Consider the following 288,358-nt stretch of genomic DNA (forward strand, 5'->3'; position numbering starts at 1 on the left):
CAGGCCCCTAATCTGCCATGGGCCCCTATACCGCCTCCTCATGCTGCTGCCAGGTCCAGAGTCTCTCATGGGTCCCTGTACGGCCTCCCATTGCTGCTGTCTCCATCGCCACACTCTGCCATGTGCCACTTTCAGGTCTCCTCACACTGCTGGTGGGTTCCATTTTTTGTCATAGGGTGCTGGCAGATTACGGGCCTCCCATAGCTGCTGCCAGGCCCCTAATCTGCCATGGGCCCCCGTACCGACTCCTCATGCTGCTGCCAGGCCCGTAATCTGTCATGGGCCCCTGTTGTCGCTTGTTGGCATATTCCGCTCATTCCGCTCGTTCAGATGCTCCTTCTCCTGCTACTCCTCTTCACGGATTCCGTCAGCAGTCTTTCTTGGAATCCGTTTCCAAGAGACAACAGTTTGCGAGCACGCACCCGACGGTGCAGAAGCTGAACGTCCTCCTGTCCAAGTTGCTGCTGCCAGGCTCGTAATCTGTCATGCGCCCCTGTACCGCCTCCTCATGCTGCTGCCAGGCCCGTAATCTGCCATGGGCCCCCGTACCGACTCCTCATGCTGCTGCCAGGCCCGTAATCTGTCCTGGGCCCCTGTACTGCTGGCAGATTACGGGCCTCTTATAGCTGCTGCCAGGCCCCTAATCTGCCATAGGCCCCTATATACCGCCTCCTCATGCTGCTGCCAAGTCCAGAGTCTGTCATGGGTCCCTGTACGGCCTCCCATTGCTGCTGTCTCTATCGCCACACTCTGCCATGTGCCACTTTCAGGTCTCCTCACACTGCTGGTGGTTTCCATTTTTGTCATAGGGTGCTGTATGGCCTCCCATTGCTGCTGCCTCCACCGCCACACTGTGGCTCCACACTCTGGTTTTGGCACCGTGACTGCCCAAATGAGTGAAGTGTGCGGTGATTCTAAGATCGACGGCACTCATCTGCATGTCATACTGACTGACAGTATTATTTCTCTTCCCCAGCAGACTCCAAGGGCATTTAAATTAAAGGTACAGTGTTCTGCACTAATATTAAGTCTCTCTGAAGCCTAGAAACACCCTTTTTTAAGTTAAATTCACAGCGAATATATTCGACTCGAATCAAAATTTTTCCACGAATTCGCCGAATCAGTCGAATCGAATTTTTGAATACTTCGCTCATCTCTAAATATAATACAACCCCAATTCCATAAACATTGGGACACTGTGTCAAATCTACATAAAAACAGAATGCAGTGATTTGCGTTTCTCATAAACCCATATTTTGTTCACAAAATAGAAAACATATCAAATGTTTAAACTGAGAAAATGTATTCTCATTTCAACAAAAAACTACGGCGATTTTGATATTGATGGCAGCAACATGTCTCAAAAAAGTTGGAACAGGACCATGTTTACCATGGTGTAGCATCCCCTCTTATTTTCACAACAGTCTGTAAATATCTAGGAACTGAGGAAACCAGTTGCTGGAGTTTTGGGAGAGGAATGCTGTTCCGTTTTTACTTGATATAGTATTCTAACTGTTCCAACAGTTTTGGGTCGTCTTTGTCACATATTTCATTTCAAAATCAGCCAAATATTTTCAGTAGACTGAATGGAGTTTGTGAGCAAAATTACTTTATCACATGGAAAGGTATAAGCTGGCAGCCTCTGTTAGGAAGTGAGGGTTACACTACAAGATATCTGTAAAAGACTGTATGAATCGACTGTAACTACGACAAGTTCTTCAGTAAAAGTCTGTTAACTGTTTAAGTGCCTGGTCTGAAGTTCTTCCCAAAAAGAGGTATATGCAGGGTATTTCAAGAACAGGGCTTGTACTAAAGGGGATGAAGAAGAGATAAAAGAGGTCCACCATCAGGGGCGTATTTACAACAAGGCAAACAAGGCATTTGCCTAGGGCGGCATTTTTCAGGGGGGCAGCACTGCCCCCCAATAGAGGGAACAATCACCGCAGGGGGACCAAGTGGGATCCGAGAGAGGCTGCGAGCTGCTTGACAGCGTATGCAGAACCCGACTCTCGTTTCCGGAGGATTTCCAGAGCTGTGAAGGTGAGTGTCTGTGAGTTTCTTTCTCACTCTTGTCGGGGGGGGGGGGGGTTTCGGTGGGTGTATGGGGGAGGTGGTGGCAGTGGATTGCTCTTTCGTTGACTGGGGGGGAGGGAGGCGGTGTTGATTGGTGTCAGGTTCTCCCCTTGGGGGGGGTTGCTGGTTTGTGTTACGCTCTCTTCGCTCTTGGGGGGGGGGGGGGTGTTGGTCGGTGTCAGGATCTGTCCTTTAGGGGGTTGTTGGTCAGTGTTATGCTCTCTCCATGTTGGGGTGGAGGGGTGCTGGTTGGTATCAGGCTCTCTCCGCGGGGAGGTTGGGGTGGCCGATTGTTTGTGTTGCCTAGGACACCACAAAACCTAAATGCACCACTATCCACCATTGAAAAGTTAATCTTGCAGAGGAGTTGGTGGGAGATTCTACTTTATTGCCATAGCTACGGGTAACCGTGGTGTGAAGTGGTATAAATGCCAGAGCAGCCAGCCAGTGGGAAGGTCAGTACCTGGCATTAGAGATGGCCACCCTGGTAGTGAGGTAGTTGGTGAGCTTAACTCGTCAGAGATCGGTACCCCATGCACAGGACCTATAGCGCTGCATGGGGGACCTAGGGACCTAGCCTGGAGTGGATCTAAGTCAAGTGTAAAGTTTGTTAACAACAGAGGTCCGCATTGTGTGTTTATGGTGGGAACTCACATTGTGCCTGGAAGGCAGATGAAAATCAAGGCTCTTCGGTGTCCCCTCAGAATTGCTGCCTTCCTGAGAAGATGTACAGTGACATAGCTAAACTGCTTAACTGCAAAGTGTCCAACAAGTGGAATTATGCAAGACTAACAGCTCGCTCCTGAATTGGGGTGCCGCCCTAATGCTTATCTCCACATGACCACAGCCCATATCCATGTTCCCAGGGCATTAGCAAGTGCGATTGCAAAGGTCCCTGTATCAGGCACTAAGCCCTACTCACAACTGGAACATAACGAAAAGGACACCAACGCAAGTCTTCCTTGTCCCTTGGCAGGGGAACTTGCATATGTAGGATACATTAACACTTTTTTTGTTTATTCTGATTTTCTTGAATATTGTCATTGTGGACAAAGTACAATAAAAAAAAGACTGTTAAATTTGAGTCTTGAGTATGTTAATACAATATTGGTGGTGTTTTGATAGATACATTGAAGCATATAAAATGGTAGATATGATGTTAAATAATGACTTTGGGTACCTGGAGCATAATTCATTACAAATACTAGATGTGGGTAATAGGATATTGTGACAGACCCAAATGGAACAGGGTCTTTTGGAGGGGACTGCAGGCTAGCCTCTTGTCTACTGACTATGGGCCATGGCGTTTGAGGGGGCTCTATTCTTTGGGAGGTGTGTGCCTGGGGGACCTTTTGGAGTAGGTTTACTTCAGATTCAAGTTCATGTCTCCCCCAAAACACACAGACTTGGAGAACTGGAGGACCTGGATACAATTTTGGGACCCCTGTGTTTTGTTTGGCATAGACAGCCAAAACCAGCATTGACTGCTTCAACCCCCTCCTGGACTCAGAGAAGATGTTAATATAATCAGCTCAAAACAACCTGATGCTGAGGTCTCCTGCTGTAATCTATTTATTAAGGTGTTATGTGTTTACTGTTTTGTCTTTCTCCCATTGGTAATTGAGTCACCTATTGTTTCTGTCTGTTGGCTAATCCTCCCGGAGGATCCTACATGATGGACCTAGTCTTGTGTCAACTTTACTTCATTACCTAATCGTGTTTATCCAAATGTGTAATATTTGTTTTTATTGTTCAAGTAGGGACTGCCCCTATTTCTGAAGTGTATAAAAGTCTGTATTTCTATTCAATAGTGCAGTTCCTGTTTGCACCAAAGCTAGTGTCATCTAGTTCTTGGGTGCTATAATACCTTGTTCTTGAGTTCTAGCAGCGAGCGAGCAGCTCTCTGACGGAGGCACCTAGGTGGGGTGCCAGGCAATCCATCACAGATATGTTAGCATGCACATGCTGATATTTGATGTGTGGAGTGATTGCTAATCAGGAAATAGGTATAGTAAGCTAAGCATGCCAGGTTGGAGAGGTATCGGCTGAACAATGGGGGGTGTTAAGAGGGTTTAGGAGGTAGAGGCAAAATTAGGTTTGGAGGGGTGTAATTTCCTCCCCACCTCAATCACAACCAAATCTTTAGATAAGGTAATGCCTTATTTGGTGATAAAATTGCAGAATTCTTGTGAGTGTGTATATACTATCAATGCAGCCCAAATAAGGCCTCATGTACAATGAGCTTTAAAAAATGCCACTTTAACTGGTGTTTGGTATTAATTTCAGCCTGTAAAAAAAACCTTATGTGTGTCCATGCAGACATAGGCTTATACAGGCATATTAGGAGAGGAGCAACCTCAATATTCATATTCTAATATGCCTGTATAAAGATTGCTTAAACCATTATAATATGTATGGCAAAGAAATGATCAATCAAATATTGAACAATCAATATATGGATCCTTAAAGTGAATATTTGATCAAAACAAGCTCCCAGCTTCTTCACCACTTGTGCTCGTAGAAAAAGTGCACATTCAGCAGAGGATTATGACCCCTTTTTACAGTTGGTCAAACAGCGATAGGGTTCTTTCTCTTTAGGATGATCCTCAGATCCCTCTTAATTAAGTTGGCTCACTCAGACATACTCCGTGATAAAGCAGGAGACATCCATTTAAAAAGCATTTTAGTGCAGTATTTATTGCAAATGAATAGTCAGATAAAAAGTATAAGAATAACAATCACATAGTACAGTGCCTATAATACCGGAACCAGTGTATACAGCCTGTGTTTGAATCATCTCACGCATTGGCCAGCGTGCGTTCCAAGCCTCCGTTTTCTAGGCCGGACGTGATGTCATACAGGACCCAGAAGTAGCGGTGCTTGCACTTCAACGTACGTTTCAGCAGAGTGGCATCTTCAGAAGTCACTTCTCTCCCAGAAGCCAGCTCTTACACCTTTCACTTGTTTTTTGCTATGTGATTTACGTTTGCTAGACTCTCACTTGTTGCACAGCAGTTAAAGCATATTTTGTGGGTATATGGCCTGTAGTATATGTTACTGTGCACACAGTGATCAAACTCTGTTTGCTCACGTTTTAAGCCCCTCCCACTGTTGGCACAATTTTGCTATACCTACAACTCACCACCTAATCCAGGGTTTCTCAACCAGGGTTCCTCCAGAGGTTGCTAGGGGTTCCTTGAGAAATGAACAATTTTTGCATCTCAGTTAAGTTCCCACTGACACCATTGATCTTTTTAGCAATCTGTAAGTGGGTAATTCTTCCCAGTGACCGCAAGTGTAAGGAGCATTCTTACCACTGACCATCACACTAATGTATCATGAATTGTAGATAAAATAATTTTTAGCAGGGGTTCCCTGAGACTGGAAAGTTACATCAAGGGATCCTCTGTGTTGAAAAGGTTGAGAAAGGCTGACCTAATCATACTTCTCTGGGTGTCCAAGGCTGAAACCCCTCTAGGAAAAAATGATCTATGGCCATGTCACACTTTAAAAATTTCCCCAAAACTCATTCTCTCATGTCAAATGTAGAATGGTCCCAATAGGGATGCAAACCACAGTAAAAACTTGGCAGAGGGTCCAACCTCTAACCGACTCTTTTCAAAATAAAATAAATAAAAACAAAAAAGCTCTGCGAGTACATATAAATACCTACCATGAAAAAATATTTTCCCAAATATTATAATGACAGCTGCTTGACGCATATGACACAACACCAATATGTTGTTCCCAGCATTGGGAGCCCACTGCTGCCAGTATTTGGAACGGGTCTTTCAGCACCATGGTCAATTGAAAATTCTTTAGCTCCTCTGCAATTGAAAAAGAATCTTAACCCTCCCTTACCTGATCACCAGCTGAGCTCCAGTAAAATATTAAAGACACCTATTAAAGCAGCTCTGTATTCATTCATATATCATTAAGGGCCAGTTCACACCACAAAAACGCACTCTGGATGCGTTTTTGCTTACAGTTCAGTAACAGTTCAGTTACAGTTTACAGTTCAAGACCAACAATTTTGAGAAGAAAACAATATATTTGACTTTTTGCTATTAAACATGTCAAGTAAAAAAATAAAAAAAATCAAATTTTGTCATAACTTTAGGCCAAAATGTATTCTGCTACATGTCTTTGCTAAAAAAAAATCCCAATATGTGTAAATGAATTGGTTTACATGAAAGTTATAGTGTTTACAAATGGCGGTATATATACTAGGATTTTTTTTCTATTTTATTTTTACTAGTAATGGTGGTGATCAGCGACTTATAGCGGGACTGCAGTGGGCATTCTGACACTGGGGGGAACTGACTTGGTGTCACTGACATCCCCAGTGACACCAATACAGTGATCAGTGTTAATAAAAAGCACTGCAACCAGGGGCGGACTGACCATTCGGGCACTGCCAGAGGGCCCAGGGTCAGTAGGGGGCCCCATGAGATGCTCCTGGTACGTTTAATTGTCTTTTTCATAGGCTTTTTTGGGTGTGGGCGAGGACACAGGGGCCCCATGATACCCTATTGCCCGGGGCCCCATGAGTTGTCAGGCCGCCCCTGACTGCAACTGTACTAATGGCACTGGGCAGGAAGGGGTTAAGATGAGGGGAGATCAAAGGGTTAACTGTGTGCTGTTTTACTATGTGCTGTGTCCGTGTGCTTCAACTGTAGGCACACTGCTTTGCATGGCCAAAGCAGTGTGCACGAGCTGATAGGGAGGAGAACTGTTCTCCTCCCCGTCGGAGATGCTCGGCAATCACCGGGTGCCGGTGAGTAAATGGCAGTGCAGGTAAGGGCACGCCTTGCACATGCCCCCTACCTGGAAATGCAAAATCACGTATATTTAGGGGATTTTGCGCACACGTGCCGCCCTGTAGCAGTATATCTGCTATAGGGCGGTCGGGAAGCAGTTAACTTGGATACCAGTACAAAAAATGTGCTCCTTGCTGTGAAGGCCAGTTATAGACTGGGGCAGTGGCCATTTTTTGCACTGTTGTATTGTTGGTGAGAGGGAGCACTGGACACCTTAGCTGCCATTGAGCTACATGCTGGGGGTCCCGTGCGCTCCTGTACCTTTAAGGAAGGGTGGGCTCCTTCAGGTCTACCTGCCCTTGGTCTATCCATTAAATACATGTGCCTCTACTATGGGGGCTCTCAAAATTTGTAGAGTTAGGACTACAGAATATCAGGGTGCCGTGATGAGGCTCTGTAGCTTACATATGTATTTGCAAATGTGTGCTAACTAAACCCCTGTTTTTAACACATACTGTTAGGTTAATTCAGTTTGTTTGCAGGTGGGTTGGCAAGTTAAAAGCCAGGAATTTTACAGTTTTGTTGTTTAACCATTTGACGCCCGGCCAATAGCCGTATGGCTTCTGGAAAAATGTACTAGCTTTCCAGGAGGCCACCATTTGGCGTACTCCCGCACATGCGCGGCACGATCTGTCACCGGCCGTGTACCTCGGATGCGGCCGATGACAGATCTGAGTATTGGCCCCGTTGCCGGTACCATGTGACGTGCTGTGACCAATCACAGCAGGTCACATGACAGTTGTATACAATGGATAGCTTCATTCATGCCATCCATTGTATACTAGTGTCTAGCTGTGAATGGTCACAGCTAATCACATGCACATGTGTCATGTGATTAGCTGTGGTCAAATCACAGCTAAGCACAAAAAAAAAAAAAAAAAAAAACCCCTGAATGAATCGATGTCATTCAGGTAAATGCTTGCTTATAGCAAAGTAATTCTTTGCTATAAAATTTGCTAAAAAATACTGATCACTTCCCCAAAGTAGTACAATGTTACTATGGTAACAGTGTACTACTTTGGACATAGTGAAATATGAAAAAAAATCTTAAAAAAAGAAAAAAAATGTAATAAAAAATGTAAAATAATAAAACAAATTAAAAAAAAATATATATATATTTTTCACACTGTCACCAGTCAGTGTCCCTGTTCACCGCCATGCCAGTTATATGATGACGCTGTACTGCACTGGTGACAGTATGTAAAAAAAAATTTAGAAAATTTTTATTATTATTATTACTCTGCAAAAAGGGGTCATTTGGGGGATATCTGTACTGTTCTGACATTCTTGGACCTCAAGAAATTAGATTGGCTGTCAGTACTTCAGGATTGATCAATATTCAGATCTATACCAGAGTTTGTGAACTCTATAACTTTCCTACAAACTAAATAATACATCCTAATTTGGGTTATTTTCACCAAAGACATGTAGTAGAATACATCTTGGCCTAAATTTATGAAGAACAATTATTTATTTGCAAACTTTTATAACAGAAACAAAGAAAAACTTGTTTTTTTGGTCTTTTTTTGTTAATTTAGCAAAAAATAAAAACCCCGGCGATGATTAAATACCACCAAAAGAAAGCTCTAGTTGTGTGAAGAAAATGATAAAATTTTAGTTTGGGTACAGTGTTGCATGACTGCGCAATTGTCATTCAAAGCGTGAGAGCGCTGAAATCTGAAAAATGGCCTGGGCAGGAAGGTGTAAAATTGCCCGTTATTGAATTGGTTAACTTGCATATCAACCTAGTGGCCCTGTTCATAAGGGGGAGAGAAGAGAGGAGGAGAAACAGATCTCATCAGCCTGCTGTCTCTCCTTTCACTGTCTAGTGCTTAACTTCAACATAGAAAAATCAGGTCCTCTTGCCCTTCTAGATGGGGCTGTTCTGCATACCGGAGATGTGTATAAAATAGGAATGGATGAACAAAAATACAAATCCTTTAGCAGATATGTATGTGTGTTTGTCACATGCTTTTGACAAGTACATTTACACAGAGTTCTAAAGTATTTATGTAGTGTTAAATGTTCATTTGATGTCATAACCACCCAGAAATAGGTTCAGAGGCATCTGAAATGCACACCACAACAATTATATTAAAATATGTAACTGGAACTATTCCTGGAAGTATTACAGTACAGCTAGCTAAGTAAAGAAATACAAAGGAACTGGATACATACTGTACCAACAAGGTTCGATACGTTATGTAATGTTGAAAAGATGAAAGCAGTGTCACGTGTTTTCTGAACAGCTAGCTCAGTAATACTCTGTACAACGCTGAAGTAAGTAGGGCAAAGGTTACTGTGAGCATTGCCTTTTTGCTATGACTCATTGCATGCTTTCCTGATTAATACATTTCCTATCACTCTACTTGCAGTTTTTCTTGGTTCATTGCCCTTTGTACACAGTAATGATGATATACATATCAGTCACTTTTCTGTGTCTGAAAAATCCTAATTAAGAAACAGCTTGGGTTACTGTCATACCATGTGCAATCAACTCTAATAACCTCTATGTGCACATGACACCAACCTAAAACTGGCTGGAGGAAGTCTGTTCTGTTGTAGTAATGGGGACAGGGCTGCTGTTAGAAATCATGGGACCCTGTACAGCCTACCTGAAAAGCTTCCCCCCTCCCCCAAACCGCTAAATATCAAAACAATATTTTCACAAAAAAATACAATAAAATTATTACTAGCAGACACAAACACAACATAATTTACAAATTTCCTGTTAAAGCTAAAAGATAAAACTCTATTGAGTTAATAAACAGAGATCTGTGCGTAAATGAGGCCATGGGACTCATTCACATGGGTGCTGTGGCCTATACATTGTTAATATGTGTTGTGTTTTGTGTTTTTGTGGTTGGATCTGTGTGTTATGCTATGGGGACACAGCAGCTGTACGAACACAGCTGCAGGTCATAATTTGGCAGGCATGTGGATGCAGGTGTACAGCCCCATACGCAGACAGTGTATATGAATTCCTCAGTCCCTCTCTGCAGCTGCGAATGAACAGCTGTGTACTGAGGTTCCTGTTCATTCGTAAACTTAAGCGCAGTAAACATAGTATACTATGCGTCAGTAATGAACGAACACAATGAGTGTTCAGTACTGACTACTCGTGTTCATTCAGGAAAGGAAAGGGCCAATGAATATGACATATTTACCTGTCCCTTCCCCCGCTCTCCATCCTGAAACATCCCCCCTGTGTACCTGAATCAGCCTGCTGGAGGGAGAGGAGGGAAGCCAGCAGCGCTCTGTGGGGGGGTATACATGGGGCCCCCCGGGCAGCAGGGAGAAGAGGACGGTGTACAGGGAGGGTAATCGGTGTAGCAAAGGGGCAATTACTAGAACCAATTCTCCTTTATGTCTCTCTGCAGCAGCTGAAAGCCTGCTGGAGGGAGAGGAGGGGAAGCTGGCTTTCAGTTGCTGCAGATAATCAATCACACTCCATGCCCACATTCGATTCCCCCTGCCTGGGTCCCACCACTGGCCCAGGCGGACCTGTGGTACCCCCTTATCAGCGGTGCTGAATGGGGCTAAACTACAGATTGCCAAAATTAGATTTACCTTTTCTGCAAGGTATGGTGTCTTTCAGAGCATTAGTGGAGTGCTTAGAGCCTGCAGGCACATTGCTGGCAATTTATCAAAACTGGAGCAGCCAGAATCTTGGCCAGATGTTTACACCAACCAATTGGCTTCAATCTTTGATTTTAACTAAACAAGATAGAAGCTGATTGGTTGACATGCACAACTGTTCCAGACTCTGTATGCTCCAGTTTTCATAAATGTTCCCCCAGCGTGCCTAAGTCCACAAAGACTGGGTGCCTGGAACCTACAAATAGGGTGTCTAGGACCTAAAAACACTGTGTGCCTGAAACTTATAAGCAGGATTCCCATGGAATACAAAACCATGGTACCTAGGGACTACAAACACAATGTGCCTATAGCTTAAAAAACAGGGTATCTGAGGCCTACAAATAGGGTTTCTAGGCCCTAAAACACTGTGTGCCTGAGGCTCATAAGAAGGTTGCTTATGGAATACAAACACAGGGTGCCTAGGGTCTAAAAATACAGGGTGCCTAGGGCCTAAAACACACTGTGCCTGAGGCCTACAAAAAAGATTCCTACAGCCTAGAAGCATGATGCCTGTGTTCTTCAAACACAATGAGTGCATGCAACAAACAGTGGTGCAAGAATAATCCTTGCACCCCCTTGAAACCATAAAAATGGAGCAGATTCTGCTCCTAATTAACAAAAGGGTCACAAGCGGAGAGATGCAGCCGTGTTCAGCACTGGATCTCTTCTTCCCTCTCTTCCCCTTCACACAGGGGATAGGAAGGATGGAAAAATATAAAGCATTTTTTACCCAAATAGAATGAATGCATTGAGGTAAAAAACGTTTTTAGCTTTAGAATCACTTTAAGTTTAGTCTTCTGCCGACTACATTGGGGCCCTTTAAGAAGTAGGTGCGCTTAATGATGTTGAGAATTTCTGCACTCAGTGTGAGAGTCTTAGAATGCAATGGGCCTCTTGGTACGCTGAAGTGGGAGGGGCCTGGGAGTTAGGATTCTGTGGTAAGGTTTCTGGCCAAACTGGACTAGTGGTGCACAATAGTGGACAAATACAGAGTAAACCGTAAAAGGACAAATGGTAATAACTCTTCTCAAAGGCTATGAAAAAGTCAACAAACAAGACAACAATGGGTCAATGACCCACTCACCAGTTTCCCTTATTCTGTTGCAGCATACTTTACTGTTGGAGGGGCCCTCCTTTGGAGTGGTGTCAAAGGCAGGCTTTTCTGGTGATCTCATTAGAGGTGAAATCAGTGTACAATAAGCATCTTTCTGCATCTCCAGTGCAGTCCTGTGTGGCAGTGCTATAAAACATACTGGGCTCTTTCACAGACAGATTACATGTGGTATTTAGGTGTTTTCTTAAATACGGCATGCAGTCCTGAAAATGTCAATCCACTATTGCTTTATGCGGTATTTACTGCATAAAGCAAAATCGCTTGGTAAATACCACATAAAACAGGAGTTAAAATCAATTCACAAAAATAAAGGAGCAGGGCCCTCCTATCCCTCTTGTATTGAACTGTATTGTTGCTATATTGTCTCCCGTTATATTGTAAAGCGCTGAGCAAACTGTTATTATTATTATAATAATAATAATAAATGCATGTGGGTAAATAAGTAGCGGTTCCGGCATGCAATAGTTAACAAGCCAGCAGCATCCCTAACAACCAGTAAACAACATGGTTGTTAACTAGTAGGCGACCGCTGCGTTCTTAACAATCAATGAGACATGTAAAGAAAAGAATTGTTGGCATTTACAAATTGCTGAAAAAAAAACAGGGTGGGGTTCACCCCAATCAAAAAGATTGCTGGCAATAAAAAATTACTAAAAAGACAGCATGGGCCCCCCCCAATCCATACCAAAGCATGATGCCCTGCAGGTCAGGAAAGGGGAGGAGGGTCAAGTGAGTGCCCCCACCTCCTGGACCATACCAGGCCACATGCCCTCAACATGGAGGGGTGCTTTGGGGCAGGGGGAGCTCCCTCCCAAAGCACCTTGTCCCCATGTTGAGGAGGACAAGGGCCTCTTCCCCACAACCCTTGCCGGTGGTCTTGGGGTTCTGCGGGCAGAATCTGGAAGCTCCCAGATCCCACCCCCCATATGAATGAGTACCTACTCATTCACCAAAAAAAGTGGCAAAAAAAGAGTAAAAACACAACGGGTTTTGACAAGTTCTTTATTAACAAATAAAAAAACTTCCCCCAGTGTAGATCTATTGTCAATGATAGATATGATTCAGGAAGGGGGCAGCACTCGCTTGTCCCCCTACATTCCTGACATTCCAGGCTGAATGCTCGGATAAGGGTCTGGTATGGATTCTGGGGGAGACCCCACACCATTTTTTTTAATGTTGGTGTGGGGTTCCCCTTAAAATCCATACCAGACCCACAAGGCCTGGTACAGATTGGGGGGACTCCCAAACTGTTTCTTTCATAAATTTTATTGCTGGCAATCGTTTTGTTTACATTCAGCTGACAGCTGATGACTCACCGGTCGTTAAGGATGCGCTGGCCGACCGCTGCTTAACAACCATGACAGTTGCTGGTTGTTAAGGACACCAGCAGCTGCCTTCTCCTTAACAATGGAGTATTTTCTAATGTAAATAGATACGCTGATTACTGTTGGTGTTAAATTACCGCATGTTTTCATTAGTAAAATACTGCATGACTTCATAAAATAACTCGTGCTATTTTAGTGAAGTTCAATAAACTTTTTGAAAAATGCTGTGTGGCATACTCGGATGTAGTAAGATACCACTTTGTGAATTGAGCTCATTATATCAAATAAATATCTTTTCTCCCTATTTAGTTACTAAGAACAGTTTATTTACTGGAAACCAGTGTTTCTAAGGCTATGGCCATAAAGGTTTAAATTGTTCATTTGAGCTTGGACAGAGCATAATTTATATAACTCTCTCCTTTTATATCCTTTAAAAAATTGCACAATCTGCCTGTGAATGAATGGTGGAGGGAAAATTATGGTAATGAAGAGTTTAACCTCCCTGGTGGTACTCCCGAGTGTACCTCGGGGTTAACTTTTAGTACCAGAAGCGGTAATCCTGAGCTACACTCGGGATTACCCTGCAGTGTTGGGATTCCCTCCAGCACTTAACTTTTCCTGCGCTCCCACGATGTCCCCCCTGCAGCGTCCCTGGCCGATGCCGGCATCCATCTTCTGGGTTCCATTCCCTGCGAGCGTCGGGACATACGGGATGTACAGGGGATGGAACCGGCGGGAAATTCAAAAATGTAAAAATGTGCCATTCACTCAATACACTAAAATCTGATAGTATTACATTACTGTACCCATTTTTACTGTTCTTTCTGCCTGGAAACTGAGAAATGTCCATGGCATCCAAAAAGCGTCCCTTTAGGTCAAAAGCGGTTTTAGACCAGTTAAAGAAGAGCGATAGTAAATTAGAACCACTTGCAGAATTGAGTAATAATGATTTGTGAGGAAATTTGTCATCAAACACTGAAAACGATTCTGTTTTTGATTACATTATTAAATTAAATTTATTATTAGTATTATTTTTTATGATTATTATATTATAATTTATGATTTCGTCTCTCAAATTTTATCATACCCGGAAAGTTTACTAGACTCTTGTTCGGACAGATTTCAGTGAGTAATTCCTAAGAATTACAGGCCTACAATAAAAAAACAACATATTTCCATGTAAAAAAATTTAATGCTTTGAGCACAGTAAAACTGACATAATCAGACCACTAAGGAGGTTAATAATGCTGACCAAATATTTAAAGCCCAGCTTGAAAACTTCTGCCAAATTTATATTTCTGTCTGTGACCCCGCTGAGAAGATTTACCCTCAATTACTTTCCCTGCTCTGCTGATACCCAAATATTTGGTGGGCGCTTATCATCAGAACATGAAGGCATGTACAGCAATAGAAACCTTATCAAATGTTCTAACCCTTTGGGCTTGTTCACACTAGAACACTTTACAGAAAACCTGCATTCTGAACGTGTTTCCCGCATTGTGTTCAAAATGCACTGGGTATGAGATCTGTAGCAGGTGCCTATATAACCCTAACAACACCGCAAACGCAGAATGCAAATGTAGTCCATTTGCCAGCACAGTAAAATGCGATCCAGTGCTGTGCATTTTTGAAAAGTGGTTTTGTGCGATCCAGTGTGATTTCTAGTCCAATCAAATTAATAGGCTGAAAACTGCACATGGTCCATGTTCCTGTGCAATTCAGGTGTGAATTGGTCCATAGTAAGTCTCTATTTCTAGTAAAAATGTGTTTTTGTATCTACCTGTCCCCAATCACCCAACCCCCCCCCGTTGGAGTGTTTTCAATCCAATTACTTACTGTTCTCACTAGAAGTGAAAATAAATCTCTTCAATATGGATGTACACTGCTATAAAAAAAAACAGATTTTTTTCCCCATAGCTCCAAACTGTCCCTCATTTGGAGGGACAGTACCTCTTTTAGGACCAAGTTTCTTTGTCCCTTGTCCTTCTTAGTGGTCTCTCTTTTTTTGGCCTGATGTATAGACATCTGTTATAAATGTACTATTTATCAAAAGTGAGTATATAAACCTTTCACCCAGTCCCTAAATTATTGCATTTATTATTATGAAAAGCTGGTATAAAGGAAAAGTGGTGGTGAAATTGGTTTAACCAAACATATTTTGCATATGAATTTTTCATGGTTCACGTAATTGGGGGCATGGTAGGGGTGGGGCCTTGCCTACATACGTCATGCTGTCCCTCTTTTCTATTTTAGAAAGTTGGGAGGTATGTATTCCTTATCTGCTCTATCCAAAACAAAATAAAAAGCTTTAAAGTGTTACTAAACCCAGGACCATGCATTCACTAAATCTGGTATCCCACAGTACACAGAACATGGAAATGCAATTATTTTAGTAAATATAAACTGCTAAATACCTTTTCTCATCAGCAGTTAGAGCAGTCTTGTGACTTCAGAAGAACACTGGTTAAAGCTTGTAGGAGGAGTTTTCTTTCTGCTCTAGGAGGATGCAAAACCCCTGATCCTCTGTCTGACAAGTGCTGATTGGCTCTGTGCTGATCACATGCAATCTCCCAAGGAAAAAAAAACCCTCTCTAGCAATACACACTAAACTGAGCATGTGCATGTGGCTACAGGTTCAGTCTGTCTTATCAGGACATCGGAACAAGAAGAGGGGCAGAGAAAACAGGATCAAATGGCCTTTTTACACAATGCAGAGGATTAACCCCTTAGGTTCCACAGTGAGTATAACAAACATGCTTAACTGCATATACAGACTGATTTTACTGTTGTGGGTTTGGTAACACTTCAAGTTACTTCAAGGTGTCTCACTGTAACTGATGGCATCATACTATGACTATTCACTCTATTTTCTTGTTTTTTATTACTGCTTGTTATTCTACATATTACCAGGACAAGGTTCATTAAAATTACCTAACTGGATTTCAAACACATATGAGACGGCCAAAGTCTGAAATTGCAGCAAGCAATTGAGTAATAGGCACTTTGACATCATAAACCTTACAGCAGCTTACACCATCTAGTGTCAAATATTGTATTAGATCAGTCGTATATGACCAGTAATGTCTCGTTTGGGTGTATGCCTCTATTTTTTCTATTTTGTTTTCTTTCTTCAAACCTATCTAGCATTGTAGCTTTTACAACATTTTGCAAATCTCACAACTGCATATTTAGAAAGTTTTGAGATAAGAGACAGCCAGGATATCTAGTATCCACAAAGAGGTCAGCAATGGAAATCTCCTTATTTCTCTCAGTACGTGTTCTCTTTAAGTAACTAAAAAGTAAGGGCAGCTCCAATATTTCAATCCCCACAGATTCCCCATCTTAAATGTACCATTTATACTTTTTGATGCTAAGTGCACAGATCAAAGGGAAAAAGAAGCTGTTAAAGGGGACCTGAACTCAAAAAGTGAAGATTTTCTACATTAAAGGGAACATCCAAATGTGGTAATTGTATCTAAACAGTAACCAGAAAAAGGGATTCAATCTGAAAAATAGCAGTGCACTTCCTGTGTGGGTGCCTAGGCACTTATTATCTACAGCCTCAGAACTGCATATCTGTAGTGTAAAGATCTAGGGCACTGCCTCTGACTGCTAGTCTCAGGAAATCTGGAGTTTGGTGGTGTCACTACTGGACTGCTTACTGTTCTCCTTGCAGTTGGCTCTGACATGAGGAAGTAGAGCTCTGTTGCTGCCAAGATGGCTGCATCCATACAGAGACACAGTGCAGAATTAGGCACAGAAATTTGGTAATGGGAAAAGATGCAGGGAGACCACCGGCAACACTGGTGACTAGTAATTTACCATATATGAAGAGACAAAAGGAGGGCACACGGGCCTAGTGCATTACCTTTAAAAATGAGATTTATTGATAAAAAGTAAAATACTCACAAGAGTACTGACGCTTTTCCAGGTTGGCTCCAAGGAAGAGGTACAACCTCGAAACGTGTCAGCCATCAGCTATCCAGAGGTCTACAGTCCCCCACCAGACTACCTTCAGGGGTTTTGGACCACACTGCATCTCTTGTGACATGCTTTCCATTTAATTTTTTTCTCTTGTGAGTATTTTACTTTTTATCAATAAATCTCATTTTTAAAGGTAATGCACTCTTTTTGTCTCTTCATATACAGTTCTCTTTGGATTTCCCTGGTCCGTTGAGCGCAGCAAGGCTTGCATTCCTTTCATACACATGTGGGGATATTGGCATTGTGGAGTCCATTGTCCAGCGCAGGAGCTCAGGCATTCGGTTGCTTTTTTTCTTCCTACTAGTAATTTACCCTGTCTGTCTTTTTTGAGGCACAGCTCCCAGAGTTCTCTTCCTCTTTAACCCTGTAACTACCGCAGTTGTAAGTATTATTGCAGGGCAGTATCAGAATGTAAACAAACTTAAAGTGGAAAGTCAGAAAATTAAGTCCTGATAGATAAATTCAGGCTGGCTCCTATTATAGGTATAGCCAGGGGCGGACTGACCATTTGGAAACTCGGGCACTGCCAGAGGGCCCTGGGTCAGTAGGGGGCCCCATGAGATGCCCCTGGTACCTTTTTCATAGGCTTTTTTGAGTTTGGAAAAGGACACAGGGGCCCCATGATCCCCTATTGCCCTTGGGCCCCATGAGTTGTCAGTCCGCCCCTGGGTATAGCTATGCAAAACAATAAAAATAAATGCCTATACTGTGTGAAATCCAGTAATGTACTCTCTCATCCTGCTTTGCACATGACCAGTTGCTCTCTATCCTCTGCACTGTGTCTAAAATCAGAGCCAGTAGAGGCTGATGGCTTAAAGATTTAGTGTTGCTGAAGGGAGAAGAAAGCAACAGGCAACTGTGCCAGGCAACACAGATTAAGGAGGGAGAAAAGAAAAGCAAAAGAGGTGACAGGACAAACTCTGCTGCCTTGGGGACACAAAAGAGTCAAACTTAAAAGTATAGTATCTTTTCTTATCTCCCTGATTTTCTCTCCTTTCTCCCTGGCAGCCTATGAACTAAAAACAGAACTGTAAAGCTTTTGTGAAGCTTCCTCTCTATCCAAGACATACAATCAAGAATGACAATCTACATATTTTAATACTTACGTATAGTTTTTGAGACCAAGGAGAGGGAATGTTTCCAATAAGGAAGTGACTATTGTGAGCTTTAACAAAATGACAGCCTCCAGCAAGAAGAAACAGGAGCAATACTGGATGCAATTTACAGCACACACTAATTTTGGTAGCTTATTTTTTTAAAGCATTTTTAATAGTGTGGAATGTATGTTCTTTTGTAAAAGAACATTAATTGTTATCAGTTTGTTATGGGTAAAATTCTGCTTTAAGCCTGTAGTAGCATCTGCGGGTTCATTACCATTCTGAAGAACCAGTTCTGCAGTAGATGTGATCTGGATGGTGTACACCAGACTGATCATATCTATATGCAAACAAACATAGAGATTGGAGGGGAGAAGATAAAACTTAGTTTCTCTATCTCCCCTGTGAAACTTCTGAGTTTAGAGCTGTCAGATACCAGCCGGTATAGCAACAGATTGAGGGCAAACTGTACTTCATCTGTTTAAAGGGGAACTAAAGGGATCCCTTCTTACCTTTCCTCCAATGGTCCCTGTCCCTCACTGCCACTGATATTCTTATTCTGTGTGCCAGTTTTTGGCCATCTTCATTGCCTAGCATGGGACAACGTGACTCCTGACATGCACAGGGGCCAGTCATCCCAGCACACAGGGATCAGTCCAATGCTGCAAGCTGAGCTGCGCATGCACAGCTCAGTTTTAGTACCCGAGATTGCTGTAAGCATTTCGCTTCTGAAATAAGACAGGACACAAAGGAGGCATTTATAGATCGCTGTTACAAATATATAATATCACATATGGGGCTTGTTAGATATTAGTAAAGTTAAGTGAAAACTTTTCTAAAGAGTGTTAGAAAAGGAAATATATTAAAGTTATTTACATCAAAAAGAATTTTACGGCCCCTGTGTGAACACATACTAATGCAAACACAAACATAGATTGCACATGTTAGGTTTTAACACTGGAATGAGAGGATTAACCCCTGGTTAACACTGATGCGACTTGTCATGCGATATGACTGTTTGCATGCAGTGTGAACAGGGGATAAATTCTAGTATATATGGTTAACTGCACGTTGATGAGCTGTAAATGTTGGACAATTTGGGTATCATACTTTATCACCATATTAGGTGAACACACACTTTTTAGCCTTGAAATATTTGGTATCTATTTACTCAATTCAGTCTCATATTTATTTTTTAAAGAAAATGTGGAGATTTTATTGTTTTTGTGTGCATTAAAATGATTTGAGTTGTATTTTTTTTACTGAAAATATAGGTTTAGTAAATAGTTGTGCTTATATTGTGTCATATAAAAAATTGTAACCACCATTGTTTGATTTTATGGGTACTGTGCTTTCAGAAAAGTGTGTTTGAATGTACCAAAAAAATTCATTTAGCAGCTAAAGGGTTAAAGGCGTATGTACACAAGCTTATGAGTGAGAATTTTGGGCCATGCACAGTAATCTGATAAAATGAGTCTAATTTAAATTATCCATTTGAAGATCAATGGCATTAGAAACATCCAAGTGTATGCTGTGGACTCTAGTGGACAAATGTGGAATTACACATGTTAAGGCACATAAATTATTTTAAGGAATAACTTCACCTTTAGTAACATGTTACATGTTACATCCGTATTTAGGGAGTAACATGTAACTAATGCAGCATCCCCGCTCACTCCCTGATCCCCTATGTGACAGCAGGTGGGGTATCCTCTTCCTGCACCAGCTGACACCATTTAAATAATGTCCGCCTGCACAACCGTATCATTCATTCACACAGATCTGTGAATGAATAAACTACAAGTCCCATCTTCCACCGTGGCAAATGGCTTGTAGTTCTTAGTGAAGTTTAAGTGATGAGCTCTCTCAGTTCATTGAAACTTCCTGCAGTTCAGTAACTGTCTGCCCATACGGGAAGTACGAGCAGGCAGCTATATTGAGAATCTGCACAAGCCTAGCATTGCACCTGCAATCTGCTGATCATAAAAAAAAAAATGTACCTGTAAAAAATGTGCATTTCTTCTTCTTCTTTTTTTTTTTTTTTTTTTTTAAGGAATTGAACTTAGACTTGTTCTTAAAGTGGATACTCGTACTTAAAGAGACCCTGTTCTCATACTATTAATATCAGCATCAATCTTCCCATAAGATTATTTGTCAGATGACCTTATTTTGTGCATTCATTCTTCCAGTAATTATTGATGATTTTAATATATTCAAAAGGCCAGAGACTGCTGCTGGACATCACCATTTTGGATGTGGCTTCAGCAGGCCCAAGCTAACTAAATAAATAAATGGTAGCAGAGGAATGCTATAGAGCATATTTTGAGTGAAAGCGCTTGGGGCTGCTGATGCCACATCAAAGATGGTGATGCCCAGCAGCAGTCTTTGGCCTGTTGAATAATAATTAAATCATCAATAATTACTGAAAAATTAAATGCTTGAGGGATACAGAAAAGTTTTTTGTTTATCTGAAGACAGAGGCTGACACCAAAGTACAGAATAATTCCATTAGTAACACCTCATCCACCCCTCTGTCTTTATTACAATCAGCACCTGCTTTGTTTAACACTTTTTGTGCACTAACTACTCTGCTTGAACTGACATTTCTGTTTAATTATTTTATAGGTGAACAAGTAACAAGTTGCTGGTCTTGCCTACTTTTCTAATGTTTGGTAGCAAGCAGGGATGATCTCAAGTTTAGCCTGAATTTAGATTCAAACAAAACCTGAAAGGAAGCTGTGACTACTGCCCACAGCCACCCAGTCAACTGCGGCCAAGGCATTCTCTCTACAGCTAGACATACAAAAAGGGGCAAGGACGCTCAGAACATATTTGACCTAATATGACCACTGGTACCTTTCTGTACATGCGGCCTTGGGCTGGAAAATGCCCTGGCCACAATTGATTGGACGGAAATGGGCAGGAGTGACAGCTTCCTTTGGGTTTACCTGAACTCTGTATGTGTTCTAGGTCAGTTAATCAGAAAGAATAGAAATAATTGTAGTTGAATGAGTATGACAACCAAGCAACTAACATCTTCATTAGTACAGAGACTTCCACTCTAGACCTACTTTAAAAAATAGCTGCTGTAAGGAAATAGTTTTCATTAACTGGCATCCATTTTTTATAATGCCTTCATTTCTAGATGTGTGAACAGTTAGTTTTGGTTATGTAACTTCTCTCTCGTTTTCGGCTAGTTTCATTTCTGTAAACGGAACTACCTTATGTGTTATCCCTCAACTATTTGCAGTTTCTGTTCCTCACATAACTATATTGATAAGAATGGAATGTTTCATTGGTCATCCTAAGATTAAGCAACATCTACTGAGTTCTCAGGGGTGTATTTACCACAAGGCAAACAAGGCATTTGCCTAGGGCGGCATTTTTCAGGGGGGGCAGCACTGCCCCTCAGAAGAATGGATGGAAGAAGGGACACACGCGGCATGGGGACCTGGTGGGATCCGAGAGATTCTGTGGGTTTCATGACAGTGTATGCACAGCCCAACTCTCGTTCCTGGGGATGTCCGGAGCTGTGAAGGTGAATTTCTTTCAATCTCGCCATGGGGGATGGTGGCTGGTGTATGGGGGGCAGTGGTAGTGGAAGGCTTGGGTGGAGGGCAGTGGTGCTCTTTGTCAATGTCAGGCTCTTTCTGCAGGGAGGGGAGGGGCACCAATTTTTGTGTTGCCTAGGGCAGCACAAAACCTAAATACACCACTGTGAGTTCTGTGTATAACTGTTCTTGTTTTGCATTAAACTTTCAGAGATTTAGCTTGCACACTTCGGTGTCTGGAGCTTTATTTCTCCCAGGCCTGAAGGTGAAAATAACGAGGACAAGGGGGCTACAGACATAGGCTGATTCCTATCAGCTGCTATTCTAGTATCGCCCTGAGGTAATTATACAGCATCATTACAAAGCAGAACTTTAATCAGAAAATTAAGTCTTGATAGATCACTTCAGGCTAGCCCCTTTCGCATGTATAGCTATGTAAAACATTAAAGTGCCTATGCTGTTTAAAATTCAGTAAGGCCCTGTCTCATCCTTCTCTGCACAGTCTCACTTGTGTGTTCTTGGCATTGTGCCTAAAACCAGTCACTCACAGCCTCAAGATTTACTGCTGCTGTGTGAAACAAGAATGACACAGGCTGTGCCATAGGAACAAGGATTAGGAAGGGAGAAAAGAAAAGCAGGAATGGTGACAGGACCGACTCTGCTGCCAGGGAGACCCAAAACAGTTAAACTTACAAGGAAAGTGACTTTATCTTATCCCACTGATTCTCTTTCCTTTCTCACTCAACAGTAGTCGGAACTTCAGCACTATAAAGCTTATGTGAGCCTTCCTCTCTAGCTGAGCTTGTGTTGATGGCATTAGTTTGACATCAGTTTGAGATGCTTCTCAAAATTCAAAATGGAAGACATTATGGGCAGACAGACTCTTTATTGAAGAAGAGACATGATGTGTATCTTCTGCAATAAATCAAACTTGCCTGCCTATTTGCAGTCTTCGTTAGAATGAACATTTAGCTGTGCATGCACAGCTCAATATACATTCCTGGCACACTTTGGTGCCGGAATGAATTAACTTAGTTACATCATCCCCCTCAGCCAATCTAGACAGTCAAAGACAAAACACTCGGAAGAAGTCAGGGAAAAGATGTTGACAAGATAGCTGGCAGACATCACATCACTGGAGCAGAAGTGGCATACATCTTGGGCATGCAACTGTCACAGATTTGTAAAGGTCTGGGACAGATTTTTTGTATATCTAATGATTAGGCAGATTTTTACTTTAAATAGATGCATGATAAGAAGTGGTCAGGATCAGTTTTTATTCTGTTGCTGTGCCAATACAGAGGAGCCTGTCAGGAATGGACTCAGCACTGGTGGTGGGACTCATCGGCCGTGTGGGCTGCAGTACCAGAGCTGACCAGCGGGTGCTCTCAGCAGCCAGAAGCTCACACTTGCAATCAGCCAAACCTGGGGCTGATTGCAGAAAGGTGTATTTGGGGCATGACCAGGCCTGTGATCTGGGCCTTGGTGTATGTTTTCCCATGAGCCTCTGTACCTGGTATCTTGTGTTCCTGCTTCGTTGCTGACCCGGCTTGATCCTGACCTCTGCTGACCATCTCCTGTTGAATCCCTGGCTTGCCTGACCATCCTTCTGCCTGATCCCCTGTACCGCGCTGCCCGTGAGTTACTGAACCCGGTTTGTGACCTTGACCATTCTCTGCCTGCTCCTTTGGTACCTTGCTGCCCGCACGTTGCTGACTTGGCCCGTCTGACCACGCTAACTACTCTGCCATCCATCCATCCTGCACGGATCCAGCCGTACCTGCACATACCTCTGGCGGATCCCTCTACCACTAGCAGGTGTACTCAGGGGCCGCGACCTGATTCCTGTCTGCTCCAAGTCCATCCCCACCATCAGGGGCCCTGGTGAATAAGCAGACTGGGACTTAGACTCCGCGCCCTGGGGAATCCTGTCCTGGGGACCACTAGAGGTACCACCAAACGGTCATTACAGAACCCTACGGCCGGCCTGACCGTTCCACCTCTCCAGCCCTGACTACACCTGTGTTCCTGCACCTACTAAGATTAGTGGAAGGTTGGTTTGTTCACTGTGCGTTTATATATATATATATATATATATATATATATATCTGGGTGGCTAATAATAAACTGTATTATTATACTATACCTGAAACCTGCGTTTCCCTGTGTCAGTCCACACCTTTCTGGTCATTCCTAGATTCCTGACATCACACCAAGGCCTTTCCTGACCAGAAGTGGCTGCACAGGGAAGCCATCTTGACTTGTTGTGAAGGATGCATCCTGATGAGGTTATATATTTGTCTATGCTAGTCTTTGATGACAGAGAATATGCCTATCAGACTCTGCGGGAGTATACCAGGGATCAGCTGCTAGAGTGCATACGGGTCGCTCATTCCCTAGTACAGTGATGGCGAACCTATGGCACGCGTGCCAGAGCTGGCACGCAGAGCCATCTCAGTGGGCACGCCAGGAAGAAGAGCATGATGAGCACGCATGGACCGGCCATCCAGATCTCGTCCACACTGGATCCCCATCAAACTACATTTCCCACATGTCTCTGGGGCCAGGGTGGGCGTGGACGAGAGGAAACGGCTCCAATGCGGCTCTGGCACCAGGGGTGATGTACCCGGGGATTGGCGCGGAAGAGAGGAAGAGGCTCCCACACTGCTCCGGGGCCAGGGGCAACGTGTTCAGAGTGGATGGGAATGAGCTGCTGGGTTGGAAGCCACACCGACGCTGCCAGAGGTGAGATTAACTGCTTGCAGTGTCGCCTGTCAGTGCCCAGCAGTGTCGCCCATCAGTGCTGCCCATCAGTGCCATCCATCAATGATGCCCAGCAGTGCCATCCATCAGTGCCCAGCAGTGTCGCCTGTCAGTGCTGCCCAGCAGTGCCACATGTCAGTGCCCAGCAGTGTCGCCCATCAGTGCTGCCCATCAGTGCCACCCATCAATGATGCCCAGCAGTGCCATCCATCAGTGCCCAGCAGTGTCGCCTGTCAGTGCTGCCCAGCAGTGCCACCTGTCAGTGCTGCCCAGCAGTGCCACCTATCAGTGCCCAGCAGTGTCGCCCATCAGTGCTGCCCATCAGTGCCACCCATCAATGATGCCCAGCAGTGTCATCCATCAGTGCCCAGCAGTGTCACCCATCAGGGCCCAGCAGTGTCGCCTGTCAGCGCTGCCCAGCAGTGCCACCTGTCAGTGCTGCCCAGCAGTGCCACCTGTCAGTGCTGCCCAGCAGTGTCGCCCGTCACTGCTGCCCATCAATGATGCCCAGCAGTGCCACCGATCAGTGCCGTCTGTCAGTGCGTCCAGGTAGGCAAGTGGTTAATTGCAGTGTTGGCACTTTGAAATAAAAAAGTTGGTTTGTGTTGCAGTTTTGGGCACTCGGGCTCAAAAAGGTTCGCCATCACTGCCCTAGTAGGTCAGGTCCTAGACTCTCTGAGGTGCAACCATTGATTCAGGCTTGTGTTGAGTTGGCTTCATCTAGTACCCCTGAAAGCAGGGATGAATTCCTTCCTCCATTCAGGGTAGGTCAAATAATATCACTGGTATAGTTGTTGGAGGATGATCCGGATTGCTTCTTGGAGCATTATTCAGCATGTTCACCACATGTGCTAAAGAAGTGTATAAACGCAGTGCAATCTTTGACCAGACAGGCCTTGTGTAAGCTGAGCGTTGTCCAACCCTTACTGCAGACATGGTCAGACTTGTTACACCCAGCCTCAATCAGCTTGCAACGAACCAGTCCTGTTTCTCATCATTTCTCTGCTCAAAGCTCTTTTCCTGCATTCCCGACAGCACCCCCAGTGACAGCCCAGTATACCCTGCTATCTACCACATGTCAGTACCCTGCTCCCACTCACTGTACCATCGTGCCAGTCGACTCGGTGCCAGTTGACTCGGTGCCCGCTGTCATGCCAGTTGACTCGGTGCCAGCTGACTCGGTGCCCGCTGCCGAGCCAGATGACTTGATGCCTGATGACTCGGTGCCCGCTGTCGTGCCAGTTGACTCGGTGCCCGCTGTCATGCCAGTTGACTCGGTGCCAGTTGACTCGGTGCCCACTGTCATGCCAGTTGACTTGGTGCCCGCTGTTGAGCCGGATGACTTGATGCCTGATGACTCGGTGCCCGCTGTTGTGCCAGTTGACTCGGTGCCCGCTGTCGAGCCAGATGACCTGATGCCTGAGGACCCAGTGCCCGCTGTTGAGCCACATGACCTGATGCCTGATGACTTGGTGCCCGCTGTCGTGCCAGTTGATTTAGTGCCCACTGTTGTGCCAGTTAATTTGGTGCCTGCTGTCGAGCTTGGTGACCCGGTACCCGCGGTTCTGCTAGATGGCTCGGTGCCCGCTGACATGCCCGGTGACTCGGTGCCCGCTGACTTGCCAGGTGACTCTGTGCCCGCGGTTCTGCTAGATGGCTCGGTGCCCGCTGACATGCCCGGTGACTCGGTGCCCGCTGACTTGCCAGGTGACTCTGTGCCCGCGGTTCTGCTAGATGGCTCGGTGCCCACTGACATTCCCGGTGACTCGGTGCCCGCTGACTTGCCAGGTGACTCTGTGCCCGCGGTTCTGCTAGATGGCTCGGTGCCCGCTGACTTGCCAGGTGACTCTGTGCCCGCGGTTCTGCTAGATGGCTCGGTGCCCGCTGACATTCCCGGTGACTCGGTGCCCGCTGACTTGCCAGGTGACTCTGTGCCCGTGGTTCTGCTAGATGACTCGGTGCCCGCTGACGTGCCTCTGCCCGCTGCACAGCCCGACATGCCAGCACCTGATGTCCAGCTAAACTGGCCAATAACTGATTCCCAGCCTGCTCCTGGAAATCCTGTGCCCAGTGACCTGCCTTCCTGGGTTCTCCTACACAAAGAGAAGTCTACCAGCAGGAAACCCAGCCAGCCGGTTTTCTCCGGCAGTTGGATATTCAGCCAGTTACCTGACCCAGGCGGTGGAACATTTTGCCCCCTAAGGACTGTCTGGAGCGTCCTGAGGCCGCTCCTTGAGGGGGGGGTACTGGTACTGTCAGGAATGGACTCAGCACTGGTGGTGGGACTCATCTGCCGTGTGGGCTGCAGTACCAGAGCTGACCAGCGGGTGCTCTCAGCAGCCAGAAGCTCACACATGCAGTCAGCCAAACCTGGGGCTGATTGCAGAAAGGTGTATTTAAGGCATGACCAGGCCTGTGATCTGGGCCTTGGTGTATGGTTTCCCATGAGCCTCTGTACCTGGTATCTTGTGTTCCTGCTTCGTTGCTGACCCGGCTTGATCCTGACCTCTGCTGACCGTCTCCTGTTGAACCCCTGGCTTGCCTGACCATCCTTCTGCCTGATCCCCTGTACCGCGCTGCCCATGAGTTACTGAACCCGGCTTGTGACCTTGACCATTCTCTGCCTGCTCCTTTGGTACCTTGCTGCCCGGGCTGACTTGGCCCGTCTGACCACGCTAACTACTCTGCCATCCATCCATCCTGCACGGATCCAGCCGTACCTGCACATACCTCTGGCGGATCCCTCTACCACTAGCAGGTGTACTCAGGGGACGCGACCTGGTTCCTGTCTGCTCCAAGTCCATCCCCACCATCAGGGGCCCTGGTGAATAAGCAGACTGGGACTTAGACTGGGACTTAGACTGGGACTCCGCGCCCTGGGGAATCCTGTCCTGGGGACCACTAGAGGTACCACCAAACGGTCATTACAGAACCCTACGGCCGGCCTGGCCGTTCCACCTCTCCAGCCCTGACTACGCCTGTGTTCCTGCACCTACTAAGATTGGTGGAAGGTTGGTTTGTTCACTGTGCATTTATATATATATATATCTGGGTGGCTAATAATAAACTGTATTATTATACTATACCTGAAACCTGTGTTTCCCTGTGTCAGTCCACACCTTTCTGGTCATTCCTAGATTCCTGACACAGCCAGAGGGAGGAATTTATTAATCAAACTGTTGTAGTAAATCTGTTGTAGTAAATCTGTCTCAAGCTCTCTCTAACTGCTCCTGTTTAAAAGTTTGGGAATGTAAAAATACCAAATATACATACTTACCTAGGTGGATGCATCATCGGTCCAATGCTGTATCTGTCTCCTGCTGCCTCTAAGACCATGAACTGAGCAATCAAACACCACTGTTTGCTCAGTTCTTGGTCTTCAGTAACCAGAGAGCCGGTGACTATCGGTCACTGGCTCTCTTTCCTACCCCTCCAATACTCACTGGCACACCGGCTGTGGAGGGTGTGGGAGCAGCTGATTCAGGCTATCAGTGGCTTGCTGAGAGGCCCGAGCCAGTTGCTGGTCAGGGATCTGGGTGGATCCCTACTTTAAAGTCAGGATCTCTCCAGAGCCTATGACAGAGAGGATAAATGCCCCTTATCCTGTGTGTTTTCTAAATAGAGCTCAGCTGGAACAGTTTGTTTACAGGTACCCTTAATATGAAAATTTAATATTAATATTTTGCACTTACCTTTTTGACCAGCAGGTGGAGCTTTAAGCTCCTTTTCATGCTTTCCCTTTTGATGTAAAGCCTGTTCATACAAAGGAAAAATTAAAGGATAAGCTCACCATTGTTAAAAAAAATGTACATCTTTTCACAGGTAAAAAAAAAAGTGCATTTCAACCTGTAAGGAATTGTGCCCGTGATCATCAGATTGCGAGTGCAATGCCTGGATCCTGCAGACTCTCCCAATATACTGCCTGCCCATACATCGTAGATGGTCATATCTACTGTAACAGAGGGAAAAAAATCCTCATTCACACTATTTTTTTCCCAGTTAACGAATCTCTTTGTGATGTGTTAGAGAGGTGATTTTTTTTTCTAAAAGTGTAACTCCAGGGTTTGCAGAATTTTTAAAAATATGCTGGTTTATCAAAGGAACTAAACTGTATCTGAGCACCACAAACTTAATAAGGCCATTTAATTCATTTTTAATATTTAAAGCGAACTCACCCATTCATCCCTCCATGGTTTATTTTGTTGAGGAATCACTTTTAAAAAGACTTCTTGGCATTTCTAGCCATTACCATCTTGAGTAAGGTTTTCATCAGATGAAAATTCATCTTCCCTTAGCTCAGGCATGCAGTCAGGAGGGTGTGCTTAGATGAGAAAGACCCTGCTCCCTTCCTCTCCTCTAAATGCCCATGAAAACTCTGGGAAAGTATGATATAATTTGCCTATGCCAGAATTCAAGAAGCACCTGAAGAAATGCAAAAAAAAAAAAGTTAAAACTAGTAAATATAATGTACGTTCCTAACTATTTACTAAGGTTACCAGCAAAAAAATTAAAAATAGTTAATGCTGATTGACAGAGTTTAGTTCAACAAGGTGTTTGCCATCACTTGTATTTACTACATTTAAGTCAAACCGGTACTTTTAACCAGTTGCTGCCCGGCCTATAGCCATATGGCGGCCGGGTCAACAGCTCATCCCTCTGGGTGGACGCCATATGGTGTCCTTTCCGGAATATGTATTGCGCATGCCCGCAGGGCCACGCTGTAGTGAGATCTGTCACCGGCCGTGTACCTCGGACACAGCCAATGTCAGATCTGTGTACTGGCCCCGTTGCTAGTACCATGGGACCTGCTGTGACCAATCACAGCAGGTCACATGGCAGTTGTATACAATGGATGGCTTCCTTTCATGCCATCCATTGTATACAAGTGTGTCTAGCTGTGAATGGTCACAGCGATCACATGCACAATCTGGGCCAATCAAAGCCCAGCTATGTCATGTGATTAGCCGTGGCCAAATCACAGCTAATCACAAAACAAAACCCTGAATGAATCAATTTCATTCAGGTAAATGCTTGCTTATAGCAAAGTAATTCTTTGCTATAAGCAAATTGTGTAAAAAAAAAAAAAATACTGATCACTTCCCCAAAGTAGTACAATGTTACTATGGTAACATTATACTAGTTTGGTCATAGTGCAATATGAAAAAAAAATATTAAAAAAGGAGAAAAAAAGTAATAAAAAATTAAAAATAAAAGAATTGAAAAAAATAATCATTTTTTTTTTTTCATGCTGTCACCAGTCAGTGTCCCTGATCACCGCCATGCCACTTATATGATGATGCTGTACTGCACTGGTGACAGTATGTAAAAAAAAAAAAAAAGTGAAAATCATTTTTTTAATTTCTTCATTTTCTGAAAAATTATGACAAAAAAATTGCAACTTCAAAAAACTCGCCATGCCTTTTTAGAAATACGTTGGATTGTCTACTTTGCAAAAAGGGATCATTTGGGGGATATCTGTACTGTTCTGACATTCTTGGACCTCAAGAAATTAGATTGGCTGCCAGTACTTCAGGATTGATCAATTTTCAAATATATTCCATAGTTTGTGAACTCTATAACTTTCCTACAGACTAAATAATAATTTGGGGTATTTTCACCAAAGAAATGTAGCAGAATAAATCTTGGCCTAAATTTATGAAGAACAATTAATTATTTTGGTCTTTTTTTGTTAATTTAGCAAAAACTAAAAACCCCAGCGGTGAATAAATACCACCAAAAGAAAGCTCTAGTTGTGTTAAGAAAATGATAAAATTTTAGTTTGGGTACAGTGTTGTATGACCGCGCAATTGTCATTCAATGTGTGACAGCGCTGAAACCTGAAAACTGGGCAGGAAGGGGGTGAAAGTGCCCGATATGGAAGTGGTAAATTTTAAAGGTATAAAAAGTGATGCTAGCGTGGTGGGCCAGTCCAGAGACCATTAATCAAGATGGCAGACGACAGTGTTAGTGCATGCATGGCACAGCGTGTGGTGATGAAGTTTCTTGTGAATGAAGGCGTAAAACCCATGGATATCTACAGAAGACTTGAAGCATAGTACAGTGATGAGACGCTCAACAACAGTAAGACATTTGAATGGTGTAAGTATTTCAAAGATAGCTATACATTTGTTAGTGATGATCCCAGCCGTGGTGGTTCCCAGCCCACAGCACATCATTTCACTCTGGAATCAAAATGAGCATCAAAGCAGTGGAAGCATGTGGACTCACCACTACCAAAAACATTTCAAACAATTGCATCTGCAGGTACAGTGATAGCAAGTGTTTTCTGGGACAAATGTGGCATTATTCATGTGGATTTTGTACCCCATGGTGCCACTTTCAACAGTGAATATTACTGTCGTGTTCTAAGTGATGTGCATATACGGCTGCTGTAAAAACAGCCTGGTTTGATCACTAAGGGTGTCCTGTTTCTCCAGGACAGCGCACAAGCTTATCCTGCTTACCCGCATGTGCATATTACAGCAACTTGGCTGGGAGGTATTGCCACATCCCCCTGACAGCTTGGTCCTTGCTCCAAGTGATTTCCATCTGCTTGGACCCTTAAAAGAGCTCCACGGAGGTTAGCATTTCAGCACTGATGACGAAGTGAAGTAGGCTGTCCTTCCTACGCCAAAACTTTCCAGGCGTTAAACGCTGATATAAGTGTATAAATGCAGCAGGGGAATATGTTGAAAGATAAATGCAGTTTCCATTGCTTGAAGTATGTTCTTTTATTATATAAACTCAAAAGTCCCAATTTGAATTGAATGCTGCCCATAATTAAATTTTTGCTGAACGCTGGGAATACAACTATTGCTCGACTTCCAGTGCTCTGACAGAAGAGATGTGGCTATGCTGCTTAGCAGCAGCTTTCATCTGCTGTTCATTCACAGAATGCTTTGCATTTTGTGAATGGGTTTACATAACACAAAGCCTTCCATGATTGGACAAGAGTCAGGAAAGGACAGATAGAGTGGCAGCAAACAACTCTGTAGCAGAGACCTGAAGGTTCAGTGTCAGAGTGCTAAAAGTACAGTGATAAATAGTAAATAAAAGAGATAAGTTCACTAGATGGCATACACCTTTTTGGATCCAACCCTTTATCAGTTAGCAGATGTTTAAATGTGTTGCAATTCCTAGAGTTCTGCTTTAATTATAAGCAATAACTCTGCTGGAAAGCCAGAGGCACAGATGCATTTTAAAGTCAAGCTTACTTTTCCCTAAAAGACATATGAACTTGACACATAAATTCCTCTTCTTTCTTCAAGTGCTGCAATAAATGCAAATAATGCACAGTGTAAGCATTAAAAATAAATGAATGAATCCAAGATAAGCTGAAAGAACTTGACACATAAATTCCTCTTCTTTCTTCAAGTGCTGCAATAAATGCAAATAATGCACAGTGTAAGCATTAAAAATAAATGAATGAATCCAAGATAAGCTGAAAGAAACTTACTAAGGGTGTGTCACCAACAGAACCAGACGGACTGGTTTTGTGAGAGTTCCTTGGAAGGGAACAGTAAAAGTGTCATTTATGTCACCATTAAGGCCTATACATCCAAAAGGACAGTAATGGTCATTATTTTTCCTAGTACTTGGCCAGGAGACTTTTATTTATTATACACTGCTCAAAATATGGACTGGGTAATATGTTAGGAACGTAAGGATGCCTTATCGTTTGATGGAAATGATCAACCTACAGAGGACTGAATTCAAAGACACCCTGAAAATCAAACTGAAAAAATTATGCAGCAGGCTAGTTCATTTTGCTGAAATTTAATTGCAACAACTCAAAATGGTACTCAGTAGTTTGTATGGCCTCCACATGCTTGTATGCATGCCTGACAACGTCGGGGCATGCTCCTAATGAGACGATGGATGGTGTCCTGGGGTATTTCCTCCTAGATCTGGACAAGGGCATCACTGAGCTTCTACAGTCTGAGGTGCAACCTGGCGGAGTCAGATGGACTGAAATATGATATCCCAAAGGTGTTCTATTAGATTTAGGTCATGCGAGCGTGGGGGCCATTCAATGGTATTAATTCCTTCATCCTCTGGGAACTGCCTGCATACTCTCACCACATGAAGCCGGCCATTGTCGTACACCAGGAGGAACCCGGGACCCACTGCACCAGTGTAAGGTCTGACAATGTGTCCAAGGATTTCATCTCGATACCGAATGGCAGTCAGGGTGCCATTGTCTAGCCTTAGAGGCATATGCCTCCCCAGACCGTCAGTACCCACCACCAAAATGGTCATGCTGAACAGGCAGCATAAGGTTCTCCACGGCCTCTCCAGACTCTTTTACGTCTGTTACATGTGCTCAGGTTGAACCTGCTCTCATCTGTGAAAAGCACTGGGTGCAAGTTGCGGATCTGCCAATTCTGGTGTTCAATGGCAAATGCCAATCGAGCTCTATGGTGCCGGGCAGTGAGCACAGGGATCACTAGAGGACATCGGGCCCTCAGGCAAACCTCATGAAGTCTGTTTCTGATTGTTTGGTCAGAGACATTCACACCAGTGGCCTGCTGGAGGTCATTTTGTAGGGCTCTGGCAGTGATCATCCTGTTCCTTCTTGCACAAAGGAACAGATAATGGTCCTGCTGATGGGTGAAGCACCTTCTTCGGCCTGTCCAGCTCTCCCAGAGTAACCACCTGTCTCCTGGAAACTCCTCCATGCTCTTGTGTTGGAAGACAGCAGCAAACGACGATGAGCCTATCTAAAGCCCAACTTCACCCAAAATGGGACGTTCCTCTTGTTTGCATCCTCCCCCCCTCCTCTTTAACATTTTGTACTTTTAGTGGGGGGGGGGGGGGAGCAGGTACCTAATTTTGACAGGTACCTGCTCCCACTTCTGGTCGGATTGCTTAGGCAATCCAAGAGGAAGTTCAGCCACCCCTTCCTTCCCCCACAGCCTTCTGGGACATATCACAGGTCCCAGAAGACTGCGGCACCTATCACAAAGTGCCGCTGGGCTTGCATATGTGCAGTGGGAAACTGGCGGTGAACCTGCAAGGCTTCACTCCTGGTCACCCTTAAAACTTAACTGACTCAATCAACATTGACTAGTTTGAATTCTTATGCTACTAGCATTAATTAATAGATAGGAAATTATATTATATTTAGTTGTTTTAAACTTTTTTTTACTTTTTTAGTTACTTCCTAGTTTCCATGCCTTGGCAAATGATGTCATGAATTTCCAGAGTCTTCAGGAAGGGAGGAGTGTATTCTCAGCTAAGCACATCCTTCTGCCTGCTTGCCTGAGCTAAGAGCAGATGGATTCCAGGAAGCAATTGCTACATGAATCATCTGCCCTTACTCACGAAGGCCACGACCAAAAATGCTAAGGGGTGTTTTTCTAAGTGATTTCTTAGCAAAATATAGCATAAAGACATGGGAGGATGGAGGAGTTTGCTTTGAATATTACAAATAAATTAAATACCACTTTTAGTTTGTGGTTTCCAGATACAGTGTAGTTCTGCTATAAGATACTGACTCCTGGACCTGAAGCCTACTGAAAAATTGGCTCTCGAATCAATCACATCTAGGTACAAGAAGAGCTCCTCAAGGCTAGCATTCTTTCTGTGCCTTGGTCCGATCACGATCCTGTCATGACACATTCTAGGTCTATTCTGAGGAAATCCGCCACATCCACCTGGACATTAAACAACTTTCTACTATCTCACCCGGATGTCTTAGAACAGCTATGGTCTGTGGACTATTTCCAACGACTACAGTATGAGAGGCCTATAAGAGCAGTGGCACACGGCCACCTCATCCAAATTGTCCAAGATGAACGCAGGCACAGATGCATTTTAGAAAGTCAGGTTTAAGTTTCCTTAAAAGACGTGAACTTGGCACATACTTTCCTCTTTGTTCTTCAAGTGCTGCAATAAATGCAAATAATGCACCGTGTAAGCATTAAAAATAAATAGATGAATCCAAGATAAGCTGAAAGAAACTTACTAAGGGTGTGGCACCAACAGAACCAGACTGACTGGTTTTGTGAGAGTTCCTTGGAAGAGAACAGTAAAAGTACTATTTATGTCACCATTAAAACCTATACATCCAATAAGACAGTAATGGTCACTATTTTTCTTAGTACTTGGCCAGAAGACTTTTATTTATTATACTTAAAATGGACTTGTAAAGTTTATTGTGTTTGTTGTTTATAATATTCACAATTAGTTATCATAGATATCTCCATTTTTATTATTATTTTTCAAGAAAATTACATTTGTGCTCCAGTATTTTATTTAACAGTACAAATAATGCATGATTTAAAATTAGACTATATGCAGCCTGCAGTTCAAGACTGTGTGGTACTGATGTACATTTAAAAGTTCACTTGCTATACTACTTTTTCACCTTCAAACTATGAGCCTATTTAAAACCAAACTTCACCCAAAATGGGACGTTCCACTTGTTTGCATCCTCCCCTCCTCCACTTTAACATTTGGTACTTTTAGAAGGACATTAAATTACTTCCTGCTATCTCACCCCAATGTCTTAGAGCAACTACACTCTGTGACTGTGGATTATTTCCAACAAAATGTGGACTCTGTCCCTTAACCGACTACAGTATGGGAGGCCTATAGAGCAGTGGCATGCAGCCACCTCATCCAAATTGCCTCTCGGAGATGTTGGGCCCAAGATGAATGCAAGCTTCAGTTGGAGAAAGAGCTAGAAATGGCATTCAAAGTTCATAAATCGCATCCCTTCAGGGACATCAAGCTCTGTCTTGATAAAGTGACCACAGAACTTAACCTTTGCCTGACTGATGCTTCTGAGCAGGGGCAGACTGACCATTTGGAAATTCGGGCACTGCCCGATGGCCCGGGGTCAGTAGTGGGCCCTATGAGATGCCCCTGGTACCTTTTTCATAGGCTTTTTTGAGTTTGGGCAAGGACACAGGGGCCCCATGATCCCTTATTGCCCGGGGGCCCCATGAGTTGTCAGTCCGCCCCTGCTTCTGAGAGACAGCATCGCTGGGCAAATCAGAAATGCTATGCTTACAGTAATAAATCAGGAACCATTCTAGCTTGGTGACTTTGCTACCTCTCATCCCGCCACAAACCAATCACCTTTGTGGTACACGTACACGCCACCACATTCTCACGAGCAACCCACGAGAAGTGCTTGGAGAATTTCGTCGCTTCTTCGCCTAACTGTATTCGGCCTCTGATTCCTTCTCCACAGCTCATGCACAAGCCTTGCTTGGCTGTGTCCCTGCTCAAAAGAGAATTTTTTCAAGGCTGATATTACAAATAAAGAGTTCAGGGATGTGATCCACTGCTTGAAAACAAATAAGCGGCCGGGCCCTGATGGTTACATAGCCCTATTAATAAAAGTTCTAGTTCTCCCATCTCCTTGTCCCTCATCTCTGGAGGGTTTACAATCATTTGAAAACTGGACAACCTTTGCCACCAGACTCACTACTCGCTAATGTAGTCACTTTCCTCAAATCAGGCACGGACCCCTACACTTGGTCTAGTTATTGCCTGACCTCTCTTTTAAATGAAGACATGAAATTCTTGGCAAAAATCTTGGCAAATCTGAGCAACTTGACAACTACCTTGACAATATCATACACAAGGATTGGGTGGGCTTTGTATCCTTGTGTGGTGCCAGTGATAACGTCCAGGGCTGTACAACTTGTGCACTTGGCTAGACATTGCTCAAACCTTGCATTGCTCCTGTCCTTAGATGTCCAGAAAGCATCTGAATCCCTATCCTAGGACTACATTGTTATTTAAAAAAAAAAGAAGCTTTAGTACTACTTGTTTTAAAAACAAATTAAATTAAAAAATGAAACTTTAGTGTCACTTTAAATACGCAGGGCTTTGAATCGACCTCCTTCTCAAATAACTGTGGCATGCTGCCCTCTCTTCCCCATCCTCTTTGTACTGGCATGGGGCAGGGTTGCCCTTTCTTCCCCATCCTCTTTGTACTGGCCCTGGAACCCTTAGCTGCTGCTACCTGAGCTAACCTGAATATCCATTGCCTGGAACTCACAGGCAAACAAAACAAAATCATGCTATTTGTAGATGATATATTGCTGTATATCTCCTCGCCCCACATCCCCCTGCCAAATTTATACGCAGTACTCTCCGAGTTTAGCTGTCTATCACAGCTGTCTGTAAATGAAGCCATATCTAAGGCTCTAAACCTCTATACTCTGATCAGCTCAAAAAGGTTAGGGCAAACTATCGCTTTTCTTGGCTGTCTTTTAGTTTTCTACCTGGGAGTCCATCTGACCTCTACCTTTGACTCTACTGGCCCAATTATCCTCTCTTTTTCAAGGAGTTGTCTGCTCTCCTCACTTCCTGGTTCTCCATGTTGATCTGGTTTGGGAGAATTCAAATGACCTACCTTCCAAAGCTTCTATACTTTTTTAGGGTTCCGCCTATCCCTGTGCTGAACCACATCCTACGAATCAAACATTAGAAACTCTTGTGGTTCATTTGGCACTCCGGCAAACCGCACCTGCCGGCTGTAGCGGTTTGTTGTCGGCGATGGGCGAGTGGTCTGGCAGTCCCCAATTTTAAACATTATTACACTGCAGCACAACTAGCACCTCTTGTCTCCTTCCATGCAACATCTGATATGCCCATCTGGGACCTGGCATCTACCAGCCACGGAAACCTTTCGCCATCTCCAGATTACACACCATATCCGCTTCTTTCTTAGGCACCGGCTCTTTTTGGATCTTTATTCTTCTTTTGTATCTATCTCAAGCTGTGACAAATAGACATGTACAGAAAAAAAAAATTCCTCTTGTTTCTGGATTTTATTTTCTACTCTATTAATTTCTATTTTATTTTATTCTATTCTTTTCAATATTCAAATTTTGGAAGATGGCTATGTTCTAACAATAATTCACACAATCTTTGAAGGTAATCAACAATATATTTCGAACATGTTTTTAAATTCAGATTTGTTTTCAAATTTGATTTAATTTTTTTATTCAAATTTGTTTTCTAAATTTCCTTTAGATTTACCTTCAACTATGTAGTGCAAGAGCCTGCCTAACTAATTGGATGCAATAGAAAGTATTATTAGGTTTGACCTCCTATTATATGGTATTATATGGTAAATCTAAACCAAAAATCTCGAGAAAATTGTATAATATATGGCCAGCCTTAGACTGGCCATACACTATATAATTTTCTGTCCAATTTCTGCCCAATTTCCTTTAGATTTACCTTCAACTATGTAGTGCAAGGGCCTGCCTAATTGGATACAATTGAAAGTGTTGTTTAGGTTTGACCTCCTGTTATATTGTTTTTGGTAAATCTAAACCAAAACTCTCAAGAAAATTGTATAATGTATGGCCAGCCTAAGGCTCTGGACAGCATCTGGAAATGGAAGAGTAAAAAAAAAATTTCCAAACGCAAATTTATTTCAGGTGCTTATATAGCACCGTCAATTTACGCAGCGCTTTACATATATATTTTACATTCACATCAGTCCCTAACCCTCAAGGGGTGTACAATCTAATGTCCCTAACTTATATAGCACTGTCAATTTACTCTTTTTACATATATATTGTACATTGACATCAGTCCCTGACCCTCAAGGGGTGTACAATCTAATGTCCCTAACTTATATAGCACTGTCAATTTACTCTTTTTACATATATATTGTACATTGACATCAGTCCCTGACCCTCAAGGGGTGTACAATCTAAGGTCCCTAACTCACATCCATACATACACATACTAGGGACAATTTAGACAGGATCCAATTAACCTACCAGCAAGTCTTTGGAGTGTGGGAGGAAATCGGAGTACCCGGAGGAAACCCAGGCAGGCAAAAGGAGAACATGCAAACTCCAGGCAGGAGGTGACATGGCTGGAATTTGAACCAATGACCCTAGTACTGCCAGGCGGAAGTACTAACCATTTAGCCACTGTGCTGCAAATGCTTATAAATGCAGCTAGCTATGTTTACAAGCATTTGGCGTTTGAACCGCTGATAAAATCTACTCCTGAACGCAAGTTTGGGGCATTCAAAAACGCAACTGTAAACTCCACTGCCTGTAAACGACATAGTGTACATGGACACATAGGAAAACATTAGGGAGAGTTCAGGGGCTGCTGGAAAAAAAGGAGAAAAGCTCCTAAACGTGCGTTTATCAGCTACAATGTACATGAACCAGCCAGTGCAGACTTTCCTATCTGCTGTATCCAGACTTGTATTACAAAACCGAGTGCGTGACGTCAAGCCTGGGTCTTCCCCTTGCCCTGCACCCGGCTGCGCGTACAATGTCCTGGCAGTAGGTGGCGACAGAGAGGCGGTCACCGGGGCTAAGCCCGGAAGTATTCTCCGGTCACTAGAGAAGATCATGGCGCCGCCCGTCCGGATCACGGCCGCAGTGTCGGATCGGAGAAGTTGTGTCATGTGGTAGCAGCGCTGCGGAGTCTTCCCGGGGATCGTCCTCGCTTTCAGGACAAGTAGCGCTTGCGATCTCCGCCCACAAGGTGAGAAGTTCGGGGAAGGTGGGGCGGGCGCGGGGTTTTGAACTCGGGGCCGGTGAGGAGGGAGCAGTGCTGGGCTGTGTTTGTGGGCTCACCCGGCCGGATCCAAGCAGCAGACAAGTGTTGTGGAGAGTAGAAGGTGCAACAAGTGACACCTGTAGAGCACTGACATGGAGGAGAGTGTCCTGGCGCCGTGTCCATGCAGTCCCAGGATGTTTGTGTACACAGCACTCCCTGTACACAGGATCGGGTTACCTGACATTCCCTACAACGTCTGCATCACGCTGCATGAAACCCCACCGAGCATCCCTTCTACAGGGCACCTTACTAAAGGCCAACAGGCTGTTCACTGTGCAAGAGAGCAATGCGATTTCACTTTACAAAGAATACCCAATCCGGTGCAAGGAAAAAAAAAGTAATTTTGCCTGCACATGATTGGATGATGGAAGTCAGCAGAGCTTTGCCACATTCCCTAAGCTCTGGGGAAAACTCACTTGCAAAGTGCACCTCCATCGATTTGTCATTTAGTAAATCAACAATACATGAAGTATAAATACAGAGTGCTGCGCTTGAAAATTGGATGCCCTAAAACAGAAAGTCCTTCCAAAAAATGTCAAATTTATAATAGAAAGTCCAACAATAAAGAAACTGTGTAGATCCAATGAGTGTTCAGGAAAACATCAGAGGGAGAGATCCTTCACCCACACCAAACGCACTGTCCCTTACCAGATGGTATTGACCCCCAAAAGAAAGGTCAATATGCGCTGTATGTTTCCTGGAAACAACCACTGGGCTGAATGCACATTATAGGATCTGTTCTTTAACCACTTACCCTCCTGAGGATTCCCCCTTCCTGACCGGGCCATTTTTTGCGTTACTTTGACAATTGCGTGGTCATGCAACGCTGCACCTAGATGAAGCGTATGTCCTTTATTCCCACGAATTGAGCTTTCTTTCGATGGTATGTGATTGGTATGTACCACCCTACTCAAAATCACTAATGACCTGCTAACCGCCAAAGCTAATGGCCACTACTCAGTTTTCCTACTCCTCGACCTCTCCGTAGCCTTTGACACAGTTGACCACCCCCTCCTCCTTAATAAACTACACTCCCTTAGCATCAGAGACTCCGCTCTCTCCTATCTATTCCAGCTCTCCTTCAGTGTTATCTATAACGCAACCACCTCCCCCTCTTTCCCCCTCTCTGTTGGGGTCCTCCAAGGCTCTGTTTTCGGGCCCCTTCTCTTCTCCATCTACACCCCTCCCTTGGCCAACTGATACACTCCCACAGCTTCAACTACCACCTCTACGCCGATGACACGCAAATCTACCTCTCTACCCCTCACCTCACCCCTTCAGTCCGAATCACCTGCCTACTGAACGACATATCAGACTGGATGTCACTCCACTTCCACAAACTGAACCTTTCCAAAACTGAGTTCCTAATTTCCCCCCCTGACCGCACCCCCCCCTCCCCCCTCCATCACTACTAACAACGCCACCATCAGCCCCACCCCGCAAGCCAAAGTCCTAGGTGTCAGTCTAGACTCATCTGTCCTTCCAGCCCCATGTCCAATCGCTGGCAAACTCATGCAGGCTCCACCTCTGCAACATCTCCAAAATACGTACGTTCTTAACCCCAGACACTACTAAACAACTCATACACTCCCTTATTATCTCACGACTCGACTACTGCAACTCCCTCCTCACCGGCCTACCTCATCACAGACTATCCCCGCTTCAGTCTTTACTGAACTCAGCAGCCAGACTCATCCACCTTACCAACCGCTCCGCAAAGCCGTTCATAACTTTGCCCCAAACTACCTTACCGACCTGATACCCAAATACCACCCAACCCGTACTCTTCGCTCCTCACAAGACCTCCTACTTTCTTGCTCCCTGGTCTCCTCCTCCCATGCCCGACTCAGGACTTCTCCAGGACTTCCCCTATCCTCTGGAACTCACTACCCCAATGCATCAGACTGTCACCTACCCTCTTCACCTTTAGGCACACCCTGAAAACCCATCTCTTCAGGGAAGCCTACCCTACCCTCACCTAACAGCCGATCTCCTCCACTCCTCCCACCACAGCCACTTCCTCCTGTACCACTATCCCCTCCCTCCTAGATTGTAAGCTCCAAAGAGCAGGACCCTCGAACCCCTCGTATATTGTTTTGTTACTGTACTGTCTCATATACTGTCCCCCACTATATTGTACAGTGCTGAGCAAACTTTTTGGCGCTATATAAATACTGCATAATAATGTGATTGCCTGTGCGTTTTTATTTTTTTGTGCTATAAAAAAATTGACAATTTTGAGAAAAAAATTATATTTTTGACTTTGCTATTAAACATGTCCAGTAAAAAAAAACTTAAAAAATCAGAGTTCGTCATAAATTTGGGCCAAAATGTATTCTGCGGCATGACTTTGCTAAAAAAAAAATCCAAATACATGTAAATTAATTGGTTTACGCAAACATTATAGCATTTACAAATGGTATATATAGTGGGCTTTTTTTAATTATATATATATATTTCATTGAATTGCATATTGATCAAATAAAGCATGCATGGCCATCGCTAGGGTTCATTTACGTATGTGTTGCCTTTTGTAAACTAATCTATGGTGGATCACTTTTCTGAGGGTATTTGACAGGTGCCTGGGAGTTATTATATTGCCTATATTAACTTCTAAAATCTTGCAATCCTGCATGTGGTGGCAAGGCAGTTGTAGTACTGCCCATTGTTTTAAATGGGTCTTGCCTGCCGAACTCGACAGGCTGTATAATTCTTGAGGTACCACAAAGCACTGTGGCAAGTATACAAACCCATCGAGCTGCCTTTGTAGGATAAGTTCACTTTTCATAATAGGTTACATGTTACACTTGTGTTCAGGAAGTACCATGTTACAAATCAGCAACCACTGGGTCCCTCTTGTGACAGTGGGCAGGGATCTTGTCTTTGCACCGGCTGTCACAATTTTTAAAAAGAGTGTGACCGTGGGGCTCCTCCCACCGCAGCTTTTATTCACAGGTTTCTGTGAATGAGTGAACTACATCTACCGTCATCCATTGCCGCTGAACAGCTTGTAGTTCTGAATGAACTGTGAGGGCGCTGCTGAGTACTGTTGTAGTTCATTGATTCTTTCTGTCATTCAGTAACTGCCAGTCCTTACAAGGTATGAGCAGACCGATACCTTGAGGTTCTGACGGAGCCTGACACCACCTGTGATATGCTGATCACAGATGCAATGCTTTTACACAGGTTTCTATTTAAAAAATAAATAAATGCATACTCCTTTACCTGCAAAAACATGTGCGTTTTATTTTTTTGTAAAAGGTGAATTTAGCCTTTAACCTCCCTGGCTGTATTCTCGAGTGTAGCTTGGGGTAAAGTTTCAGCACCACAAGCGGTAACCCCGAGCTACACTCAAGAATACCCTGCTGAGCTGCTCCGGGATCTCGTCTTCACTTACCTTGTCCTGCGTTCCTGCGATGTCCCTCCTGCAATGTCCCCTGTAATGTCCTCCGGTGGATGCCGGCATCTGTCTTCCAGGTTCCGTTCCCTGCGACGTCAGCACATACGGGGACAGAACTTGCGGGAAATTTGAAAATTTTAACAGTGACATTCACTAAATACACTAAAATCTCATAGTATAACATTACTGTATCAAACCATTTCACATACATTTTGTCCCTAGTGCTTTGTCCTGTGCCCTGCCTACATTTTTACTGTTCTTTCTGCCTTGAAACTGAGAAATGTCCATGGTGTCCAAAAAGCGTCCCTTTAGTTCAAAATCGGTTTTAGACCAGCTAGAGAACAGCGATGGTAAATTAGAGCCACTTGCAGAATTGAGTGATAATGATTCGTGGGGAAATTCGTCATCAGACACTGAAAATGATTTTGCCACTTTGCTCAGTGTTGTGCGAACTGGCGCTCTATTTTAAATTTCAGTGTTTTTGGTTTGATTATATTTTTGAATTAAATATATTATTTTTTTATGATTATTTATTAAATTATAATTTATGATTTCGTGTTTCAAATTTTAACATACCCGGAATGTTTACTAGACTCTTGTTTGGACAGATTTCAGTGAGTTATTCCTAAGAATTACAGGCCTACAATAAAAAAACAACATATTTCCATGCAAAATAATGTACCGCTTTGAGCACAGAAATATTGACATAATCAGACTGCTAGGGAGGTTAAAGTGGGTGGAAAGGAAGTGTAAACATAGCTCATTAACATTGTCCCTTTTGAGTTGCATTGATCTACCTAGATCAGCAAAGGGGCACCTAGAACCCAATTGTTCACATCACAATGGTGTGTTGGAGTACATTACATAACAGGGCAGCTGTGCTGCATTTATATGCATGTGACTGCACCGCGCCATGTATAAACTTGAATGAAGTGTCATTTTGTGACCAGTCAACAAAGGTAAACTGTGTGGAGCATTGTAACAACTGATTGCATTGCCCCTCCCTAGCTGCTGAACACAAAATCACGCATATTCCTGCAATTCACGAAAATATGCAGCCCTTTTGCAGGTGAATGGGGGTTTCATTAATTTATAATGGTATCCCAGCACCTTGATAACACACTCATTTATGCATGCCAAAATGCAAGATAAAAGTATTTTGTTTTGTTGTGTGATTTTCAATAAGAGTCATGCACTTCTTATGTGAAATTTTCATGTGTAAGGCATCCCAAGCAATGCAAGAAATTGTGCAACATTGTGCACGCTCTGTACCTAAAAAGGAAACTAGTAAAAAAGGACTGATAAGGTGCAATATATTAAAGTAGAAATTCACCCAAAACCTAACTAACTCTAAACCTACTCGTAGCCACATTCTAAAACTCGCCTATCTGGCCCTGTAAAGAAGAAATCGCTATATATACCTGTTCTGCAGCCATTCCGGTCCCATGCTGCGCTATCAGCAGCGGCTTCAGTGTGTAGGCATGTGCAGGAGAGGCAGCCAACAACGGAATCTCCATAGTAAGTCTATAGGTCAGGCATGTCCAAAGTCCGGCCCGCGGGCCATTTACGGCCCGGGGGTCTGTTTAATACGGCCCTCCAACAGCCCTCCCTGCTCTGTGTAATGTGGCCCTCCCTTCTATGGCAGACAGTCTTCTTCTTGAGAGCAGAGGGCAGTGCGCATGCCTGACTGCGGCGCATTCTCCCTGGTCTGTGTAAATGCGGCTGTCGCACGGCCCTCCCTTCTGTGGCAGACAGTCTTCTGCTTGAGAGCAGTGCGCATGCGTGACTGCGCCGCGCTGGGAGCGACAGAGGGCGGTGACTTCAGGGCCGGGCTTCCAGCGTGAAGTGTGTTTCTCTTCCCCTCCCGGCTGCCGAGCAGAGACTTCAGCTCCAGCTACCTTTTTCACCCTTCACATTAGTGCAGGTAAGTTTTTTTTTTTTTTTTAATTTATTTTCAATACATTGTGAAAACTCAGCTGTCAGTTGATCTTAATGTTATGAAATGAAAAGTATGTCGTTTGCAATTAACTTGGCATAAAATAATTTATTTGCATTTAATTGTAATGGTTCAAAGAATGTTCGGAAAAATGTTCGGCCCTCCACCATGTTCACTTCATCCAATCTGGCCCTCTTTGAAAAAAGTTTGGACACCCCTGCTATAGGTGATGTCATTTCCCAGGCATTTCACAACCATTGTCGGTTCTCTCCTGCACATAGCATCTGCTGTTGGAGACCAGACCGGATCAGCTTCAGAAAAGGTATACAGTCAGGTCCATAAATATTGGGACATCGACACAATTCTAACATTTTTGGCTCTATACACCACCACAATGGATATGAAATGAAACAAACAAGATGTGCTTTAACTGCAGACTGTCAGCTTTAATTTGAGGGTATTTACATCCAAATCAGGTGAACGGTGTAGGAATTACAACAGTTTGCATATGTGCCTCCCACTTGTTAAGGGACCAAAAGTAATGGGACAGAATAATAATCATAAATCAAACTTTCACTTTTTAATACTTTGTTGCAAATCCTTTGCAGTCAATTACAGCCTGAAGTCTGGAACGCATAGACATCACCAGACGCTGGGTTTCATCCCTGGTGATGCTCTGCCAGGCCTCTACTGCAACTGTCTTCAGTTCCTGCTTGTTCTTGGGGCATTTTCCCTTCAGTTTTGTCTTCAGCAAATGAAATGCATGCTCAATCGGATTCAGGTCAGGTGATTGACTTGGCCATTGCATACCATTCCACTTCTTTCCCTTAAAAAACTCTTTGGTTGCTTTTGCAGTATGCTTTGGGTCATTGTCCATCTGCACCGTGAAGCGGCGTCCAATGAGTTCTGGAGCATTTGGCTGCGTATGAGCAGATATTGCCCGAAACACTTCAGAATTCATCCTGCAGCTTTTGTCAGCAGTCACATCATCAATAAATACAAGAGAACCAGTTCCATTGGCAGCCATACATGCCCACGCCATGACACTACCACTACCATGCTTCACTGATGAGGTGGTATGCTTAGGATCATGAGCAGTTCCTTTCCTTCTCCATACTCTTCTCTTCCCATCACTCTGGTACAAGTTGATCTTGGTCTCATCTGTCCATAGGATGTTGTTCCAGAACTGTGAAGGCTTTTTTAGATGTCGTTTGGCAAACTCTAATCTGGCCTTCCTGTTTTTGAGGCTCACCAATGGTTTACATCTTGTGGTGAACCCTCTGTACTCACTCTGGTGAAGTCTTCTCTTGATTGTTGACTTTGACACACAGACACCTACCTCCTGGAGAGTGTTCTTGATCTGGCCAACTGTTGTGAAGGGTGTTTTCTTCACCAGGGAAATAATTCTTTGTCATCCACCACAGTTGTTTTCCGTGGTCTTCCGGGTCTTTTGGTGTTGCTGAGCTCACCGGTGCGTTCCTTCTTTTTAAGAATGTTCCAAACAGTTGTTTTGGCCACGCCTAATGCTATCTCTCTGATGGGTTTGTTTTGTTTTTTCAGCCTAATGATGGCTTCCTTCACTGATAGTGACAGCTCTTTGGATCTCATCTTGAGAGTTGACAGCAACAGATTCCAAATGCAAATAGCACACTTGAAATGAACTCTGGACCTTTTTATCTGCTCATTGTAATTGGGATAATGAGGGAATAACACACACCTGGCCATGGAACAGCTGAGAAGCCAATTGTCCCATTACTTTTGGTCCCTTAACAAGTGGGAGGCACATATGCAAACTGTTGTATTCCTGCACCGTTCACCTGATTTGGATGTAAATACCCTCAAATTAAAGCTGACAGTCTGCAGTTAAAGTACATCTTGTTTGTTTCATTTCAAATCCATTGTGGTGGTGTATAGAGCCAAAAATGTTAGAATTGTGTCCATGTCCCAATATTTATGGACCTGACTGTATATAGCGATTTCTTCTTTACAGTGCTAGATCGTTTTAGAATGTGGCTGAGAGTAGGTTTACAGTTAGGTTTTGGGTGAACTTCTACTTTAAATGTATCTCTTTGAGTTTGGATATGCTTTCATTTGTCATGGTCTGCAAGATTGGAAGAGCGCGAAAGTGATGTGGCCTTTTGACCTGATGTTTTGTGCTAAAGGTGTCCTTCTTACTCATCTCTGGGAGGTTTGTAATTGGCCTCCTTCTTCAGGAATACTAAAGAAGCTGATTTATATAAACTCATTATTGCAGATCTTGTGAGTATGACCTTTTCTGTTTCCTCTGGTTTAATATATATATATATCATCAATATATATAAAGTCATCTTATGCGTCGGCAAATACGGTATATATATATATATATATATATATATATATATATATATATATATATATATATATATATATATATATATATATATACCGTATTTGCCGACGCATAAGATGACTTTTTAACCCATGAAAATCTTCTGAAAAGTCGGGGGTCGTCTTATACGCCGAGCCGGTGTCAGGGCGGCACTTTTTCGAGGGGCGGCGCGGTGGCGGAAGGGACACTAAGTACAGGGGCGGGCAGGGGGCTGCTGTATCTTACCTGGCTCTGGTCCCGTTCCCATGATGATCCGGTCCAGGATGCGCGGCTGCTCCTTCTTTCAGTTCGGCCACTCGATGGTCGCGCGGCCGCCTGGCTCCGCATCCTCACCGGTGACCAATCACAGGCGACCAATCACCGGCGAGGAGGCGGAGCCGAGCGGCCCCACGAAAATCGAGTGAGGGAGCGGCCAGTAAGTGTGCAGCAGCACCATGCTGTGACACTCTTGGCACTATTCCTCTCCCCCACTGACACCAACGATGGGGCACTGTTCCTCCCCCACTGACATCAACGATGAGGCACTGTTCCTCCCCCACTGACACCAACGATGGGGCACTATTCCTCCCCCACTGACACCAACGATGAGGCACTGTTCCTCCCCCACTGACACCAACGATGGGGCACTATTCCTCCCCCACTGACACCAATGATGGGGCACTATTCCTCCTCCCCAATGAGGAGGCACTATTCCTCCTCCACTCACACCAACGATGAGGCACTATTCCTCCTCCACTCACACCAACGATGAGTCACTATTCCTCCCCCACTCACACCAAAGATGAGTCACTATTCCTCCCCCACTGACACCAACGATGGGGCACTATTCCTCCTCCCCACTGACACCAACGATGGGGCACTATTCCCCCCTCCCCACTGACACCAATGATGGGGCACTATTCTCCCCACTGATACCAATGATGGGGCACTTTTCCCGCCACTGATACCAACGATGGGGCACTATTCCTTCCATGGATACCAACGATGGGGCGCTATTTCTTCAACTGACACCAATGATGGGGCGCAATTCCTGCCACTGATACAAATGATGGGGCGCTATTCCTCCCACTGACACCAATGACGGGGCGCTATTTCTCCCACTGACACCAATGATGGAGCACTATTCCTCTCACTGACACTAATGATGGGACACTATTCTTCCCACTGACACCAATGATGGGGCACGATTCTTCCCACTGACACCAATGATGGGGCACGATTCTTCCCACTGACACCAATGATGGGGCACGATTCTTCCCACTGACACCAATGATGGGGCACGATTCTTCCCACTGACACCAATGATGGGGCACGATTCTTCCCACTGACACCAATGATGGGGCACGATTCTTCCCACTGACACCAATGATGGGGCACGATTCTTCCCACTGACACAAATGATGGGGCACGATTCTTCCCACTGACACAAATGATGGGGCACGATTCTTCCCACTGACACCAATGATGGGGCACGATTCTTCCCACTGACACCAATGATGGGGCACGATTCTTCCCACTGACACCAATGATGGGGCACGATTCTTCCCACTGACACCAATGATGGGGCACGATTCTTCCCACTGACACCAATGATGGGGCACGATTCTTCCCACTGACACCAATGATGGGGCACGATTCTTCCCACTGACACCAATGATGGGGCACGATTCTTCCCACTGACACCAATGATGGGGCACGATTCTTCCCACTGACACCAATGATGGGGCACGATTCTTCCCACTGACACCAATGATGGGGCACGATTCTTCCCACTGACACCAATGATGGGGCACTATTCCTCCCACTGACTAATGATGGGGCACTATTCCTCCCACTGACTAATGATGGGGCACTATTCCTCCCACTGACTAATGATGGGGCACTATTCCTCCCACTGACTAATGATGGGGCACTATTCCTCCCACTGACACTAATGATGGGACACTATTCCTCCCACTGACACTAATGATGGGACACTATTCCTCACACACTGACACTAATGATGGGGCACCATCATTGGTGTCAGTGGGAGGAATAGTGTCCCATCATTGGTATCAGTGGGAGGAATAGTGCCCCATCATTGCTGTCAGTGGATGAAATAGTGCCCCATCATTGGTGTCAGTGGGAGGAGTAGTGCCTCATCATTGGTGTCAGAGCAAGGAATCGTGCCCCATCATTGGTGTCAGTGGGAGGAATAGCGCTCCATCATTGGTGTCAGTGGGAGGAATAGCGCTCCATCATTGGTGTCAGTGGGAGGAATAGCGCTCCATCATTGGTGTCAGTGGGAGGAATAGCGCCCCATCATTGGTGTCAGTGGGAGGAATAGCACCCCATCATTGGAATACCATACTGAAATAGCATTCCATATTGAAATCAAATCTGATGTTTTTTAATTTTTATTTGGTGTGTGTTGGAAGAGGGGTAGTCTTATACGGCGAGTATAGCTCAAACCCTATATTTTAACAGGAAAAGTAGGGGGTCGCCTTATACACCCAGTCGTCTTATACGCCGGAATATACGGTATGTGTGTATGTGTGTGTATATATATCTATATATATATATATATATATATATATATATATATACAGTCATGGCCGAAATTGTTGGCACCCTTGATATTTTTCCTGAAAATCAAGTATTTCACACAAAAAAGGTATTGCATTAACACATGTTTTGCTATACACATGTTTATTCCCTTTGTATGTATTGGAACAAATATAAAACAGAGGCAGAAAAGCAAATATGACATAATGTCACACAAAACCCCAAAAATGGGCTGGACAAAAGTATTGGCACCCTTAACTTAATATTTGGTTGCACACCCTTTGGAAAACATAACTGAAATCAGTCGCTTCCTATAACCATCAATAAGCTTCTGACACCTCTCACCCGGAATTTTGGACCACTCTTCCTTTGCAAACAGCTCCAGGTCTCTCTTATTGGAAGGACACCTTTTTCCAACAGCAATTTTAAGATCTCTCCACAGGTGTTCAATGGGATTTAGATCTGGGCTCATTGCTGGCCACTTCAGAACTCTCCAGCGCTTCTTTGCCATCCATTTCTGAGTGCTTTTTGACGTATGTTTGGGGTCATTGTCCTGCTGGAAGACCCAGGATCTTGGACGCAAACCCAGCTTTCTGACACTGGGCCCTACAGTGCGACCCAAAATCCTTTGGTAATCCTCAGATTTCATGATGCCTTGCACACAGTCAAGGCACCCAGTGCCAGAGGCAGCAAAACAACCCCAAAACATCATTGAACCTCCACCATATTTTACCGTAGGTACTGTGTTTTGTTCTTTGTAGGCCTCATTCCGTTTTCGGTAAACAGTAGAATGATGTGCTTTACCGAAAAGCTCTATCTTGGTCTCATCTGTCCACAAGACGTTTTCCCAGAAGGCTTTTGGCTTACTCAAGTACATTTTGGCAAACTGTAGTCTTGCTTTTTTATGTCTCTGTGTCAGCAGTGGGGTCCTCCTGGGTCTCCTGCCATAGCGTTTCATTTCATTTAAATGTCGACGGATAGTTCGCGCTGACACTGATGCTCCCTGAGCCTGCAGGACAGCTTGAATGTCTTTGGAACATGTTTGGGGCTGCTTATCCACCATCCGGACTATTCTGCGTTGCAATCTTTCATCAATTTTCCTCATCCGTCCACGACCAGGGAGATTAGCTACAGTGCCATGGGTTGCAAACTTCTTGATAATGTTGCGCACTGTGGACAAAGGCAAATCTAGTTCTCTGGAGATGGACTTGTAACCTTGAGATTGTTGATATTTTGCCACAATTTTGGTTCTCAGGTCCTCAGACAGTTCTCGTCTCCTCTTTCTGTTGTCCATGCTTAGTGTGGCACAGACAGACACACAATGCAAAGGTTAAGTGAACGTCTCTCCTTTTTATCTGCTTTCAGGTGTGATTTCTATATTGCCCACACCTGTTACTTGCCCCAGGTGAGTTTACAGGAGCATCACATGCTTGTAACATTCTTATTTATCCGCAGTTGTGAAAGGGTGCCAATACTTTTGTCCAGCCCATTTTTGGAGGTTTGTGTGACATTATGTCGAATTTGCTTTCTTTCCTCCCTTTTTTTGTTTTGTCCCAATACACACAAAGGGAATAAACATGTGTATAGCAAAACATGTGTTAATGCAATACGTTTCGTGAGAAATACATGATTTCCTGGAGAAATATCAAGGGTGCCAACAATTTCGGCCATGACTGTATATATATATATATACACTGAATGTAGGGTTGTGGTAGGGGAAAATTCCTGCATCAGTATTGCATGAAAACATGGTTACATAAAACAGTTTTACATATAGTGCTCTATGGTGGAAAAGAAGGAAATGTTTCAAATGAACCTGTCAGCAGTCGGAAATGGACTCACTAGGTCAGGCGAATGCATAGTTTGTAAAAGATCAGCATGTATTCGCTCCCACTCAGGGCAGAAACTGTGCTGGAAAAGGGGGATTTACCTTTAAATTATGCCAAAAACTTGCTATGATCTGAAAGGAGCGTTCCAGAAATTATCTCTGCAGAGTAAAGGATGAGTTAAAAGCACATTATTTAGCCAAAATATATTTCTTAAAGAGGAACTTCAGTTTGTTTTCTTTTTTTGTCCAGGCACAAATACTGTAGACCTTTTGAAAATCAGGTACTTACCAGTGTCTAGGGTCCAGCGTTGTCTTCCTGCAACCAGTTCTTCTTACCGCTGCAGGTCTCTGGCACTGCCTGCTGTTGCTTCCTGAGGAACCACAGCTAGTTCCCCACTGAGCATGTGCAAGCTTGAGAAGCTTGGGGGTTGCTTTGTGACTACAGCCTCCTGAAACGTGAAGTATCCCAAGAAATTTCAGGAGGGGAGAAGGCGGGGGAAGGGATGTCAATGGGATCGGGAAAGTAAAAGTGGTTACTAATTGAAATAGGTACTCACACCCCCCTCATTAGGAAACAAACCCCCCCCCCCCAAAAACCTGTAACTCAGTTAAGCCAGCCATACATGGATTGAAATTCAACTGTTGGCCAAATTTCGATCCATGTATGGGCAGGGTGGTTGTACAGAAGTCGAAGTCTACCGATTGACTTCTGTACAACTGCCCTGGTGGAATTTCTGGCGCTCAATCAGTTCTGCCTGCTATAGCCAGGGGTACTGATCAATGTATTCTGACAGCAGGGAAGTCTCCCCTCTGTCGGAATACAATAGCGCATCAGTTGATACATGAGAACAAAGGAAGTCCAATCGGGTGCACTACACACAATCCACTTTATTGAACCAAGATAAAACCAATATAGACAGTGGAAATACAGTGGGGGACTGGCAGGTAAACGCGTTTCACTCTAAAGACATGGATAATCAATAAGCGCTGTCTTTAGCATGAAACGCGTTTACCTGCCAGTCCCCCACTGTATTTCCACTGTCTGTATTGGTTTTATTTTGGTTCAATAAAGTGGATTGTTTGGAGTGCAGCCGATCGGACGTCATTTGTTCTCATCTATGCAACACATGAGCTGGGCTAGCACCTACAGGAGGAGTTCTGCTTGGAGATTGGGAGTCTCTACCTTGAGCAGTGGTAAACATACACTCATCAGTTAATAGCTCTCTCTGGTTGGTTGAATGAAAAAAAACCTCACTCATGTATTGGCTGTCTTAGAGGCTGGGGGGATGCAGTGAACCAGCCAGACTTCACTTTTTGAGTATTGAATAGAGTTTGAATAGAGTGGGAATGGATTAGAGACCACTGTTAGGCTGGCCATACACTCTACTCTTTTTATAATGTTCTAAGGAATCAGCTGAAATTTACTCGGTGGGTGGCCTTGTCAGCTTTCTCCTACCTAACATCCCTTGATTGAAAAAAACAAAGACCTGGGCAGAGAGTTGTCACCCAAAATGTGGCTGTATCCAGTGAGATGCCGTTGAGGCTGGCAGGGCCAGTTGTCAAGATACAAAAGGCATGACAGGAGAAAAAAAAACAAACTATTAGTGTATTGGGGTTTTTTTAGGCTTTTTTAGGCTATCTGGAGCTCCATTAAAGAGATTTCTATTCACTTCCTGTCCTGTTGACAATCGTTTACAAGAGAGGAAGTGAGGGGAACTCCAAAAGCAACACATGAATCAATGTTTTTCTTTTGTAGAGTAGGGGTAGATTAGAACCCCTGTTTGTCATCGCAGCAGGACACTTGGCTGCTCAGAAAAGGTAAGATCTGTGTTTAGGCAAAGCTATGTGTTGGCTGGCTCAGTGCTGTCCTTGGTCATTGTGGCTGTGTTTTATGTACAACTTTTTGTATCAGTTTAGGTTGTAGACCGCAGGAGAAAACTGCACAATAGATTACTTTATGTACATTGGTGCATTTCTGTGTTTATTTTATATGACACTTCAGGACACCTAAGTTGCAACACACAGTAAAGGACTCCATTGGCACAGGTACATTTTTTTTTTTTTTTTGTGCCTTCATGTGCATTGCCAGCCTGTTCAAATGAATAGGTTGTCATAACACAATGCATGTTAATGTGCAACATAGCACAAAGAACCAAGGTATGAATGGACACCCATATATCCTTAGGGTTACATTTTTGGCTTTCCCAGCAGTGGTCAAGATGAAGCAAAAACTCCAAACAACTAATGTTCAAAAGATTAGGTGTTGGTCAATTGAATCCTTTAATCATGTCCCCCCAGGGCATGCTTGCTATGTCAATTTTACAGATATCACCTGGGACCTGAGGGAAAGGATATACATCACTTCTCTTCAAGTCGAGGTCTTCTGTAATCAGTAAGCAGTTGTGACGTTCCACCTGATTTTACGAGTCTACTTTATACTGGTAAAGGGTTAATTTACACCACTCCTTTCCTTGGCACCCCTGAGAATGGTATGTAGAATTGGAAAAGTATCACTAAGGGAACTACGTGATATGTCTTTTATTCTGTACTCTTCCAGGCAAAATGGCTGCTCTCTAGTAGCTTGTGTTATCACTTAGCAGTTGATAGGGATAATATACAGATAATATACTGTAGTAGGCTTTGACATTCAATTTGCATAGTAAACAGCCTTTGTTCTTTTAATAATTTCTGCAAAAAAATGTGGTTTGCAATATGTTAAAAAAAAAAAAAAAGTCTGATAGTGGTGTTAGCTTGTGTAATAGGCGCTTTCAGGAAATGGTGAAGCTTCGTCTTCTACAGTGGCCTGAGATTCGGCTATAACAGGCTGGTTTACAGCTGCAGGTATGTCCAGCCAGCCAGCTTTAGGTGAGCTTGTTTTATGTCTGCAGCAGTTTCCTTTTTTTTTTTTTTTTTTTAATTTTTAAATTTTAATGACAGAGGCACTTTAAGGGCTCTGAAAAGCAATCTGATGTGGTTTGCTTTTCAAAGGATGTTTACCAAACAACATAATGCCTCCTTACCACTTGTTTTAACTGCTAACAACCTGCACCAATGCACTGCAACCACATGTGTTACATGCAGTAGCACAGCAGACCCATTCAGTTAAAGTATATGTGATCCCTTACCTTGATTTAGAGAGTTGGGGGTGGAAAAGCAGCAAATACACTGATCTTCCCAGCAAAGAGAGGTGTCATCAAAAGTCATGGTCATTGGAGGACAGGCTGTTCTTCCAGGACAGCCAGAAAACTGACCAAACTGGGGACTGGGTGGATGTGCTCTCCTGCCTAGTGCGGTCAGTTTGAAAACGGAGAGCAGGGGGACTGGCAAGATCACCAGGTACATCACACAAATGAATCAATACAAGAGAACAGGATATGGTTTAACTCAAGTTCATTGTACAGCAGGCACATACCAGAAATATGAAACGTTGGGGCAACATATTCTTAAAATGGGTCATGTTCAGTGCCCACTGAACGCGATGGAGAATAATGTTTGCTATGCTATGTGTCTGCTCCTCTGTCAGCTTAAGGATGCTTTCACACTGATGTGGTTTTCTCCCAGCATGGTATACCCACAGTTTGTGTGCGTCACCTGCGCTTTGCCATAGACCTCTAGTAGATGAGGTGGTTTTGATGTGTTTACTAAAAGTACACCAAAATTCCTGCATGAATAATAATCATAGTTAGATGGATGAATCGCATTCGCTAATCAACATAGCCTTTGGGGAATTTTGATTGAAAATGTTTCAGAAACGTTTTATTCTCATATTCCCAGTAGAAATGCTGCATGCAGTATTTAAGCAAATGATGATGCATATTAACACTCTTTGCCATAAAATTGTGTATATACAGTATGTAAAAGTCAATTCATGAAGACCATTACACAGCTTATTTATGGTTGTTATTAAAGGCCCAACTCCAGGTACAGCCATTTTTATTGTTTAATCTCTAATTCGCACATAAATATTACTGTTTTTAGGGGTGCACTGAAAGGAAAATTCTGGTGCACTTGGTAGAAAACCGAATGGACACTGGCAGCAAGCCGGTGTAGTGATCTGTCATCATCCATGTCCCGAGGACACAGCCAGTGACAGATCACGCCGGAGGGTTTCCACTCGGCCGTCATTGTACAATGGGCCAGGTGGGAGGAAGTTAAAGGATGCATGGGATGGGTGTCAGGTGCGCAGGCGGAGCATGGGATAGGTGTCAGGTGCGCACCTGACTCCCACGCCATGCACGGCCTGCGCACCTGACTCCCACGCCATGCACGGCCTGCGCACCTGACTCCCACGCCATGCACGGCCTGCGCACCTGACTCCCACGCCATGCACGGCCTGCGCACCTGACTCCCACGCCATGCACGGCCTGCGCACCTGACTCCCACGCCATGCACGGCCTGCGCACCTGACTCCCACGCCATGCACGGCCTGCGCACCTGACTCCCACGCCATGCACGGCCTGCGCACCTGACTCCCACGCCATGCACGGCCTGCGCACCTGACTCCCACGCCATGCACGGCCTGCGCACCTGACTCCCACGCCATGCACGGCCTGCGCACCTGACTCCCACGCCATGCACGGCCTGCGCACCTGACTCCCACGCCATACCCCGCCGTGTGTGTCCCCTTTCCCTACATACTTTGTGGTAAAAGGTGCCCTCTTTCTCCTCCCTGAACATTGGAAGGCATGATAGTAAATTGAGCTTAATGTTGCCAACTGCTACATGGTAGGGAATTAGAATATAGTGTGGGCAGCCATCATGTGGGAGATAAGCTGAATGGTCTGTATGGCTGTATAACTGCCAAGGAGTATGAAATTATTATGCAAACACTGCTCCCTCATGATCTCGTATGAATAATGTCCCCATACTGACCACTAAACAAGAAAGGTTGCATGGGCTCCAAGATAGATCCTAATGTCCCACTTGGCCTCCCTTATTCTATGCTTTTCATGCATAGAATGCATTAAGGTAAAAAACCTTCAGCCTTTAGAACCAATTTAACAAATGCCCCAAATATTTGTTTTGTAATACAGTGGTACCTCGGTTTACGAATTTAATGCGTTCTCCGGGACGTTTCGTATTGCGAAAAATTGGTAAACCGAAATGCGGTTTCCCATAGGAGGTCAGAAAAAAGTTGAATAAAAGTCTAATCTGTTCAAAACTCTTTATAAAGTGCACTTTAAAGGCATAAATACTGTACAGGGACATGATTATAAAATTGCCCTATAAACCTCCCAGGCGCAATGCATCCTGTGGAAACTTGCTTCATATTGCGAAATAAAATTCATAAACCGAGGCATTTATTTTAGATGGATTTTCATTCGTAAACCGAAAATTACATTAACCGAGGCTTTCGTAAACTGAGGTACCATTGTATTTAGCACTCAACTCAGTTTTTGCAGCTAAGCACACCCTCATGCTTGCCTGAGCTAAGAGCAGATGGATTTCAGGAAGTAAATGCTACATTAATCATCTGCCCTTGGTCGAGATGGCCACAGCCAGAAATGCTTAGGGGGTGTAATAAAACATGCAGACATGGATGGATGGGTTTGCTTTAAATATTAAAGATTAATCAAATTTTTTGAGTTTTTGGTTTGTGATGCTCAAATGCAGTGTAGTTTAACTCTAGTGTTATTTTTACATTGTTTTATCTGCCCCAAAGGAGGATAGTTCTATAAATGAAGGCACGCAGAAATATTGTGAAACTATAAAAACATCCTTACAGCTTGTTTGCACTTTTGATTGGGGGTGGGAAAACCCAGCAGTTGATACCACTCGCCAAGTGCAAATGGGGCTGCGCTGCAACCTTGCACAGCAGCTGTGGTTGTCTGGTATTTGGAGGGTGAAAACTGGGTGAAGAGGCAAACGTGGGGTGCTCTTCATAGATCAGAGCAGGTGTAGATGAGCCGTAGTGTGCCTTCATTTAAAGAATGATCCCATTCTAGTGAAATGTTATAATTTATTTACATCTCTGAGCTCAGGGCAGAATATTTTCAAATCGATACTTTGTATTTTACCTTGGTGGTCAGTGCAGATTTGTTATTTTGTACATTCCTAAAGTTTCAAGTGCGTGTGAGTCCTCATGCATACTGGACGTTTTTACAGCTGCTGTTTTTGGCTTTTGATGTTTTTTTCTACAGCCAGTAAACCCCCCCCCCCCCCCCCCCCGGCATGTTATCCTATGTGTCCATGCACACATAGATTGTAATCAGCGTTTTTTTTGGCTGGAAAAAACCCCCAGGACTAGTGGGTTTCTAGAGGAGTTTTATAGCTGTAAAAACGCTCTAACGCTGAAAAACGTGGTAAATCACCGCAAACCCGAGATTTTGGACTTTGACCAAAAAAAAAACGCAAGCGCGGCAAAACACCGCTAAATGCTAATCCAAAAAAATGCTTAAAACCTGAAAAACTCACGTTAACGTGACTTTACACAGCTAACGTTACCAGCGTTATCAAAACATCAAGTGTGCATGGAGCCTAATAAGTAACCAATCATATAGTGCATGCAATAATCATTAGTGAATTCACCCCTCAGTCTTTTTCCACTTGGGCCTCTCATGGTAGGCCATTATGACCCTTGAGTCTCAGCAATTGCAGACTTTTTGCCAAACTAAAAACATTGCTAAATTTTACAATAAATTAAATTTTTAAGCATGTTGTGAATTGAATTTCTGCAAATTATGCAAAAAAAAATTTGATTTTAATGTACTTTATATAAAGCACCTGAAATGATCTACCCCAATATGCACACAAAGTAGTGCTATTAAACATCACAGAGTAAAATGAGAATGGCAAATTTATAATAACAGGAAAAACCCACCAGTGCTCTTGGCTCCTCCTCCCTTTTGAGTGCTCCCATAACAAGCCACTTGCTGTAGGGACATTCCTGCAGGCTCAATTCTGAGTTGGGCTGCGTGCATCTTGGCCACACCCCCTGCTTCCTTCGCACAGGTTTTGATAAACAGCAGGAGCCAGTGGCTTCTGCTGCTGCCTCTGAGTCCTGTGAGGAGAGAGCCATGGCTCTTAGGCACAGCTGTTAATCAAGATTGGACACAGGGAAGTTTTTAAGGGAGGGGAAGTTGAACATGAGTTTTTTTGGGGGTTTTTTTTTGCTTTTTTTTTAACCTAAATGCTTTACAGCCACTTAAATGGCCCTGTAATCTAAGTCATAAGATTAATTCTTGCTGTATTTTTCTGCCACTTTTGCTGTGCTCCTAAACCTCTCAACTTCCATTTGTTTTGAACGTGCACTGCATGTTCATTGTGTTCATATGCAGTGCTATATGCACAATCCAAATCCTATAGTCCATAGCCCATCTTGGGAGAGAGCAAGAGAGGGTGGCTACATTCCTACATATAATGGGAGCACGGAGCATGAACATAGCCACCCTTCAACAGGAAATCAGATCACAGTAGAAAAAACTTACTTTTTTTTTTAGTTAAGAATACATACCGTATTTTTCGCTCCATAAGACGCACTTTTTCCCCCCCAAAAAAGGGTGGAAAATGTCAGTGCGTCTTATGGAGCGAATATGGAGCGGCCGGTCCGGTATTTCCACTGCCGCCGTGTCAGAATACAGGGCCGGCCGCTCAGCTCTACAGCGGGACCTTATAGAGATGACTGCTGACCTTTGGGGAGGGAGGGGGAGCGGGTACCTGAATTTGACAGGTACCTGCTCCCACTTCCGTGGAGTTGTTCTTTCATCTTACCCGTTCCTCTATCCAGCGGCGCAGTCTTCCCGGCTTCTGTAGTGTGGGCATGACAGCCGGGTGCCAAGTGCGCATGCGCAAGAAGCGGTGCTTTTTGTGAATGGTAAGGCGGCACCTGGGACACATGACAGATCCCAGAAGCCGCCGGACCAATCACAAAGCGCAAGTGCTTCTCGCTCATGCGCACTGGGCACCCGGCTGTCATGCCGAGCGCCATTACAGAAGCCGGGAAGACAGCGCACGGCTGGATAGAGGAACAGGTAAGATGAAAGAACAACTCCGCGGAAGTGGGAGCGGGTATCTGTCAAATTCAGGTACCCGCTCCCCCCCCTCCCCAAAGGTCAGCAGTCATCCCATGTACTATCCACAGTCTCTGGTCATCCCTGTACTTTCCGCAGTCTCTGGTCATCCCTGTACTGTCCGCAGTCTCTGGTCATCCCTGTGCTGTCCGCAGTCTCTGGTCATCTCCTGTACTGTGTCCGCAGTCTCTGGTCATCTCCTGTACTGTGTCCGCAGTCTCTGGTCATCTCCTGTACTGTGTCCGCAGTCTCTGGTCATCTCCTGTACTGTGTCCGCAGTCTCTGGTCATCTCCTGTACTGTGTCCGCAGTCTCTGGTCATCTCCTGTACTGTGTCCGCAGTCTCTGGTCATCTCCTGTACTGTGTCCGCAGTCTCTGGTCATCTCCTGTACTGTGTCCGCAGTCTCTGGTCATCTCCTGTACTGTGTCCGCAGTCTCTGGTCATCTCCTGTACTGTGTCCGCAGTCTCTGGTCATCTCCTGTACTGTGTCCGCAGTCTCTGGTCATCTCCTGTACTGTGTCCGCAGTCTCTGGTCATCTCCTGTACTGTGTCCGCAGTCTCTGGTCATCTCCTGTACTGTGTCCGCAGTCTCTGGTCATCTCCTGTACGGTGTCCGCAGTCTCTGGTCATCTCCTGTACTGTGTCCGCAGTCTCTGGTCATCTCCTGTACTGTGTCCGCAGTCTCTGGTCATCTCCTGTACTGTGTCCGCAGTCTCTGGTCATCTCCTGTACTGTGTCCGCAGTCTCTGGTCATCTCCTGTACTGTGTCCGCAGTCTCTGGACATCTCCTGTACTGTGTCCGCAGTCTCTGGTCATCTCCTGTACTGTGTCCGCAGTCTCTGGTCATCTCCTGTACTGTGTCCGCAGTCTCTGGTCATCTCCTGTACTGTGTCCGCAGTCTCTGGTCATCTCCTGTACTGTGTCCGCAGTCTCTGGTCATCTCCTGTACTGTGTCCTCAGTCTCTGGTCATCTCCTGTACTGTGTCTGCAGTCCATTAGTTCAGAATTTTTTTTTTCCTGTTTTCTGCCTCTAAAACCTAGGTGCGTCTTTTGGTCAGGTGCGTCTTATGGAGCGAAAAATACGGTACTTTAGAGCCACTTTAAGGCTCCATGTACACTGCAGCTGATAAATTCACGTTTAGGAGCATTTCTGGGTTTTTTTTGTTCAGCAGCCCCTGAACTCTCCCTAATGTTTTCCTTTGTGTCCATATACACTGTCATTTACAGGCAGTTGATTTTACAGTCGTTTTTTTGAACGAGCCAAACTTGCGTTCAGGAGTAGATTTTATCAGCGTTTCAAATGCCAAACGCTTGTAAATGTGTGTAAACGCGGCTAACCGCATTTATAAGCCTTTGCTTTTGGAAATTTTTTTAACTCTTCCTTTTCCAGATGCTGTCCAGAGCCTTTTTTGATCATGAAAAATGCATGCAAAGCGTTTTTCCGGTACTCAAATGGACCTGGTTTCATATGAAAGAAAATATGTTAGACACTGCTGCAATAATTTCTGCACAGAAATGAGCTGGAACACATCCAAACACCACAAAAAAAAAAAAAAGACAGCTAATCTCAACAAATACTGCTCTGTCTGCTTCTGCTCTTTCTCTCAAAATGTCTGAAATAGTTAATTTTTTACTGTTTTTCAGTGCATTCTGGGCATTTTGGAAGGTCTCCTGAGATGATCTTTAAAAAACCCTTCTAAACTCAAACGCTCATAAACGCTGTATGCAAACGCAGCTAAACAGACTTTTTTTAAGCTACGTTTTCCAGCAGTCAATATCCATCGTTCAGAAGTGGTTTCCAAACATCTGTGTACGTGGAGCCTAATAGGCATATTAGCCTGCATATCTTTTTAAAGGAAACCTTTCCCATGAGAAATATACAGGCAGCCATTGCTACCCCACTGAAAAGTTGTCTGGACGTTTCTAATGTTGGCACTTTCAACTAGGCAGCCACCATATTCAAATCAAGGTCAACATTGGCAGCCTACTTGTCCCTGGGGGTTCTCTATTTTCTTCTATTGTGAGTGCAAATAAGGCACTAAGAACCTTTTGGATTTTATTTTTTTTTTTTTTAATTAACCTGGCAATTTTAAATATGATAGATCAAATATGTCTACTACCACAGGAAAAAAGAACATGGCTAGCCTGGTCACTTTGACACATTTATTGTGCCAGCTTCTGCCAAATGTGGGAAATTGTGGTATAAAGGCAAGATTGAAGTGGGCAAATAACTGGCATCCTCCGGCGGAAGATGTGCTCAGGTTGTGGAGTTTAGCTTCACCAAATTTAGTGTACCTCACAGCTACCTTCAAAACCTGGAGGTGTTTTTTCTCTTCAGTTACATTATCAAAGTATAGGACTTGCAGTGCAAGAGAGATCAAAGTTGTTCTGAAACGCGAAGGGCAACCCTACGTTCATTATCAATTGATTTGAGTATGTTTTTTGGTATGTTACCTCTGTATGCTTAGTCCCTTCTGGCTACCTGGAAATGAAAGTATAAGTATTGTAGAAAATCTGGAGGAAAATATTTTTTTTATTTCAACTAATCAGATTGCTGATTACTGATGTGAATGTAGAATACTATGAATATGATCGATTTATCTATCTCGCAATCATGGCTTAAAGCGGAACTCCACCCAAAAGGGGAAGTTCCGCTTTAAGGATTGCTCCCCATTAAGGATTGGCACCTTGGGGGAGCGTGTACCTGAATTTGACAGGTAACCGCTCCCAATTCCTGTCTGATTGCCTAGGCGATCGGAAGCGGAAGGTGTCCTCCCTCCCTGTAGTCTTCTGGGACACGTGACAGGTCCCCGAAGACTACAGGACCATTCATGAAGCGCATGCGCAGTGGGTACCCGACTGTGAAGCCTCAAGCTATCACAGCCGGGTGCCCACACTGAAGATGCCGGCCTCCTGGAATACGGCCGGTGAAATAAGCTGCGGGGGACACACCATGGGACCGAGGGACAGGTAAGTGGCTGTTTTTTAAAAGTCAGCAGCTACAGTTTTTGTAGCTGATGACTTTTATTTTTTGACAGGGTGAGTGGAACTCTGCTTTAAATAAGTACCTGTAATAAATAGTGATTCCTGTAATTTTCTGTTGTCTGCTATTACATTTTCCATATACAAGCAGGCTATGAATCAGCTGTGTATCACCTGAGGTTCCTGGATGGTGGTGTGAATCATCTGACTGAAAACTACCAGGGAAAATACAGCAGGGAAAGTATAAAGCACTGAGACCTATTAAGCTTCAGAACTGTATATACACCTATGGCTATTGACTTCTGCATAGTGAAACAATGTACTCTGGTAGGTAGGGGTCATGAGTTTAACCCTTTTGCTATACATTTTGTGTTATAATTATAGATGTTTTTAATTATGTAATCATCATTTTAGCTGAAGGCACAATACAAACAACTGGCTTGATGAGGCTTTTGCCTGTTGACCACCTCCCGTCCGGCCGTTGTATATAAACGGCCGGATGGTGGCAGTGCAGGGGCGGGTGGTCGTTTATAAACGGCCTCCCTGTCCCCTGCTTGTGCGTGCTCCCTGGGAGCATGCAGCACCGCAATCCGGTGCCCGCTTTGTCCTCCGGACACAGTGGAACACCGATTGTCGTATGGGACCTCTGTGCTAGGTCCCGATCATGTTATTGCTGATTGGCCAATCAGTGATCACATGCAGAGTAGTAAGCAAGATGTCACTTCTGACATCATTGCTTACTACGTGTGAAATCTGTGAATGATCACAGAGGTCACATGGTACAAGGCTATTCACAACAGCCTTGTACCATGTGACAAGTTGTGACCAATGACAGCTCACACAGTATTTCTCAATAGCTGCAAGAATGCAGCCAGAGAGAAGGAGAAATGATTGCTTTTACAGCCTTTATGGGTGTAAAAGCAATTTCTGTAAAAAAAAAAAAAAAATCTTCATCACCCCCCACAAGTAGTACAGTGTACTGCTAGTGTGACAGTATGTAAAAAAAGTTTTTTAGAAATGATAATTTATGGTTATAAACTAATTTGGGTTATTTTTTTGTTCTTTACTAAAAAGATAACTGAATACATTTTGGCCAAAATTTATGATGAAATACTATTTATTTGTAAAAGTTTATAAGAAACTTTTTTTCAAAATTTTTGGACATTTTTCATTCATATAGCAAAAAAAAAAAAAAAGAATCGCAGTGGTGAATAAATACTACCAAAATAAAGCTTAATCTGTCTCAAAGAAATGCTAAAAAATTCATATGGGTACAGTGTTGCATGACCGTGCAATTGTCATTCAAAGTGTGATAGCGCTGAAAGCTGAAAATTGGCCTGGACAGGAAGGGGGTAAAAGTGTCCGGACTTGAAGTGGTTAAACTAACCTAATGCCCTTACCAGTCTGTTGTCTTATAGGGGACATATAGAAAGGTTAAAGTTAGGGATGCACCAATACTTATATCGGTATTGGTGCCTATACCAAATATTTTCACTCATGAAAATGCTCACGATACCTAAACTGATACTTTGCGGTGTGATTTGCGTCAATACAGAATGTTTGGACACAAATTGCACCACAAAGAATAGCATGCAATTTGAACCGGAACGCTATTCCTGTCCAAATTGCATGCTGTTTCTCCACTGCTTCTGTGCGAACCCAGGCTTGTTATAGCCTGAGGTCACACAGGAGTGCTGCGGGAAACCTCCCTGCACCGATCCCATGCTAAGATGCAGAGAGTGGAAGAAAGGAATGTGTGGAGTTGTGTGTACACTGGTGTTGGCCATCAGGATGGAGGCAGATGCTCCTGATTCTTAGCTGTAGGAGAGGAGAGAAAGCTGCGGGGATTTGAAATTCCTGCGGCTTTCTCTCTTCTTCTTGCAGGAATGACAGTATGGGCTAGACAGCTTTTGATTGGTCAGCACCGTGACCGTGAATGTGATTTTTTGGGCAATTGGAGGGATTGGCAGAGAAGGGTGGTAGACACTGAGTGGTTGGTAAGGTGGATGAGTCTAGCAGCAGCATTCATGATAGACTGAAGAGAGGATAGCTTACGAAGAGTTAGGCCAATGAGGAGGGCGTTACAATAGTCAAGGCGAGATAACAAGGGAGTGAATAAGTTGCTTAGTGGTTTCAGAGGATAAGAACGGGCGTATCTTGGAGATGTTGCGGAGGTGAAGTCTACAAGATTTGGACAGTGATTGGATTTGGTGCTGAAAGGACAGATCAGAGTCCAGGAATACACCTAGTACCCTGGCATGAGGGAGGGACTGATGGTGATAATATTGATCTTGATGGAGAAGTCAGGGGAGGGGACATGGGGATTTGGGGAATATTTTGAGCTTGGTTTTAGAAAGTTTGAGGAAGTAGTGCCACATCCATGCTGAAATGTCAGTTGGTAAGTTAGTAATGCTAGAGGAGACTGAAGGGGTGAGGAGTACAGGGATAGATTTGATTATCATCCCTTAGGAGGTTGTTGAGTGACCAAGGTAGGAGGTATAGATGGAGGAGAGGATGGGCCCGAGAACCGAACCTTGGGGTGTCACAATCGCGGCGTCAGACCCCAGACCTTCTCACCAAACTCATGACCGAAGGACTGGCCGATCCAGACCGCGATGTGACGTGTGTAACAATGCCACACCCAGCTGCACCCTACACAGCGATTTTCCAACTAATGGATTTCAATCTGTGCCTGCAGCCTGGATGCGCTTGTTAATGGGTCAGGTTAATTATGCAACTGACCCTTACACACTGCCACCACCCCTTTTTTGTACAGAGAAAGAGGATACTCTCTTTATCAAATATGCACTGTAATGGTTGAAAAGTCGTCTGTCCAATACGGTCACCGCAGGCCGATTGTGCAGAGAATTAAACAAACACAGTAGCGTCTCTTTATAGGCAGGAATTCGTAAATTGCAATTAAGCGCTTTAGAAACAGTCTAACACTTTCAGAAAGAAAGATTTATTACTAAAAGAGTCAAACAGGTGCAATAAAATATTTACAGAAAAAGATGTAACTAAGATATATATATTTATACACACAAAGAACCATAGCACAGCAAAGCGATAACAGGGAGAAGTTAAAGGGTTAAGTTACTTGCCATTTAAGCCTTTGATGTAAGCAGATCCAAGTTGCAGAGCGAATTGGTCTCCCCAGGTGGTATTGATGTTACAAATGGGAGATGTCTTCAACTTAACTTTTTAGGCCTGCTAGCCTGTTTTTTAATGTCCCCCAGCAGGGGGGTGGCTCTGAGTAACTGACCAATACTCTGTTTAGGGAGGGATCGTCGGGCGGAACTCTGAATTAGAACCAACATCTTTCATAATCCATATTTTGGCCTATAACTTTCCAGCTGCACAAGCGACAATCTCCTTGCAGGTATTTTATTATACAAATAAGTCTAGGGATCATGTAGATATGAATTGTGAGATTGTACGTTACACGGTGTACGAGTTCTATGTTTTGGCTCCCCGGAGCATGCAAAACGAGTGGAAAGACCTATCAGAACGTCCGTCTGCGCGTTGGCCATCTGACGAGGTGCCCGTTTTTTATGTAAGTCTTCCATATTTCAAGATATGAAACATAGGGGAAAAACTGACTTGAGGAATGTTCATTTCATTCGGTCACCTACGCTGCTAGGTTTTATGAGGTTAAAATCTCTTTCAATTCCTGGGAAAAGCTGCCTTATCTCTGTTACGAGGTGAGAGATTCCACAGGTTCTTGGGCAGAGTGGCTCTGTCTCTCTTGGGTGGCTTTGTAGCTCTGGGCCCCCTGCTGCTCTAGCCTGCTAGTGACCCACAACCAGATGTCGCTGTGGCTGAACAAGGGGGAAATGGGGAAGAATGCAGGAAAATATATTTCAGGATGGTTAGTCCCTTCGCTAAGATGGAGGTTGAAACCAAAATGGTTGAACTGTGTCCATCTCTGATGCGCGCTTTTGCGACATGGGGGACTCCTACAGAAAGAGGAAGTGACAAAGTTATAGGTAACACTGAAGGAACTCTGTGATAGGTAGGAGAACCAGGAGAGAGCAGAGTCTTGAAGGCCAAGAGAGTGGAGTTTTTTAAGGAGGAGGGAATGGTCAACAGTATCAGTAGTTCTGGGGAAGTTGACTACATTGTGTTGGATCAGGGGTATTATATTATAATTCATGGAGATCCGATCCGTAAAATTGTCTGCCAGCAGAGGTCCAAATTGTATGTTTGTGAAATGACTGAGGTCTTTCAAATCACAAACCCCTTTCTCGTACAGTTGTGTTCAAAATAATAGCAGTGTGTTGAAAAAAGTGAATAAAGCTCAAAATCTTTCTAATAGCTTTTATTTCCATACACACAAATGCATTGGGAACACTACACATTCTATTCCAAATCAAAACATGAAGAAAAATATATCACATTTGTGTTGTTCCTCTAAAAAAAAATCAAAGAAAAGTGAATATTAGACTGTTCAAAAAAATAGCAGTGTTTGTATTCTTCTTTACAAACTCAAACATTCACTATGTAAACTGAAAAATGTTTGAAGATTTTGCTTTCTTTTGAATCAATTAATATTTAGTTGTATAAGCACTGTTTCTGAGAACTGCTGTACATCTGTGTTGCATGGAGTCAACCAACTTCTGGCACCTGTGAACAGGTATTCCAGCCCAGGATGATTGGACTACATTCCACAGTTCTTCTCTATTTCTTGGTTTTGCCTCAGAAACTGCATTTTTGATGTCACCCCACAAGTTTTCTATTGGATTAAGATCCGGGGATGGGCTGGCCACTCCATAACGTCAATCTTGTTGGTCTGGAACCAAGATGTTGCACGTTTACTTATGTGTTTGGGGTCGTTGTCTTGCTGGAACACCCATTTCAAGGGCATTTTCTCTTCAGCATAAGGCAGCATGACCTCTTCAAGTATTCTGATGTATTCAAAACTGATCCATGATCCCTGGTATGCGATAAATAGGCCCAACACCGTAGTATGAGAAACATCCCCATATCATGATGCTTGCGCAACCATGCTTCACTGTCTTCACAGTGTACTGTGGCTTGAATTCAGTGTTTGGGGGTCGTCTGACAAACTGTCTCCAGCCACTAGACCCAAAAAGAACAATCTTACTTTCATCAGTCCACAAAATGTTGCACCATTTCTCTTTAGGCCAGTCAATGTGCTCTTTGGCAAATTGTAACCTCTTCAGCACGTCTTTTTTTCAACAGTGGGACTTTGCGGGGGCTTCTTGCAGATAGCTTGGCTTCACATAGGCGTCTTCTAATTGTAACAGTACTCACAGGTAACTTAACACCTTCTTTGATGTTCCTGGAGCTGATTGTTGGCTGAGTCCTTGCCATTTTGGCTATTCTTCTATCCATTCGAGTGGTAGTTTTTCGCTTTCTTCCACGTCTTTCAGGTTTTGGTTGCCATTTTAAAGCATTTGCGATCACTTTAGCTGAGCAGCCTCTCATTTGCTGCACTTCTTTATATGTTTTCCTCTCTCCAATCAACTTTTTAATCAAGGTACGCTGTTCTTCTGAACAATGTCTGGAACGACCCATTTTCCTCAGAATTTCAGAGAGAAATGCACCGTAACCAGCATGTACAACATTTGCTGCCTTCCTTCCTTAAATAAGGGCAGTAATTGCCACCTGTTTTTCAAAGAATGAAATAATCACTAATAGAACTCCACACTGCTATTATTTTCAATGAATGACCTCACTAATAGAACTCCACACTGCTATTATTTTGAACATGCCCCTTTCAATTAGTGATTCAATTACACAGAATCAGCAGCATGCATGTCATGACTGTTGGGTCTGTTGGATTTCTATTACTCTACTACACCTGCTAGTAAATTATTTGCCATGTAGAAATATCATTTCTACCAAAAACAGTGATTGATCAGGTTAGTGATGTCTGACTGCTATTATTTTGAACACAACTGTATATCACAATCCTCATCTTATGTTGGTGTCCCCAGTCCCCCTTCACATCAGTATCCTCTGCCCCTTCATAGCACCTCCCACAGTGGTATCCACTGCCCCTTCACATCACAGCCCTACCCCCCCCCCTTTTCCCTATCAAGATCAGAAGAGCAGCCTAGGTTGACAAAGGTGGGATGGCACTGGGCTGCTCCTTTACAGATATGGTGCAGTGAGTGAGTGTTGTCAGTCTAGGACAGGAAGTGTGTTACTGGCAGGTAAAAATAAAAAAAAATTATGTAGCTATCACATGTGAGGCTTGGTAATTGCAATATATTGCATTTTGTTTTTGGATACAGTCACACTTTAAAAGAAAGCTGACAGGTACATCAATGTGCAGTTGATACCACTAATGCCAAAGTGCAGGCATCACAAGATACCCTGGATAATCATTAAAACCAGTCATACATAGATTAAATGTCAGCTGGTTCAGCAGGGACTGGATAGATTTTCATCCATGTATGGACAGGCTGATTGTACCCAAGTCAATCCATCGATAGACTTTGGTACAACCAGCCTATAGGATTTTCATACATGTGATCACTGCCAGCGGCTATGGCTGCTAGCAGTAATCATTGTGTTGGGAAGCCAGCTGCTCACCCCCCACCCCATCCCCCCTTTCCAATAGCACTTTGGGAGACATTTTGTGTTGATGGGGGAATCGAGCCGTTTTCTTTCTTTCCACCCGTGGACAAAGGAAAGAAAATCACATCACCTATGGGGCTGCCTTCTGTACACCACTGTTGGAACTCCCCACCCCCTTGCTATACAGATAGCCTTCATTTCTGCCCAATTTGTAGATAATCCCTGTCCCTGTTGTTTATCAGCCCAGTGGGAGAGCATGCTTTGGACACTAAGGTCTTGGAATTGAACTGTTGAAAGGTGAGCTGAGCTGCAAATTTGGCAGAAGTTAAGGTCCTCTGTACAGTAAGAGAGCTCGGTACACAGATGTCGATGAAACAATATCACAGGTAATTGTGCTGTCAGCATTTTGGCAATGTTGCTGAGTGGTTTCATATACCGTACTTGACAGATTTGTTTTTAAGAGAAGCAGTCATAGTTAACATTACATGCAGAGTAACTGTCAGATCTCATGGAGCCTCAACGCTTTTCTTTTTAAAGTAGTACTGAATACTAGGTATTTTTCACCTCGATTTATTCTCTGCATCAGGATAAAAACAATAACCTATTACCCTGGCTGAATGAAATAAAAAAACTGTGTATAGCCAGTTTGTGTACCTGAATCTGTTTGATCTTGGCCTGTTCTAATCCTTAATACAGAAGACCTCAGACTAGGAGAAGGAATGGCAACATTCTGACAGTCAGGCTCCTCGGCCTGGCGGGAAGGGAGGTATTCTATCTACATTTCTTACCTGCATTAGTGAAAAGTCTGGTTCACCTGTCTTTGCAGGGCTGTTTAAATTGCAAGACTGAATAGACAAATATACAAATCTTTTGGCTGGTTAAAAAGTTCCTTTCTGTGTATTTTGTTTGTATATGTGTAAAGTGCTGCGTAAATTGACAGCGCTATAGAAGTATCTGTATTAAATAAATATATTTAGCTATAAAATATATAAATCAGTGCTCAAATAAAGCTGCTATTGCACTAAAAGCTAACCAAATAAAACCTCAAGCATGTAAATTCAAAGTGCAGCGCTAAATTACAAATAATGTCCGTAATTAAGACCAGATATAAATAAATAGGGGGAGCTGAGCAGACACCGGCGATCAGTAAACATATTGATGCACAGGGAATCGCAAGCACCATCCGGTAATCCTATTCACAAGGAATACCTGCTGTGCTGTATACCATCCAGAGGGAGGATATTCCATACCTGGCCTGCCTCCTATCCTTAAAGGGGACCTCTGAGTGTATATTTACATGCGTTTTTACAATACGCATCTGGTGAGTGCGTATTTTTGCCACATCTTCGAGCACATCACTGAATATTGGAATTTTTCACAACTGTGATTGATACCTTAGCATGGTTTGTCACTTTATCAACTATTTATTCTATTTATTTATATTTGGTCTTAATTACAGACATTATTTATAATTTAGCATTTAGCGCTGCACTTTGAATTTCCAAATATATTTAGCTGTTTGCCTGGAGTTCACCTATAACATTTACAAACCAAGTCATTCAACATATTCCCCAGGGTAGCTGTGATCGCACATCTGCGCAAGGTGCCTATATGTTTGTGCATGGAACTTTTCCTTACAGGCACTTTGCAGACCATGGTGAAACCCTTAGCTGTTATGTGTATGTGTTGGAGCAAAATGTATACAACAAAATGCTCATCTGTAGCTCAGGAATAATTCATTTTATAATTCTGTTCTTTTTGGGCTTTGAGTTGTGTATGCTGATCTATGTTTATGTCGTTATCTGGGAGTTTGTAGCTATTGATAAATTGTTGTCTCCTAATCGGTAAGCCCTCATGCACACTGGACGTTTTTACAGCGGCTGTTTTTGGCTTTTGACTTTTTTTTTTACAGCCAGTAAACTCCCCAGCATGTTATCCTATGTGTTCATGCACACATAGACTGTAATCAGCGTTTTATGGCTGGAAAAAAACCCCCAGAAGTAGTGGGTTTCTAGAGGAGATTTTTTTTAGCTGTAAAAACTCTCTACCGCTGAAAAACACGGTAAATCGCAGTAAACCGGCGTTTTTTTGTTTTTTGTTTTGCGAAAAAAATGTTATTGCTAAAAAAGCAAACGCGGCTAAACACTAATGCAAAAACTCTGACAAAAGCCGTGACTTTACACAGCTAACGTTACCAGCGTTATTAAAATGCCCAATATGCAAGGTGCCTAATAGTCTATGAGCAATAAATACCAATTCAGAAAAGGTCAGCGGATCACTGATATTTAGGGCTAGTTCTCACTATTTGCATTGTGCTAATGTGTGGTAGCACAAACAGGGTTTCTTAGTGCTTTGTGGTACCATTCATTTTGAAAGGCATCCCATCGATCCTCCAGAATGCACCTGCATTACAGTGCCCCAGAGCTCACCACATCACTTTTAATGGTATCTTTGTTGGCCAGCCTGAGATGCCTGATTTGACTTCTTGCTCTATGCAGACTATAGAGCCAGTCACATGAGCAGACAATTTGGAGCGGGCAGAGGCAAGAAAGCTATGTTTGATTAGCTTGCTTGTTTTAGGATCTTATAAGTGCAGAGGAAACGGAAAAGTACATTTTTAACTTTTAGGGCCCAATCACACTTGTCAGTTTCGTGTGCAATGTGTTAATTCATGCTTGTTAGTCATTGTGTCATGTGTAAGGCTACGTTCACACTAGCGTTGTGTGCAGGCGGCAGAGAGGCGTTTGGGAAGTGTTTTTACCGCTTCCCAAATGCCTCTGGCAATTCTGCACATTGCAGCACATGGTGCTTTCTAACGGGAGCGGTAGTGTCGCGTAGCGTCGCAGCGCGGCAAAACGGACGCCTCTGGACGAGACAGGAGGCGTTGAAGCCTCCTATTCTTGTCTATGGTGCCGCTCCGCAAATGCTGGTTGCGGGGCATTTGCGGAGCGGTAACACCATTCAAACGTCATTCTAGGCGTTTGTGGGACGTTTTTAACGCTCGGCAAATGCCTAGCAACCTCCGCTAAACCGCGCATGCGGCGTTTGCGGAGCGTTAAAATACGCTCCGCAAACGCCGGACCAACGCTTGCCAAATGCTATAGGGGCATTTGGCAAGCGTTGGTAAAACAGTCAAGTGTGAACGAGCCCTTAATGTGTGTTCTCTTAAGACTGCCCATTCATTTTTTGCCAATGCACAGGAACACATTAGCAAGTGGACATGCATTATTTTTGTACTACAATGCATTATAGTATATTACTTTGTAATATGGTGTAATATGGTGCCCTGGAACTTATGTGCGTTGGTGCTGCATTGCCCCCCGTCTGAATACACTAATCAGCACCCTTAGCCATTGTCTGCAAGCACTGATTGCTGGTTTTCCAGCAAGTCTTCAGACAGAATGCAGAGCTAGTGAAAAACAGACATGCAGCGTTTTTTCTGATGCAGTGCACCACAGTGTATGGTAATGTGTTACTGTATGTTGTAGTGTGCTGCCAACATGTGCAATACAGCTACATTGCCTTAGTGCAGTGGTTTCTTACTTTACCCTCTGCTTGCCTTTATCTGGCCCTTGGGGCTCTATTCCTCCCACTGATATGAGAGACTATTCTGCCAACTGACACCAATAATGGGGCACCATTTCTCCCACGGACACCAATAATGGGGGACCATTCCTCCCAATGATACAAATGATGGGGCACTATTCCTCCCCTTAGTATCAAATGTGGCAAAAGTGCCCCTAAAGTCTGAAGGACATTAAAGTGGCCCTTTGTTTAGAAAGTTTGGAGACCCTTGCCTTAGTGCATAAATGGACCACAAGCTCTAACCCATGTTGCGGTGTGTGTTTCTGCACTGTAGTATAAAAGTGAGTTTCAGCCCTTACCACTGACAGACTGCTTCACATACAGTGGGGTTTATTTATTAAGCTGGGGAGTGCAAAATCTGATGCAGCTTTCAATGGTAGCCAGTCGGTTTCTAACTTCAGCTTGTTCAATTAGGCTTTGACAAAAAAAACCTGGAAGCTGATTGGTTTCTATGCAGATCTGCACCAGATTTTGTACTCTCCAGTTTTAGTAAATCATCCCCAATGTGTCATTTTTATTTAGTCCGTAGTTACATTTTGAATATTAAAACACTGAAAGTAGGCATGATAACAGTGTGACTGTTTTAGTCAGCTGGTCTGTTTGAGCTAAACTGTTTTGTGTTCTGCAGAATAGAAGCTGTCTTTCCTTATCAGAAAGTGATAAACTGATGGAGAAGTAGTCAGGATTGTTACATCCTGCTCCAGTGATGATATCTTACATGTAGTTATTAAAGCAGTAGTAAAGTTACCAAGAAAAAAAAAAAAGGTCTCCCCAGCAGATTGAAGCCATAATGTGCTAGTATGCACTGCATACTAGCACATTATGTCAGACTTACCTTTAGAACAGATCCCTCCAGCAGCGACCCTGTCACCACTGACAGGTTTTCTATATTCACTTGGTCTTTTTCCAGGTTTGCGGGCTCCAACTGTTTGGCTGAGCCGCAATGATGTCACTCTCGCACATGCATGCGGGAGCCCTGGCACTGCACAAGAGCTCTGAAGGAACAGCATGGTATGCTGTTTCTTCAGAGTACATGCATCGGTGCTGCTCATTGTAATATCTTCTAAACTGTGCAAGTTTAGGAGATATTCATTTTACCTGCAGGTAAGCTTTATTATAAGCTTACCTATAGGTAATAATGAAATAAAAGGGTTTACTACCACTTTAAATGACTGGAGAGTTGTGACAACTCCAAGCTTTGCTAGAAAAAAATATCAAAATGACTGATCCTCTTGCATAAATATATATATATTTTTTTCGTTTGGGAAAAAGGGCTAACCTTTTGAATTAAATCGACCTCTTCCAGCCCTTAGGATGTACCCATACTTCCTTGGGTGGAAGTGGTTGCACCGGTTGGCTTCAGCTACAACTGTGATCCTGATATTTTTTAGAGCAGGCAATGGGCTTTCCTGTAAAATTGGTCCAGGCAGCTCTACAGCCACTTAATCACTTTTATTGGGCACAGAAAGGGGCTGCCCACCGACTTTCCTGTGCTCTCCTATTGTGCCAGGCAACCCAGGAGCAAAGCGACCTTTCGCATGTGAAGGACACAGAAGAATGGAAAGTACTTCTGTTCCTTCTCGGTGACACTAGAAAGTGGAAGTGACAAGAATTTAGCCACTTTGGTTTTGGCTGTTTGTTTACTAGATGTTGCCTGCTAGTGAAGCAGCTGATCAAACCAATCTTGGTTTGATTGGCAGGGCATTAGAGCAATCGGGTCTAATAGACAACAGATCCCTCAGTAAAAAGTACCTGTCACTGCCCAGCTATCACAAAGAATATTGTTCATCCCTTGTGATTTAGTGCTATATATCAATTAGCGCAAATCTATAAGTGCCAAAGAAAATAACAGATTGCCAGCTGAAGACTATAGGTGATTTCCCAACATCCTTAAATATATTATTATTATTATACAGGATTTATATAGCGTCAACAGTTTGCTCAGCGCTTTACAATATAACGGGAGACAATACAGCAACAATACAGTTCAATACAATAGGGTTAGGAGGGCCCTGCTCCTTGGAGCTTACAATCTAGAAGGGAGGGGCTAGTGGTACAAAAGGTAGTACTGTGGGGGATGGACTGGTAGGAGGAGTAGAAGATTCCATTATTAGCTGAGGGCAGGATAGGCTTCCCTGAACAGATGGGTTTTCAGAGATCGCCTAAAAGTGAGCAGAGTAAGCGATAGTCTGATAAATTGGGGTAGAGAGTTCCAGAGGATGGGTGAAGCTCTGGAGAAGTCCTGGAGACGAGCATGGGAGGAGGAGACAAGGGAGCTAGAGAGCATGAGGTCGTGCGAGTAGTGGAGAGTACGGTTTTGGTGATATTTGGAGACAAGATTGGTGATATAATTTGGGTCAGAGTTATAAATGGCTTTATATGTTATTGTTAATGTTTTGAATTTTATCCGTTGGGCAACGGGAAGCCAGTGGAGGGATTGGCAGAGATGGGTGGCCGATACAGAACGGTTAGTAAGGTGGATGAGTCTGGCAGCAGCATTCATGATAGACTGAAGAGGGGATAGCATGTGATGAGGTAGGCCAATGAGGAGGGAGTTACAATAGTCAAGGCGAGAGATAAATAAGTGAATAAGTTGCTTAATAGTTTCCGATGTTAAGAAGGGGCGTATCTTGGAGATGTTGCGGAGGTGAAGTCTACAAGATTTGGACAGCGATTGGATTTGGGGCTGAAAGGACAGATTGGAGTTACTACACCTAGTACCCTTGCATGAGGGGAGGAACCGATGGTTGTATTATTGGTCCTGATGGAGAAGTCAGGGGAGGGGGCATGGGCTGGAGCTCAGAGCTCAGTTTTTGAAAGATTGAGTTTGAGGAAGTGGAGTGACATCCATGCCGATATGTCGCTTAGTAATGTGAAAGGAGACTGAAGAGGTGAGGAGTAGAAAGATAGATTTGTGTGTCATCAGCATAGAGATTGTACTTAAAGCCATGGGAGTTTATCAAGTGACCAAGGGAGGAGGTGTAGATGGAGAAGAGTAGGGGTCCAAGGACGGAACCTTGAGGGACCCCTACAGAAAAAGGGAGTGGAGAGGAGGAGCCAGAGTTATAGGTAACGCTGAAGGAGCGCTGCAATAGGAGGAGAACCAGGAGACAGCAGAGTCTCGGAGGCCAAGACAGTTTTTTGAGGAGGAGGGGATGGTCAACAGTATCAAAAGCCGCAGAGAGGTCAGTCAAGTAGTAAGAGTACAGAGTAGTGGTCATTGGTTTTAGCTGTTAGTAGATCATTAGTGAGTTTTAGTAGGGCAGTTTCAGTGGAGTGGAGTGAGCGAAAGCCAGACTGTAAAGGGTCAAGAAGGTTGTTGTCAGTGAGGTAGGAGCTCAGGCGATTGTAGATTGTGTTCTAAGAGTTTAGAGGTAAACGGGAGCAGGGAGATGGGTCTTAACTTATTCACGTTGGTGGGGCCCAGGGAGGGCTTTTTAAGTATGGGAGTGATGTGTGCATGCTTTAGAGGGGAAGGGAAGGCACCGTTAGAGAGGGAGAGATTGAAGATGTGAGTGAGGGAGCATAGGATTGAAGAAGAGGGTGACCGTAGTAGTTGTGAGGGGACAGAATCCAGGGGGCAGGTGGTGAGACGGGCTTCTGAAAAAACCTTAGTGACCTCTTCGGTAGCAGCAAGGTCAAAAGAGGAAAGTGTTGATGAAGGTTTAGTATAAGGTACGCCAAGTGTGATGGATGTCTATGCAGTAGAGATGTCCCTACGAATTGCATCAATCTTGTTTTTGAAATGATTTGCAATCTCGTGAGGTACTGGGTGGAAGTGGAGGTGGAGAAAGTAGAGAGTTAAAAGTGGAGAAGAGACGACGAGGACTGGATGATAAGCTATTGATGAGAGTGACAAAGTATGCTTTTTTGGCAGCATGGAGGGAGGAATTGTATGTTAAGAAAGCAGATTTATATAGGGTGAATGCTTGGTGAAATTTGGTTTTACGCCACAATCGCTCCAGCGCACGACTATGTCGTTTAAGATTTCTGGTGTTGTCAGTCTGTCAAGGTTGTAACGGTCGGGGTCTGATGCTTCGTGTAGTTGGAGGAGCAAGTGAGTCTAGTGTGGATGAAAATGAACTGTTGTAGACAGCAGTGGCCAGGGCAGGACAGGGGAGAGATTCTGTTATAGAGGCAGTCAGTTGCAGAGTGGAAAGGAGCAGGGTTCAAATTGTGAAGTTTTCTGAGGGTAATTGTTTGCTGCTTGGAGGGATAGTTGTTTGATGATGAGGACACTGTGAAGGTGATGAGATTGTGATCAGAGAGAGGAAAGGGGGTGTTTGTGAGGTTGTAGGGAGTGCAACGTCAGGAGAAAACAAGGTCTAATGTATTCCTATCAGAGTGAATGGAGAACTGTATACATTGTGCTAATGCAAAAGATGAGGTTATGCTGAAGAGTTGGGATGTAGCCAGGTTGTTGACATTAATGGGGATGTTAAAATCTCCAAGAGTGATAGTGGGTATTTCAGAGGAGAGAAAGTAGGGTAGCTAGGTGGAGAAATCATCAAGAAAGCGGGACGCCGGTCCAGGAGGCTGATAGATCACTGCAATCGTTAGAGAAATGTAAGAAAACAGCTGAACGCAGTGAGTCTCAAAAGAAGAGAAGGATAGAGAGGGAGGGTTAGGGAGGACTTGAAAGGTGCACAGTGGGGATAGAAGCAAACCAACTCCACCACCTTTCTCACCACTGGGTCTGGGTGAGTCCAGAGAAGGCCTCAATAGGAAAATGCTGCAGGAGAAGAAGAATCTGCTGCTTGAAGACAGGTTTCTGTAATTGCTAGTAGGTTAAGAGAGCAGAAGACAAAAAGGTCATGGACAGAGGTGAACTTATTACAGGCAGAGCGGGCATTCCAGAGTGCACATGAAAAAGGGAGGGTGGTTTTGGGAGCATGGGGACTGATATTAAATTGAGGGGATTGCGGCTTTTCCTGGAGGAAAGAGGATGCCTGGTGTGGGGGTGAAATAGTGGAGGACCAGGGTTTGGGGAGATATCCCCAGAGGTTAGGAGAAGGAGGGTGAGGAAAGTAACATGGTAGCAGGATGTATATGTGTGCACATGCCTTCCTATCCTGGTGTTTTGGTCAGCAGGAGGTGATGAGAGCAGTAGTATGGAGATGGTTGAAGTGAGGGTGATATGAAGTTTTGGGTTGGAGCAGAGGGATAAAGAGTTGAGATTTTGGGAAAGCAGGATAGTAATATGAAAAGGAAGAGTAGAGGCGGCATATTAAAAAGGTAGATGATGTGGGACTCAGACTTGTAGGAAATGTTTCCCAGGGTGTTTGCTTGCAGTCCATCCAGCCTGCAGTAGAGTTTGTTGTTGTATCTTCCTGCTGCTTGGGTTATCCTGCTTTAGTTAAAAGCTGTGTTTAACTGCATCTTCATACTCCAGCATAAACCACACTCGCGCAGAGAACTGCACCCCATCTGTGACCTCCCCCCATGAGCTGGTCTAAAGTTATAGGAAGATGGTCAAATGAGCAACTCTTCTCCGCCTTAATTAGGAACTGATAAGGATCACATGAATTGGGAGGATGTTTCTCAAAGACAGACCAGACACAGGTCAGTGTCATAAAAGATTTGCAAGAGAAGGTGAGAATCAATCACCAAAAACAGACCCAAAAAAAAGTATTTATTTCAAGTACTTATATAGAGCCGTCAATTTATGCAGCACTTTACATATATATTGTACATTCACATCAGTCCCTAACGCTCAAGGGGCGTACAATCTAAGGTCCCTGATTCACATTTATATAGAAGGGCCAATTTAGACAGGATCCAATTAACCTACTAGCATGTCTTTGGAGTGTGGGAGGAAACCGGAGTACCCGGAGGAAACCCACGCAGGCACAGGAAGAACATGCAAACTCCAGGCAGGAGGTGCCGTGGCTGGAACCAACGACCCTAGTACTGCCATGCGGAAGTGCTAACCATTTAGCCACTGTGCTGCCCTAATTGTTCTGAGATTTGCAGAAAGTCTATTCGTTGCTGAAGTTACAGATTAGAGTGGCGATGAGAGCAGCAATTTACCCAGAGATAGCAGAAGTCTCTGCCTTGCTGAAGTTACAGTTTAGAGTGGAGATGAGAGCAGCAATTTACCTGTGAAAAAGCAGAGAAGCCATGATTAATTTGCTGTGTTCAACTGCATCTTCGCACTCCAGCATAAACCACACTTATGCAGAGAACTGCGTCGAATTATATAAACACAAATAGGCGCAGCGCAATCAATATAGTAATAACAATAAATTAAATCTATATAAATACCCCAAAAACCTTAAATAAAAGTCCCATAAAGAAAAATAGAAAGTGCAATGACTAAAGTAATATAAAGTGTGCGGAGTTGAATCTTCAATCCTTCATCTACTTAAAAAATAAAGGGGATGATTCACAAAGTGGTATCTTACCACAACACATAAATGCGGTAAGATACTGCACAAAAGGTTTGTTGGCATTCACTAAAAAATGTAGCCCAGCAGGTCAGAAAAGGGGGGGGAACGAGCAAGCACCCCCTGAAAGCACCTTATCCCCATGTTCATGAGGACAAGGGATTCTTCCCCCACAACCCTGGCTGGTGGTTGTGTGGGGCTTGTTGAGATCTGGGCGCCCAGATCCCCCCCCTCCCCACCGTGTGAATGTTTATGGGGTACGTAGTACCCCTACTCCATTCACCAAAAAAGTGCAGTATAAAAAAATACTGGTAAGGCAGTTTTGACAAATCTTTTATTTAAAATTAGAAGTTAATTTTTTATGCAAGCATAGTAACATTTTCATTAAGTTTAGTTTCTGTATTCATATTAACCTTTGTGATTTTTTTGTGTTCCTTTTTTTGAACTTAGAGGTTTTTACATTAGCAATAATCCATGCTGGTAGAGGTTGTAATAATTTCACGCCCTGTCCAGAATTAAAAAAAATTAAAAAAAGTTTTAACTGGAGTTGTGTTTTTATAGGAAACTAAAAGTTCTGTTCAGTGAGTGCACAATTTGAGTTTTAATTGTGTATGCCTTATGAATGATGATACATATTTACTTGTCTGGTCATCCATATTTTGTTAGTGTATTAAATGTGGAAATATGTAGACTGGCCACTAGAGGGCAGGAAGATAAGATTTTATGATGATTTTGACAAACCTCTTAGCAGCTGTTTAGCTGTGATTTCTGCTAGGAAATTTGTGAACTTTGCCTTAAAGTGATTCTAAAGGCTTAGTTTTTATTTTTTTAGAAAAAAATAAACATGTCTATCCTTACCTGTTGTGTGCAGTGGTTTTGCACAGAGCTGCCTGGATCCTCCTCTTCTTGGGTCCCCTTGGCCCCTCCCTCCTGTTGGGTGCCCCCACAGCAAGCAGCTTGCTATGGGGTGCACCCACATCTCTGTGTGTCCATTCACACACGGAGCTGCGGCGTGGCCCAGCCCCCTCTCTCTTCTCATTGGCTGTTATTGACAGCAGTGGGAGTCAATAGCTCCCACGTCTGTCCCAGCCAATGAGGAGAGGGAGTCCGGGGCTAGTCGAGACTCTAGTGCACATTGCTGGATTGAGAGGGGGCTTAGGTGAGTATTAGAGGGGGCTGGGGGCACTGCTGCACAGAGAAGGTTTTTTACCTTCATACACAGAATGCATGAAGGCAAAAAACCTTGAGCCTTTACAACCACTTTAAAGCTATCAGGGAGATCTGACAATGTAGATTTTGTTTTTTTTTTTCTTGGAACTTTCTCATAGCTAGCAAAGACACATCCCATTTCATGACTTATCCATTATTTGGTGGCTATTATTCTGTTACATTGCTTGTGCAGCCTCTGGGAGTATTTGCTGTACTAAATGGAAATTTTGTTTTGCTTGTCAGTTGACACATGGATACACTGTGGAACCCAGTGTTGATTTATATGTCAGCATTTCCTTTTTAGCCCAAAAAGTATTATGAATATTATAATTTATAGTGAATTTGTGAGAAGGTACTTGTTAAACAAAATCTTTGGATTTATACTAAATCTATCCTAATTTACTTTCTTGTAGGCGGCTAACTGCAGAAATGATGGAAGATAAAGGTCCTCGGATTGCAGATTACTTTGTAGTGGCAGGATTGACTGAAACCTCCAAACTCTTGGACCATGATATGGGACGTGTGGAGACTAAAGCAGCAGGCCCCAAAGCACCAATTACAGATATTGTTGTTATAAACAAAACTGTTGGTGAAACTGTGCCAGAGGGGTATACATGCATTGAGGTCACACCAAGTGGTCTTCAAGCAAATCTTAACCATGGCAGTCTGAAGAGCCCAGAGCTGTTTGTTTGTTACAAACGAGAAAGGGGAAAAGCACCGTTGACAGATGTCGGGTAAACTCTGCTGTTCATTTTTATGAATGATTTAAATGTGTTATTAATACAATTGTTAGACATACAAATATTATATAATTAAAGGAGGTTATTTAATAAATATTTGATGTTAGATTCAGATAGGTCATGGTAGTCTAAGAGACCACAATTATGATAATTGACCATACCTTTTTATGTGCCACGAACTTTGCAACTCCTCTCCTCCCAGCTAAAAAAAAATAAAAAAAGGGTATGGATAGAACACTGTAGTTAAGCCTATTATATATGCTCTTTTAAAATGTATTCATTTTATTGCATTCTTTTGAATCTGACATGAATTGGACTTCAAGTTTTTCCATTGTCCGCATTTGACAGGTGCATTAGTTCAGTCATATTCTCCGGTTTACGTTCAAGTAGGCTTAGTGAAAGTTAGAAGGCAAATATCTTTCTGTGTGATTTCTGCAGTGTAGTCAAAACAACAAAGAAATGGGGAATCTGTGTCTGCCTATCTCCTCTTGACCGTACTAGCAAAACCAGTCATCTGTATTCTATTCATGGCTTACTGTATTGTACTCCCTCATCATATCACGACTCAATTACTTTAACTCCTTCCTCACTGGCCTGCCCCGCCACAGGCTATCCCCGCTTCAGTCGATCCTGAATACGGCAGCCAGACTCATTCACCTTACCAACCGCTCCGTTTCCGCCACCCCCCTCTGCCAATCCCTCCACTGGCTTCCGATTGCACAACGGATCAAATTCAAAACACTAACACTGACGTACAAAGCTGTCCACCATACTGCCCCAAATTACATCACCGACCTAATATCCAAGTACCACCCAACACGCACACTCCGCTCCTCACAAGACCTCCTTCTCTCTAGTTCCCTGGTCTCCTCCTCCCATGCCCGCCTCCAGGATTTCTCCAGGGTGTCACCCATCCTCTGGAACTCCCTGCCCCAACCCATCAGACTATCACCTACTCTCCTCTCCTTTAGGCGCACCCTGAAAACCCACCTCTTCAGGGAAGCCTACCCCAACCCCTGCTCATTTGCCGACCTCCTCCACTCTTCCTACCACTCCATCCCCCACAGCTATCTCCTTCTGTACCACTATCCCCTCCCTCCTAGATTGTAAGTTCAAAAGAGTGGGGCCCTCGAACCCCTCGTGTATCTCATTGTATTGTTATTGTACTGTCGCATGTTCTGTCCCCCTTTGTAATGTACAGTGCTGAGCGAACTGTTGGCACTTTATAAATACTGTATTATAATAATAACTGTATATTAATGTAGTATGAGATTTAATGATGTGCTTTCAGTTCCTTGGCTCTTCACGTTTAGCACATCTTGACCCTTTTGCTTTTGTAAACTCAGCGCTCTTCAAAGGAATTCCACTAATTGGTGTTTTTAACACCAGTAAAATTTTAGTTGTGACATTGTTTTATGTGGTGTAATATTGTGTGCTGACAGCCAGTACCATGACATAGCTAAAGCATAGTTGAGATTCCATTGGACTGCTTCCAGAATACTTAGGAGAGCACCTATGCTCACGGTTTGATTTGTAGGTTGTCATGAAGGTCAGTCTTTGCTGGTCTTTGGGGAAATTGTTTCTTCATCTCAGAAGCAGCATTGACTATAGCAGTACTTATAATAATTTAATTTCAAGTGTATGTAAAGGCGAACATTAGTGGTCTGTAACACTTTTTTTATGTGTGTACTGTGAACAGATAAAAGGGATCTGTATAGTTTTGTTTTTATTTTTTATGTACATTATTTGTACACTTTCTATTCCCCTTTCTTATGGATTGCATGTTCCAAGCTTGCAGTTCAAAAATAAGTTTTTATTTATTTATTTTTTTTTAGGATTTTGCTTATCTGCTCTCGCTTAAGTTAGGAAGGCTACTAAAGTTGCATCACAGATTTTTTGGGGTTAATAGGCAGCCTTTTCTTAGCACTTGTTTCTTGTTAGTAGCCATCTTTTAGGAATGATGAAAAACATTTCTGGTTTAGTTATTTTTAGGACTAAAATGTATTTTTGAAATGTTAAAGATCTCCTATCCTGTTTAAGTAAACCTAAATTCAAGGTTTAGAACAGTGGTCTCCAAATTGCTGCCTGGGGGCCAAATGAGATCCTTTGCTTGCCTTTATCTGGTCCTTGCGATCACATGGGCATTTCTGATTGCTCTCCCTGTGTATGTCTATATAAGATCCAATTACAGTTTAGCTTTCACCCACAAAACAATGCAACATGCCTCACGTTTGAACACTGAAACTTCTGATACAGGACAATAAATGACACCATGAATTGGAAATGCACACTTTATGCTGATGAAAATCACATGATGCAGGTAGGAAGGTTTGTAATTTGCTGGTCCAATGTTGTACATTTTGGGAATGGCCTGATAAGATTTAGTAGACTCTGCATTCTTTCATGCAAATGTAATAGAGGAAGATTTGTCATAATTTCTCTTACACTTTGCTCTCACGTTCATTTTATCTGGCTGTGAAACTTACTAAGGAGGAAGAGTAATATGAGCCAAATTTCCATAAAAGCCCAGCCAGATATTTCCACTGGCGGTGTCTTTCCCTTGTGTAATAAAATGGAGAATTCCCTCCTGCTTGAATTTGAAAACTGTGCTGTATGCTCCAGAATCTAGATTGTCTGTCTGTCCCCTGTTTTCAGACTGTCTGTGTTTGTGTATTTCCCAACTAATGTACTTTGATAAAAACTGGTTAAAGAGCATCTGCAAGCAACAAGTTAAAAATGTTCAGTGAACTAGCTGCTAATGATATGCTGTTATGTATATTCTAACATTTTCACACGATTCCTTGTAGCCAATTTGTGAAGGGCTTTCTTTGTTCTTTCATTGGCAGTTAATCTTCTACCTAAAGTGGTTGTAAGGCCTAAACATTTTTTACATTAATGCATTTCTTGCATTAAAAGATAAGTTCGCCTTTCGTAACATTACATGTTACACCCATATTTAGAAAGTACTGGCCCCCACTACCTCCACTTTACCTGCAAAAAAAGAGCATTTATTATTTTTTGTTAAAAGGCAAACTTATCCTTTAAAGCAGGGGTCTCCAAACGTTGGAAACAAAGGGCCAGTTTACTGCCCTTCAAATATTCGGGGGGGGGGCTGGACTGTGATCCGTGGGAGTCTTGACATCAGTGGGAGTAAACCGTGCCATAGGCTTAGTGGTCCCATCATTGGTACCAGTGGAGAAATAGTTCCCCATCTCTGGTGTCAGTGGTAACAGGAATAGTGCCTCGTAACAGTGGAAATATTAGTGCCCCAAGAGCTGGAGAAAGGCAAACAATAGGCCGCCCTGTGGGCTGCATTTTAAAGATCCCTGCTTTTAAGGTAAAAAATGTTTAGGTTAACGTATTGCCCCCTCACCTCCCTAATACTTACCTGAGCTTTCACTTGACCCAGTGCTGTGCCCATTTACAGCAGCTCTCTCCTCTTCTACCCACTCTTGCAGGTTGCTGAGGCAGAGGGAACCATTTGTTTTTTCTGCTCAATCAAATCATGTGATGAGGGAGCAGGGGCCAGGGCCAAACACACCTGTGTCAATGGACACGGGCAGTAGGGCTCATAATCGCGCATGCAGATGTGCCACGATAGGGAGTGGCTGTCTGTGGTGGTACACTGAGAAGGGGAGGGGCCAGGAGTGCCCGTGGGGGACCCTGGAAATGGAGGTTCGGGGCCGCTCTGTGCAGTTCCATTGCTCGGGGCAGGTAGGTATAACCCTGTTGGTTATTTGAAAAAAAAAAAATAAAGACTGTACAATCACTTTAACCACTACATCAGTGGGGATGTATGTGTGTAAAAATGTTTATTTTCTTTTCTTTTTTGTAATTGGAGTGGGACTGCCTGGGGAGCTATCCCAGGGCCTGAATAATTATATTGTCTGTAGAGAGTCTTTGATGGACGGACGTAGTTGGCTATAACTTATCTCTGTTTATAAGCTCATGATCTCAGTTGCTGGCAGTGATAGGATTTATACAAAAGAGTGGACTGGTATTGTCATTGTAATGAGGAAGCCTTTGGTAGGCACTCTATGTTCCCTGTCTATTCAGTGGTGCTGTATTTTCCTATTCTAGTGAACAGCATATGATCATGTAAATAAGTAGCACCTACTAATCTTGTGGCAATACATCTCCATTTCTCCGTGGTCTCCAAACCCAAAGAGGTGGACCTTGTTAAAATAGGCATGGCTTTGGAAAAGTAGAGAATGCGCCACTAAGTGGACATGACAGCGTTTGGTCCTCCTTTCTACAGCATTTTTGCAATCCTAAAAATGCAGTTCCCCTGACTGTTTTTCATGTGACATGCCTTTCAGTTCTTCAAAATCTTCTTACTTCTGCACCTTGTCCTCCTCTGCATGTATTGCTTTCACTTAAATCTAAGGCCAGTCTTGAACCCCTTCTGCCATAACAGAGCTTAGGCTTCACGTGTACCAAGGTAGAGGTTCTGGAGTGTACAGATTTGTAGGAATGGCTTTTCAGTGCTGGGTGGGCCACACAATGAAAATCACCAGGGAAGTGCATTTTAGAAGATTTTTATAATAAGCTGAACCAGGTACAGTATATAAGAAAAATGCAGAGGTTCTAGAGGAGGACCTAATGAGGATACTTGCACTGAAAACACAATTATTCTTTCAAACTGAAAATTATATGTAAACAAAACACAAAAGTGCTCTTTTGAGTTATGAAAAATCTCTCCTAGTAGGGATGCACTGAAATTTCAGTGGCCGAAACGTTTCAGCCGAAAACACCCCTTTCGGCAGTCGGCCAATACAGGTACCGAAAAAACCTCGCCACCCGCCCACTGTCGCTGCTGCCCTCCCGCTGGCAGCTGCCGCCGCTCGGTAGTTCAAACTTACCTGAGAAACCATTGATCCCAGTGCTGGGCATAAAGATGAGTGAAATAAAGATGGGCGCCACACATCTTTATGCCCTTGGAGGACTGCAGTGATGTCACTTCCCATTCTGGCCATTTTTTTTTTTAAAGCAGTAGATCAATGCTTTTTTTTTTTTTTTGGATCCAATGCTTTACATTGCAGAGGAGAGATGTGGGGTCTTATTGACCCCTTATCTCTCCATGAACAGGACCTGTCACTAATTATTTCTATCTAAGGGATGCATGCATTTCTTGTGATAAGAATAAAAGTGATTTAATTTTTTTAAAAAGAACAGTGCAAAAAAAAAAAAAACTCCATTAAATTAATAATAAAAAAAAAGTTTTAAGTGCCTGTGCTCGCACATAGTGGTGAATGCATCCGTAGGCCATGCCCACATATGTAAATGGTGTTCAAACCACACATGTGAGATATCGCCACGAACATCGGGGCAAGAGCAATAATTCTCGCACTAGACCTCCTCTGTAACTACACAGCTAACTTGTAGAAATTTTTAGGCATAACCCGTGGACATTTTTAAGTACAACAGTTTCACGCCATTCCACGAGCGTGCACAATTTTAAAGCGTGACATGTTAGGTATCTATTTACTCGCCGTAACATCCTCTTTCATATTTTACAAAATATGGGGTATATATTGGTTTTTTTTTTTAATCAAAGTGTATTTTTTTTCCAAAAAATATATATTCATTTTTAAAAACTGCGCATTTCGGTTTTCGGCCAAGTGCATTTTGAATTTTCGTTTTCTGTTTTGGCTCCAGAATTTTCATTGCGGTGCAGCACTATCTCCTATCTCCTGTCAAAGTTGCATGGGGACTTTTATGTTTAAGGACATGCAAGCAATGTTTTCTTTTCAGTCCTAATAATTAAAATCAAAACAAAGCATTGCTTCCTGTGGAACAAACAGGCAGTCTTTTCTGTATGTTGTAATGTTTGCAAAGGAAGTTTTTGCTTTGTATTTCAGAGAGAAGCTTCCTCTGCTAAACTTGTGCTGTAATATAGTTTCTTTAAATAGCACTACAATATAGTGCTACATATTATGCGTACAAAGTATTCTACCTGTGCACAGTACATAACAAGGTATGTATATGTGTGTATATATATATATATATATATATATCTATCTAAAAATTGAACTGCAAATATCTCAGCATTTGTGCAAAAGTCACGAATAATAACTTTTTAATGCTTAGAATATTTATGTATTGTGAGTTTGTTGCCTTTCATTATAGGTAATTAAAGTGACACTGATGGTGATTTATAAAAAAAATTCAAATAGTAAGCATATTATTATTATACAGGATTTATATAGTGCCAATAGTTTGCTCAGCGCTTTACAATATAACGGTAGACAATACAGCAACAATACAATTCAATACAAGAGGGATAGGAGGGCCCTGCTCCTTGGAGCTTACAATCTAGGATACTCACCTCCTCTTCTAGGGTCCCGTTTTTGATTCCTCCTCTTCATGTGCCCCCATAGCAAGGTGCTTGCTATGGGGGCACACAATGTGTGCTCGCTCCTGAGCTGAGTGTGTCTATAGAGCAGTGTTGCCAACCTACCATATTGAAATTCACTGCCACAGATAAGTTTTTACTGGCATTTCCGAAAGTTAAAAAATTACGGTTTTAAGTGCAAACTTCAGTATTTGAGCCACAAATAAGTTCAATATGCAGTTAGCAATGTGATTTAAGGTAGATTTTAAGGCAAAAAATATTTTTTTTTATTTTCAATATAGTAAGTAGCTCAGAGACAGGACTCGGGAGGGCAGAAAACTAGAATGAGAAGGCAGACACACACGAAATCGACTCCAACACCCACAGCAGTATGCAGCAGCACAAATGATGATACCTCACTGACATGACATGTCCCCTTCTGAGTCACAGTGACAGTCCCTCTCCATGCCAGGTGGTCTCTTCAGGCCACTGCAGTTGAAACCGCACTGACATTGCCGCTCCCCGCTTTCCTTACTCTCGTCCCACAGACCTGCGTACCAGGACTCCGGCTGCTTTGCTCGCTCCCTTGCACCATGACCTCACACAACATGCTGAGGCACCACTGGAACACACTGTAGCAGGTACTCGGATGGTCTGCTGACTCTAGACTTGAACTGCACATACTCTGTTCCGAGCAGAGTGTCACAGCCATATTTTTAACTGGCAACATTTTCCTGTTATGAGCATTTAATGGCAGGAGAAAAATGGCTGCCAGCAAAAATACTGACGATTGGCAGCGCTGCTCTAGAGTTGCCCTTTATACACAGTAGGGCTCAGCCCTGCCCCCCACTTTCTCCTCTCTGCATTTGATTGTCAGCAGCAGAAGCTGAAGAGCCCAGCTGAGTTGCTGGACAGGGATGTACAAATGCCGCAGCCAAGATGCCAGGGCAAACAGTCCTCTCAGTACCTCTGCCGAAAATGGCTTTGCTGCAACTATGTTGTGGTATAGGCTTTAAAGGATAAATTCACCTTTTGGACAATAATAATAATTGCACATTTATTTTGCAGGTAATTTTTGTCCAAAGGAGCCTGGAAAGCATTACACCAGCAATCAGTAGATCGCTGATGCCATGCAGGTCTCCTGCAGACCTGTCAGAAAGTCTGCTTGCCGTACGGGATGTACGCTCAAGCAGATACACTGACAGGAAGCTTCAATGAACTACCAAAGCACCGTGGTAGTTCATTGAAAACTACAAGCCCACAGCCGCTAAGGCTGTCGGCACTTGTAGACATTAATTTACAGAACACAGTGAATGATTGACGCAGCCGTGTTGGCGGAGTCCCACACTGCCGCACTGTTTTCAAATCTGATAGTACGGGGAAACTTCTCCCCGTACTATTTGTCTGAGGGAGGGGGGGCAGCGGGTGCAGCTGCGGCTATGGGAACATGTTACGTGTTCCACCCTAAAAACGTGTGTAACCTGTTTCAAAGGTCAACTTATCTTTTATGGCAGGGGTGTCAAACTGGTGGCCCTCCAGATGTTGCGAAACTACAAGTCCCATCATGCCTCTACCTTTGGGAGTCATGCTTGTAACTGTCAATCTTGCAATGCTTTGTGGGACTTGTAGTTTGGCAACAGCTGGAGAACCGCCAGTTTGACATCTGTGCTTTAAGGAGGGTTAAACCAAGTGGTGAGGAGGTGACCTATCGCCTCCCAGTCACCTGTCTACTTCCCCCTGAAAGGAAGTCCACCGTGGATCACTTTTAAGAAGGAACTGCAATGCTGCCACAAATATAAATGAGTCCTTGGAACGTATTTGCCAAAACATGTTTCCCCCATCTCTTGTTTTGGTGACAACGGAAAAATTTTTTCCTATCACTTTCTGTTTTGGCAACAAGTTATTGGGATACATAGGGAGGGTGGATCTACCATGCGAGGACACAGACAACAGTATACACTTTACAGGGCTTCCAGTCTTTCCCTACTCTACCTAAACTTACAAAAACATTTTGGCTATACATGCTCTTTAATGACATTTTTTAATGACATTTTTCTTGTTTCATGTTGATGTTAATGCTGTCCATCGTGCATTAGGCAGATGTTATATACCGCTTTTGCACTTTACAAAGCTTCATGCCAATTAGAGAATGTTAGCATTGCAGAATGTTTTTCTGCTAACCTCATTATAAAATGCTGTTTTGTGAGCTCCGTTAATGCCTCATCTTCCTTCTAAAGGCTGGCTATAAGCCTTTGTTGCTCTCACCTTTCCCTTCTTCCTTTCATACGTCCTGATCTTGTGTAATTAGGTGTGCACCTGCTGTGTGTAGACCCTTTGACTTAGGTTTCCTGGAAACCCAGCATTGGTCATGGACAAGTACTGGTATTCTGCCAAGTCATCCAGCCCAGTTGTGATGTTTTAAGAGCACATAGCCCTGCAGACAACTGTACCGTATAATTTCATGCTTGGCTTTGGTGGCTTTGATAGCACAGTCACATTCAGTCCATTGTATGTATTTCTCAGAAATTTGTGATTTAATGCTCATAGTTGAAATATAAAGTACTAAATTGGTCTTTGGCCCTGCATGTGTATATGATGGACTGACATAAATGGAGCATAGTACATCTGCTGTAAGAAAGTATTTTTAAAAGGGGTGTATACATAGCTTAAACCTGTGTTTTTTTTTTTTTTTTATATTTATTTATTTGTTTTTTTTTATACAGTACGTGTTAACTACCATCTGTTAATTAGACTTGGTCTCTCCTAAAGCTGGAGAGCACAAAATTAGGCTCACTTCTACATACAGTAGAAACTAGTCAACTTCTAACCTCACTTGTTCAATTAAAGTATAACTACGCTGTGTGCACAGTTATTAGGCAAGTTGTATTTTTGAGGATTCATTTCATTATTTAACAACTACGGTGCTCTTGGTCAATCCAAAATGTTAACCCTCAAACCTGAATGTATAAAAAAGTAAAAATGAGGTTTTCGCTTTGTTAGGAGAATATCTATATGTACATAATTATTGGGCAACTATTAGTGTACAGAATTATGTAACATGAAACATTTTACCATCTCACTTGTTTATTTTCACCTGTTAAAGTGAGAATAATAACTCAAAATGAAAAAAAATAAATAAATCGGAGACCAATATAGTTACCTTTCTTTTCAATAACAGTCATAAGCCTTTGGAGTCTGTCAATTTATTGATCTGTTGACTATCAACTTTTTGTGCAGCAGCAACCACAGCCTCTCAGACACTTTTCAAAGAGGTGTACTGTTTTCCTTCACCGTAAATCTCCCATTTAGGAAGGGCCCAGAAGTTCTCAATAGAGTTTGTCAGGTGAGGAAGGGGGCCATGTCATTATTCTTTCATCTTTACTGGCTAGCCATGCAGTGGAGTACTTAGATTCATGTGATGGAGCATTGTCCTGCATAAATATCATGGTCTTCTTCAAAGATGCAGACTTTTTCCTGTACCACTACAGTGTGTGGAAATTTTTTTTAAAAAAACTACTTGTCCAAGGGACTAAATTGGGGTCCCAATCTACTTGTCCCTCATGACAATCTATTTGTCTTCATAAAAATTAAAAAAAAAAAATTCGAACCAAAACCGTATTTAAATCTGAGGTGCTTTTATGAATGTCTATGACTTTTAAAAACGACAGGGGCTTTATGGCAACTTAAACTTTTAATGTTTTTAACATTGAGTTGTTTATCTCCTCCTCAACTTCCTGCTTGTTTTCAGCACTGCACCCGAGGACTAGCAGGGAGGGGAAAGACCTAGCAGTGTGATGAGCACCTATTGGGTGCTTGTTAGGAAAGGGGAGTGTCAGGTTCTCTTAATGCTCAGCAGAAGCACATTTGCTGAGTGAGTAAATGAGGCACCGACCCCAATAAGAAAAAAAACAAAAAAACAAAACATTATTCTCTGTACAAGCACATGCTGAGAAGCCAGTCAAGCTTCAGTGTCCGCTCCATTAAAGGATAAGTTCACCTTTATAAAAAAAATACACATTTTTTTGCAGATAAAAAAATGTGCATTTAATTTGATTTTTTTCTAGGAGCCTGGAAAGCATTGCACCAGCGATCAACAGATCGCTGGTGCCATGCAGGACTGCAGCAGACTGTCAGTGCAATCGATCTGTCCATACTTCGTACATTGTACAGGCAGGCAGTTTGACACTGACAGGAAGAATCCATGAACTACCAGAGCGCTCAACACTGCTGTGGTAATTAATTGAGAACTGCAAGCCGATCACACAGATGGCTCAGATCGCTGAGCCGCTGCAGGAGTGGGACAAGTAACATGTTCCCAAGGTAAATTTATCCTTTATTCCTTTTGCTGCCAGAGCCTTTTTTGCGTTTTTTGCACACGTGTTTAAAAAAATCATTTTAGGCCTGAAGATTACACAAAACCCCCAAAAACATTATATATTTTCTGGAAGCCATGGTGTTCTGTCTTAGCAGTCTCCAGTAAAGTTTCTTGTCCATGATACCAGTGGTGTTCAACTCTCCTTTTCAACTGGCATAGAATTGTATTCTCATGACAGATGCCCAGAGTAGAACCCCTTCCTCCCCCTTACATCAGATGTCAAGAGCCCCCCACCATCAGAAGTCAAGGAGTCCCCCCCACTGTCCCTTACATCACAGTGCATCCCTCTTACCTTGTGCTGCTGTGGGAAACAATGAAGCTGGGGGAGGAGCTGGGAAGTAGAAAGTGCAGGGTCTGGAGAAGGACCAGAGAAGGGCTGGAATCAGCTGCCAGAGTCTGCTGAATGCTGACACCAGGGGCAGCAGAGACTAGGAGGTGCTGCAGCTGTACAGTGTCGCAGGATCTGTAGGAGTTTTGACGTCCTCTCTGCTGTCGACTGCTGACACAAGGGTACGGGTGGAAACAAGCGGAGTGCTGAAGCTGTAGGAGAGGTACGAGGGCCACATAAAATGGCCTGGCGGGCCAGATTTGCTCTAAGCAATTGAAAAGGATGCTGAAATATGAAACGTCAACATTTATCGGGCATTTTTGGCTTCCTGTACCCCCTGTCATGCCAACAGATTGAGAGTAGTATTCTAAAAACCAGTAAACATTGTAGGGACCAGAGAAGAGGAGGGCAAATAAAGTTTGTCAAACCAAAAAACTTTCTTTTTTTTTTTTTCATTTTTAAATTTTAAATTTTTTTAATTTTGTTTGGATAGAGTAAGGCCTCCTAAACTTGAATTTAGAGGCTTTTGTCATTTTTTTGCCAAAGCCCCTGAACTTAACTCAGTAAAAGCCTATCTGTCCATGCATACATAAGCTGGTATCAGAGTTTAGCAGCTACAGAGTTTAGGGACAGTTAAATGTCCTTCTGAAAGCAGAAGAATTGCCAAACATGGCAAAAATGCATGTAAACGTGTGTAAGCACTAGAACGTCTATTAAAGTCTTCCTGTCAACTGTAGAAAGGTGACAGGTAGATTGCAAACAGGTCCCTGTGCCGCCAACCCCCACATTTTAGGTGCCAGTCCATCTCTCTCCCCTTCCTCCAGCCTCCGCTACTGTCATCCTTAGTGCACAGCAGAGAGCGGAAGGCAGCACAGCTCAGGATGGAGGGTGGGAGGAGGAGCTGGCCAAATTAACTTTTCATATTAACCCCCAGGGGGAGAGATGACATCAGTACAGAACTGTGCTGCCTTCCACTCTCTTCTGTACAGAGGTAGGATACTGCTGGGACTCTGCTGTGGTAGGGAAGGGGGGAGGCAAAGGACATTGCTGGGGGGGGGGGGGGTGGCAGAGGTTACTGCTATGGGGGAAATGGGGAGAGGAGGTCACTACTAGGGGGGGCAGACATGATGTGCAGAGGACAATGCTACCACCCCCATAGCAGTGTCTTCTACCACCCTTCACATCCCCCCCCACCCCCCGGTTGTGTCCTCTTCCCCCTATTTTCCCCATAGCAGTGACCTCTAAGCCCTCCCTACTTCTCCCCCAGCAGTGTCCTCTGCTCCCCATCCCCCTTCCCTCCGATGGACAGGTATTTTAAAAATGTGAATTCCCAGCAAGTGGCTGGGGATTCGGATTTTACTGCCCCCCCCCCACCCTATTGCCCTAAGGCAGCCTTATGCTGGCACACAGCATTCCCATCAAGTGGCTTTGGATTCGGATTTTACTGCTGCCAGTAGAGTTAATGTTTATGCCCTTTTTTCTGCTATCTGGGGCTCCCTAAGATATCCACTTATGCCTGTACAAAGGTGCAAATACAAATCTGTTTCCCTGCTGTAAAGTGTTTTTCTTTGTTTCTGTGTCTAAAGCTGGCCATACATGGATAGAAAATCGTCTGAAAAAAACGTTTGCTTTTTTCAAAGATCTGTCGAGCGCCTGTGTGGTAACTCCATCATTGTATCTTATTGTTTTCAACACTTCACACATTATCAATCGTTAACTACATAAATGGTACATTGTTTGTTGATCAAACGATTCAGGGGTAACATTTTCACACGCACGTGTGCTGTACTTTTTTACGAACTGTTTATGATCTGTCCCACTACTAATGTTTAGAAAATCATTTGATTGAGCAACAAAATTCCAACATGGCGGTTTGTTCTTTTGGCATAAAACCTTGCAATTCGAGAATCGAAATGAGCCCATTTTGAAAGTTAAATGATCAAACTTATCAAATCGTTTTTTTTTTTTTTATGAACAATTTTCCATCCATGTATGGCCAGCTTTACACCACAGTATGGGCTTCAGTGGTCGGTTTGTACCTGCACCATTAATCAGCATCCTGCTTCTATCCGCACATAAAGCAAATTCAAAGTGTTTTAATTAGATTGACTCATTTCATTACTTGGAGCATTTCCAGCTAAAAGTGGAGTTCTTTTAAGACTAAGAAAAAAACTCTAAAAATGATTTGCTTTTTAGAAAGATGTACAGCATCATGTGGTGATGTTCTGAGCTCACAGATGCTTAGCTGGCAGTCCTTTTGGTGACTGCTCTGCCTAGTCATTATTTGTTTGAGCCAGCTTTATGCCATCTACATACTTTTCTCCAGCAGAGATGTTAGTGGATGGTCCACTTTAAAAATGCTGTGTTTTTGTGACACAGTATACAATTAGGAGGTGTATTGTATCTGTGAGTGAAAAGATTGTCAGTTATATAGTGCCCCATAAATCACTTTTTATGATTGCAGAATGAGCTCAGGATTTTTTTCTTTTCTTTGTGTGTGTAGAACACAGGTTCTTAATCCCTTCATGACCAGTGTCAACACAAAACCAATGTCCAGATTCAAGTTTTACAACTTTGACATGTGTTAGCATAACGGTACATATCATCACAAATACTTAGTGTATCCAGGTGGATTATAGCTGGTTTTCAGGACTGATTCAGCTTTTATTTGGTGGTAAATGTTAACAGATATCTCCTGATTTTTGTTATAAAAAAAAAAGGAAACAAAATAGTAAAAAATAGCATTTCTTTAAACTATAGCCTTTTATTTTTATGCCACTGCCATGATGCACCTACCACCCAAGAAATATCTGCAAAATAAATTCCATTGCTGGTGATTGCAGTGATACCACATATATGTGTGTTTTTTGCTCTTTGTTCCCATAGTAAGGTCAGGAAACAATAGCATTCCTTTTTTTTTTAACCTGTACACATCTGTGCACACTAACACTAATATTCATACTGATAGTAAGTGTAAAACTTTTTTTTCCTTACCAAAAACATGCCACTAACTGAGACATAATCTGGCCATAGATTATACAATTTTCTTATCCAATTTCCTTTATATTTATCTTCAGCTATGTAATGCAAGGGCCTACCTGATTGCATGCACATTGAAAGTGTTTAGGTTTGGCCTCATATTTCATGGTTTTGGTAAATCTAAAACTGTTTTGTGTGTGGCCAGCCTAACATTTACATTGTATCTTTTCTTCCTGTTGCCAATCCTCTTCACAGAGGAACAACATTGGAGCGGGCAACAATGTGAATGATTACTGTGACAGCCAGTCAAAAGGGTATGACTGCACTCTTGTGATTGGGATACAGATCATTAGTATGAGACCCAGGGCTGTCACTGAAAGCCCACTCATCCAGCACAAACACAGTTTACACACACACACTGCCCAAAATTGAAGCCTACTGCTGTATTTATATAGTGGCAACATTTTGTGCAGTGCTTTACACTATAAATGGAAACTCTCTGCATGAAGGTCAAAAAACCCCTTCAGTTTGCAGCTCCCTGTCCCCCCTTATACTTGTCTGAGCCCGATCTCGATCCAGCGATGTGCATGAGAACAGCAGCTTTCAGCTCTCTACCTCCTCATTGGCAGCAGGAGCCATTGGCAGTCATAGCCAGTGAGGAGAGAGCAGGGCCAAGCCAGCTCTGTTTGTCAGTGGACACACACAGCCTGCATGGAGCGAGCATGTACAAGTCTCCTTATAGTAAGCAGCTTGTTATAGGGGAACTTGGAGCAGAGGAGTGCCAGGACACCGACAGGAGACCTCGAAAGAGCAGCATTGGGGCTGCACTGTGCAAAACCATTGCACAGAATAGGTAAGGTATTGCATCTTTGTTGTTTAAAGTACAGAAGTAAATTACTTTTTTAGTATCATTTTATTGGTGTGTTTTATAGATCTGACTGACCTGAGCCAAAAATGTGCATTGCTCTTCTTCGTTGTCCTTATAAGGCAACTTGAGCCATTGCTGTTCGTTGTCTTATAAGTGTAGTGATTTTTAGAAAAAGGTATAGTTCACTGTGCCACATATATCACATTTATTGTCATGGGCAACTTTGTGCAAATTTTGAAAGGTTTTTTTCGGCCAGGCAAATAATTTTAGTATATTATTTATTGAAGTGGGTTACAAGGGAAAGTCTTAGTATGCTAGTACACCTAAAAAAAAATAAAAAAAATTTTTCTTATAAAACAATTCCCTGGCTTGGTAAAATTTTTATTATCATATATTAGTTTTACATTAGAAATACATCAAATTTTCCATACATTCACTATCAACCATTAACAAAATTTTCATTTTACCCTCCCCCCCCCCCTTTTTCGGTCACCCCCTACTATTCCCTTACTCTATTCCTTTCTTTTATCTCTTTCCCTTCTCTTCCTCTCTATTCCACTGTTTAGTCCTACCTTCTTATTCTTCTGTCCATTAACTAGATACTTGTTACTGACCTTCCTCTCCCTTACATTCCGATCAGTTCTATATATCTCTTGGACACCTTAAAGTCCCTCCATCTATCCCACATTTCTTGAATTTTTCAATCTTATCTTCTTCATGATATAATTATTCCATCTCATGTATAAACTCTACTCTATTTATCCAATCTTTTATTTTTGGGGTTTCCTGTTTCTCCCAGAATCTAGGAATCAAACCTTTAGCCGCATTTAATAAATAAAATATTATCGTGTTCTTATATAGTTTAAATCAGAATTATGGAATAAACAAACCCAAGGATCTTTCAATACATGAATCCCCGTTATGTCCTGTATTTGTTGTATTACTCCTTGCCAAACTTCTTTAATACACTCCTACCAAATATATGCCATTGTACCTTTAATCCCACATCCCCTCCAACATAAAAGTGAATTCCCTGATTGTAAATGATGTGCCACACTGGGGGTAATATACCACCTTGCTAAACATTTAAAATTAATTTCTACTATATTCATATCCACCGCACCGAGCACTAATTTGAATATTTTCTTTTTTTTCCTGTTCATTTAATTTTGGTCCAAGTTCCTTTTCCCACTTTTCTATGAACAGTGGCAGGACAGTTCCAGATAACTTTGTAAGAAGTTTATATATACGAGAAGTAACTTGTTTTTGCATAGTATCCAAACTAAAGCGTTTTCAAATGGATACATGTCCTTTTCCGTTCTTAGTGGCTGTGAGAGCGCTGCAACAAAATGTCTTGATAGTAACGCCAGTTATCCAGCATAGAAAATATTTCTGTCTTATCCTTTGAATCTAAAAAAGAACACAACTCCCCATTATCACAGTGATATCTTCTAAATGTGCATTTCTATCTTTTACCATTTACTGATTTACCGGCAATATTCTCTTTCCCTTGGGGGGGGGGGGGGTAATTCCCCGATTGGTATTAGCAATGAACTCCCAACCTTTTGTTTGTGAATTCTATCCCATATCCTAAAAACATTCCGTGTTAAAATACTTGTGTTTACAGAGACATTTCGATACAGTTGTGAAAGGCAAATATTCTTATCTAATTGTGTCCCACTCATTGTATTTTCTATCTTTATCCAACTTTTCCTCCCTGAGTTGTATATCCAATCTGCTATTCATGAAATAAGCACAGAATAAATCTGGCACATTTATTCCTCCATTAATTCTGTCTCTACATAGTAATTAATATTTAACTGTTTTTTATTCACCTATATATATGAGTATCATCATTTTTATGGTCTGAAATAACTACCCCAGTAGATATATTGGAAGCATATGAAATTTATACAGAATCTTTGGGAATATCACCATCTTGACCATATTTATATGACCTATCCACGACGATGATCCTATTGATAATCTCAATTCTTCTTTCAACTCATTTATCAATCGAATATAATTTATTTGGTATATATTGTTTAAGGAAGCAGTTGTCTTAACTTCTAAGTAATTCACTTCTCTCCATATAAAGGGGAAGGCTTTCTGTAGGGTCTGTTTATCTTTCTTTGAAACGTTAATATTTAATATCTCTGATTTTGTGGGGTTCATTTTCAAATTTATTAGCTCTCTATAATGTTTAAAATTTTTCATTAGATTGGGTAAAGTTACTCTAGGATTTATGATATAAAATAACATGTCATCGGCATATGCAGCTATTTTTTTTCTCTTCTCCCACAATTCCTTTTTTTTATATATATATATATATATATATATATATATATATATATATATATATATATATATATATTTCAGTCGCTAAGAGCAGTTCTAGGGATATAACAAAAAGTAGTGCCGAAAGTGGGCATCCCTGCCTTGTTCCGTACATTTTAAAGAACTGTGACAATGAGCCATTTACCTTCCCCGCTGATGGGGAACTGTTTATTTTTTTTTATCCATTGCAACATTCTAGGTCCAATTCCTAATGCTTCCAATGTATCAAACATAAATCCCCAGTCTACCCTGTTGAAGGCTTTTTCAGCATCAACCGACAACACTAACATTGACTGCTTCTCTTTCTTACTCTTTTGCAAGAGGAGCAATGATCTTAATCCATTATCCCTTCTTTCCCTCCCCGGGATAAAACCCACCTGATCTAAGTGATTCAAATCCGGCATCAACTCTCTCATCCTATTTGCTGAGACCTTTGTATATAATTTTGTGTCTATATTTATTAGTGATATAGGTCTGTAACTGGGACCCAGACAGATCTTTCCCCTCTTTCGGTATTAGTATAATATATGCTTGCAGTGACTCTCATTTCCATCCCCTCACCCAAAGCATTCATATAATTACACATCCTGGGTCCAAGTTGTCCCTTAAATTTCCTATAATATCTCAAGGTGTATCCGTGTGGTCCAGTGCTCTTTCCTGTGGCTGTACTCTTTAATGCGGCATATATTTCCTCCTGCAATATTATTTTCTCTAAAGCTGCTAAACTCTCTCTTCCTCTAGTCTAGGCAATCCAGCTTCTTCTACAATATACCTGCCTTTTTTTCCCCTCTCTTTCTCCTTCTGACTCTTTCGATTTCTTAGATTTTATTTTGTATAATTTACTACAATATTTTTGGAACGTTTTGGCAATTTCAGTGGTTGAAAAGACCATTTCTCCCTTCTCATCCTTCATTTTCTCTATATAATTTCTCGCCTTCCTTTCCCTTAACCTTCTCATTAAATATTTCCCTGGTCTATTCCCCCACCGATATCCTTCTTTTACCACCATATTAAAAACTCTTTTTGTTTCCTGTTCCATTAAATCTTTTAACTCTTCTCTTTTTTGGATTATCTTCTGCTGTACCTCTATTTCTATTTTTGTCTCATGTAGTTGTTCTAAGTCAAATAATTCCTTTGTTAGTGACCTTATTTTCTTTCGCTGTTTCCAGTGTTGAACTAATAGTGTCATATTTATATTCATTAACAATACACTCTCATATTTGTGTGGAAAATATTCAAAAATTAGTAATACAAACTGTTTTAGTCTTGATTTCTGACTTATGTTTTACATCTTTTAACTACAACCTATTACTATCTTTTTTTTTTTTTTTTCTTTTTTTTTTTAGAGTGCTATATGAGGGAAAGGAGCGTCTCATGTCGGGCTGCGAGACAATCCAAGCAACTCCATACGGGCGCTGTGCTAATGTAAACAATAGCTCGACTACTTCATCAAGAATATTCATCACTTATCGCCGTGCATCTCTGGACCGCACTCAGAACTCTCTTGCAGTCACTGACATCTGTGTGATCATCACCAACAAAGGGGAGATCCCACCTCACACTTTCTGTAAGGTGGACAAAAACCTTAACTGCGGTGTGGTAAGGAAAACCAATGAGAAAGCACTTCAATTAATTAAGTTTTTAAAGTATACCTAAAAGCAAAACTTTTTTTTAGTTATGGATAGAGTGGAGAAGGATTGGAACCACTTCCAGTTGTTATTGTTGTCTGTGTCCCAGTTAGGGAGATTGATCCTCTACTTGTCCTGTTTATCATTATCATTGAAAGTGAAAGTAAAAGAAACCCCAAACTTTAGGTTTTCCCCAGAACAGTATTAGCGGGGAAATCTTCCAAAGAGGACAGTTGTTTTGGTGACCTGGGTGTCCCCAAGGAATTCCCTTAATTTGCAGGAATTTTCTCCCACTTTCTATTTGGCTATGGGACAAAAAGTGAAGAAAAACCTTTGCAATTCAGCTTGCAAAGCAACAAAATGTGATTATTTTAAGGGGAGCTAATTCTTTTCTATACCCACTGTACTTCTGTAGATTGGGCACTATTGGCCTCATACATAAAGGTATCTAAAGTAAGAACTGCCTGTGCTGTCTATAAGAGCCAATCAATTTAAAACAGAGTTGGGGAGAATCTGGTTGTATTAGATCAGCTTTTCTCAACTAATGGATTATGTAGATGTTGGATTATGAAGATTCTAGTGTGACTTGAGCTACATTCAGGGAAATGATCCCCCACTTGAGCTACATGCAGGGTAAATTTCAACTGACCAACACAAGGGGGAAATTTTCCAATGACTACCAGTGTAAGGAGTACATTTTACGTAGACCATTAATGTTATGGCACTCCACAATTTTCACTGTCTGCATTTCTTTTTACCATAATATTATTCATATCATTTCTTCAACCGATAACACAAATGGATTGTGAACTGTATGTATAATCCCTTTTAAAAAGGCTTTTCCAGGACCTGAAAAAATTATTTCAAGGCTCGCTCCATGGTAAAAAGGTTTAGAAAGGCTTCTTTAGATAATCACAGTTTGATTCTATTTCCAGGCCCCCTTTATTTTTTGCATTTAGCATAAAGGCTGAATAGCTCTTATTGGTATCTTGATCAGTTAACGTTGGACAAGCCATTCTCTCCTGGTGGCTCAGTTTGTGCTCATTTAGATATGTTCATTGATAATGCACTGATGCATATGTTTGACTGTTTTGGACAAATAAGTGTGCTTTTAATGTAGGCCAATCCTAAATGTGTTTTATCCTTTCCTTTTTTAGTGGGGATCCAATGTATTTCTGTGCTATAAGAAGTCTGTGCCTGCATCCGACTCTATTGCTTATAAGGCTGGTTAGTATAACATACATTTTAAATGTCTGTGAACTAGGCTTTTTTTAAAGCTTTATGTTTGAATAATTTTACCCTTGTAAAAGACGATTAAGAGTAAAGCTGTATGCAGGTAGTTACATTGGGCCTAGTAACTCTTTTCAGCTGTGTGTTTTAAGAAGCAAAAAAAAAGAAAAAATAGTACTCAAGGGGGAACTGGGAATACAATCAATTGTAGCTGTAGAGTAAACCACAAACTTAAAACTACATTATTGAAAAGTCTAATGGTTGGCCATACATTCTTCGATAAATGATTTTCTTTTCTGATCGATCTCTTCAGATAGGAGTAATCAGTCTGTAGTCAACAACTGTGTTGACCAATATGCCACATGTAGGGAAGTGGATTTTGATAGTTAACCACTTCATGCCTAAGGGTAAAACAAATCTTAAAGCCTAAGCACAATTTTGCAACTTTGACATGTGTTGGCAAAATTGTACATATCATCACAACCACTTTGTGCATCCAGGTGGATTATACCTTGTTTTTTTTCAGGACAAATTGGCCTTTCATTTGGTGGTGAATGGTAATGGATATCTCCTGACTTTTTTTTTTATTATCAAAGGAAAACTGACCCAAAATAGTAAAAAAAAAAACAAAAAAAAACCCCCGAACTTTTTTTTTTTTTTTAATATAGTTGTATATTTCTTGCTACTACCATAACCAACCACCAAAGAACAACCCAAAATTATTTCTCCTGCTCATAATGATCACATCGATACCACATGTGTGGAGTTAAGTTGTTGTTTGTACCCGTAGTACGGTCCAAAAACAATGGTGCATATTCCTACTTTTTTTTTTTTTCATCCTGCCATTAACTGACACTGATACTAATTTAAAAATTAAAAAAAATCCTGTCCAAAAAAAAAACTGACCTTCACCCTAACACTAACCCTGGCACTGACCTAGATCAAACCTTGATCTAGGTTCTTTTTTTTTTTTTTTTAATTTAACCACGTGCCCTCCAGAGGATTTACCCCCATTCCTGACCAGGCCATTTTTTGTGATAGGGCACTGTTACTTTAACTGACAAATGCACGGTCATGCAACGCTTAAATTTATGTCTTTTTCCCCACAAATAGAGCTTTCTTTCAGTGGTATTTGATCGCATCTGCTTTTTTTTTATTTTTTGCGCTATAAAGAAAAAAAGACCAACCGACTTTTTGCTATCAACGTCCAGTAAAAAAAATTTAAAAATCAAATTTTGTCGTAAAATTAGGCCAAAATGTATTCTGCTACATATCTTTGCTAAAAAAAACAAAAAAAAAAACCCAATACGTGTAAGCAATACATGCAGAGCAATACAAAGCAATGTGCAGGGGCTGACGGGAGAGATCTGTATTGTTTACATACAGGACTCGCCCCCGTCTGTGATACACGGCGATCGCCGGGTGTTGGCGGGGAATCACCGTCCAGGACCCTGTGATTGACAGGTGAGGCCACCAATGGTGGCGCTGGTAGGGCTTACGCGTTAACAAGTCCTGTATTTATGTCCTGGTGTTTTGTGTGTCCTATGGATCAATAAATACACACTATATTTATCCTCCGGTGTGTGGCTGACTTTTCTTCCTATTACATCGTGTGTGGTGGTGAGCCAGAGCCTGCACCTGTTGTGGTGCGATCTGGATTGTTTGCCTGAGCGGTATAGCTTTTGTTCTTTGGATTCTGCCCCCACCTGGGAATGCAAAATCACATATATACATATACATGATTTTTGCGCAGCCCTGCCACCCTGTAGCAGTATTCCCGCTATAGAGTGGCGGGAAAGCAGTTAATTTTTTTATTATTTCTTTTTTTGCAATGTATCTCTCTCCTTCATTCAGAGAGAGAAAACTAGGGGACGGGCTTCACAGTAACTGATCACTGTGATATCCAATCAGAGGCGTTCTTAATCCCGATCGTACTCACAGCACAAACAGAGGTATGCAAATTAATGGCCCCATGCAAAAAAAGCTCAGTCCAGTGGGGCCGCTAATTTGTGTACGCTTGGCACCAAGGGGTTAAAGTGTAACTTCACTGCATCTGAGCATCACAAACTAAAAATGCTATTTTAATTTATTTTTACTATTCAAAGCAAACTCCCCCATCCATCCATGTCTCCATGCTTTATTTTGCTGAGAAGTCATTTTGAAAAACATCCTTGGCATTTCTGGCAGTGGCCATCTTGTGTAAGGACAGATGATTCATGTATCATTTACTTTCTGGAATCCATCTGCCCTTATTTCAGGGAGAGCTGAGAACTCTCCCTACTTTCCTGGAGTCTCCTGGGATGTTTGACATCATTTGCCTAGGCATGGAAGCCAGGAAGTAACCGAAGAAATGTAAAAAAAAGTGTTAAAACAAGTAGGGATAATACACCTTCCTATCTGTTTACTATTGCTAGCAGCATAAGGATTAAACATAGTCCATGTGGATTGAGAAGGTGGAGTTCTGCTTTAAGATACAATTATTATCGTTCGCATCTCTGTTTCCTCCATGTAATCTGATCAATCGAAATATGATTGTATTCATTACATGAATGTATTTGATCAACTCAGTTTGATCAAAATTGAGTCTAAATTGATCAGAAGGGAGGTTATGTCTTTGGGACTGTTTGCGCATTTTTTAGTTTTAGTCAAATTGCACATCAATTGGTTAATAAAGTGTGTACGGGCCATCAAAAAGACCAGTGTGAATGTGCAAAGTGCATCTATAGTGGCAAATCTGCGGTCATGTGTAGAATACACTAACTTGACTTCTGATTGGCTACTGCACCTTTCCCAACCTCATTGTTCTATAAAATAAACCTTGTGTTGGTGCTTCTCCTTTGAATTGGAAGGACAAGACCATACACATCTTTTAGGAGAGATCTTTTTACCCTGCTTTAGCTGCAATGACATATTTTTGCTTTGAAAATTTGCTTCAAAGTTTTATAAGGCTGCGGATGCTTTGTGGACCGTTATATAGTTCATCCTGTTATCTGGTTAAAGGGCATTGAAAACCACAACCCACAGGGGTATATTTAAATGGAAGTATTCAGAAATGCAGGAACTTGAAGTGAAACCGCTTTGCTAAGAGAGCAAAGGTTTTGCAGTGCAGGTGGACGGAGAGGCAATAGCTGATGTGTAGCTGCCTGGAGATCAGCTCCCAGGCTGTGCTGGGTTAACTGTTGAGGTCTCCAAAATTTTTTTTGAACAGCAGGCAATGTTGTATGGAGCAAGATATTTATGGTCTCATCTCATTTTTATTTATTTTTACATTTCTACTTTCCAGAAAATGTGTATGGCATGGGTATTGGCAGACAAATGTATTGCATAATATTATTGAGTAACTTCATGCTCTTCAGCCTGTAGACTGTCATAACATATTGTGACTGGTTTTGACACAATGTAGTTGAGTCAGTTTTCCTACAAACGATCCAAAACAGGGTAGGCAATTTTTCTAAAGGGCCACATGAGAAACTGGGACTGTTGTGGAGGGTCAAACGTTATTCTTTATTTTTAATTTTGGACCTAGGAAGGTCCAGAAAACAAATGTGCAACTAAGAATAATAGATACATCTGCTCATAAAATGGGGCTCTTTCAGATGGGCAGTCATCGGGTGGGGAGGCTGAGCAGTGGTTTTACCCCCTCCCCTCCATTAGCTGACAGGCTTAGAAAGGCATGCTGACTGTGAAGGCATTAATGACTGTATCTGGCCCTGGGGACACAATTTACCCAGGTCTGGTCTAAAACCAGTGCTTACAGCAACATTTTCAGACTGTTTCTTTCAAAGTTAAAGTGTACGCCTTGACATTACCCAAATGTACCCCCCCAACATTCCCTTTCCCTCTCTAGATCATGTCAAAGTATTTATTTTATATTTTACCCTGTTCCTTTAGTGAGAAACAGCTTTTATTACTTCCTTTGTCATTATCATCAGACTTGCTAAATTCTTGCTTTGGCAGCTGCTGGATTTTCATTTTTTTTATTGGTGCTCCTGACATGCTCCAGACCTACATCTCCCAAGAGCCCTTTACCTACACATAATTTGTTGATAAAATCTTAAGAGTAAAGGCAACAGCATTGTTTTGTTGGGAAATAAATCAATGTATACATGTGGAATAGGACAGACAGTGGTGTGAATAAGACCTATGTAGATCCACAGGCAGGGCTCGCAGTGTTGATTGGGATTTCAGTGCCTTTGTCAGGCCAGTGGAAATCAGCAGTTAGATAAATTTCTGACCAATCTACATGTAATTTGAAGCATTTGCTAAAGAATAATCGCTGTATTTTTTTTCCCCCAATATTCCCTGATACGCACTTTAAATAGTGAATTGAAACAAATTAGGCCCTCATGCTTGAAATTATCCGGAGGGAAGGTCGATCCTGTTTTCCTCTGCAGCCAATGTTTTGTTATTCTGTACTGCCCTGTATTATAGAGATTTCTGCAGTTTGTTAGAAACAGATTGACAGATATTGTGCTGAGTGCAACTAGCCCTTGGTGGTTGAATCCCTTGTTGCCACAAAATTATTAAGTGAGGCATTGCAAAAAGCAGTATGTAAATTTCAATATTGTAGAACAAGCAGTCATTTCTTTACAGATTTAGCTCCATTAAAGTAAAAGTTTTAATTTTTTATTGCTTTACTGAAAATCTAAATCCTCTTTCATATTGCAACCCTTAAAACCACTTGTGTTAAATTGTCATCTAATTACAAAATGTGGGCTACCAGCTCATTTACTCATTTTGTGTCATCGAGAGTAAAATGGCAAAACATTTGACATAGTGGGATTTCTAAGGCACAACACAATTGTTATACAGTTTATTTGTACACACACATTTAAAACAAATATTTTGTGACATCAATTTTGGTGTCTAAAAACACACGTGTTGAAGCTTGTATCTCAAATACGGTATAAATTACACATTCAGATTCTCGATGCGTTTCTTGGATTTTATCCACTTAATCAGGAGCTAGAGATGAATATCACTGGATATAAAAACATACATTAACATATTCTGGCGAAATGTACATATATGGTTTTTTTTTATCCCGTTTACCTGTATATGTTAAAAAGAAAGAGACATAAGGAAAGCTGTCGAAGCCTCAGGCAGGGAGGCGTGTCTATATGTAGGGATTCCACTGAGGTGATTAAGACAAAGGACACTACAACAGCATACCGATGGATTATCATTATCCCATGTATTAAATTGAATGAAGAGGCTGTATGTTGTTGGAATTATCTATAATGTGTAATGAAATATATTGTCTATTATTATTTATTTATAATTATTCCTTAGAACATATCCCCAAGTATATACAGTGGATAGAAAAGTCTACACACCCATGTTAAAATGTCAGGTTTCTGTGATGCAAAAAAACACAAAGATAAATAATTTCAGAACTTTTCCCACCTTTTAACGTGACCTACAAACTGTACAACTCAATTGAAAAACAAATCTTTTGGGGGGGGTGAGTAAACATAAAAAAAATAAAATATTGTGGTTGCATAAGTGTGCACACCATCTCCCTCTTATAATTGGGGATGTAGCTGTGTTCAGAATTAAGCAATCAACATTCAAAATCATGTTAAATAGGAGTCAGTGCACACCTGCCATCATTTAAAGTGCCTCTGATTAACCCCAAATAAAGTTCAGCTGTTCTAGTAGGTCTTTCCTGACATTTTCTTAGTCACATCCTACAGTAAAATCATGGTCCGTAGAGAGCTTCCAAAGCATCAGAAGGATCTCATTGTTAAAAGGTATTAGTCTGGGGAAGGGTACAAAACAATTTCCAAGGTATTAGATAGTCATCATCAAGTGGAGAAAATATGGCGCAACAGTGACATTACCAAGAACTGGACATCCCCCCAAAATAATGAAAAAACAAGAAGAAAACTGGTCTGGGAGGCTGCCAAGAGGCCTACAGCAACATTAAAGGAGCTGCAGGAATATCTGGCAAGTACTGGCTGCGTGGTACATGTGACAACAATCTCCCGTATTCTTCATATGTCTTGGCTATGGGGTAGAGTGGCAAGACTGAAGCCTTTTCATTCGAAGAAAAACATCCAAGCCAGGCTAAATTTGGCAAAAACACATCTGAAGTCTCTCAAAAAGCATGTGAGAAAATGTGCTATGGTGTGATGCAACTAAGGTTGAACTTTTTGGCCATATTTCCAAAAAATCTGTTTGGCGCAAAAATAACACTGCACATCACCAAGAGAACACCATACCCACAGTGAAGCATGGTGGTGGCAGCATCATGCTTTGGGGCTGTTTTTCTTTATCTGGAACTGGGGCCTTAGTCAAGGTAGAGGGAATTATGAACAGTTCCAAATACCAGTCAATATTGGCACAAAACCTTCAGGCTTCTGCTAGAAAGCTGAACATGAAGAGGAACTTAATCTTTCAGCATGAGAACGACCCAAAGCATACATCCAAATCAACAAAGAAATGGCTTCACCAGAAGAAGATTAAAGTTTTGGAATAGCCTAGCCAGAGCCCAGACTTGAATCCGATCAGATACCTGGTTTAACTGGTTGCGCAGAGGGGTGTCAGCACAAGTCTTTACAAGTCTTTACTATTGAAGGACAGGCAGGCTGTGCTCCCAGCACAATCAAAAAATTGATCATGCTGAGATGGATGTACTCATACCTACCATGGTCAGTTTGTAATAGGAGAGCAAGGGGACTGGCAGGATCACCATGTATTTCACACAAAGGAAGAAATACAAAGAGAACAGGATACTTATTAACACAAGTACATGGTACAACATACAGAAATCAGGAGTATGAAATGATGTGTAAAAACATATTACTTTGTTTAATGAGGTATTTACAGATGAACTATACTGACTTTATAATTTTTATTCTGACAGATATGATCTTCAGATATCCAGAAGAAGATTATGAATCATTTCCGCTACCTGAGTCTGTGCCTCTCTTCTGTCTTCCAATGGGAGCAACCATTGAATGCTGGGCTCCAGAAATTAAGTACCCACTTCCAGTCTTTTCTACATTTGTCCTCACTGGCTCCAATGCAGAGAAGGTAAATGCTAAATACTGATTTTTTTCTTTATCATACTTCCCAGGATATGGGGCATCTTCATATTCATTACATTAGGATTATGCTGCCACTTTCAGGTGATTGGATACTGTAAATAAAAAAACCAAAAAAACTAAAAAGCAGGAGCGCCTGTCAAGGCATAATTTGCATTTTTTGATAGTGTCTTTAGGTGATGGCTATGCCTCTGCTCAGATTTCTTCTTTAGCTGATTTTTTTTCAAGATTTCCATTCAGAAATAGGAGAGTAGCTTATCCAGACCTGAGACCTGTGGCTATTTGCCTAGAGGACTAATACCTGGACCCCGTGACAGACACATGGGTGTACGGTTTGTAATGTTGTTGGTTGACCTGGCCTTGTGGACAGGCAGAATGCTATACAAGTCTTGAGGGTGGGGGAAAAAGATTCCTTTTTTTTGCTGGTTACTCTCCATGAACGGGTTCATATACAGCTTCCTGGGCTCTGTAGTCCTCTTTCCTGGGGTGCTTGTCTTGCAGGATCTGTTTCTTAAACTTTAGTAGTTCCTTGAAAATCAGGGCACAGTTTTGGTGTTTTTCTGTACTTGTTCATTGTCTGTTTACTGTGTCTCCAGTTAGTGTCACAGCCAGTCCAGGGGATTACACGACTGTAGCAGAGTTTTGGGGGGAGGCTCCTTGGTGCCGATAAGATCTTTGGCAGTGAAACCTGTTGCTGACAAGGCCTGTGCTTGTAGTCACACTGGAAGAAAAAACATTAAAGGTTCAGTTCACTTCTAGCCTGTTCACAATCAATTGGTTAATTTTTGGATTGTCCCCATGACTTGTTTGAGTATAGTTGTAGATGGACCTCGTAGCAGTGGTGTGGAGCTTGTTTCCATTTTTGCAAGATAAATTTCAAGGACCAGGTATCCCTGAGCAATTGCGGTGGATGCTATGGAGACAACGTTGGATCATTTCTCCCTAATTTATGTCTTTGCTTCATTAAAGATTCTACCTCATCTGCTTTGCATTATTCAGGGGGAGGGCATTCCGGTGATTGATTGCCCTGGACTGACCCTGGAGAAAGTGGTACTTTGACACTGTAAACTTGGCGGAGAAATCATGGTCCTTTCAGGTCGATCTGACCTTTTGTCACAAGTTCTCATCTTCCATCCTTCTTTACAGTTGCTGGTTTTAACAAAATGGCTGTGAAGCCAGTTTCTTGAGAGATGAGTCTGTCTGATTTGGTCATTTTTACCCTGCTGAAAATTGTAGTACTGGACTAGGAGGTAGTGAACATCAGAACTGGACCACGGAGCAACGAAAGAAGGTGGCCAGGTTTGATAAATTGATCAAATAATTTTCTTTTGCATCATGTGGATGGCCTACTGCGTGTGCATCGCTTACCTGGAGAAGTGATGGCACCAGCATGCAGTATGTAATGAAAACATGCTTTGGGCAATGTTCTGCTGGGAAACTTGGAATCCTGCCATTCATGTGCATGTTACTTTGACACATAGCACCTACTACCATTGTTGCTGACAAAGTACATCCCTTCAGAGAAACTGTATTCCCTGATGGCCGTGGCCTCTCAGCAGGATAATGCGCCCTGCCACACTGCAAAAATTGTTCAAGAATGGTTTGAGGAACACAACAATGAGTTTGAAGTTTTGACTTGGCCTCCAGATTCTCCAGATCTCAATCCATTGCACATATGTGGCATGTGCTCGAGAAAAAAAAAAGTACGATCCATGGAAGCCCCTCCTCACAACTTAAAGGAGTTACAGGATCTGCTACTGATGGCTTGGTGCCAGATACCGCAGCATAACTTCAGAGGTCTAGTGGAGTCCATGCCTTGATGGATCAGGACTGCTTTGGTGGCAAAAGGGGGATATACTCAGTATGGGTGGTCATAAAGTTGGCTGTTTAGTGTATGTGTGTATATGTCTGTACGTTAGTTTTATTCCTGACCACTAATCTTGTATGATCAGAACTGCTTTTCTAAGCTGGCATCACTGCTTTTTTTAGGGCTTGTTCACAATAGTGGCAAGGACTGCTGCTCCACTAAAAAGCGATCAGTGCTTAGATTTAGCTTGTTTTTCAGAGGCATTTGATGGGCGGTGAGGAGGCCTGTTTTACCCCGTAAATGCACCATCACTGTGCTGCAACTGCATGCAATGCACACAGTTGCGTGGCAGCTGCAGCACAGCCCCATTCACCTGCATGAGTTGCTCTCAATGGGTGGTAATACCCACCAAATGGGACAGAGTCTAATTCCAGGCCCAAAGCATCATGGCTGCAGCACGTGTAATGACCCTTCATGCTGCTTCTGCAGCTAAAGGGGGATTAATTGGGGGTGTGGTACAAATGCAGCTCAACCATGCGGTTTTACCATCCCCCAACTATGTGAACAAACCCTGTGACTGGGGTGCCTTTGGACTCAAAAAAAGGTTGGGCAACACTGGCGTAAGGGACAAAGTTCACCATTTTTTAGTGACGGCTCATTCTACCAGGAGTTTTTGATGCCTCCTGGGCTAATTGACATCCCACCTCAGTAGGTAAAGTATGTAAAGCTGCTACCTGGTTGGCAAGTTTTGCATGCTGCTTTGTGAGGTGCTAACCTGTTCTGGTTCGGATCTGTTTTTTGCCGAATTGCTGTCCTCTCATGTTCAGTGGTTTGCGATATCCTTGTCGTAAATAAAATGAAGATGTCCTGTGTCCTGGAATGTACAATAAAGAAAATGGGATTTTTCGTTTACTTGTAAGATCCTTTTGGAGTACACCACAGGACACAGGGATTCCTCCCCTCTTCTTCAACTGTTTCATGGCTTGCTACAAAACTAAAGCTATGCCTAACTTAATGGGGTTATACCTGGGCTAGGATTTCCTGTCTTTTTTTGGCCATTGTTCAGTCACCTGAAGGTGGCAGCATTACCCTGTTGTAATGAATATGAAGATGCACACAAATAAAAGGATACTACTGGTAAACTAAAAATCCTTTCATTCCGTATATATGTGTATATAGAACAACACCTTTATTTTGCAGAAGAACTGTATTACAAAACTGGGCACATGGTGCCAGCTTAAACAACTTCTGTGCTTGGTAGCTGTAGTATAGCTAGGAGTCGATTTTGCAGTACGCTTTTACTCTTCTTGCCAAGTTTTCAGGTGGCTACTTGTAATGTATATTATCAATGTTTTGCATGGCTAGGAGGTCTGAACACATTCAGTTGTGGTAAGAGAGGAAGCTAAGCTGTTATCTGGCAAGAACAGCAAAAGCTGATAGCAAGCTCAAAGGACCAGCAAGAGCTGTACAAAAAGGGCCAGAGGGTGTGGATTTCAATGTTTGCAGTCTGTGTAGCAGCAATGCTATATACAAGTGACCATGGCGCTCAACAAGTTTTTATCCTGGTGTCTGTTAGATATTGGTTCATGGTATTTGGTTTTGAACAGCAATTGCAGAGATTAGATTAGGAGAGCAGTTTTTTTTTAAATGGATGAGAATGAGCTGTTCATTAAAATACCAGCTATGGTAACCAAATATCACTGGGTATTCTTTGAAAAACCAGCATAGAGCTAAAGGAAAAGTCCTAGGGAAAATGGTATGTTTTATTGAGTGAGTATTGTCACCACAATATAGTGTGGGTAGTTTATGAAGCTTTTCTGCAAATCATAAATAGAGCACAACAGGTGATATATATATATATATATATATATATATATATATATATATATTATACTTTTTCATATACTAACAAATAACTAAGAATTTTATACGTTTACCATATATAATGCTATAAAGTAAACATTTAGAATGGGGAACAAGTACCAGTAACAAGCTTGATATGAGCTAACCATTTTGGGAGTGTATAAATAAAGATATTCTAATTTTATGTAACCAGAAAATGAAATAGCTCCAATATTCTGTTAAACAAGCCCATTGTAATGAAGAGTCCTATTACCAGGCTTCTCCTGAAATATGTCTGTAGGAGATATGTGATGTGGTGACCCAGGCATGAAACAAAGGGAGGGCTTCAGAAAACAGTGTGCAGTTTTGAATTGAAAATGCTTAGGGCTTATGCAAATGTGTTTTTGTTTTTTTCATACAAGTTGCTTTTTCTCTGAGCTTTGTTCATCATGCCATTGTCCATATTGGAATGGAATGCTTGCTGATTTGTAGTTGGGAAAGCCAATTTATGCTTCGCATTTGTTTATTTGCTTGGGAGAAGAATAATAGGCTTAGTAAATATACTCTGGTTTTTATTGTATATTATGTATTGATAGATATGTTTACTGTATAGATAAATTCGTTAATAGGTAGGCACTTATTGGTTATATCAAATATAACATGTGACAAAAAATATGTGACCAGAATTAGTTTTCTATCAGCAACATAAAACAGATAATAGTCCCAAACAGAATGTTATAAATAATGAACATACAATGAGTGGCAGTCCCAAGGAAATGTAGTCCCGTAGGTAAAGAATTTTCTTTTTCACCATGTGTAAACAATAAGTGATTTTCTCACTCACCAGAAATTGTTGACCCCGATTAAGGTCGTCAAAAAGCGCTTTGTAATCATAAATATTGACAACTTGAAGACGCCACTAGGTAAAACGTGCATAGAAGCATGATCCCGTTACATCCGAGTTCCCATTATGTCATATCCGGTCTGCTGGTAGTGAGGCATGGAACGCACACCTGCCATCACCATTGAGATTTAATACATACACAGGCTGTATACACTGGTGGCAGTATCTGGGCACCGTTACATGTGAGTGCATTGGCTTTTTATCTGTTTGTATAATAATTTTTAATAACTACTACACTTAAAGCATTTTAAGATATTTGGTTTATTTGGGCTACATGGAGCAATATCTTTATCTTGAGGAGAGCCTGGGATTAGGAATCCATCAAAATATCTGTGAGTCTCGCAACCATATATCTGGGGGCTGTCATCTTTGATCCTCTGGATCCATTTTAGGAAACCAGGAAGCCTGATCCATGAGAGCTTGCTGCTGGTTGTCAACATTTATGGTTACAAAGTGCTTTTTGACCACCTTAACCAGGGTCAACAATTTCTGGTGAGTGAGAAATTCATTTATTGTCTATATGTGGTGAAAATGAAAATTCTTTACCTACGGGACTACATTTCCATGGGACTTTCACTCATATGTTCATTGTTTATTGCATTCTGTTTGGGACTATTATCTGTTTTACGTTGCTGATAGAAAACTCTATTTCTTGCCACATATTTTTTTGTCACATGATATATTTGATTTAACCAATTAGTGCCTACCTATTCACAAATTTATCTAATTTAAGTGCATTTCATTATTTAGGGGCAGCTGATATTATTGCTGGCTTAGTGCTGGCATTATTCACCATCTTTTGATCTATTCACTCATTTAGGCGTCACAATATTGCTCTTTCACCAATATGTTTAATGTATAGTTATGTAGATCATGCTTACTCTTTTCTATTGGAGACATTTTTAAAAAAAAATGTATTTCTAAAGTAAACACATCACCATGGTGTAAAGGTTTTCTATAAATACAGTAACCTTAGACTAAAGATACTTAAAAAAATAAATAATCTCACACATTAGTTTGCTTGGGTATTAAAAACAAAATGCAAGCCCAGCCTTATAAAATCATTGATTCAGCTGTACTACAGTGGGTCGCTGCCTGTACACCTTCTTTCATTCAGAAAAGGCCTTGCATTCTTTTCACAGGATGCAGTGCATTCTGTGATCAGAGGAAGGAAGATCATGATGTTCACACTTACCACCTCCAATTGCAGAACACTTTGTATTTGGGAAAAGAATGCAAGGCCTTTCCTGCATTCGGGATAGGGTACAGCAAAGGACCCACTGTGATCAGTGTGCTACAGCCAGAGCTGGAAATCTCAGTGCTGGATGTTCACCACCAACAGGAGAGTGTGGGCTGAATAAAAGTAAGAATTTAATGATCGCATGTGACAGTTAAAGTTGAGGGCTCACTTTGTTTGAGGTAAGGTATTTTTACTGTGCAAATGTACAAACTAGTTTTTGGCTTATCTTTAACTTACTACTTCTTCTCATCAGTGAACTTTCACTTGTTTTCATCAGGTCTATGGTGCTGCTATTCAATTCTATGAACCATACCCTCGAGAGATGCTGTCTGAGAAACAGATGATACAGCTTGGACTTATTACAACTGTGGAGAAGAAAGTATTGACTTCTAAAATTATCAATACCAACAAGTGCATCTGCCTGCTCTCTCACTGGCCGTTCTTTGACACCTTTCGAAAATTTTTAATGTTCATCTTCAAGCTTTCTGTGTCTGGTCCTCACACACTTCCTATTGAAAAGTAAGTGTTTGGCCCTTTAAAGACCAGATATTATTGATGTATGGATTTCCAGTCTAAATTTAGCAGTATCAGAATGCATTGGTTAACATGACAATAATTTTGTAACCTAATCAAATTTGTCTACATTACAATGTTTTTAGGGACATTTAAGGCGTTTATTGGCTCACAGTCTATATACCACCTTAACCCCTGCAGCCTACTAGTTGCTGCAGTATAAATGTCTCCCCCTCTTCCGATGTAACATAATGACAGCTAAGCTGCCAGGCTTGTTTGTAAATAAATCCACGTGATCAGTAAGACTGGCTGCCATAGGGATAGGGAACCAGTCAGAATCAGGCCAAGAGATTTTAGTGACAGTGCAGTCTCGGCAAAAAGAAAATAAATTTAATGTTCTCCTTGCATGCATTATTGTTGCATTAACCTACAGGCTGCAAGTAAGGAGACTTAGTAGCTGCAAAGGGACATTTGAAAGGGACATTTTTTTTATTTTTGATCTGTTGGAAAGTAAAGTGACACTAAACAATATCCTTATTCTCCAAATATAATTCATACACATTCACTACTTAATGGCCCTGTTCTTTATTTTGCATGAAATCATTTCCAGCTGTGTTTTTCTGCCTCCTAATAACATCCTCCCTAAATTCCTGAACCTTTTCTTTATACTTTATCCTTTCATTTGGAACGAGCCGAACTTGTTAGTTGCAGTCATTTGCACTGTTCTTTGCACTCTACATGTCCCATAGTGCATAGTCCCTAGTCCAGCTTGAGAGCATGTAAGAGAAGGTGATTGCGTTCCTACATACAGTGGTACCATGGAAAATGAATATAGCCACCCTGCAACAGGAAGTCAAATCACAGCAGCAAATAATAGGAATTTGGAGAAGGCTGAGAGCAATGGAAAGTACTTTTTGAGCTAAAAATACATACTTAAATAGAATTAAAAAAAAAAAAAAAAAAAAGTTTAGTGTCACTTTGACCATGCAATTTTTTTTTTTGTCTATAAATTCCAGTACATTTACTCTGTCACAGAATGGTATGTGAAATTAAAGCAAGTGTGGAATTACATATTTGACAAAATGTGCCAACTATGCAATAAAACTCACTGTTTTTCATTTTATTTTCAGACATATTTCACACTTAATGCACAATGTTCCTTTCCCATCTCCTCAGAGGCCAAGGATCCTTATGCAGGTAATTTGTTTATGTACTTGGCTGTAGATCTTGTACATAATGGTTGTAGCATTAAAAGGTACGCTACAGTCAGAATTGAAAGTTAAATCATGAAATGCAGTGCATACAGGAAGTTCAGCCTACCCTCAATTACGGTTTTAAACCAGACATTGTGGTAGTGCTGTAATCATCTCAGGAACAAAAATTTTATTTCTTAGCTGTACAGTTGAGGATTCAGGATCTTTAGTGTTTAAAGATGCGTTATATTCAGCTACCTTAAGGTGATGGGACACTGACAAAAAAGCCTCAGGGATATTCTCTATATAAGCCCTCCTACTCCGAATTAGTGTTTTAGTTGATGAACCTCTTCTCTCTACTGAGAAAAGCTTGTCTCTTTCCTATGGAGTTTTTTTTTTTTCCTAAGTTGATTCTCCCATCAATATCATTCATTTTATTTAGCTTGTGGGTCAGGTGACTCCTCAGCTTTGCTTTGGGGCAACATACACAGACCCCTATTAGTAAAGATGTGGAGCCAACCTATAGTGTTGCTGTAGGCAATGGATGCTGCATGGGCGCTCACCTTGGCACGTGGTGCATTGTTTAGTTAGCCTAAGGGTGCTATAGACCCCTTTGGGTATATTCCCACCATAAACGGTAAAGCTGGGATAGGGTATCATCCCTTGTATCCTGATGTGAAGACATCTGCTTTGGCAAGTGCAGGGCTTGAGCCTTTTAAATCTGTGCTAGGGCTCCTATGCCTCAGCCACCGAGGAGCACCACCTGTGACACTTTGAACTATGTGTTGCAGTTATGGATAGAAGACCTCAGCTGTTTAAAATTGGTGCAATTTTTCACCTCTGGCCCAAGTCTCTTGTATCTGGAGCTACTAAGCCTGTGCAGCTTCATTCTCACTTTGAGCACGTGCGTTCAATTTTTACTTTTCTGGGTTCCCTTCTCTTAGCCAGCACCAGCAACTTTATGGCTTCCTTCAGAGCCCAGAACAGAGATCCTATGCTCCTACAGTTAGGTCCATATATATTTGGACGCAGGCACAATTTTAGATTTTTCAGGTATTTACCAAAACATATTCAAGCTATAGCTATAGTTATATAATAGATATAGATTGAAAGTGCACACTCTCAGGTTTAATTTGAGGGTATGTACATCCACATTGGAGAAAGAGTTTAGGAATTACAGCTTTTAAGAGTGGCCATTCCTTCTTTTTCAAGGGACCAAAAGTAATTGGACAATTGTTTCATGGCCATGTGTGGGCTACTCCTTCATTATTTCTTAATCAGTTAAGCAGGTAAAAGGTCTGGAGTTGATTCTAAGTGTGGTATTTGCATTTCAAATCTATTGCTGTGAACCTACATCATGCGTTCAAAGGAGCTGTCCACACCAGTGAAACAGGCCATTATAATGCTTCAAACATGAAACAAATCCATCAGAGAGATAGCAGCAACATTAGGAGTGGCCAAGTCAACAGTTTGGTACATTCTGAGGAAAGAAGAACGCACTGGTGATCTCAGCTTTTAAAAAGGGGTCAAAATCTTTACCAAGTAATTATTGACCTGTTCGTTTAACTTCTATAGTTGGGAAGATACTGGAGAGTTTAATAAGACCACATAGATGAGTTCTTGCTGGAAAAAAATATTTTAAGCAGCAGACAGCATAGACTCATGAAAGCATGGACAGAAGGGTGGTGGTGGACGTGGTATACTTGGATTTTGCAAAAGCGTTTCCCCACACATGGCTAATGTGTAAGGTAAAGTCTACAGGCTTGGAAAATCTGTATGTAAATGGATAGAAAACTGGCTAAAAGATCGTATTCAAAGAGTAGTGGTTAATGATTCATACTCTGAATGGTCTAGGGTTGTCAGTGGTGTACCCCAAGGTTCAGTGTTGGGACCCTTACTTTTTAATATATTTTATAAACAATATAGGGTCTGGGATTAAAAATCCCATTTCAGTCTTTGCAGATGACACCAAGCTGTGCAGTGGAATAACGTCCTTAGAGGATGTCTCCAATTTACAAGCTGACCTCAATGCACTGTTTAATTGGGCAACTATGTGGCAAATAAGGTTTAATGTTGATAAATGTAAGGTTATGCACTTGGGGGCTAAGAATATGCATGCATCATACATACTAGGGGGGGTACAACTGGGGGAATCAATGGTGGAGAAGGATCTGGGGGTTCTGGTAGATGACAAGCTTAATAATGGCATGCAATGCCAAGCTGCATTTTCTAAAACAAGCAAAATCCTCTCTTGTATTAAGAGGTATAGACTCCAGAGAGAGAGATATCATATTACCCCTGTACAAATCATTAATAACACCTCATCTGGAATATGCAGTTCCGTTTTGGGCACCAATTCACAAAAAAGAACATTGCGGAACTGGAGAAAGTACAGAGAAAGGCAACCAAACTGATAAGAGGCGTGGAGGAGCTCAGCTATGAGGAAAGATTAGATGATCACATGGAACAAGGTGCTGTGATTGGTCCAGGTACCATGTGATCTCTTGTGACCAATCACAGATCACAACAGTAAGCAAAATGAAATGAAAGCCATTCATGACAGATTGCTTACAAGTTGTTATGTTATTGCTATGATTGAACATGATCACTTGATACCGTGACTGCTCACAGCGACCATGTACCGAGCACTATGATCCACTGTGTAATGGGATCACAGCACTGCCAGTGCACATGTGCTTAGTGACATAAGGGTATGTCGCTGAGCCTTCAGCAGCTGCCCGCTAGCGGTAAGTCTATTGCTGGGGGGGCAGCAAGTGGTTAAAGAAAACTTATTTTATTTTTAGTCATTAAAGAAATGTATATAGCTCTGAAAGTTTACATATACTAGGGCCAGTTTAGACAGGAGCCAGTTAACCTACCAGTTTGTCTGTAGAGTGTGGGAGGAAAGCAGAGTACCCAGAGGATACCTGCACAGGGAGAACATGAAAACTCCATGCGGGTAGTGCCGTGATTGGGATTCAAACAGATTACCCTAGTACTGCTAGCAGAAGTTCCAAACACTTAACTATGTGCATCGAAGATCAACTAAAAACTCTAAAAGCTGCCAAATATATGTAAAAGCATCTAAATGGGCCTAAATGAGGCCAAAAGCAATAACATTCAAACACAGGAAAAAGATCTGAAAGGCATACAAGTTGTTTATACTTCCCAGATCACTGTGTAAAAGAGCTAAACACAGGAGTGCCAGTGTGAATGAAGCCTTGGACCTAATGCACATGGATGTTTATTAGCGCCAAAGTCCTCAAACGTAAAATCCCTGATGCTTTTTTATGTCTGGGTAGCTGCAGGCAACACATACAGCCTGCCATAAAAGTGAAAGATTGTGTACACCCATTCTCAACCCTCAACTGGCAATGCTTCCATGCTTTAGCATTTACCAACATACCGTATTTCCTTAACTCGCGTTCAGGTAAAACCGCTGTGCATGCATGGGTAAATTGCTAATGCACAAAACTATCTATATTTAGTAGTATATGAATATATACAGCCATTCACATGTATGGCAGGCTGTACACACCATCTCTGGCTCCTTGAATGAGGGAAAGTGTTGGGGATTTTATGTCTGAGAATTTTGGAACTAATAAATATCAGTGTGCATGAGGCCCTAAAGTCGAGCCTTATTGCCTTCCTACTTCCTAAGTCTCACTCTTGATTACTGAGGCCACCTACCCTCATAAAGCACCAAAAAGCAAGCTCATGAGTGGGGGGGCAGGGTGGCACCCAGCTTGACTATTATTTAGGTTGAGATTCGTATGCAAGTTAAGCAGCCTAGATTTTTGGATCTACTAGCTGTATTGACATGTGGTTTTTCCTGAAGGTAACTTTTTTGTATTTTTCATCATATGATCAGTATAAGTAGTCCAGGTTTGTGACAATTTTACTTTAACCACCTCCCGCCCGCCATATAGTAATATGACGGACGCAAGGTGGTTCTCTCGTTCTGAGAGGACGTCATATGACGTCCTCCCATTCTCACAGTGGATCACGGAAAGAGCCGAAGATGTCGGCTCGGTCATGTGATCAGCTGTGTCCAATCACAGCTGATGACATGTAAACAGGGAAATGCCAGTTATCGGCATTTCTCTCCTCTCGAGCTGTCACACTGACAGCTTGTGAGGAGAGGTAATCGGCTTTCCGCGGAGGGTACATCTACACTGATCATCAGGGCACTGATGATCAGTGTGCCCTGATGATCAGTGTGCCCTGATGATCAGTGTAGCCCCAGCAGTGCCACCTGTCAGTGTCGATCAGTCCCTTGTCTCAGTGGAGTGGTCATCAGTGCCTCGTGCCAGTGCCCATCAGTGCCACATATCAGTGCCTACCAGTGCACATCAATGCCACATATCAGTGTCCATCTGAGCTGCCTTTCAGTGTCACCGATCAGTGTCTGTCAGTGCCACCTATCAATGCCAATCAGTGCTGCCTATCAGTGCCAGTCAGTGCCGCCTATCAGTGCTGCAATTCTGTGCCCATCAGTGTCACCTACCAGTGCCTCCTCATCAGTGCCCATCAGTGCAGCCTATCAGTGCCCATCACTGCAGCCTCATTAGCGCATATCAGTGAAGGAGAAAAATCACTTATTTACAATATTTTATAACAAAAACTAAGAAAAAACATTTTTTGTTCCAAATTTTCAGTGTTTTTTCGGTTTAAGAAAAAATAAAAAACCCAGAGTTGATTAATTACCACCAAAATAAAGTTCTATCTGTCACAAAAAAATGATAAAAATGTCATATGGGTACAGTGTTGTATGACTGCGCAATTGTCATTCAAAGTGCGACAGCGCTGAAAGCTGGAAATTGGCCTGGGCAGGAAGGGGGTATAAGTGCCCTGTAGGCTAGCGGTAAGCACAAAGTTTAAAAATGTCCTAGTGATAACCTATTGATTGAACATGTAAGATACTCTGAATAAAAATTGCCTGCATAGCACATGTATGAAGGTCATCTTATATAGACCTTGCTTTATGCTTTCCTGTAAACTCTTCCTCTTGTGTAGTTAAAGTACTGTTGATTGTAAGTTGAAACTACACTTTTTGTATTTAGTAAAATATTCTAACTAGACAGTTTGTAGGAATATTAGCAGAACAGTTATTTTTGTTTACATATGGATTGTGTAAAGTAATGTTTTTGCCTCTTGTACTTTTGCAGCTATCGGCACATGATGCATTTATCATCTCCCAACCTGTGTCAACTCCATTACCACTCAGGTAGCCTTTTAATAAAAGTAAAATTCTTATGTTTGTATTGGTCATCCTAACTCCCCTGGGTTTATGTGCCAGGTTTATGTAAATATGTCCAGAAGCTAGTTATCGAACGTAAATTAGAAACATGCTAGTTGTGAAATATGGTGAGTCGTTCATTTCAGGGGAGCTGCTATAAAATGTAAGTAATATTGAAAATCATGAATTAGCTTGATGAAAAATTTATTCTTTTATCTAAAATGTCCCCCCCCCAAAAAAAGAAAAGACCATAACATTCAATGTGTATCTAGGATCAAAATGTAAAATCATTCATTCATTTCCACATTGTATTTCAATTATTCCTCCACTTTGTACTATTACTACTCTCCCTTGTTGGTACCAAGAAGCATCTGGTTGATCGTGGGCCATGCTGTTGTAACCCCTTTCCTCCTCTCATTGGTTCTGGAATGGCCATATGGTTGTCAGTGGCCTGCACGTGGGCTGTGGCAGACACCTTGCTGGTTTTGTATGCATGCCCTGGGGCTGTGGGAGTGCATGATGCGGGTCTCCTGCCCTGTTTGGGTTGCCTGTACTACTGTGAGCAGGGGGTACTCTGCGCCCCTTCTTCAGGGCCAAGGTACTATGTTAAGCTGCTTGTGGGTGTGCGATGAACCTGCCGTAGCAGGTCTTTCCTTTTTAATTTCCGAAGTAAATCATTCAAGGATCCATGTCGAGTAAGGCCACCTCTGGAGCTCCCGTGTATAATAATTGGTTAGTGTGCTTGTGCTGTAATTTTTTGCATGGCATTTTAAAGAAGCTATTTTTTTTTTATCATTATCACAATGCTAAGTATGTACATGATATGGGCACAGTTATAAGTGGAACTATATCTATTTGCCAGTGATGATATTCCTATATATTTTCTGTATTTCTAAAATATCCAAAAGACCACAGCCATTATTCTGACTTGGTAAATTGAGCACAATCTGTTCTGCCACTGGTGTCCCTGAGAGAGCAAAAATGGGTTTTGCTTAATTTCTCTAGTAAATTTTATTTTTTTTTTTAAATTTAAAATTAAAAGTATTTAAAGCCAGCTGCCAAATTGTTATCTATTATCACAGGTGCCATTTAAAGCAGTATTAAACCCAAAAGCAAACATTATTCAAAAATAAATATAACAACATTATCTTACCAGTTCTTAGAGGTGGTGGCTGCATTCGTTTTCTTATTTAGGCTTTCTTTCTTCTCTTTTTATCTGGTGATCTGGCCGATAAGTCTGTTGTTTTTTTTTTTTTTTCAAGAGAACAAGCTGCCCTGCAGATATATCAGATACAGGAATGAGACAAACCATGTACAACTGACAGGGATGCTTAAAATGATCAGCTTTTCCAGGAAATGCTTTTATTGAATAATTTGCAATAAATAGGTCCAAACATTGACAGCAAGTTACTGTATGGTATATAAGGCTGCAATAATCAGAAGTGACAAAACACGGTAATTCCTCCAAATGCAGCATAAAACAGTACAAAAAGAAAATATACATAACTTAGCAAGGTGCATATACACAGTCACAACCAAACGAGTAATGGAATGCTAGTCAGTGAGAGCACTTAGGGACAAGGTCAAAGAACAAATTGGGAAACCGGTAAAAATGAAGAAGTATGTTCTTTATTGTACAGGGAAAGGCAAAGAGAGAGAAGAGGGGGATGGGGTGGGGGAGAGGGGAAGGGACACAAGGAGGGGGATAAAAAGGACATGAATCTCACAGGACAAGAAATCAGCAATTAGCTGAATGTACGTTTAGAAGGTTACAGGGTTAACACTAGGCTAGGGTGCCACAATATTTGGCAAGTTTTTCACACTTGCACAGAATGAGTCTGAGTTTCCCATTTCAGTTGGATTTCCTTCCATGCATAGAAGGCAGTATATAAAAGGAACAACTTAAGAATGTGTGAGGTCTCAATATTGTCGGTAACACCAAGGAGGATATACAGTATATGTAAAACCTTTAGTTGGTGTACATTATCCTACTCTGCTAGTACAGCTAACATTCCCCTTACAATGCTGTTGTCCAAATGTGTCCTCTATGCTTCTTCATCCAGGGTACAGGCACTCTAATACAGGAGGTGTGTTACTTGGCCAGATCACCTGGTAAAAACAGGGGAAAAGCCTAAAAAAGTAAACTAATGTAGCTACTTTATCTAATGATTTGTAAGCTGCAGTATTTTTTGGGTTTAATATTGCTTTAAAATGTTAAAATATAAAGTCACAGAACTTAAGCATCACCATTCTTTACTATTTAGCTAATGGTGAATAGGTGACATCTAGTTTTACTTTTGTTCAAGTCTTCTCTGGTGTATACAAAACCAAGCATGTTACAAAAAGAGTCAGGGCAAGAGCATAAACTGGCCAACAGATACTTCTTTGACAGCAGCAATAATATAATGGTTTGCTATAGGAAAACGGATATATTTTTTCTCTACAAACTATCAAACCATGACAGCTGTAAAATTGTGCAATTGCTCTTGATCTGAAGATATTTCTGAAGTCAAGGATGCAAGATTTAATTTATTGATTTAAGTGTTTTTGTTACATGGTTTGTTTTTTAAGTCAATCTGTGTTTGCTTTTTCCAGTGGAGCCAATTTTATTACACTGGTGATGAGTCTGGGTCCAGACAACTGTGCCACCTTACTGCATTTTGTACTGCTAGAGAGCAAAATCCTCCTACATTCCCTTCGACCGGCGGTCCTGACTAGTGTGGCTGAAGCCGTTGTGGCTGTAAGTATGGCACGAACTTGTAAAATGCTGCATACTTCTATTTCTTATACAGACACACCTGCTGACTGTCTGCTTCAGAGAGCCTTTGTCACTCTTGGATGTGTCAAAGGTAAAATGAAAATACAACTTATTATAAAATAAAAGTACTGGCTGACCAAACAGACTGTTGTATACTTCTAGATTATGCATTTGATCTGTGGTGACAGGGTCACTTTTTAAAGATGAAGTTTAGCTGATTTTTGCTTTCTTTAGCTTTACAGACACTACTTACCTTTTAAAAGATAAGTTCACCTTTGGGAAGGTATTCCAGGGTGGTACATGTAACATGTTCCCACTCCTGCAGCCTCTCCCCAATACCCCTGCTAATTGTAACGGTAGGCCAGGGATCTTTTCTCTGCACTCACTGTCACAATTTGAATAGAGTTCTGTGAGTTAATGAACTACAAGTACAGACAGCCTTTGCAGTTGATAGCTTGTAGTTCTAAATGAACTACCAGATCACCAGTGAGCACTCTAGGTAGTTCATTGATTCTTCCTGACATCATGTAACTGCCTGCCCCCAAAAGGTACAAGCAGACAGATACGATGGCAGTCTGCAGGATCTGTTGACCGCGGGTGCAATAGTTTACAAAAAAAAAAAAAGTGGTCCTTTTTTACCTCTAAAAATAAAAAATGTGCATTTATTATTTTATATATTTTTTTTTTTTTTAGAAAGGAGAACTTCTCCTTTAATAACGGATGTTCAATGTTATCCAGGCAGCTAGATTCTGAAGAAATCTTTACTGCATATGTGCCCCAATCCTCTTCCTGTGGCTGAACTTCCGGCCTGCAAGGGAATAATAGCTTGGAGCTGAGCTACTGTGCTGCTGCCTGTAACTCTGTGAATGGGGGAGAGAATCTTGTAACTCATCAGACTTTCTTTATTAAACAAATCATATTACAGACAGTGACAGCCATCAAAGAACATTTTTTAATGAATGAGAATGGGCTGGGGCCTCCTCCTGAAGTTTTCTTTTCACATCAGCTCAGCTCGAAGCTATTAACCCTATGCGTACGGATAGTTCAGCCACAGGAAGAGGACGGGGCATCCCTGCAATGAAGATTTCTTCCGGATCTAGCTGTCTGCACGACAAAGGACATCCTTCATTATAGGTAAGTATGTCACCAAAGCCGTAGCTTTCAGACACACACACGCACACGCACACACACGCACGCTCAAAAGTTTGTATACCCTGGCAGGAATTGTGAAATTTTGGCATTGATATTGAAAATATGACTGATCGTGCCAAAAAATGCTCTTTTATTGAAGGATGATGATCATATGAAGCCATTTATTAAATAGTTGTTTGGCTTCTTTTTAAATCATAACAGAAATCACCCAAATGGCTATGATCAAAAGTTTACATACCCTGGAATGTTTGGCCTTGGTACAGACACACAAGGTGACACACACGGGTTAAAAAGCCAATTAGAGGTTAATGTCCCACATCTGTGGCTTTTAATTTTGCATTTAGTGTCAGTGTATAAATAGTCAATGAGTTTGTTAGCTCTTACGTGGAAGCATTGACTAGGCTAGATACTGAGCCATGGGGATCAGAAAAGAACTGTCAAACGTCCTGCATAACAAGGTAATGGAACTTTTTAAAGATGGAAAAGGACATATAAAGATGTTCAAAGCCTTGAATATGCCAATCAGTACTGGTAAATCCCCTATGAAGAAGTGGAAAGTTCAGGGATTTCTTGATACCAAGCCAAGGTCAGGTAGACCAAGAAAGATTGCAGCCACAACTGCAGGAAGAATTGTTTGGGATACAAAGGGAGACCCATAGGTAACCACAAGAAAAATACAGGCTCTGGAAAAGTGTGGTTGCTTTGAAGGAGCACAATATGATGACACTTGAACAAAAATGACCTGCATGGTCGAGGTGCCAGAAAGAAGCCTTTACTGCATCAATGACACAAAAAGGCCTGGTTAGGCATGTCAAGGTGTTGTCAGGCATATTGTAACTTTTTTGTGGCATTGGTGCAGTAAAAGCTTCTTTCTCGCACCTCGACCAAACAGCTAATTTTTGTTCAAGTATCACTGTATTGTACTCCTTAAAAATAACCTCACCATCTTTTTCCAGAGCAACCTGTTTTTCTTTTGCGGTTGCCCGTGGGTTTTTCTTTGAATCCCGGACAATTCTTCAGTCAGTTATGGCTGCAATCTTTCTTGGTCTACCTGACCTTGGCTTGGTATCAAGAGATCCCCAAAGTTTCCACTTCTTAATAGGTGATTTAACAGTACTGATTGGCATATTCAAGGCTTTGGACATCTTTATAAAGTTCCATTACCTTGTTACGCAGGACTTTTGACAGTTCTTTTCTCATCCCCATGGCTCAGTATCTAGCCTAGTCAGTGCTTTCACGTAAGAGCTAACTCATTGAATATTTATACACTGACACTAATTGCAATTTAAAAAGCCACAGATATGGGACATTAACCTCCAATTGGCATTTTAACCCATGTGTGTCACCTTGTGTGTCTGTATCAAGGCCAAACATTCCAGGGTATGTAAACTTTTGATCATGGCCATTTGGGTGATTTCTGTTATCGTTCTGATTTAAAAAGGAGCCAAACAACTATTTGATAATAAATGGCTTCATGTGATTATCATCCTTCAATAAAAGAGCATTTTTTGGCATGATCAGTCCTATTTTCAATATCAATGCCAAAATTTCACAATTTTTGCAAGGGTATGCAAACTATTGAGCACAACTGTATATATGCAAATTTCACTGCATTCTTTAAAATAGCAAAACTTCTACTGAAGTATGTATTCTTAACTGAAAAAAGTACCTTTTAATGCTCTCTGCCTCCTTCAGATTCCTTTTTTATGCTGCGATCTTCCTTTTAGAGGGTGGCTATGTTTTGTTCTCCATCTGTGGGAATGTTGGCACCCTCTCTTGCTTGCTCACAAGATGAACTAGGCACTATGGCAGGGGTGCTCAACCTGTGGCTCGCGTTACCTTCTGATGTGCATGTGCACTGCAATGCAGTCGCAGCGCATCATTGTGAAAGCATCCTTAAAGGGGGCTCAGGACAGTAAAGGCTTGTTTACATTTGTGGTTTGGGAGTGGATAGTTTTTACCACCCTCCCAATCACTGGTGTAGCGTCATGGGTCGCAATGGCAACCCTTCACCATACACCAGGGGGCCCTTTTGACCTCCATGTTACATTCTGGTTTACACTTTGACAGAAAGGGCAACGGGGGCGGGATATACCAGAACCAATCCTTTTCATTTTTAGCTCCTGCAACCACTGAAAGCTGGCTTCGTCTCCTCTTCCTTCCATTGCCATTCAGTGCCTGCAGAAGGAAAAGTTCATTATGCTATTCAAAATAAAAAATTTGAGATTCAGAACCATTTGCATATTTTTGCATAGTTACATTGGTGCAGCTTGGACTGAATATTTTCCATCTCATCCATTCTGAGAACACTTTGCATTCACTGAGAAAATTCAAAGTGTTCTCTAAATGATGTCTATGCTTGAGTAACCTCCTATCTTAACTAAGCAACAGGGCAGTTTCTTGGCACAGGACCTGGAAGCTAGTAGCGATTTCTATAGTTTGTGGTACCTAAAACACCGCTTCTAGTTTCTACAGAAATCAGCCAGATATAACATATGTATACTTTGATCCAAGCTTGACCAATGTAAAATGCAAAAATATCCATACTTGTGACGGACCGCCTGGCACCCCAATGGGGTGCCTCTGCCAGAAAGCTGCTTCCTCGTCACTGGCACCCAGGAACAAGTGATTATAGCTGAGAATTGCACCTAAGAACTAGCCGACACTAGCTTAAGTGCAAACAGGAAATGTTTTTATTGAAAATTCACACAGAATTTATACCACACAAAATCAGGTAAGAGTTTGAACACATTATCCTAAACAATGCAAACATTAAACAGTATTATCATCAGTACAGCTTACAGCAACCTAATTAAACGGTGATCTAATTAACAGTAAGCTAAGCAACAGCCAGGCACCCTGGCCTGCTTGATTTGTCAGGGAGTCCACCCCAGACAGTCCGTCAACAAGTCCACAACCCTGAATACACAAATTACATTAAATATTTAAGGTGTTTGACTTTCACTTGTGTAATCTGTCCACTAGAAAAGTCATCAGAAGACAAAACTCATACAATGTTCCAGCAGACTGAAATATTTATCTCCCTCAAGAAATTTATGAAGGTAAATTATGTATTTAATTTATCTTCATAGATTTATTGAGGGAGATTGTTGATAAATATTTCTGTCTTAAGTGGAGGAGCTTCTCCAATTCATTCTGCTGGCAAGATACCATCTTTCCTCTGACCATTACCTGTACAAGATTAATATTACACATTTCTATCCACTCCAGAAGGGAAGCCTTATTGTCTTCAGAGAATGAATCCAAGCCTTGCTCTCAGCATTCATCACGTTGTTGTACATCTTTAGAGAATGATCTGCTCTCTCCATGGGATCAGAGGCTGAACTGAGCTCTTTTCCATGCAAACTGGGAGAAGTAGACTAAATCCCCGGTCTTCTCCATGGGCCATAATCGGTGGGTAGAAGACTAGCCCCTAGTCCCCTCCAAAAGCCCCTGTCCCATTTGGGTTTGTCACACTACCTGTCAGCTTTAAGAAGTGATTGTGTATTGATTATTTTTGGAAAATACGTATATTGTATAGTGTCACTTGAAGGGGTTATAAAGGCAATAGGATTTTTACCTTAATGCTTTTTCTGCTTTAAGGTAAAACACCTTTCAATAGCTTCACCCCCTAACCCACCCATTAAACACTTACCTGAGCCCTCTATCGATCCAGCTCTGTGCCTGTCTGAAGCAGCTCTTCTCACAGGAGACTTAGCAGAAGTGGGAGCTGTTTGCTCCTGCTGCTGTCAGTCAAATCTTGTGAGGAGTGTGTGTATATATGGATGCGCACAGCCCGGCTCTGGAACACACCCACATGAGTGCCCCCATAGTAAGCAGCTTTCTTGTAGGGGCATTCAGAAGAAGAGGAACATAGAGTGTTGACGAGGGACCCCAGAACAGGAGGTTCGGGGTCGCTCTGTGCAAAACCATTGCACAGAGCAGGTAAGCATAATATGTTTATTATTTCTTGTATATAAAGAAATATATATATTAACAAAATTAAGCTTTACGACTGCTTTAAGAGTTTTATTTACTTACTGAAAATCTATTTCTTTGAGTTCATTAAGGAAGTTAGGAGCCTGTTGGGTTGTACTGCTGCCTACTGGAGGAGCAATGCCCCCAAAATAGTGGCCAGCCCAGTATAGCCCCTTCTACTCTGAGCATGCTTCAGTTTGGGCTGTCTTCAGAAAAGTAATAGAGGGGGAATCTTCCAATGAGGACACTAGTTCTGGTGATCTGGGGGGCCCCGAGGGATTTCCTTAATTTGCAGTGATATCCTCTCACTTCCTGTTTTGGCTGTGGGACTGGAAGTGAAGGAAAATATCCCCAATGGGGAACAGATGGCAAAAAAAGAGATGGGAGATAAATCTCTCTTATTCTATCCAAAATTGGAGAAAAAGTTTTGCCTGCAGTTCTTTAAAACAATAAGCTGGAATGAAGAACTGTCTGAGCCACTGAAAAATGGTAGAAAAAGAAGGGGCCATCAGGGATGACAGAGAAACCGTCTTTTTTTATTTATTTATTTATTTTTTTATATATGGAAGCAGTGGTTATGCGGTAGACATGCACTGCACAAACTACTGTCTAGCTAATGAAGGGAAATCCTCTGATGAACCGGAGCCAGACAGAGAAAGAACAGTGTCCTGGTTGAGGTGAACAGCTGAAACCACCGTAGGAAGGAGGCTCTAGGCCTCAACACTACCTTGTCCCCATGTGCAAGACCGAAATAATTTTTCTGTACAGGATAAAGCTGATAGGTCAAATGCACCTCGCTAAGGTGATGGCAACAAACGCAAGCTTGTGAGTGAGAGCAGAAGGGGAGTATCCTTGAAATGGTGGTTTCTGGGCAGTCAACAGAACCAGGTTAGGATCCTACGGAGTTTCAGGTGAGCGCACAGGAGGAGCCACAGAGAGATGCCCTGTAAAAATGTCTTAAAGCTGAACTCTAGGGAAAACATAAAAATGTCCTTGCTGTGGGGCTGTCCCACACTACTATGGCTAAATGCTTAGGTTTATGCTTAAGTTACCAAGAAAAAGTACTTGCATCATTTCTTGTTCCCCTGGCAGCTTGCACTCAACTCTTCATCCTCTTGCTCTGGCTTGTGGGTGTTATCACATACAGTACTGGACTTGTGGGCACTGTAGACAGACCAAGGATAAATTTATTATGGTAGGAGCAGCAGCGAGAAGGTGTCTACACTGAGTGGAAGGAAATAGTACATGGAGGATGCACACAATACTCTTAGTGAATGATATCTGTGCTCAGTCCCTCATCGTTAACCCCTTTCATTGTAAACTGAAAACCCCATTCACAGCAACAGAAAATGAGGATTGCAAATGATGCCAAGTGGCCATAGTAACAAGGTAGACCTACACAACCTACTCACACAGGGATTCTTCAGAAATACCTGGAAAGCACTCAGCGGCTAACACAGTACACTTGGGTATAGAACACCCTACAATGAATAGCCCAGTCCTCAAAGATCATATGCCAGGCTAGCACTGCAATAGTTCAGTCCAGCATGGTCTGCGTACAGCCTCCATAGCTAGTGCTGAGGAGCTGATGATCAAAGAGATCTGCTCATCAGCTTGTAGAGGAAGATTAAGAATATTGGCTAGCAAAAAAGTTAGACTTCTTCTGCAGAGCAGAGAAAAGGTTTCCATCCTCTTTAGGCCTCTTGCACACTGCTGCTTGAAAATGCTTCCAGCATACAGTGATTTTTTTTTTACTGATCTAAAATGCATACCATTGTTTTTAATATGCCTGTACACACAGGTAAGTAAACAAGCACTTTGTATTGATCAGTAAATGGGGGGGGGGAGAAAAAAATGGAGATACTCAGTATTTTTACTCGCACAGATACCATTTTTCCTGTTTGTGTATTCATATTCACAAATACACGCAAATACATGCAAGGTATATTTATCCCTCCCTCATGGTTTTTTTCTGCCAGGAATGTCTGATGCTCCTACATCAGTGCAGTGTGCAAGAGGCCTAAGGCATTAGCAAAATACATGAGGTATGCTTAAAAGAAGGAGAGGTTAAACGTTGTACAAGGCTGGCTGCATTTGTTTGTCTACAAGGGTGCAAATACTTCTGTGGACAGCAATATAACCCAGCAGTCTTTGTACTGCTGTGTTCCTCAATAAACAACAAAAAAAGAAGAAACTTTATATTGTGTATGGGAATCAGTCAGCATCTACTTTAAATGTTTTTGTATTCCAAAATAGGAAACACTGTCTGCATTTTATTAGACCCTGCAGGCAATGCCCCCAGTTTTTGTAAATTTGTCCTATTGCAGATAGTGATGAGGGCTTTTCTTTAGAGGTGTATACCTTACAGAACTTTAAAGAGAACCAGTTACACATTGATATCTGTAATAAACTGAATTTTCACTCCGTACTTTTTGCTTGGTATGGCAGCCTTATATATTGGGGATTCTTGATGTTTGGTGTGTTTTTTTTTTTTTTTTTTTTTTTCTTTTTCCTTCCTGAGCTCAATGCTGATTACAGACACTCAGTAAATTGTCATATGAGAAAAATGTTCTCAGGATTACATGAATGTAAAGAAAGCTTTGATAGTTTTACCTTCTTCCAGCAGAATGCTGGAAACTCCCAGAGAATGAGTGTTATCTGTCTTGAGCTCGGGCAGGAGAAAGGTCTGCCTCCATGGGGTCCTTACAGTCGGTGACAATTTGGCTGAAGTTCTGACAGGGAGAAAATACATATAAGTTGCATATACACCTTTTCCTCAGAGGTAAGCATGCTGTGTTATAACAATTTAGCAGAGGGTGGGTGATTCAGATCAAATTACTTGCTTCTAACTTGTTCTCTTTATTCATATATTATGCTGTCGGCACCTTAGGTTTTGACAAGCATGAAATTTAGTGTGAAGATACCTGCCTATCATGCTGTTATCACATAGTGAATATGGGTATACTCTAACACCCTGTCCTGAGATATTTGTATTAAGTAACCTTTGTGAAGGTTGCCTTTTGGTGAACCTTTTACGACAAAAGTTCCTGAATTCAAACAATAATATAATACTAATTGTTGGTGATAAAAGCATATTTTTAGTATTAAAGCTTCAGCTAATACTGGCTAGGTTATACCTAGCTGAGCTAGTCTAGCTCTTTTTTGGTCAGAAACTCATTTAATTTGTGTGCTCTTTATCTTAATATGCATGTACAGTAGATGAATTGTGGTTTAGGTTTAGAAGTACAGCTGAGTGTATAGAATTTATATATTCTAATTTTGTCTCTAGATGATCTTCCCTTTCCAGTGGCAGTGCCCATATGTTCCCTTGTGCCCATTATCTCTCGCAGGAGTACTTAGTGCTCCTATCCCATTTATTGTTGGAGTGGACTCTCGGTATTTTGACTTATATGACCCACCTCAGGATGTTGTGTGCATCGATTTGGACACAAGCATGATTTACACGTAAGTATTTGAAGTAAAGTAATATAATATATACAATATAAATATATGGCGAGCGCTGAAATGAGGAAAACAAGCTGCTAGCACAAGAGACAGTGACAACGGATCTTGTAAGAAAAGGTAAGCAAAGTGCTGCGCTGAATATTAAATACAAGAAATTATAACACCAGTGCAAATTTATAAATTAATGTTAAATCAAGAAAATTAATCTCATTCTGGCTGTGTAAATGAGTAAAATTAATGTTTAAATTATTATTATTCAAAGTACTGATGAAATTCAGTGACTCGTCACCCTGCCATAAGAGGAGCACATCATCGATGTACCTACGATAAAATATTAACTCAGGTCAGCCTCTTGAGTAGATTAAATCTTCCCATCGGGCCATAAAAAGGGAGCAAACTTGGCCTGCTTTTTATTAGTGGCTGATTTTTTATATTTTATATCTTATTTTATTGGGCTGATTTTTTCCAGTTCTTCATCATAATATGGGGCAATATCACTGCCTGATATTGATATTTTCAGGCTTTGTGACTGTATTTGGACCTTGATATCATGGTGATTGTCTCTTTTAATAAATTTTATTTTTTAGTGACTTTCTCATATCTATTAATTCGTCATTCAGGATTTATGTTTTCCGTAAATATTTATAATATAAATATTTTTTTCTATATTATTTTCTTTTACTGCTTTCAGTCTTGAAGATACCAGCGGTGATGTTTTTTTTTTTTTCTTTTTTAGGCCCCAGTATAATGGGTCCTTAATTGTGGTTTACTTGTACTACATACTGGTAATGTCTCCTATTTGTGAGCTACAAGAAAATGGCGCCAGCCAATCTGTTGCGCGCCTTACATGCTATTTAAATGAGGTCCGTTTTAGATGTCGGCAATAGGCGTACCCCTGAGGACGTGCACGCACCTGAAACATGTTTGGTAGAGCCTATGTGTTGACATCACGTCGCCACGTCCATTCACAGGAGCGGTGGCCATCTTGGTATGTGGAAAGACACGTTTGTTTTATTTCGCCACGTGGAATGTTTTATTCCACGTGGCGTTCTACACTATATATCAATTTCTGGGCTCCTGTGGTGAGCTTTCTTCCTTAGGAGAAGTCCTTCTGGTCAAAGATTTCAAGTCTTCATCTGAGAGTTTACACAATGCTGCTATAATAGGTAGCTTTCTGGTGAGTGCATAGCGGTGGTGGATTGTCTCACTGGATTCCATAGCACCTGTTTTGAATTGAACACTACTGTGTCTTGTAGTGCCATGGACACATTGGGGTTTATTTACTAAAGCTGGAGAGTCCAAAATAAGACTCCCTTCTGCATAGAAACCAATCAGCTTCTAACCTCAGCTTGTTCAATGAAGCTTTGGCAATGAAACCTGGAAGCTGATTGGTTTCTATGCAGAAGTGAGTCTGATTTTGCACTCTCTAGCTTTAGTAAATAAACCCCATTGCTTCATCTTACCTACACTGATTGCTTTGGAACTCAGCACTGCTGTGTCTGCTGTGTTCTGTAGTGCCACGGACACATCACTCTACTTTGTTTCACTTACACTGATTTATTTCATTTTGTGGATGCCATATATTTGTTCATTGAATTATTTAGTTTATGGATTGATTATTTTACACTTAGCCTTTATTTGTGTGATTTATATTATATAATTTTCACTGGTGTTATAATTTCTTGTATTTAATACTCAGCGCAGCACTTTGCAAATATAATATATACATTTACAGTTAATTCAATGGACGCATAAACATAACTCTCCGTTCGGAGGTCTAGGTCTGTACGCTCATGTGATTGAAGGAATTTGTGAAAAAATGCTATAAATTTAGAATGCTTTCAAAAATAATTAAGCAAGTTTTTTATTTTTAAATTAACCTACGAAATGCATAAACGGGAAACAAAAGTGAAATCCACCTTTTGCCTCTAAAACCTCAATTCCTCTATATACACTTGTACGATTTATGGATTTTACATGCATACAGTCCAGTGTATGAATAATATATTATACCAAACAGCTGTTAATGATACATTACATAACGTGCAGCTTAAAATACATTCTTTAAATCAAACAAAATCAGCTGTATAAGAGGAATGAGTGGGAAGGAGAGCGATACAAGGATATGTGTCTGCAGGCAATTGTGAAGTATAGTGAAGGTTCTTTGCAGATTTACGGCTTCATTTCTGCACAAGACGTTGGGGATTTGGTCAAAATTAATGGTTTCCCCAAAGCTGAGATGTACAGGCAAATACTTATCCATCATGCAGTACCAACAGGGAGGTGTCTGACTGATGCCAAATTCATTCTGCAGCAGGACAGGGACCACAATCGTACAGCAAAAAGGCCTTAGGAACGGTCTTCAGAAGAAGAGCAAGTAGTCCTGGAAGAGATGATATGGTCCCACAATGCTCTGATATCAACATCATAGTATTATGTGAGAAAACAAAAGCAACTGTGAGGCAGCCGAAACACTTTTTTTTTTGTCAAGCTGTTTACAAATGATTGTAACAATACATATAAGGGGAATTGGAAAGTGTATCATCTACTCACCAAAACATTTGAAAAATCAGAAAGCTACTTCTTCAAAGAGCAGTATACTACAAGGTAGTGCATAAAAGGATCACCGTAATTTCTTATCCAAAGTAGCTCACAGATCTATAAAAATAAGGTAAGGTAAAAATGCTGTTAAACTAATACAAAAGACTAAAAAAAGGGTTAACCAAAGACCTGAACAGCCGATATATGAGGGATTACATTCAAAATCATCCAATATTCATATCGGCTACCATATGTTTGCTGACTCACCCATAACAAACACAAGTGAAAATTGGTGGGTGTGGCCACCGAAACTCATACTGGAAACATGTGCATAGGTAGAAGAGTGCCCCAAAAAGTTTCATTTGGGACCATGCAGCTTTATCAAAGGGCTTTATTAGAAAATACAAATGAATGTGCATTGCACTAGTATACACACAGAAGCTGAGCACACCAGCACCATAACTTTACCGAATTAAAAAGAACGTTGTTTCGTCACCTTTGCAGCTGCTCATACAACCTCCAACAGACACACTAGTGGGAAGGATGAGAAAGGCTAAAGACAGACCATGTATTAAATGTAAGGGGTAGATGATTATCATTCAGTAGTGTCCCATTTAGTGGAGATAGGAATCCGGTTGGGGACCAGTTGTCCTATAGCCATATATAATGAATAATTATAGGACACCTAAGAGTCCAATTACATTTTGCAAATGAGGCTTGCCGGTCACAATCCGGATAGGAGTGTCCCATAAGTTGGCCAGTTTAGGTCATATAATGTACCACCATCTGCTCCATTAACACACAGTTATCAGGTGACCAAATTCATGAATAGCTGTGTAAATATACAAGTGTTCCATTTCTCACCATCCCTTAGGTATTCACTGGGCTTAATTCCAGCAAGCCAAGAGTATACCCCGTACATTTAATACATGGTTTATCTTTATCCTTTCTTGCCCTCTCCCCCTAGTGTGTATGTTGGATGTTGTATGAGCAGCTGCTAAGGTGATGAGACAATGTTGTCTTTTTAGTTTGGTGAAGTTGCGGTGGTGGTGTGCTCAGCTTCTGTGTGTATACTTGTGCAATGCACATTTGTTTTCTATTTTCTAATACAGCCATTTGATAAAGCTGCATGATCCCACATGAAACTATCTGTTTTGGGGAACTCTTCTCCCTATGCATATATGTAAAAATTCTGTTACCCCCAAGGCACTTGTATCATACAGAAAAGTAAATATCTTTAACCACTTTCCTGGCGCCCTATAGCAGATATACAGTCAGGTCCATAAATGTTGGGACATTGACACTATTCTAAAAGTTTTGGCTCTATACACCACCACAATGTATTTGAAATGAAACGAACAAGATGTGCTTTAACTGCAGACTGTCAGCTTTAATTTGAGGGTATTTACATCCAAATCAGGTGAACGGTGTAGGAATCACAACAGTTTACATATGAGCCTCCCACTTGTTAAGGGACCAAAAGTAATAAGACAATTGGCTTCTCAGCTGTTCCATGCCCAGGTGTGTGTTATTCCCTCATTATCCCAATTACAATGAGCAGATAAAAGGTCCAGAGTTCATTTCAAGTGTGCTATTTGCATTTGGAATCTGTTGCTGTCAACTCTCAAGATGAGATCCAAAGAGCTGTCACTATCAGTGAAGCAAGCCATCATTAGGCTGAAAAAACAAAACAAACCCATCAGAGAGATAGCAAAAACATTAGGCGTGGCCAAAACAACTGTTTGGAACATTCTTAAAAAGAAGGAACGCATCGGTGAGCTCACCAACACCAGAAGACCATGGAAAACAACTGTGGTGGATGACCGAAGAATTCTTTCCCTGGTGAAGAAAACACCCTTCACAACAGTTGGCCAGATCAAGAACACTCTCCAAGAGGTAGGTCTATGTGTGTCAAAGTCAACAATCAAGAGAAGACTTCACCAGAGTGAATACAGAGGGTTCACCACAAGATATAAACCATTGGTGAGCCTCAAAAACAGGAAGGCCAGATTAGAGTTTGCCAAACGACATCTAAAAAAGCCTTCACAGTTCTGGAACAACATCTTATGAGACCAAGATCAGCTTGTACCAGAGTGATGGGAAGAGAAGAGTATGGAGAAGGAAAGGAACTGCTCATGATCCTAAGCATACCACCTCATCAGTGAAGCATGGTGGTGGTAGTGTCATGGCGTGGGCATGTATGGCTGCCAATGGAACTGGTTCTCTTTGTATTTATTGATGATGTGACTGCTGACAAAAGCAGAAGGATGAATTCTGAAGTGTTTCGGGCAATATTATCTGCTCACCGTTCACCTGATTTGGATGTAAATACCCTCAAATTAAAGCTGACAGTCTGCAGTTAAAGCACATCTTGTTTGTTTCATTTCAAATCCATTGTGGTGGTGTTTAGAGCCAAAAATGTTAGAATTGTGTCGATGTCCCAATATGTATGGACCTGACTGTAAATATAGCTTGAATATGTTTTAGTAAATACCTGAATAAACTAAAATTGTGCCTGTGTCCAAATATATATGGACCTAACTGTACACCCTGTTCCAAATTATTATGCAAGTTCTATTTAAGTGTCACAAAGATTAAATATTTTGTTTTTCAGTTTAACTCATGGATGGCATTGTGTCCCAGGGCTCTTTTGATCACTGAAAACAATCTCGGACACCTGTGATAATTAGATTGGCAGGTGAGCCCAATTTAAGGAAAAACTACTAAAGGAGGGTGTTCCACATTATTAAGCAGAGCACCATTTTCAAGCAATATGGGGAAGAAAAAGGATCTCTCTGCTGCCGAAAAGAGTGAAATAGTTCAATGCCTTGGACGAAGTATGAAAACATTAGATATTTCACGAAAACTTAAGCGTGATCATCGCACTATTAAGAGATTTGTGGCTGATTCAGAGCACAGACGGTTTCTTGCAGATAAAGGCACATTGAGGAAGATTTCTGCCAGATCCATGCATCAGATCAAGAGAGCAGATGCTAAAATACCATTACATAGCAGCAAACAGATATTTGAAGCTGCTGGTGCCTCTGGAGTCCCACGGACATCAAGGTGTAGAGTCCTCCAGAGTCTTGCAACTGTGCATAAACCTTCTATTCAGCCACCAATAACCAATGCTCACAAGCAGAAACGGCTGCATTAGGCAGAAAAATACATGAAGACTAATTTTCAAACAATCCTGTTCACTGATGAGTGTCATGCAACCCTGAATGGTCCAAATGGATGGAGAAGTGGATGGTTGGTAGACGGCCACCCTGTTCCAACAAGGCTGCGACGTCAGCAAGGCGGTAGTGGAGTCATGTTTTGGGCCGGAATCATGGCAACAGAGCTGGTCGGCCCTTTTAGGGTCCCCGAAGGTGTAAAGATGACCTCTACAAAGTATGTGGAGTTTATGACTGACCATTTTCTTCCCTGGTACAGAAGGAAGAACTATGCTTTCCGTAATAAAATCATCTTCATGCATGATAATGCACCATCTCATGCTGCAAAGAATACCTCTGCATCAATGGCTGCTATGGGGATAAAAGGAGAGAAAGTCCTGGTGTGGCCTCCATCCTCCCCTGACCTCAATCCTATTGAGAACCTTTGGAGCATCCTCAAGCAAAAGATCTATGAGGGTAGGAGGCAGTTTACATCCAAACAGCAGCTCTGGGAGTCTATTCTGACATCTTGCAAACAAATTCAAGCAGAAACTATCCAAAAACTCACAAGTTCAATGGATGCAAGACTTGTGAAGCTGCTATCAAATAAGGGGTCCTATGTTAAAATGTAACGTGACCTGTTAAAATGTTTAAAAAGTTAAAATGTTGTTAAAAGTTTGATTGAAATAGCTTTTGATTTCAGTAAATATGCTGCAAATACAACAAATGACAATTTTCAGTTCTTTACAACCTATAAAGTGTTTTGAAACTTACTGTGCGTAATAACTTGGAACAGTGAATTGTAAGTTTTTTATGTTTAAAAAAAATACTATTATCATTAGGAGGTTTGTTCAATAAAATTTGAATTGTACTCTTCATAGTTGATAACATGAGAATTATCCTGACTGTTATTTACATCAATTATTTAGGTAAATGAGAAAAATATCAATTGCATAATAATTTGGAACAGGGTGTATATGGACCTAACTGTATGTTCAGCTTCTTGTGCTATTCTTCACTGAACAGGAAACCGCAGCCGAAGATTATCATCCAACAAAGTATAGCTGCTATGATCTGGATGTTCCACCTCCTCATGGCATAGTCCTGCCCACTGTGCTATTACCCACTTCGCAGAAACTAGCAGCTGGTGAATAGTGCCCTGCAGATAGTAGTTGTTTCTGTGGATTGGAGAATAGCTCAGCACTGTGAACACTGTGCAGTGGGTAATAGCACAGCGGGCAGGACACAGGCAGTGAGAGAGAATGTCCAGAGCAGAGCAGCTATTCTCTGCTGAACGACATCCTGCAGCTGCTGCTTTCTGCACAGTAGAGACTAGAATAGGGGGACTAAACACAAGAAGATTGAGACAGGCAGATGTGGACAGCAAGTAGAAGAGTCCTATATTCTAACTAAACCTGCCAGTGTCCTGAGCTGCTGGACAACATGCAGCACAATGACATTCTTCAGAAGAGGGAGGTAGCAGGGGTTAACAGTGCATCAGTGAATTAGACAGGATTACTACACTTGAACTGCCTGTAGACCCAATCAACCAGAAAACCAACTTCCCAATGCATGCTGGGATGTGTAGTTTCCTATTGTCCAAGAGAAAGAAGGGGAAATGATGTGCAACAATAAGGTCTTGCCTGCCTACATGCAACAGAAAAGAAATGGAGAAGATTTCTATGACATCCCAAGCACCTATATGTCTGGATTTTCTTAGGCTATTGAGGGTTGGATACATTCAAAGAAATTACAGTTAGGATTAGGGACATATAGGAATGCGTTTTTGTTTTGTCAGAGTTTTGCTGGAATGGGGCTTTAATAATAAGATCCTGTCTCCACCCCAAGAGGTTTTGGGGACATGATCAATCACACAAAATTTCAGTTGTGTAGGGTTATATTGTGCCTCCAAAAGTATCACCACTGAGAGTTCTTTTTGATTAGATCTCAATGCTAAGTGTACTGTGTGATGCTGTTATGGACATTTTATGGGGTCTCTCCAATATACTTAAAGCCACACAAGCATAAATGAGGTATTTAACTTATGTTAATTGACATTTCAAAAATGAGAAATGGTAAATTCCTTAATGTAATCAAAGTTCTTAAGTGGAACTTTTAATACAACATTCAGAACAGGTAAGGGCTATTTTAGATAGGATTGTAACATAGTATATTTAGGTACCTCATATCCAGACAGTGACAGCTTTTTTTGATTCTGTTATAATAGGGGGGAGGAGAAAAGAAATGTGACTTGGAAACCGCTTCCAAAGAAACCAGTGAAGAACCTACTTAGTGTGTTGAAAAAAATCCATCCTCAGCTGTTGCCTGGTAAATATCTCAGATTTTTATTTGTTAATTTGTTTTATAATGTGATCCTAAACATGTATGCAAGCTGATTGTCTGTAAAACTTGCATAGTTTCTATGCAATGACACACAGAGGGTTTGACTGCCCACCTCAAGCCCATATACAGTGGGGCAAAAAAGTATTTAGTCAGCCACCAATTGTGCAAGTTCTCCCACTTAAAAAGATGAGAGAGGCCTGTAATTGGCATCATAGGTAGACCTCAACTATGAGAGACAAAATGAGAAAAAAAATCCAGACACTCACATTGGGTGATTTGGAAAGAATTTATTTGCAAATTATGGAGGAAAATAAGTATTTGGTCAATATCAAAAGATCATCTCAATACTTTGTTATATATCCTTTGTTGGCAATGACAGAGGTCAAACGTTTCCTGTAAGTCTTCACAAGGTTGGCACACACTGTTGCTGGTATGTTGGCCCATTCCTCCATGCAGATCTCCTCTACAGCAGTGATGTTTTGGGGCTGTCGCTGGGCAACACGGACTTTCAACTCCCTCCAAAGGTTTTCTATGGGGTTGAGATCTGGAGACTGGCTAGGCCACTCCAGGACCTTGAAATGCTTCTTACGAAGCCACTTCTTCGTTGCCCGGGTGGTATGTTTGGGATCATTGTCATGTTGGAAGACCCAGCCACGTTTCATCTTCAATGCCCTTGCTGATGGAAGGAGGTTTGCACTCAAAATCTAACGATACATGGCCCCATTCATTCTGTCCTGTACATGGATCAGTCGTCCTGGTCCCTTTGCGGAGAAACAGCCCCAAAGCATGATGTTGCCACCCCCATGCTTCACAGTAGGTATGGTGTTCTTTGGATGCAACTCAGCATTCTCTCTCCTCCAAACATGACGAGTTGTGTTTCTACCAAACCGTTCTATTTTGGTTTCATCTGACCATATGACATTCTCCCAATCCTCTTCTGGATCATCCAAATGCTCTCTAGCAAACTTCAGACGGGCCCGGTCATGTACTGGCTTAAGCAGGGGGACACGTCTGGCACTGCAGGATCTGAGTCCCTGGCGGCTTAGTGCGTTACTGATGGTAGCCTTTGTTACGTTGGTCCCAGATCTCTGCAGGTCATTCAATAGGTTCCCCCGTGTGGTCCTGGGATTTTTGCTCACCATTCTTGTGATCATTTTGACCCCACAGGGTGAGATCTTGCATGGAGCCCAAGATCGAGGGAGATTATCAGTGGCCTTGTATGTCTTCCATTTTCTAATTATTGCTCCTACAGTTGATTTGTTCACACCAAGCTGCTTGCCTATTGCAGATTCAGTCTTCCCAGCCTGGCACAGGTCTACAATTTTGTTTCTGGTGTCCTTCGACAGCTCTTTGGTCTTCACCATAGTGGAGTTTGGAGTGTGACTGTTTGAGGTTGTGGACAGGTGTCTTTTATACTGATAACAAGTTCAAACAGGTGCCATTGATACAGGTAATGAGTGCAGGACAGAGGAGCCTCTTAAAGAAGAAGGTACAGGTCTGTGAGAGCCAGAAATCTTGCTTGTTTGTAGGTGACCAAATACTTATTTTCCACCATAATTTGAAAATAAATTATTTCTAAATCAGCCAATGTGATTGTCTGGATTTTTTTTTCTCATTTTGTCTCTCATAGTTGAGGTCTACCTATGATGCCAATTACAGGCCTCTCTCATCTTTTTAAGTGGGAGAACTTGCACAATTGGTGGCTGACTAAATACTTTTTTGCCCCACTGTATCTAATTTTGGCTGCTGTTATTGCAAACATTGCTTGATTTTGAGCATTCTCCAGACCACCTCTCACTATGCCCTTAGCCTTTGTCCTCTCTTTTATCAATGCTTCCAAGTGCATGTTTCTTTCTCTGCCTAGGCCCCAATTGCTTATTGGGCATCTCCTCTGTGCCCTCTCTTGGCTACTGGTTGCCTCCTTCCTATATGGCCATGCTAAAGTGAGAATAAAATAATACATCACTGCTGGGTCACTCGGGAATAGAACAAAGGAGGCAAGAAGGCACAGTAAAAGTAGAGCCAAGCAACAAAGGACAGGAAGTGGGGGCTGATCTAGGAAGGATATGTTAAACTCTCTTCTTCGCCCATGGGTTAACTGTTCCTTGCACGTGAGCTTTCTTCTTGTCTTAACCAACCCCCTCTTCTTGCCCCCCTCAAAGTTAATTTACTTCTAACCATAATGGCAGACTGCTTCAATTATTTCAGCTGTGTTGGGTGTCTGGCTAATAAGGGGAATATAGAAAATTAGGAGAAAAGCTTTTTGGACATTTCAACCAAAGTACAATATAGTCTGCATCCTCTCCATCCCAATAAGCCATCAATAAGAAAGTGAATTCATGTCTCAGTCACAGCCCAACAGGCTCCCTTATACCCACACTCCTCATATGCAATTGGCATGTCTTAATTTAATTAGATTACATTTTTTGCAAAACCTGAATATATAATGGAAATACAATGAAATACTGTCTTATCTGACGGATGTTAAGGAAAAAAAAAACCTCTTAATTTTCTCAGGTAGCTGCAATATTGCTTTCTGAATAGCAGATAATGTGTATCATACTTCTGTTAAGCTTACAGACCAAACCAAGAACAGAGTGCATTGGAGATGACTCCTATTGAAGCTGACTTTTCCTGGCAAAAGAAAATGAAACAGCTGGAGCTGGAAATTCAAGAAGCATTTCTGCGCTTTATGGCATCCATACTAAAGGGCTACAGGTCTTACCTAAAGCCCATAACTGAAGCACCTTCTAAGAAGGCCACCGCAGCAGACTCCCTTTTTGACCACCAAGGTACATTTTTCATTTAGATCTTTGACAACATTTTCTATCATTGTTTACCATTGAAGCTTTGTTTACTATTTTAGTACATTGGATATCTTTCTGTTTTTGATTATATTTTATGTATCTCACACATAATGTATAATACAATTTTAATGTCTGGCTGTATGTAAAGTAGGGTTTTCCTTTTTTGTTTTGAGAAATGATGAAGGTATACTGTGTACTTCATAATATAAAGCACTTAACTGCAATAGCCCTGAGCTATCTGCATGCTGTTACTCAATTGCTCTGTACAGGGATTTTTTTTTTTTAATAGATATTAATGAAAGACCTGAAAAGCTTGTCTGTCTTGTAAAATATGGGAAATCCCACATGTCCCTGGTGTGGACATGGAGGATCATTGTTTAGTAAGAACCACTCGCTGACCTGCTCAGTCCCCAAGTTCTTATAGAACAGTGTTTTTCAACCTATTTTCAGTCATGGTGCCCTTGAAAAGAATTTTCAGTCTCAATGCACCCCAGTCGAAGGCTAGGTTTACAATACTGTGTGTGTGCAATATTGCACGTGTTCCTAATATGCAGGCAGCCCCACTTCTCTTTAGCAGATGAGCAGGGGTGCCAATAATTCTTAATAGTGCCCCCATGTATTGGCAAACGTGAAACGTTTGAGCATGTGCCAAATTGCTGAGGTACGCTTTTATAAAAAAAGGGTCAGGTACCTCTGTTCCTATATGTTTCTGTGAGTAAAGAAGCCCATTGAAATGAAAGAGCTGCCCTACACACAACACATACAGCTGTACCGATGCGAACCAACGGCTCATTCATGCATGAGTTTGAGGAGGTTAAAACCATTTGGTTGAGTCACAGGCAGTCCTTGCCACTATTGTGAACGAGTCCTGAAAAAAAACGCAGTTTTGAACGTAGTGGATTAGGGGCCAAGCTCAGACGTAACTTACATACGTAGACACGCACGCATATATGAATACATACATATACAGGTGTTGGACAAAAAAATGGAAACACTACATGATTTGCAGGTGTAAAAGTGCCAACATGTTTCACTTTGAAAGCGGAAGTGATACAACATTCTTTCTCCTTCCCCTATGTCGGGTAGGCAACCTGTGGCTCTCTAGCTGTTGTGGAACTACATTTCCCATGAGCCATTGCAACATTACAAAACTGACAGTTACAGCTATGACTTGCAGAGGCATGATGGAACTTGTAGTCCTGCAACAGCTGGAGAGCCGCAGGTTGCCTACCCCTGCCCTATGTGATGAGACACCTAGCTAATAGGTGGGAAGCCTCACTTTCGTCATTCACTGCATGCATTGCTAGTAATACAGAGTCATGTCCGCTTACTAAGTTTCAAAGAGGGCAAATTAATGCAAGTTATCTTTGCTATTACAGGGTTTTTGAAAAGTAGGGATCGGGCTCACGTGAAGTTCTACACACAGCTAACAAAAACCCAGATCTTCATTCGCTTTATCGAAGAGTGCAGTTTTGTCAGCGACAAGGACACCAGTCTGGCATTCTTTGATGACTGCATTGATAAGGTACAGAGAAAAAAGTGTTTTGCTTTTTGTTTTGTTTTTATTTTAAAGTGTATCTAAACCCAAAAGCAAAAATGTGATATGTTGCAGCTTACAAATCCTTAACCCTTGACACCGACAGAATGCATATATGTGGCCCTACAGAACAAGGCTTTTTTCCATGGGGCTGTATAAGTACATACTTGCATTGCGCTCCCAGCACAGATACTGGGCTGTCACTGGGATGCCCGTGACCCGTACTTATGATCGGGACTCCTGATTACTGTGATAGCCTTTGATCGGCTATGTGCAGCAAACAATGTTTCTTTCCTTCATGCAGGGAGAATGTAAACAAAAATGTGTAAGATAAATAAAGGGAAAAAAAAATACCTATGTAGATCTTAGCGCTTAGTCAGTGCCAGGGTTAGTATTAAGGTCAAGTCAAGGTCAGGATCACCGGTCATGATCAAAAAATTTTGGGATGCTTTTTTTTTTTTTTAAAAAAAAAAAAAAAAAGCTTTTTTAAAAGTAGTGTCAGGTGTTTTTAGGTAGGATAAAAAAAACAGTGCTCACTGTGTTTCTGGACCTTACTACGGGTACAAACCGCAAATAACATACACATGTGGTATCGCTGTGATCATCAGGAGCAGGAGAATTTGGGTTGTTCTTTGGTGGTAGGTTATGGTAGTAGCAAGAAATATACAGCTAAATTAAAAATGTTTTTCTTTTACTATTATGGGCTAGTTTTCTCTTGGTAATAAAAACAAAAATCAGGAGATATCTGATAACTTTTGCCACCAAAAGAAAGCCTAGTTTGTCCTGGAAAAAAAACAAGGTATAATCCACCTGGATGCACAAAATAGTTGTGATGATGTGTACAGCTTTACTCATACATGTCAGCTTGAGGTGATTGTAGCCGTATTAGTGCACTTGCGACAGAAACAATTGAGTACTGTCCATGATACTTTTTTTATTTGCACTAACATACAATTTTGAGGACAAGCTTTCGGGGTATGTCCCCTTCTTCAAGGTTCAAGCAGTACTGTTACAAAGTTTTAGCAGAATGTTAGAAGTTGGAGATGAGAGAAAAAAAAAAGGCAGAAAGAAACACAAGCCTAGGGTTAAACTAGAGACCCTTTATTAGAGATAAGATACAGCAAAGCAAAAGCAAAGACTGGGGGGGAAAGAACAACAATCACAGAGTCATAAAAATATCGGATAATGATTGAGGAATCCCATGTCCAAATTAAAGCCCTTATCTCTTGTGTCAAATAGAATTATCATTCTTAGTTCAAAAGTTTTTCTTTCCTGAATGGATTTGAAATTTCCTTTCAGAACTAAAACATTGAGGTCTCCCAAAGTGTGGTCTGGTTGAGCGTAATGGTGTCCCACAGGTGTGCAAAAGTCATCTATTTTATGTTCCTTGATGGTATGTCTGTGCAAATTCATCCTTGTTTGTAACTTCTGTCCTGTTTCACCAGCATAAGATCCTTTGTCACATTTTCTGCACTGGATAAGGTACACAACATTACTGGAGGTGCAGCTGTATGATCCGGAGATATTGAAGATCCCTTTTGAGTGTGTGACACTTTTTGATGGATTGATTTGGTTGCACAGTTTGCATCGTTCTTTACTGCAGGGTTTGCTTCCATTATTTGTGACCTCATAATCAGCAGGAAGTCTCCTACTGATTAGTTTATTTCTGAGGTTGGGGGGTTGTCTGAAGGCCAGTATTGGGGGTTGCTGGAATATTTCTTTCAGAGTTCCATCCTCTGTTATGATGGGTTGTAAATCTTTGATTATTTTTCTTATCCCTTCTAGTGCTGGGTTGTATGTGGTTACTAGAGGTACACGGTTGTTTGTTTTTTTTCTCTTTGTACTGAAGTAGATTTTCCCTTCAGGTTCTCAAGGCTGTGTTTTTGCTGTTGTTGATAGTTTTATCCTTGTAACCTTTCTTATGGAAGGAGTCCGCTAGTGTCCCCCCCCCCCAGTCTTTGCTTTTGCTTTGCTGTATCTTATCTCTAGTAAAGGGTCTCTAGTTTAACCCTAGGCTTGTGTTTCTTTCTGCCTTTTTTTTCCTCTCATCTCCAACTTCTAACATTCTGCTAAAACATTGTAATAGTACTGCTTGGACCTTGAAGAAGGGGACATACACCGAAAACTTGTCCTCAAAATTGTATGTTAGTGCAAATAAAAAAAAGTATCACAGATAGTACTCATACATGTCAAAATTGCAAATTTGTGTTTAAGCTTTTTGATTTTTTTTTTTTTTACCCTTGGTCACTAAGGGGTTAAAGTGCAAGAAAAGCCTACTACATCCATTCTTTAAAAATGTTTGCTCCTACTTATTCTGCTTAACCTGTATAAAAATATCTGTATAGATCTGTATAGTTGACTATTTTTAATCTGCTCTGGTCCAGTCACATGATCCCTCGGCTCTGGGTCCCCTGTGTTACCAACAACAGTAGGGCCATGAGTCTATGGGCGACATCCTGGCTCCTTGAAATTCCCAGTTGTTGAGCACTCTATGAGCAGGAGCTGCAGGATCACATGACTGAAGCAAATTATAAATGGGTAAGTATACAGATCCTTTTTTTATTCAGGTTAAGTAGGATAGGTAGGAGAAGGGGGAGGGAACATTTTTAAGAATAGCTGTAGTTAGGGTTTTTTCCCACTTAAAATGTGGTGGCTGCATTAGTATTTTAACATTTTCTCATTTTTTTTCACCTGGGGGTCTAGCCAGTACGTCTGTTATTTTTCATCTTCCTCTAACAGACCAAGCTGTTCTCTGAAATGAGAACTTTTTGGCTATATCAAAGGTATTTCAATGACTAAATTGTTTTGAAAAGTGATCTTTAAAGCCAGAGAATTTTATACAAATGTTGTATAACTTCAATTAAACAGTGCACAGACTAGAATAACAGAACATGTATGCAAAGACCAGCAATATCAGCTAGTCTCAAATAGATTTCTGTGTATATGTTGTTTGTGTACATTAACCTTTCTTTTAATTTACATAGTTGTTTCCAGACAAGAGCAATGAAAAAGGAGACAAGGTATGGAATACTTCAAACACTAGGATAAACATCCCCATTCTCCATTGTTCAGCTTCAGTGTCTCTCCTGCTTGTGTGTGTTTTTATTCACTTATTTTTTGTTTTTTTCGGTCACTGATAATCGGTGTATTCATTTATATGGCAGGTAGAACAGGAATCCCCTGAGGATACCCGTCTGATAGAGCTTGACGAGTCTCAGAAGAGTGAGCACACAGTTTTTATAATGCCACCTGAGCCTCTTCCAGAGGATGGGCCTGATCCCGCTCCAAAATATAGGTAATAAACCACATAGTATTGAAAAAAATATCATGTTTTCCAAAAACAAGTTGTGTGTCTATTGTGCTCTTTGACGGATTGTACCTCTTATCCCAGCTTTCCAGGGTTATTAAATAAAAAGAGCCATGTTGATAAGCTCAATGTAACCCCCATAGCAGCCCATTTAGCATGTTATTTCATAGCAGTCAATTTGGTTTAAACATTACTTATGAAACCCTATTTCCGATTGATTGTTCCAAGCTGCTGCTTAACCCAGCTAAATAAGGTCAATAGATAAGATGACCACCGTATTTTGTTACTACATGGAAGATGAAGGGTCTGGCTGGTTTCCACATTCCATCATCAATTTTGTTAACTATAACTACTTTGTTAGCCTATAATATACTATATATATTATAATACAGTTTAACAATAATAGTCCTATTTATCCTTTGTATTTGAATAATCGTGTAGAACTGCCATCATTTTTCCCTCAAAACTTTGTTTTCTGTGTCATTCTCTATGTCATTTATATTTTATAAGTATTCCTTAAAAAATTGTTATCAGTGAATTGATGAGTTCTTCTTTTATTTAAAGTATTTTTTGTGCTATACCTTTTAGGTACAAATGTTTTCCACGGCTTGATTATGCTCTCTTTGACCGGACTCGTGAGCAGTACCTTACATTTAATGGAAACTCAAAAGACAAGCGAGCTGCAAGCAGTCCTACGTTTATTGCTAAGAGGACCAAACAGGTTCGATATTATTGAATTAATGAACTGATATTACATTTCTGCCAGCTGTACAATATAACATGCACTTGTATCTGTGCAATTTTATTTTATGAGGTTATCAGAAAGAATGTGTATTTTTCACATATTACATCAAATTATGTCAGTTATAATGTAAATGTTATCAATACATTTTCAAAAAAGTATGATACGGCTCAGGGCTTGAAATTTTCGCTTGCCTATGGTGAGAGGAAATTATGGTGGGGGCGAGTGTGTTCCCCAGGGCCGTCTTCCTGAGTAGGCTCGGAGCTCGGGCTGGATCTGTCATTGGCACTGGGAGCCGTCAGACTGCTTAATAGCTGAGTGCAGTGAAAGCAAAGCAAGGAGTGTGTGCTGTGCTCTCTGCTTCCCCCTAGAGTGCAGTACCCGGCTCTGTGAGTGAACAACGAAGTACTGCAACTTTTTATGGGGTGTGTGTGTGGGGACACGTGTACATGTGTGTGTATTTGTGTGTCTGTGTATGCATGTACAATTGTACATGTGTCTGTGTGTATGTACATGTGTGTATCTGTACATGTGTCTGCGTGTATGTACATGTGTGTGTGTATGTACGTACATGTGTCTGTGTATGTATTTACATGTGCCTGTGTTTGTATGTACATGTGTCTGTCTGTGTATGTACATGTATCTGTGTGTATGCGTGTATGTACGTGCCTGTGTATGTGTGTACATGTTTCTGTGTGTGTACAGGTGTCTCTGTTTGTCTGTGTTTGTTGGTGACGAGTAACTCTAAGGCCTGGCTAGTAGCTCAGGACTTGAAATTATAAGCCCTATGGCTTATACCTGGAGCACAGTCTTGTGACGACTTTAAATTGTAACTCAGAGGTAGGATCATCGTTTTTGCCATTTGTCTGTGACGAAGAGGCATTTAGTTATGTGTTTACCCTAAAATCACATCTATAACAAATTGGGATTTAACATATATTTAAAAGTTACATGGGATTGCTGCTTTAATTTGCATGATTAATTTTTTTATGCAGTTTTATAAAAGAAAAAAAATTAGCTGCAGCACAAAAAAAAAATACTGTTCATATTAAGTGACCGATTAACTATATGAGCACAATTTTGGTATTTGACCTCCTCTCTAATGTAATATGGACCTCCGATGCAGATAATGCACCCACTATTCCAGGCTGCTGTGAGCCAGGCAGTGTGCATCTTTTCTCTGGTTGCAGTGGCCTGAAAAGTTGATGTGCTTGTGGTAAACACAGTCATAGGAATAATGGTTTAGTATAAGCTACATGTTCACATTAAAATAAAAAAAAATTGTTTCTGCGATATGACAGGACACAGCTAGGCTGTGAGGTAAGTAGGTTTTGTACAACATTACATAAGTTCTGTCTTTCTCATTTATATTTTGTTCTCCATACATAAATATATTTGCTTTTCACTAATTTAACAAAATTCATTATTAGTTGAAGATATTTGTTTATAATTTTTCATTTTTAATATACGATATACAATTTTACTTGGGTTGAGGTGTTGAACGAAATCCATATCTTTTTATGTGAGAGTTTTTTGGTGTTCATTTTTGAGGAGTGCTTCCCTCCCCTTTCTACACTTATTGAGTGTTACCTGGCAGGATCATTAATGTAGATTTTTCTTTGCCTTCTCCATACATAACCATCGGTGATCATTACAAGATTTAACTGTGTTTTTGTTGCAGGAAGTTAAAGCAGCTCACAAATTGGCCAGGAAATATTACACCAATCCCAGTAACTGGCCCAAGTGCTTGTTCAGCCACTGCTTTAGTCTCTGGTTCATCTGTTTGCCAGTTTATGTGAAGGTGTCCCAGTCAAAGTCCAGAGCACTTCAAAAGTCCTATGAAGCATTGGTCAAAATGAGAAAGACGGACGTGGATCCACTGGATGAGGTAAGTACTTTTAAATGCAAACCTTTGAGCATGTTTTTCTTTTTCAGTTCATTTGTTAATCGTTAAGTCCAACTTATATAAAAATCTGAACATCAGATACAACATTTTTCATTCAAATATAATCCTCAATAGTCACAAAAGATATAAAAACCTCCTTTGTCTGCCCAAATGCCTTTGAAAACCCAGATATTATCTTGTAAATAGTGGCCAAATCCTCACTGTGCTGCACCTAGCTTGAGTAGAGCTGTGGGTGGAATCCAAAAGGTCTCTTTATGTAGGCTGTCTGTAGGGATCTACAGGCACCAGATGCACGTTTCCCTACCGTGCATGACGAGAGAGCAGCAGTAACCAGTTTTTAACGAACGTTTGTGCACAAAGTGCAGGCGGTTTTTTATGCTGGATTACTGCACAGATCTGGAAGAAATGCACAAAGGGGCACTAAGGTTTAAAGTGTTACTAAAGGCAGATTTTTTTTTTTTTAATTAAAATAACAAACATGTTATACTCACCTGCTCTGTGCAGTGGTATTGCACAGAACAGCACTGATCCTCCCCTTCTCAGTTCCCCCTCCATGGATCCTAGCTCCTCCTCTTCTTTGTATGAACAGGAAGCGAGGGGAGAAGTGATGCAGCCGTGCACAGCACGGATCTCTTCTCCTCTTCCATTTCACACAGGGAAGGGGGAGCACAAGGAAACATAAAATGTTTTTTATCTTGATGCAAGCAATGTATTAAGATTAAAAAATGTTTTTAGTATCACTTTACGTAACAATATACACGGCGCATGTATGAATACATTGTCAGGTGACATCAGTAAAATTTTATTCCAGTTTTTTGGCTGTATGGCTCTCTTAAAGGTCCTGCGTGAGATTCAGAAAGTCCTGAAACCAGTTTCTGTAATGTTACTGAAACGTGCAGCAGATTCAGGAAGTTCCTAATACAAAGTTGGCGCTATTAAGACGCTAAACTAAAAGATTTTCTTCAGTTCATAGATAACAAACGTGAGGTAATTAAAATCAGTTGTATGTTGGTGTACAGAGACCAGCAGAGTGCCTCTCTCTGTATGCTGTATAGTAGACGGCATATTTACCACTATCCTCATCCCTCCCCACTTGTTACTGGTTGTTAAGGACACAGTTGGCTTCACAGCCAACAGCCTCCTAACAACCAATGACAGTGGAAGGAATCGAGAGTTTCCCATCAGGTCTGCTCTCTCCATCTGATAGACAGCAGTCAGTGGGTGGATTCTATAGCCAGTGCCAGACTGTAATATTGGCTAAGGAATCTGGCCACTGCCTGCTATACTAGGATGCCCAAATCCACATCGGCTTCCACCCATCCAGCTACAAAAACCCTCCGCTGCTGCACTGTCTATGTGACAACTGTAGCTGCAGAAAGGGATATTTAGCTGCAGAGAGGATGGAGTGTATGGACACAGTGTCCTTATTTCACCTCCGTGCTTGCCTCAAATTCACATACTTGTTTCCAACCCGTTGTGCCTTCGCACAAGTTGAACTTTAAAGCGGAGTTCCACTCAAAAGTGGAAGCTCTGCTTGTTTGCCTCCTCCCTCCCTCCACTGCCATATTTGGCACCTTTTGGGGGGGAGCGAGTACCTGGTTTTGTCAGGTACCTACTCCCACGTTCGGCTCAGTTTGCCACGGCAAAGTGAACCGGAAGTTTGGACCCCCTCCTTCCTCCCGCAGTTTCCTTCACAGGTCCCAAAAGACTACCCGACCAATCAGAATGTACAGCGCGACTCGCACATGCGCAGTGGGCACCTGGATGGGAAGCCGCAAGCTGTCACAGCCTGGTGCCTTCAGTTATGATGCCAGCGCAGAGGAGAGAAGAGGCAGAGAATGGACGGTGCGGATGAGCACATCGCTGGACCCTGGGATAAGTAAGTGTGTGTTTATTAAATGTCAGCAGCTACAGTTTTTGTAGCTGCTAACTTTTAAAAAACATAAAACTGACTGGAACTCCGCTTTAAACAGTATGTTTTATGAATTCCCCTTTCTTTGTTTTTGTCAATATTTCAACTTTAAATATGCAGGCTACAGCACCTGTTAAGGCATTTCCTTTGTTACCAATTAAAAAAACATGGTAAAGTTATCTTTCCACATTATTATGTTAATTTTCTTTCTTTATAGGTGTGTTACAGAGTGGTAATGCAGTTGTGTGGCATTTGGGAGAACCCTGCTTTGGCAGTGAAAGTCTTCATTGAAATGAAGAATGCTGGAATACAGCCTAATGCAATAACATATGGCTACTACAACAAGGTGTGCTTTTGTTTTGTTGACACAGAATATTGCATTTTCCCCCCCATTTTTGTTTTTTCCCCACTCGTGCTTTTTCAGTCTTAAAGAGGAGACCTAGTTTCCCACAGAAAGATTAAAAGCCAAATACTGACGCTGCTGACTTGTAATATAAGGACGCCTACCTGTCCAGGGATCCAGCGCTGTCCGCACCTGAGCTGATTCTTCAATTGGCTTCGGGTTCAGGCTCCTGCATCTTAAGTAAGGGAAACCGACTGTGAAGCCTTGCAGCTTCACAGCCAGTTCCCACTGCCAATACGTGAGCCGCGCTGCTTTGTGAATAGTTCTGCTTTTATCTGGGACCTGTGTCCCAGAAGGCTGCGGGGGAAGGAGGGGACGAGCTTCTGCTCAGATTGTCGTGGCAATCTGAACAGAAGTGGGAGTGGGTACCTGTCAAAACCAGGTATCCACTCTCCCACTGCTCCAAAAAGTGACGATTTTCAAAGAGGAGAAGGAAGGATGCAAAGAAGCGTAACTTCCCCTCTACTACTCCCTTTCCTTCACTTTTACAGTAATCTACATCTTGCTGTAAAAACCATAACTGTTTTTAGATTTAGGTTTTGGAGAGTTGCTTATAGTCTTTCTGCGACTAATATGCTCATGGTGAAGTGGCTGGGGGGAGCCTGCTTCATTGTACCAAAGTTGTTAATCACGGTAGGGGAACTACTAATAAAATGCTTTCTTTATTCTTGCAGATTGCAAATTAAAGTGTCTTGTCTAAAATACATCTTTGTATTTTGGTGCAAGATTCCTAAAACTGCCATCTTTATATTTTGGTTCAAGAAACCTAAAAGCTGCCATTTAATATAACACGGGAGAATAGTGCAAATATCTGATCTTGTAGTTCAACATCATTTTTATTTTTTTCTTCCTTAACCCAATATAAATAACAGTAGGGAGACAGTAAAGCTGCTACTTGGTCAGCCCATAACATTCACATTTGTGTTCTGTGTAATAAGGCTACATAGATAACTCTTTTTTTTGTGTGTATGTGGTGCACTATAGCTGTGTTTTACATGTGCTAGCGTTCATATTACCACCTATGCAGATAGTAGGGATTTTTATGCACTACATCAAATGCTGAAGTATAAATGCAGTTTAATGCTGCACAGAAGGGCAAGAGGTAATGATACAGTGCACTCTGAGGAAGAGAAAATGTTGATTCTCATGGCACTTAATTGGCCCAGAAACCTGGAACACTGACATGCTCAAACTTCTGGGGAATGACGCCTGACCTCTTCCAAACATGCCAGACCTGTTGTCCCAAGGTCCTTATTCCATTGTGCTTCTCAGGCACTGGCTTTAAAGGCATGGCTGTTAAAACTCAGGTCTTGTAGCACTGGGGTATCTGACTCATTCCCCTCTTACTCACTGCTAGAACAGCCACGTCAAGAAAAATATACTACCATACTTGGAAACCATATTTTACCTGGTATGAACACAGACTTTTGGACCCAAGATTACTCCTTTACCTCACATTCTGGCCTTTCTATAGTCAAGACTGGATACAATTTGGCTTTAAGTATTCTTAAGGGACAGGTTTCAGCCCCATATATTCCAGAAGCCTCTGGCTTCACTTTCCCATATTAGAACCTTTATTTCGGTTTCTTACCAATCAGACCCCCATTACAGCACTTTGTTTCCTGCATAAACTATAATTTGAACCTATTAGAGAACTCCTCTTGGGTGATCTCTCCTGCAAAGTGGTTTTATTGGTGGCTTTCAATTCTTCTGGCAGACATGTTTCAGAGTTAGCTGCTCATTCATACAAAGAGCATTTTCCAATCCTTCACAAGGATAAAGTGGTCTTGCGTCCTAGAACCACCATTCTATGCAGGGTGGTCTTGGCCTTCCACTATAATGAAGACATTTTCCTTCCTTTGTGCCTATTTCCAAAGCATTTAAAAGAAAATTCTCTCCTTAGGTAGAGCTGTCAGGGTCCCTACGATAGCCACGGCCTGTATTAAAAAAACACTTTTTTTTTTTTTTTTCTATTGCCAATAGGGTTTTGTAAAAGAATCCCTGCTTAAAAGTCCACCTTTGCTAGGTAGATAAGACAACTCACAAGTACAAGGACTTATGTTCTCAAAGATAAGGTACCCCCCAGTACCTCATCATCCTCACTGCACCAGATCAGTAGGTGTTTCCTGGGCTTTTTGACATCAAGCATCTGTTGCTCAGCTTTGCAAGGCCATCACCTGGCTTTCATTTCATACCTTCTCTAAGTTTTAAAAGGTGAATGTCCAGGCCCCTGCAGATGTAGCCTTTGAACAAAAGGTTCTTTTACAAGCACTCTGAGTTGAGTCTTTGACGCTTGTTTGTTTTGTTGGACCTGTTGGCACTGATCTGTTTGGTTTATTTGCCAACCCCTCCTTTTTTTTTTTTTTTTTGCTTGGGGACATCCCACCAAGGTCTATGAATATCCAGCCTGTGTCCTGTTTTGTACATTCAAGATAAAAGGGATTTTCAGCATGTAAATTCCATAACTTGAAGTATAGTACAGGACACACAATCCACCCTCCCCTCTGTTCCTGTGTTGCTCTCCATTACTAGTTAAAAACAATTTGAGGTCTCACTGAGTAGGGTGAGATTATAGGGGTATGCCTGGGGGAATGTCCAGCAAAGCTTTGCCAGTGTCCAATCACCTGAAGGTATCTGCCTATAACCCTATGTCTATTTATATCCAGCCTGTGCCCTGTATTGTACTTCCAGATATGGACCTTACAGGTAAGTCAACTCTCTTTTTATTTTTGTCTGTACTATGTTTATTTTCCCTCATGTCCGATCTGGCAAAACTTTTTTTTAGAAGGAATTGAGGTTAAATCACTAAAATAGATCTTTTGTGAAAGCTGCAAAACTGACAAGGGTTCTAACTTTTCCCCTTTCCAAAAATAAGACTTTCTACACCTTCATGGTTTTTATTTCTGCTTGTATCCCTATTGGGGCAGATTCACCCTTTGTATTTGCCTTGGTGATCCTTATTGAGAATTAAAGAAAATCCCAAATGTTGAGTTGTTACCAGAGCAATTTTAGAGGGGAAATATTTCAGTGGGTACACTTTTTCCCTCACTTTGGAGAGATTTCCTCTCATTTCACATTGTTGCTATGGGATAGGAGTGAAGAAAAATCTTCCTCACGGGGAGACAAATGCAAAACTGGTAGGAGTTCTAACCTTCCTTTTGCACTATTCAAAATGAAAAAATAGTTTTAGCTGTAGTTCTGCTTTAGGTGCAATGTTGTATTGTACCCATTGATGCTCTTTTGATAAATACTTTTCCTTTTGAATTCATTTCAGGTTGTCCTAGTGAGCCCCTGGCCAAGCAGTAACCGCAGTGGGAATTTTTTGTGGACAAAAGTTCGAAATGTCATATTTGGATTATCTCAGTTTCGCAACCCGATGAAGAAGGCAAAGGTGGGATCCAGGTTGTGCTCACTACCAGGTAAAATAATTTATGTACAGTTGTGTTCAAAATAATAGCAGTGTGTTAAAAGAAAGTGAATAAAGTTCAAAATCCTTCTAATAGCTTTTATTTCCATACACACAAATGCATTGGAAACACTACACATTCTATTCCAAATCAAAACATGAAGAAAAATATATCGAATTTGTGTTCTTCTAAAAAAATTGAAGAAAAGTGAATATTAGACTGTTCAAAAAAATAGCAGTGTTTGTATTCTTCTTTACAAACTCAAACATTCACTATATAAACTGAAAAATGTTTGAAGATTTTGCTTTCCTTTGAATCACTTAATATTTCGTTGTATAAGCACTGTTTCTGAGAACTGCTGTACATCTGTGTTGCATGGAGTCAACCAACGTCTGGCACCTGTGAACAGGTATTCCAGCCCAGGATGATTGGACTACATTCCACAGTTCTTCTCTTTTTCTTGGTTTTGCCTCAGAAACTGCATTTTTGATGTCACCCCACAAGTTTTCTGTTGGATTAAGATCCGGGGATTGGGCTGGCCACTCCATAACGTCAATCTTGTTGGTCTGGAACCAAGATTTTGCACGTTTACTGGTGTGTTTGGGGTCGTTGTCTTGTTGGAACACTCATTTCAAGGGCATTTCCTCTTCAGCATAAGCCAGCATGACCTCTTCAAGTATTCTGATGTATTCAAACTGATCCATGATCCCTGGCATGCGATAGATAGGCCCAACACCGTAGTATGAGAAACATCCCCATATCATGATGCTTGCGCAACCATGCTTCACTGTCTTCACAGTGTACTGTGGCTTGAATTCAGTGTTTGGGGGTCGTCTGACAAACTATCTCCGGCCACTAGACCCAAAAAGAACAATCTTACTTTCATCAGTCCACAAAATGTTGCGCCATTTCTCTTTAGGCCAGTCATTTAGGCCACATTTCTTTTTTTCAACAGTGGGACTTTGCGGGGGCTTCTTGCAGATAGCTTGGCTTCACATAGGCGTCTTCTAATTGTAACAGTACTCACAGGTAACTTTAGACCTTCTTTGATCTTCCTGGAGCTGATTGTTGGCTGAGCCCTTGCCATTTTGGCTATTCTATCCATTTGAATGGTAGTTTTTCGCTTTCTTCTACGTCTTTCAGGTTTTGGTTGCCATTTTAAAGCATTTGCGATCATTTTAGCTGATCAACCTATCATTTTCTGCACTTCTTTGTATGTTTTCCCCTCTCCAATCAACTTTTTAATCAAGGTACGCTGTTCTTCTGAACAATGTCTGGAACGACCCATTTTCCTCAGAATTTCAGAGAGAAATGCACTGTAACCAGCATGTACAACATTTGCTGCCTTCCTTCCTTAAATAAGGGCAATAATTGCCACCTGTTTTTCAAAGAATGAATGACCTCACTAATAGAACTCCACACTGCTATTATTTTGAACATGCCCCTTTCAATTAGTGATTCAATTACACAGAATCAGCAGCATGCATGTCATGACTGTTGGGTCTGTTGGATTTTTATTACTCTACTACACCTGCTAGTAAATTATTTGCCATGTAGAAATTTCATTTCTACCAAAAACAGTGATTGATCAGGTTAGTGATGTCTGACTGCTATTATTTTGAACACAACTGTACATACAATATATACATTACCAATGTCCCAGTAACTGAAGCATGTTATTTTTACATCTCTGATTTGGATTACTGTAGCAAGGAATTATCAGGATTTACCAGAGATGTGACTAATGTACAGGTATGCTGCAACATTAACCATGCAAATACTGGGAAGCATTTTTTTTTTGTAAATTAATTTGAAGGAGGGTTCTTCCTAAATAAGAAATTGTTTTCCAATGCCTCTGAAGCTATTATAACTGTAGCCCTTGAGAGGCTCTGAAATCATGAATGTGCATATCTTTTACAATTTAAAGTCCATGCAGCATCTTTTTACAATTTAAAGTCCATGCATAAAATATCAAACTAAAGAATAGTTTCCATTTGAAATCTGTGCAGGGTGTAACATACTGTTTATAATCATTGATAAGAGAGCTGAAGAAGAAATATTAAGGAATGTGCCTCACCCAAAACAATAGATTGAATCATTTCCCAAGTACTTGGCAGCAGTGAAATTGAAAACATACTCTGGAGCGTTGCTGTCTGAAATAGTAAAGTAATTCTGGAAGAAAATTGAATTACAAAATCTTCAACAGGTATAATACTGGAAAATAATAAAGGATTATTTAATTTTTAAGTGTTACACTAGCAGACTTTGATGACTTAACAGTGTGGTCGAACAGGTGAGGAAGGCTCCCCGCTGGCAGCATGCAATAGCTTAGCAGGAGTGATTTGCACATCCACATTGAATGTATGGATGGGGGGAATCAGTTCTTTTTTTTTTTTTGTTTTTTGTTCTTCCAGCTGGTTGAACTTTATCATGTATGGGTCGGCCTTATGGAGTGAGTGTTCTTTGAATGTACAGTGAAGGAAATAAGTATTTGATCCCCTGCTGATTTTGAATGTTAGCCCACTCAGAAATAAATGATCAGTCTAAAAATTGAATGGTAGGTGTATTGTAACACTGAGAGACAGAATAAAAACAAAAAATTCAAAAGAAATGCATGTCTAACAAATGATGCACTGATTTGCTCATGAGGGAAATAAGTATTTGATCCCCTTCACAAAACATGACTTAGTACTTGGTGGCAAATCCCTTGTTGGCAATCACAGAGGTCAGACGTTTCCTATAGTTGGTCACCAGGTTTGCACACATCTCAGGAGGGATTCTGGCCCACTCCTCTTGGCAGATCCTCTCCAAGTCATTAAGGTTTACTGGCTGATGTTAGCAACTCGAACTTTCAGCTCCCTCCACAGATTTTCAATCGGATTAAGGTCTGGAGACTGGCTAAGCCACTCCAGGACCTTTAATGTGCTTCTTGTTGAGCCACTCCTTTGTTGCCTTGGCTGTGTACTTTGGGTCATTGTCATGCTGGAACACCCATCCACGACACATTTTCAGTGCCCTGGCTGAGGGAAGAAGGTTCTCACCCAGGATTTGATGGTACATTGCCCTGTCCATCATTCCTTTGATGCGGTGCAGTTGTCCTGTCTCCTTAGCAGAAAAACACCCCCAAAACAGAATGTTTCCACCACCATGTTTGACAGTTGGGATGGTGTTCTTGGAGTCATAGGCAGCATTCCTCCTCCTCCAAACACGGTGAGTTGAGTTGATGCCAAAAAGCTTGATTTTGGTCTTATCTGACCACAACACTTTCAACCAGTCCTCTGCATCATTCAGATCTTCAGTGGCAAACTTCAGAAGGGCCTGGACATGTGCATTCTTGAGCAGAGGGACTTTGCGGGCACTGCAGGATTTAAATCCTTGGCGTAGTGTGTTACCAATTGTTTTCTTGGTGACTGTGGTCCCAGCTGCCTGGAGATCATTGCCAGGATCCTCATGTGTAGTTCTGGGATGATTCCTCACTGTTCTCATGATCATTGACGCTCCGCGAGGTGAGATCTTGCATGGTGCACCAGACCTAGGGAGACTGACAGTTGTTTTGTGTTTCTTCCATTTGCGAATGAGTGCACCAACTGTTGTCACCTTCTCACCAAGCTTCTTGGCGATAGTTTAGTAGCTCAGTCCAGCCTTGTGTAGGTCTACAACCTTGTCCATGACATCCTTGGACAGCTCTTTGGTCTTTGTCATTGTGGAGAGTTTGGAATCTGATTGATTGTTCCTGTGGACAGGTGTCCTTTATTCTGGTAACAAAATGAGATTAGCAGCACTCCCTTTAAGCGACTGCTTCTAATCTCAGCTTGTTACATGTATGAAAGACACCTGGTAGTCAGAAATCCTGCTGAATGATAGGGGATCAAATACTTATTTCTCTCATGAACATGCAAATCAGTGCATAATTTGTTAGACATGCATTTCTTTTGAATTTTTTGTTGCTTTTCTATCTCTGTGTTACAATACATCTACCATTCGATTTTTAGACTGATCATTTCTTTTTGAGTGGGCAAACATTCAAAATCAGCAGGGGATCAAATACTTATTTCCTTCACTGTATAACACAAAGCGTGTATCACCTGAAAGATATCCTGCTATAGTGTGCAATTGTGTGGTTTATTAACCTGTGTTGTCTCTTCAGCTTCCCAGAGTGCTGCACGTGGGAGTGATGGGGACATGGTGAGCCATCATGGCGTGGATAATTCTAATGATGCTAACTCTGGGGAGCACACTGTCTTCGTGAGGGATTTAATCAGGCTTGAGTCTACTGATTCTACTGATATGCACTCTAGTTCAGGTATTCTTCATGAGCTGCTAACCATTACCATGACTATTCACTATTTAATCTCTCCAATCATGTTCTCCTAACACTATAACATGGTGGTGTGGATTTTTCTGCATGGCATTTGTGCGAGTTGAAGTTTGCTTTGTGCCAGGATGACAAAGGTTTAACACACACAAGGTTTGGTATACTGCTACTAACAAACAGCTGTGTTATTCAGCTGTCTATATTAAAAGATTTTTTACATTCTTTTCACTCATCAGATTTACATTTCATTCTTGAACTGGACAATTTCACAAAATGTTAAAATTGCTGCATGTTGTACATTGGTTATTTTTAGTATTTCAGCCAATCAGATTATAAGGTCAAAAGACACTGTCCCTTTTATCTATTCTTACTTGTACACCACATCCCAGTAGTACAGACTATAGTATAAATTACACCATTTGGGAATTTTAAGGTGTCACACCATCAACCATAAAAATGATATAATATTAAAACAAGATTTCGCTGCCAGTTCACATACCCCTCTCCACAAGAGGTTGCCACTTCCCTCAATTCTTTGTAATTTTGCTGGCTGTATGGAGGGGATGGGTCCTTCCCCACTAGTGTTCTTTAGTGGCGGAGGGTGTGCGTAGCTGGCAGTGAATTCAGCAGTCTTAATACTTATTGGATATCCTATATAGATATCCAACTACCTTCTGGGTGATTTGGTTTTATAGAATATCTATTAATGAATACAATTTAACCGTGTAACCGTCATCTTCCAGATTTAATGGAACCCACCATTACACCAATTGGTCAGTTGTGAAGTATGGAATCTCTCTTATTAGGATACACTCTGTCTGGAATTTTTATGTCCCCTGCTTAAAGTGGTTTAAAACACAAAAACAAAAATGTATTATATTGAAGTTTACCAGATTGTTAGATGTGGCAGCTACATTCAGTTTCCTTTTTTAGGCTTTTTTGCTTTTATTTTCACCTGTTGAGGTGCCCATAAAGTCTGTTATTTTGCAACTTCCATAAACAGAACAAGCTGCCCAGCAAAAGTGGCAGAAGATTGAGACAAACCATCTACCAGTGACAAGAGTGTTTACAATGGTCATATTTGATTCCCTCCCTTCCAGATTGACAGTCCTGCTGTCCAAATGTGCTTCTGTTGCTCCTCCATAGAGTGGAGACCCCCTAAGATGAGAGTTGTGTTACTAGCTCAATCACCAGATGAAAATAAAGGAAAACTAATGCAGCTACCAAATTTAAGAATTGGGAAGCTGCAATATATTGCATCTTTGTGTTCAGGTTTAATGCCACATTAATTGTTTGATCACTATACATGGTCCACCAAGGTAAAGCAAAGTATGGTGAATTATAAATACGCAAACTATAGTCATTTATTAACAAATATGTAATGGTGATATATAATATAACATGAATAGTGATATCAATATGAATGTTATATATGTAAATCTTCTCAGTATTTTCAAGACTGGATTCTCAGTATAACTCATAATATTTTTTGTGTAACATTTGGTTATATTTGCTTATTACATACAGGTATGCAGGATTAGGTAGCCCCTATGTAGCACTAAACAATTACTGTACTTCATGTGTCTGACGTGACTCAAAAATGTTTTCTCTGACCATTTTTTCATTTGGTTTTAGAGTGGGGTGAATGTTATAACCTCTGTCTGTGTCCATATCAGGAATTTTCATCCCGCCTCTGTCCTGGTAACCAAATATGTTTAGTGGGGACACAGCAACACAAACAGCCATAAAACCTGGCAGAGATTATCTTCCTTTCTCTGTTAGAAAAAGGTTTTAAAGGATAAGTTCATCTTTTGCAACATGGTACATGTTTCACCCATATTTAGGGTGGAACATGTAACATGTTCCCCCTCTTGCTGCCTGTTCCCCCTTATGGCCGCATCATTCATTCACAGTTTTTTTGTGATTAAATGAACTACAACTGCCGTTGTCTATCGCGGCTGACAGCTTATAGTTCTGAATGAATTACGAGGGCCCTGACAAGTGCTGTTGTACTTCATTGACAAGCCCTGCAGCTTTCAACAGACATCCCGCATGAAGGTATGGGCAGAAAACTGCAGGGCTTGTCTGCAGAAGCTTGACTATTGCACCCCTGATCCACTAACCACAGGTGCAATGCTTTCTAGGCTGCTGCAGGGAAAAATAATAAATACACATTTTTTTTCCTGCAAAAAAAAAGTGCTTTTATTATTTTTTCTTGAAATGTGAACTTATCCTGTAATGGCATCCGTGCCCCTTTTAGAGAGATTCTGATCACTTCCTGCCTCAGTGACCATATAGGAAGTGATAGGTAAATCCCAAACTCCTCCTTCCCCCATAAAAAAACTAAAAAAAGAAAAAAACCTTTTCTCACCTAAAGTCAGTCTCCACAAGGTATGAAAAACCTGCAAAATAACTTAGAGGGGTAGGAGGGAGGTGTGGGAAGGGGGTTCACTTTTGCCCAGAAACAGCTTTAAGAAATGGCAAAACAACCTAACGGAGGTTAACCCTTACCAACTAAAAACTTAGAATGTAGTGTTGGCTGGAGTTGCATCTTAACATACATCGGAATGCTGTCATTCCTGGCATCATTCTGAAACTGCTATTGGCCTGGCTGTTCTGATGCTCCCGCTTTATGGCTTTGAGTCACTAATCAAAAAAAAGTATAGAGATATGGAGATTTGAATTTAATTTGATATAAGTCTTTTCTGGGTAAGCGTGACGGCTTGTGAAACATTAGGTACAGTTTGATTTAAATCAAATGTGTTTGCCTGATTTAGTTTCCGTATAAAGGAAAGTTCTCTCACAAATCCTGGCTGCTGTTAACATCTAGTGCCACCTCTGGTGAAAATTGGTATTGACACATAGACCTCTATGCTAGGGGCATCTGCAAAACATCAAAAATGTTTTACATTGCATTTTACACAAAAACAAAAAAAGTGTGCAAAGTTTACTTGTTCATTTTCTTTAGAAAACGGCCACAGCTTGACTAGAAAAGTTTCTTCCCTGCCAGTGTGTTCTAGAGAAGTACTTTTGCACTCTGTGTGGAAGCAGGGATCTCTCTGCTGTGGTCCAACATGAGCCCTACTGAGTCTGACCTCTATATGTCTGCAATCAGCAAAGCTCATGCTCTATGCTTTTTGAAAAGCTCTAGTTCTGACTGGGCAGGGGACATTTTTTTTTTATTTTAAATCTTGGTCATAGTAAAGAGAAAATGTATGTATATTATGTGTATAATGCAGCAAAACTCACAAAGCTTCACTATAAGATAAAGTCCAAAACATAAAATTCAACATAGTAAGATCTTCCACCAAATTATCCATGTGTACCACCAAATTATCTACATGTCCCAGTATCTCCATGCACCAATATATTCTATTACTGATCACCAGTGCTACTCATGCATACACCTCCCATAAACAATATTTGGTCACCGCCAGACTAGACCCTGATGGCTAGTCAAGGGTCACGTGCGCTTGTTCACGTTCTTCACATGCTGTAAGCAGGATGGCTCCAGATTCACTCCACCACAGATGGCTCCCACTGTTCCATGGATCCTCCACTCACATAAGGAGCATTATTTCATTCATAAAAGTAGAATAGGGACTGATAGTGGAGAGTAGAGTACTATCTGTCCCTATTCTTCTGTCATGAATTAAATACTGGTGGTGGACACTGATGGAATGAATCTGGAGACATCCTGTTTGTAGCCCGTGTAGGGGACACAGGTGCATGTGACCCTTGAATAGCCATCAGGGTCTAGTCTGGAGGTGAGCAAATATTGTTCATGGGAGGTATATGCATGAGTAGCACTGGTGATCAGTTACTTTTGCTGCATTATATACTGACGGGTGGAAGTAAACCTACTTTATGGTGCACACAGCAACCTTATGTTTAATTGATTCATGAGCAGTCTTATGTTTATATGTTTGATTTTTGTGGTGTAAGGGGTAATCACATAGTGCCTGCACTGATTGATAATTTAGGTTTGGTTTATATTTTGTGTATACATTCATTTTAGGGCAACCCTGTCACCGTGTCAAAGTGTCAGCTAGAATCTCCTTGTAAAATAAGCTGAATGCATACCTGTCTGTGGTACCTACCGATGGCTACAATGTTGCTACAGAACTTTGTAGTGACAAAGCATTCAGTGGGCGAGACCACAGAACTCCTTGAAGGACACACTTGTCTTATTATGATATGCTAGTTCTTTAGCTGTGAGCCATTTTTGTTAGTTTAGGCTTTTCAAATAATTTCCAAAATTCAGGTTTTTGTTGTTTAGATAGCAAAATCTTTAATGTATTCATCACAAACATTGTTCTTTGAGAGCAGAACCGCTGGCCTCAGCAAAGCTTACTTCTTACACAGAGCACATGTCAAACGGGGATTTTTAGCCAAAGTAATCCGGATTGCCGTTTGCATCAAACTGTACAGTATTTAATTCTTAAGTAGAAACTTCATAAAGTCAATGCATCAATATCCTGTAGTTTTATAGTAACAGTTCCTTTGTAATGTCATTGCAATCTGTAGGCAGTCAGGTCGATGAGAGGACAGGACCCAAAGATGAACTCCACAAGGACAAAGCGCTGATTCATGACATTCAGGAAAACAGCATAGAAACAGATTCTGTTTCAAAATTAAGTCAGCAGCCTGGGGGAACTGAAGAATTACTTTCATCTTCTGGTGTACTAGGTAAATTTCACCATTTTGTTAGCCCACGGCAATAAGCATTAATTATAAACCATAGCAATCAGCCTGTAAGTGTGGCTTTACACAGTAATGCATTTATTGTTCCTTGTAGAACTCTTTCAGTTTGAAATTTGTGCTCATATGGTTTGTGGTAGTACATAAAGGGTCAGCCCAGCCAAAAATGATTTATTTCTTAAAGCTGTTGGCATGGGCTTACTCTGTGTCTTGAATACTGTAACGGTGAGATCTCCCTGCTATGATTCCTAACTGTTGTTTACCTGGGAGGTTTTTTTTTGGGGGGGTGGGGTTCCTCCTTTTTTTGTCTCCAACCTTACTGTTAAATTTGCCAGTAGCTTTCGCCAGTAGCTGAAGTTTTGGAAGGGCTTTTTTATTTTTTTGCATAGTAACATTGGTCCAACTTGGACCAGTGTAAGTGTGTATGTGTCATACCTGGCAGTGAACGCTGCAAGCATCCAGGTTCCAGGTCCTGTGCGCAGTGTAACTATGCAAAAAAAGCTATATCTAAAGTTCAGCTTAAAAATCCAGTGAGGAGGAAACACCTTGTAAAATATATTATAATAGCAAGAGCAGGTGCACAAACCCAGAAACTCCTTTCCATACACCTCAACAAAATTATCCCCACCTGTGGCTGCACAGAAAGTTTTTTTTTATGTGAAGTCCACTGTTTTCTGAAACAATTCTACTGCTAATTCTACTGTGAAGAAGCAAAAAGCTTGTCATTTGGGCAACATGCACATGTCATACTGCACTGTACGTATGCATATATATTGTGTGTGTGTATATCTATATACTCATCTTATGGCCCAAAGTATGTGAACACCCCTCCAAATTATTTTTAGGTGTCTTCAGTAAAGGGAAGTCTTAATGATACAAAGTTGAATGTGCACATTTATCTAATGGTAAAGGAAAACCCTGTTCTGTTCCAGCATGACTGTACCCCTACGCACAATACTAGGTCCATAAAGACATGCTTTGACAAGTTTGATGTAGAGGAATTTGAGTGACCAACACAGAACCCTAGTTTAATCTTTGGGCTGAATTAGATCACTGATTGTGAAAACGTATTGTATAATATTAACTAGTTGCCGACCGCAGATAGCCGAATGACGGCTGCACTGCGGCCGGCCAGTTCTGGGTGGACGTCATATGACGTCCTCCCAGAACGCGCTCTCCTGCACGCCCCAGGGGGCGCGCACCCGGCGATCTCCGTGATCGCTGTGTCCTACGGACACAGCTGATCACGTGATGTGGTAAAAGGCCAATCATACCGGCCTTTTACCACGTGATCAGCGGTGTCCAATGACACGCTGATCACAGGGAAATGCAAGTGCCGGTTCTCGGCTGCACTTTCCTCACGCTGTCAGATCGTGAGGAAAGTACTGCCGAGAACCGGCAGTTGTCAGAGCGAGGATCGGCACCGATCATCAGGGCACTGATGATCAGTGCCCTGATGATCGGTGCCCAGCAGTGCCACCCACAAGTTCCGCCCACCTGTGCCCAGCAGTGCGCCCACTAGCTCCTCCCACCTGTGCCCAGCAGATCACCCACCTGTGCACCCACCTGTGCCACTCTGCAGTGTCACACACCTGTGCCCAGAAGTGCCACCTACCTGTGCCCAGCAGTGCCACCCACCTGTGTCCACTCACCTGTGCCCACCAGTGCCACCCACCAGTGCCACCCACCTGTGCCCACCCACCAGTGCTGCCCACCAGTGCCACCCACCAGGGCAGCCCAGCAGTGCTGCCAGTCAGTGCCACCAGTCAGTGCCCAACGGTTGTGCCAGTCAGTGCCGCCAGTCAGTGCCCAACAGTGATGCCAGTCAGTGCCGTCTATCAGTACCCATCATCAGTGTCACCTATCAGTACCGCCTATCAGTGCTGCATATTAGTGCTGACTATCCGTGACACCTCATTAGTGCTGCCTATCAGTGCCGCCTATCCGTGCCACCTCATTAGTGCTGCCTATCAGTGCCGCCTATCAGTGCCCATCAGTGCTGCCTCATCAACGCACATCAGTGAAGGAGAAAAATTACCTGTTTGAAAAATTTTATAATAGAAACAAAGAAACTTTTTTTTTTTTCCAAATTTTTTGCACTTTTTTAATTTATAGCGCAAAAAGTAAAGCGCCCAGTGGCGATTAAATACCACCAAAAGAAAGCTCTATTTGTGAGAAAAAAATGATCAAAATTTCATATGGGTACAATGTTGCATGACCGCGCAATTGTCATCAAAGTGCGGCAGCGCTGAAAGCTGAAAATTGGCCTGGTAAATAAGGGGGTATAGGTGCCTGGTAGGCAAGTGGTTAATGTCTGACATCACACATACTCTTTTGGCATGAATAAGCATGCTTCACACAAGTAATCCAAAAACGTGTGGAAAGGCTTCCAGGAGGGTATTGTCTTTTATAACTGCAAGGGGGTGGTGGAGTGGGCTTGGCCACAACTCCATTATAATACCCATGGTTATAGAGTTGGATGTCCTGTAAGTTCACATAGGTTTGAAAGTCAGGTGTCCAAACCTTTGGCCATATACTGTAGCTTATTTCAAACATAGGGTTAATCTAGTAATGTAGAACAAATGACAGTAAAGGAAAGAAACTGGCTTCCAAGTTATAATAGCAATCAGACATGCTCATGCCCCTCCATCTCCCATGCCCCTTTTTTGCTATTGTACATAAACGTGCCTCAGCAATGAAACCTTCACACCCTCGAAGAACGATACTGCACAGAGCAGTCTCTTACTTCCCCTTTGGCAGTCCCCTGCTGGTGTTGCTGTCCGTTCCTCCCTCCTTCTGGTGCCTCCTAAGTAAACTGTGTGATAAGGAAGCACCCATACACACTCTTGAGACAGACTTTGTCTCCTCTCTAAACACACCGCATCGGAAAGCCACACCCCCACTCCCTCCTCACAGGAGTGTGACTGAACACAGCAGGAGCCTTTGGGTCCCAATGCTCTGTGTCTCCTGTGAGGACGTAACAGTAGCATTGCTGCAGCTGAGACAGCCTTGAAGTGGCCACAGGAGTCGGATACGTGTTTATGAATGGAGTTGGGTAGGACAAGTAGTGGGCAATAAATGCATTAAAGATTAAAGTAAGAAAATTACACCATAAAACTGCTTTAAGCCACTTTGTGATGTGTGCTGGCTTTCCTACCAGGGGTTAGGTCTAAAGAGCTGCACCCTAAACTTTTTTTTTTTTTTGTTAATTTGGGTAGAGTGGGGAAGGAATAACCTCCGTCAGGTGTTCAAGATGGTCTATGTCTTTGCTGAGGTGGTTTACCGTCATGTCATGTTATAGTGACTTTGGTCACTGGAGCATACCATGAGGGGAAAAATTAAAGCGTTTACTGTTGTCACCAGAACATGTGAGCAGAAATCTCCAGTGACAACTGTTAGAGATGGTATTTCCTTCTCTTGTCTCCAGAATAGGAAGTGAGAAGAAATCTTCCAAATGAGCACACAGTCTGCAATAAAAAGTTCTGACTATCTTCATTCTGTCCAAAATTTTTTAAAAACAGCTTCTTCATTGTCGATTGAAGGACACATGAAGTCTTTAACCTTCTGCTTATACAGTTGCCTGCAGTAGGATTGGACATGGGCAATCAAACTGTAGGCCAGCCTAGGATAGTCCCTCCTGCCACAGGCTTTTTCTCCAACCTGTTTACCATTCCCAAGCTACCTTAATTAGTCTTGAAAATCTGTAAGGAACCCACCAAATTAGTCATTGTGACCCTTTAGCAGCTAGACTTTGTGGCTTCTGTGGACATCAAAGATGCTTACCCACGTCTTCATCTTTCCAGCAAATCCTACACTTAGCCTGGGGCTACTGTCATTCAAGTTAGTGGGCCTGCTCTTTGGCTTCTTGTCTGCACCTTGGTTATTCACCAAGGTGCTGGCCCCAGTACTAGTTCTTCTGTGTTCTTATGGATTCCCCATTGTGAGATACTCGACAACAGCTGGATTGGACATTGAGATGTTTACCATCCAGATGTTAGGATTTAGACAGATCTTGAACCTTCCGGAATAGTCTCTAGTACCAAAATTCATCATTTGAAGTGTCTGGGTTTAATCCTGGACACATATTAGGCCAAAGTGCTCATTTCACAGAAGAAACTTCTGACATTCTAGTGTCAGGTTTGTACTCTACAATCTAGGAGTGGTCAAGCTCTCCACTTTTGCATGGGGGTCCTAGGTTTGAGGGTAACCCCTTTTGAGGACGTCCTGTTTGTCTTTTGAGTCTATTGGAAACATTTCTCTGGTGTTTTTTGCAGTCATCACCTTTTGTGAGTGTAAATGGGTGCTGCAGTGACCACCTACTGGAAACTGAAGACGTTCATAGTGAGAAGTATGTTACCAGCACACCGAGGATCTCCAGAATGGGTCCTAAGCTTTATTCAATAATCACATTGTAGTGATGACCGACCCCATCATCAGGCATGTGATAATGTCACCTTTGTAACAAAAATGTGATCAATGAAAAAAAGCTTTCAACCCTTTCTTACAATCCTTAATGTGTTGGTGATGTAGTTGTCACTCTGTCTGAAATGGTCGTACCCTGCAAGGAACCCATTTTGCATTTTGATTCTCCATAGTGACCAGGTGGTATTGAAGCCAGGACTTCTAGCTTAAACTAGTTTTTGCCTTTTTCCTTAACTAGGGCTTAGTATTTCCATCACTCTGTCCATCTAAGGTTCACCAGAAGAAAATATCCCTCTACTGTCTAGATGTGTTTTCGGCTTTTGGTCTGTCTCTCAGCCCTGGTTCACACCAGTGCAGCTTTTGAAGTTGCGCTACTTCAGCGTAAAATCAAAGCCGACTCAGTGTGATTTATTTGCAGCTTGCTGACAGTCTTCAACTTAATTTAACAGATGTCAATACAAATCGCAATGAAGTCACGCAGAAATAGTGCAGGAACTTTTTTCAAAGACTCTGTAGTTTGAGTCACGCCAATTTGAATGATTCTATTACTGAAAATGGGGTGCGACTTATCATGTGACTTTGAACTGTCATTTCACATGACAAGTCGCACTGGTGTAAACCAGGGCTCAGCCACTGCTTCTTTCAGGAAGTCAGATTTCAATTTTATTTTTACAGATGGACTCTGAAAAGGTATACTGGCTTCTTCCACATCTCTAGGTGGCACAGGCAGACCATCATCCCAGCTAATCTGGAAAACAGTTGCTTGAGCTTTTCCATTTTTTTTGTTTCCCAGTGTCCAATTCTCCTGTAGTGGTAGTTTGTCTTCAAGGTAAAATACTACTTGTGTGACACTACAAAAGAATTTTCAGCAAGTAATAAAATTCTCTTTGCCTGGTGTTCTACTTTAATATTGTAGATAAATGCCATTAAGTGTTTTTGGTTTTCTTCACCTAGAATCTTGCTGTGATGCATTGCCTGAAAAGTCTTTGTTGGTCTCTGAGGCTTGCAGTACACCTGAATCCCCACCCTGTGGAAGTAGTATTGTTAAAGTGCCTTCTGGTATCTTTGATGCAACAGGTAGAAAAAGCAGTAGCGGTAAGTTTTAAAAATATTCAATAAGCCTTATGTAAGAGCTTATGGGAAAAGTTTTAATCTTGTGAGTACACATGAAATAACATGGTTTATAATTAATGTGGTATATACATTAAAATCTCTTGGTGCTTTATCACTTTTTTTTTTTTTTTAAATCAGATATTTTTTTATTAATTGAAGTATGGATCCATGTACAAATATAATCAGACAACCACAATCTCCAACTGAGTGTAGCCTTATTATCAACAAGTTACGTCGTTATGATATAAAAGGGGTACAAAAGTCATGTATACCAAAGATATAACCATAGATTCCAGACCACAACATTTTCTAGATCCTTTTTTTGAAAGAGGAATAAAAAAAAACAGATTTCAAAATAGGCTGGGAAAAAAACTGAAGGAAATTTAAAATAACATGAGTTATAAAATCAAAATAATTTTTAACAATTTGACAACAACAAAAACAAGTACCAAAAACCAGCCTTCTTTGAACTTCTTTTGCCAATAGTAGAGTTTTACTGTACGGATACAGCTATATCCCAATTCCTATTCAAAGGTTGATGGATGGATAGTTATCTCACACATGACCCAATGGGGTTCCACCGCTTAAAAGTCTGCCCTTATCTAATTGTGCTGGTGCTAATAACGGTGTCCCCAACCAGGCAAACCAGACTATTGTAAAAATCTGTGCACATCCTCTGTGCTGATAAAGTAGTTTTTCTTTAATCTGAGTATCATTGACCACTTTATATCGAATATGGGAAGGAGGTGACGGCGATAACCATTTCTGAGCTATAAGTTTCCGAGCAATAAACAGCACTCTAAGGATAACTAATATAGACACGTGGAGTAAACAGTTCCTCATCCAACGTTCCCAATAGACAAAGCTTGGGATCTAATGGTACATTAAGATTCCAGATTTTATTGATCATTGTTATAATATGGGACCAATATCTTACGAATTTGGGACATTTCCATAGCATATGGATAAGCGTCCTGTTATGAATTTCACATTTGTGGCAAAGGGGAAAGTCCCTCCTATTCTAAGCATATAGCCTCTGAGGAGTGCGGTAAGTGTGGTGGATAATAAAGAGCTGGGTAAGCTTCTGCGCTGGGGACAAGGAGACTTTAATTACATTTTCAAATATGGTGGACCACTCCTCGTTGGAAATAGTATCTAAATCAGTCGACCATTGTGTTCTACCATTAAGCAACATTGTCTTAGAAACTTTGAGCATAATGGATTGGGAAATCAAAGATATTTGACCCTTTCTTGTGGTTGAAGCTATAGTTTAAGTACTACCGGTTCAGTAAATGTCAATGGAGAGGCTTTAGATTGTGCAGTAATGGCTTGTCTAAGCTGTAGGTACTGGAAAAAGAATTGCTAGGCAAATCATGCTCAAGCTGCAAAGCACAGAAATCTTTCAGTAATTGACCATTATATAATTGTGGTACCGTATTTTCCGGCGTATAAGACGACTGGGCGTATAAGACGACCCCCTACTTTTCCTGTTAAAATATAGGGTTTGAGCTATACTTGCCGTATAAGACTACCCCTCTTCCAACGCACACCAAATAAAAATGAAAAAACATCAGATTTGATTTCAATATGGCATGCTATTTCAGTATGGTATTCCAATGATGGGGTGCTATTCCTCCCACTGACACCAATGATGGGGCACTATTCCTCCCACTGATGCCAATGATGGGGCACTATTCCTCCCACTGATACCAATGATGGGACACTATTCCTCCCACTGACACCAGTGATGGGACACTATTCCTCCCACTGACACCAATGATGGTGCCCCATCATTAGTGTCGGTGTGTAAGGAATAGTGCCCCATCATTAGTCAGTGGGAGGAATAGTGCCCCATCATTAGTCAGTGGGAGGAATAGTGCCCCATCATTAGTCAGTGGGAGGAATAGTGCCCCATCATTGGTGTCAGTGGGAAGAATCGTGCCCCATCATTGGTGTCAGTGGGAGGAATAGTGTCCCATCATTAGTGTCAGTGGGAGGAATAGTGTCCCATCATTGGTGTCAGTGGGAGGAATAGTGCTCCATCATTGGTGTCAGTGGGAGGAATAGCGGCCCATCATTGGTATCAGTGGGAGGAATAGCGGCCCATCATTGGTATCAGTGGGAGGAATAGCACCCCATCATTGGTGTCAGTGGGAGGAATAGCACCCCATCATTGGTGTCAGTGGGAGGAATAGCACCCCATCATTGGTGTCAGTGGGAGGAATAGTGCCCCATCATTGGTGTCAGTGGGAGGATGGTTACCGTCCTGCCAAGCAGTAAGATGTTGAAGTTGTGCAGCTATATAATAGTAAAATGGATTAGGTACCGCCAATCCCCCCGCCTCTCTAGATTCCTGTAATGTTTCCCGTTTTATACGAGGAGAGCGTTTTTCCAAATCAAAGATCGGAAACCGGTATCAAACTGTTTGAAAACATACATAGGGATCCAGTTTGGTGCATTATGCAAAACGTATAATAATTGAGGGACCCAGATCATTTTTATGAGGTTACACCTACCAACCACCGAAAGCAGTAGTTTGTTCCAACTAAATCGTTTCTGTCTGAACTTAGAAGGAGAGGGCAGAGATTAAGCTGGACATATTTAGACAGGGTAGGATGGATATGAATTCCCAAATTACGGAAGGAGTTCGTCACCTGGATTTGGGACGCAACGTGGTACAGGGGCTGGAATCAGGTCTAAGCGTAATAGGGTAGATTTATCCCAATTAATCTTGAAACCAGAAAAGGATCCAAATGTATCAATAAGGGACGTCAATCTCATAAGGGAGTGGGACATATTGCCCAAGAATAGTAGAGCATCACCTGCGTATAAAGCTATTTTTTCTTCGACCTCACCTCATTTAAACCCCTCTATAGTCTGGTCTATCGACAATGGCTCTATCGACAATGCAAAGAGAAAGGGCGATAATGGGCATCCCTGTCTCGTACCTCTGTGTAGTGTAAGGAGGAAGATAAAGCATTATTTACTCATATTCTAGCAGTGGGAGACCTATAAAGCCTAGGGATAAACTCATTCCCCAAATTAAATTTATCAAGAACCTTGCCATAAATAATGCCATTCCAGCCTTAGTGGCATCGAGTGAGAGAATGGCTCTATTACCCATATTGTCGGTAGCTGCAAATTAAGGTATAACCTGCGAAGATTAATGGATGTCGATCTATTGGGGATAAATCCCGACTGATCCGGGTGTATGAGTTTAGCAATTACTTTAGAAAGCTGTTTTGCAAGCACCTTTGTAATAATCTTCAAGTCAGTAGACAACAGGGAAACAGGGCGGTATGATTCGGCCTGAGTAGGATCCTTCCCCTGCTTTGATAGAACTACGATGATCGCCTCATTCATGGAAACTGGGAGAGTGTCCTGTGCCACAGTGGTCCTAATTGTCTGCAAGAGCTCTGGGAGCAGTATTTCCCCGAACATCTTATAATCTTCTATGGGCAGGCCGTCACTACCTGGAGACTTGGAATTATCCAGAGATATTGGAGCATTTAGATCTTCCTAACTGCCACCGAGAGCTGCGGAAGACTCACCCCAGCAAGGAAGTCAGCAAGCCTATCCAGGGGGTAGGATGATTTAGAGGAGTATAAGGAAGAGTAAAATGAGTTAAAGCCCTGTAGAATGGTATGAGTGTCTGTAGCCATCTGTGTTGGAGACAATTTTAGTGCTGAAACTGGTTGACAGTTGTTGAGACTTTGCTATAATTGCCAATAAGTGACCTGTTTTTCCCCTTCCTCAAAGAAGGTCTGAGAAGCAAAAAAACTTTTATTTTCCTCCTGTTGCATTTGTATGGGCTTTATCACTTTAAAACCGTGAATTAAGACCAATTTCACACACATATCCTCTCACATTTAGGACATTATATGTCAGGTATCTGTAGAACAGTTTTCCAGGTTCCCAGCAATTGGTATAGCTGTAAAAAGAAAAAAGAAAAAAAAAAGGCCACTGTATACTTCGTCTCCACTTGAAGACGTCACCCAGGCTTCGGCTAACATGTTTTGTCACCAGGTACGTGACTTCCTCAGATCCCTTAAGGGATCAAGCGTGCTTTGACCTATTGGAACATATAGGTCAAAAAGAGAAGGTGAAAGCAAATCTGATGTTTGAGCACAAGTGGTGGAGGAGCGTGAATAGAGGAAACACCTACAGTGTTTTTTTTTTCTCCTGCACAGTGTGAAGTGTTTTAACAAAGATGCAAAGAGAGACTGCTGAACGCACAGTATAAAGTGAAGTGATTATCGAAGACAGAGACATTTTTTTCATTGCAGGTTTTTGTTTTTTTTTTTTTTCGTGATATATATTTTTTATTATCATATTGGACTATTGTATTGGGTTATTTAATTATGGGTGTATATTGTGTAAGAATTTTTGGAAAGGAATGGCGCAACACTGGTTGTCACATATATACAGTAAATGTTAGGAATGTTGCTGTATTTGTACTGGAAGGAACATCCTAACTTTGAATTCGGTTGAATAGACAAAAAAAAAAAAACAAGGGGAAACTTTCCCAAGACAGGGATAAAAACATGACCAAAGTTCTAACCCCTCCCAAATCTGACCACCTAGGAAGACAGCAAAATTCATCCCAATGGAGATAGAGCAACAGCAACATATCTCCACCATAACAAAAAAAGCTATTGTTGGATTTTCATGTTTAATGGAGGACCATTGAGTGATTATAAAGCTTTCCTGAACAGTAAATCATTAGTACTAAACTTCACAAGACTCTGTTAAGTAGTAGAACAAAATAATTAAAGTGTAACTAAAGGCAAAACATTATTTTTCTGTTTTGAAAAAGTGGAGAGGGATTAGAACACCTGTCAGTTTTTATTGTTGTCTGTGCCCCCATTGGGGATGTTCACTCTCTATTTGGCACGTGTACGGTTATCATCAAAAGTAAAAAGATAATCTCAAAATTTAGGTTGACAACAGAACACTAATAGAGGGGAACTCTTCCAATGGGGTCACTAGTTCTGGTGACCCTGTTGACACACTGGGATCCCATCACTTTGGAGGAATTTCCTCTTGCTTCTTCTTTTGGCTATGGGACAGGATCCCATCACTTTGGAGGAATTTCTTCTTCTTTTGGCTATGGGACAGGAAGTGAAAGAAAATCTCCCCAATGCGACACATATGGGGAAAAAAAAAGACAGGATTTTTAACTCTGCCATACTCTATCCATAATGAAAAAAAGTTTTCACTTTATTGTGTCATTCGCATTATACTGTAAATGGAGTGGCCTAATTCATTTATACTTGTGTTGCTAAAGTAGGTGCTACGTGTGTATTTTGGTTACAGGTACCCTGCCAACCCATTTACCCACAGTTCAAGATTCTGCTGATGACTCTGTTTTTCTAAGTGAAGGCCAGAGTAAGAAATCTGAAGAAAAGGCCCAGAAAAGGCAGAAGGTGTTTACAGAAAGAAGCTGCAGCTTCAGTGCGGAGAGCAGGGCAGGCATGATGCTGAAGAAAGGCAGTCTAGACATCACAACCAATGAGATGGCTATGAAGATGGGAGCAGATGCCAAGATCCTTACAGCAGCACTTTCAAAGACCCCACCACATCCACAGACAAGCAAGCAGTTCAGTTTTGAAACTGTAGATAGTCAAACTTCCTCTTTGACAACAGAACGCCAAACAGGTCATCCTAGAGACACTGCAGAACAGACATCAGTACAGAGATCACAGGACGTGTTTGACTCCTTAGATACTGTCAAAGAGGAAAGCACAGTAGACTCTTCTGAGACTCTACAACCTGTAGAAGACAAAAAGCATGTTACTCCTAAAACCCCAGAGGACCCAAGCAAGAGAAATAGTTTCTATGGTACTCTTAAAGCAGTTGAAAGGGAAGGAGTAGAGGCAGGCCATGATCCATTATCTCTTCTGGCATCAGAAACGGTGGAGGAAAAACCATCCCCAGTTGAGGAGAAAGCAGTATCTCCAGTTGTTGCACGTAACTTAGCAGATGAAATAGAAAGTTATATGAATTTAAAAAGTCCCCTTGGTAACAAGTCATCCAGCATGGAACTTAAAAACCAGGAGTCTGCTAAAGGAGATAACCAAGGTAGCCTTGAGAGGAGATCAAGCCTGCCTCTAGACTCGGTGCCTTCTGGTGATGTGCAGATTGAGAATCAAAAAAACTCTGTGTCTAGGTCTAAAACATTTGCCAGCAGTCCAAAACATCACCTGAAAAACCAAAAAGAGCGCTCTCTATCACTAACTGCTCTTGTGCGCAACTCACAACATGGATCTTTGGGTTCAGTGGTAAATTCACTGCCTGGACTTAAATTTGACCAACTATTGACAGGACCCAAAATGGACGTGTTAAAATCCAGCATGAAGCAAGCAGCCACTGTAGCCAGCAAGATGTGGGGAGCAGTATCATCTGCTTATAGCTACTCTGATGATGAGGTTCGTAGTATATTTTTTTAATTTACCCTTTGAAGGAAAACTGCTATCTTTTTAATATTCTAAAGTAGAATAATAATTGAGTTTTTTGTAATGACAATACTACTATTTTGCCAATGTACTGCATGGCTAGCACTCACTGCTCACAGCCAGTACTAATGCATTTTATTTAAGGGAAGAGATTGGTTTGGTTTTCAGTGGCCTATCTGGGAGGATGATACTGTATTCTAAAATACAAAGGTAACCTGCGCTAGAAAGTAACCAGAGCAGTGCAATAGCAAATATAGGTGTAATGACAAATATGTTTTAAAATTATTTATAAATTAATTGTGATTGCAGCACTCAGTGATATTCTCACAAATATCCAACATCCATTTCGTCCAAAATTAGTGTAGCGCTATCACATAAAATCATAAATTCATAAAGAGTGCATAAATCATATTATCAAATAACAATAAAAAAAATCAAACTCAGTCCACCGTGAATGGAAATTCTTTAAACTGGATAAATGTATGGCTCCAGGTTAAGCTCTCTCTCTCACAGTGTGATGTGCCTCAAGCCTATCACACTTCAGAATGACATTCCACACACTGCCACTGGATTGCTTTGCATAAACTTGCCTCAGCGACAGTAACACATAGCCAGAAAGAAGCAAGGAAGTCCCATCAGACAAAATGTACGTAAGGCAGGGCTCAGCGGTGACACCAGCACATCTGTCCAGAGAGCCGGCGGCTGTTCGATATGCTCTTTAATATTGCTTTGCTTGTGAGTACCCATTAAGTGTATTAATTGGTTTTTTTTTTTACTGTACTTCACTATGGAATTTCCTGATCTTTCTACTGTTCTGAAGTGTGATAGACTTGAGGCACACCCAACTACGAAAAAGGGAGCTTGAGGTGGCCATCCATCCAGGCGGGATCTATCATCCAAAGACACTATTAGACCTCTTGAGATGTGGGGTCTAAACGTTTGGTAAGCTGCTTTATTTGTGTAAGGTGGCTGGTTCACAATTAGTGTGAAGAGTTTGCATTCATGTTGGACTATAAGAGTTTGATTTAGAATTTTTTTGGACTCTTTATTTGATAATATTATTATGCACTCTTTATGAATTTATGATTTATGTGATAGGGAAACACTATTTTTGGAACCAAAGGATATTGTATTGCCACCTTATTCACTTTGTCCTATTATATAATGCAGGATGATGGACATCAAAGTGAAGCTCACTTTCCTTCAAATGTTGAAGAGCACATTCATGGTGACAACACCAAGACAACCTTGCAGGGATTGTCCGTGAACAACTTGAATCACAGCACTACCAGCTTGGGCAGCAGCAGCAGCGGAGATACTAGTAAACAGAGCTACACAAACAGTATGTATGGGTTTTCACTCTAATTTGCTGCGGTTTCAAATCCTATAAAGGATTAGTTTACTTTTCTTTCAAAGGGAACCTGTAATGGTTATGGTCATAAGGTTTAACAGTTTAATATTTACTGATTGTCAGGATCCATCCAAGAGGTCTGGATATTTTCACTTGTTTTCTTAACCTCACAATGTGAGATCATTTAGATCACATATGTTCCTAACTAAACACCAGCCAGTATGTCTGTATCCCATATTATCACAGACAGGGTGGTGCTCACCTAACCTCTGAATCAAATTTCAATCTTCAAAATTCATGTATCAGTTCCTGTAAGCTTGATTGTAAATCACTACTAATCTGTGTGAGTTTGCATTGTGTTGCTGTGCCCTTGTGTTCTCTGTACTGCAGTGATTGGCTGACCGAGAACAAGGCAGCCAATTGATTGCATGCAGGGTAGTGTCAATGTGTGGAAGCTATCATATCTGCCATGAGCAGGGACATGTATGTGTTTTGTGTGTATGGGCAGTGGGAAAGATGACTCTTTAAGGTTCCTGCTTACAAAATACCTTGTGGTAACTCACAATCTGCTGATACACAACCATTTGAGTACCAGATTATATTGGAGATATGCATCTGCCTGTGTGTATCCAGCAGGTTAAATGATGGTAGAGTCTCCCTAGTGGTGACTGGTAGTAAGAGAATGCGAGTGTGTGTTTGCACTAATTCTGTAGTTGCTATTGACTGGTGTAGCTGGCCTGTAACTGCTAGTGAGAGCAGTGTCTGTGTGTGTCTGTGTCTTCAAGCAGATTGGCATATAGGCTTTTGCAGACCAGGGTTTAACGACTGAAGGAATCAGGAACAAGGTTTCTTACAAGCCTGAAAGTTGTAAGTAGTGATACGAAGGGACATGCAGGAGAAATGGGTCTTCCATGGCCCCAGTACATTGCACCTTTACCACTGTGATTTGATCACTTTAACCCTTTCCCCCAAAAGGATGTACTGTTCTGGCCTTCCAACGCCTTCCCAGTCTCTCCTGTTCAGGCCTTCCAACGCCTTCCCAGTCTCTCCTGTTCAGGCCTTCCAACGCCTTCCCAGTCTCTCCTGTTCAGGCCTTCCAACGCCTTCCCAGTCTCTCCTGTTCACTCGGGAGCCCGGGACTGGAACCGGCGATTCCTCAGTAAAGAGTACCCATCACTGCCCATGCTATTACAAGGGATGTTGTTCAGTCCTTGTGATAGCAATAAAGTTGATATATTTAGAAAAAAATAATAAAATTTTAACACACTCCTGTCCCGAAGTGCTCACGTGCAATGGCACACGTGAGGTATCGCTGCATTTTTGTCAGATAATGCACCACTTCGCCCAGAAAATTGCTGTAATTAAAAATGTTTAGGCATTCTAAGTTTTTTTTCTTTTATTTGTATTGGTATGACAAAAAAAAGTGGAGAAACAAAAAACCAAATCTCTCACATTCGATGCAAAACCACAAAAATGGACTGGACAAAATTGACACCTTCTCAAAACTGTAAGAAATAATTGAATTCCGAGTTTGTGATGCTTCTGTAATTTGTAATTAAACTCACCTGTATCAATTACCAGATATTCATGTTAATGCGCAACATTGTCAAGTTTACAGCCCTTGGTACTGTAGCTAATCTCCCTGGATGTGGACGAAAGAGAAAAACTTGATCAAAGTTTGCAACGAAGAACTGTTCGAATGGTGAATAAAGAACCTTGATCAGCTTTCCATCCTTTTAGGAAAATGTGCTGTGGACAGACGAAACAATATTTACAGCTTTTTCGTAAAGCACATCATTCTACTGTTTTCAGAAAAAGCAATGAGTCCTTTAAAGAAAAGAATACAGTCCCTACTGTCAAACATGGTGGAGGTTCACTGATGTTTTGGGGTTGCTTTGCTGCTTCAGGCACTGATTGCCTTGACCGTGTGCATGGCATTATGAAATCTGAAGACTACAAAGAATTCTAAGGTGCAATGCAGGGCCCAGTGTCAGAAAGTTTGGTCTTAGTTAGAGGTCATGGGTCTTACAGCAGGACAGTGACCCAAAGCACACGTCAAAAAGCACCCAGAAATGGTTTAAGATAAAACGCTGGGGAGTAATGAACTGGCCAGCAATGAGTCCAGGTCTTAATCCCACAGAGCACATGTGGAGAGATCTCAAAACGGCAGTTGGGAAAAGGAACCCTTCCAATCTAGGAGGCCTGGAGCAGTTGGCAAAAGAAGAGTGGTCCAAAATTTCAGTAGAGAGGTGTAAGAAACTCATTGATGGTTACAGGAAGTGACTGATTTCCGTTATTTTTTCCAGTGACTGTGCTACCAAATATTAAATTGAGGGTGGCAATAATTTTGTCCAGTTCATTTTTGGGTTTTGCATGGAATGCTTCAGATTTGACTTTGACTTTGACTTTTTTGTGTCATACCAATACAAACAAAAGAAATAGACATGAGAATGCCTAAGCATTTGTAATTACAACAGTGTTTTTGGCAAAGTGGTGCATTATCTGACAGAAAGGGGTGCCAATATTTTTGGCCATGACTGCATAGATGAGAAGTGTCAGAATTGGCCCTGTGTTGAAGTGGTTAATAAACATTTGAACAATATTTTGAGGATCCATGGTGTGCTGGCTATATATTCTTATGATGTTATGGGTCTTCATTTGGTAGTTAGGGCGACCACTTACTCTTTGCCATTTTCAAGACCATGTGTGATGGGAATATTATACGTGGTTTGGTGCACACATACTCCACTTGTAGATTATTTTCCTTGCAATGCAATAATTGATTTTAGATAATTTGGCAATCTTTTTATATTCCCTGCTAGACTCATAGGCACCCATAACTTTCTGTCTGAGGGCCTCAGAACGGTTTGTTGACCCTTGGTATGTTGACACCACACATGTAAATAGCAAAAAGAACACCAGAACCTAGAAGAGTTTAATGCACATATTCACTAAGGAATCTCTAACCATTGGCACAGGGGTGGACTGACAACTCATGGGGCCCCCGGGCAATAGGGGATCATGGGGCTCCTGTGTCCTCGCCCTCACCCAAAAAAGCCTATGAAAAAGCCAATGAAAGGTAACAGGGGCATTTCATGGGGCCCCCTACTGACCCTGGGCCCTCGGGCAGTGCCCAGGTACTCAAATGGTCAGTTCGCCTCTGCATTGGCATCTAATCTAGAACACTAGTTTCTAATTTCATAGATACAGTGCCTTGAAAAGTATTTATACTCAAAATTTTCTGCATTTTGGCATGTTATAACCAAAAATGTACATTTATTTTATTGGGATTTTATGTGATAGACCAACACAAAGTGGTACATAATTGTGAAGTGGAAGGAAAAAGATAAATGGTTTTCAAAATTTTTGACAAATATCTGAAAAGTGTGGCATGCATTTGTATTCAGCCCCCTTTACTCTGATACCCCTAACTAAAATCTAGTGGAACCAATTGCCTCCACAAGTCACCTAATTAGTAAATACAGCTGTTCTGTGAAGCCCTCAGAAGAGAACATTAGTGAAAAAACAGCATCATGAAGGCCAAGGAACACACCAGACAGGTCAGAGATAAAATTGTGGAGAAGTTTAAAGCAGGGTTAGGTTATAAAGAAAAATATCCCAAGCTTTGAACATCTCACGGAGCACTGTTCAATCCATCATCTGAAAATGGAAATATGTATGGCACAACTGCAAACCTAGCAAGACATGGCCGTCCACCTAAACAGACAGGCCGGGCAAGGAGAGCATTAATCAGAAAAGCGGCCAAGAAGAGGCCCATGGTAACTCTGGAGGAGCTGCAGAGATCCACAGCTCAGGTGGGAGAATCTATCTACAGGACAACTATTAGTCATGCACTCCACAAATCTGGCTTTTATGGAAGAGTAGCAAGAAGAAAGCCATTGTTGAAAGAAAGCTGTAAGAAGTCCCGTTTGCAGTTTGTGAGAAGCCATGTTGGGGACACAGCAAACGTGTGGAAGAAGGTGCTCTGGATAGATGAGACCAAAATTGAACTTTTTGGCCTAAAAGCAAAATGCTATGTGTGGCAGAAAACTTAACACTGCACATCACCCTGAATACACCATCCCCACTGTGAAACATAGTGGTGGCAGCATCATGTTGTGGGGATGCTTTTCTTCAGCAGGGACAGGGAAGCTGGTCAGAGTTGATGGGAAGATGGATGGAGTCAAATACAGGGAAATCTTGGACTAAAACTTGTTAGAATCTGCAAAAGACTTAAGACTGGGGTGGAGGTTCACCTTCCAGCAGGACAATGACCCCGAACATACAGCCAGGGCTACAATGGAATGGTTTAGATCAAAGCATATTCATGTGTTAAGTCCAGAACTAAATCCAATTGATAATTTGTGGATAGACTTGAAAATTAAGACGTTCTTCATCCAATCTGACAGAACTTGAGCTATTTTGCAAAGAAGAATGGGCAAAAATTTCACTCAAAGATGTGCAAAGCTGGTAGAGACATCCCCAAAAGACATGCAGCTGTAATTGCAGTGAAAGGTGGTTCTATAAAGTATTGACTCAGGGGGGCTGAATACAAATGCACACCATACTTTTCAGATATTTATTTGAAGAACTTTTGAAAACCATTTATCATTTTCCTTCCACTTCACAATTATGTGCCACTTTGTGTTGGTCTATCACATAAAATCCCAATAAAATACATTTACATTTTTGGTTGTAACATGACGTGGAAAATTTCCAGGGGTATGAATACTTTTTCAAGGCATTGTAAGAAGTGGTAAATATAGGACTGTCCTTTTTCCATATGAAATAATGTTTATGCATTTTGTTAATTTAGATCATGAAAATGAATGTACAATGTCAGTTTTATGTGTAATTTTTTTCAAGTATATCACCTTTATCTGTAGGCAGTATTTGAATGAATATCTCTTGTTTGCCTGTTTTTACAATATGTTGAAAAAGACAAAATCAATTTGTTATTTCAGAATATACTACACAAGTATAATCAACTTATAGGAAACCCATTCTCTTTGGGTTCTACTTACTTTCTTGCACTCCATGCTGCATCGGCAGCAACAAAGCATGCCTTGATAGCTCTTTTTTGCTCTGTACAGTTTGTATTTCACAAGCAAATTGAAAATTCAGATGGCAGGTACCTGCCGTGATCTACCACACACCTGTTATGTCCTGAACTCAGGTCAGATTTCTACACTCGTTTGCTCCAGGTTCTTGACTCATGCTTTTGTGTGAGGGTTCCAACCTGCTGTTATATTCTTCTATAGACTGTTATAAACCTGGCACCCCCACCACAACCCCACCTGTCATAGCCACAGCTAGGCAGTTTTGTGATCTATTATCTCAACACCATGTAGTAGATTCCTGGAGGAAAATGCATCCTAGCAAACAGACTTATTCATTCTGTTCAAACTCTCATAATACCTTCCTCCATATCGACTATATCTTTGTTTAGAACACTTCTTTGCCTCAGATATTCTCAACATCAATACTTCCACTATCCTGGTTTAATCATGATGCAGTAAATTTGACTCTTACCCTGTCATTACTGCAGAGGGAGGAGTCATAGTAATTACATTTTTCACAACAAATGCACCATTGCTAGATTCCTTTGTAATGGCTTTTCAAAGCACCCCCTCCCCTACTAATAGAACCCCATTGTTTATACAGAACCAACTCTATTCTTGTAGAAAACACATGAGTAGCAAACATCTAGCGCATTACCAGAGATTTAATGTATGAAAACATGGAAGATTACAAAATTAAAGCTCACAAAGGTAGAAGATAAAAAAAAAAAAGAATTAAAAACTTGAGACACCATTCAGTGCTAGAATTGTAAACCACCGCAGTATGCTGGCCATCTAACACGTCTCGGGGACCTACCCCCTTTTTTTGGAGCTAAGCCTGCCAGCATACACCTGACAAAATATACACTCTCCACTGACCTTGATAGCGCCCACAAAAAGGGGGCAGGGGCTGAGGGCGGATTGGGCAGGGTCATCCTGTGGCTAATCCTTTTATAATCCTCTGAATATTCCATACTAAGACTAAAAAATTTATACCAGAGTACTGACCCTCTGGATCTTTGGGCTGTGGAAACATATTTTGAGAACCTAGCTTTTCTGCCGCTTTTGGAGTCCTCCAGAGCTTCCAGAGATGATAAAATTAATCAGATAGATATTCTGCAGGCTATAAAATATCTGAAACCTGGAAAAAGTGGACACTGTTGGGTTCTCGGCATCTTACTTTAAAATGTTTTCAGATATTGTTTTCCCCCTACCACACCAAAACATTTAACTAATGTCAGACATTCTTTCTGTTGGGGAGCTACTCTCTTATCTCAACTATTGGTATGCTTTCATAACTCCATACTAATCCAACTTCTGAGCTGGGGACATTTACAATATGTTCTCCAAGGTTGGGAGTTTGGCCCTTGGTTTTTATCTAAAACATAATATATTTTTCCCTGATGGCATACATCTGTTATAGTGGTTTCTGGTCTGATAGGCACATTACAAAGCTGAATGTTGTTCCTGATTTTAATCACCCTTGCCACCATGCTATGGGATCAGGCCATTTGCTCACACAGGGACTCCAATGGCATAGAAGTGGCAGGGTACCGTCATAAGATCTTTTTTGCAGTTTATATGCTTGATGCAGTCTAATCCTGTAATTTCCCTTTCAAACTGAATACCATTGTAGCATCACTTTGCGTATCTGTCTGCGCTTCATGTTAACACCAACAATTTGATAGCCCTCAATTGTTTCTTTCCTTGACCATCTTAGTTAACCCCTTCAGCAGTCTTTTTCCTTTACTCGTGTATTCTCTGTCCTGCCTTCTTTGGGTAGTAACATACAAAGTTTTCTGGCACACCAATTTTCCTTAATTGTTCACATTTGCATTCTCTATTGGCTCCTTGGGAGAAGCCCAATATTTCCTGGCTGAGGAGAATTAAGATGGTGAAAATGTTTCTGCCGTCTAAAATGTTTTAATATGCTCATGTTTAACCAATTGCCATTCCTCAATTTCACTTTTGAACAGCACAGCAATGGATTTTGCATCTTTTATGAAAAGACTCCTTTCATAGGGATGCGTAAATGATTCCGTACAGGATTTCCTGATTTTTCATAAATATTGTCAGGCAGCTTAATGAGCCCAAATGGCACAGTGGCAGACTACTGTTGACATGCCTCCTGCATTGACAGCCATCCTGCTTTGTTTAATATCAAAGCAGTGTAGGTTAGTTACCTTGCCACATCACTACACATACAGTCAGGTCCATAAATATTGGGACATCGACACAATTCTAACATTTTTGGCTCTATACACCACCACAATGGATTTGAAATGAAACAAACAAGATGTGCTTTAACTGCAGACTGTCAGCTTTAATTTGAGGGTATTTACATCCAAATCAGGTGAACGGTGTAGGAATTACAACAGTTTGCATATGTGCCTCCCACTTGTTAAGGGACCAAAAGTAATGGGACAGAATAATAATCATAAATCAAACTTTCACTTTTTAATACGTTGTTACAAATCCTTTGCAGTAAATTACAGCTTAAAGTCTGGAACGCATAGACATCACCAAACGCTGGGTTTCATCCCTGGTGATGCTCTGCCAGGCCTCTACTGCAACTGTCTTCAGTTCCTGCTTGTTCTTGGGGCATTTTCCCTTCAGTTTTGTCTTCAGCAAGTGAAATGCATGCTCAATCGGATTCAGGTCAGGTGATTGACTTGGCCATTGCATACCATTCCACTTCTTTCCCTTAAAAAACTCTTTGGTTGCTTTTGCAGTATGCTTTGGGTCATTGTCCATCTGCACTGTGAAGCGGCGTCCAATGAGTTCTGAAGCATTTGGCTGAATATGAGTAGATAATATTGCCCGAAACACTTCAGAATTCATCCTTCTGCTTTTGTCAGCAGTCACATCATCAATAAATACAAAGAGAACCAGTTCCATTGGCAGCCATACATGTCCACGCCATGACACTACCACCACCATGCTTCACTGATGAGGTGGTATGCTTAGGATCATGAGCAGTTCCTTTCCTTCTCCATACTTTTTTCTTCCCATCACTCTGGTACAAGTTAATCTTGGTCTCATCTGTCCATAGGATGTTGTTCCAGAACTGTGAAGGCTTTTTTAGATGTCGTTTGGCAAACTCTAATCTGGCACTTCCTGTTTTTGAGGCTCACCAATGGTTTACATCTTGTGGTGAACCCTCTGTATTCACTCTGGTGAAGTCTTCTCTTGATTGTTGACTTTGACACACATACACCTACCTCCTGGAGAGTATTCTTGATCTGGCTAACTGTTGTGAAGGGTGTTTTCTTCACCTGGGAAAGAATTCTTCGGTCATCCACCACAGTTGTTTTCCGTGGTCTTCTGGGTCTTTTGGTGTTGCTGAGCTCTCCGGTGCGTTCCTTCTTTTTAAAAATGTCCAAACAGTTGTTTTGGCCACGCCTAATGTTTTTGCTATCTCTCTGATGAGTTTGTTTTGTTTTTTCAGCTTAATGATGGCTTGCTTCACTGATAGTGACAGCTCTTTGGATCTCATCTTGAGAGTTGACAGCAACAGATTCCAACTTGAAATGAACTCTGGACCTTTTATCTGCTCATTGTAATTGGGATAATGAGGGAATAACACACACCTGGCCATGGAACAGCTGAGAAGCCAATTGTCCCATTACTTTTGGTCCCTTAACAAGTGGGAGGCACATATGCAAACTGTTGTAATTCCTACACTGTTCACCTGATTTGGATGTAAATACCCTCAAATTAAAGCCGACAGTCTGCAGTTAAAGCACATCTTTTTCGTTTCACTTCAAATACATTGTGGTGGTGTATAGAGCCAAAAATGTTAGAATTGTGTCGATGTCCCAATATTTATGGACTTGACTGTATACTCTACATCTATGGGATAAAGTTTTCATATCAGTTAGTATCTCCACATACCCCCTTGATGTCCTTACTGGGCAACTCATTGCTCTTACAGAGTTATGCCAGCTTACACGCTTTTCATTGTTGGCATCACCTGTCTTTATATTTGGCAAAACTTTTTTTTTTTCTAACACGGGCAAGGAATTTCGATCTTTGTGTAGCTCGTCAGAATGGCTCCTGTTAGATTCCTGCTGAAAAACCAGTGTATTTTGGTAGGGGGTGAGGTGGAGGGCCCACTATCGGAATACAATAGAGCATTAGGGAAGATTGGATGTAGAAATCTGCTGAGGTTTTTTTTTTTTTTTTTTTGATCAGCTTGCTGGTTAAAGGGAAAAAAACTGTGTGTATCCAGCTGTAGACACTGACATAAACTCCTCAAACTGGGAGATATTTTTAAGCACCTTCAGATTAAAGCCTGGTATACACTACTAGTTATTTCTCATTCTACACAACGGACTGAATGGAAAAAAACTGAAAGCTCAGGAGGATCCACTGTACAAACTATCTGAAGATAGTACAGCAATCTCCCTGGCTGTGCTATTGTGTTCTGACTGGGGACGGCCCCCCCGCCAGAACACTCCAGTTAGCGTGCTGATTGGCAGACCTCTTTCGGTCATGCCCCTTCGACAGAAGCGAGCTAAATGGCTGGCTTTTGTCGGACCGGCTGCCACACACATGGGCTGAATGCCAACAGGTTTCTGTTGAACCGGCCGATGCCTGACATTAGCCCACTTGTACCAGGCTTGAGCATTTCTTTCAAATGCCGAAAGGTTCTATACAGGAGCTGTCCCCCCTTTCAATTTTTGAAAATAAATTATTCGTGTCCCTGGAGTCCTTTATTTAAACTCTACTTAGGACAAAGCTCCAGAGCATTCCTCTTCCTTATGTACTAAAATGGAAACAAAATCTTGATTACTCTGAAGCCAGATCTGGCTAAGAGCTTGGTGCACATTAGTTGTGGAGGCTAATTAAAACCATCTCCTTACAGTTGATCTGGCCCCTTTTAGAATATTACATACAAATATCTACTTATTCATCTTTATGCTTATTTCACCTTAGCTGCTGTTCTGTCACAGAAAAAGTTTGGTTATGTCTTGTTCACTATCATGTTAAATACCAAATGCTATATGAGACTGGTCTCCTGACAGTGATGGTATGGTTGTACAAAAAATGGTCTTGTTTAACTATTGAGCTGAATATTTTTAGTAAGCATCACATGACTTGATGACAAACTTCTTAGTTATTAGTAAATGATTTAAGTTACTCCTGTGTTACTGTCTAAAGGTGATTCAACTCCAGGAAGAGGTATGAGAGGCTTGGAGTCAGAAAAATCAGAACATGGATCTTCTCAAAATACCAGCTTATCGAGCATTTTTCAGAATTGTGCCATGGAGGTGAGTGTGATGTGACTGATGGATCAGCCACGACAAAACCACTTCTATACAAATAATGGTTTTTAGCTGTTCTTCAGAATATACTGCAAACATCAATTGTGTGCAATAAGAGTTTGCATTAGTATGCTATAAAGTTGATATACAGTATGTAATATATGCATAACCTGGGTTCTAGCAAGTTGGTCACTGGGCAGTTAATAATCTGTGCAAATACTATGTTCTGCCTGCTCAACTTTTGAGGGAAAGGATGAAAAGTAGTATACCATGGAATACAGTTTAAGATATGACTGTGTTTTTGGTTACACATATGGTATGCCCCCAGCCCCCTCCCCCTCCTTTTCTTATACTCACCTGTCCCTATTCCAGCGATGTAACTCTTACTGGATTGCACAACCGCTAAAATATGTCCAAACTGGGCCTATGGCAGAATTCAGTCTAATATGTATCTGTGGTTTTAGTTATACATACACATATGGTAGACCCTGGCCCTCTTCCTCTAAGTTTTTTATTCGCCTCTGCTCAATCAAGTGCACAGCCCCTTGTGAAATTCTTCCAGGCTGCACCCATGTTTGCACACTGTCCTCATATTCATTTCTATGTTTTTTCGAATGTCTTTCATGAAGTCATCAAATGTACTGAAAGAATGGTGTTTGGATTATAACCACTTGATGACCAGCAACATACCCATATGTCACTGGACTTCAAGTGGTCATACTGGGACAAAGCCTGCAGCCACAGGCATCATCTTGGTATAGATTTTAGAGCAAACAATCGGCTTTCTTATAAAAGCAATCCTATCAGATGGATTGCTTTTACAAGCAGCAGAAGGGAACGCCTTCCATGGTTTTCTTGGGCTATCCCGTCCCCTGGGGAGGCCCGAGCGACCAGCCTGCACCTACACTGCCTAACCATAGAGGTAATTAGAGACCGGAATGGCTCTGATCACCTCTATGCTATAGGAAACCAGAAGCAGTGAGTATTCATCACTTCCGATTTCTCTGGATGTAAACAGCGCCATTTTTAAATAGGGAAAGTATCTGATCACACCGATCTTGGTGTGAACAGATGCTTTTCAGGGCAGGGGAGACACATGGGGTCCACTCTCCACAAAGAGTACCTGTCACTTCCTGTCGCTATCACAGGGGATATTTATATTCCTTGTGGTAACAATAAAAGTGATCAAAAGTAAAACAAACATTTTAAAGCCCACCCCCTCCATACTTGCGCACAAAGGAGAACGCACGCATCGGTCCCGTGCGCATTGTCCCACACATGTGAGTAATCACCTCAAACTTTAGATTGAGGATAGTGATTCTAGCACCAGACCTCATGTGTAAATCTAAAATGGTATCCTGTAAAAGCTTTTAAAGTGTCGTCTGTGGATAGCAAAATATATGTTGTTTGTCGTCGGTGTATGAGCGTGTCCAATTTATTTTATAATGTCTGGGGTGTTTAAGAAATTTTCTAGCAAAATATATTGTGTCAGAAAAGGGACCAGCCAAATTTCATTCTGTGTGTGGCTGTGTCTTAAAGAAATTTTAAAAATGCCTATTATTATTTTTGCAGGTCTTGATGTCTAGTTGTTCCCAGTGCAGAGCTTGTGATGCTCTGGTTTATGATGAAGAGATTATGGCAGGATGGACTGCAGATGATTCCAACCTGAACACAATTTGCCCGTTTTGCAAAACCACCTTCTTGCCTCTCCTTAACATCGAATTCAAGGATTTGCGTGGTTCTGCCAGGTTTGTTGATAATTGTCTGAGAAGTGGATTTGTAAACCAACAGCTGTAGCATTGCCATGTGTAGGGTTTACAAAACCTACTGCTAAACAAAGATATAAAATGACATTTAATTTATAGATGTGTGATGTAATACCAGGTAAATGCTCTCTCAGGTTGTGGTTGCTGTCTGTGTGAGAGGAATTTTCACACCCCATGTCCCTGTTACAAGCGGTAACCTCAACACCAAAAAAACCCAGTATGTATGGACTTTACAGGTACAAATGAGATGAGGCTTAATTTTTATGACTGATTTTTAGATGTCATGTACATTCTAAATTCAATAGTATATATATAAAATACAGATATCGCATAACTCGTAGTGATCAATCCTCAAAAGTCAACACATTTCTCGTAAAGCTTCTTTAGGACTAGCTGAGGATCAGATGAGAAGACTATGGTAAAGGCTGAATATGGAAAAACCACATATTACAAAATAGTTAACACAACTCCATATTTAACAAGAAAATTGCACATATACCACATAACTGTGGTACGAAAATCTATGTGGTACCATGTGTACAAAAATCTGTGCGTCTCAGGTGGGTGGCTGTGGTGGTCAGTGGCAGAGCAATCCCCCTGGGCGCGGACACTGGAACAAGGGGACAAGCCTGGACATGATAAAGAAGGGTTAATACCTTAAAGGGTTTTGCTGCAGTCAGAATTGATGTTGGAGAAATTTCTCCTCAGTTCCTTTCTCAGGTCACTCGTTAAAGGCTGAGTTCACCTTTTGTAAAAAAAAAATAAATAAAATAAATGCACTTATTTCTGCAGGTAAAAAAAAATGTGAATTTATTATTTTTTTTTTCACTCTGCAGCTTGTAAAGCATTGCACCCGTGATCAGCAGATCAATGGTGCAATACCAGGCTCTTGCAAACACTCATTCTTCTGTCTGCCCCTACTTTCCATACAGGCAGGAAGAATCGATGAACTATGAGAGCGCTCATCGGTATCCTCTCAGTTCAGTGAGAACTACAAGCTGGCTGTAGTTTTAGCTAATTTCTTCACAGAATTCTGCTCTTTTTAAAATGTGATAGCAGGTGCAGGGAGAAGATCTGCTGCCTGCTGTCAAAAGCAGAAGATCCGCTGCCCACTGTAACGGGGGGGGGGATCAGGGAACAAGGTGCAGAAGCTGGAACATGTTACATGTTCCGCCCTAAAAACGGGTTTAATATGTAACATGCTCTAAAGGTGAACTTCTCCTTTAAGACTGTGCAATGCACAGCATAACTGAATGCATCCTGTAAAGAACTAGAGTTTCATTTTTTTTTGTAAATGCAAACATTCTGAAATTGCAACTTAAATATAGTGCATGCACACCTGGAAAACTGTTTGTCTTGTGCTTTCTCTGTATATTTCCCAGCTGCTGCACAGCACATAGCAACAGGATCTAGGATTCTTTATGACTTCTGGCTTGATCTCAACTGGCTGCACAAAAGAATTAGGGTTCCACATGCGGAGAGAAAACTGTCCTATTACATGCCTGGTTCCTAGCAAAGAATGAAAGCAGTTCCCACAGAGAACTTTCTGTGAGTGAATGGCTGCATTAATTTTCCCAGGCAGTAGTAACACCTTCATCACTAGTACTTAGCGGTAATGGAACAATTTCTGCAAGATAGAATATGGATAACACAGAAGGTAACACAGATTATGTGTGTATGCATGCACTATTTTTTTAACTTGCATTTTCAGAGTGTTTGCATTAGAAAATATTTGTATCTTCTGCTTTAAATGTAAAATTTATTAAAATGAAACAAAATGTCACATAGAAGCACTTCTTTCTGTGTTTTGGCTTTTAGTAAGATTTTGTTTAAAGAAGAAATCCAGGCAAAATGATTATTTTGCTATACAGTTTCATTGGGGCTGTGCCTGCATTGCATGGATTAAATGCTCATTTTTATCTAGGGGCTTAGAAAGCAAAGTCCCTGCTGCTCCTGACCCCTCCCACATGTTAACAGTCTTGTGCATGGGCTGTTCCTGACGTCATCACGCCTATGGATGTCGTCGCGCTCTGGATGTGAAGACGGCAGGAACAGTCCACCACTGGACATGTAGGAGCGCAGTTTTCCAAAGGATCAGAGGAATGGTTAAGTACAACTTTTCCCTGAGCCCTTGGACAAAGCGAACACTTAACCCATGCAGTGCAGGTACAGCCCCACTGCATGCAAAATAAAAGTTTTAATCAGAGTTCTGATTTAAAGCATTATTTTCCTGGATAGGGCAAAATGCCTATAATTATGTATTTCTTTCTCATCCATTAAGTGACATTGGAATTCAGATACTGTTGTTTTAGACTGCCGTATATAAGCAGATTACGCACTGGTAAAAAAAATTGTAGGCCAGCCTAGAATAACCCTTTCTATACCCAACATGTGTCAGTTGTTTTTACTAGTGTACTAGGAGGAGGATGTGAAAAGCCTAAAAAACTGGTGCTAGCTTTTTTCTCCTTATATTCTGTTTTTGGATTCTTCTATTGACTTCAGTCAAAATTTCTCACTACATCTGTGCATGAGCTGGGCTCTGCAAGATGGTTATACTAATCTGCATTTTCTCAGTCTAACTTTGGAGTAATGTACCCATAACCTACTGGAGTGGTTGTTGCTGGGCTGCAATCTGACCTTTGGACACTGGGATCCACCTGTGGTGTTTTCCTGACTTCATGTATTGGTACAATTTAGCCATTGAGCACTTTCCAGGTCCAGACCCATGGCAGTGCTGCAGCACTTGCCTTGTCTCTGAAAACTCACTATTTTGCATAGGCTGTTTGGGCTAAGAAGTGAGGACTACCTCATTATTGGCATCGCTGAGTGACTTTAAAATTTCATGCTACCAGCTGTTTGACTTTGGGGAACTGAGCACTGGCTTTATCTGCTGGGTATTGCATGGAGTGCGGAGTTGGAGTGTTGCTTGTGCACATTCCATGCTGTTTCTGTCATTCAGCATAGGAGAAGCATTATTTTGCTGCAGTTTTGCTTGGCAAAAGCACCACGTGAAACTCTTATCTCAAGTCCGTTCCTACTGCCCTCCTACAGTGACTTAGTTGCCTCTGGTCATTCAACCCTGATTAGCCATCAGCTGTTTGTGAGTACCTGAGACCTTGCCTTATGTGGTACCATGTGTACAAAAATCTGTGCATCTCAGGTGGGTGGCAGTGGAGGTCAGCGGCAGAGCAATCCCCTGGGGGGCGGATAAGCCTGGAGCATTTATTATTTACATGTGAGCCTAGTTGCAATATAGCCACACTATTGCAACATGTTTATACCTAAACACCAAGAGGACATTCCCGCTGCCATGAGAGACCCTCTTTCTTATGGTTCTAGGGATGATTACTCTGTACCCTCTGATGCCACTGATACGTGTGATCTTGAAGATAAGTGATCCTGTAGTTAATGTGTCTGCATCATCATAATTTTCCTTAGTTTCACAAGGAAGGCACAGAGTTCCTTACCTGGCTGTCAGTGGCTTCTATTGTATTCACTCAAAACCTTGTGGTCAGATTCACCCAGTTTTTCGTGGATAACAACCACATAGGCTCTAAGCTTGCTTCTGTGCCGTCCCTGTAGAGTCTTCTCAGGGCCTTAGCACAGGCCAGTCACAGTGACCATCCCTAACTCGCACCCAGTATCCTCACAGTCTTCTTCTGATGAGACTGTTTTTGATGCATTGTAGTCACATGATGTCATTTTGACCCTTATTGACACTACATGCTACTATGCATTTGGAGGGTCAGCCTGCTGTCTCAAGTTCTGGGTCTTTTAAAGTTTCTACACCTGCAAAGGCCCTTCTAGTATACCCCCAATTAAGGGTATTTATCTGTGTGGACTGGAAGCACCCTGAAGGGCCCTGGGCCCTACATCAGTGTGTTGGAACTGTTCCCTTTTGAGAGTGAGTTTAACAATGGCAGTAGCCTATACCCTCTGTGGATCTGTTAGAGAGCTATCTTCTCAGAAAACGGCTAAACCTGTAGAGGCTGTGCTTAACTTTAAAAAGTTTACTGACTAGCAGTTGGAATCCCTACCTAAATTCCAGTTTTCTCTGGCAAGGTCTGTCCACCACCCTGTTTTGGTTGTGACCCTTATTTGTCAGCATCATTAAGCCCCAAGAGCTTATACCATCACACCTGTAATTCTTGTCATTTGTGTGATGCATTCATTTATTCAAAAATCTAAAATTATTATCCTTTGGGGTTACCACCGGCCGTGAGAAATTGTTGTTTTCCAATAACTTTAGATAATTTTTATTTCTCTCCCAATAATCTTCTGAAGTCCTGCAAAGGTCCAACCATTAGTCAATTTAAATAATGAGTTTTCACCTTGCCCTGCCTGTTTTTATCATTATCCTTCTTTTTTTCATCACATTCCCTTAGATTGTTTTCTCTTTCTGTCCCTCCTCTCCAACCCCCCCCCCCCCCCCCATATGCCTGCCCACCTCATCTGTATGTCTGCACAAGTTGCTGGTCAATTTTATTCAAAATTTTACAAAAAAAGCTTTTTTGGAATACACATAGGTCTCCTGTCCTCCCTGGTGTGGTGTGCTGCCAATATAAAATCATTTACATAGTCTTGCTGAGCCCTTCAGTCCTCCCAGCCCAAGGAGCTTTCCTGTTGGTTTTGAGAAAGAGACTGCCTCGCCTCCAAACATATAACCACACCCACGCACGTGACCTCACTCCCTGGGCCACATGCTCTCCTCCGTCAGCTATCTTGAGGTCTCCCAGGGCTCCCATCCACATCCATAAGTTCCAGTGACAGCTGAACCCTGCTTGGCTCTCCAACATCTGGATGATTAATGGAAGATTGGAGCCACGTGAGGTGAAAGACCCACGTGTTATATGGCTCTTGACCCTTTACCTCTGTGAGTATTGCTACACTTAGTCTGCTGCTCCCGGTGGTGTCTCATTTGCATTACAGATACAGGTGTTGCACTCCTTTCCAAGGAAGCTCATCCTGTTGTGTGAAGGTTCATCCCCGGAAGCTTACCCTGAATGACATTTCTATGCGTGTATGTCTGATATCACCACATTGTCTTGTAAATTGCTAAATGTCATGTGAATAAATGTATTTCTAATCACCCCCTGCTTGCAGGATTGGGAAATGATTGACAAGTAGGAGCTGTCTTGTTCTGGGAGCACATCACGGGCTGCGGTAAAGAGCCAATGACGTAGGCTCTTTACCATGTTATCAGCTGTGTCCAATCTCAGCTGATCACATGTAAATAGGAAATGCCAGTTATCTTGAGTCAATAAGCGGCAATCCTCGGAGGGGACATCTACACTGATAATCAGGGCACTTTTCCTCAGTGCCCTGATTATCAGTGCTGCCTTTCAGTGCCACCTGTCAGTGCCTATCAGCGCCACATACCTGTGCCCATCCGTACCACCTATCAGTGCAGCCTCATCAACGCAAATCGGTGAAGGTGAAAAATTACTTATTTACAAAACTTTATAACAAAAACGTTTTGTTTGTTTTTTTCCCCCAGAATTTTATTGCATTTGTTAAGCAAAAAATAAAAAAACAAGTGTGGATTAAATACCACCAAAATAAAGCTCTATATGTCTCAAAAAAATTAAAAAAATTTTGTTTAGGTAAAGTGTTGCATGACTGCGGCAGCAGTGAAAGCTGAAAATTGGCCTGGGTGGGGGGGGGGGGGGGTGAAAGTGCCCAGTAGGCAAGTAGATAAACTGCTACACTCAGATGTGCCCACTGCTATCCATATCTGCCACCGTATAGAATCATCAGTCTCTTGAGAGGTGCTGCACTACAGTGTTTTGGAATCACTCCACCTCACCCAGACCCCCCCAAGCCATCTCCTTCCCACGTGTTGGTTGCATACACTTTTGTGCTATATCTCTCCACACATGTCTCTGTTTCAACCGCAGCTGTAACTGTGCTATTTGATTGACAGGCCAGGAAACTCCTGGTCTGTCCTGCCTCCTGTGGTCTCATACTTTAACTGACAGGCCAGGAGTCTGTCAATCAATCGACATAGATACAGTGGATAGGCAACGAAAAGTACTGTTGGATAATTTTTATAAATTCTTATTTATGATTTGCAGCCTATTAAGGATTGCCTTTTTGTGCTTCTCCCCTTGGTTTTGCATTCAGTCAGGCGAGAGTACTGATAAGGTTCCTGTCTCTAGCTCGATGAATGCTTTGTTGTACCTAGGGGCACAGGGACATCTTTAAAACTATGGCTTGAAGCCAGGGATATGTGGATTGTTCTTCAACAGGCTCCCCTTTGGGCTTGCCTCAGAAGCAGTCATAGGCGTACCCATATGCCACAGAATTGGTGGGTACAAGAGGAAGTAAATAAGGCTGGAGTAACTACCACGGCCCATTTCACCCCTCACGAATGTGGGCCCATATCCATCCTATGCGGTATCATGCCCCATATTGTGTAGTCTACTGACGATGTAAAGGGATTGATAGAAGAAAGAAAAGGATCCAGAAAAAGAGAAAAAGTAAAGTAAGAAGTGCACCCTTTGCATTTAAAGCAGTACTCGCTGGAAGCAACTCATAAGGCCACCAACAGATAATTAATCCAAGGTTCCCAAACTTCAAACAGAACTAGAAGTCAGAATGTTATACATTTTTGAGATGTGACCAGTATACTTATTGAAAGTTCTAAATAAATGATCCATCGGTGTGGAAGAGGTAAATCAATTTAATGCAGTAAAAAAATGTGCAATATGAGAGTACTGGTAACGTTCTGAATTAAGGAGCTGATGTTTGTCTTGGAGGAGTTGTTTCGATAAGATACCCCTGTGGTCACACATTACTGCAATTCATATCAGAACTTTGTCCACCAGGCAAGATTTTGGGGGGTGAGACCTGGGGTGAAAGCAGGGTTATGAACTAAGGGGGCCATGGGAGGATCTAAATCCATATGCAGTTGTTAGTTTGTCCCATAAATTCAAAGAAAATAATAATGTGGGGCACATTTATAGTCGGTCTATCCTTGGTCTGCAACCACATCAGATGGCTAATCAACCTAATAGGATGGAGGGATGATTCAGTTTTCATCCACAATGGTTGAGATTTCAATGAAAGGTAGCAGATTAAGTATGCCATCTGTGCAGCATGGAAATATTCGACCTAATCAGATACACCCAGGCCACCCCTCAGTTTAGTTAGCTTATTCACCCATGGTCACTTATCCCCCCAGATAAATGTCCGCAACTCCCGTTGAAACATATTAAGGTCTGACATATGGATAGCTATAGGAAGGGTTCTAAACAAGTATAGTAATCTCGGCAGGAGAGTCATCTTTATCATGTACAGTCTACTGAACCACGACGGTGGATTACTGGTCCATCGCTGAAGGTCTGCCGTCGATTTTTTTTATATAAAAGGGCATAATTGGAAGGGTATAAAGGGAAAGAGTTGGGAATATCCCCAAATGTGGAAGAGCTTCCTTTTGTAAATGAAAGGGGAATGAATTTTGGATAGTGCAGATTGTACTATTTTCTAGCGTTATATTTAATGCTAGGGATTTAGAATGGTTAGCCTTAAGGCCTGCGATAATTGTAAAATGTTTAGAAGATTAGGTGGTGGTTAGGAATTGATTTGACTAGGAAAGAAAGAAGCATCAAGATGTCATCCGCGAAAAGGGCACATTCATGTTCTCAGTCCGTACTGTAGATGCCTTTTATGTCGGGTTTACACCTGAGCTTGACTGCCAAAGGTTCTAGGGCCATAATGAAAAAAATAGGGTACGGAAAACAGCCCTGTTGCGTGCCTCTATGTATGGTCATGTATTGTGAACTGTAACCTTTTACTAAAAGTCTGGGATGTTTCCAGTTTCATCCAGTTCTATTATGGTGGTTACTTTCTCACCATCATTGGGCTACGTTCTACCTCCCATGTTTTTACCCTTGAAAAAGTGCATTTCTTGCACTCTACACTTCAGTCATGATGGCTTTGTGTGTTTGAATCTCCTTCTCCTCTAGTTCTCTAGAGGACTTATGTCACACCCTTTTGTAGGCTGTTATGTTCTATAGCTGACTTTGGGATTTCTCTGATAGGTTGTGCTTATCATGGTTCGCTGTCTTGTTCATGGAGGCAGGGGTGCATAGGCATAGAGCCTTGCCTACTTAGACTGACTAGTCTTTCACAACAGTATCTGTTTTGTATAGATTGCCTTTTTTGGGGCCTGTTCCTTCCAGAGGTTTGATCCTATTCCTTGTTGGTCACATCAGTATTTTGGGCTTTTCTTTCTTTTCTGCAGGGATTTTGTGGTTTTTTAACCTGTTTGGGTGAGTTGTGGTTGGTCAGTTGTTTGCTTGCTTCAGGTTTTGGTGTTTGTTTTGCATAGAATAATTCCTCCCTGGTGGTGACCTTTCTATCTTGGTATGATTCTGTGTCTTCTTTCTGGCGATGTTGACTGATTCGCCTATAGGGTTTGGCCTCATCAGGTATCAAATTCAGGCGTTGGTTCTTCCGGGGGCTCTTGGGCTGCAGGCAGTCCCTAGTTCTGTTTTGTTGGACTTGTTTACAGTTGTTGCTCACTCCCCAATTGCACTGCTTTTTCAGTATCTGAATTCCTGTGTCTCTCCATGGATTAGAAACAAAACAGGATTTTTGCACTTGCCATAAAATCCTTTTCTTGGGGACCATTGAAGAACAAAGGTCCCACCTTTCTGTGTTTATTTTCATGCTCTTGGTACTGCCTATGACTATTTTATTTTGCAGCAGTTTAACCCAACAGTATCTGAATTCATGTGTCTCTCAATGGGCTCTAAGAAAAGAATTTTATAATGACAACAGAAATCCTATTTTTAATGCCTGTTAAATGCAGCGTAAGAACATTCTTTCATCAGCTTATTAATGTGGCTCATCTACTATGTATGTTTTTTTCTTGGTCAGTTTTTTCCTCAAGCCAGGCAATTCAGGGGACAGTCTGCAGGGCAGTAACCATCAATCAACAGACACTGCTCATCATAAAAAGGAATCCTCACCCTCCACCCATGTGAAAAACCATGTGACAGATTCTCTGCATCCACTTGCAGCACCAGAGAACACAAAGGCCACTGGCCATAGGTAATAGTCTGCTGTTTTCAGTGCATACACATTGATAAAACAATGGTATTATTAGAATATGCCACTGTTCATATTTATTATTTCTGATGGTTGGAAGAAAACATACATACGGCATTGGTTCTGCACGTGACTAAGGCTAAGCCGTACACTATTAAGATTTTTCCCGCAGGCTGAATGATAGAAAGCAATTGTTTCCCCATCCACATGGACAGAGGACATTTCCCTGCTGGCTTTTGTATTTTAACAGCCGCTGCTCTCATGTCTGGCAGAATAAATGGACAGTGACTGCATATGATTGTCTATGGTCACTGTCAGGCTGTGAATTTTTTCCACCCTTGTCCTTTAGAGCCATTTATGGCTGCATTACCTGTCCTTTTTCTTGTAAAGAACTCTATTCCTGATCACACCCAGGTAACCCCTCAATGGTTGCCCTAAGTGGGGGTCTGGGACCCATCAAAAGTGCCAGTTTTTTGGACTTTGTGTAGTAAGTTTAGTGTAGTGTAGTGTAGGGTAGGAGTCTGTGTTTTTATGTTCACCTTTTGGACAAAAATAATAAATGCACATTTTTTTTGCAGGTAAAAAAATGCATTTATTATTTTTGTCCAAAAGAGCCTGGAAAGCAATTGCACCAGCGATCAGTAGACTGCTGATGCCATGCAGGTCTCCTGCAGACCTGTCAGAATATCTGCTTGCCGTACGGGATGAAACTTCAATGAACTACCATGGTGCTCCACAGCACTGTAGTAGTTCATTGAAAACTACAAGCCCATAGCCACTAAACCTGTCAGGACTTGCAGTTCATTCATTCACGGACGTCCATGAACGAATGATGTGGCCATGTCAAAACTTCTCCCTGTATTATCTGTCAGAGGGGGGGGGGGTCACGGCCACGGCCACAGCTATGGGATCATGTTACATGTTCCCAAAGGTGAATTTATCCTTTAAACTTTCATTAGCAGCATTGCAGTCAAACACAGGGCTGCATTCATGAAGATGTAATGGGGTTAATTTACTTAAAAATGAAGAGTGCAAGATCTGGTGCAGCTCTGCATAGAAACCAATCGGCTTCCAGTTTTGTTTTGTTTTTTTGTCAAAGGTTGAGTGAACAAGCTGACATCAGAAGTTGTTTGGCTACCATGCACAGCTGCACCAGATTTTGCACTCTTCAGTTTTAGTAAATGAACCCCATTATGTCCATGAATGCACAGGTGCAGGCAAAATTAGTACAGTCGGGACCATTTTGCATTCTCATTTTGACTTTTGTGGTCAAGGTGACAGTGTCTCTATAATAGACAAAACATTGTCAATGCCCCAAATGTAAACTTCTATTATTGGCAAGGTAGACAGTTTGCTTGTTGGACTTTTTAAAGTAGAAAGTGTTTTTTGTATTTGTGGTAATCATTTAGCCCTGTTTAATTTGAGCCGTTTTTTCTAGTTCCATTGACATCCAAGAAACAGATACAAATTCTTCAGACAAAAACGGTACTCCAAAACGAGTTGCCTCTCTTACAAGAAGCCACAGTGTTGGTGGACCTCTCCAGAATATCGACCTTTCACAGAGACCTTCTCATGGGGTGTCCACGGTTAGCCTACCTAACAGCCTTCAGGAAGTTGTGGTATGTCTTTCTACTCATCACTAGGCTGGTAAAGCAAATTTAATTTTTAGACTTTCTGAAGGCTTGTGACCTTATGGTTACTTACAAGGTTATTGTTTATATACTTTGAGAATAAGGTCACTTTTAGGTATTTCAATGTGTAATGTCTTAGTTCTTTTGCTAGAAGGTGTTGGCAGATCACCTGCCCATTTAAAGTGAAATCTGCATGTCCAATTTCTGTTATAGATCTTTCTTCTGATGCTGGTTCTTTCATTAGTACATGTGGAAGAAAGATTGCAAATTTTTCTACCGTAATATGAAGCAGATTGGTTAAACTGAGCAAACAGAGTACTTTTGCATTTGTTCTTTAAAGAAAGTATAAATAGAATTCATAGGATGCTATTCCTGATAAATGTCATATACAGTTGTGTTCAAAATAATAGCAGTCAAGCATCACTAACCTGATCAATCACTGTTTTTGGTAGAAATGATATTTCTACATGGCAAATAATTTACTAGCAGGTGTAGTAGAGTAATAGAAATCCAACAGACCCAACAGTCATGACATGCATGCTGCTGATTCTGTGTAATTGAATCACTAATTGAAAGGGGCGTGTTCAAAATAATAGCAGTGTGGAGTTCTATTAGTGAGGTCGTTCATTCTTTGAAAAACAGGTGGAAATTATTGCCCTTATTTAGGGAAGGAAGGCAGCAAATGTACATGCTGGTTACAGTACATTTCTCTCTGAAATTCTGAGGAAAATGGGTCGTTCCAGACATTTTTCAGAAGAACAGCGTACCTTGATTAAAAAATTGATTGGAGAAGGGAAAACATATAAAGAAGTGCAGAAAATGATAGGCTGCTCAGCTAAAATGATCGCAAATGCTTTAAAATGGCAACCAAAACCTGAAAGACGTGGAAGAAAGCGAAAAACTACCGTTCAAATGGATAGAAGAATAGCCAAAATGGCAAGGACTCAGCCAACAATCAGCTCCAGGAAGATCAAAGAAGGTCTAAAGTTACCTGTGAGTACTGTTACAATTAGAAGACGCCTATGTGAAGCCAAGCTATCTGCAAGAAGCCCCCGCAAAGTCCCACTGTTGAAAAAAAGATGTGCTGAAGAGGTTACAATTTGCCAAAGAGCACATTGACTGGCCTAAAGAGAAATGGCGCAACATTTTGTGGACTGATGAAAGTAAGATTGTTCTTTTTGGGTCTAGTGGCCGGAGACAGTTTGTCAGACGACCCCCAAACACTGAATTCAAGCCACAGTACACTGTGAAGACAGTAAAGCATGGTTGCGCAAGCATCATGATATGGGGATGTTTCTCATACTATGGTTTTGGGCCTATTTATCACATACCAGGGATCATGGATCAGTTTGAATACATCAGAATACTTGAAGAGGTCATGCTGCCTTATGCTGAAGAGGAAATGCCCTTGAAATGGGTGTTCCAACAAGACAACGACCCCAAACACACCAGTAAACGTGCAACATCTTGGTTCCAGACCAACAAGATTGACGTTATGGAGTGGCCAGCCCAATCCTCGGATCTTAATCCAATAGAAAACTTGTGGGGTGACATCAAAAATGCAGTTTCTGAGGCAAAACCAAGAAATAGAGAAGAACTGTGGAATGTAGTCCAATCATCCTGGGCTGGAATACCTGTTCACAGGTGCCAGAAGTTGGTTGACTCCATGCAACACAGATGTACAGCAGTTCTCAGAAACAGTCCTTCTACAACTAAATATTAAGTGATTCAAAGGAAAGCAAAATCTTCAAACATTTTTCAGTTTATATAGTGAATGTTTGAGTTTGTAAAGAAGAATACAAACACTGCTATTTTTTTGAACATCTAATATTCACTTTTCTTCAATTTTTTTAGAGGAACAACACAAATTTGATATATTTTTCTTCATGTTTTGATTTAGAATAGAATGTGTAGTGTTCCCAATGCATTTGTGTGTATGGAAATAAAAGCTATTAGAAGGATTTTGAGCTTTATTCAGTTTTTTCAACACACTGCTATTATTTTGAACACAACTGTAATTAGATTGTTGCTAGGTACTGAAAGGAACTTGGTAAATTGTCTAGATGATCTGTGTGTTAAAATGTTATGAATATCATTGAAGTACAAAGGGTGTGTGTAGCATGCCCTGTTCTTTGTTACTGCAGCTGTTATCAAAACAATGGACCTTGTCACACAATGTTTATAAATACTGCGATTCAGAGACACAGAGTAACATTGCTACTTTTGTATTTACTCTGTTTCATTCATCTGAAGCTCAAAGGGATGGGCTTCAATCTGTATATTATGTCTGGTAATACAACCTGAAAGATTTTTAAAAAATAAAATATGTTCCCATTTGACTTCTTTATAACCATTAGTTTTTCCCTAATAAGCCACCTTCTTCCACGTTTCCCCTTAGCTATTAGTTTCCTGCTGACTTTTTTTTTTATTTATATCTGTTTCTGGCTAACTGCTCCTTGATAAACCACTGCTTGTATCTGCCATAATTGTAGTTCCAGATTGTTCCATGGTCCATATCCTGCTTTTGTATTTACTCTGTTTCATTCATCTGAAGCTCAAAGGGATGGGCTTCAATCTGTATATTATGTCTGGTAATACAACCTGAAAGATTTTTAAAAAATAAAATATGTTCCCATTTGACTTCTTTATAACCATTAGTTTTTCCCTAATAAGCCACCTTCTTCCACGTTTCCCCTTAGCTATTAGTTTCCTGCTGACTTTTTTTTTTATTTATATCTGTTTCTGGCTAACTGCTCCTTGATAAACCACTGCTTGTATCTGCCATAATTGTAGTTCCAGATTGTTCCATGGTCCATATCCTGAACATGAAAAACCATTAGATGCTGCAATTTTCCTGTATTTGATGTATTGACTATACCTTGTTTGGGTTTCTGGCTTTTCAGGATCCTTTAGAAAAGAGGCACAATCCTCCACCTGTTTCTGTTCCTTATCTAAGTCCACTTGTGCTGCGGAAGGAGCTGGAGTCATTACTGGAGAATGATGGCGACCAGGTCATCCATACATCTACTTTTATCAATCAGCATCCCATCATCTTCTGGAATTTGGTGTGGTATTTTAGGCGTTTAGACTTGCCAAGCAATCTACCAGGGCTGATCCTGACATCGGAGCATTGCAATGGAGGAGTCCAGGTACAGTATTTCATGCCTGACATTGCATTAGCAATCATGATTGTAAAAAGCTTGGAAAGGGTTTAGAATGGAACACCTCTATAATGTAAACAGGCCACTTGGGTTAATTTTTTGAATGTGTAGCGAAGTTATACATTTTTACTGTATGACATTATTTTAGTTGTAACGTGGTATAATTTTAAACAATGCACTGGTGGTTTTTATATGACAGTATTTATGCTTTTATTGTACTTCTCTGTCCATGATTTGTGTTTACCAAGCCCTGGGGAACTTTTAGTGTACCAGGTGTTAGTCAAACCTTCAGTAGTGTCAATATCAAACAAACACAGGCAGTTCAAACTGAGCAGATGTTTAGGAGCCACCATTGACAGGCTTTTGCTTGCGTCAGACCAGCTTCTTTCAACATAAATTGTAGGAAAAAGCAACAGGCGCTTGAAGCAAGTTCAGTGCAGGTCCATACGAGTTCAGCTGTAAGTCACTGAATTCAGAACGATCTCAGAAGCATTTCAAACTGATATCATAAGCACGCTTCCTTCATCGATTGGCACAAGCTCGTAAAAATGCATAGGTTCCTCCTTCTTTTTTTTTTTTTTTTCACCCCCTACTTGTTGAGGGACACCGGAAGTCTTCAACTTTCTCGTTATACTGCTATCTACAGAGAGACTGGACAATTGAAAACAAAAAAAACTGTAGGCCAGTTCAGGATAAACCCTCCCACTACCAGCATGCCTCAGTATTTCACTAGTGTCTTAGGAGAGAGGATTTATTTTCTCCTCACGTAATCAAACAAAAAAGAACAAAGGAGGAAGAAGAAAACAAGACCAGAAGCAGGGATCCGGTAACGCATTAACCATACAGCGTCATAAACCCAGACTAGCTGGGGGGAGTGTGGGAAAAGTATATGACAACCACTGCTCCCATATTCAAAAATTTTCGTTGGGAGTCATTACGGATACTCGACATCTGTTCATTGAGCATTAGAGTGGTCATACGGTGCCGCAACCCCTGAAGAGGGACAGACGGGCTCTTCCATGCCTGGGCAATTGTTCTAGTGACCGACAGAAGTAGATAGGAAGCCAACTTCTGCTGATGAGCCAACAGGCCCGGTATGGGACAATGAAGCAAAGCATACCGAGTCTCTCGGCGTATGGAGAGATGGAACAAGATGTAAAGAAGGCCAAAGACACAAGACCAAAAACTAAGCAGTCTCAGAACATGACCACCATATATGCTACACGTCTCCACGATGGTCGCAACCCCGAAAGCAGCGATCACTATAGGCAGGGTTCGCCTGGGCTATATGAGCTGGGACCCAGTACCATCGAAACAGTGCTTTGTATGCCGCCTCCAGCAGGGCTGCATTAAATGAACTTTTAGCTACAAACGACCAGGCTTTAGTCCAGTCCTCCAGATCCACGACCGTCCTCAAGTCACGCTCCCACTGGACTAAAATATAAGGAATCCTCCTGCGCTCAATGGAATGATTATTAAAATACAGCTGCTATCACTTGACTAATACCAATAAGTGCAAACAAAAAGAAAAAATAGTGAAGCGCTTATATCACATAAATACAATAAAGTGCATTCGAACAAAATAGAAATAAATTAATATAAATATAATTCTAATATTCCTGTGTACCAACTCTATGTAATGAACGTTAATACCTCCCTCTGGTGGGAGAAAAAAATAGTGCAACCAGATATGATTAAACTATAATAGTACAATACACACTTTAAAAACCTATTGTACCGTGCATATATCAAAATTCATAACGAAGTGTGAATGAATAAGTGAAACAAATTAATGAACCACATGAAATAGTGCCTAATTCATATACATGCCATATACATCATAAGTGAAACAAAAAAATGTCCAACAAAAATAGTCCAACAGTCACATGCATGGACATTTTTTTTGTTTCACTTATGATGTATATGGCATGTATATGAATTAGGCACTATTTCATGTGGTTCATTAATTTGTTTCACTTATTCATTCACACTTCGTTATGAATTTTGATATATGCACGGTACAATAGGTTTTTATGTGTGTATTGTACTATTATAGCTCCCACTGGACTACCTATGATAGAGAATTACGCATTGGGCGCCTATTCAAGGCTGCTTAGAGTAGGGAAACAAGACGCGGGGTGCCCTGACGCTGTTGACAAAGCTGTTCAAAGGCTGATTTCTGATATGGAAAGGAGGAAGTGCCACGCAGTGATGTAACAGAGAAATTCTGCCTAAGGGATATCCCGTGATTCCCAAAGAGCATTCTAGTTGGGAAAGGATCGAGAGGTCAAGAAGTGTTGTACATGCAAAAAAACGTTGGCAACCCACCAAGAGAACGCCTCTGGCTGATCAGAGCAAAATGGGAATCAATGTCTTCAGGTGTTGGGCCGGGGGAGTCATAAAAGCGTTGACGTCGCAACGGGGGCACAGTTAGGCAGTTCCAAAAGGACCCAGAGAGGAACGTCAGAGGAAGCGTGCAACATAGACAGGGGGGCAATCTGGTAATACTTAGCTACATTAAACACCCCAAGACCTCCCTTCAGTCTATGGGTAAAAAGCGTGGTTCTGGAGACTCTGGGGCGTCTGTCAGCCCAGATAAATTGCATAATCTTTTCCTGAAGTAACCAGAGAAAATGAGCTAGGATTTATTTTCTATAGCTCTGCTTTAAGACTAGCTTATTTTTTGCCAGCACATTTTTTCTTGTTCGATTTTTTTTTTTTTTTTTTTTAATGTTAATGCTCTGGAAACTTTTTCTCTTTGAACGCAGCGTGCAGTCTTCCTCAGCTTAAGATGAAACCCAGGTCCTTTGGACAGTGTGCATCTTCCTGACTCACTGGCATTGCTTCAGCACTTGCCCTGTTTCTGAAGACTCAGTGAGTAGGGAAGTTGGGTCAAAAAGCGGGAGCTACCTCATTTATTGGATTTGCTGGACATCTTTAATCCCCATTGAGTTGGTGTTCCTGCAGAAGGCTAAACTTTGTAGGACGCTGACTGCATCTGCTGGGTGAAGTGTCACAAGTCTTCTCTGCATTCTTTCATGTCATACAGCATTAAGGAAGCATCTCCCTGCTGCTGCTCCTGCTTGAAAAAAGCCATGCCGAACATCAGTCTTCAATCCGTTCCTGCTGCCCCCCTACAGTGTCTTTGGTTACCTCTGGCCATCCGACCCTCAGCTGCTACCAGCTGTCTGAGCTGTTAAGTGTCTGAGGCCTTTCTGCTTACCCGGAGCACAAATGTTACTTTACTGCTATGCAGTTGCAACATGTCTGATTCAAGATATGGGCACACAGTCTCACTGCACCGGGTGCCCTCAGCTCACATGCTACCAATGATTCTGGGGCTGTTTGCAGTAAGCCTTCTGGGTACCAGTGTCTGCAGCCTGAAATCATGTAATTGTCTAACCTTAAAATCTGTTCCATTCTCAATCTTCTTGGACTCCATTAGGTATGCCTGTGTCATCTCCTCTCACAGCTTCCAACACTTTTTCATGGGGCTCCTAAAAAAAGCTCACTCTAGTATTTACCAAGGTGCTGACTCCTGTACTTGTGCTTCAATGGTCTCATTGCAACCCCATTTTGGAATACTTAAATGACCTTCTGTTGAGGGAACAGTTGGCGTGAGCTCTTCTGGACAACCTCCAAGTTTGCCCTGTTTCATTCTAGATCTCTACAACACAATATTTTGTTGTCATGGGATAAGTCGATCCAGTCTATGGATGCACTGATTCATTTATCGCTTGTCCTTGGCTGAGGAATCTAGTTGTGGAGTCAAGTAAGTCCTTCCTTTCCATCTCTTGGAGAATACCCATGGTGGACATCAGCTTGTTGGGTAGGGGAGTCTTGGGCACCCTGTCAGTGCAGGGGACTTGTTCATCAGACGAGCCTTCTCTCTAGGTCAACACCCTGGAAACGTTTGGCTATTTGGCTTTCTCTACAGCTTTGGACCACCCTACTAGAAGTTCATCCAGATTGAGTTGAACAACACCACATCAGTAACATTTATCAGGGAAGAGGGTTAGCTCAGACCCTGTCCTGAACAGAACTTAACATTCCAGCCATATAAACTGCAGGTGTAGACAACTGGCAAGCAGACTTTCTCAGCCAGCAGCGCCTGGACTTGGGAAAGTGGTCCTTACACTTGGACATGTTCCAGGACCTATATTTTGATGTGGATCCCTGGCTTCCAGATGCAACAACTTATTTGTCTCCAGGTGCAGGAAACCTCTACCAAAAGCAGCCTATGCTCTGTGGGATTAGTAAACACTCATCTGTGCCTTTACTCCACTGAAACTCCTTGGTCATCTGTTTCCCAGACGATTGAGATGGGAGGAATTCCCGTGATTCTCATTGCCCTGGAACTGGTGCAGGTGAAGGTGGATTCTGACCTAGTAAGACTCCTAACGCTCTGTGGGTTCTACCACATCATCAGGGTTTTCTGTTCCAAGAACCATTTTGCCATCCTGACTCATGGTCTCTGGCTTTAATGGCATCTGTTGAGGCCCAGTTTTTGAAATATAGGGCATGTTTGAGTTTATTTCTACCATGCATCTAGGAAGTCTACTTCCTGCAGGGTTTATCACATGACACATGGAAGGCATTCTGTTTTGGCCTCTCACTCCTTGATTAAGACCTTTTTACAGGATGCCTCCCACATTCCTCTGTCCTTTTCACCTGTGACTTCATAGGATTTGAATGTGGTTCTCTCTGCACTTCAGAAACCACTGTTTGAACCCATTAGTTACATTCCTCTCTTTATGCTCACCCACAGGGTGTAGCTTTTCTTGTAGCCTTCATCTCTGTGAGGCGAGTGTCTGACTGTAGGCTTTATCCTACTAGGGACCTCTTTTGGTTTACATAGAAAAAAGATGCTGCTGAGGTCCATGACTTCTTGTCTAAGGTAGTTTCTGCCTTTCACCTCAACAAGATATTATTTATCCCAATAAAAACAAAACCACAAATAAAGGAGCATTCCCAACCCTGTAGAAGTCAGTCGAATCACAAGCATAGGAACAGATAAAATCGAAATTCACTTTTAATGTTGGGTTAAAAAAGCATTACATGTAGGAGTGCCCAGATTGATACATCACCAAGCCAGTGGAGAGGGGAAACGCATATTCCCTATAAGCTGGAGGATGATGGACACATGATCTTGGACCCAACAGTAGGTTGCGCAGCCCAGGAGCCTCAGGACAATGGGAGGAGTGTGTGAATGGCAGCTGCTGGGATCATTAAGATGGTGCGTCCACCGGAAGTCACATATCCCACATTCCACATCCAGTTGTAATGTCATACACCTGACGAGAGACCGCTTGAACAAGGGCTGGTGAGGGCAAACTGAGTGAGGACGTGCATGCCGGCTGGCTCCACAGCTGTTCCCCTCCAGCCACCACGCTGTTCCAGCGGCACGCTGACTACTCCATACCCCACACCGATGACAGCTCTTCACCCTGGATACCCACCTTACCGATGTTTACACCAACCACGGTTTTTATGCTAATACTTACCTTATCTATGTGAGTGTTCCTACCTTTACACTTGAATAAAGTGATATACTGCACTTAGAGGTGCTTCTTCTCCTTCTCTCATCCTACAGAATCTGCTGCAGCCTTTTTGGAAGCCTTGCCCTTAGTGCCATATGGGCCCCCCCACGCTTATCTTCCTCATACAGCTATAGCACCACCATCACCCCACACCAGGATCACCCAGGACTTTGAGCAGTGTTTGCGCCGATCACCCCCCCCCCTCATTTCTTTTGGTAAACTGGAAGCCTAGGGGAGCACTCAGACATCTCAAACCAAAGGAAAGAAGCCGGTAATCATAATAACATGTTTCAGGGACTTGCCCCTTCCTCAGATCATGAGGTCCTTAGGCAGGTCCAAGTTCTCTGTTGTTTTCTTAAACCTGTTAGCATTTGTTTGCTGTATTGCACACCCTTCTGTTAGATTGCTTTGAGGGGCACAGGAAGACTTAGGACGTCTTGTGTCCCTCAATGAATGAAAAAATAAATAGGATTTTTGTGGTAACTGTAAAATGCTTTATTTGGAGTCCAATGAGGGACACAGGTCCCACCCTTCTGTGTTTTATGATCATGCTCTCAGTTCTGCTTTGCTTCAAAACTGAGACATGCTGGTAGTGGAAGGGGTTATTCAGGGCTGAACTGCAGTTTTTTTGTTTTCCAGTGGCATACTCTCCTGTTGGCTGTAGTATAACCTGAATGTTAGACTCCCTGTGTCCCTCAATCTACGATGTGGAATGGAACTGGGTGCAGTTGCCCACATTAGGGGCCTTGTGTTCGGCCCTGTCTGGGAAGAGCAACTCGGGCCCCTGTCACTAGTCAGGAGCGAACTGCCCGTGCCTAGTCTGACAGTCGAGAATGGTAACTGTCAGAGGGGCATGTCAGTGGTTCAGTTTTGGTAACCACCGGTAGGAAGAGACCCCCCAGAGGTCTGGGAATGGGGAGACTGAGGCAGTTATGGCCTGGCCGACTCCCCAAGTCAAGAAGCAGGTTTCGTCAGTCTTGGATGCAGCTGACTACGGTAAGACGCCGGGGTGCAACTAACATGGCTCAGCTGGCCCCGTTAGTAGCACTAACATGGCTCAGCTGGCCCCTAGCAGACAGGAAACAGACGGAACTGGTGTCCTGGATGTTAGCAGGTAAAGAGGAATGGTCATCTTGGACGAAGGTACCTGTGGACCCATCCGGGCAGCGATTTCCAGAACACACTCTGCACACAGGCATCACTACCTTAGGGTCAGATGTAGTCTTGGTTCAGAGGATGGAGATGAGAGAGGGAAAGCTCATTCTCTACCTCGACAAAAAGTTTCATCTCAATATGTTAGCAGTTGATACCCCTGAGCCGAAGTGCTTTGTGAACGGGTGGGCACCCCGGCAGTCGCCACGATGTCCGGATAGTCACAACCGACTGGTGCTTCCCCGTGACCACTCAGTTGATCAGCACAATGGAAGGAACCTGGTTCTCCCGCAGTGGAAAGGCACCCTGTCAACCCAAGGTGAACCTCTGGGCAGAGGTCAGTGGCTCCAAGAAAGTGATATGTTGCTGAGTGCAAAAATCCAGTTTTAACCTCCTCCCATCTACTGTCTTTAATATAACATTGTCTGTACATTGTCTTATGGAGAAGGAATGTTAGTGTTTCTTACTCTTTACAGCTGTCTCTTACAGCTGCAGGTCTTGATTAATGATTAGATTGAAAGAAGTGTCTCTCCAAGCTAAAATAAAAATCGGTGTAAATCCCAATCCCAATTTTCTTCACCTTCTATAATGCCTATTTTTTTTTTCAACCTTAGTATTTAGGGTGATTCCTTGGTCCCTGTCATAATTTGTTTTTTGGTGCAGGGCTGACTGAGCTGATTAGCTGCCACTGAAAAAAATTAATCTTTCAATCAATGTCAGCAGCTGCACTGTGCTATTAGTAACATATTATATCTGGGAAGGCTTCTTCCAGTTTACATGTGTGGCTGATGTGTCTCCCTCTGACAACACCCAGTCCAGATGAGGTGCATACAGTTCGTTCCTCCCTCACTTTTTACTTTTGATGTCCTGTGGAGAGCTCAGTTTACTGTGGAAAGGACAAGCAGGGAAAGTTGTCATGTGACTGCACAGAAAAACATAATGTATATTTATGGGGATTTTTGCCTACAACTACACAGGGGTGATTGAATAAGAAATTGTAGAGTTACCATTTGGGACTTGCTTTGGCAGTTGCCATTTCTTTTACTTTAAACTGTATACAGCGAAAAAAAAATGTAAAAAGTCACTTTTGTCTCAGGTCTGTTTCATGCTTTTCTGCAAAGCTTAGATCAGAAATACAGCCCCAGAGCTTGTATCTTTTTAAAAACAAGTCACTTTAAAGTACTGCAAACTGAAACTGAATTGGATATTGGCCTTAGACATGGCATGTTATAATTTTGCATTCAGGCCATATTACTAAAGCATCTCATTATGCCTTACTGAGGAATGCACTTATATTAAAGTATATTCCCTTTTATTAACAGGTCTCCCAGTCATCCTTGTCACAAGACAGCAAGTTGGTTTACATCCAGTTGTTATGGGACAATGTTAACCTACACCAGGATCCTGGGGAGGCCCTCTATATAAAATGGCGGAACTTGGGTAACATACTGTGCAGTGATAACAGTTTTTGGTCATTCCTAGCAACATTTCTTTTTCTTTAGCCTAATTCACACAGATTTCAATGTGCAAATTCTTCTCAAAAGAGCAGTATACACAGCAAGCTTTGGTCAGCTTTCTTCAAGGCCTTAAAAAATTCTTCAGTTCCACTCTGTGACAATTAGGCCTCTTCCACACATGGTGTACTCCACCAGGAGTCCGCTTGCTCAGCTGGGAATCTGTCTGCTGATCCCCACTTAGCAAGCAGATGGCTGGTTTGTGTCCGCTTCCCTTATGCAGAGCGGATACAGCCTGCTGTACGTTATGGGCAGTCGGATGTAAACGGACCACCTGTCCCTTAACACCCGACTGCCATTTAATCCGCATTTATCGGATTGGGTCGGTTGTAGGAGGGTGTAAGCAGACACAAGTCTGTTTACATCTGCCACTCCATAGAGGATAATGAAGGGTTCAGTTAGGTCCGACCTAAAAAACTGACAACCAGACCCAGTCAGTCCACACGTGTGAAAGGGGCCCTCAAACACAAGTCTTTAAAGGATAAGTTCATCATGGACAAAAATAGTAAATGCACATTTTTTTGAAGGTAAAAAAATGTGCATTTATTATTTTTGTCCTAAGGAGCCTGGAAAGCATTTACAAGCGATCAGTATATCACTGATGCCATGCAAGTCTCCTGCAGACTTGTCAGACTATCTGCTTGCCATACAGGATGTACAAAAAGGCAGATATACTGACAGGAAGCTTCAATGAACTACCACTGCGCTCCACAGCGCTGTGGTAGTTCATTGAAAACTACAAGCCGGCAGCTGCTAAGGCTGCTGGGACTTGTAGGCACTCATTCACAGAACATTGTGAATGAGTGATGCACCTGTGTGTGTGGGCGGAGCCCCGCACGGCTGCGCTCTTTTCAAATCTGACAGTACGAGGAAACTTCTTCCCATACCATCTGTCTGAGGGGGCCCGGCTGCAGCTATGGGAACATGTTACATGTTCCACTCTAAAAACGGATGTAACATGTTCCAAAGGTGAACTTATCCTTTAATGGAAGTGCTACCTATCTTTTTAAACAAGTTGGTAAAAGCCTTCAGTTATTTTTTTTTTTTTCAGGCACTATTAAGGCTTGCTTTAATCATTTGTCTTCTGATTAGTGTTCCACACTTGAATCCCTATACCAAGGGTCTTCAAACTTTCTAAACAAAGGGCCAGTTTACTGTCCTTCAGACTTTAGGAGGGCCCAGTGGGAGTAGAAAATTCCCCAGCGTCCGGAGTAAAAAAAAAAAAAAAAGAACAGTGCTTATAGAAAGAGGAATAGTATCCAGTCATTTGTATTAGTTGGAGGTACAGTGCCATCATTGGTATTAGTGTGAGGAATAGTGCCCCATCACTGGTATTAGTGGGAGGAGTAGTGCCCCATCATTGGTGTCAGTGGGATGAATAGTGCCCTATCATTGGTATCAGTGGGAGGAATAGTGCCCCATCATTGGTGTTTGTGGGAGGAATAGTGCCCCATCATTGGTGTTTGTGGGAGGAATAGTGCTCCATCATTGGTGTCAGTGGGAGGAATAGTGCCCCATCATTGGTATCAGTGGCAGGAATAGTGCCCCATCATTGGTGTTTGTGGGAGGAATAGTGCTCCATCATTGGTGTCAGTGGGAGGAATAGTGCCCCATCATTGGTGTTGGTAAGATCAATAGTACCCCATCATTGGTGTTGGTAAGATCAATAGTGCCCCATCATTGGTATATGTGGAAGGAACAGTGCCCCATCCTTGATATTAGCTGGGGGAATAGTACTTAATTGTCAATATCAGTGGAAGGAAAAATACCCCATAATTGGTGCCAGTGGAAGAAATGGTGCCTCCTTATTTGTGTCAGTGTGAGGAATAGTGCTCCATCAGTGCTGTCAGTGGGAGGAATAGTACCCCATCATTGGTGTCAATGGGAGGAATAGTGCCCCATCATTGGTGTCAGTGTGAGGAATAGTGCCCCATCATTGGCGTCAGTGGAAGGAATCGTGCCCCATCATTGGTATCAGTGGGAGGAATAGTGCCCCATCATTGGTGTCAGTGGGAGGAATAGTGCCCCATCATTGGTATCAGTGGGAGGAATAGTGCCCCATCATTGGTGTCAGTGGAAGGAATAGTGCTCCATCATTGGTGTCAGTGGGAGGAATAGTACCCCATCATTGGTGTCAATGGGATGAATCGTGCCCCATCATTGGTGTTGGTAAGATCAATAGTGCCCCATCATTGGTATCTGAGGAAGGAATAGTGCCCCATCCTTGGTATTAGTTGTGCCCCATTGGTGTCAGTGGAAGGAAAAATACCCCATAATTGGTGCCAGTGGAAGAAATGGAGCCTCCTTATTTGTGTCAGTGGGAGGAATAGTACTCAGAGGGCCGAAAAGACGGATGCCAAGGGCCACAGTTTTGAAACCACTGCCCTATACCATAGGATTTCACTATATTGGAGAGGGCACTGCTTATAAAATAAACCAAGGAAGAATAAAGAACAAATGCAGAGTTTCATGTCTTGTACTGTAAATGGGTCCTGCAGAACCCTATGGAAAGTTACTGTGCAGACAGCTCACTGAAGATCTACCAGTGGGATGTAAACACCAGATGCTGTGAGGGTGGGCTAATTTAACACAATTTAAAAGTGCACTTATCCTTTGGAGTCATGATAGAGCATTCAGAAAGGATTTAATGTCACAGATGCATAAAACTTCATGTGTGCTGGAATATTTTTTTTGCATAGTGGTGTAGTTGACCTGGTGAAACCATGATCCACTGTGGACAGAAAAGCGTGTTCTGTGGGGTAAAGAGCTCAAGCTGTGTTAGTTCTGCTAATTATTTCTATAAGTTAACAGATTCTCAGAAGATGGCAGAGACAGGTCCAGATTAGTCCAGTTTTATAGGTACATCAGTTGTTCTGCTAGTTAGTTCAAGTTGATTTCGTTCTGAGTATTTATTCAAAATAGCATACTTAGTTGCAACTATGAAAAAAATATGTTTGTAAATATAAAATTAAAGGGTGTACAAACTGATTTTTTTTTAATCTGTTACCAGTTTTCTGGAGACTTGTGAGTTTATCAGAACTTCAACATCTTTCACAAATATCACAAAGGCCAGAAACCCTAGGCCATTACCCTTTGCAGTGAAAATGGAGACAAAAAGCTTGTAAATTCTAGCCTTATGCTTGTTAAATGATTAATACCTGTAATGCATATAATTATATTTAACCAAATAGAAAACGCTAAATCAGTCTGGATGATCGCTATATGGTTTTCAATATCTGATTGACTAAACAAATCTATTAATATATTTATCTACCAGAATCTATTAAGAAGAGTGGAGCTCCTATTCCAAAGGAACTTCATGATATCAATCATTTGTTGGAGAGCATTACTCTCAGTATACAGCACAATGATGTTCTGAGGCCTATCAGCCTTGTCCTTCAGAAGTGTGGCTCAGGGGGCAAACGGCAAAGGTATGCCTTATTGAGTTTAACGTGATCTGTATTTTGATGAGCTATTAAGTTACAAATCCTACTACAAATATATTTATTTTCTGTAATTACATAGAAGCATTTACAGAGAAATACTGTACCTGTCTCTGGTTTCCCTTGGGAGAGAAAATATTGATATTGGTAAGTGAAAATATCTTTAATACTAGCACAAGAATGTTCTTAATTCAGCTTTGTGTGAACATTTTATGATTAGAGGCGTTTCTGACTAATGACCAGAGTAGCTCTTCAGTTGTTACAAATCATTTGTGCATCAGCCAATGTTAACCACTTCCCGTCCGGCCCATGTACATAAACAGCCTGACAGGAGCAGTGCAGGAGCGGGTTACCGTTCATAAACAGTCCCTGCATTTATAGGCTATACACGCTCCCTGGGAGTGCACAGCACCACGATCCGGTGCCCGCTATATCCTCCAGACACAGCAGAACACCAATCGATCGCTGTACGCGACCTCTGTGTGAGGTCCCGATCATGTGATCACTGATTGGCCAATCAGTGATAACATGAATAGTAGTAAGCAAGATGTCACTTCTTGACATCATCGCTTACGACTTGTGAAATCTGTGAATGATCACAGAGGTCACATGGTACAAGGCTATTCACAACAGCCATGTACCATGTGACAAGCTGTGACCAATCACAGCTCTCACAGTATTTCTCAATGACTGCAGGAATGCAGCCAGAGAGGAGAAATTATTATTATTATACAGTATTTATAAAGCGCCAATAGTTCGCTCAGCGCTGTATATTACAAAGGGGGACAGAACATGTGACAGAACAATACCAATACAATGCAAAACATGGGGGGATTGAGGGCCCTGCTCTTTCGAGCTTACAATCTAGGAGGTATGATTGCTTTTACAGCCTTTATGGGTGTAAAAGTAATCAGTGTAAAAAAAGAAAAAAAAAATCTTCATCACACCCCACAAGTAGTACAGTGTCACTATGGTGACATTGTACTGCTAGGGTGACCGTATGTTTAAAAAAAAAGAACATAATATAAAAAAATAAAATTAAAATGTAAAAAATAATTTTGAAAAATTATTACTTTTGGTTATAAACTAATTTGGGTTATTTGTTTTACTAAAAAGATAACTGAATACATTTTGGGCAACATTTATGTAGAAAGATTATTTACTTGCAAAATTTTGTAAGAAAAACACTTTTCCAAAATTTTGGACTTTTTCATTTATATAGCAAAAAAAATAAAAATCGCAGTGGTGAATATATACCACCAAAATAAAGTTTTATCAGTCTCAAAAGAATGCTAAAAAATTCATATGGGTACAGTGTTGCATGACTGCACAATTGTCATTCAAAGTGTGATAACGCTGAAAGCTGAAAATTGGCCTGGACTGGAAGGGGGTGAAAGTGTCCGGACTGGAAGTGGTTAATTATGTTTAGATGGCAATTTTTAGTCCATCCAAGATTTGCCTAATACAAGGATGCTTTACCTAAATGGCCCGTTGAGTCCAGTAGAGCAACATATTATAACTGCCATTTTCATGAACCAAATGTTTTGATGAAATGTAGTCCTGGTTCTCCTTTGCCTGTATACACAGTGACTGTGATACCCCCATGTAGTATATTGTACCCTTCAAGCAGCTTCACAAACATTCACTTTACTTTGCTGCAAATGTTGCTTAGGCAGGCTATCTGCACATGTCTCCGTGAGCCTCTAAAATGTGGAATGTGCTTTTTTTCTGCTGCTTTTGTGCCTCAGGCACACAGTAGATGTCAAAAGCCTGTTTTCCAGATGTTTGGGTTTTGGTTTTTTTTTTGTTTTTTTTCCCTGCCCATAAATGCCTCTCTGTTAGCCTGTGTGTCCATGCACATATAGGCATTCACAGGCAGGGACATTTCGGGGCAGACATCTGAATGCACCAGAATCATGTTAAGGGGAGGAGCTTTTGGGCAGAAAAATGTTTCTAAGTGTGAACTTGAACTGCTTCTCAATGAAATTGCAATTAAACATTCCAGCTGCTCTACATTGCTAGCTGGCTAGGGGGCAGTGTGGTGCGCATTTTATCAGAGCACTAGGTGCATTGCAGTGTGAGTGTGACACATAGGAATCAATTTTCTCTGTATGTCCCTGCAGTGACAGATGTTTTGCCATGCAGTAAAACGTCTGTCACTGCATATAGTGTGAATTGGCCTTAAACACTAGCATTCATTCATTTCAATGGCAAGAATAAATGACTATTCTGGCCAATGAAATGACTGAACACCCAAACGCTAACGCACCTAAGTGCAGCTTTTCTGCTGGCAGAAGAAAAGCGTTCAGGAGAGCATAGTGTGCAATGAGGCCTCAGAGAATTGGATGATTACTTGTTAAAGCCAGTAGTACTAACGCACAATTCTCATACGGTAATCCTAAAGGCAGCAAAGAGAGGACCTGTGTGGAGGAACTCAGATCTGTGGATTATCATGTTGCTATGGTTTAGATGCTTGTGTTAAGCAAAAGTCTTTATTAACAAAATCAGTGGAGATGCCCCTAAAATCTCAGCTCATATGCTCTGATCTTGTCTTCTCATTTTAGAGGCATTCGACAATGAATACCGACTTGCTTATGAAAAACTTCCATCTGAATTTCTAAAAAAAATGCAGAAGATCGATGCACCTCCAAGCAAGAATGTAGAATACTGTCGAACTGTCTTTGGGGCGCCTTTGATTTGAAGAATCTTTCATGAAGAATTCTTTTGCTTCATTCCCTGTTATGCTTTCAACACAAATGTAAAAGACAGAATGCCTTATTTCTGCTCTTCTCCCGGCAGCATGGACCCAAGTGGAATGGTTACTTTTCCTACACATGACATAGGTTCATCTGCTGAGCAAGGCGATATAAGCAACTGCTACTTCTACTCATATTTAATATGCATGGAAATGAACGAAAGGCTAGAACATAAATGGTAATGATACAAGTATGAGATTTCCATCACACTGCCACATTTGTCCACTTTCAGACGGAAAATTAATGCTGAATTGAAGATATACAGCACTTTAAAGTACAAGAATTTTCTGACCTAACATTTAAATTATTTAAGTTTTTTTTTTTAATTATTATTTAGAATATAGAATTCAGGTAGCACCAACAGTTTTGGCATTCTGTTAGGCCCACCTTGTAATACTTTGCAGTGTTCTTAACCAACGAAACTTGGTCTGCCCTTGTTTGACAATCGTCCATCCAGAGACTTGACTGTATCCATCATGGCACCCTTACGTGCCTGGTCACCTACATATAAGAAATTATTTATATATATATATATATATATATATATATATATATATATATATAATGTATGTATACACACACACCAGTGGCTTATTTTCAACCAAACTTTTTTTTGTAAATTAAATTCATGGTTTCAGTGAAATAATGACTTTAGCCTATTTTTTGGATAATCTTTTTTTTTTTTTGCATAGTGCCTTATGGGTGGTGTTGCCCAATACTAGCCTACCCACTTTCAAACTAAGAATGGCCATGACATTTTTGTCATTGCAGTACAGTTTGTATATTTTACTGCTACTGGGCATGTGGCACGTCTTAAGGCTTAGACCACAGGCAATGTTTTTTCCAAATCAGGACTAGCCAGACATTAGCTTAGTGGTGTACTAGAGCCATTTCATATTGCAGATTAGGATCACCTTCCTGTAATGAGCCCAAATGGTATCATAGCAGTAGGAGGTTTTACTACAAATGCTGCATTTAAGTGCCTTAAAGGAAAACTTGGAGATGAACACTGTCATCAATGCTACTCCTTTATCTGCAAATTTAGCTGATGGTTGTCTCTTCAGTACTTTGTTCCACTGACCTGGAAGAAGCAAATAAGAAGTTCTGAGTTTACTCTGACTTTCTTGATCAGTGATTTACAAAATCCAGAAGACTTAGAACAAATCTGCCCATACCTTAGTTTTTTTAATCCAACAGTTTGGGTGGATGGCATAATCCTCCCTGCTGATCTATTGCATTCTGACAGCTGGGAGACTTCCTCATCATCAGTATATACTGATCAGCACTGTAGACTACAGCCTGTAGCACTGATCAAATGGCTAAAATCTAACAGGGAAGGTCTACCAATTGTCTTCTGTTCATTCACAGTGCCCATGTATAGATTGAAATTTGACTGGTCCTTGCTGAACCAGATGAATTTCGATTCATGTATGGCAAAGTTTAATGTAATAGCCAGGCAACTCTCATTTATAGAAGAAAGGCTACAATGTTTTCACTTCCCCCATGTTTTCCTAGGGAAATTTCACTTTAAAAAAAAAAGCTAATCCCAGTAAACACCAAAACTTACTCCACTTACTGTGATCTTCTTTCCCCATATGGAATTCCACCCTAGAACTTTTGTGCCTCATAACTAAATGCAGCACAGTTCATCCTTAGGCCTGTGTGATTTTCAGTGGCAATTTAAAGTAAACCTGTCTTAAAAGAAATGTAGATGCTGCCATTGCTGACTTTGTTAGTTATTGGTCCCCTGGCTGTGACTTTGTCATTTAGTTAGTGAGTTTCTGGTCCAGAAAGAATGTGTCCAGTGAAGTCATAATTACCAGCCGGCAATACTTGTTCTAAGACATTGGCTCCTGCCGTTGGTTGAGCATGACATGGCTTCTACCAAAAGCCAGCAATGGCAGCTGCTGTATTTCTGTTATGACATATTCTCTTTAAGATTGTTTTAAGCTCTTTCAATTATGCACTACATGATAGGGTTAATATACCACCATGCTGCAAATAGTGGTGTGTGGGTAACGCATAACAACCTATGAGTGATCAGCCTATTTTAGTTTAATAACTCTAAAATGCTGAAATGTGACATCTGGTTGCTGTGGTTTACAGCACATTATTGCTATTTGAAGTCATGTATCTTTAGACACTACAAAACATCAGGGTTTATCCCTTCCTATTACAGCGCGGTAAAGCCTTTGTTTGCTTTTAAGCAGTGTGCAGTACTACATTTGTTTACCTGACTACCTGCATTAAAAACTTAGCCATTGATGGACAGGGTGTTCTGGAGGTTGAGTTAGTAGCAGAGCAATAAGCAATGTAGTGGCTGAAAATTATGCATACTTAAAGCAGTATGGGAATATACTGTTTATATTTACTTTTTTCAGATTTATAATTCATTGCCGTAAACACTTTTACCTTTTCAGTAGCATTTCTGTCATACAAGTGTAGTTCTATTGTAGTTTGAGACAATATCCCTTTTGGCTTCGAGTGCCAGCCACCGTTGAGAGAGGCGACTGCTTTCATTTTGTTATATCTATACTCCTCTTTCCTATGCTCCTCATATTATTCCCTACCAAAAGACATTTGTTTTTACGTTGCAGCTTGTTGTTTTTCTCCTTGTATACGTTTCCTCAGGTATGTGTGAACTTAGGACAGAAAAGGTGTAGAATTTGTGTCTCCATTTTAAAGAAAGGAAATGTATGTGTTCCTTTTATATAAACTATACGACTCCAACCAATCAGAAATTTAATTTTTTTCAGTACAGATCAGACCCATGTGAAGATAGATTTCTGATTGTTGTGGAATACTGTGTGGTGTTTTTTTTTTTTTTTTTAAACTGTTATTTAATGGCCCATGCTATGTAGATTCTATTTAATTTGGTAAACTATATCAAGTTAACAAGAGGGCTCCCTGTTACTCAGAGAACCATTCATGGTAGCAAACAGTATTTTTAGCGCATTCCCTATTGTCTTTTTCAAGAACTATTTTCAAGTTCTGATTTCATTCTTGACAAGAAAATCTTATGCATATACCGCAACCTCATGTCAAAGCGATCAGTAGCTCCAAAGATCAGCAGCTGGGACTTAATATATTATCATCTTTTTCTTTAAAAGTGGAGCCTAATCCCTACCACGTCCTCCTGAACTTCCCAGTTGGTTTCTTAGTGGGATGGGCAGCCTTTCTGGAAAATGGTGGACCCAAGCTCAGATTTGACAAAAAAGACTGAGCTTTGAATAACTGTAATTGCCTTTTTTTTTTTTTTTAAATTTACTAAAGGTTACCTCTGATTAATCCTTTTTCTTTTTTGAATTAAGGGACAAGGGAAGTCTTTCATCTTCCAGTTATACTGCCTCCTACAAGGGAACTAGACACTAACAAAAATTAAAATCCTGTAGGCCGGCCCAGTATAACCCTTCCTATTACCAGGATTCCTCCTATTTTTAAACATTAACCATTTTTTGGCTAAAAAAAATTTTTTTGCGTCAATTTTCTCTATATTATAAGGCATGGCTGTCAGAGTGCGGTGTCCAGACCCCACATTTTCTGTTGCTTCTGCTTGCAAAGAGAACTCTGAACCTTGGATAATTTTTCTGCCTGCCTACAGTGACCTTGGTCATCTCTGGCCATCCCACCCTTACTTCCTTACAGGTGTCTGGGTTTCATGAGTCTCTAAAGCCTTGCCGCATAGCATGAGTTTAAAGCAGTATTAAACTCAAAGCAAAAAATTAGATATATTGGAGCTTATTAATGTTTAATGTGGTGGCTGCATGAGTTTCCCTTTCTAAGCTTTTTTTTTTCTTTGTCTCAACACTCATTTTTGCTAAACAGCTTGGTTTGTTAAAGGAAGTTGAAAAATAACCAATGTACACTGGTTATATCACCAGGTAAAATTAAGCCATTTAACAATTGTCAAGAGTGGTTTCAATGGTTAGCTTTTATTCATTTATGCAAAATGTTTATTCCAAAAGAAAGAAACTGATGCTGTAACTGCTTAAAAAGTGTTAAGGTTGGCATTAATTTGTTTCACACTGAGGAGTTTTGGAAGCGCTTTTGTGTAAAAGAAAAAAAAAAGGCACAAAAAAAGCCTAATGCTTAACCACTGCATAGTGGCAAAATGACTGTTTCAGTGATGTTTGTTCAATGCCTTCTGAAGGAGCTGACAACTTAAACCCTGGTTCACACCAGTGCGACTTGTCGTGTGATTTGACAGTTCAGAATTGCACCCCATTTGCGGCAATGGAATCATTAAAATCACTGCGATTTTGAAAAAGATTTATTCACTATTTTTTTGTGATTTCATTGCGACGTGCATTAACATCTGTGTAATTAAGTCACAAGCAGCAATGACATTGCACACTACAAACTGCACTGGTATGAACCAAGCCAAAACCTAGAATAGTGTTATCCTTTACTTATAGAGTCTAACTCGTCATTGAAGTCCTCCATAGCTCTGCTGGTTGGGGTTGAAGCACCTGCCTTGTCAGTCAGGGTATCTGCTAAAGCCACTCAAGACGTTTTGGTCCAATTTAACGATTTCCTTGCTGACTCTTTCTCTAGCAGGACTGGCAACTCCCAGACTTTAGCCACTGTCAGAATACAATAGAGCAGCAGGAGGAATTCCCCCATCCACAGTGTGTAAATGGGGGAATTGAGTCATTTTATTTTGTTCAAGCCACTGGTTGAACAAAATTACTCCTATGACCAGCCTAAGTCTTATGTTTTACTCCCAAATTAAGTGACTGCTTTGATTTGGTTCTTATTGATTCTGTGTGCACTAATCTGAAACTTGGAGATCAGACCATCTCCATTCTCAAGTCCCAAATCTTTCAGAGCGTCTGAAGCTGCAAAGACTTTCCCATTGCACTTTGTCTTAGAAGACATCCTTGTGGACTGCAAGTACCCAACATCCCCTTGAACACCCCTGGAACACTTACTAGACTTGTTTGTGTTTGATACAGATTTTGTCAGTAGTCTACCTCCACTGTGGATCTGTAAGTGGCTCACTCTTAACAGTGAAATCACTAGGGTAGTAGAGGGTGTACCCAGATTTAGGGATCCTACCAAATTTCCACTTGCTGGCAGGCTCTCTACTTTGCCCTGTTTTGGCTCAGACTTTAATTTATCAAACCAAGACGGTGTGGTCATAGTTCCTTAAAGTGGTTGTAAACCCAAAATTGAAATGACCAGTCTGCCTCACACAGCATAGCAGCAGAAGTCATCTGTCCCTAGTCTGGCCAAAAAAGGAGCAGCCAGTCATCTGAAATTCTCTCTGCTTTCCTACGATAAAAAAAACTCAACACATGAAAAACAATTGTCGCCACAGCCCCTCTCCTGTGACTAACAGACTAATTAGGAGTCTCATGCATGAGCATGAGAGAAGGGAGCATGTGTCCCGCAGCTATCCACACAGATCACTTCCAAATTAGCCTAGCTCGGGAATTACTCAGCAGACCATGCCGACACTATGTGCTTATCGCTACTAAGGGGGGGGGGGGGGGTGTGATGCATGCTTTCACAGGTCATCATTATCAGCTAAAGGGTCCTCCAGCTCCACCTTCTGGAAAATCCTATCATCAGAAGTCAGGGCTGAGGAGGTGAAGAGGAGGCATGGGCATCCTGCAGAGGCCCTGGTCTTCAGAGATTTCTCCTTTCCTGGTCTACATCCTGAAGTTTAAGAAATGTGCTTCATTCTATGTAGCTGAAACATCTTCTTGGTGGGTAACCTGATCTAAAGCCAAATAGACAACACCACAATGCTGGCCTGACACAGCTGATAGGGAGGAACAAGAGATGGAGTAAGCTAGATATCTTGGTTCTTCTGCATGCTGAACAAGCAAGTTTCTAGCTGCAGGAATCCTCCAGCGGCACCAGTGAATGCTCTGGTGACTGCGTGGGATCTATACAATGGACCTAGTCCCTTTCTTTTGATCTTTTTGGCTCCTGGTTGATTCAGACAAATGTATGAAAGGCTCCTGACTGCTGCTCTATGGCTTCTACCACATCACTGGAAGTGGAGAGTCAGGAACATCTCCTAATTCCCGAAGGTTTATTGTCCCAGGACTGACTTCTCCTTCAGGCAGATAGGTTATACCATAGCTTGGCTCTCAGCACTATCAGGTTTAAATTCTTCCTTGATATTTTAAGAAAATTACCTATCCCTTGCCTAAGTTTGGAAGGTTTCAGGTATCCTACCCCATTTCGCTCTTGTGACTCCACTGGATTAACCTTTCATTCACTCTGCATTTTCAGGAACAATTTGGAGTCCTTGTAAGTATTTCTATTCCTCAAGAGGTTCAGTCTTGATAGTCCTCACCTTTGTGGGGTGAGTGTCTGACAGCCTTTCCATGCATGGAACTCTTTCTTCTTGAGCCTACAGTGGGATGAGGTATATTGAGGCCTAGGATCTCCTTCTGACCTAGACAGTTTCTGATTGTTTCCTCAACCAGGACATCATTCTCTGATGTTTCTGTCCAGCCCTAGTTCACTGAGAGGGGCGTCTCTTTCTCGTTTGACCATGGTTCAGACATTCTGGACTGTTTAGGTAGACCACCTTCCAAGTGTACAGTATTAAGGTTTGGTTCTGTCCTTTTCCCTATCAAAACATACTTAACTCACGATGTGATTTTTTTTTTTTTTCTTTATCTCTGCAAGCATTGGTTTCTCAATGAAAGGCTGTCACCTTGTCTTCTGTTCTCATGATTTTTTGCTACCAGGTAGAGGTTTCACCCTCCTCTGATACCAGCTTTGGGAGAACAGTCCTTTAGACAAAGTACTCATGCTTTTAATCATAGTCTCAGTACTGCTTTGCTACAAACCGAGACATGTTGAAAGTAGGAAGGGTTATCCTGGGCTGACCTACAGTTTACTGTTTACTAGTGCCTAATACACTAGTAGGTGGCAGTATAGTTGAAAGACTTCCCGTGTCCCTCAATGGACTCAAAGCAAAGTGCTTTTTTTTTTTTTTTTCTTAAATCATATGCTGAATTTGAATAGGCCAGTTTTGCACATGGTCTATGTTACTGTTTTAGTGCTCCTAATGCAATAAAATGTACTGTATTTTATAAAAAGTGACAACAGAAAATACAAGTCCATGTAAACTAAATGTCCAGTTTTCTCCACATGACACTCAATTGTGTCCTATTACCGTCCAAAGAACGTAACTTTATTTTGTCCTTTTACTTTGTACAAAAATCAGATGACTATGACAGTAAAGAAGTTTTGTAAAACTAGAGTAGACATAAAACTGGGCTTCTTTTTTAAGAGAGAGACCCCCATTCTGCTTTATATTTAACTCTCAAAACACAAAAAGTGCTGTATTCTACGTTTTAAATAGTGTGCACTTTACAAAGATGAAATTTTCTTTTGAAGAGTACAGTTTAGAATTTGCCAGTTAAGCCAGCAATCATTTACAAATGTTTCCACTGTCTATGCAGAGCAAGCGGTGAACATGCAATAGTGACTTCCCAAGCCAGTCCTTGGGTGCTATTAACAGTAGTTTCAAATGTACTGCATTATAGGTTAACTTATGTACCATACCCTTAGGTGTTCTTACAGTTTTGCTGCATTCAACTTATAAATGTTTCATCTACCAAAGGAAGAATGAATGTTTAGGCTAGTTATGCCTGGATGTGATTCTCCAAACCTCTCTTGCAGAGACCACTAGCTACCAGAGAGACCCCAGATTTAAAATATTGTATGAAGGCCTTGGATCAGTGTGATGCACACCTTAAAAAACACAAGTGTGTATTCAGTAATGTTGTCTCTGCTTTTAAAACTGACAGATGGGGTTAAATAGATTACATTCATATGGATGTAAAAGGGAATTGGTTGTGTTTTCAGCTCTGGTTAAGCATCAATTTTAATGTGAACGTATCTCGAAAGCAGCATAATTTTGAGAATAGTGAAATGGTGCTTGGAATACAGATCTGCTTTAAAGCCCGTTTCCGGACAGAACTTTTTTATGAATACGGTATGGAAGGTTTTTACATTCTAATATGAATTTATTGCTTTGTTTTGCATTGGAGAGATTTTCCTCACTTATCCCCCTGTGACAACAAAGGTAGGTACAGATGGCATAAAAATCTCAGTTTCCAGGGTTTTCTGCGTTCTAAGAGAAAACATTTATTTTATTGCTGTCTCTGTCAGACACATCTTATCACTTCCTGTCCTTGTGAAAACAACAGAAAATGATTGGAAATCTCCCCAATCGGGAAGCCATAGAAACGTGAAAGAAGTACTTATCCTTCCTTGCTATATCTAAACAAAAATGTCTCTGCTTAATTTAGGTGTTTAACATTTTAATAAATGTAAAATTGTATTCAGATGTCAAGAAAATATGACCTGTTAATGGTCACTAAGACCGAGAGTAGGAAACACTGCTTTAGGGTAGTCATCGAAATTGCATATTAAGCATCTAAATTGTATGTTTTTTAATGAGATATTGTTAGAAATTCTGATGTTTTCTGTTTATGTAATGAGTAGTTTTGTAATCGAAGGACCTGTTTTTAATCTCTAGTGCCTTGTAAACACCAAAACCTTTTCTCTACTGTGCCTGACAATGGTCTATATTTTCATTATTTACAATTTTTTGTAATACAGTGACATCCTGACATACACAGAAAGGGATTTCTAATTTTTTTTCTGTTCGGTAAATTTGTGCCCATGGGTAAGGGGCTGTACATAGGGTATGGAAACAGATAATCAGATACAGTGTAATGTTCACAAATGTAAAAGTTAATTCCGGAAACCCAAAATATTTTACTTTTTTTTTTTTTTAACCTGTAAATAATTTGCCCATTTGATATGTGTAAATGTGGTGTGCATTACACTGCATGCCTTAATGTATACTCCTGTCTGTGTTTTAGAATGTGGGAATGTATTTGTTTTGTACATTGGAGAGAAAACTGTTCTACATTTCTGAGCTTAACTTTCCTCATCAGAGTTTTGTATAGAGATAAAATATATAGAAATGAAAATTGTGTTTTTTGAAAAATAAAATTAAAATATGAGTAACATTTGCTAAACTGTGTTCTGACTACACTTAATACACATTCTTTTTGGGGGTGGTTTAGTTCCCACCATCTTGTGCTTACTAGGGTGTGTAGCACTACATCTATACAATACAAACAGGGTATCAACTTCCAATCCATAATTAGATAACTAAATAAATAAAATAATTAGAAATGCTGTCTCCATCAGTGATTACCAGGCAGGATCTAATGTGTTTGTCTCCCTGACCCTTGACTGGCATCTAGGGTTGCATTGATAAAGGTATCTGTGCCAATACTGAGCATTTGCACAAGTACTCGTTCTCTTGCAAATGCTCCGATACCTAAAACAGATACCTTTGCGGTGCGATTTGAGCCCTTACAAAATGAATGGCTCAAAATGCACCACATGCGCAGGGAAACTGCATGATATTAGGACAGGAATCGCACTGCATTCCTGTTCAAATTGCTTAAAATTTTTTGCAGTGTGATTTGAGCCCATTAATGTTTTTATGGGCTCAAATCACACCGCAAGGGAATCTGTACTTGGTATCAGCAAGTACTTGATTACAAGTACAGTATTTTCTGGCATATAAGACTACTTTTTATATTTAAAAATATACCCCAAAAATCGGGGGTCGTCTTATACGCGGGGTATAAAATGTGAACCTTGAGTTTGTTTGGGTCAAGCTGGCTGGATGTGTGGTAATACTGTACATACAGTATACCGTGCTGAGCCAAGCTGGCTCAAAACAAATGTCCCTATGACAGATTAATCTGTCAGCCCGCTGGATGTGCGGTATATACAGTATACTGTGATGAGCCAAGTGGTTTCAAAACGTACCGTTACGTCCCTACTGTAATCAGCCCGCTGGATGCGGGCTGCATACAGTATACACTGGGCCAATCACGGCAAGTGATGTATTCTAATGAATACAAAGCCTGCTAGGATTGGCTGAGTCAGAGAGGTGGGCTGATGTCACAACCTCAGCCAATCCGAGCAGGCTTTGTATTCATTAGTAGAATACATCGCTCGCCATGATTGGCCCAGCGTATACTGTATGTAACATGCATCCAGCGGGCTGATTACAGTAGGGACGTACCGTGTGTAAAAGTGCAGATTCTCTTTGAAAATACAAGCTCTTACAATCTGATTTTGTATCCATCATGCAATGGTGGACGTTAAAGCAGGGTGTCTCTTGCAAGAACAGGACAAACTGGGAATTCATCCATCTGATTGGAGCAGTAGCTTTGAGATACACTCTTGGGCTCTGATTACATCCAGGCAATCTAGACATATTTCCCATGGATGTTTAGGAGCAGGGCATAGGGATAGGAGGGACAGTGTCCTTGTTGAATTGGAATGCTGAGACCACCTTCAAGAGAAAAGATGGCCTTGTGTGTAAGACAACCTTTTCATACATTTTGAGGAAGGCCCCTTTACAGGAAAGGGCCACTAGTTCAGAAAAACATTTGACATACATAGATAGTGACCAAGAAGGCAACTTTGCATGAGACATCCTCTAGGGGGATATCGCTGATGGATTCAAAGGGTGGTTCCTGCCAGGCAGAGAGAGCCAAGTTAAGATTCCAAGAAAGCACAGGGTTTTGCAAGGGGGCTTAATACGAGATAAACCTTGAAGAAAGGTTCTCACAAGGAGGAGGGAAGCAAGAGGCATTTGAAAAAGAATAGATTAAGCTGAGACCTGACCTTTAAGAGTACTTAAGGACAATTTTCTGATCAAGACCTGATTGTTGGAAGACCATAATGTGATGTACAGACTAATCTCTGAGATTGAAGTGTCTGTGTTTACACCAGACAAAATGTATTTCCAGGTGCGATAATGTCTTGCTGGAAAAGCCTTCATATGCTTTTAGTAAGATAGGAATCCAACTCAGAACCCCTTTATCGTTTACCTGGCTGTTAGAGACTGAGAAGCAGGATGGAATAGGTGGTCTTGAGACAGCAGATCCTGATCTGTTGTTAAGAGGCAAGGGGTCGGCTGCTAGAAGTCTGAGTAAGTCTGTGTTCCAGTTTCTTCTAGGTCAGTTTGGTGCAATTAGAATCACCATTTTTCTCCCTTGCTCTGTTTTCCTGAGAAGAAAATCTAGGATTTGCCATGGTGGAAAGGCATACATTAACCTGAACTGAAACCAGAAGACTTCTATGGCATCTGAGTTTAGAATTAGAGGATACCTGTGTAGCGGAGGGTAAGCGGGACAGAACACACAAGGTGGACGGCAAACACTTAAAGTTTTATTAAAACAAACAACAGTCACTCAATGGGGAGTAGTGCAGGGGGAGAGAGTCCAAAATACTTGTAATCCAGCCCCGGTGGGCAAAGTTCGTTTCTACAGCATTTTGTAATCCAAGAGGCAGTTCATAAGCAGTCAGATAGCACAAGGGAAGCATCCACTCACGCAAATCTGATGCGATAGTCTCAGGCAGAGCTGACAGCGTTCCAGGGAGGGCTGATGTAGCTTCTAGGATCCCCCTTCCTCCAATGGGGCTCAGGCAGTGCCGGGGGGCCACTAGAGTCCAGCTGGACCCCTCAGTGGTTGCCCAGCAGAATGGCTCCCAGGAGAGACCGGCACTGACCTCTTAAACCCCCTGAGCAGAATGAGAGGTGGAGGGGGGTCATTAGCAGGATGGCAATGGAAGGACTGGCTTAATTGAGTTTAGGGACATTTTGGATGACAATGGAAAGACTGGTTGGACAGGATAAACACAATAATTCAATTTGTAGCTGTAAACAGGGTAACAGTGGGGAGAATACATTAATAAAAAAGTAAAGCACTAATTAGTGGTGAGGATATTATAATTAGGCAAAAGACTGGTTGGACACAATAATTAAATTTGTAGCTGTAAACAGGGTAACAGTGAGGAGAATACATTAATACAAAAGTAAAGCACTAATTAGGGATGTATGACATCTGGGCACAACACAATAATTGGATTTGCAGCTGTAAACAGGGTAACAATGGGGAGAATACACTAATTGAATTTGGGACCTTTTGTGGAGGGGCGTGTTAATTACAGCTAGGGGCCTTTGGCACACAGGAATAGAATACTAATTGGAGGATGCTCTCCCTATGGCCAGGAGGGATTAATAAAGGAATTAATAACTGGGACTGGCAGAGACCCATATCGTGACAACCTGGTTCTGGAAACAAAGGCATTTTGTTATTGAGTCTGGAGGTTAGGATGTCCACATCCGGAATCCTCCATTTTTTGCATATCAAATTGAAGACATCTGGATAAAGGGCCCATTACCCTTCAGGCAATGGCGTCTAATTTATTCTGCTTTCCAGTTGTCCACTCCTGAAATGTGGACCACGGAGATTGCTGGACAATGAGTTTCTGTCTAAGAGATGATGTGGTTCATTCCTTCAAGGCAGCCAAACTCCTGGTGCCCCTTTGGTTTGTGTAGGCCACGCCATGGCATTGTCAGACTGCACCCTGATAGGGTGTACCTTTAGAAAGGGGGAGTCCAGTGCTGTAGGGCCAACCAAGCTGCTTTCAGCTCCAAGATGCTGATGGAGAGCTTGGCTTCCTACAATGACCATATTTCTTGGAATGTTGGGGATTGGAACTCTCCTTTTCCTGAGAGACTTGCACCTGTTGTGATAATAATCCAGATATAGGGAAGGAACGAATTCCCCACTGTTAGGGCTGGGGTGGTGATCCATCAAGATATGGAATTCCTTGCTTGGCTGTACAGGAGCATGGGCAAATCAAGAGAACGAGACTGTTTTTTCCAGGTTGACAAGATGTTTCGTTGGAGAGTTCTTGAATGGATTTGGGCAAATGATAGTTCCTGTTGAAGTAGGCTACTATTAGGCCTGTATATCTCATGGCAAATCTCAATTCTCAAGCATGTACTAGAGAGAAATCTTTCTTTTCTGAAAGAAAAAACTTTGCTTGGGATCTGTTCAATATCAGACCCAAGTATTCTGGGGGAAAGGGAAAGCTGGAGAGCACATTTGTTGAAAGAACAAAAGCCTGGAACATCTGAATCATCCTCTGGACATTTTCTGATAGCCTGGAGGGTGAAAAATCCTTCAGAGGTCAGAGGAATATTTATTTATTTATTTATTTATTTATCGAGTTTATATAGCGCCAAAGGGTTTGCTCAGCGCTGTACAATAGAGGGGGGACAATACATGAAACAGTACAGTAACATCAAACAGCACACAAGGGGTAAGAGGGCCCTACTCTTTCGAGCTTACAATCTAGGAGGGAGGGGGTAGAGGTACAGGAGGAAATGGCTGTGGGGGATGGAGTGGAAGGAGGAGGGAAGGGCAGCGGCTGTTAGGTGAGGGTGGGGTAGGCTTCCCTGAAGAGGTGGGTTTTCAGGGAGCGCCTGAAGGTGAGGAGGGAAGGTGACAGTCTGATGGGTTGGGGTAGTGAGTTCCAGAGGATGGGGGAGGACCTGGAGAAGTCTTGCAGTCGTGCGTGGGAGGAGGAGACCAGGGAGCAAGATAGGAGGTCCTGTGAAGAGCGAAGGGTACGGGTAGGGTGGTATCTGGGAATCAGGTCGGTGAGGTAGTTAGGGGCAGTGTTGTGAATGGCTTTATAGGTCAGAGTGAGCAGTTTGAATTTAATGCGTTGGGCAATGGGGAGCCAGTGGAGGGAGAGGCAGAGGGGGGTGGCAGAGGTGGAGCGGCTGGTGAGGTGGATGAGTCTGGCAGCTGAGTTCAGGATGGTCTGAAGCGGGGTGAGTTTGCACTGGGGTAGGCCGGTGAGGAGGGAGTTGCAGTAGTCAAGGCGTGAGATAATCAGGGAGTGAACGAGTAGTTTAGTGGTGTCTGGGGTAAGGAAGGAGCGTATCTTGGAGATGTTCCGGAGGTGGAGCCTGCATGAGTTTGTGAGAGATTTGATATGAGGTTGAAAGGAAAGGTTTGAGTCCAGAATGACGCCAAGGACCTTGGCTTGCGGGGCGGGATTGATGGTGGTGTTGTTGGTAGTGATGGGAAGGATGGGGGGGGGGGCACGGGAAGGGGGAAAGACGAGAAGCTCGGTTTTGGAGAGGTTGAGTTTGAGGAAATGGAGCGACATCCAGTCAGAGATGTCGTTTAGGAGGTGAGTGATGCGGGCGGAGAATGTGGGGGTGAGGTGAGGGGTGGATAGGTAGATTTGAGTATCATCAGCATAGAGGTGGTAGTTGAAGCCGTGGGAGTGTATGAGTTTGCCAAGGGAGGAGGTGTAGATGGAGAAGAGAAGGGGTCCAAGGACAGAGCCCTGGGGGACCCCAACAGAGAGGGGGAGGGAAGAGGAGGTGGCGCCGTTGTAGCAAACGCTGAAGGAGCGTTGGGATAGGTAGGAGGAGAACCAGGAGAGAGCCGTGTCTCTGATGCCAAGGGAGAGTAGTTTATTAAGGAGGAGGGGGTGGTCGACTGTGTCAAAGGCCGCAGAGAGGTCTAGGAGAAGGAGGACAGAGTAGTCGCCTTTGGCTTTGGCGGTTAGTAGATCGTTGGTGATTTTGAGGAGGGCAGTTTCGGTGGAGTGTAGGGGACGGAAGCCGGACTGTAGTGGGTCAAGGAGGTTGTTGTCAGTTAGGTGGGCGCTTAGGCGATCGTAGACCAAGCGCTCAAGGAGCTTGGACGTGAGTGGCAGTAGGGAAATTGGTCTGAGGTTGTTGAGGTCAGTGGAGTCCAGGGAGGGCTTTTTGAGTATGGGGGTGATGTGCGCATGTTTTAGGGGGGAGGGGAAGACGCCAGTAGCGAGGGAGAGATTGAAGATGTGGGTAAGGGAGCGGATGAGGGAAGAGGGGGGTGACCGGAGGAGTTGAGAGGGGATAGGGTCCAGGGGGCAGGTAGTGAGGCGGGCTTCTGAGAAGACTCTGGTGACTTCCTCAGTGGTAGTAGGGCTGAAGGAGTGCAGTGATGGGGGGGTTACGGTAGGCAGGGCCTTGGGTGTGGTGGGGGGCAGTGCCGTTGCAAGGTCAGAGGAGGGGAGAGATGAGAGGGTGATGGAAGGGGGGAGGCTAGATGGGGAGGTAGACTGCAAGTTGACTATGTCCTTGCGGATTGCGTCAATCTTGCTATGGAGATGAGTGGCAATCTCGTGGGCGGTAAGTGAGGTACTGAGTGGAGGAGGGGGGGGAGAGAGCAGGGAGTTGAAGGTGGAGAAGAGTCGGCGAGGGCAGTTAGAGAGGGTGTTGATCAGGTCAACGAAGTAGGCCTGCTTGGCGGCGTGGAGGGAGGAGGTGTAGGTGAGGAAGGCAGATTTGTAGAGGGAGAATGCATGAGGGGACCTGGTTTTGCGCCATAGTCTCTCCAGCGCACGACTGCGACGTTTGAGGCATTTAGTGTGGTCGTTCTGCCATGGTTGGAGCGGTCTGGGTTTGATGTTGCGTGTGGTTAGGGGTGCCAGAGAGTCTAGGGTGGCTGATAGTGAGTTGTTGTACGCGGTGGTGGCTAGGTCAGGACATGACAGTGGAAGGATGCTGTCGTGCAAGCGGTCGGCAGCCGAGTGGAGGGGGGCCGGGTGCAGGTTGCGGAGGTTGCGGCTGGTGATGGTTTGGCGCACTGGGGGGGGGGAGTTAGGGGAAGGGGAGATGGAGAACGTGAGGAGGTGGTGGTCGGAGAGAGGGAAGGGGGTGTTAGTGAAGTGGTTAAGGGTACAGAGGTGGGAGAAGACGAGGTCCAGGGTGTTCCCATTGATGTGGGTGGAGGATTGAGTGTGTTGTGTGAGCGCGAAGGAGGTGGTTAAGTGGAGGAGTCGAGAGGTAGCTGGGGTGTTGTCGTTGATGGGGATGTTGAAGTCCCCGAGGATGATGGTCGGTAGCTCAGAGGAGAGGAAGAAGGGAAGCCAGGCGGCGAAGTCATCCAGGAAGCGGGCTATGGATCCGGGGGGCCTGTAGATCACTGCGATCCTTAAGGGGGTGGGTGAGAAGAGCCGGATGCAGTGAGCCTCGAAGGAGGAGAAGGTTAGGGAGGGGGGGTTAGGGAGGACCTGGAAGGTGCTCAGCGGTGATAGGAGCAGGCCGACACCACCACCTTTGTGACCGCTCAGTCTTGGTGAATGGGACCAGATGAGACCTCCATGAGAGAGTGCCGCAGGGGAGGTAGAGTCGGTGGCCTGTACCCAGGTTTCGGTGATGGCTAGGAGGTTGAGGGAGCGGGAGATAAAGAGGTCATGGATGGCAGTTAGTTTGTTGCAAACCGAGCGGGCGTTCAGAAGTGCAACCGAGAGAGGGGGGATGGATGTGGGGAGGAGGTGCACAGGTATGAGGTTGAGGGGGTTGCGGCGGCTGGCGGGAGCAGGGGGGTCCCTGGAGGGGGGGAGAGGTGGTGAGGGGCCAGGGTTCGGGGAGATGTCCCCAGCGGATAGGAGAAGGAGAAGGGTGAGGAGGGTGGCATGGGAATGGGAGGTGCAGGAGCGTGTGGGTCTGGTAGTGGTGGCACGTGGGTCGACCGAGGAGTGGAGTACCAGGAGGAGGTGGTGAGTGCCGTAGTGGGGAGAGGGCAGAAGTGAAGGGGCAATGTAGAGCCATTTTGGGGGGGTGGGCGGGTAGAGGGAGGCGATTTTTGGGATGGAGGAGAGGAAAACGAGGTGGAGAAGTGCAGGTGGCATGCTGGGGTGAGTGCAGTGCTGTTCGGGTCAGGGGAGGTGAAGGGATACGGGTCAGGGCGAGGTGATGTGGAGAGTCTATATCACCGTGGAGGAGTCCACTAGAGTCCTTCTGTAGGGGGAGAGTGGGAGTAGAGTCCAGCAGCTGGCTGGCTGCAATCTGTGGGTGCAGTATGCTGGCGTCCGAGGGGGCATCAGTGGGTCTGGTGGATCGGCGAGTGGAGGGGACGTAGGGTGCGATGTTGGGGGGCGTTGGCAGGCAAGGCGTCTGGTGATGCTGGCGGCTCGGTGACTGGAGATTCGCTGGGTGGTCCGGGTCCGGGAGATTCGCTGGGCGACGTCTCGATTCGCTGGGCGACGTCTCGATTCGCTGGGCGGTCCGGGTGTTGGGTGACCAGAGGTGGTAGCTGGGTGCCCGGTAGCTGGGTGCTGGGTGTCCAGGGGTGGTAGCTGGGTACCCGGTAGCTGGGTGCTGGGTGTCCAGGGGTGTTAGCTGGGAGCTTAGACTTCGAGTTGCCAAGCAAAGGCCAAGAGATGGGAAGGACGGGAGAATCCTCATCAACAATGCATTGCAATATCTGGAACGGCATTAAAGACCCATGGTTTTTCGGAATCCCCTCGATGCAGGTAGCGGAGGTGCGGCGTTGTCCTGGAAAGGTTCCTGGTCTGGGGCTGGCTGGTGCAGGGTGGCCCGCAGGGTGCTGGGAGGCCTGAAGCAGTTCCCATGCAGGGTCGCCGGGTGCGAGCAGCTGGGTGCCCCGAGGTGGCGGCTGGGTGCCAGGTGGTCTGGGGTGGTCCCAGAGCTAGGGAGGGCTCCAGGGAGACCGTGAGGCCGTGCCGGTTCCTGGTGGTCCAGGGTGATCAGCAAGGACCCAGGGCTGATGGGGAGGGCCCTGGGCAGGCAGGCAGGTCGGCGGGACCCGGTGGGCAGAGCGGTGACGGTCCGGGTAGATGTCCGGCGATCCGGTCCGATCGCAGCTCGGCCGCGGCCAAAATCGAGGCCGCGGCTTCGGGTGCGCGGGTAGGCCGCGATTTCCGGGGCTCCGGGAAAAGGTCCAGAAGTGGTCCCTGGTGGTCAGGCTGGGCCGGGAGTGTCTTAGGGGCCCCGCTGGGTTCCGCTGCGGCCCGGATGGCAGCGGATTGGGGCTAGGAGCGCAGGAGCTCCTAAAGCGTGTCTGCTCCCGCCGCCATCTTGAAAAACTCATATCATCTAGATAGCTTGTAAATTGGTTGCCTTGAGTTGTGAGGGCAAGCAGAGGTGCGAAGACCCCTGTAAGCGCTCTGGGGGTAGAGGATAGGCCAGAGAGCAGTGCAACAAACTGGGAGTGGTTGTCTGCCAATAGAAAGAACTGATGAGGTGGGTAAATGGGAACATGCAGATAGACATCTTGAATATACGCAGATGACATATTTTCCCAATGTTTCAGAGAAGCAATTACTGACCTTCTGGATTCCATGCAAAAATTTACGATTTTGAAGTAGTTTGTTGGGGGATTTTAAATGCAGAATAAGACGAATACCCCCTTTGGGCTTTGACACTGTGAACACGTTTGATTAGAATCCTTTAAACCTGTCTTGTGGTTGCACTGGCATGACTCGCTGTGACAAGAGGTGGTTCAAAGCATTTTGCAAATCTAACTGTCCTAAGGCAGTTTTGGTTGATTTGAAAGCAGTGGGGTGGTAGAGTTTTCAACTCTTTTTTGTATCCCTTTTAAACCACCAACTGAACCCACCTGTGTAGGACATCTGTGACCCAGAGAGAGCCAAAGTGTATTGCATGCCTTCCCCCCCCACCCCCACTTCTAGGTGTAAATTGTGAACAGTGCTTTGGAGAAAAGCTAGGTGGCCTTGGTGGTCCAAGTCTTGAGCCAAAGAAATGGTTGAACCTAGGTTTTGAAGTTGAAATCTGGTTAGAGTGTACAAGTACTCTACATTTAGAGGAGCCTGGAGCTCCTGAAGAGGGTGGCTTTGGGACCTTTCGCTGAAGAAGTAAAACCTTTTGACCTCTTTGAAGTGGTCAAGTGTCTCACCAACAGACATTTTCCTTGGAAAGACATACGTGTGACGTGTCTTTTGCAGGTAGCTTCAGCTGTCCAAGTTTTTAAAAAAAAAATTGTGCAGTGCCCAAACATATTCTAATTTCACAAACATTCTCTTAAAATGTAACTTGTGTAAATCAATATATATTTAAAAATTCATATATACACATAAATTTGTCTTATCAGAAATAAATTATACTAACAATAATAAGATGCAAAATCATATTGGTTGTAGTAATGATGGTTCATTTTTAGGATTTCTGGAGATAGAGGTAGCAGAGGAACTGACTCGGTTAAAGATTAATAAAGCAATGGGCTCTGATGGTATTCATCCCAGAGTTCTAAGAGAACTTTGAAGTATAATTGTTTCACCATTAACTCATCTTTTTAATCAATCTCTTCTAACAGAAGTTCTCCATGACTAGTGGACAGTTAATGTTGTACCTATCCACAAGAAGGGCAGCAAGGTAGAAGCTGGCAATTACAGGCCAGTGAGTTTAACATCGGTTGCAGTCAAGTTAATGGAATCACTCTTGAAAAGAAGGATCATTTATCACTTAAAAAATGCACAGCTTGCTAGATCCAAAGCAGCATGGCTTTACTGAAGGCAGATCATGTCAGCCTAATCTGATTGGATTTTTTGTGACTATATTACTTATGTTTTGGACCAGGGTGGTGCTGTGGACATAGCATATCTTGATTTCAGCAAGGCATTTGATACAGTTCCACATGATCTAATACAAATGTTGTGCAAGCTAGGACTTAGCCCTTGGCTAGTTCAGTGGATATGCAGCTTGCTAAAGGATAGATACCAGCACCAGATGTAAGTAGATGCAATAAAAAAAACCCAGCATTTGTGTCAGTGCATGCAATCACAACACTCAGCATTGGTGTCAGTGGACACAATCATAACCCCATGCATTGGTGTCAGTAGTTGCAACAATAACCCCCAACCAATGGTGTATCTAGGTTTTGTGCTGCCCTAGGCAACACAAACATCGGCTGCCCCAGCCTTTCCTGCGGAGAGAGCCTGACACCGACCAACACATCCCCCCCCAACTGTGGAGAGAGCATAACACCAACAATAACCCCCCCAAAGGAGATAGCCTGACAGACCAACACCCCCCCCCCCCTCCTCCCTGGCCAAGAGAGCCTTCCACTACCACCGCCTCCCCCCTACACCCGCCGCCACCCCCCTCCCATTCCTGGCAAGAGAGAGAAACTCAGACACTCACCTTCACAGCACTGGACATCCTCGGGAATGAGAGTCTGGCTTGGCATACATCGTCAAGCAGCCCGCAGGCTCTCTTGGATCCTACCTGATCCCCATGCGGCGTGTTCATTCTTCCAGGGGGAAGTGCTGCCCCCCTGAAAAATGCCACCCTAGGAAAATGCCTTGTGGTAAATACGCCACTGCCCCCAACATCAGTATCATATCATTAAGTTCAGTAATAAGCCATAGCATCAGTGTCACTGAATACAATAACCTCCAGCATTGGCGTCAGTGGACACAATAAAAACCTCCAGCACTGGAGTCAGTGGTCGCAATAACTCCCAGCATTAGTATCCGTGAATGCAAAAAAAAAAAAAAAACCTGCATTGATGTCAGTGGATACAATAACAAACCTCAGCAATGATGTCAGTGAACGCAAAAATAATCCCCAGCTTTGGTGTCAGTGGATGCAACAATAACCCCTAACATCAGTATTGTATCAGTGGGTTCAATAATAACTTCCATCATCAGTGTCACTGAGTACAATAATAACCCCCAGCATCTGTGTCAGTGAATACAAAAATAACCCTCAGCATCAGTCAGTGAGTGCAATAACCTCCAGAATTGGGGACACAAAGACCCTCAACATTGGTGTCAGTAAGTTCAATAATAAATTAACCCCCCATCCTTTGCATTGTGGTCAGTGGCAGTGAACCCCCCCACCCCATACCCTTTGCATTACAGGACAATGGCAGTGAAACTTAACTCCCTATTCCCTTGCATTATTGTCAATGGCAGTGAAATGTAACTCCCACCCTCAAGCTTTGGGATCAATGGCAGTGATATTTAACCACCCCCCTGTACTGCGATCACTGGCAGTGAAATCTAACCCCCCACCCCCTGCATTGTGGTCAGTGGCAGTGAAATTTACACAGCCAAATTAGGTTAGTGTAGACAACACAAAGTTTTCAGGATGAGGCCTACTAAATACATACACTATATTGCCAAAAGTATTGGGATGCCTGCCTTTACACGCACATGAACATTATTGGCATCCCAGTCTTAGTCCGTAGGGTTAAATATTGAGTTGGCCCACCCTTTGCAGCTATAACACCTTCAACTCTTCTGGGCAGGCTGTCCACAAGGTTAAGAAGTGTGTCTATGGGAATGTTTGACCATTCTTCCAGAAGCACATTTGTGAGGTCAGGTACTGATGTCAGACGAGAAGCTGTAATTCATTCGGATTGCCAGACAGAGAAGAGTAGTTCATCAATCCAGAGAATACGTCTCCACTGCTCTAGATTCCAGTGGTGGTGTGCTTTGCACCACTGCATTCAACGCTTTGCATTGCACTTGGTGATGTAAGGCTTGGTTGGATGCAGCTGCTCGGTCATGGAAACCCATTCTATGAAGCTCTCTATGCACTGTTGTGGTAAGCTGAAGGCCACATGAAGTTTGGAGGTCTTTGGCTATTGATGCCTTTGACCGATATGAAAATAGGCATTGATACAGTTGCCAAAAATAGCCCCGCTCTGCCCCCACCTTCCGGTGGTTCTCAGCCTTACCTAAGAACCCATCCAACAATTCCGGTACTAGGCATAGAGATCAGTGAAGGAAAGATGGCCTCCAGTCATCTCTATGCCCTTGGAGGATCAGAGTGACGTCACTACTTCACTTCTGGTTCTGGCACTATGTAAATAAAGGTATCACTGCGAATGTCAGAGCGAGAGCAATAATTAAAGTACTAGACCTCCTCTGTAACTTTAAACTGGTAACCTGTAGAAGTTTTGGAGATTTTTAAGTGCTGTAATTTGGCGCCATTCCACGAGCGTGTGCAATTTTAAAGCATGACATGTTGGGTATCTATTTACTCAGTGTAACATCATCTTTCATTTTTTATAAAACATTGCATTTGAAAAATATATACATCTTTAAAAACTGTCCGTTTCGGTTTTCGGCCAAGTGTATTGCGAATTTTCGGTTTCAGCACGAGAATTTTCATTTCGGTGCAACACTAGTGGCAACTTATCACGATACCATGCTTAAGTTCACTGAGCTCCTGAAAATGACCCATTCTTTTACAAATGTTTGTAGAAATGTTTGTATATGCAACAGTAGAAAAATGATGACTAGCACCAAGTAGGGTAGCTTAGTGTATGTTTATTTATTACAGGTGCTTATGTAGCGTCATCAATTTACACAGCGCTTTACCTATATTGTACATTCACATCAGTCCCTGCTGTCAAGGAGCTTCTGTTCTGCCCTAGAAGAGTCTACCTTGTAATTTGGCCAGAGGTATGTCATTGAATGGAAGAGAAGATCACTTCTCTATGGAGATCTTCAATCTTCAGTGAAAATTAACCCCTCATCCTCTGCATTGTGGTCAGTGGCAGGGAAAAATAAACAGATGAGCAAACAAATTAGGGTAGAGTATACAGTAGGCCTCATCCTAAAACCTGTGTGTGATCTACATACTGTACATCCAACACTAGACAAAATGATGACTAGCATCAAGTAGGGTAGCTTAGTGTAGGTCCTACCCTAAAAGAGTCTACCTTGCTGGGATGGGCAGGCTTGTAATCTTCTGGTAAAAGTGTGTCATTGAATGTGAGTAAATTACTTTTCTGTAGAGCTCTTCATTTTGGTCAGCTGATTTAACCATATGACTCTTTACCTAATGGGAGTACAGTAAATGACCTTTCCTCTACACTACATGCAGCGAGTAAAATAAGTATTGAACTTATCACCATCAGAGTTCATAGAACAGGCCCATGGAACCTTCAAGATTTGAAGACAAAGATACAGGAGGCACCTTGAAGCTGTCATTACCAACAAAGGATTTTGTACGAAGTATTACATACATTTCAATTACCGTGTTCAATACTTTTTCCCTATGTCATTCCATTTTATTACACATAACCTAATTTCTGAACTTATTTGTTTTGGATTCTTTGTATAAAGAAGGTAGGAACCTAGCGAGCGCATACAATAGCAGCCAATTGCACCTAAAAGGAACCACAAACCTTTCCAACAGGTAATAAAAGCAAAACAGTGCAGCGCTAAAAATGAGTATAAAAATAAGAATAAATCTATAAATTCATAAGAAGTCCAGTAATATCTAGATAATATGTAATGAACAATAGCAAATATATCAATTAAAGTGACAAAGTGATTAAAAAATCCCCACACAGTATGCAGGATAACGGTAAAAGTTCCAGTTGAGATATAGATATAACTGCTTTCCTATCCCAGTGTGAGATAATATATCATCTGGTGAGAAATAGTAAGATTGCACACTAACCGGAAGTGCAATCTTAATGCGCATTGATCGAATGTATCAACTGGAGGTCTCCTATAAGGTGCAGCCTGGTACAAGATCCCCCTCCTCTGTGGTTGTGGGTATTAAAGATGTCAATCAGAGGGCCCCTTAATCGGGTTGTCTGCAACAGGGTCTGGTCTTCGGCTTCCCTCCTTTGGTCTGGGTGGATCACCTGGGATGGGGTTTAATTGCTCGGTACAGAGCAAAAAATATAGATACCCATAGTGTAGTATGTTGCAGTATTTATTGAGTAAATGGTAAAATTAGAGCATGTAAACATACATAAAGTATCTTAAAAATAGCAGGGTGTCTTTAAAATAGCAGCATACAAGCTGCTTAATACAATGACCAGCTGGGTGACCTCCGTGATCCGGCGGCGTGACGTCTCAGCGTGCAAGGGCTCCTCCTAGACGCGTTTCATATAACAATACATCTACAGTAGGGGTGTTGTAAGTAGATACAGCTGGATAAAACAAAAACTGTGCCTGTCTTCATTTTAGGCTGCAAAGCAACACAATGTGATGATTTTTAAAGGGGGAGTGTTTTTTTGTTATATCCACTGTACAGTATTCAGCACTGTGTTCTGGGTGCTAGCCAAGACCTTCTTGTCTCATACCTGAAACACAATAGCATCTGTCTGAGCAGTGCTCAGCCATCAGAGATGTATTCTATCAATGAATACAAAGCTTCCTCTAATTGGTTGGTTGATGCCACTGTAGCCTTTCCTAGACCTGTGCCTTGCAATAGCCCTATCTCTGAGCTCTGCAGGCAGTTCCTTTGACCACATGGCTTTTGCTCTGATACAGTATGAACTGTCTGCTGTGAGGCCTTTTATATAGAGGTGTATAGCTTTCCAAATCATGTCCAATCAATTTAAGGTGAACTCCAATCAAGGCGTAGAAACATCTCAGCAACAATCAAGAGAAATGGGAGGCACCTGAGCTAAATTTCAAGTGTTTTGCAAAGGGTCTGAATACATATTTCAGTTTTTCCTTTTTCATTAAGTTGCCAACATTCCTAAAGTTATTTTCACCTGTTTATATGGATTACTGAGTGCAGATTGAGAAAAAAATGAATTCAACCCCTTCACGCCAAGCGTATAAAATATGCGGTCTCTCAGCGACTGGGCCTTGACGCTGAGCAGCTGCATATTTGTGGACAGTTTTGTAAACAAATGCTGCACCCTGCGCACTCCCAGCACATGTACCGGTGTTCCACGGAAAGGTATTGATCTCTTCTTGCTATCAGGACCTTATCCGATCATGTGACTGCCATTACAGCCAATCATGGCGGTCACATGACCCTAAACCCCTGCCGGCATCAGAAACCCCTTAAAGGGCCGGTAGGCACCAACTCGAAGGGGTTGGTAGTATCAGGCTGCAACATAACAAAATTGGAAAAGTGAAGGGGGTCTGAAAAATTTTCAGAAAAAAAAATATTTTTGACTTTTTGCTATTAAACATGTCCAGTAAATTTAAAAAAAAAAATCAAATTTTGTCATAAATTTAGGCCAAAATATATTCTGCCAAATGTCTTTGCTAGAAGAAATCCCAATATGTGTAAATTAATTACATAAAAGTTATAGTGTTTACAAATGGCGGTATAGATACTGGAATTTTTTTTTTTTTCCTCGTAATGGAAGCAATCAGTGACTTACGGCAGGACTGCGGCGGACATTCTGACACTGGTCGGAACTGATTTGGAGTCAGGGACATCCCAAATGACACCAATACAGTGATCAGTGCTAATAAAAAGTTAACTGTGTGCGGTTTTACGTGGGCTGTGTTTGTGTTTCGCTGTAAGCGCACTGCTGTGTATGGCTTTGCTATGCAGAGCCATACAAAGCAGTGTGCAGGAGCTGATGGGAGGTATCTGTATTGTTTACATACAAGTCTCTCCCCCTGTCAGAGATACTCAGCGATCACCAGCTGGGACGTAGTAATTGACAGGCAAAGCCACGAAAGTATTAGGGCACCTGCCTTTACATGCACATGAACTTTAATGGCATCCCAGTCTTAGTCCGTAGCATTCATTATTGAGTTGGCCCACCCTTTGCAGCTATAACAGCTTCAACTCTTCTGGGAAGGCTGTCCACAAGGTTTAGGAGTGTGTCTGTGGGAATGTTTGACCATTCTTCCAGAAGTGCATTTGTGAGGTCAGGCAGTCGAACGAGAAGGCTTGGCTCTTCAGTCTCCAATCTAATTCATACCAAAGGTGTTGTTTCAGGTTGAGATCAGGATTCTGTGCAGGCCAGTCAAGTTCCTCCACCCCAAACGCATTCATCCATATCTTTATGGACTTTACTTTGTGCACTGGTGCAGTCATGTCAGAACAGGAAGGGGCTATCCCCAAACTGTTCCCACAAAGTTGAGAGCATGAAATTGTCCAAAATGTCTTCAAATGCTGACAACATAAAGAGTTCCCTTCATTGGGCAGCACAGTGGCTAAATCATTAGCACTTCCGCCTGGCAGTACTGGGGTTGTTGATTCAAATCCCAGCCACAGCACCTCCTGCTGGAGTTTGCATGTTCTCCCTGTGACTGCGTGGGTTTCCTCTGGGTACTCCAGTTTCCTCTCACACTCCAAAGACATGCTGGTAGGTTAATTGGCTCCTGTCTAAATTGTCCCTCGTATGTGTATGTATGAATGTGAGTTAGGGACTTTAGATTGTACACCCCTTGAGGGTTAGGGACTGATGTGAATGTACTATATATATATATATATATATATATATATATATATGTAAAGCGCTGCGTAAATTTACGGCGCTATAAAAGTACCTGAAATAAATTGGGGCCAAGCCCAAACCCACACCATAATCCCCCTCCACCAAACTTTACACTTGGCACAATGCAGTCAGGAAAGTACGATTCTCCTGGCAACTGCCAAACCCAGACACGTCCATGCTTTGCCCCACTGATTTGCATTGCACTTGGTGTCGTTAGGCTTGGATGCAGCTGCTCGGCCATGGAAGTCCATTCCATGAAGCTCTCTATGCACTGTTGTGCTAATCTGAAGGCCAAACAAAGTTTGGAGGTCTTTAGCTGTTGACTCTGCAGACAGTTGGCGACTTCTACACACTGTGCGCTTCAGCATGCACTGACCCCGCTCTGTCATTTTACATGGCCTACCACTTCGTGGTGGAGTTGCTGTTTGAATTTGCTTCCACTTTGGTATAATACCCCTAACAGTTGCCCATGGAATATTTAGTAACAAGGACCATGCTTGAATTTACTGAGCTCCTGAGAGCGACCCATTCTTTCACAAATGTTTGTAGCAGTCTGCATGCCTACATGCTTGATTTTACACTGTATCTGAGCACCACAATCTAAAGACAATATTTAATTCATTTTTCAAAGCAAACTCTCCCATCCATGTCTCCATGCTTTATTTCACGGAGAAAAAAAACTGAAGACCCCCCACCTCCTAGCATTTCTGGACATGGCCATCTTGAGTAAGGGAAGATATTTATGTAGCATTTACTTCCTGGTATCCATCTGCCTTTAGCTCAGACATGCAGGCAGGATGGTGTGCTTAGCTGAGAAAACCCCTCCTGAAGACTCCAGGGATGTATAACATCATTTGTCTAGGCAAGAAAAACAGGAAGTAACTGAAGAAATGTAAAAACCTTTAAAATAAGCTGATATACTTTCCTGTCTATTTACTAATAATAGCAGCATAAGGATAAAAAATAGTCAGTCAATGTTGATTGGGAGAGTGAAGTACCGCTTCAACATGTGTGCATTAAAAGCAGTACTGTGAACCAACCATAATCAATGGGCCTTAAGTAATAATGCCCTGTGCACACATCAATTACATTTCTGTGATTATTTAGAGTATGATTTATTACATCTGAATGACAATGTACTTAGAATAAAATTATTTCATGCAAAAATGCAACTTCTGAGCTTTTGAAAAAAAAAAAAAAGGGAATGACCTAGTTTTACTTTAGGGTCTGTTTGGGATCTGTGATTTGCTTTCATCTTTTCATGAAAGTACATGAACCCATGTAAACTACAGCCCTTTCCAGAGGAAATCACAACTCCATCAATCATGTCCAGCAGGCAACACAGAGCTATTTAACATGGGCAGTGCTGCTGGCACTAAAAATGGAGAAACCACATTTCCCCCCCCCAAGTATTCAAACATTTGTACATTTAAAAACACCCTGAAAATAAACAGTCTGCAAGAAAACCTATTTCTGTGATTTATGGTGGGATCGAAGACATTTTCTTCCATTAATTTGTGACCAGTAGAAACAAGTGTCCCCGTTACCTGCTTTATTAGGAGCCTTGTGGACAAAGCAAAGTACTAAAAAAAAAAAAAAATAAAACTCACTTTGATAAACTACATCCATATTTTTTCCCCTAAATGATCATTTTTCTTTCACGGAGACCTGAAAAATATCCATGCGATCAGCAACAAATACCCATGGGTGCTGTCAGCCTGCCACTTCTTTGAACTGGGCTTCTTGTTTGCAGCAAATCACATGGAACCCTGCTGAGTATCCTGCATATAAATCGCAGTCAGCCCCCATTTGCAGGTGTGAAGGGTGCCATGTGCCCACATATCTTTTACTCACTTAGGCCTTGTACATATGGGCTTCAGTTTGTACTAGCGTATATAGCAAACATTTACAAACCATTTGAAAAGTTTTCAGCATGTTTCAATCAGGAATAGGAACACAGGTTTAGCAGAAGCTTGCTGTACATAATGTTCTTATAAGAACTGAAGCCCATGTGTACAGGCCTTATAGCACCAAAACCAGCTAGAAAAGAAGTTCAACACCACTGCATTTCCAAAATGTTTTTGTAATAAAATATAGTCTGCAACAATTGCAACCAAGGTAATATTTTTTAAATGAATCAAGAATAGTGCTCCACTACCCTCTAGTGATGTATCAGATACAGGGTACACAGAACCTATAACAAGCATTTAAGGGAAAAACCAGGTGAACACAAATGGCGGCACCAGAAATGACATCCTACGCAGTGCGTCACGAGTCAGGAATCCCTGAAGAAGTCACGTGATTTGTGATGTAACGCGTAGGACAGAAACGTGTGACGTCATTTCTGGTCTGGGCAGTATCCGTCATTTGTGTTCACCCTGTTTTTCCCTTAAGTGCTTGGAATGAGTTCTGTGAACTCTGTATTTATAGGAGTGCTTTTTAATTTTTTTTTTCCTTAAACAATTTTGCGGTATTAAAGTTTTAATATACTATGAAGAGTTCCTTATCTTTTGAGCACCTATCAGAGTAAAGGATTGTTCCCGAGTGTGCCTGGAAGAGTGGACCTGTGGAAGCAGAGGATCCAGTGGGATTCATTATGCGCACATGTTGACCTATATTTTTAATGGGTCAGCTGTTAAGGTGAGCGCGCATGCCTGAAGGTGGAGGAGCATGATTGGTTTGTACACCTGCTGAAGTCACTGGTGCATTACTTTGAATGTTGGAAGAATGACTTTTATAACTTTTGGTTTGCATTTGCAGGATAGGAGGCTAGAGGCACATTTAATACCATTAAGTTAAATAAACCAAAATTTAATTTGCGCCAACCAAATTTTTTCTCCCCCCCACAAACCACCAGATCAGGTCAAGTCAATAGCATACACATAGAAATTTTTAAACGCCTTTTAAAAAGAATTGCACAAGTTGATCATTTACAACAAAAATTTATTTAAACCATGAGGCTTTACTTCTGGCTGGATTCAGATTTAGATGTGGAGGCTCTCAGTGATGAAAGTCTACGCCTCTTGGCAATCTGTTCCTGACGCTTTTCCTTGGCTTCCTAAAGGGAGGAGGAGGGGAAAAAAAAAAAAGTCAATAGGTATTCAGTATTCCACTGAAATGATGCCTGCTTGAAAACCCAACTAGTAGTAGACCTCAACACTGATCTAAACATGGGCTCTACTCCTTGACCAACATTGTTATACAGGATTTATACAGCATTTTGCACAGCAAGGTCCTAACGGTTAAACACAGCTGAAGAAATTTTAGCAACTGAGAGAAAAAACATGATTTGATTAGAGAGCTCGAGCTCAAACAACATGTGCGTGACCTAATTACAACACCTGGGAATGCAATGCACTTTACCAAAACCTGGAGATGGAGAAATTTGCTGTTGGTTTCATAGAAATGATTGTATTGAACGCACCTTTGTTCTCTTCGCAAGGAGCTTGGCATACTCTGCTGCTTCCTCCTTATTTTTCTGAGTGCGCTGCTTCTTCAGGGCAATACGTCTGCGCTTGTGTTGAAGAACTCTAGGTGTTACAAGACGCTGGATCTTGGGGGCCTTAGTCCTGGGCTTCTTCCCTAGGAACAATCAAAGTTATAATTAACAGTTGCCACCCTCAACTTTAATATGATCTGATGACAAATAAAGTGCTTTGTTTGATGCAAACTTTTTTGCTATTCACAACATATCTGTGGGCATTAAGAGAAAGAATATGTATATGTCATACTTTGATGCCGTACTTTGCCCAGGAGTCCTGTACTCAAAAGCTTTGCCCATGCCCAGCCATCTGAAGATACCAGCCTATAACCACGACTGAGGAATATCCAGCCTGTGTCCTATATGATTAACATATAGGTTTTACAGGTCGTATACACAGGTATGCAGCCAACAAAATATGAAGCAGTATGACAAATCTTGGTGCATAATTTGTAAAGAAATGGAGAAAAGTAATTGGATAAAAAGGAGTTGTTGCCAGAAAAACCCACATTCTCAGTTTTATCTTGCCTGGTAGAAGAAAAGATAGACTTCTTAGTCACTGTAACATAAGGCTGGACACAAAAATCAAAAGCAAGTCACACAAAATACACAGGTAAGATTAACCAGCCTTATACCATAGTTTCTAAGCTTTGTGAGGGACACACTACCAAGTGTAAAGCTTCCCTGGCATATCATGCAGCATTCACTCAGCACCCCAAGAATAAACAGACTCCAACTGCAGTATTCTTGCACTGTCAAAACCTCCACTTTTATTATCACAAAACACACAGGGGGATATATCTTATGGTCATCACAATCTGCATAATAACACACACTAATAGTAATGTGAGTATCACACCATGAAATAAACATCTTTTGACAGCATAGAATTAATACATTACCAAAGCTACAAGAAGAAGGGAAGGAAAAGACCTCATCAAAACCATAGTGCACAGGGTATCATGGAGAAGCCTAGGACATGATCCAGACCTATGAGTCCATGCAGCCTTGGCAAGAGTATCCAGCGTCAGAGCATCCCCTTTTGGACAGGAGGGCTTCTGATCTCATCGTTTCCAGGCCTCTCTTAAATATCCTGGTTCAGTGCTTCTGGCCACACTCCCAAAATGGGCAGCGCCTTACCCATTCCAGGAAATGTTATTGCCGAAAAACACCAAAAGGTTCCTCAAGGTAACAGAGTCACACCCAGTCACTTTACTGAACAAACAACTGTTATACAATATCCCCCATCAAATTCAGTGGAGCACAAGAAACACATGCAGGGCCTTTTAGACCCTACATGTTTCATTAACCACTTGCCCTCCTGGAGGATTTATCCCCTTTCCTGATCAGGACATTTTTTGCGTTACGGCGCTGCGTTACTTTAACTGACAATTGTGCGGGCATGCAACGCTGCACCCAAATTAAATTTGCATCCTTTTTTCCCCATTTTTGATCGCCTGTGGGGTTTTTATTTTTTTCGCTATATATATATAAATAAAAACACAATACTGTACTAATGGCACTGGGCAGGAAGGGGTTAACATGAGAGGTGATCAAAGAGTTAACTATGTGCAGGGAGTGTTTTTACTAGGGGGCGGGTGTGTGTGCTTCACTGTAATCACACTGCTGTGTGCTTGAGCTGATAGGGAGGAGGACTGTTAGTAAAACAAAACAGTCCTTCTCCTCTTTGGAGATCCTCTTAAATCACCGGGTGCCAGCGAGTAATTGCTGGCTGGGGCCCCGGTGATTAACAGCTGCGGCTGTGAATGGCGGCACGGGTAGGTGCGACCCCTATCCGGAAATGCAAAAATCACATATATATATACACACACACACATATTTTGTGCACCCGTGCTGCCCTGTAGCAGTATTTCTGCTATATGGCGGCTGGGAAGCGGTTAAAGGGAACCTGGTACTTTTTTGCCCCCTATGTGATAAAAAAAAAAAATAGCTAAACCCAATCACATAAAATCCACCCCCCCTCCCAAAAAAAATTCTGAGGCCACCCCATCTCCACATATAAGCAGACGTGTTGGGGCGCCTACACATAAAAACGCACATGCCAAAATGAGAGCAATAAATTCTCGCACCAGACTTCTTCCGTAACACTAAACTGATGACCTATAAGGAGCTTTTAAAGTGTTTTCTATAGAAAATGTAGTTTACAGTGTTTGGCCAACTTTTTTTTACCTGGCTTCTAGATTCAAAATTTGTCAAGGTGTGTACACACACACACACACACACACACACACACACACACACACAGAAACACACACGTCATCACCTCATCTGGAACCTCAGGAGGACAAAAAATAAAAAAACCACAAACACACGGATTCTGCGGGCCTTCTAAACAAAGATTAAAAATACTGCAAAATGCTTGACAGATTTGACAAAGGCTGGATCTACATACATTTTTAGTAGCAGATTTGCACCATCATCACTACTGAACACCCACGATTAATTGCTATTGAATTTAGGAGCATGATGGTACACAACCACCACCAGCGGGCAATTTTCACGAAAGCAATCATTGCTGGCGATTATCGTGTGATTAAAGTGGTTCTGAAAGCAGAAGGTATTTTTTTTTTTATTATTTTTGTCCAAAGGAGCATTTAAAACCATTGCAACAGCGATAGATCTCTGATGCCATGCAGGTCACCTGCAGACCTGTCAGAATATCTCCTAGCCGTAAGGGATGTACAGCCAAGCAGATATACTGACAGGGAGCTTGAACAGCGCCACCGTAGTTCATTGAAAACTACAAGCCCACAGCCACTAAGGCTGCCGGAACTTGTAGGCACTCTCAGAAATCTGTGAATGAGTGATGCAGCTGTGTAAGCGGAACCCCACCATTCAAAATGTACATTGATCACCCAAGGGGAGAGGAACATGACAAAATTCCAATTAAAAAAAAAACCCACATCTTAAATAACCATTTACAGGATATTTTGTCTCAGATCCCCCACCACTTCTTGGTCTCAATGCCAACACCATTTGTGCAGCACAGAAAGAGTGTATAAAATGCCATTGCTTAGCAGGCTATTAAACATACCTTCCTTAGCAAGAGGCTTTCTAACCACATATTGGCGAACATCATCTTCTTTGGACAGGTTGAAGAGTTTGCGGATTCTGCTTGCCCTTTTAGGACCCAAACGACGTGGAACAGTGTTGTCTGTAAGGCCAGGGATGTCCTTCTCACCTACAATGTACAAATCCGTATACATCACACTGAATTCATCCGATAATAGTTAATTTATCTTGTAATGCTTGCCATACTGACAGGTTGGCAGAGAACAATGCCTGCAGATAAACAGGTTACTCACCTTTTCTGACAATCACCAAGTTCAACACACTCAAGTTGGCATCTACAATACAGCCACGCACAGACTTGCGTTTGCGCTCGCCAGTCCTCCTGGGGCGGTAACAGGAGTGACCCTTGCTCAGCAGCAGACGAACACGTCCGTGGGTGAGAACTCCCTGTTTCATGGGGAAACCTTGCTTATCGTTGCCTCCACTGATGCGCACAACATATCCCTATATCAAAAACCAAAAGGTTAGATTATCATTCTGCACTGTAAACAAGTCAGGCAATGCACAGTTCATGTGTCACAATTCCTTACCTTCCATTCCTCACCCAAGGGATCAGCTGCAACTTCTGTGGCCATGCGTTTCTCATAAAAAGTACGCAGCTTGCGTTCATCATCAACTTCAATCAACTTCTGGCAGCCAGTAGCTGGGAAAGAGATATTAAGCTGCAAAACAAAGATGAGACTAGGTAAGGTCAAATGAATGATAAATCCATGTCACAGCAACAGCATTCTCTTGCACAAAGTTAATGAAAACTCACTCTAAAAAGTCTCACAAACATGTTAAACAACATTTTTAATATTTCTGAATCTGCTGCTTCCATTAAAATAATACTTGTGACCCTTTGTGGCAGCCCAGTGGCTTATTGATTGGCACTTCTGCCTTGCAGCATTGGGGCCTCCTTGGTTTGAATCGTGACTACCTGCATGAGGTCTGAAGGCTCTCCCTGTGCTGGCATGGGTTTCCTCCCACACTCCAAAGACATACTGGTATATTAACTGGCCCTTGTCTATATTGTCCCTAGTGTGCAGGTGTATAAAGTGTAAATTGCCAACACTGTATACAATGATTAGAGATGAGCGAAGAAATGAAAAATTCGATTCGGCTGATTCGGCGAATTCCAGTGTGAAATTCGATTCGATGCGAATTTCTCCGCTACGAAGATGACTTATTTAAAGGGTTTCTAGGCTTCAGAGAGCCTTTAAATTAGTGCAGAACACTGTACCTTTAATTTAAATGCCCTTGGAGATGAGGAAGGAGAAGGAGAAGGAGAAGGATGAGAAGAAGGAGAAGGAGAAGGATGAGAAGAAGGAGAAGGAGAAGGGTGAGAAGAAGGAGAAGGATGAGAAGAAGGAGAAGGATGAGAAGAAGGAGAAGGAGAAGGATGAGAAGAAGGAGAAGGAGAAGGATGAGAAGAAGGAGAAGGAGAAGGATGAGAAGAAGGAGAAGGATGAGAAGAAGGAGAAGGATGAGAAGGAGAAGGATGAGAAGGAGAAGGATGAGAAGAAGAAGGCTGAGAATAAGGAGAAGGATGAGAAGAAGGAGAAGGAGAAGGATGAGAAGAAGGAGAAGGATGAGAAGAAGGAGAAGGATGAGAAGAAAGAGAAGGATGAGAAGGAGAAGGATGAGAAGAAGAAGGATGAGAAGAAGAAGGATGAGAAGAAGGAAAAGGATGAGAAGAAGAAGGATGAGAAGAAGGAGAAGGATGAGAAGAAGGAGAATGATGAGAAGAAGGAGAAGGATGATAAGAAGGACAAGGAAGAGAAGAAGGAGAAGGAGAAGGATGAGAAGAAGGAGAAGGATGAGAAGAAGGAGAAGGATGAGAAGAAGGAGAAGGATGAGAAGAAGGAGAAGGATGAGAAGAAGGAGAAGGAGAAGGATGAGAAGAAGGAGAAGGATGAGAAGAAGAAGGATGAGAAGAAGGATGAGAAGAAGGAGGAGAAGGATGAGAAGAAGAAGGATGAGAAGAAGGAGAAGGATGAGAAGAAGGAGAAGGAAGAGAAGAAGGAGAAGGAGAAGGATGAGAAGGAGAAGGATGAGAAGAAGGAGAAGGATGAGAAGGAGAAGGATGAGAAGAAGGAGAAGGATGAGAAGAAGAAGGATGAGAAGAAGGATGAGAAGGATGAGAAGAAGGAGAAGGATGAGAAGAAGGAGAATGATGAGAAGAAGGAGAAGAAGGAGAAGGATGAGAAGAAGGAGAAGGATGAGAAGAAGGAGAAGGATGAGAAGAAGGAGAAGGATGAGAAGAAGGAGAAGGATGAGAAGAAGGAGAAGGAGAAGGATGAGAAGAAAAAGGATGAGGAGAAGGAGAAGGATGAGAAGAAGGAGAAGGAGAAGGATGAGAAGAAGGAGAAGGATGAGAAGAAGGAGAAGGATGAGAAGAAGGAGAAGGATGAGAAGAAGGAGAAGGAGAAGGATGAGAAGAAGGAGAAGGAGAAGGATGAGAAGAAGGAGAAGGATGAGAAGAAGGAGAAGGATGAGAAGAAGGAGAAGGATGAGAAGAAGGAGAAGGATGAGAAGGAGAAGGATGAGAAGAAGAAGGCTGAGAATAAGGAGAAGGATGAGAAGAAGGAGAAGGAGAAGGATGAGAAGAAGGAGAAGGAGAAGGATGAGAAGAAAGAGAAGGATGAGAAGGAGAAGGATGAGAAGAAGAAGGATGAGAAGAAGAAGGATGAGAAGAAGGAAAAGGATGAGAAGAAGAAGGATGAGAAGAAGGAGAAGGATGAGAAGAAGGAGAATGATGAGAAGAAGGAGAAGGATGATAAGAAGGAGAAGGATGATAAGAAGGAGAAGGAAGAGAAGAGGGAGAAGGAGAAGGATGAGAAGAAGGAGAAGGATGAGAAGAAGGAGAAGGATGAGAAGAAGGAGAAGGATGAGAAGAAGGAGAAGGATGAGAAGAAGGAGAAGGATGAGAAGAAGGAGAAGGATGAGAAGAAGAAGGATGAGAAGAAGGAGGAGAAGGATGAGAAGAAGAAGGATGAGAAGAAGGAGAAGGATGAGAAGAAGGAGAAGGAAGAGAAGAAGGAGAAGGAGAAGGATGAGAAGGAGAAGGATGAGAAGAAGGAGAAGGATGAGAAGAAGGAGAAGGATGAGAAGAAGGAGAAGGAGAAGGATGAGAAGAAGGAGAAGGATGAGAAGAAGAAGGATGAGAAGAAGGATGAGAAGGATGAGAAGAAGGAGAAGGATGAGAAGAAGGAGAATGATGAGAAGAAGGAGAAGAAGGAGAAGGATGAGAAGAAGGAGAAGGATGAGAAGAAGGAGAAGGATGAGAAGAAGGAGAAGGATGAGAAGAAGGAGAAGGAGAAGGATGAGAAGAAAAAGGATGAGGAGAAGGAGAAGGATGAGAAGAAGGAGAAGGATGAGAAGGAGAAGGAGAAGGATGAGAAGAAGGAGAAGGAGAAGGATGAGAAGAAGGAGAAGGATGAGAAGAAGGAGAAGGATGAGAAGGAGAAGGAGAAGGATGAGAAGGAGAAGGATGAGAAGAAGGAGAAGGAGAAGGATGAGAAGAAGGAGAAGGAGAAGGATGAGAAGAAGGAGAAGGATGAGAAGAAGGATGAGCAGAAGGAGAAGGATGAGAAGAAGGAGAAGGATGAGAAGAAGGATGAGAAGAAGGATGAGAAGAAGGAGAAGGATGAGAAGAAGGACAGTTCTGTGACAGTTTCTGTCTATTTCTGACAGTTCTGGGACATTCACTCCATACAGCGGTTTCAACCGCTGTATGGAGGGAATGTCATAGAACTGTCAGAAATAGACTATTAATGACAGTTCTGGGACTGTCCTTCCATGCAGCGGTTGAAACATTGTATGTATTTGTTTCCATAAATGGATCCATTTATGGAAACAAATACATACAATGTTTCAACCGCTGCATGGAAGGACAGTCCCAGAACTGTCATTAATAGTCTATTTCTGACAGTTCCATGACATTCCCTCCATACAGCGGTTAAAACAGCTGTATGCAGTGAATGTCCCAGAACTGTCATAAATAGTCTATTTCTGATAGATCTGGGACATTCACTCCATACAGCTGTTTTAACCGCTGTATGGAGGGAATGTCATGGAACTGTCAGAAATAGACTATTAATGACAGTTCTGGGACTGTCCTTCCATGCAGCGGTTGAAACATTGTATGTATTTGTTTCCATAAATGGATCCATTTATGGAAACAAATACATACAATGTTTCAACCGCTGCATGGAAGGACAGTCCCAGAACTGTCATTAATAGTCTATTTCTGACAGTTCCATGACATTCCCTCCATACAGCGGTTAAAACAGCTGTATGCAGTGAATGTCCCAGAACTGTCATAAATAGTCTATTTCTGATAGATCTGGGACATTCACTCCATACAGCTGTTTTAACCGCTGTATGGAGGGAATGTCATGGAACTGTCAGAAATAGACTATTAATGACAGTTGTGGGACTGTCCTTCCATGCAGCGGTTGAAACATTGTATGTATTTGTTTCCATAAATGGATCCATTTATGGAAACAAATACATACAATGTTTCAACCGCTGCATTGAAGGACAGTCCCAGAACTGTCATTAATAGTCTATTTCTGACAGTTCCATGACATTCCCTCCATACAGCGGTTAAAACAGCTGTATGCAGTGAATGTCCCAGAACTGTCATAAATAGTCTATTTCTGATAGATCTGGGACATTCACTCCATACAGCTGTTTTAACCGCTGTATGGAGGGAATGTCATGGAACTGTCAGAAATAGACTATTAATGACAGTTGTGGGACTGTCCTTCCATACAGCGGTTGAAACATTGTATGTATTTGTTTCCATAAATGGATCCATTTATGGAAACAAATACATACAATGTTTCAACCGCTGCATTGAAGGACAGTCCCAGAACTGTCATTAATAGTCTATTTCTGACAGTTCCATGACATTCCCTCCATACAGCGGTTAAAACAGCTGTATGCAGTGAATGTCCCAGAACTGTCATAAATAGTCTATTTCTGACAGTTCTGGGACATTCACTCCATACAGCGGTTTCCGGCAAAAAGTGTATGTGCAGAGTTCCTCTATTCTGCAGATACACTTAGAGGAGCTCTGCAGATACACTTAGAGGAGCTCTGCACATACACTTTTTTCCGGTTTGGAATTATTCTTATTTTCATCCTACTTCTTCTTCTTCTTCTTCATCCTCATCCTCTTCTTCTTCTGAGGATGAGGATGAAGAAGAAGAAGAAGAAGAAGAAGAAGTAGGATGAAAATAAGATTAATTCCAAGCCGGCAAAAAGTGTATGTGCAGAGCTCCTCTAAGTGTATCTGCAGAGCTCCTCTAAGTGTATCTGCAGAATAGAGGAACTCTGCACATACACTTTTTGCCGGCTTGGAATTATTCTTCTTTTCATCCTACTTCTTCTTCTTCTTCTTCTTCATCCTCATCCTCAGAAGAAGAGGATGAGGATGAGGATGAGGAAGAAGAAGAAGAATGAAAAGAAGAATAATTCCAAGCCGGCAAAAAGTGTATGTGCAGAGTTCCTCTATTTCTGACAGTTCTCTCACAACTTCTTCACATGTACAGTGGTTGAAACATCTGTATCCTAAATGTAAACTAATAGATACAATGTTTCAACCGCTAAACATGTGTTCCTTCTGTCAGAGAACTGTCAGAAATAGCGGAGCTCACTGCAGGGACACTTTTGCCGGCTGATCGGGAAATGTTCGATTCGCGCACCCGAAGTAGGCAAAATTTCGGTTTCGACACGAATCGAATATTTCCTGAAATTCGACTCGAATTCCGGTTCGCCTAGTTCGATTCGCTCATCTCTAACAATGATCGCCGTAACATTATAACCACTCTCAGGTAAAGTGAACAGTGATTATTTTATTTATGTTTTTGTTGCAGGAACACAATTTTTGTGATGCTAGCAGTGGCTCCTTACAATATTGTTTATTGTGTGGTCACATTGAGGTAGAGCAGGAGTTTTTTTTTTCTTTAATTTCTTCTACTTAGTTACAATGGCATCTGAAAGTGGGTGGAATATATTAGGCAGCAAATGAACATGTTGTCCCTGAAGCCGATACATTAAAAGCAGAAAAAAAAATGTAAGGACCTGAGTGACATTGACAAGGGCCAAACAATAATGGCTAGACCCATGCTGATCTGTGTCCACAGCCAAAAGTGCCGACAGTGGGCACGTGAGCATCAGAACTGGACCACAGAGCAATGGAAGCAGGTGGCCTGATCTGATTAATCACATTTTCTTCATGGATTACCTTGGAAAGAGATGGCACCAGGATACAGTACGAGAAGAAGGCAAGCCAGTGGAGGCAGTGTGATGACAATGTTCTACTGGGAAACCTTAGTCCTAGCATTCATGTGGATGTTACTTTGACACATACCACCTAAACCTTGTTGCTGACCAAGTACACTCCTTCAAAGAAACTGTATTCCCTGATGGCAAGGGCCTCTCAGTAGGATAATGCACCCTGCCACACTACAAAAATGGTTCAAGAATGAGTTCAGGAACACGAGTTTGAAGTGTTGACTTGGCCTCCAAAATCTTCAGATCTCAATCTAAATCGAGAATCTGTGGGATGTGCTGGAAAACAAGTCCAATCCATGGAGGTCCTACTGTCCAAGTTACTGAACACAATCTGCTACTGATGGCATGGTACCAGATACCACAAGATCTAGTGACAACCATGTCTTGCTGGGTTAGGGCTGTTTTGGCAGCAAAAGGGGGAACTACACAACGTTACGTGGGTAGTCATAATGTTGCACAGATCTATCATAACGTGTGTGTATCTCATATGTGGCACCTATTTTGCACATTTATTGCATGATATTTGTTTGGCACAGATCTGTCACTGATTAACACTAGGATTTATATACATTTTTTGATTAAGGGATGGTGACGTTGATTCAAGAGCTTTACTTACTTTTATTTTTGAATTCATAATGTTATGGCTGATTGGTTTATAGCCACCTTTAAAGAGGAGTTCCAGCTGTTTTTGTATTCATTAAAAGTCAGCAGCTACAAAAACTGTAGCTGCTGACTTTAAGGGCCGGTTCACACTATAGAAACACAGTCCAGATCTGTTCCAGCATGCATGTTTTTGATGTGTTCCGGTGCGTTTTTTATGCATTCCAGTTCATTTTTTCCCTCTTTTTCTTCAATTTAAATAGGGACATGTGCGTTCTTGATGTGTTTTACCGCATTCCCATACAGTTCTGTACAGAAAAAATGCAGAATGTTCTACTTTTTCTGCAACCAGAACACACTGGAACTGCAAGCACTGATGTGAACTATGACACTGACAACCATATAACCTTTCTGTGCGTTTTGGATGAAACACATGTAGTGTGAACTGGCCCTTAATAAACACACTCACCTGTCCCAGGGTCCAGCAATGTGCTCACCCCAGTCGTCCCTTCTCTCCCCGGCATCTCACCTGTGGGCACCAGGCTATGACAGCACGGGACTTCACAGCCGGGTAGCCACAGCGTATGCGCGAGTCGCGCTTTGCATTCTGATTGGTCCGGCAGTCTTCTGGGAGGAAGTAGAGGGGCCAAACTTCCAGCTCATTTCACCGTGGCAAACTGAGCCGGAAACGGGAGCAGGTACCTGTTAAAACCAGGTATCTGCTTCTCCTCCTCCCCAAAATATAGCAGTGGAGAGGAGGAGGCAAACAAGCAGAGCTTCCAGTTTTGGGTGGAACTCCGCTTAAAGGAGTAATCTATCATTTTCTGGTATAAAGTGACAAGGTTTTGTCCCGTCTTCCAACGGTGCTTTTGTGTTGTCATCCTGTCATACAGGCTTCCAATGGAGAGGACAAGTGGTCTTGTTAATAAACATTAGCCAGGTTTGGTACTCTGTGGGCACCAGCAGGAGGCCCACCCTCAGGAATGCCAGCCATCAATAGAGTGTAAGTAGACAGAATGTGGCCATCAAAGATCAACAGCAAAGGATATTGAAAAATGAAGATTTATTAAAAGACATGTTAACTGTTGATGATTGTCAGGGCTTCAGATATTATTCAGTGAAGAGTTTACCTCTAAGTTAAGCAAGGCATGTTACTCCCAATCGGAAGCCTACTTGGATATGTGGCTGCCTGACACACAGGGCAGCAATGGGGCAGAATGGCAGTCAGGCTTCCCCTCCACTATACAAGGCTGAATAGTACTCCCCAGGCTCCTGCACTGTGCGAAGCCACAACACTGTATTCCTGCTCTACTCCTACACACCAGTCCTGCCATTCACTCTCCGGCACACTGAACAGCCCAGCCTTCAGCACAGAGCCAGCAGGCAGATCCATAGACAGCCCACGCTGGCAGACCGTGTACACAGCCCAGACCACCGCCATGTTTCTGTCTAACTTCAGCCGGCTCCAGCCCACCATCCGCTGCCATCCGACCCCTGAAAAGCCACCTAGTCGCCCCAGTAGCCAGCCGTTTCGTTCCATACACTCAGCCGTGCAGTGTCCGCACCATATCGCTCATAACACAGCGATACAAGCCAACATTTTATCCCTCGTCTCCAGGCTCACCTTCATGTCTGCTCAGCCTATCTCAGGTCCCCCGCCGGAAAGAGGCCGAACTTCCGTGCAGCGAGCTCACATAGAGAAGGGGAGAGCGGCTTACCTGACGTCACCCGAGAACTGGCAGAGCGGGAATAAGCGCCCTCTGCTGGAAGGAGGCTCTCACCTATTTGTAAATCCCCCGGAAGCTAACATGGTATTATGATTTCTTTTTTGGCAACAGTTATGCTACAATATATACATTTAATATAGAAACTAACATCATTATAATACGAATAATAAGTACAACTAAGGCAGAACTGTTTTTTCCTCTACTTTTGAATAGAGCGGAGATGGATTAAAACATCTGTCAGTTTTTATTGCTGTCTGTGCCCCCATTGAGGAGATTCACCCTTTCTATAAGCCACCAGTCACACAATTTAAAATTGCACGATTTGTGTGCGATTTTAGGTGAGATTTTTGAAGACTTGTGAAGATTTTCAAAGATTTCTTCACTGACGTACAAAGCTGTTCATAATACTGCCCCAAACTACATCACCAATCTGGTATCCAAATACTACCCAAAACGTACTCTCCGCTCCTCACAAGACCTCCTACTCTAGTTCCCTGGTCTCCTCCTCCCATGCCCATCTCCATGACTTCTCCAGGGCTTCCCCCATCCTCTGGAACTCCCTACCCTAATCCATCAGACTGTCACCTACCCTCCTCACCTTTAGGCGCACTCTGAAAACCCATCTCTTCAGGGAAGCCTACCCTGCCCTCAGCTAATTGCCGATCTCCTCCACTCTTCCTACCACTTCATCCCCCACAGCTATTTCCTCCTGTGCCACCATCCCCTCCCTCCTAGATTGTAAGCTCTAAGGAGCAGGGCCCTCTAACCCCTCGTGTATTAAATTGTATTGTTACTGTACTGTCTCGTGTACTGTCTCCCATTATAATGTACAGCGCTGAGCAAACTGTTGGCACTATATAAATCCTGTATATTAATAATAATAATATAGGCAGTACAGTGGCTAAATGGTTAGCACTTCTGCCTGGCATTGCTAGGGTCGTTGGTTTGAATCCCAACCACGGCACCACCTGCCTGGAGTTTGCATGTTCTCCCTGTGCCTGTGCGGGTTTCCTCCGGGTACTCCAGTTTCCTCCCACACTCCAAAGACATGCTGGTGGGTTAATTGAATCCTGTGTAAATTGGCCCCAGTATGTATATGTATGAATGTAAGTTAGGGACCTTAGATTGTACACACCTTGAGGGTTAGGGACTGATGTGAATGTACAATATTATATGTAAAGCGCTGCGTAAATTGACAGCACTATATAAGTACCTGTAATAAATAAATAAATATTCTATGTATGTGAAATCACACTAAACTGCAGAAAAAGTAATGCAAGAACTACTTTAGAAATTGTGCTGCAGCAAATCACACATGTTAAGACACTGACATTCATTAGATGCGATTTCAATTCGCAAATCGCACCGGAATGGGCACTTAGCCCTGATTATTATTATATTTTGGGTTGTCTCCAGAAAAGTAATAGGGAAAAACTTTCAATGCGGACACTGGTTCTGGTGACATGGGGGGACCCCAAGGGATTCCCTCAGTTTGGAGGGATTTCCTCTTATTTATTTATTACAGGTACTTATATAGCACCATCAATTTAAGCTTTACATATATATTGTACATTCACATCAGTCCCTAACCCTCAAGGGGTGTACAGTCTAAGATCCTTAACTCACATTCATATATGCACATACTAGGGACAATTTAGACAGGATCCAATTAACCTACCAGCATATCTTTGGAGTGTGGGAGGAAACCGGAGTACCCAGAGGAAACCCACGCAGGCACAGGGAGAACATGCAAACTCCAGGCAGGTGGTGCCGTGGCTGGGATTCGACCCAACGGCCCTAGTACTGCCAGGTGGAAGTGCTAAACATTTAGCCACTGTACTGCCCTCTCATGTTATAGATCAAAGGAAAGTCACGGAGGCCACACTAAAGTACATATCCCCTTTATTGTATAGAAAAGCAGCATTAAAACATCATACTGTATGCCAGTGGGGGGAAAAAAGGTTCACACGTATCACGCTAACCTCAGCGCTTAATCATAACCCATATTCATAATGATTAAGTGTTGAGGTTAGCCCGATACATGTGAACCTTTCAATTTTCAATTTCTAGGACTACATATCCCATGGTACCTTGCTCTATGCAAGCAGTTTCCTGTACAGACTCCGCCTCCTGAAACTCCTCCTCTCAGCACCTCTGTAGATCAGAAGGCGGACTCTGTGAAATGTGTGACACAGCAATGTCTAACAGGACATAGTGAATACATGTCACAGAATTCAAGGAAGTAAATGCTTGGGGAGCTTTGCAAAGTAAGTTTACAGACTTCAGGATCATTCAAATTATTAAGAGCCGACTAGAAATAATTTAAATACTATGTGGAAATGAATAAATGATTTTACCCTTTGACTATAGATGTGCTTTAACAAGGTACAAGGCAGGAAAATGTGGTTTGTTGATTTAATTCTAACTTTCCTTGTATGAAGAAGGCAGTGCCAGGACCAAATACTCTTCACCCAGGGCAAGGATGGGATAGTGTGGCCTTCCCTAAGGTCTTTAATTTGGTGCTAATGAAAAAGGAAGGCAATGAAGGAGGTAATAATAGATTAAGGGTTAAAGTCTAAGTTTAGTCAAAAATGAAACAAGAAAAATCAGAAGAGACATTACTTTAAAGTGGAGCTCCACCCAAAAGGGGAAGTTCCACTTTAAGGACTGCTCCCCATTAAGGATTGGCACCTTTGGGGGGTGGGGGGGGGGGGAGAGCTGGTACCCGAATTTGACAGGTACCCGCTCCTACGTCCGGTCCGATTGCCTAGGCGATCAGAAGCGGAAGGTGTCCTCCCTCCCTCCCTGTAGTCTTTTGGGACACGTGAAAGGTCCCAGAAGACTACAGGACCATTCATGAAGCGCCGCGCTACTCGCGCATGTGTAGTGGGTACCCGGCTGTGAAGCCACAAGCTATCACAGCCGGGTGCCCACACTGAAGATGCCGGCCTCCTGGTATACAGGACGGCCGGTGAAACGAGCTGCGGGGGACACACCATGGGACCGAGGGACAGGTAAGTGGCTGTTTTTTAAAATTCAGCAGCTACAGTTTTGTAGCTGCTGACTTTTATTTTTTGACAGGGTGAGTGGAACTCCTCTTTAAGTCAATAGAACATGTCCCTTTTGCTGCTGGTTCCTGCATTAGCTGAAATCTTCTTCCTCTGCCCCACCCCAGCCCTGCTACTGTAATATTCCCAGCTGAGAGCACAAGGGGCCCATCCTATTGACTGTAAGTAAAGTTTCTTGTGCTGATTTTTCTTATTTCCATTTGTGAATAAGCTTAGGGGTTGATTTACTAAAACTGGAGAGTGCAAAATCTGGTGCAGCTCTTCATAGAAAGCAATCAGCTTCCAGGCTTCCAGGTCAAAGCTTAATTGAATGAGCTGTAGTTAGAAGCTGATTGGCTACCATGTAAAGCTGCACCAGATTTTGCACTCTCCAGTTTTAGTAAATCAACCTCTTATGCAGGCCATACATAGGTTGAATTCCGAACTAATTTTCTTTAGAAAATCTGAAATTTTGTGCATTTTGTAATCGGATGGTGCCACCATTGATTTCGAAATTCAACCAACCAAGCCTTCAATTTTACCTTGTGTTGCTACAGAAAATAATTTTCCTGGCTGAGAATTTTATTTTCTTTACAGCTCACTCTTATTCAGTTTTGTTTATATTTCCCGCACGATTCTCCCATCATTGATTCAACATTTGTTTGTTTTTCAAAAAATTTCCAACATGCCTGATCACTCAAATTTGATGGCCACCCAAAAATCATCAGTTTCTTTGACTCACTAATGATGCGAAATTCAAATGAAATTCTTAGAAAAGATTTTCGAAAGAAAATTCTTTTGGAAATCGACCCGTGTATGGCCGGCTTTAGACTTGAACTACAAATTTTAGAGTTACAAAAATAATTAGGTATCATTATAGATTAGCGTTTTTGTTTGGTTTTTTTTTTGTGACCAAAGCAATACAAACACAGAAAAATGCATATAATAAAAGTCTACATACAATTATAAAAGGGTAGAAGGGAAAGGAGGAGTTAATAAAAACTAATTAGGGTTCACTATAAGTTAAAGCAGTATTAAACCCCAAACCAGAAATTTAAAGTGGTTTTAAAGCCTTAAGGTTTTTTTCACCTTAATGCATTTTATGCAGTAAAGTGAAAAATCTTCTGTACTGCAGTATCCCCCCAGCCCCCCCTTATGCTTACCCAAGCCTCAGGGGCAGACTGACCATGCAGACATTGCCGAGGGCCCAGGGTAGGTAGGGGGCCTGGTGAGAGCCTCACTGGGCACAATTCACTAAGCGGTATCTTACCGCATCTAAGTATGCGGTAGGATACATCATAGCATTTAAAAAAAAAATGTTTGCATTCACAAAAAAACTAAAATACCGCATAAGTTATTTTATCAAGTCATATGGTATTTTCGTAGTGAAAGTCATGTGTTAATGTTTCAGCTGTCAGCAGGGTTCCCCACTGACAGCTAAATGTAAAAGAAAGAATTGCCGGCAATTAAAAAATAAATTAAAGAACAGCGCGGGGTCCCCCCTCCATCCATACCAAGTCCTCCGGGTCTGATATGGATTTTAAGGGGAACCCCCATGCCAAAATGTAAAAAAAAATGGCATGGAGGTCCCCCCAAACTCCATACCAGACCCTTATCTGAGCATGCAGCCCAAAAGGTCAGGAAAGGAGGGGGGACGAGCGAGCGCCCCCTCCTGAACCATACCGGGCCACATGCCCTCAACATATGGGGGGTGCTTTGGGGCAGGGGGGCCTCCACCCCAAAGCACCTTGTCCCCATGTTGATGGGGACAAAGGCCTCTTTCCCACAACCCTGGCCAGTGGTTGTGGGGATCTGCGGGTGGGAGGCTTATCGGAATCTGGAAGCCCCCTTTAGCAAGGGGCCTCCAGATCCAGGCCCCCCTATGTGAATGAGTATGGGGTACATGGTACCCCATAGGTACCCCTAAAGGGGGCTTACAGATTCCGATAAGCTGCCCGCCCACAGACCCCACAACCACAGGCCAGGGTTGTGGGGAAGAGGCCCTTGTCCCCATCAACATGGGGACAAGGTGCTTTGGGGCGGAACCCCCGAAGCACCCCCCCATGTTGAGGGCATGTGGCCTGGTATGGTTTAGGAGGGGGGGCGCTCAGTTGACAGCTGATGGCTCATATGTTGTTAAGGACTCCGCGGCCACCCATTCCTTAACAATCCATAACAGTACTGACAGATAGCAGTACATACGCAATGCCTGGACCACTACTTAATTAACGCATGCATTTAATTATTTATTTCCTTTTGTGAATTGACTTTAAGGTCTGTATAAGGTCTGTTTTTCCTTCCGTCCTCCATCAATTCCCTCAATCCCTTTTCTTCCTTCCCTTCCATCCCCTTCCTTCATCCTTTCCTCCCTCCCCTCCTTTCATTTCCTTCCTTCCTTTTTCCCCCTCCCTTCCTTTCCTCCATCCCCTCCTTCATTCTTTCCTTCCCTTCCATCCTCCCTCCCTTCCTTCCTTTTTCTTTCTTCCTTACTTTTCTCCCCTCCTTCATTTCCATCTGTTCCATCCTTCCTTCCCTTCCTTCATCCATTCCCTCCCTTTCTTCCTTCTGATATAAGGGGGTACAGGTTCTGCTTATTCATCCCAATCTAAAGACAGCTTAACATATACTAGAGCTCACTGTTCAGTCCCTACTGACACTGTCCACTGCCCTCACAAAATTATGGTGAAGAAAATAATACAAAAATAAATTGTAAAAAATAAAAAAAAAATGAAAAAAATTCTGACATCTTGCCATTGTTCTACTGACACTATCCACTGGCCACACAAAAGCATTTTGAAAAAATGATAAAAATAATAAAACATTAAATTGTAAACAAAATTATAAAATTGTAGTTATAATAATAATATTAATAAAGATCTACTGACACCATCCACTGCCCTATTGACACCATCCTGTACATTCTACCCACCGCCATACACTCCGCACTCCTCTCCCTATAAATACTATCCACCGCCGTACACTCCACACTCCTCTCCCTGCACATACTACCAACCACCATGCACTCTGCACTCCTCTCCCTGCACATACTACCCACCGCCATACACTCCTCTCCCTGTACAAACTACCCACCGCCATACACTCTACACGTCTCTCCCTGGACATACTACCCACCACCATACACTCTGCACTCCTATCCCTGAACATACTACCCATCGCCATACACTCCGCACTTCTTTCCCTGCACATACTACCCACCGCCATACACTCCGCACTTCTCTCCCTGAACATACTACCCACCGCCATACACTCCACACTCCTCTCGCTGCACATACTACCCACCGCCATACATTTTTACACTCCTCTCCCTGTACATACTACCCACTGCTATACACTCCACACTCCTCTCCCTGCACATACTACCCGCCGCCATACACTCCGCACTCCTCTTCCTGCACATACTATCCACCGCTGTACACTCCGCACTCCTCTCCCTTCACATACTACCCACTGCTTTACACTCCACACTGTACATTTCCTAGTTAACATGAACACATTCTGCACTATGTAAGTCATCTCAGACACTACTTAACCATACCCCTTTAGAGCCAATTTTAAGCCCAATTTTTAACACAAGTTAAAACACACCCCCTTTCTCACCGCCTGCTTTCTCACCCTTCCCCCCCCCTCTCTCTCTCTCTCTCTCTCTCCTCCTTTCTCTCTCTCTCTCCTCCCTAATCTCCCTTACCCCCCCCCCCCTAACTCCCCTATCTTTCTTACTTCCCCCAAATGCCAGCCATCTTTAAACCTGGAAGTGCCTAGTGGCTTCTACGGAAAGCTTCTGTTGGTGTCAATGGAAGGTTTCCCCCTACACTTCACATATGGTTCTCAAGGCTTGACATGGAAGTCTCCTATTCTCTAGTAATAAAGTCTTGGAAGCATCAAAGTCCTCCAACATCTAAATCAGTTATTGTATTTTCTTTTTATCATAGGTATACATACATATTGTTTAACTATGACTGCAGGGATGTTGAATTTATATCACCAGGCGCCCGGGACATGTAGATCCGGGCAGGTAGTTTTTTCTACCTTTAGCCCTGCTGTGGGCAGCGCTGCCGCCTGAATGCACACAGTGCCAGCCTTTCCGCCCCCCCGTGTGAAGCTCCCCACGCCCACCGACGGCTAGAGGGGAGGGAGGAGAGCGGACGCATCCACTCCCCTTCTTGTCCTGACCCGGAAGTGATGTTGACGTCACTTCCAGGTCCCCATTCACAGATTCCCGGCAATTGAGGGAAAGAATGTAATGCAGTGCGATGTGCACTGCACTACATTCAGGTGAGCAGAGGGGAGACATCCTGGAGCTTCGATGTCTCAATAAAGAGAACCTGTCACCACAAAACTCATCACATAGGGGGCATTTTCCCCTATGTGATGAAAAAAAAATTAAGTAAAAAAAGGAAGGTTTTTTTTAAATTGTAAAAAATGAAAGTTACGCCCAAGCACATAACACCCCCCCCCAAAAAACAATTAGGCCCCCCCCCCACATATACACACGTACAAACGTAAAAGCACATGCTGGGGCGCCTACACATGAAAACGTCGATTGCGATACACATATTATATATCGCTGCACACACCAGAATCAGAGCAATAATTCTAGCACCAGACCTCCTTCGTAACACTTTACTGATGACCTATTAGGGGCTCTAAAAGAGTCACCTATAGAAAATATAGGGTACTGAAGTTTGTCACCATTTTACAAGTGCACACAAATAAAAGGTTTAACAAGTTGGATATTTATTTACTTGATGCAACCTCATCTTTTATATTCAACAAAAAAATAAGGTAATTTATTGCTTTTTCTTGTGCCCCAAAATTAACTAACATATTTTTTACTGAAATTTTGCGGTAATATCATGCAATATAAAAAATTGGAACTACCACTATTTCATTCTCTAGGGTCTCTGATTTCAGAAAATATATGGGGGTTTTATGTAATCTGCAGGCCTAAAATTATACATTTTTTTAATCTTGTGGAAAAAACGCAAAAACGGCTCTGGCAGCGAAAGGGATAAAGGATAAGCCCTGACCCACCCTTTCCTGACGAGCAGCCAATCAGTGCTCATTACACTGCAAGGTCTCTCTGCTCCCTGCTAGTCCCCGGGTGCGGTGCTGGAGACAGGCAGGGAGAGGAGGAGGAGATAAGCAGCACAATGTTAACATTATTACACATTTAAGTCACCATAAAGCCTCTTTTGTTTTTAGCCTCCCTAGCGGTCTGGTTATGTCAGTATTTCTGTGCTCAAAGCGGTACATTTATTTTGCATGGAAATATGTAGTTTTTTTATTGTAGGCCTGTAATTTTTAGGAATAACTCACTGAAATCTGTACGAACAAGAGTCTAGTAAACATCCCAGGTATGGTAAAATTTGAAACACGAAATCAGCAATTATAATATAATAAATAATCATAAAAAAATAATAATATAATAATAATACATTTAATTCAATAATGTAGTCAAACCAAAAACACTGAAATTTCAAATAGAGAGCCAAGTTCGCACATCACTGAGCTTAGTCGCAAAATCATTTTCTGATGACAAATTTCCCCACGAATCATTTATCACTCAATTCTGCAAGTAGTTCTAATTTACTATCGCTGTTCTCTAGCTGGTCTAAAACCGCTTTTGACCTAAAGGGACGCTTTTTGGATGCCATGGACTTTTCTCAGTTTCCAGGCAGAAAGAACAGAAAAAATGCAGGAAGGGCACAGGACAAAGCACTAGGGACAAAATGTATGTGAAATGGTTTGATACAGTAATGTTTTACTATGTGATTTTAGTGTATTGAGTGAATGTCACTTTTAAAATTTTTTCATACGTCCCGTATGTCCCGATGCTTGCAAGGAATGGAACCCGGAAGACGGATGCAGCCATCAGCTGGAGGAGATGGCCAGGAACACTGCAGGGGGGCCATCGCGGGAGCGCAGGACAAGGTAAGTGCAAGAGGGATCCCAGAGGTGTGCTGCAGGATAATCCTGAGTGTAGCTCGGGGTTACCGCTTTTGGTACTGAAAGTTTACCCCGAGCTACACTCGGGAATACCGCCAGGGGGGTTAAAACATTCCTAATATCACCTCCGATTTAAATACGTTTTTGATTAAAAAAAACTTTTTTTCATCTGGAGAAGTAGATTGTCATGAGGGACAAGTAGATTGGGACACTGATTTAGTCCCTTGGACAAGTAGTTTTTTCAGAAATTTCCATACCCCTGAATACAATATGTACAGTATAAAAGTACAATAAATTTCCTTTAAAACCGTTCTTAGAGGCACTGTGAAATAATTGTATTCAAGAAAAAAGCTAAGCTAAAACACATTCTTTGTAGCCTATACTCTAAGGCAGATGCTTATTATGTTTCAGATGGTTTCAAAACAGAATGGGCATATGATACTTAAATAAATTGTATATATAGCAATTTTTTAAATTATTTGCTGTCTGTGTCCCTGTGAAAGATCTTTCTTTACTTCCTGTCTGGGAAATGCAAGGATATAGGGTCTGGGATTAAAAATCCCATTTCAGTCTTTGCAGATAACACCAAGCTGTGCAGTGCAATAACGTCCTTACAGGATGTCTTCAGTTTACAAGCCGACCTCAATGCACTGTTTCATTGGGCAACTATGTGGCAAATGAGGTTTACATTTGGTGGCATTAACCCCTTCCTAATCACCTGGGCAGCCTGAGATACAAAAACTCACTAACACATATTTTATTAGAAACACAGGACAAATCAACAATATAAGGTAGTATGCACTCCAAAAGTAGGCACCTGCCTACACGTGCATGCACAGGAGTCCAGTCATCTTGGCATTGCCAGAATTCTTAGACTATGCTGCGCATGTGAAGCTCAGTGTACAGTGCGGAGAGGTAAGAAACTCTAATGAAGAGGAGACATAGCATGTTTCTTCTGCATAAAAAATCCTGCCAGTTCGCATTTTTAAGGTAAAGTTCAACTTTAATTGACTTTCCCATTTGAACTAGAACTTTCTGCCCTCCAAGTTCCTTGCAGGCTTCCTGCAAGTTAGGACTGTAAAGCTGGCCATGCAGCAGTAGAATTTCTTTAGAAAAAAATAGTTTCCAGACTGCTCATTTAATTTTCTAATATCTCATAAGGTGAAATCAATGATCAATTATACCATAGTGACCAGGAAAATGGAAGGAGAAGGATGGAGATTTTTTTCTCCAACTGTGAATGTGGTTTTCAATTAGGAAAAATTTTACTTTTTGCATCAGGAAATCAAACATAGAATTTAAAACATTGACTTGGCAATTAAACTAAATTTTTTAGGGTTTTCATATAAAATTTCTCTATAATGATATTATTGAATGCTCTGACACACGATTTGTCTCTACAAATGAATTTCTACTGGTGTTTGGCAAGCTTTTCTAGTTCTATTTAATTGTATTCACATTTTTTAAGACTTTCCCAATAGCCTGCTGTACCTGTTGAACTGTTTCAGCTTTGGCTGCTGCCCCTGTGGATTTGATACTGCAAGTTAGGATATCCAGTTTATACTAACTACTTTTCCAGTTCTCACATTCACCACTTGAGTGAAAGCATTTTTCTTGGTCAGAAAGTTCTTCAGCTCCTTCAAGGCAATTTGTGACAGTCTTAGAGAAATTTACTAATAGAGCAGACTCGTTTTTATCATTTATGCAAAATTTGACTCACAGTTACCCTGTAGTGATATATACAAGGATCAAAAATATTTGGTCACATGCCTGAAGAAGGGGTCCTTTGTGGCCCTGAAACATCGCTATTTATACTGTATTGCGATTGCTTCAATAACATTTTTGGACACTATCTCAAAGATTCTTTGGTTTGCTGGTGAAATACCTCTTAGTCTGTGCTGATACCAGTCCCCAGCCAGTGGTCACTGCCGCACCTAGTTGCTCTACAGCCATTTCCAGGAACGTGTGCGTTCAATATATTTTACTGGACATGATTTCTTATAAGGTACTGAACAATGTATTGTTCCTGATTCGAACAGATACTTTTCAAGATGGTATAGTGGGTTTCATCACCAAGACCCCAGTTCTGTTAGTTCATTAAAGTATATCTAAAGCCTAAATGTGTTTTTCATTTTTAATAGAGTAGTGAAGAGTTAACTGCTGTCAGTTTTTTTCCCTGTGGCACGTTAGGGGGATTTACCTACATGTCCTGTCCAAGAAGTGAGAAGATATATTTCCAAAGTAAGTGAAATCGCCTCTTAGAACCATTATAGAGAAACAAGCGTTCCACTGATTTATTCTCTGTTTCAGTTCTGGTGCCAGCAAAAATTTTGGATTTAATATCACTGTCATTCCTAGTGGCATTGGTGATTAGGACAGTTAGAGAGAACAAATCTCCCTAATGTTTCTGACCCCTTACCACTGTATCCAAACCAAAAAAAATTGCCTTTACAGTAGTGATATTATAAAAAGAAACCTTTTAAAACTGTCATAGTGTGCATGCAGATGTGGCAATTGGCTTTGCCAGGATCTGAAGGCCAGGCAGAGCCCATGGGCACGTCTGCACATATGCCGTAATAATGAAAATGGAAGTGCCAAATGAATGGAGACTGAAGTTCATCTTTAGCCTTGTTGGGTTTCATTCTCTAGGATTGTTTTTCTTCATTTCATTGCCTTGTTTGTATCTTCCACAGACTGTTGAGTTCTTGGCATCACTGCACTCTGAGCAAAAAATAGTACCAAGATATATTCCAACTGCCTTTAATGCAAATTATAGCAATAAGCATACTGTCATATGTACATTTACTTACTATCTACATTTTATTATTATTATTACACAGGATTTATATGGCGCCAACAGTTTGCTCAGCGCTTTACAATATAATGGGAGACAATACAGCAACAATACAGTTCAATACAAGAGGGATAGGAGGGCCCTGCTCCTTGGAGCTTACAATCTAGGAGGGAGGGGCTAGTGGTACAAAAGGTAGTAACTCTGGGGGATGGACTGGTTGGAAAAGTAGAAGATTCCAGTATTAGCTGAGGGCGGGATAGGCTTCCCTGAAGAGATAGGTTTTCAGAGATCGCCTAAAAGTGAGCAGAGTAGGCAGTAGTCTGATAAACTGGGGTAGAGAGTTCCAGAGGCTGGGGGAAGCTCTGGAGAAGTCCTGGAGAAGAGCATGGGAGGAGGAGACAAGGGAGCTAGAGAATAGGAGGTCTTGCAAGGAGCAGAGAGTACGGTTTGGGTGATATTTAGAGACAAGATCGTTGATGTAATTTGGGGCAGAGTTATAAATGGCTTTATACGTTATTGTTAATGTTTTGAATTTTATTCGTTGGGCAATGGGAAGCCAGTGGAGGGATTGGCAGAGAGGGGTGGCAGATACAGAACGGTTAGTAAGGTGGATAAGTCTGGCAGCAGCATTCATGATAGATTGAAGAGGGGATAGCCTGCGATGAGGTAGGCCAATGAGGAGGGAGTTACAATAGTCAAGGCGAGATATAACAAGGGAGTGAATAAGTTTCTTAGTGGTTTCAGAGGTTAGGAACGGGCGTATCTTGGAGATGTTATGGAGGTGAAGTCTACAAGATTTGGACAGTGATTGGATTTGGGACTGAAAGGACAGATGGGAGTCTAGGATTACACCTAGTACATTTTCTTTTTGGAATTTAGGTAGCTTTACTGTTCTTGATTTTATTCCTTAAAAGTCTCCTGCAGAATTTTGTTGTTTGGTCTCCTATTTGACCTGTTCATGATTTTATTCCTGGAAAGTCTTGTACAGCATTTTGTTGTTTGGTCTCCTATTTGGCCTACTCACTTTTAGGATTTAGTGCTTGGATGCTATTATCTATCAAGGTGACAGCCAAGCAAACTGTTCCAGTTGTTCCATGACCTCATTAATTTTGCTTTATCTCAGATATTACCTGTGTTTAGTACAGGCATAGATGCAGGCATGTAGACTATAGGCACCAGTAGACTGCATTTTGCAGCACCAAGTCAACTGCAGTACTGAGTTGTACTGCAAGTTTATGACAGCTCCATACGTCACTGAAATAGAGGCAATCAAACATGTAGATGTTGGGAGAAAAGTTGTGTCTGATGTGGTTCATTGCCCCTGTGAACCTGATTTTAAGATATAAAAGTCTGCACAGAAGCAAAAACATGCAAACACAATATAATTTCTTATGAAATGAAATGTGCCTGTCTTATCATTGTTTTTACATTTTACAGTAATGATAAAATATCAGAGATTACACTGTATATGTTTTAGAGGAAATAGTTAAAATGCCTTCACTGTGCCAAAAGCCAGAAGCATTAATGAAGGCTTCCAACAAAAAGAGGAAACAAAGGAAACCACAGTTTATTCTAGTTCAATGACCTGAATGCCTGTAAGCTATATACGGATTTGTCAGCAATCCATGAGGCATTTCCCAGAAATGTATACCAATTGAGAGGATGTTTTACATTAATTTTAAATCCTAATAGTATTTAATAAGTATACACTAGTAAGAATATTAGTAAAAAAATAAAACAATAAATTATTGTTAAATGATTCAGACAGAGTAGCACTGCTCCACAGACTGACATCTCTCTCCCATTGCAAGCGCTCCACGTGCTGGCTGAGGATCCCATCCATGCTCCCAAACCCAACGAAACAACGCAACACCAGCCACACACCAGTGACGTAACCTGTTCGTAAAATGTTTATTTGGCCACAAACAGCATACAGGATGTCCCCCGCACAGGGACCATCCCTCCTTGACACATTTCACCCTAATGTCATATAGAACAACAATATTATTAGGGCAGCACAGTGGCTAAATGGTTAGCACTTCCGCCTGGCAGTACTAGGGTTGTTGGTTCGAATGCCAGCCACGGCACTCCCTGCCTGGAGTTTGCATGTTCTCTCTGTGCCTGCGTGGGTTTCCTCTGGATACTCCAGTTTCCTCCCACACTCCAAAGACATGCTGGTAGGTTAATTGTATCCTGTCTAAACTGGCCCTTGTATATGAATGTGAGTTAGGGACCTTAGCTTGCGTGCCCCATGAGGGTTAGGGACTGATGTGAATGTACAATATATATGTAAAGTGCTGTGTAAATTGACGGCGCTATATAAGTACCTGAAATAAATAAATAAATAATGTTAGCCATTTAGAAGGTCCCAGTGCTATGCTAAAGGATATGCATTGTGCTTTATCTTTTCAATGTGAAACTCCAGTCAAAACTATGTTTTATCTGTGTTCTCTTTTTTTGGGAAATTCACGTCTTGGTGGCTCCTGCCACTAAAAAGTGAACAGAACCTTGAAGTGACCCTGTCATTAAAACTAAACCCCAGCCATGCATGTAAAAGAAGACGCAAAACATATCATTACTCGATACTTACCATTGCTGCTGCCTATGCCTCCAGAACACCTCTCTGTTCATGAAAAATCTTTATGTGAAGTCCACATGAAAACAGACATTTCCAAGACTGTAAGTCTTGTGTCCTCACTGGTTCCCCTGCTGATCTTTATGCACTACAGCACAGGTGTCAAACTGGCAGCCCTCCAGCTTTTGCCAAACTACAAATCCCATGAGGCTTTGCAAGATTGACAGTTACAAGCATGACTCCCAAAGGCAGAGGCATGATGGGACTTGTAGTTTGGCAACAGCTGGAGGGCCGCCAGTTTGACACCCCTGCACTACAGCATATAGTAGTGGCTTTAAAGTGACATTAAAGCTATCCTTATTACCCCAAAATAGCCCATACATATCTACTACTTAACCACTTTCCAACCACGCTATAGCTGAATGACAGCTACTGCGCGGTTGTGCAGTTCTGGGAGGGCGTCATATGACGTCCTCCCAGAACACGCCCTCCCACGTGCCCCCAGGGGTGCGCACCCGGCGATCTCTGTGATCGCTGTGTCCTACGGACACAGCTGATCACGTGATCTTGTAAAAGGCCAATCACAGAGGCCTTTTGCCACGTGATCAGCTGTGTCCAATGACACAGCAGATCACCAGTAAATGCAGTTTCTGGTTATCGGCTGTACTTTCCTCACGCTGTCACAGTGTGAGGAGAGTACTGCCGATAACCAGCAATTGTCAGAGGACAGATCGGCAGGGTACTGATGATCAGTACCCTTATTATCAGTGCCCAGCAGTGTCGCCCACCTGTGCCTAGCAGTTCCGTCTACAAGTGCAGAGCAGTGCCACTCACCTGTGCCCAGCAGTGCCGTCCACAAGTGCCAAGCAGTGCCACCCACCTGTGCCCAGCAGTACCACCCACATGTGCCCAGCAGTGCCTAGTAGTGCCACCCACCAGTGCCCATCAGTGCCACCCATCAGTGCCCAGCAGTGCCACCAGTCAGTGCCCAGCAGTGCTGCCATTCAGTGCTGTCAGTGCCACCCAGCAGTGCCCATCAGTGCCACCTATCAGTGCAGCATCATCAGTGCCAGCTCATCAGTGCTGCCTATCAGTGCCCTTCAGTACTGCCTATCTGTGCCACCTCATCAGTGCTGCCTATCAGTGCTCATCAGTGCTGTTTATCAGTGCCCATCAGTGCTACCTATCAGTGCAGCCTCTTCAACGCACATCAGTGAAGGAGAAAAATTACCTGTTTGCAAACTTTTACAAGTTTATAATAGAAACAAAGAAAAAACTTTTTTTTTTTTCAAATTTTTTGCCCTTTTTTTGTTCATAGCGCAAAAAATACAACACCCAGCGGCAAGTAAATACTACCAAAACAAAGCTCTATTTGTGTGAAAAAAAATGATACAAATTTCATATGGGTACAATGTTGCATGACCGTGCAAATGTCATTCAAAGTGCGACAGCGCTGAAAGCTGAAAATTGGCCTGGGCAGGAAGGGGGTATAAGTGCCCGGTAGGCAAGATGTTATTGGCTTTGTTATTTATTTTTCATGAAATCACACTGTTCTGTGTTTTTCTGCCTCCTTGTAACATCCTCAGTAACTTCCTGAACCTCTCCTTTTTGCCCCTCACCTCCATTTGTCTGGGATGAGCAGTGGACGTTAGCTGTGGTCATGTGCACTGCTCTATGCACACTATAAATCCCATAGGCCATCAATCCTAGTTCACCATGGGAGTGAGCAAGAGAAGGTTCCTACATACAGTGGGACCACGGAGAACAAATGTAGTCACCCTCTAACTGGATATCAAATCACAGCAACAAAAAAACATGAATTTGGAGATAGAAGTTACAAAAGGTACTTTTTTGAGTTAAAATACATACTTGTATAGAACTTGTTTTCCCGAGGCCCGTGTGACTTCCCAGAGATCAGCACGTGCATATGTGTTTCTCATTGACTTTACCGGATGCATCCTTTGATTATAGGCTTTGCGTCATTCTTCTCGTTTCAGGGAAGTGTTCTTATCCTGGCACCACTGTTCCTAGAAGTTTTCAGTACAGATAATGTTTACGCAGCTGAGTACATGTGCCTAGTTAAGCACATTACTGTGAAAAGATCGACTTGCTCACACCCAGACTTGCTGATAGGTTAACTGGCTCCTGTCTAAATTGGCCCTAGTATGTGTATGTATGAAGGTGAGATAGGGACTTTAGATTGTACGCCCCTTGACGGTTAGGGACTGATGTGAATGTACAGTATATATATTTTAGATTGTATGCCCCTTGAGGGTTAGGGACTGATGTGAATGTACAATACAGTTGTGTCCAAAATTATTCAACCCCCAATGCTGTAAAGGGGTTTAGGGACTATAGTGTACATTTGGAATTGTATTCAGAATCAAATCCTACAAGGACGTTGTAACTACCCAAATGCAACTAAAATGACATCAATTGTTTATGTAATACAGTAGTAAATGGTTCTTATGTGGTTTCTTCATTGCCACAATTATTCAACCCCTTAAAGACTACCACTCTGAAGAACAGAGGTTCATACAGGTGCTTTCCATCAGGTATTGAAAACACCTGTGGATGTCACCGAGCAGCAATCAAGCATAATAAGCACCAATTAGGCAGCTTTAAAATGACTGTGATACTCAGCTCCTTCTAGACATTTACTGGTGTGGTTACAAACATGGTGAAGGCAAGAGAATGGTCCAGGAAGACAAGAGAAGAGGTGATTTCTCTTCACAGGAAGGGCAATGGCTATAAGAAGATTGCAAAGATGTTAAACATACCAAGAGACACCTTAGGAAGCATCATTCGCAAATTCAAGGCAAAGGGCACTGTTGAAACGCTACCTGGTCGTGGCAGAAAGAAGATGCTGACTTCGACTGCTGTGCGCTACCTGAAGCGTAGAGTGGAGAGAAGTCCCCGTGTGACTGCTGAGGAACTGAGAAAAGATTTGTCAGATGTGGGTACAGAAGTTTCAGCCCAGACAATAAGACGCACACTGCGTAATGAAGGCCTCCGTGCCAGAACTCCCAGGCGTACCCCCTTGCTGTCTCCAAAGAATAAGAAGAGTCGACTGCAGTATGCCAAAAGCCATGTGGACAAACCACAAAAGTTGTGGGATAGTGTTCTGTGGACTGATGAAACAAAATTAGAACTGTTTGGGCCCATGGATCAACGCTATGTTTGGAGGAGGAAGAACAAGGCCTATGATGAAAAGAACACCTTGCCTACTGTGAAGCATGGTGGAGGGTCAATCATGCTTTGGGGCTGTTTTGCTTCTGCAGGTACAGGGAAGCTTCAGCGTGTGCAAGGTACCATGAATTCTCTTCAGTACCAGGAGATATTGGATGGAAACGTGATGCAGTCCGTCACACACCTGAGGCTTGGGAGACGTTGGACCTTTCAACAGGACAATGATCCCAAGCATACCTCCAAGTCCACTAGAGCATGGTTGCAGAGGAAAGGCTGGAACATTTTGGAGTGGCCATCGCAGTCACCAGACTTAAATCCGATTGAGAACCTCTGGTGGGACTTAAAGAAAGCAGTTGCAGTGCGCAAGCCTAAGAATGTGACTGAACTGGAGGCCTTTGCCCATGAAGAATGGGCGAAGATACCCGTAGATCGCTGCAAGACACTTGTGTCAAGCTATGCTTCACGTTTAAAAGCTGTTATAACTGTAAAAGGATGCTGTACTAAGTACTAAGATTGAATGTCACTTGGGGGTTGAATAAAACTGATAATGCTGTGAGCACAGAAAAGACATTTGTGGTTATTTCATTATAACTGTTATGTTATATTTGTCTGACCTACAAGTGCCTCTTTAATGTAAATGTAAGCAAGATGACTGAATGATCAAAAGCAATGTCAAACTGGCCAAAACACTCAATTTCAGTGGGGGTTGAATAATTTTGGACACAACTGTATATATATTTTAGATTGTACACCCCTTGAGGGTTAGGGACTGATGTGAATGTACTATATATGTAAAGAGCTGTGTAAATTGATGGTGCTATATAAGTTAGGGACCTTAGATTGTACGCCCCTTGAGGGTTAGGGACTGATGTGAATGTACAATATATATATATATGTAAAGCGCTGCGTAAATTGACGGCACTATATAAGTACCTGAAAATAATGTGACACTAAATATCACATACAATTAACTAATAGGTTTATGTGGGTAAATGTGTTTCAGAAAAATATATTTTTTACTATTAACCACTTCCAGTCCAGGCCAATTTTCAGCCTTCAGCGCTATCACACTTTGAATGACAATTGCGCGGTCATGCAACACGGTACTGATAAGATTTATTTCAGCATTTTTTTGAGACAGATAAAACTTTATTTTGGTGGTATTTATTCACCACTGGGATTTTTATTTTTTTTGCTATATAAATGAAAAAGTCCAAAAATTTGGAAAAAAAAGTGTTTTTCTTTTAAAAAAGTTTGCAAATAAATAATGTTTCTTCATAAATCTTGGCCAAAATTTACTCAGTTATCTTTTTTAGTAAAAAACAATAACCCAAATTAGTTTATAACCAAAAATTATAATTTTTCTAAAACTTTTTTAACATTTTTATTTTGGTATATTATTATTTATGTTTTTCTTTTTTTAACATACTGTCATCCTAGCAATACAGTGTCCCCATAGTGACACTGTACTACTTGTGGGGGGTGATGAAGATTTTTTTTTTCTCTTACACTGATTGCTTTTACACCCATAAAAGCTGTCATCAAAAATTTCTTCTGCTCTCTGTCTGCATTCTTGCAGCCATTGAGAAATACTGTGAGAGCTGTGATTGGTCACAGCTTGTCACATGTTACAAGGCTGTTGTGAATAGCCTTGTACCATGTGATCATTCACAGATTTCATACGTAGTAAGCAATGATGTCAGAAGTGACATCTTGCTTACTACTCTGCATGGGATCACTGGCCAATCAGTGATCACATGATTGGGACCTCACCCAGAGGTCCTGTACAATGATTGGTGTTCTGCTGTGTCTGGAGGACACAGCGGGCACCAGATCGTGGTGCTGCGTGCTCCCAGGCTGTAAATGCGGGCACCGTTTATGAACGGCACCCCGCTCCTGCAATGCTCCCATCCGGCCATTTATGTACATGGTCAGGACGGGAAGTGGTTAAAGATGGAACAAAATTTTTGCAAAGAGGGCTATTTACTAAAACTGGAGAGTGCAAAATCTGGTGCACTACTGCATAGTAACCAATCAGCTTCCAGGTTTTACTGCCAAAGCTTAATTGAACAAGCTGGATTTAGAAGCTGATTGGCTACTACGCACAACTGCAGCAAATGTTAGTGCACCAGTTTTAGTAAATCCCCCCTTAATCCCAAAATGCTAGCTAAATAGCTTTTCCTACCTTTGCCCAACATGTAAACCTACACAGATCCATAGGGAGCACAGCAAGGCTGTAGTTTAGGCATAGCTATAGGCACACTTACATTGCAGCTTTATACACCTGGACCACATATCGGCCGCTTCCACAGAAATCGTCCAACAGAAGCCGGACGTTCATTTGGAAAACCGGCATCCAATCAGTGCTGGCAGCCAATGGCTGTGAGTGCTGATCGGTGTGTTCTGTCAGAACACACTGAGCTCAGTCACTTCACTGGGTATATGTGAGGGTTTACAACCACTTTCATCTCCAACAAAAGGGCCATTTTGGGGCTGTTTTTCAGGTCCTGGCATTTTTATTTGAAGCTCTGTCTGTTCCAACATTGTTACACAAGTAATGTGGTTCTAGTGTTGTATGAGCGAATACTTGTCACAGCACTGAAGAGTGATCACATGTCCTGGACTGGAGGGGTGTGATGGAACATACAGGTATGGGAGTGCTTCAATAGAGAAGACACAAGTCCGTGAGCATCCCAGGGTCACAGTATCAGACACTCCACTTATGTGCAGCCCTCTAAAGATCGGGAAATCTTCATATTAATGGAAGAAAGCATAGAAGGAGCACACTCTCCTCGTGCATTTTCTGCAACTTTTTTCACCAATTTTTTCACCAACTTTTTCACTCATTTTTTCACCAACTTTTTCACTCATTTTTTCACAAACTTTTTTCACCATTTTTTCCCAAACTTTTTCATCTATTTTTTTCTCCAATTTTTTTCACCAACTTTTTCACAAATTTTTTTCTCCAACCTTTTTTACCATTTTTTTCACCAATTTTTTTCTCTAACTTATTTCACCAACTTTTTCACTCTTTTTTTCTCCCATTTTTCCAGCAACTTTTTCACTCATTTTCTCACCAACTTTTTTCACCTATTTTTTCGCTAACTTTTTTCACCAACTTCTTCACTAATTTTTTCACCAACTTTTTTCACCAATTTTTTTCCTCCAACTTTTTTTTACCAACTTTTTCACTCATTTTTTTCTCCAACTTTTTTCACCAACTTTTTCACTCATTTTTTCACAAACTTTTTCACCTCAGCATTTTAACTTATTTTTTTTTCTCCAATTTTTTCACCAAATTGTTCACCTATTTTTTCACCAACTTTTTCACTCAATTTTTTTCTTTACTTTTTTCACCAACTTTTTCATTCATTTTTTCTCCAACCTTTTTCACCAATTTTTTCACCAAATTGTTCAATCTTTTTTTCACCAACTTTTTCACTCTTTTTTTTGCAACTTTTTTTCACCAACAGTTCACTCATTTTTTTTCTCCAATTTTTTTCACCAACTTTTTTTTACCTTGTTCCTGCATTTTTTTCACTTTTATTCTCCAATTTTCTCACCTACCTTTTCATCTATTTTTTCTCCAATTGTTTTCACCAATTTTTTTCTCCAACTTTTTTCACCATTTTTTGCACCAATTTTTTTCTCCAACTTATTTCACCAACTTTTTCACTCATTTTTTTTCTCTAATTTTTTTCACCATTTTTTTCACCATTTTTTTCTCCAACTTTTCCACTCATTTTTTTCTCTAATCTTTTCACCAACTTTTTCACTCATTTTTTCACCAACTTTTTTCACCATTTTTCACCTCAGCATTTTAATTTATTTTTTTCTCCAACTCTTTCACCAACCTTTTTCTCCAACTTTTTTACCTATTTTTCTCAATTTCTTTCACCAACCTTTTTACCAAATTGTTCACCAATTTTTTTAACCAACTTTTTTCTCTAACTTTTTTCACCAACTTTTTCACTCAGTTTTTTCTCCACTTTTTTCACCAACTTTGTTCACAATTTTTTTCACAAACTTTTCCATTCATTTTTTTCTCCAACCTTTTTCACCAATTTTTTCACCAACTTGTTTAAAATTTTTCACCAACTTTTTCACTAATTTTTTTCTGCAACTTTTTTTCACCAACATTTCAGTGATTTTTTTTCTCCAATTTTTTCACCAACTTTTTCATCTATTTTTTTCTCCAATTGTTTTCACCAACTTTTTTCACCAATTTTTTCAACTTATTTCACCAACTTTTTCACTCATTTTTTTCTCCCATTTTTCCACCAACTTTTTCACTCATTTTCTCACCAACTTTTTTCACTTATTTTTTCACTAACTTTTTTCTCCAACTTTTTTCACCAACTTTTTCACTCATTTTTTTTCCAATTTTTTCACCAACTTTTTTACTCATTTTTTTCTCCAACTTTTTTCACATTTTTTTCACCAATTTTTTCACTCATTTTTTCACCAACTTTTTCACTCATTTTTTCTCAACTTTTTTCACCAACTTTATCACACATTTTTTCACCAACTTTTTTCACCTATTTTTTCACCAACTTTTAAATCAATTTTCTCAACTTTTTTTCACCATTTTTAACTTATTTTTTCTCCAATTTTTTCACCTATTTTTTCCTCAATTTTTTTCACCAACTTTTTCACCAAACTGTTCACCTATTTTTTCACCATTTTTTTCCTCTAACTTTTTTCACCAACTTTTTCACTCATTTTTTTCTCCAATTTTTTCACCAACTTTTTTCATCATTTGTTTCACCAACTTTTTCATTCATTTTTTCTCTAACCCTTTTCACCAATTTTTCACCAACTTTTTAAATCATTTTTTTCACCAACTTTTTCACTTTTTTTCACCAACTTTTTCACTTTTTTTGCAACTTTTTTTCACCAACATTTCACTCATTTTTTTCTCCAATTTTTTTCACCAACTTTTTTTTACCTTTTTCCTGCATTTTTTTCAGTTTTGTTCTCCAGTTTTTTCACCAACTTTTTCACTCATTTTGTTCTCCAATTGTTTTCACCAACTTTTTTCACCATTTTTTACACCAACTTTTTTCACCAAGTTTTTTTCTCCAACATTTTTCACCATTTTTTCACTCATTTTTTCAAGAACTTTTTCACCTATTTTTTTCTCCAATTTGTCACCAATTTTTTCGCTTGTTTTTTCACCAAATTTTTTCACCTTTTTTTTACCAAACTTTTTCTCCAACTTTTTTCACCAATTTTTTTCTCCAGCTTTTTCACTCATTTTTTCTCCACCTTTTTTTTTACCAATTTTTTCACCAACTTTTTCGTTTATTTTTTCTCCAATTTTTTCACCAACATTTTCATAATTTTTTTTACCAACTTTTAAATCCATTTTTTACCAACTTTTTTCACCGATGTTTGCACTTATTTTTTTCTCTAATTTTTTTACCAACTTTTTTCACCATTGTTTTCACCGCTTTTTCACCAGCTTTTTTCATCGACTTTTAAATCCATTTTTCACCAACTTTTTCACTTATTTTTGCTCCATTTTTTTCAGCAACTTTTTTTTACCATTTTTTCACCAACTTTTTCACTATTTTTTCTCTAATTTTTCACTAACTTTTTCACTCATTTTAGTCTCTATTTTTTTTACCAACTTTTACACCCGTTTCCACCAATTTTTTTCACCAACTTTTTTCACCAATTCACCTATTTTTTTCCACTCATTTTTTTCACCAACTTTTTCACTCTTTTTCATCATCTTTTTTCACCAAATTTTTTACCATCCTTTTCACCAATTGGTCTCCAATTTTTTCACCAACTTTTCCACTCATTTTTTCACAAACCTTTTCACCATTTTTTTCACCAACTTTTCCACTCATTTTTTCACCAACCTTTTCACCAAGTTTTTCACAATTTTTTCACCAACTTTTTTCACCCATTTTTTCGCCATTTTTTCACCAATCTTTTCACCTATTTTTTCACCAACTTTTTCACGAAGGTTTTCACTATTTTGTTCACCAATTTTTTGCCAACTTTTTTCACCCATTTTTCCATCAACTTTTTTCACCTATTTTTTCACCAACTTTTTTATTCTATTTTCCGCTAATCTTTTTCACTAACCTTTCACCCATTTTTTTACCAGCTTTTTAAACCCACCTTTGCACTCATTTTTTTCACCAAAATTTTCACTTATTTTTTCACCAACTTTTTCACCCATTTTTTCACCAACTTTTTTCACCTATTTTTTTCACCAACTTTTTCACCAACTTTTTTCAGCTTTTTCACCAACTTTTTTCACCAATTTGCAAGTTTTTAGTAAATTAAGAAAGAAAACAAACACATTTTTTCTTTTCTTTTTTTTATATTTCAAAACCTTGTGAGAAAAATTGAGATCTGCAAAATACTCACCGTGCCTCTTTTTAAATTCCTTGGGGGGGGGGGGGGGGGGGTACTATCCTGGTATTTCAGGGCCTCCAAAACTGTGATAGGTAGTGAGGAAGTGAAATGAGGAAGTTACGCACCTTCAGGCTTTCACAGTGGTCATTGGATTTCAGGCTCCTGTATGCAGCTAGGTGTTTAGTGTTAACCACTTGCCCTCCAGAGGATTTACCCCCCTTCCTGACCAGGCCATTTTTTGCGTTGCGGCGCTGTTATTTTAACTGACAATTATGCGGTCATGCAACGCTGCACCCAAATGAAATGTAAGTCCTTTTTCCCCCACAAATTGAGCTTTCTTTCAGTGGTATTTGATTGCCTCTGCGTTTTTCTTTTTTTATATAAAAAAAGACTGACAATTTTGAGACTAAAACAATATTTTGGACTTTTTGCTATAAAACATGTCCAGTAAAAAAATTTTAAACATCAAATTTCGTCATAAATGTACGCCAGAATGTATTTGCATCCTTTTTGTCACACGAATTGAGCTTTCTTTCTGTGGCATTTGATCGCCTGTGCATTTTTTTATTTTTTGCACTATAAGCAAAAAAAGACCAAAAACTATATTTTGGACTCTTTGCTATTAAACATGTCCAGTAAAAAATTTTTTTAAATCAACTTTTGTCATAAATTCAGGTCAAAATGTATTCTGCTACATGGCTTTGCTAAAAAATCCCAATACATGTAAATTAATTAGTTTACGTGAAAGTTATAGCATTTACAAATGGCGGTATAGATACTGGGAGTTTTTTCTCTATTAGTAATGGCGTCGATCAGCGACTTTCAGCGGGCTGTGGTGGACATTCTGACACTGGGGGAACTAACCTGGTGTCACTGACATCCCCAGTTACACCAATACAGTGATCAGTGCTAAAAAACAGCACTGACACTGTACTAATGACACTGGGCAGGAAGGGGTTAATGTGAGGGGCAATCAAAGGGTTAACTGTGTGTAGAGAGTGTTTTACTAGGGGGCGGAAGGGGGGGTGAGCTTCACTGTAAGCACACTGCTTGGGATGGCTGTGCTGTGCACAGCCATCCCGAGCAGTGTACCCGAGTTAACAGGGAAGAAGACTGTTTGTAAACAGTCTTCCTCCCCATCGGTGATTGTCGGTAATCACAAGGTGCCGGCGGGTAATCACCGGCCGGGACCCGTGATTGACATCCGTGGCCACGAATGGCGACACGTGTAGGGCGTATGCGCACCCTCTATCCGGAGATGCAAAATCACATACATATACCTGATTTTACGCACCCGTGCCGCCGTGTACCAGTATATCTGCTATATGACGGCAGGGATGCGGTTAAAGAAGTTCTATGGTCACATCATTCACTTTCATTTTATAACATCATCATTGTAATAACAATACAAACAATCATATCATAAAAGCTAAACTGATAAATCTCCTATCATGTTGTCAGTTCTCCTGTCGGATGGTCATCTCTTTCCACAACTTCCTGGATTCCCTGCATGCTTTGCAGCTTCTCCTCTGCTGTTTACTTGTAGCTCCTGATAACTACATATCCCATGTTACCTTGCTGTCTGCAAGCAGTGATTCCTGTACTGACTCCGCTTCCTGAAACTTCTCCTCTCAGCACCTCTGTAGATCAGAAGGCAGGCTCTGTGAAATGTGTGACACAGCAGTACCTACTCACAGGGCATAGTGAATATGTGCAGTGGTGTCACTAGGGTTGATGTCAACTGGTGCGGTAAAACATGGTGTCACCCCTCCACACACACACACACTAGCCTGCCACAGCGCTCTGTCCTGGAGTGACAGCAAGACAGGCAGTAGGGCACTGAGCAGGCTAGTGCATAAGCACGGCTCTCCCTCCATAGCCTGCCTAAGTGCTATTTGATGGTGTCACTGCAGGCTTTTTTCTTAGAGAATAGATGTAGGAACTCAACCACACCCCCCCATCTTCCTCCGGGGGAGTGTGTGTGTGGGGGGGATCGTTAAGTGCGCCGCAGCAACTGGGTGTGGGATAGTCCTAAAGGGGTATTAAATACCAGGAGGGTCCTACATACAGAGTGCAGGGTTCAGAATGCTAGGTACAGGGTATAGAGTTCAGGTGGGTGCTAGGTACAGGAGGCAGAGTTCTGGAGGGTGCTAGGTACAGGATTCAGAGTTCTGGAGGGTGCTAGGTACAGGATGCAGAGTTCTGGAGAGTGCTAGGTACACGATGCAGAGTTCAAAAAGGTGCTAGGTACAGGGTGCAGAGTTCTGGAGGGTGCTAGGTACAGGAGGCAGAGTTCTGGAGGGTGCTTGGTACAGGATGCAGAGTTCAAAAAGGTGCTAGGTATGGGATGCAGAGTTCTGGAGGGTACTAGGTACAGGATGCAAAGTTCAGGAGGGTGCTAGGTACAGGATACAGAGTTCTGGAGGGTGCTAGGCACAGGATGCAGAGTTCAGGAGGGTGCTAGGTACAGGATGCAGAGTTCTGGAGGGTGCTAGGTACAGGATGCAGAGTTCAAAAAGGTGCTAGGTACGGGATGCAGAGTTCTGGAGGGTACTAGGTACAGGATGCAAAGTTCAGGAGGGTGCTAGGTACAGGATACAGAGTTCTGGAGGGTGCTAGGCACAGGATGCAGAGTTCAGGAGGGTGCTAGGTACAGGATGCAGAGTTCTGGAGGGTGCTAGGTACAGGATGCAGAGTTCAGGAGGGTGCTAGGTACAGGATGCAGAGTTCTGGAGGGTGCTAGGTGCAGGATGCAGAGTTCAGGAGGGTGCTGGGTAAAGGGTGCAGTGTTCTGGAGGGTGCTAGGTACAGGGTGCAGCGTTCAGGAGGGTGCTATTTACAGGGTGCTGGGTAAAGGGTGCAGAGGTCAGGAGGGTGCTAGGTAAAGGGTGCAGAGTTCTGGAGGGTGCTAGGTACAGGGTGCAGCGTTCAGGAGGGTGCTAGGCACAGGATGCAGAGTTCAGGAGGGTGCCAGGCATAGGATGCAGAGTTCAGGAGGGTGCTAGAGACAGGATGCAGAGTTCAGGACGGTGCTAGGTACAGAATGCAGAGTTCTGGAGGGTGCTAAGTACAGGATGCAGAGTTCAGGAGGGTGCTAGGTACAGGATGCAGAGTTCTGGAGGGTGCTAGGTACAGGATGCAGAGTTCTGGAGGGTGCTAGGTACAGGATGCAGAGTTCAGGACGGTACTAGGTACAGGATGCAGAGTTCTGGAGGGTGCTAGGTACAGGATGCAGAGTTCTGGAGGGTGCTAGGTACAGGATGCAGAGTTCAGGAGGGTGCTAGGTACAGGATGCAGAGTTCTGGAGGGTGCTAGGTGCAGGATGCAGAGTTCAGGAGGGTGCTGGGTAAAGGGTGCAGTGTTCTGGAGGGTGCTAGGTACAGGGTGCAGCGTTCAGGAGGGTGCTATTTACAGGGTGCTGGGTAAAAGGTGCAGAGGTCAGGAGGGTGCTAGGTAAAGGGTGCAGAGTTCTGGAGGGTGCTAGGTACAGGGTGCAGCGTTCAGGAGGGTGCTAGGTACAGGGTGCAGCGTTCAGGGGGGTGCTAGGTACAGGATGCAGAGTTCACAAGGGTGCTAGGTACATGATGAAGAGTTCAGAAGGGTGCTAGGTACAGGATGCAGAGTTCAGGAGGGTGCTAGGTACAGGATGCAGAGTTCAAAAACGTGCTACGTACAGGATGAAAAGTTCAGAAGGGTGCTAGGTGCAGGAAGCAGAGTTCAGGAGGGTGCTGGGTAAAGGGTGCAGTGTTCTGGAGGGTGCTAGGTACAGGGTGCAGCGTTCAGGAGGGTGCTATTTACAGGGTGCTGGGTAAAGGGTGCAGAGGTCAGGAGGGTGCTAGGTAAAGGGTGCAGAGTTCTGGAGGGTGCTAGGTACAGGGTGCAGCGTTCAGGAGGGTGCTAGGTACAGGGTGCAGCGTTCAGGAGGGTGCTAGGCACAGGATGCAGAGTTCAGGAGGGTGCTAGGCATAGGATGCAGAGTTCAGGAGGGTGCTAGAGACAGGATGCAGAGTTCAGGACGGTGCTAGGTACAGAATGCAGAGTTCTGGAGGGTGCTAAGTACAGGATGCAGAGTTCAGGAGGGTGTTAGGTACAGGATGCAGAGTTCTGGAGGGTGCTAGGTACAGGATGCAGAGTTCTGGAGGGTGCTAGGTACAGGATGCAGAGTTCAGGACGGTGCTAGGTACAGGATGCAGAGTTCTGGAGGGTGCTAGGTACAGGATGCAGAGTTCTGGAGGGTGCTAGGTACAGGATGCAGAGTTCAGGAGGGTGCTAGGTACAGGATGCAGAGTTCTGGAGGGTGCTAGGTGCAGGATGCAGAGTTCAGGAGGGTGCTGGGTAAAGGGTGCAGTGTTCTAGAGGGTGCTAGGTACAGGGTGCAGCGTTCAGGAGGGTGCTATTTACAGGGTGCTGGGTAAAGGGTGCAGAGGTCAGGAGGGTGCTAGGTAAAGGGTGCAGAGTTCTGGAGGGTGCTAGGTACAGGGTGCAGAGTTCTGGAGGGTGCTAGGCATAGGATGCAGAGTTCAGGAGGGTGCTAGGCACAGGATGCAGAGTTCAGGAGGGTGCTAGGCATAGGATGCAGAGTTCAGGAGGGTGCTAGAGACAGGATGCAGAGTTCAGGAGGGTGCTAGGTACAGAATGCAGAGTTCTGGAGGGTGCTAGGTACAGGATGCAGAGTTCTGGAGGGTGCTAGGCATAGGATGCAGAGTTCAGGAGGGTGCTAGGCACAGGATGCAGAGTTCAGGAGGGTGCTAGGCATAGGATGCAGAGTTCAGGCGGGTGCTAGAGACAGGATGCAGAGTTCAGGAGGGTGCTAGGTACAGAATGCAGAGTTCTGGAGGGTGCTAGGTACAGGATTCAGAGTTCAGGAGGGTGCTAGGTACAGGATGCAGAGTTCTGGAGGGTGCTAGGTACAGGATGCAGAGTTCTG

At 42.0% G+C, this 288,358-nt stretch overlaps 2 protein-coding genes across 2 annotated transcripts; one reads left to right on the top strand and one right to left on the bottom strand.

Annotated features, from left to right (window-relative positions):
• The first annotated feature begins 38,677 nt into the window (after positions 1-38,677).
• Positions 38,678-219,042, top strand: DENND4C (DENN domain containing 4C). The gene is made up of 33 exons (XM_089693962.1): positions 38,678-38,850; positions 80,133-80,453; positions 99,027-99,279; positions 100,466-100,535; positions 107,407-107,576; positions 113,658-113,899; positions 115,024-115,090; positions 120,255-120,313; positions 122,921-123,065; positions 131,503-131,678; positions 139,602-139,702; positions 142,291-142,509; positions 143,904-144,049; positions 147,046-147,081; positions 147,226-147,356; positions 147,957-148,089; positions 149,792-149,998; positions 152,146-152,274; positions 155,606-155,750; positions 159,886-160,041; positions 164,581-164,742; positions 170,131-170,271; positions 175,606-176,717; positions 177,915-178,086; positions 188,319-188,428; positions 189,995-190,170; positions 199,072-199,245; positions 200,681-200,861; positions 203,777-204,022; positions 212,049-212,166; positions 215,518-215,671; positions 215,766-215,830; positions 218,248-219,042. Exons 2-33 carry the CDS (start codon positions 80,149-80,151, stop codon positions 218,382-218,384), a joined length of 5,838 nt encoding a protein of 1,945 aa, XP_089550088.1. The 5' UTR covers positions 38,678-38,850; positions 80,133-80,148; the 3' UTR covers positions 218,385-219,042.
• A 28,182-nt stretch (positions 219,043-247,224) lies between these two features.
• On the bottom strand, positions 247,225-259,495 carry RPS6 (ribosomal protein S6). The gene is made up of 6 exons (XM_089693964.1): positions 259,382-259,495; positions 251,403-251,534; positions 251,106-251,316; positions 250,835-250,981; positions 247,723-247,880; positions 247,225-247,356 (listed from the first exon to the last, which is right to left on the bottom strand). Exons 1-6 carry the CDS (start codon positions 259,385-259,387, stop codon positions 247,261-247,263), a joined length of 750 nt encoding a protein of 249 aa, XP_089550090.1. The 5' UTR covers positions 259,388-259,495; the 3' UTR covers positions 247,225-247,260.
• Between the last annotated feature and the right edge of the window lie 28,863 nt (positions 259,496-288,358).

This window comes from Staurois parvus, unplaced genomic scaffold (genome assembly GCF_062004578.1).
Source record: "Staurois parvus isolate SC_StPar_1 unplaced genomic scaffold, SC_StPar_1.0 ptg000644l, whole genome shotgun sequence".
NCBI lineage: Eukaryota > Metazoa > Chordata > Amphibia > Anura > Ranidae > Staurois > Staurois parvus.

Excerpts from the sequence above, each read along its gene's own strand:
- DENND4C (XM_089693962.1), top strand. The coding sequence starts at position 80,149 with ATGATGGAAGATAAAGGTCCTCGGATTGCAGATTACTTTGTAGTGGCA. Across the intron at positions 80,454-99,026 it reads GCACCGTTGACAGATGTCGG|AGTGCTATATGAGGGAAAGG; the intron begins GTAAACTCTGCT and ends TTTTTTTTTTAG. Across the intron at positions 131,679-139,601 it reads GACACAAGCATGATTTACAC|GGGGGAGGAGAAAAGAAATG; the intron begins GTAAGTATTTGA and ends CTGTTATAATAG.
- RPS6 (XM_089693964.1), bottom strand. Across the intron at positions 250,982-251,105 it reads CTTGGTGATTGTCAGAAAAG|GTGAGAAGGACATCCCTGGC; the intron begins GTGAGTAACCTG and ends TGTACATTGTAG. Across the intron at positions 247,881-250,834 it reads AAAGCCTCTTGCTAAGGAAG|GGAAGAAGCCCAGGACTAAG; the intron begins GTATGTTTAATA and ends GATTGTTCCTAG.